The sequence below is a fragment of the Verticillium nonalfalfae genome, assembly GCF_003724135.2.
Source record: "Verticillium nonalfalfae strain VnAa140/NRRL 66861 chromosome Unknown scaffold_21, whole genome shotgun sequence".
Classification (NCBI taxonomy): domain Eukaryota; kingdom Fungi; phylum Ascomycota; class Sordariomycetes; order Glomerellales; family Plectosphaerellaceae; genus Verticillium; species Verticillium nonalfalfae.
The window spans coordinates 1-268,328 of NW_021167246.1; the positions used below are offsets into that span (position 1 = coordinate 1).

General features: G+C 55.9%; 78 protein-coding genes and 1 non-coding gene across 79 annotated transcripts in view; 35 read left to right on the top strand and 44 right to left on the bottom strand.

The window, feature by feature from the left end:
* Positions 1-855: 855 nt before the first annotated feature.
* D7B24_003750 (uncharacterized protein) lies at positions 856-1,869 on the bottom strand (the record flags this gene model as incomplete). The annotated part of the gene is made up of 2 exons (XM_028637937.1): positions 856-1,272; positions 1,345-1,869. The coding sequence occupies 2 exons, from the start codon at positions 1,867-1,869 to the stop codon at positions 856-858; spliced, it is 942 nt and encodes a 313-aa protein (XP_028497088.1).
* Positions 1,870-6,579: 4,710 nt separating this feature from the next.
* Positions 6,580-8,853, bottom strand: D7B24_003751 (uncharacterized protein; the record flags this gene model as incomplete). Its single annotated transcript, XM_028637938.1, has 2 exons — positions 6,580-7,304; positions 7,551-8,853. 2 exons carry the CDS (start codon positions 8,851-8,853, stop codon positions 6,580-6,582), a joined length of 2,028 nt encoding a protein of 675 aa, XP_028497089.1.
* A 722-nt stretch (positions 8,854-9,575) lies between these two features.
* Positions 9,576-11,321, top strand: D7B24_003752 (uncharacterized protein; the record flags this gene model as incomplete). Its single annotated transcript, XM_028637939.1, has 3 exons — positions 9,576-9,600; positions 9,672-10,528; positions 10,623-11,321. The coding sequence occupies 3 exons, from the start codon at positions 9,576-9,578 to the stop codon at positions 11,319-11,321; spliced, it is 1,581 nt and encodes a 526-aa protein (XP_028497090.1).
* A 1,967-nt stretch (positions 11,322-13,288) lies between these two features.
* On the top strand, positions 13,289-14,763 carry D7B24_003753 (uncharacterized protein; the record flags this gene model as incomplete). Its single annotated transcript, XM_028637940.1, has 4 exons — positions 13,289-13,369; positions 13,437-13,575; positions 13,630-13,847; positions 13,909-14,763. The coding sequence occupies 4 exons, from the start codon at positions 13,289-13,291 to the stop codon at positions 14,761-14,763; spliced, it is 1,293 nt and encodes a 430-aa protein (XP_028497091.1).
* A 2,203-nt stretch (positions 14,764-16,966) lies between these two features.
* Positions 16,967-23,314, bottom strand: D7B24_003754 (uncharacterized protein; the record flags this gene model as incomplete). The annotated part of the gene is made up of 2 exons (XM_028637941.1): positions 16,967-17,479; positions 17,591-23,314. 2 exons carry the CDS (start codon positions 23,312-23,314, stop codon positions 16,967-16,969), a joined length of 6,237 nt encoding a protein of 2,078 aa, XP_028497092.1.
* Positions 23,315-23,680: 366 nt separating this feature from the next.
* On the top strand, positions 23,681-24,647 carry D7B24_003755 (uncharacterized protein; the record flags this gene model as incomplete). The annotated part of the gene is made up of 2 exons (XM_028637942.1): positions 23,681-23,900; positions 23,959-24,647. The coding sequence occupies 2 exons, from the start codon at positions 23,681-23,683 to the stop codon at positions 24,645-24,647; spliced, it is 909 nt and encodes a 302-aa protein (XP_028497093.1).
* A 284-nt stretch (positions 24,648-24,931) lies between these two features.
* D7B24_003756 (uncharacterized protein) lies at positions 24,932-25,257 on the bottom strand (the record flags this gene model as incomplete). The annotated part of the gene is made up of 2 exons (XM_028637943.1): positions 24,932-25,174; positions 25,228-25,257. 2 exons carry the CDS (start codon positions 25,255-25,257, stop codon positions 24,932-24,934), a joined length of 273 nt encoding a protein of 90 aa, XP_028497094.1.
* A 2,157-nt stretch (positions 25,258-27,414) lies between these two features.
* On the bottom strand, positions 27,415-28,306 carry D7B24_003757 (uncharacterized protein; the record flags this gene model as incomplete). Its single annotated transcript, XM_028637944.1, has 2 exons — positions 27,415-27,421; positions 27,471-28,306. The coding sequence occupies 2 exons, from the start codon at positions 28,304-28,306 to the stop codon at positions 27,415-27,417; spliced, it is 843 nt and encodes a 280-aa protein (XP_028497095.1).
* A 3-nt stretch (positions 28,307-28,309) lies between these two features.
* On the bottom strand, positions 28,310-28,929 carry D7B24_003758 (uncharacterized protein; the record flags this gene model as incomplete). The annotated part of the gene is made up of 3 exons (XM_028637945.1): positions 28,310-28,326; positions 28,389-28,398; positions 28,723-28,929. 3 exons carry the CDS (start codon positions 28,927-28,929, stop codon positions 28,310-28,312), a joined length of 234 nt encoding a protein of 77 aa, XP_028497096.1.
* A 588-nt stretch (positions 28,930-29,517) lies between these two features.
* On the bottom strand, positions 29,518-31,467 carry D7B24_003759 (uncharacterized protein; the record flags this gene model as incomplete). The annotated part of the gene is made up of 1 exon (XM_028637946.1): positions 29,518-31,467. The coding sequence occupies one exon, from the start codon at positions 31,465-31,467 to the stop codon at positions 29,518-29,520; it is 1,950 nt and encodes a 649-aa protein (XP_028497097.1).
* Positions 31,468-40,317: 8,850 nt separating this feature from the next.
* D7B24_003760 (uncharacterized protein) lies at positions 40,318-41,206 on the top strand (the record flags this gene model as incomplete). The annotated part of the gene is made up of 2 exons (XM_028637947.1): positions 40,318-40,855; positions 40,938-41,206. 2 exons carry the CDS (start codon positions 40,318-40,320, stop codon positions 41,204-41,206), a joined length of 807 nt encoding a protein of 268 aa, XP_028497098.1.
* A 229-nt stretch (positions 41,207-41,435) lies between these two features.
* Positions 41,436-42,177, bottom strand: D7B24_003761 (uncharacterized protein; the record flags this gene model as incomplete). The annotated part of the gene is made up of 3 exons (XM_028637948.1): positions 41,436-41,531; positions 41,585-41,647; positions 41,701-42,177. The coding sequence occupies 3 exons, from the start codon at positions 42,175-42,177 to the stop codon at positions 41,436-41,438; spliced, it is 636 nt and encodes a 211-aa protein (XP_028497099.1).
* A 687-nt stretch (positions 42,178-42,864) lies between these two features.
* Positions 42,865-43,507, bottom strand: D7B24_003762 (uncharacterized protein; the record flags this gene model as incomplete). The annotated part of the gene is made up of 3 exons (XM_028637949.1): positions 42,865-42,927; positions 43,003-43,170; positions 43,232-43,507. The coding sequence occupies 3 exons, from the start codon at positions 43,505-43,507 to the stop codon at positions 42,865-42,867; spliced, it is 507 nt and encodes a 168-aa protein (XP_028497100.1).
* A 466-nt stretch (positions 43,508-43,973) lies between these two features.
* D7B24_003763 (uncharacterized protein) lies at positions 43,974-44,925 on the top strand (the record flags this gene model as incomplete). The annotated part of the gene is made up of 2 exons (XM_028637950.1): positions 43,974-44,435; positions 44,521-44,925. The coding sequence occupies 2 exons, from the start codon at positions 43,974-43,976 to the stop codon at positions 44,923-44,925; spliced, it is 867 nt and encodes a 288-aa protein (XP_028497101.1).
* A 6,707-nt stretch (positions 44,926-51,632) lies between these two features.
* Positions 51,633-62,147, top strand: UBP12 (CSN-associated deubiquitinating enzyme Ubp12; the record flags this gene model as incomplete). The annotated part of the gene is made up of 10 exons (XM_028637951.1): positions 51,633-51,863; positions 51,971-52,825; positions 52,883-54,518; positions 54,579-55,068; positions 55,729-55,929; positions 56,847-57,688; positions 57,747-59,821; positions 59,871-60,479; positions 60,583-61,327; positions 61,381-62,147. 10 exons carry the CDS (start codon positions 51,633-51,635, stop codon positions 62,145-62,147), a joined length of 8,451 nt encoding a protein of 2,816 aa, XP_028497102.1.
* A 6,668-nt stretch (positions 62,148-68,815) lies between these two features.
* PDE2 (3',5'-cyclic-nucleotide phosphodiesterase) lies at positions 68,816-71,617 on the top strand (the record flags this gene model as incomplete). The annotated part of the gene is made up of 4 exons (XM_028637952.1): positions 68,816-68,990; positions 69,046-69,867; positions 69,928-70,517; positions 70,580-71,617. 4 exons carry the CDS (start codon positions 68,816-68,818, stop codon positions 71,615-71,617), a joined length of 2,625 nt encoding a protein of 874 aa, XP_028497103.1.
* A 1,187-nt stretch (positions 71,618-72,804) lies between these two features.
* On the top strand, positions 72,805-74,517 carry D7B24_003766 (uncharacterized protein; the record flags this gene model as incomplete). Its single annotated transcript, XM_028637953.1, has 2 exons — positions 72,805-73,285; positions 73,352-74,517. 2 exons carry the CDS (start codon positions 72,805-72,807, stop codon positions 74,515-74,517), a joined length of 1,647 nt encoding a protein of 548 aa, XP_028497104.1.
* A 2,158-nt stretch (positions 74,518-76,675) lies between these two features.
* D7B24_003767 (uncharacterized protein) lies at positions 76,676-77,626 on the top strand (the record flags this gene model as incomplete). The annotated part of the gene is made up of 1 exon (XM_028637954.1): positions 76,676-77,626. The coding sequence occupies one exon, from the start codon at positions 76,676-76,678 to the stop codon at positions 77,624-77,626; it is 951 nt and encodes a 316-aa protein (XP_028497105.1).
* A 597-nt stretch (positions 77,627-78,223) lies between these two features.
* Positions 78,224-79,526, bottom strand: RPS18 (ribosomal 40S subunit protein S18B; the record flags this gene model as incomplete). Its single annotated transcript, XM_028637955.1, has 7 exons — positions 78,224-78,540; positions 78,626-78,724; positions 78,808-78,837; positions 78,896-78,968; positions 79,032-79,087; positions 79,137-79,208; positions 79,487-79,526. 7 exons carry the CDS (start codon positions 79,524-79,526, stop codon positions 78,224-78,226), a joined length of 687 nt encoding a protein of 228 aa, XP_028497106.1.
* A 645-nt stretch (positions 79,527-80,171) lies between these two features.
* D7B24_003769 (uncharacterized protein) lies at positions 80,172-81,401 on the top strand (the record flags this gene model as incomplete). The annotated part of the gene is made up of 1 exon (XM_028637956.1): positions 80,172-81,401. One exon carries the CDS (start codon positions 80,172-80,174, stop codon positions 81,399-81,401), a length of 1,230 nt encoding a protein of 409 aa, XP_028497107.1.
* Positions 81,402-82,878: 1,477 nt separating this feature from the next.
* On the top strand, positions 82,879-88,260 carry SERAC1_1 (Serine active site containing protein 1; the record flags this gene model as incomplete). The annotated part of the gene is made up of 8 exons (XM_028637957.1): positions 82,879-83,307; positions 83,364-83,630; positions 83,691-84,806; positions 84,863-84,953; positions 85,417-85,451; positions 85,985-87,488; positions 87,870-88,203; positions 88,254-88,260. The coding sequence occupies 8 exons, from the start codon at positions 82,879-82,881 to the stop codon at positions 88,258-88,260; spliced, it is 3,783 nt and encodes a 1,260-aa protein (XP_028497108.1).
* Positions 88,261-89,047: 787 nt separating this feature from the next.
* Positions 89,048-89,627, top strand: SERAC1_2 (Serine active site containing protein 1; the record flags this gene model as incomplete). Its single annotated transcript, XM_028637958.1, has 2 exons — positions 89,048-89,529; positions 89,612-89,627. 2 exons carry the CDS (start codon positions 89,048-89,050, stop codon positions 89,625-89,627), a joined length of 498 nt encoding a protein of 165 aa, XP_028497109.1.
* A 1,004-nt stretch (positions 89,628-90,631) lies between these two features.
* Positions 90,632-92,417, bottom strand: D7B24_003772 (uncharacterized protein; the record flags this gene model as incomplete). The annotated part of the gene is made up of 4 exons (XM_028637959.1): positions 90,632-90,828; positions 90,880-90,937; positions 90,986-92,071; positions 92,136-92,417. 4 exons carry the CDS (start codon positions 92,415-92,417, stop codon positions 90,632-90,634), a joined length of 1,623 nt encoding a protein of 540 aa, XP_028497110.1.
* A 1,280-nt stretch (positions 92,418-93,697) lies between these two features.
* Positions 93,698-95,118, top strand: D7B24_003773 (uncharacterized protein; the record flags this gene model as incomplete). Its single annotated transcript, XM_028637960.1, has 3 exons — positions 93,698-93,820; positions 93,881-94,093; positions 94,144-95,118. The coding sequence occupies 3 exons, from the start codon at positions 93,698-93,700 to the stop codon at positions 95,116-95,118; spliced, it is 1,311 nt and encodes a 436-aa protein (XP_028497111.1).
* A 225-nt stretch (positions 95,119-95,343) lies between these two features.
* CEG1 (Dcp1p-Dcp2p decapping enzyme complex alpha subunit) lies at positions 95,344-96,609 on the top strand (the record flags this gene model as incomplete). The annotated part of the gene is made up of 2 exons (XM_028637961.1): positions 95,344-95,552; positions 95,625-96,609. The coding sequence occupies 2 exons, from the start codon at positions 95,344-95,346 to the stop codon at positions 96,607-96,609; spliced, it is 1,194 nt and encodes a 397-aa protein (XP_028497112.1).
* A 1,836-nt stretch (positions 96,610-98,445) lies between these two features.
* D7B24_003775 (uncharacterized protein) lies at positions 98,446-99,344 on the top strand (the record flags this gene model as incomplete). The annotated part of the gene is made up of 4 exons (XM_028637962.1): positions 98,446-98,533; positions 98,590-98,638; positions 98,688-99,263; positions 99,338-99,344. 4 exons carry the CDS (start codon positions 98,446-98,448, stop codon positions 99,342-99,344), a joined length of 720 nt encoding a protein of 239 aa, XP_028497113.1.
* Positions 99,345-100,724: 1,380 nt separating this feature from the next.
* D7B24_003776 (uncharacterized protein) lies at positions 100,725-101,705 on the bottom strand (the record flags this gene model as incomplete). Its single annotated transcript, XM_028637963.1, has 1 exon — positions 100,725-101,705. One exon carries the CDS (start codon positions 101,703-101,705, stop codon positions 100,725-100,727), a length of 981 nt encoding a protein of 326 aa, XP_028497114.1.
* Positions 101,706-102,357: 652 nt separating this feature from the next.
* On the bottom strand, positions 102,358-104,288 carry D7B24_003777 (uncharacterized protein; the record flags this gene model as incomplete). Its single annotated transcript, XM_028637964.1, has 2 exons — positions 102,358-104,008; positions 104,281-104,288. 2 exons carry the CDS (start codon positions 104,286-104,288, stop codon positions 102,358-102,360), a joined length of 1,659 nt encoding a protein of 552 aa, XP_028497115.1.
* A 727-nt stretch (positions 104,289-105,015) lies between these two features.
* On the bottom strand, positions 105,016-107,984 carry ULK2 (Serine/threonine-protein kinase ulk2; the record flags this gene model as incomplete). Its single annotated transcript, XM_028637965.1, has 3 exons — positions 105,016-105,170; positions 105,224-107,795; positions 107,853-107,984. 3 exons carry the CDS (start codon positions 107,982-107,984, stop codon positions 105,016-105,018), a joined length of 2,859 nt encoding a protein of 952 aa, XP_028497116.1.
* A 4,611-nt stretch (positions 107,985-112,595) lies between these two features.
* On the bottom strand, positions 112,596-113,990 carry CAR2 (ornithine aminotransferase; the record flags this gene model as incomplete). Its single annotated transcript, XM_028637966.1, has 2 exons — positions 112,596-112,733; positions 112,794-113,990. The coding sequence occupies 2 exons, from the start codon at positions 113,988-113,990 to the stop codon at positions 112,596-112,598; spliced, it is 1,335 nt and encodes a 444-aa protein (XP_028497117.1).
* A 1,029-nt stretch (positions 113,991-115,019) lies between these two features.
* GPI10 (glycosylphosphatidylinositol anchor biosynthesis) lies at positions 115,020-117,051 on the top strand (the record flags this gene model as incomplete). The annotated part of the gene is made up of 2 exons (XM_028637967.1): positions 115,020-115,574; positions 115,645-117,051. 2 exons carry the CDS (start codon positions 115,020-115,022, stop codon positions 117,049-117,051), a joined length of 1,962 nt encoding a protein of 653 aa, XP_028497118.1.
* A 913-nt stretch (positions 117,052-117,964) lies between these two features.
* Positions 117,965-121,019, bottom strand: D7B24_003781 (uncharacterized protein; the record flags this gene model as incomplete). Its single annotated transcript, XM_028637968.1, has 2 exons — positions 117,965-120,372; positions 120,431-121,019. 2 exons carry the CDS (start codon positions 121,017-121,019, stop codon positions 117,965-117,967), a joined length of 2,997 nt encoding a protein of 998 aa, XP_028497119.1.
* Positions 121,020-125,148: 4,129 nt separating this feature from the next.
* D7B24_003782 (uncharacterized protein) lies at positions 125,149-126,327 on the top strand (the record flags this gene model as incomplete). The annotated part of the gene is made up of 3 exons (XM_028637969.1): positions 125,149-125,319; positions 125,384-125,536; positions 125,590-126,327. The coding sequence occupies 3 exons, from the start codon at positions 125,149-125,151 to the stop codon at positions 126,325-126,327; spliced, it is 1,062 nt and encodes a 353-aa protein (XP_028497120.1).
* Positions 126,328-126,748: 421 nt separating this feature from the next.
* D7B24_003783 (uncharacterized protein) lies at positions 126,749-129,671 on the bottom strand (the record flags this gene model as incomplete). Its single annotated transcript, XM_028637970.1, has 5 exons — positions 126,749-128,569; positions 128,639-128,878; positions 129,000-129,106; positions 129,176-129,382; positions 129,482-129,671. The coding sequence occupies 5 exons, from the start codon at positions 129,669-129,671 to the stop codon at positions 126,749-126,751; spliced, it is 2,565 nt and encodes an 854-aa protein (XP_028497121.1).
* A 652-nt stretch (positions 129,672-130,323) lies between these two features.
* On the bottom strand, positions 130,324-132,645 carry TRP1 (bifunctional tryptophan synthase trp1; the record flags this gene model as incomplete). The annotated part of the gene is made up of 1 exon (XM_028637971.1): positions 130,324-132,645. The coding sequence occupies one exon, from the start codon at positions 132,643-132,645 to the stop codon at positions 130,324-130,326; it is 2,322 nt and encodes a 773-aa protein (XP_028497122.1).
* A 576-nt stretch (positions 132,646-133,221) lies between these two features.
* Positions 133,222-138,889, top strand: D7B24_003785 (uncharacterized protein; the record flags this gene model as incomplete). Its single annotated transcript, XM_028637972.1, has 4 exons — positions 133,222-133,292; positions 133,371-134,286; positions 134,343-137,483; positions 137,537-138,889. 4 exons carry the CDS (start codon positions 133,222-133,224, stop codon positions 138,887-138,889), a joined length of 5,481 nt encoding a protein of 1,826 aa, XP_028497123.1.
* Positions 138,890-139,482: 593 nt separating this feature from the next.
* Positions 139,483-139,999, bottom strand: D7B24_003786 (uncharacterized protein; the record flags this gene model as incomplete). The annotated part of the gene is made up of 3 exons (XM_028637973.1): positions 139,483-139,671; positions 139,839-139,908; positions 139,992-139,999. The coding sequence occupies 3 exons, from the start codon at positions 139,997-139,999 to the stop codon at positions 139,483-139,485; spliced, it is 267 nt and encodes an 88-aa protein (XP_028497124.1).
* A 615-nt stretch (positions 140,000-140,614) lies between these two features.
* D7B24_003787 (uncharacterized protein) lies at positions 140,615-141,532 on the bottom strand (the record flags this gene model as incomplete). Its single annotated transcript, XM_028637974.1, has 2 exons — positions 140,615-141,384; positions 141,499-141,532. 2 exons carry the CDS (start codon positions 141,530-141,532, stop codon positions 140,615-140,617), a joined length of 804 nt encoding a protein of 267 aa, XP_028497125.1.
* A 5,117-nt stretch (positions 141,533-146,649) lies between these two features.
* GPA1 (guanine nucleotide-binding protein subunit alpha) lies at positions 146,650-147,881 on the top strand (the record flags this gene model as incomplete). Its single annotated transcript, XM_028637975.1, has 4 exons — positions 146,650-146,767; positions 146,826-147,168; positions 147,221-147,777; positions 147,838-147,881. The coding sequence occupies 4 exons, from the start codon at positions 146,650-146,652 to the stop codon at positions 147,879-147,881; spliced, it is 1,062 nt and encodes a 353-aa protein (XP_028497126.1).
* Positions 147,882-148,973: 1,092 nt separating this feature from the next.
* Positions 148,974-150,417, bottom strand: D7B24_003789 (uncharacterized protein; the record flags this gene model as incomplete). Its single annotated transcript, XM_028637976.1, has 2 exons — positions 148,974-149,410; positions 149,538-150,417. The coding sequence occupies 2 exons, from the start codon at positions 150,415-150,417 to the stop codon at positions 148,974-148,976; spliced, it is 1,317 nt and encodes a 438-aa protein (XP_028497127.1).
* A 1,166-nt stretch (positions 150,418-151,583) lies between these two features.
* Positions 151,584-152,876, bottom strand: D7B24_003790 (uncharacterized protein; the record flags this gene model as incomplete). The annotated part of the gene is made up of 1 exon (XM_028637977.1): positions 151,584-152,876. One exon carries the CDS (start codon positions 152,874-152,876, stop codon positions 151,584-151,586), a length of 1,293 nt encoding a protein of 430 aa, XP_028497128.1.
* Positions 152,877-153,266: 390 nt separating this feature from the next.
* Positions 153,267-153,864, top strand: CWC21 (RNA-splicing factor; the record flags this gene model as incomplete). The annotated part of the gene is made up of 2 exons (XM_028637978.1): positions 153,267-153,496; positions 153,564-153,864. 2 exons carry the CDS (start codon positions 153,267-153,269, stop codon positions 153,862-153,864), a joined length of 531 nt encoding a protein of 176 aa, XP_028497129.1.
* A 246-nt stretch (positions 153,865-154,110) lies between these two features.
* On the bottom strand, positions 154,111-154,794 carry D7B24_003792 (uncharacterized protein; the record flags this gene model as incomplete). Its single annotated transcript, XM_028637979.1, has 2 exons — positions 154,111-154,634; positions 154,722-154,794. The coding sequence occupies 2 exons, from the start codon at positions 154,792-154,794 to the stop codon at positions 154,111-154,113; spliced, it is 597 nt and encodes a 198-aa protein (XP_028497130.1).
* A 710-nt stretch (positions 154,795-155,504) lies between these two features.
* On the top strand, positions 155,505-157,757 carry D7B24_003793 (uncharacterized protein; the record flags this gene model as incomplete). The annotated part of the gene is made up of 2 exons (XM_028637980.1): positions 155,505-155,671; positions 155,747-157,757. 2 exons carry the CDS (start codon positions 155,505-155,507, stop codon positions 157,755-157,757), a joined length of 2,178 nt encoding a protein of 725 aa, XP_028497131.1.
* Positions 157,758-158,675: 918 nt separating this feature from the next.
* D7B24_003794 (uncharacterized protein) lies at positions 158,676-159,104 on the top strand (the record flags this gene model as incomplete). The annotated part of the gene is made up of 1 exon (XM_028637981.1): positions 158,676-159,104. One exon carries the CDS (start codon positions 158,676-158,678, stop codon positions 159,102-159,104), a length of 429 nt encoding a protein of 142 aa, XP_028497132.1.
* A 2,762-nt stretch (positions 159,105-161,866) lies between these two features.
* D7B24_003795 (uncharacterized protein) lies at positions 161,867-162,517 on the top strand (the record flags this gene model as incomplete). Its single annotated transcript, XM_028637982.1, has 1 exon — positions 161,867-162,517. The coding sequence occupies one exon, from the start codon at positions 161,867-161,869 to the stop codon at positions 162,515-162,517; it is 651 nt and encodes a 216-aa protein (XP_028497133.1).
* A 272-nt stretch (positions 162,518-162,789) lies between these two features.
* On the bottom strand, positions 162,790-165,653 carry D7B24_003796 (uncharacterized protein; the record flags this gene model as incomplete). The annotated part of the gene is made up of 2 exons (XM_028637983.1): positions 162,790-165,471; positions 165,540-165,653. The coding sequence occupies 2 exons, from the start codon at positions 165,651-165,653 to the stop codon at positions 162,790-162,792; spliced, it is 2,796 nt and encodes a 931-aa protein (XP_028497134.1).
* Positions 165,654-169,092: 3,439 nt separating this feature from the next.
* On the bottom strand, positions 169,093-170,628 carry D7B24_003797 (uncharacterized protein; the record flags this gene model as incomplete). Its single annotated transcript, XM_028637984.1, has 1 exon — positions 169,093-170,628. One exon carries the CDS (start codon positions 170,626-170,628, stop codon positions 169,093-169,095), a length of 1,536 nt encoding a protein of 511 aa, XP_028497135.1.
* A 3,975-nt stretch (positions 170,629-174,603) lies between these two features.
* D7B24_003798 (uncharacterized protein) lies at positions 174,604-175,455 on the bottom strand (the record flags this gene model as incomplete). Its single annotated transcript, XM_028637985.1, has 3 exons — positions 174,604-174,702; positions 174,760-175,232; positions 175,293-175,455. The coding sequence occupies 3 exons, from the start codon at positions 175,453-175,455 to the stop codon at positions 174,604-174,606; spliced, it is 735 nt and encodes a 244-aa protein (XP_028497136.1).
* A 2,013-nt stretch (positions 175,456-177,468) lies between these two features.
* D7B24_003799 (uncharacterized protein) lies at positions 177,469-178,474 on the top strand (the record flags this gene model as incomplete). The annotated part of the gene is made up of 3 exons (XM_028637986.1): positions 177,469-177,661; positions 177,766-177,837; positions 177,921-178,474. The coding sequence occupies 3 exons, from the start codon at positions 177,469-177,471 to the stop codon at positions 178,472-178,474; spliced, it is 819 nt and encodes a 272-aa protein (XP_028497137.1).
* A 322-nt stretch (positions 178,475-178,796) lies between these two features.
* On the top strand, positions 178,797-182,307 carry LIG4 (DNA ligase (ATP); the record flags this gene model as incomplete). Its single annotated transcript, XM_028637987.1, has 3 exons — positions 178,797-178,833; positions 179,263-179,386; positions 179,442-182,307. 3 exons carry the CDS (start codon positions 178,797-178,799, stop codon positions 182,305-182,307), a joined length of 3,027 nt encoding a protein of 1,008 aa, XP_028497138.1.
* A 271-nt stretch (positions 182,308-182,578) lies between these two features.
* On the bottom strand, positions 182,579-183,424 carry D7B24_003801 (uncharacterized protein; the record flags this gene model as incomplete). Its single annotated transcript, XM_028637988.1, has 2 exons — positions 182,579-183,166; positions 183,236-183,424. The coding sequence occupies 2 exons, from the start codon at positions 183,422-183,424 to the stop codon at positions 182,579-182,581; spliced, it is 777 nt and encodes a 258-aa protein (XP_028497139.1).
* A 507-nt stretch (positions 183,425-183,931) lies between these two features.
* D7B24_003802 (uncharacterized protein) lies at positions 183,932-185,074 on the top strand (the record flags this gene model as incomplete). The annotated part of the gene is made up of 1 exon (XM_028637989.1): positions 183,932-185,074. One exon carries the CDS (start codon positions 183,932-183,934, stop codon positions 185,072-185,074), a length of 1,143 nt encoding a protein of 380 aa, XP_028497140.1.
* Positions 185,075-185,518: 444 nt separating this feature from the next.
* Positions 185,519-186,028, bottom strand: D7B24_003803 (uncharacterized protein; the record flags this gene model as incomplete). The annotated part of the gene is made up of 1 exon (XM_028637990.1): positions 185,519-186,028. The coding sequence occupies one exon, from the start codon at positions 186,026-186,028 to the stop codon at positions 185,519-185,521; it is 510 nt and encodes a 169-aa protein (XP_028497141.1).
* Positions 186,029-187,163: 1,135 nt separating this feature from the next.
* Positions 187,164-187,835, bottom strand: D7B24_003804 (uncharacterized protein; the record flags this gene model as incomplete). Its single annotated transcript, XM_028637991.1, has 1 exon — positions 187,164-187,835. One exon carries the CDS (start codon positions 187,833-187,835, stop codon positions 187,164-187,166), a length of 672 nt encoding a protein of 223 aa, XP_028497142.1.
* A 5,292-nt stretch (positions 187,836-193,127) lies between these two features.
* On the top strand, positions 193,128-193,224 carry D7B24_003805. Its single transcript has one exon. It is a non-coding gene; the product is annotated as a tRNA-Leu (tRNA).
* Positions 193,225-193,587: 363 nt separating this feature from the next.
* D7B24_003806 (uncharacterized protein) lies at positions 193,588-195,711 on the bottom strand (the record flags this gene model as incomplete). The annotated part of the gene is made up of 6 exons (XM_028637992.1): positions 193,588-194,214; positions 194,273-194,652; positions 194,765-195,017; positions 195,073-195,235; positions 195,327-195,348; positions 195,693-195,711. The coding sequence occupies 6 exons, from the start codon at positions 195,709-195,711 to the stop codon at positions 193,588-193,590; spliced, it is 1,464 nt and encodes a 487-aa protein (XP_028497143.1).
* Positions 195,712-196,168: 457 nt separating this feature from the next.
* Positions 196,169-197,523, top strand: D7B24_003807 (uncharacterized protein; the record flags this gene model as incomplete). Its single annotated transcript, XM_028637993.1, has 5 exons — positions 196,169-196,318; positions 196,384-196,753; positions 196,804-196,921; positions 196,982-197,046; positions 197,096-197,523. The coding sequence occupies 5 exons, from the start codon at positions 196,169-196,171 to the stop codon at positions 197,521-197,523; spliced, it is 1,131 nt and encodes a 376-aa protein (XP_028497144.1).
* A 1,251-nt stretch (positions 197,524-198,774) lies between these two features.
* D7B24_003808 (uncharacterized protein) lies at positions 198,775-200,562 on the bottom strand (the record flags this gene model as incomplete). The annotated part of the gene is made up of 3 exons (XM_028637994.1): positions 198,775-199,219; positions 199,275-200,379; positions 200,451-200,562. 3 exons carry the CDS (start codon positions 200,560-200,562, stop codon positions 198,775-198,777), a joined length of 1,662 nt encoding a protein of 553 aa, XP_028497145.1.
* Positions 200,563-204,438: 3,876 nt separating this feature from the next.
* On the bottom strand, positions 204,439-205,935 carry D7B24_003809 (uncharacterized protein; the record flags this gene model as incomplete). Its single annotated transcript, XM_028637995.1, has 6 exons — positions 204,439-204,808; positions 204,879-205,351; positions 205,421-205,494; positions 205,562-205,595; positions 205,652-205,671; positions 205,731-205,935. 6 exons carry the CDS (start codon positions 205,933-205,935, stop codon positions 204,439-204,441), a joined length of 1,176 nt encoding a protein of 391 aa, XP_028497146.1.
* A 2,768-nt stretch (positions 205,936-208,703) lies between these two features.
* Positions 208,704-210,337, top strand: D7B24_003810 (uncharacterized protein; the record flags this gene model as incomplete). The annotated part of the gene is made up of 3 exons (XM_028637996.1): positions 208,704-208,790; positions 208,866-209,130; positions 209,193-210,337. The coding sequence occupies 3 exons, from the start codon at positions 208,704-208,706 to the stop codon at positions 210,335-210,337; spliced, it is 1,497 nt and encodes a 498-aa protein (XP_028497147.1).
* A 332-nt stretch (positions 210,338-210,669) lies between these two features.
* On the bottom strand, positions 210,670-212,515 carry D7B24_003811 (uncharacterized protein; the record flags this gene model as incomplete). Its single annotated transcript, XM_028637997.1, has 8 exons — positions 210,670-210,977; positions 211,122-211,152; positions 211,205-211,292; positions 211,453-211,618; positions 211,681-211,847; positions 211,917-212,032; positions 212,100-212,182; positions 212,254-212,515. The coding sequence occupies 8 exons, from the start codon at positions 212,513-212,515 to the stop codon at positions 210,670-210,672; spliced, it is 1,221 nt and encodes a 406-aa protein (XP_028497148.1).
* A 978-nt stretch (positions 212,516-213,493) lies between these two features.
* D7B24_003812 (uncharacterized protein) lies at positions 213,494-215,053 on the top strand (the record flags this gene model as incomplete). The annotated part of the gene is made up of 7 exons (XM_028637998.1): positions 213,494-213,605; positions 213,669-213,714; positions 213,778-213,802; positions 213,861-214,074; positions 214,150-214,225; positions 214,278-214,672; positions 214,728-215,053. 7 exons carry the CDS (start codon positions 213,494-213,496, stop codon positions 215,051-215,053), a joined length of 1,194 nt encoding a protein of 397 aa, XP_028497149.1.
* Positions 215,054-215,344: 291 nt separating this feature from the next.
* On the bottom strand, positions 215,345-216,647 carry D7B24_003813 (uncharacterized protein; the record flags this gene model as incomplete). Its single annotated transcript, XM_028637999.1, has 2 exons — positions 215,345-216,253; positions 216,339-216,647. The coding sequence occupies 2 exons, from the start codon at positions 216,645-216,647 to the stop codon at positions 215,345-215,347; spliced, it is 1,218 nt and encodes a 405-aa protein (XP_028497150.1).
* A 1,945-nt stretch (positions 216,648-218,592) lies between these two features.
* D7B24_003814 (uncharacterized protein) lies at positions 218,593-219,733 on the bottom strand (the record flags this gene model as incomplete). The annotated part of the gene is made up of 3 exons (XM_028638000.1): positions 218,593-218,824; positions 218,917-219,095; positions 219,188-219,733. The coding sequence occupies 3 exons, from the start codon at positions 219,731-219,733 to the stop codon at positions 218,593-218,595; spliced, it is 957 nt and encodes a 318-aa protein (XP_028497151.1).
* A 2,223-nt stretch (positions 219,734-221,956) lies between these two features.
* Positions 221,957-223,363, bottom strand: D7B24_003815 (uncharacterized protein; the record flags this gene model as incomplete). Its single annotated transcript, XM_028638001.1, has 1 exon — positions 221,957-223,363. The coding sequence occupies one exon, from the start codon at positions 223,361-223,363 to the stop codon at positions 221,957-221,959; it is 1,407 nt and encodes a 468-aa protein (XP_028497152.1).
* A 2,759-nt stretch (positions 223,364-226,122) lies between these two features.
* Positions 226,123-226,884, bottom strand: D7B24_003816 (uncharacterized protein; the record flags this gene model as incomplete). The annotated part of the gene is made up of 1 exon (XM_028638002.1): positions 226,123-226,884. The coding sequence occupies one exon, from the start codon at positions 226,882-226,884 to the stop codon at positions 226,123-226,125; it is 762 nt and encodes a 253-aa protein (XP_028497153.1).
* A 6,715-nt stretch (positions 226,885-233,599) lies between these two features.
* Positions 233,600-236,902, top strand: GDH2 (NAD-dependent glutamate dehydrogenase; the record flags this gene model as incomplete). Its single annotated transcript, XM_028638003.1, has 2 exons — positions 233,600-236,817; positions 236,872-236,902. 2 exons carry the CDS (start codon positions 233,600-233,602, stop codon positions 236,900-236,902), a joined length of 3,249 nt encoding a protein of 1,082 aa, XP_028497154.1.
* A 760-nt stretch (positions 236,903-237,662) lies between these two features.
* Positions 237,663-238,961, bottom strand: D7B24_003818 (uncharacterized protein; the record flags this gene model as incomplete). Its single annotated transcript, XM_028638004.1, has 2 exons — positions 237,663-238,330; positions 238,436-238,961. The coding sequence occupies 2 exons, from the start codon at positions 238,959-238,961 to the stop codon at positions 237,663-237,665; spliced, it is 1,194 nt and encodes a 397-aa protein (XP_028497155.1).
* A 2,568-nt stretch (positions 238,962-241,529) lies between these two features.
* D7B24_003819 (uncharacterized protein) lies at positions 241,530-243,925 on the top strand (the record flags this gene model as incomplete). The annotated part of the gene is made up of 3 exons (XM_028638005.1): positions 241,530-241,692; positions 241,753-242,148; positions 242,205-243,925. The coding sequence occupies 3 exons, from the start codon at positions 241,530-241,532 to the stop codon at positions 243,923-243,925; spliced, it is 2,280 nt and encodes a 759-aa protein (XP_028497156.1).
* A 1,767-nt stretch (positions 243,926-245,692) lies between these two features.
* Positions 245,693-246,232, bottom strand: D7B24_003820 (uncharacterized protein; the record flags this gene model as incomplete). Its single annotated transcript, XM_028638006.1, has 1 exon — positions 245,693-246,232. One exon carries the CDS (start codon positions 246,230-246,232, stop codon positions 245,693-245,695), a length of 540 nt encoding a protein of 179 aa, XP_028497157.1.
* A 2,867-nt stretch (positions 246,233-249,099) lies between these two features.
* Positions 249,100-249,823, bottom strand: RPL32 (60S ribosomal protein L32; the record flags this gene model as incomplete). The annotated part of the gene is made up of 4 exons (XM_028638007.1): positions 249,100-249,208; positions 249,305-249,426; positions 249,528-249,652; positions 249,784-249,823. The coding sequence occupies 4 exons, from the start codon at positions 249,821-249,823 to the stop codon at positions 249,100-249,102; spliced, it is 396 nt and encodes a 131-aa protein (XP_028497158.1).
* Positions 249,824-250,501: 678 nt separating this feature from the next.
* D7B24_003822 (uncharacterized protein) lies at positions 250,502-251,932 on the bottom strand (the record flags this gene model as incomplete). The annotated part of the gene is made up of 4 exons (XM_028638008.1): positions 250,502-250,588; positions 250,641-251,726; positions 251,786-251,844; positions 251,899-251,932. 4 exons carry the CDS (start codon positions 251,930-251,932, stop codon positions 250,502-250,504), a joined length of 1,266 nt encoding a protein of 421 aa, XP_028497159.1.
* Positions 251,933-252,361: 429 nt separating this feature from the next.
* MSE1 (Glutamate--tRNA ligase mitochondrial) lies at positions 252,362-254,337 on the top strand (the record flags this gene model as incomplete). Its single annotated transcript, XM_028638009.1, has 6 exons — positions 252,362-252,389; positions 252,478-252,692; positions 252,746-252,856; positions 252,907-253,290; positions 253,341-253,616; positions 253,696-254,337. 6 exons carry the CDS (start codon positions 252,362-252,364, stop codon positions 254,335-254,337), a joined length of 1,656 nt encoding a protein of 551 aa, XP_028497160.1.
* A 700-nt stretch (positions 254,338-255,037) lies between these two features.
* Positions 255,038-256,997, bottom strand: NCF2 (Neutrophil cytosol factor 2; the record flags this gene model as incomplete). The annotated part of the gene is made up of 6 exons (XM_028638010.1): positions 255,038-255,058; positions 255,115-256,032; positions 256,090-256,251; positions 256,302-256,637; positions 256,698-256,847; positions 256,983-256,997. 6 exons carry the CDS (start codon positions 256,995-256,997, stop codon positions 255,038-255,040), a joined length of 1,602 nt encoding a protein of 533 aa, XP_028497161.1.
* A 4,768-nt stretch (positions 256,998-261,765) lies between these two features.
* CCS1 (copper chaperone) lies at positions 261,766-262,962 on the bottom strand (the record flags this gene model as incomplete). The annotated part of the gene is made up of 4 exons (XM_028638011.1): positions 261,766-262,301; positions 262,505-262,582; positions 262,668-262,797; positions 262,939-262,962. The coding sequence occupies 4 exons, from the start codon at positions 262,960-262,962 to the stop codon at positions 261,766-261,768; spliced, it is 768 nt and encodes a 255-aa protein (XP_028497162.1).
* Positions 262,963-263,415: 453 nt separating this feature from the next.
* MRPL23 (54S ribosomal protein L23, mitochondrial) lies at positions 263,416-264,044 on the top strand (the record flags this gene model as incomplete). Its single annotated transcript, XM_028638012.1, has 2 exons — positions 263,416-263,436; positions 263,526-264,044. 2 exons carry the CDS (start codon positions 263,416-263,418, stop codon positions 264,042-264,044), a joined length of 540 nt encoding a protein of 179 aa, XP_028497163.1.
* A 536-nt stretch (positions 264,045-264,580) lies between these two features.
* Positions 264,581-265,462, bottom strand: D7B24_003827 (uncharacterized protein; the record flags this gene model as incomplete). Its single annotated transcript, XM_028638013.1, has 1 exon — positions 264,581-265,462. The coding sequence occupies one exon, from the start codon at positions 265,460-265,462 to the stop codon at positions 264,581-264,583; it is 882 nt and encodes a 293-aa protein (XP_028497164.1).
* Positions 265,463-267,654: 2,192 nt separating this feature from the next.
* Positions 267,655-268,328, top strand: part of D7B24_003828 (uncharacterized protein) — a gene marked incomplete at both ends in the record, with an annotated part of 4,454 nt that continues 3,780 nt past the window's right edge. The window contains one exon of the mRNA XM_028638014.1: positions 267,655-268,328. This exon is cut by the window's right edge and continues 273 nt beyond it. Coding sequence (XP_028497165.1) covers positions 267,655-268,328 — 674 coding nt within the window.

Below are 268,328 nucleotides of genomic sequence, written 5' to 3' on the forward strand. Positions count from 1 at the left end.
ACAGGTGAGGGGTCGTGAAGCCTCTGGTTCTGTTCTTCTTGCAGTATGCAAAACACCCCGCCTCTCCCTTGCCCCCCTTCCCAGCGCCTAGCTTCACGCGATCAGCAAGTCAAGAAGGGGCTTTCGCGGCTCTTCAAATAGCTGCGAATCTATTTCAAGATGGTCTTATCAGCGAACTGCTATTTGTCGTACATATTTGGCAGAAGAAGATCTTTGTTCGGGAACGGCAAGGGTGCCGCAAACGGGAGACGGCCCACTGGTAGGAAGGTGATGGAGGAATGTTGTAAACCATGTTTGGTGGAGCTCCCTATATCCCGAGCCTACTACCACACAAAGGCCTCTGAAGTCATACCAGGACGTCATGTCACTTCACTGCATATTACAAGTCAATGAGGATATAAGTTGCGAACCTGATGCTTGATTGGCGGGAGTTATTCCGTCCTCAAAATATATGGGACTGCTGGAAGAACTGAAGACAGGCTCGCGACCCCGTCTGCAAGAAGCACAGAGGCGTCCTAGGCCAGTGTATCTTCCTCCATGTTCCTGTGTGATTTCTTAACATTCGCCGTAGCGAGGTATGACGTCTTCTCGATCTGTCGAGTGCGTCTCAAAAAAGCAAAGCTAACCTCCAAACGCCGCGCTCAAAAATGAAAAGAGCATATCCCAAAACAGGATGCTCACAAACCCCGCTGTCTATGTTGCTCTTGTCGTGTTGTAGTGATGGGTGGAGGTGGGGGAGGGGCGCGATTAACGTTGAGGGTGTGTCGACGGCGGGTATTGGAGTATGTCTATGTCTATGTTGTGTAATTGGTCGTCGCTTCGAAATAGCGCCGACAACGTATATGGCGAAGAAACCTAGAAGGTGCTCCAGTTCCAATCTCTAGGCACACTGGCGGCAACCTCCGGGCCTCTGGCATAACCCATAGTGACGCTACCACTGGGGCTGCTGGTGGGAACAGGGCTCGCGCTTCCCGTAGGGATGGCGGCACCAGGCATGGGGCCGGCGGCAGTGTCGACTGAAGAGCCCTGATCGCTGCTGGCCTGGCTGTTGTTTCGGCTCTTCCACGCGATGAACTGGGTGAAACAGTGCCCGCAGGAGCGCGAGGGGGAACCCCGAGGGTTGTAGTTGAGGTCCTGGTCGAGAGGGATTGTCTGCGCAGAATGGCTGTCACAGAAGATGTTGCCACACTTGCGGCAGTGATGGCGGCGGTTGAAGTAGTTGAATGTACGCTGGCAAGTAGGGTCATCGCACATTGAGGCGTGAGGATCGGGCTGCACTCATGGTGTTAGTAAACTGGCTTGTGCAGAAAACCCAAATCGGCAAAAAGATGGGCTGTTGCTAACCTTCCAGTGCTTGCGCGTAGGTTCGCCGCTGACCTCGGGGAACAGCTCCGGATCCAAATCGCAGTCCATCGCCTTTCCGCTGTCCCCCGTGGAGCGCCGGCTCAGTCGCGAACCGATCATGCTCAGGCCCGGAAGACTGATGAAGCTGCTGTTGACGCGCTGCAGATTCAGGTCGGCGGGACTCTCAGGTCCGTCTTCGTTCTTGGGAGAGCGAGGCAACTTTGAGGAGAACTCAGTGGGGCGCAGGACGGCAGGCATGAAGAGTGGTCGCGCCTGGCGGGCAGCAGCAAGAGACCGAGTGCCGGGTGACGTTGGCGAGGTTGCGCCTGGGGTGTGTAATGGGGATGTGTGGTGAGAAGTGGTGGTGATGGGTGTGCTGTTGGCATTGCTGTTGTTGGGCAGCTGATAGGATTGCGAGCGCGTGTGGGAGAAGTGCGGGCGCTGAGGGAGAGCGTAGTGCTCCCAGTGACCACCGTGAGGGTGGGTCAGATCGCGGACGGACGGCATGATGAGTTCAGCCGTCATCTTTGTGGTGGTGAGAGAACAAGATGAGACTGCTGTCTCGGAGAATTATCTGGGGTGGAATGTACTGATCGAGGTCTCAACAAAGCGTCGAAGCAGGTCGTATGACTGTTCGATGTACACTCAAACCTAGAAAAGGTAAGAGAGTCGTTGAGGTGCCGAAGGTGTGACAGTCGGGTTGGTGTTCTCGGCACGGGTGCTGTTACGCGAGGCGTTCTGCAAACGCCAGTGACACAATGGTCAGGTTCTAAGCGGAAGACATGGAGATGTGCTGGACGGGGTGGCGTGAGAAGTGGTAAGTGTTGTAAGGCTCGTGGGTTGCGAGGGGTGTTGAGGAAGGTGAAGCGATCGTGACGAGAACGAGGTGGGATGTGATAGGTAGTAGTAGTCGCTGATAAGGCACTGCAGGTAATGGTCGGGAGGCAAGTGAACACGAGCACGGGGGGGCAGGAGGCACCGATACGGCCGGAGGAGGCAAGAGGGGGCTTTCCATTGGTTTTAAAAGTGCGGCAATTGGCGGAAACCGCCTCCCAGGATCTCAGGCAAGCCAGGCGCACCCCTGTCGCCCACCGCCCCTCCCCAGCACGGCCCTAGTCCCCTAGAGGTACAGGGCCTCCACCGTAAGGCCTTGCTCTGGGCTTGGGGCTTGGGGACGGGGTGGAGCGGTGGCCTCGCATCTCCTCCATGTCCTCCCACATCCCTCAGTCTTCCCGCTAACGCTACCGCTACCGCTGCCGCTGCTACCACCACTACTACCATCCACCTGTATCTCTCTATCTCCTAGACCGACCCAGCAGGCTTTCGCCGGCGCCGTCAACCGCGGCGCCCGCGCCTCTGTCTTTCGGATGCCATCCTCCAGCGGGACGGCCAAGGCCATGACTAGCATTCCTGCAGCCACATGTCGAGATGGAGGGTAGCTGGTACCTCTCGTTCAAACGTCACCGCCAGTCCGCACTTCTTTCCGAACCCGGATTGGACAATGACGATCACGAGCGATAAGCAAAAAGCAATCAAGGAGCAGTCATCGATGAAAGCATTCCCGTGGCATCTCAGACGCAGATAGAGTCTCAACCAGGCCAAGGCGGATAAAGGTCCCCTGAAGTTGGGCGGTCGGGGAACCCTTGACGGGCGCCTCATCTTCCTAGACAGAGGCTGGGGTTCCCTCACGAGGGTAGATGTGCCTCATTGCCACCAATTTTTTTGGTCGCTTACGAGCCTCTTCGTGCCGCTAGGAGGGTGCTGTTGATGCTGCCCCTCGACTGACAACGCAACAGGAATCATCCCGTTGCCCAACCCGCCTGTCGCTTCGGTCAGTCGCACCAAGGTGCTGGCGCGCTTGGGCGACGTCGGGGTGCCTTTCCGACTCGAGGTGCACGAGTTCCGTACCCCAATCCGGCCCCGCCCTTGTCGGGCTTTGCTTCTCCTTCGTCTCAGCATCACTCTGCCACGCCACGAGGCCGGGCGGAAATGGCTTGCCTTCTCTCGATCGCGCATCCCAAGGGTCCCAGGTCCCAGCCTCTCGCGTGTGCCATTACTCGACTGCTGGATTAGGATACCGGTCCGGGATCTTCAGGGTGATGGAACAACAAGGATCCCATCCCTCCAGTGTGGGAACCCGGCTCGTGCGCTCTTGGCCCGACCGTGGTAGGCAAGCAGGCAGACCAGACGAACGGCGCCAATTTCCAAGCATCGCCCTCAATCCAGCCTCGACTGTTCTTACCATCCCTCGGCACAGCCTCTGGCAACCAGGAGATGATAAGTTGAGACACAGCAGGCGACAAGCGCACTTGTAACGGCGGGCGAGCCGACAGGTAAGCCTGGCAGCTGGTTGTCGCGTGACGCATTTGGGCTGCTCCTCGAGACCAACGAGCGGTCAAGCGGTGACCGAACAACCCCTGTCCTAGTCCACGCAGCGTGTAGGATTGATGTTGTTTGAACGCCTACCTTGACTCGCCCACGCCTTGGATTCAGGGTCTTCTGGTCCGAAAAAAGCGATCAACAGTCTATCATTCCAGCACCGAACTCCAGTCTACTTTCGGCTTCCCAGAACTATCCCACACGTACAGGTCTCTTGGCTCAATGTCTTTCTTGTTTTGCAACCTTATCAGGCGATCATTTAGCCCATGCTGAGGGACTTGAGTCGGCACTTTGGTACAGCAGTACTTTCTTTCGGGTGATGGGTCTCGTGACCCCGAGTTCCGCTTCACTGCCAGTCACCGACCCAGGATTTGTTCACTTCCTTCCTTCCTTCATGTTTTCCTTCCTATCTCTACCTAGCACAACTAGATCCGGTGCCCCTGACTGACTGAGCTTAATGCCGACCTCGACCTTCCTCGAAGAGTAGAATGGCCCGCCGGCGACAAAGGGATTCGGGAACCAAAGGAACAATCTCGGCTTCTAGAAGGTCTCGGCTCCAGAATTTTTACTAATGGCGCTGACGGCGGCTCTACGTTCACGCCAGAAACGGAAGCCAGCCGTCGCCGGGGGATCCACCTGATGGATACGACCGCCGGCCAGGTGTGGAGCATCTAGAGTTGAAGCGCACTTGTTTCGGAGAAGAAGGATGGTGTTGCCACAACCAGGCCTCCAAGAGCCGGCGAAGCCACCGCAGCCTGTCAACACCCGTTGCCGTCCAAAGTCCCAGGCACGGCCAGCAGTTGCAACAGTCCAGCCTCGTTCACATACTGACTCAGTGACGTCTTCCGTGGTGCCGAACAGAAACTTCACATCTCATTCCCTCTGGCACAGCAACGGATTCCCTCAAACCAGCCTGGGCGTTTCAGTGCAACTGTACCATGTGCTATCGGCGGCTCTTTCGCGGCGTGTTGGCGGCATTGGCGGCGGCAAAACATTTAGGACGAGAGCCTTCAAACTTCGCCCCCCATCGTCAAGTGGATTCGCCGGTGGGAGCCGCAGCGAGCTCTTACGCAACAGAATTCAATAGACCCCATTGCGAAGAGTCCCGACCAGCCCAGTCGAAATGCAAGACATCAACACCATGAGCAGAAGTACGACATGCACAGTAGATACCGTTCAGTCCCGCGATAAACACTCCGCAGCCTCCCATCTACCTCCATCATCATCTCCTATGCCTCGGTCCCAATGGTGCAAACTCTCAGATCTGGCGATCCGACAATAATAATGCGGTATGCTATGAAGTGCTACCCCGGCTCCGCACTGCTTCCCCATTCGCAGGGAGCCGGAAGGAAATAGGCGTGAAAGGCCGCCCGCGAGGGGGGAACAGGCCACCCCTAGATCTTGCACGTCGCAAATCGAGCTGGGAAATTCTCTTGGTACTCTTCGCAGTTGACCTGTCAGATTGGCTTAGCCGCATATGGAATGAATTTCGACCCAGCTGCAACGCTATCCCTGCAGCTCATTTACGTGCAGGGTCTTAGTGGCTCAATGAAGTTGGCGTTATCGGCGAACAGCGATTGGTTCAAGGACTTATGCATTATTGCCTGAGGCACAACATTATATGTCCGTTGGTCGAGGTCTTAAGTGTGAGAGGTCAAGCCACGTGGATCTCCGATGCCGGGTTGGTTTCGACACAAACAAAAGCTGCCGTGAAGTGACGTCGCAACACTTCAGCTCGGCCGCTGGCCATCCATCATTAGCTCTATCGCGTGAGGAAGTAGTACTGATAGGATTAGGTGAACGAAGCGAGTTCCACATGCATCGACAGATATTACTATCGTTGCTTTCCACATTGATTGATTCATAAGGTTGATGATGACTTCCAAGACAGAAGACATTGATTGCCGTGAAGAGCTCAGGCCTTCTGTCAAGGCGATCGCCAGGTGCTGTTGGCGCCCAAATCGCGGTCTAAGGAACGCTATGAAGTCACATTTGGCGATCATACTTCAGGGATGGGGTATGGCTCATCCATGCTAGCAGCAACAACTTCAGACGGAATTCATACCCTCTCTGTGACGTCAAACGCGAGGTTTTCGCAGTCACCAAGAAGCGATCGATTGCAATCGAGATGTGTGTTTCGCGCCTGGAGCTGATCAATTGACAGCACATCAGCGATGTCGGCTAGTGATCTTCGCGTCTTGCCGTTTGTTCCATGTATGCTAAGCCTGGCCTGCATCGAGGGAACGCTGGCGTTGTCAGACAGTCGCATTGTCCATAGCACGCTTGCTGGGCCTTTGAGCACTATGATGAAGTTTATGGGGGCCCAACTGCCATGCCCGAGAGTCAGTCGCACTGGCAAGGGGGGGGATGGTACCAGTGCTCAGGGGTTGACAGGATACCGGGTCCATAAGTTGAGCACCATCAACGTCGTATGGCGAGTCAGGCGTTCGCAGCACCTTGGCCACAAGTCCCAGTCGCGAGGCGACGTTGCTGATGAATGTGGGCTCGCTCATTGGCAAGACATGTAATGCGCCTGGGGCTACTGACGCATGCGGGGTGTAAGATATCTGCCATTGCAGAGGCTGAAAGATTTCAAGACGATAGTACAATGACTCGACTGTAACGCGGAGCGTGAGCAAGGAATTGGGATGGTGGAGGGGTTCGAGTCGGGCAACGATGCTTGCCATGTCTTGAATTTCATTGCCTGGACGATCTTGAATAAGGCCCACGACACCCATGATTATATCGAATTATAAGACGTACGTCGACGACAATGTAACCAGCAACTGAGGCCGTGACTCGCGAAAGTAGGAGTCAGTTCGAACGCTTACCGTTTTGTTGGTTGCGCAGGGCTGTCTACGGCATCTCCCAGCGCCCACTCTTTCCTCCGTCCTTCAGCACGACCCTCAGGTCAGAAATGACCATACCCTTGTCGACTGCCTTGCACATGTCGTACACCGTCAGGGCCGCCGTGCTCGCCGCCGTCAGGGCCTCCATCTCCACCCCCGTCTTCCCATCACACGTGACGATCGCCTCGACGTCGATGGCGACGCAGCCATCGCGGCTCCCCCCCTCCGCCGCGCGCGGGCGCAGCTCGACGCTGACGTGGGAGATGGGGATGGGGTGGCACAGGGGGATGAGGTCGGAGGTGCGCTTGGCGGCCATGATGCCGGCGACGCGCGCGACGCCGAGGACGTCCCCCTTCTTCATCTGGTTCTCGGCGATGAGACGCAGGGGCTCGGGCGTCGTAAAGGTTACCGTGCAGGCGGCCTTTGCGACGCGCGAGGTTGGCGTTTTGGAGGAGATGGAGACCATGTGCGCGGTCCCCGAGGCGGAGACGTGCGTGAGCTTCTTGGCGGGGCTGCCATCCTGCTCTCGGCGAGGGTGGGTTGTTGAGAATAGCCGGCCGCGGTGGGAGAGCTGAGCGGGCGATGGTGCGGCGGCGAGGAGGTGGCGAGGGAGAGGTCGCGACGCCTGGCGGAGGAAGGATGACACGGGACTTGGCGGTGGGAGCACTGCGTTGAACGACAAGTTGGGGCCGCCGGAAGAAGAGATGGGAGAGCGACCAGTTGAATTGGAATCTACAACCAGCTATTTAGCTCCCTTCCTATCAGAGGAAAACAAAGAGAAATCATTCATTTGTTCATCAGATTGAGCCCCTGAGCTGTGCCTCTGCCCGTGCCAGTGCCGCGTCTACACGGTATCGTCCCCGGCCCCCCTGGAATTCTAGCACACCCCAACGCCAATTCATGCAGTGACCATCCGAACATGTGAAGAGAGAAATAGAGAGAGAGAAGGGGGGAGAAAAAGTATGAACCATTACCCACCTATCAAGATCATGGGCCGGTTCTTCATGTGCTGCAGATTCTCCATGCCCGCGTGCTTCTCCTTCTTCCGCTTGACGGCCATACCAATAATGTCAAGCAGCTCGGCCTCGTTGAGGGCGGTGCCCAGCGGCTGATCCGACGTGGCGAGGCCCTGGCGCCTGTCCATCTCAATCTGCTTCATGGCCTCGTAGGCCTGCTCGTCAATGGGCTCGCCGCCATTGGACTTGCGCAGGATGTCGCGCAGCGAGACCTCGGCGTTGCCAAAGAGGCACACCTTGAGGTTGCCGTCGCTCGTGACGCGCAGGCGGTTGCAGGAGCCGCAAAAGTTGTGCGTCATGCTCGTGATGAAGCCGATGCGGCCGGCAAAGCCGGGGACGCGCCACGTCTTGGCCGTGTCGTTGCGGTGGTCGCGGACCTTTTCGACGGTGGGGTGGGCGGCGCGGATGACGTCGAGCATCTCGGCGTAGCCGAGCATCTTGCCCTCGTTCCAGCGGTTGCCGTCAAAGGGCATGTACTCGATGAAGCGGACCTCGACGTCGCGGTCGCGCGTCATGTCGACAAAGGGGACAATCTCGGCGTCGTTGCGGCCGCGCATGACGACGCAGTTGATCTTGAACTTGAGGCCGGCGCCGGCGCGGTTGAGCTCGAAGACGCGGTCGATCGTCTTGCGCACGGCGGAGAAGCCGTTGCGGCGCGTCATGATCTGGAACTGCCAGGGGTCGAGCGTGTCGAGGCTCAGGTTGATGCCCGTGAGGCCGGCCTCGACCATGGCGTCGAGCTTGCGGTGCAGCGACAGGCCGTTTGTCGTGAGGCAGAGCTCTTGGAGGCCGTGGGGCCGCAGGGCGCCGAGCTGGCGCATCAGGGGCACAATGTCGCGGCGGACGGTGGGCTCGCCGCCGGTGAGGCGGATCTTGGTGACGCCCTGGTTGACAAAGACGGAGGAGAGCATGACAATCTCGGGCGTCGTCAGAATGTCGCGGCTCGGGGAGAGTGGCACGCCCTCCTCGGGCATGCAGTAGACGCAGCGGAGGTTGCAGCGTTCTGTGACAGAAATTCGCAGATAGTCGTGCTGACGACGAAAGTTGTCCGTGAGAAAGTCGGAAAAGGGTTTGGCATCGCGAAGGGCGTCACGTCGATTTGATGTGGAACTCGCGGGAAGGGCTGGATGAGGTGCAGGATCGGGTGTCACTGACGGCGTGGCGGCGGCCGTGGTAAGACACCTTGGCGTCGGCTGCCGTCTCGAGGCTCTGCAGCCTGCGAATGAGGCCCGTCTCCAAAGGGCATGCCTCATGATGGTCGTCATTCGGAGGAAGAGGATGAGGAGAGTCAGACGAGTTGCCGTGGAGCAAGGGATAGCCTTCCGAGCTCAAGTCATCCATGCAACGGGGCGCCCGGATGATCAGGCGGCCGCGTCGCTGGTCGATGGGTTTATGGAAAAGCACAACACACACACAGAAAAGAGAGGAAGCCAAACAATAGATGGGATGTGGAAAAGATGCAATTCTCGCACTCATATCATCATGTCGTGTCGTTGAATTGAGTCAGAAATGGCTGTGGCGATAACGTCTCCGCGCTGCAGGGCGCAGGGTCCACTGATCTGACAGCCTTGGAGGGGTTTGCTGAATAATCGGGCCCCTGTGACACGCCTAGCGGAGAAGGAACGGAGAAGGCCGCTTTCCGGAGGGGCTTGGTGCGTCTTTGGCGGGGGGTTCGGTGAGTCGGTGAGGTACAATGTACCTGTAGGTACAAGGTCGATGAGGGGCAAGCTACCCCGCGCTAAGCTCAAACCGGCAATCGGTCAATATTTGGTTTCTGTCTCTCGACAAGCAGTGAGCATTCGGGTGTCTCTTTCTCTACCAAATCAATGTTGAACCATATCCGTGCCTCAGCCAGCCGGCATCAGAGACCGTACATCTCTTCCAAATAGTCTTTATCGACAATCTCGTCCTTTCCATCCGGATCATCGCTCTGTGTATCTCCTATTCGTATCTCGCTCTCGTGTTGGCGCCTGAGTACCACGTCGCAATGCATTTCACACGCGCCTTCAAATGTAGGTCCAACATGCAGCAGCAGCTACCAGGCTCGCAAACATGACACGCACGGCACTAAACGACTTCATAGCATCCCCGCATTGTATCGCGAGTCCCGACGGGACGCTTATCGCGACGCTGCTCTCTTCCAAAATCAATGTCCGGTCGGTCCAGAGCCTCGAGACGATCAACACCATCACCCTTCCGTCCGACATCGCAGGGCCCGTCGTTGCCTTCCAGTGGTCACCGTCATCCACCAAGCTTCTGGTGGCTCTGGCTGAGCAGATCCATGTCTTCTCTGCCGTCCGGGAAGGGTTCCATGCCACCCTGCGCGTCCCCGCGTCGGCCACATCACGACCAACACTGATTCAGTTTGGCGCCACTGACTCTGAGGTCTGCGTGTCCACCCAGTTTGGTCTCAAATTCACCATCTTCGATCTGGCCGCTTCCAGATCCATCGAGATCAACAACCCCAAGTTCCACCACGCCTCATCCGCCCCACGAGGCTTCTCCTTCCATCCCGTGACTTCGCATTTTGCCTTGCTGACCAGGGTCGCCGGCAAGGATGTCATCAGCATCCACAACCCCGTCTCCCGACAAGTTGAGCGATCATGGAGCCCCGAAACCGTCGATGCACAGAGCCTGCAGTGGTCGCCTGATGGTCGGTGGCTTGTGCTCTGGGAGTCGCCCTCCCAACAGCACAAAGTCCTGTTCTACACGCCCGATGGTCATCTCTTCAAGGAATGGTCTGGACCCTCGGGTTTCACCAGCGACGTCAAGGATCACGAGCTTGGTGCAGGTGTCAAACTTTGCCACCTCAGCTCCGACGCCAGTCGGGCTGCCATCTGCGACTATACGCGCAACGTCTACATCCTCGACCTCGCAGCCGTGACGGACGCCCTGAGACTTCAACACCCAACCCTCATCGTGCCCAAGGATACTGTACAGGTCAGTCAGTGGCCCAACGCCCCCGTCTGGTGTGCTGCGTTGTCGGCCGGCGAAGGGGGGCGGATCATGTGCATCTCACTGACAGGTACACCAGATATGGCAGGAACAAATCACCTTTAGCGAGATGGGTCTTCCCGCCCACTCCTTCGTCAGAGCCACGCAAACCGTAACCGCCCCCACTCGCGCAGTCAACAGCACCAGCGGCAGCAGCCAAGAGGCCAAGACTGGCTGTGCAGCCGTCTCTTTCGATTCGTCCGCGGTTCTTGCTGCCACCAAGATGGAAGACTCTCCCAGCACTCTCTGGATCTGGGATCTATCCTCGTCAGAGCTGCGAGCCGTTCTCCTCTTCCACGGAGACGTGTCGACCTTTTCCTGGCATCCCAGCATCCGCGAGCTCCTCGTTGTGAGTTGCGAGGGGGAAGGCTATGGTGGCTTACTCTTCACCTGGGATCCGTTATCGGATGGTCCCCGGGCCGTGGACTTTGCATCTCGACTTCCCTCCACCTCGAAGTCCGTTGGCAAGCCCCGGGTAGCATGGGTCGCTTGGCCGGGCGAACCGCCAGTCGTACTCTGCAGCGACTCTACGCACACCGTGCTGGCCAGTCTTGGGGACTCGGATCAGCACCCAGCCCCGTGGCTAGACGCCCACGTCGGCGACGTGACGCTCGACTCGAGCAGGGTTGACACACCGTCAGGTTTCGCACATATTCGAGGCCTGGAAGTGACCTCGTCCGTTGTGACAAATGAAGACCTGTCAGCCATGGACGATACCTTCTCCTTCAGAAAAGTCTAGAGACCAGACAGGACACCGCCACCCTGTCGAAATGAGATGCTAGGCATGTAGCCGCAGTGCAAACTCTGGCTCTCTGCATAGAAATAACCCAGTTCCACGGTTTGACATCCACGTCGGAGCTGTTTGACTGTCGCGGAAAACCAACTTGCAGCCGCGATACTTGGTTGCGATTTGCATCCGAAGGCGCCTCATAACGTACCATTCACCAGGATTGGGCGCTGCTCGAACTCAACGCTGGGGGGAGGTGCAGCGCATGCGCGGTACTGCATTAGGCAAGTGGGTAAAGGAGTGAATCTCACCCGCCGGGCGGGAGAGGCTGCATTGCGAAGTCCTGAGTGGGCACGACATCATTGAGCAGGGCATCGAGGCCACGGCGAGATGCGGGCCAGCCGCGGATTGATTTAACACTCCTCATTGCTGCACTCTGCCTGCGGAGCCGTCGCCGGTTCCAATGAAAACCCCAGCATTTCCTCTGTCAGATACGACAGAGAACTAGTGTGTGTCGTCCCGCAGCCGCTGGCTGGCTAGTTGATGTGACTTGGCAGAAGAAACCATGGGCAGCCATTCTGGCGAGTGCGACAAATTCGAATAGGCCGCATTAGCGGATGCAAGTCTATGGAAAGATGATGGGCAGCCATTGTGATTGCCAGCACGGCAACATAACTCGGAGAACACACCGCAGACGGAGAACCCGTCTTTTACTGAGCCATCCCACCTTGTGAAGCGATTTGTCGTGGGTGTCTGAAGCGCCGGGACAGGCACCTGACTGTTGGCTTCACTGCAGGACGTGTCCCGGATCTATCAACCAACCGAAGAGAGCCAGGCCAACGTCAGATTGAGCCTCCCCCAAGTCATGTTCTTGGCAGCTTTAGCTTTCGACGCGGACGTGGTGGGACAGCTCCCCGGCGTTGGCATCCCCTGTTCGCACGACCACCAAGTGTTACCACACCTCGATCCCTCGGCTGTCGACATTCGCTTGGCCAACACTGGCTACCATCGGAAGGCTCGTATGGGCACAAAAGGGGGGTCCATGAGCCCGGTCCACGGATTCCAGATTGGGCCAGAATTTCGGCTGAGCAGACAGCCGACTGCGGTCATGACGCACCTGCGTTGCATGCTGCGTTGCAGGGCAGTCAATATAACGTTGCGTAGCTGGCTAACCATCCAGACCTAGTTATGCAACGCCCTTCGGCGGTAACAATCAGGAGTCGTGGTTGGGGGACTCGGATGGCGCCTCTCTGCATTCTCTATGGGGCTGTGATCGTCTGCAGTACAAGCAAGGTCCACTGCATCCAGGACAAGGTCAGTACGTGTACTATAGCACGCGACGCCCCTCCACCCTGTGCATGGTGCGCCTGCCGATGTGTATGCCGATGGCGGCTGGCAAGAGGTAAGCGTGTGGACGGGGCTCTTGCAATCATCTCTAAAATATATCACTGCCTTTACCTAATGGAGACAACAGGATCTTCAGTCCCCCGGGAACAAGGCTGCTCTCCCGACAGTTTGAACCTGCGCGATGCATGGCTTCCCGGCGTTGGCTCCATGCCGTCGAAGCAGTCTAGCCAGAGCAAGAAGGAGTTGTCACTCTATTGGATCCCAAAGGCAATCAAGATTTCTCACAAACCCTGCTAGGTCATCTTGCTGATGTGTTAATCTGGGGCTGGGTCAATGGTCTTATAAAGGATGTGGGCTGGGATCATCCGCCTTCGCGATGCCATCTTCGTCCCTCTCCGTCTGGTCTTTTGCCTTTCTCTGCGTTGTTTGCTATTCCCTGTCCAAGAGAGCAAACGGTCCGCCTGGCACCGATCGCGTCACAAATTCATCGCTGCTGTGCTACTGATCACACTGCCTCGAGGGCCCTTGTCGTTCTTCTCGGAGTCGTACGAATACGAACACGCGAATTTCCCAGTCTCAGCGTTTGTCTCGCGTGTTTGGTCACTGTTCGGCCTCCCACCCAAGCCGTAGCCATGACGGGTGCGGCCAACAGCGTTCAGCGAGACGTAGAACCCGGTTGCAAGACGGGCCTCTACTACATAACCATTGCCAATGTCCGTGGGCCCCCTGGAGGAGACATGGCCCGGCAATCTCATCAAACTGACACTGACGACAACCCAGTTGCCCTTTGGCACATCATGGCACGAGCTGAAGGACTGGCTTCGGTATACCTGCATCGTCGAGCATGTTGAGATCTTCAACAGTAGTACGTCCGGCTGGGTCCGTGTCAAAGGAGAGGACAACTTTCGTCGAGCATTAGGTGAGCCACGTGGCGAGCGCACACTGCCTTGCTTTTCTGACACGATCTTCGTAGGACGTCTCAATCAGTGCGAGTTTGGGGGCCGATGCATCATTGCAGACGGGCGCAATGCCACGGAGCGCATCAAGATCAAGGAGCTCATTGGTGACCCGTCGTCGTCAGCACCGTCGATCGCCTCACCACACGTACGCGGCGTGTCGGTCATGACCTCGCCATCTTACGGAGTAGCTGTAAAGCCATCAGCGACTGCGAGCCCTGGTCATCATGGGAAGGTAAGCATGCTGAGCATTGCACAGCGTGTGTAGTATTTTGACATTTTTTCCCTTTCTACAGTGGTCTGCTCAAACACCATCCACTGGTGTTCCATATTCGCCCTACTCGCCCGTTGAATTGCCAGCTCCGTATCACGCCGAGACCCCTAGGACACCGTATTATTCCTCGTCCAACAGCACCACCGGCTACACCGATGCTGGAGGTGGTTATCCGTACGAGATGGAGCCGGCGCTCGGCGGTCGAGTTCGGCAGCCCTCCTACGACTACCGAGCCCAACAGTACGCAATGTACGACGGGCCAGGCTACGGTGACGAAGGGTCGTCGGCGGCGACTGGCGAGCACTACAGCTCCTCCGCATCCTCGGCAGGCCTATTAGTCACGGAACAGCGCAAAATCATCGTCAAACATCTCAGCTCGAGCTCGTCTGAGGACCAGCTGAGGAAGCTCATCAAAGCATCCCTGAAGGTAGTCACGGCGGACAAGCACCAACTCCAACACATTGAGTTTCCACGCGACAACGACGGACGTTTGAGGGGTCACATCTTTGCGACGTTCAAAACGCCCGAGGTGGCCTGCGGCATCGTTGAAGAACTGAATGGCCAGCTCTTTCAAAGAAAGATCCTTGAAGTGCGGCTGACAAACGAGGGAGTGATCCGGGGGCTTGACCACCAGCAGCAGCAACAACAGCAGCAGCAGCACCATCACGAAGACTGGGAAAGCAACGGCAGCAGACACAAGGACAAGTCGAAAAAGGACAAGAAGGACGCGGACGGCAAAAGCAAGAGCAGCAAGACGTCAAAAGGACGCGGACACGGTGACCGATACGGTGACCGAGCCCAGGGCCCGCCCATCATCGCGAACGGGTCGAGTCGGGCGTCCAGATCGCCTGAACGGGCGAGGCGAAGGGCCGTGTGAGCGGGCGCGGCCCCTTCACGAGTGAAACGAAGGATTCACAATGATCACGAAACGGGCTTCTATTCTGGGAAGGCGCGGGGATTTAGGTTCATGGTTTGCGAACTCAACAACTCGTTTTTCTTTTTCCTTCGGGGCTGATTAACTTCTGCTAGTTTCACCCGACTAATCAATTAAAGCAAATCTTCAAGGTTGGCAAAATGTCTGAGAGTGGGCTGACGAACAAAGAAGAGCATGCAGGCTATGTGATGTTGAACATGCTGTGCAACACGCCGCTCAGCCAGAACGCCCCTTGTATTGCCGCGTCGCCAGGCTGAGCAGTTCGCCCATGCAGAAAGGCCTCGCCAGTTTCCATTGGATGTGTCAAGTCCTGAGTGTCCGGGGGCATGCATGCATGCATGCATTAATTGTGATTATGTGGTAGTATGTGTCTGTGTGTGTCTGTGTGTGACGGCGCTGGGGAGCCGGAACGGCGCCGCGGTGGTGGATGTTCCCCGGAATGCAGGTTGAAGAAGGTGGGTGAGGCAAACAACAGGGCCATTCTCCACACCCTCGGCTCTCATCTGCCATGTCTTGGCTCTTCCGGCCTGAAGGATGTAGGGCGTGTGATGAGATGCCTGGCCCTGCCGCATAGGGGCTGGTGATGTGATCGGGAGGAGACGTTAGGGGGTGCGGGGATTTGACAGCTGGGCATGCAGCCTGTTGTGTTCCCGAGTGACGTAGACGAGTCCAGGCTGACAGGGGTTTTGGGGGGGGGGGGGGGGGAGGAGGTTCGCCTACGCTTGGCTTGACTGAGTGATGTGCGTTTGCGGGTTTGTTTGTGTTGTTGTGCATGCCCTCTGTGTAACCGACCCCCTTTCTTCTTCTCTCGACATTTTTAGGTTTACGTAGGCACGAGTATCACTTTGTGACAGACAGGCTGCAGTCTATGTTGCGTATGTGAAAGACAATGGGATGTACATGTGATGACAACTCTAGATCTTTGAATCATGTCACATCAAAGGCAGCATATTGATGTTCAGACCGGCCGGACACTCTTCCCAACTGTGCAATATCATCCGAGAAATACAAGGCTGAGCACCGACCGCCCCCTATGAGGGTTCGTTCCTACGAAGATCTTCGTCAAGCAGACGTGACCAGAGGCGCCTTCATCTGCAGCTACATGGCGGCACTGCGAGACGGGACTCGTCCGCGTCTGCAACCCAGGCTTGACTGCCTTCACATGCCATTATCTATGAGGCTAAAGACGAGGAGCAAGGCCGGTGTGGGCACCTCTCAGGGGGAATTGCCAATGGAGGAACCTCACCGCACGGCAGACCATCCACATGGCCAAAGCAAACATGCAACGAGCTGCGCGAACCCGATCTTCGAAACCGAGTCCAGCAAGCCGCATCAACCGGCCGGACCAACCTCGAACTTCGCGCGGATCGAAATCGGAGCAGCCAGCCAGCCTCCTCCTACCTCTTGGCCCTCCCCATCCGCTGCCGCAACGACCCGCTGCCGGAACGAACCCTCCCCCCTCCCCTCCCCTCCTCCATCATCCGTCAGTCAACGCAACGCTATCCGGGACCCCGAAATCATTGAGCTTGGCCCCCCCTGCCATATCTCGCGTGACACGAGCCGCTCAGCAGGCCCAAGTCCGCCGAGCAGCTCATGGTCCGGTATGCATCGCGGGTAGCCGCGTGACAGCCGCCCCCAGGCCAACAAACCCCGGACTTGTCCTGGGTCCTCGAGGACACCTCCCCTCGCGGAGGATTCTTTGTCTTCAGCAGGGCCGGGCCGCCCCCCCTTTTTGACACGCCCTCTTTCTTTTCTCCTTTTCCCTCCTTCCCTGGTCCCCTGGCCCCCAATTGTTTTCCCTCGGGTAGTTCCGGCCATGGGTGGCTGACACGGAGAGAGGGAGAGCGGGAGGGAGAGAGAAAACGACAACGGTTGGCCTCCTTTTCTCCCCGTCATCCGTTCGCCACTTTTGTTACTTCATTCCGAAATGGTGGTGGTGTCCTGCGCTGGCTCCCGATTTGGCCCTTTACGGAACTGGCTGCACGAAATCTCGGACGTATATTTTCATCGGACTGCTGGGCTCTAACCCTGTTCCTATCAATGGGTCACATCTTGCTGGTCGAGGGAGAACGTCACTCGTTTCCTCCATCACAACGTGCTAATATCAAACCGCCCACCGCCCCCACCTCGTTTCAAAGCCATAGCATCAGCCCCCAAAGTTCATCTTCAGCGCGATGGTAGGCTGGCCCCCGCTGCTGTCGCCGCCCGCGCCACCACTGCCCGCAGCGCCTCTGGCCTCGTTCGACGCGCGGCCGCCCGCCCGGATGACCTCCTCGAGAAACGCCCGCTGGGCCTCGCTCATGCCGCCCACGATAGCCCTGAACGTCGTCTGATCGGCGTGCGCCAGCTCCAGCAGCCGCGCGCCCGTGTCCTGGTACGCATCGTCACCCTCAGCCGAGGCCCGTGCCAGCAATGTCGGCAGCACGAGCGCCATCGCTGCCGTTGTGCGCTCGCGTTTGCCGACGGCGGCGATCGACGCGACGTACTGCGTCAGGGTTTGCGCCACGAGGGCGCGCGCCCGTTCTGGGTCTTCCGGGTCCGTGTTTGTCACAAAGGCAACCAGACGAGGCAGCAGGTATCGCGCAAGGCTTTGGTCAGCGGGCGTGGGGTTCGGCTGAAGGAACAGGGAGCGGATGCAGTTTGCAGCGATCTTTGCAGTCTATGAGAGTGGCGTGTTAGCGTGGCCCCAGTCTAGAGCTTCTACTTGGAGGGGTATCGTGCCACTTGGGCAGGGAAGAGGCAGAAAAGGGGTGCATAACACAAGACTTACCATGCGATCCGTTAGGCAGTCAACCAGCTCATCAAGATACCGAGCCACGAGCGGCTCGTTCGCCCCAAGGTGATTCGTCCCACCTGTAAAGAGGATTGTGATGGCAAGCAAGCAATTCTTCACGCAGGCGAGCGATGTCGACGCCTCACGTTTCTGTGCGTTGAGGTAGATTGATAGGAACCGACGCAGACACCCTTGGAGCTGCACATCCGTTGCGGACGCCTCGCCTTCGTTGACCGGCCTCCGCGAGCCGGACACGCTAGTGATGAAGCGCTTGAGTGTGGGTAGCGACTGTGCGACGATGACCTCTTGGCAGGATGGTGCTGCGAGAGTCGTGGCGAATATGTGGATGATACAGGCGTGGAGGTCCGTCTTGATGATGGAGGGGAACACTTCTGCAGCATCGACAAGCGCGTTGAGAGCCGACCTGATGAGCAGGATCGCCTCTTCCGTCATCTGGTGACGAATCGGCTGGTTCTCTCCGGTGAGATTTGGCAGCAGACCGGAGAGTACAAGCACAATGATGCGTGTCAGCTCAAACAGCTGCTCGATGTCGTCGGACAGGTTACCATCGTCGGCAGCATTCTTCTTGCGCGCAGAGGGGTGGGAAACGCAAAGTGCCCGGGCAATCTCTACGATGACGCCCTGCACGTCGAGACCCTCTGTCAGAACGAGACGATCCAGCAAGTCCATCGTCTCGGAAAAGATGGCGTCGCGGTAGATCGCATGTCCAGAGACGCTTGGATGCAGAATCTTCTTCAGAGCCCGGAGGATGGCCAAGTTTTGCTCTTGTGTCGCCAGCGAGTCAGTCTGTCCTGGGCGAGTAGCTAGAGCCTCAAACGCGATGCCAAAGAGAACGAAGAAGAAGGCGACGGGCTCATCGCGATAGTTAATGTCGGGTCCCTTGCCGCTGCCGTTGGTAGCAAGTCCGTCGACCTCCTTGCCATCTAGAGCATCGAACACGAATTCGCTATCTTGCTCGATGAGGCTCGCAATGGCATCCACGAGCTTGAGCCACGACTCCTGGTAGAACTTGAGAAGCGTCTCCCGGTTAAGGGCAGCATAGATGGTGTCAAGACTGCCAGAAAGTGAGGGGGGCCCAAGAGTCATGGAGATGTCGGGCTCGAATCGCAGCCTGGCGAATTCGCGAAGTGACTCGAGCCAAAGCGGAGTCAAGGTACCAATATGAGGCTTCAGGACCTCCAGAAGGTATTTCTGTTCCGAGCTGGCTACCTGGAGCTCTGCCCACGCTGAGAAGACGGACATTTTAACCATGACCTGAGCGTTAGAGCTGAGACCCTTAAGCTCGCCAATGCCAGCATTTTCGTTCTCCTTGGAGAAGTTCTCTAGCCCGGTCACCAGCGTCTTCAGGATTCGGCCCATGCGGTCGACATCAGTGACGATGCCAGTCGAGATAAAGCCGGCGCAGACATTGACAGCCTCGGCCGCCAGTTCAGGCGACGAGTCAACGGCAAATGCTGGTGTAAGTGCAGAGCTGATTTGAGCCTGGTACTGTTCGAGCAGCATAGCCTCCTCGAAATCCGGATCAGGCGATCGACCGAACATCTTAAGAACATCACCGATGATCTTGAGACCCCAAATGCGCAGCTCCACTACACTAGATGTCGAAGCAGAGAAAGCCATCTTGACAACATCAGCGATCCTGCCCTGAAGGGCGACCTGGGCGGCAGACTCTCCGTTCGTCGCGACATCCTTATTGATCAAGACGAACATATCGCCAATACAGCTGATGGCGAAAGTCGTTACTTGCCAACGGAGCGGTTCGACCTCTGATGCTGCCTTGGTGTCAGGATCATCCTTGGCCGCTCCGAGGGCAGCTGCGAAGCCAGCCACTTCTTCGTCCCTGAGGTCAGGCAGTCCGCCTGATTTTGCCTTGCTTGCGTCAGGGTCGGTCTTGGGCTTCGCCCGCGTCATCTTGAGAACGCCCTGAACGCGTTGCAGCCACGCCTCTGTCTTGGTCAAAGAGGTCTGTCGAAGCCAGTTGCGGAGAATGTTGCGGATGCCATCGTGTGTTGGGATTGTGTCAAGGACCAGCCATAGTTCATCCTCGAAACCCTTATCCGCTGCCTTGATCACGTCTTCTGGATCCCTCTTCATCATACTGTACAGTCCATCGACAGCAACGTCCCGCAGCGTGGCGAATTCAGAATTTAAATAGTGCTGAAGAAGCTTGACGTACTTTTCGAATTCCATGTAGCCAGGGGCGTAAAGGGACAAGTGTTCCAAGCAGCTAAGGCTCGCTCTCTGCACCTCGAGATCATCCTCGTTTTGGAACTGTCCCACCAAATCCAGGATGAGCCCTCTTGACTTGGTAGAGTCTTGCAGGTCCGGTCCCAGGACATTGATCAACGAGTCGACGCATCGTGCAAGTGCAGCAGTGGTCGACGTTTCCATCTCGAGATTCATGGTTACGGCTGATGAAGTTTCCGCATTGTGAGTGTCCGAGACGTACAGCTGCACAAGCATACCCAGCGTGCCCGGGACATAGGTGGAGAAGCTGAGACCGGCCGCATCTGCTGTCAACGCCAAAGCCTCCAGAGCCCAGAAGTGGACTATCGGGTGAGGGTCGCTGCAGAGCGACATGAGGACGCCGAGAACAGTCTTCAAGTGGTAGCCAGCCGCCATACCGCCGACCTGCTTCTGGATCGAACCCATAGCCATAGCACATCCTGCTCGGGCGCTGGGTTCTCGGTTCGCCACAATCGTGTCAACAAGATACTTGATCTCATGATTGGTAAAGGCATTACCGCAGGCATTGCAAAGCCTGGCAACAGCGGCGTAGCCGATACTTCGTACATACTGATCCCCATCTATGATGAAGTCGCGCAGCATCTCCTGGAGCAGCTTCTCCACAGCCAAGGTCGTGACATCACCAGAAGGTGCCTGTGTTTCCTTGGCGGCAACGCGGAGGGTTGAATGGATGGCAAGACACACATTAACATTGATGGCTGCCTTCCGACCGGGATCTCTCTGCAATGATCCAGCCGACATGAACGTCTTGATTTGCTCGAGAATGCTTTCTTGCACCTTAGCAGGAGTCAGGGGGAAAACGAAAGCAAACAGCTGGATGGCCATGTTGATAACTTCCGTCGCTGGTGGATCGGGGGCGCTGGAATCTGTGGTATTGTTTCCGATGTATAGAAGCGAGGCATCATGCTCAAGACTGCCACATATGGGAGATAGGAGAAGTCGGTCAATGGCCTCGTCTGGGGTGTTATCCTGATGAGCATAGCCTTCCTCGAGCGAGGACTCGTGTTGACCCGGCAGACGTCGAATGTTGAAGCCCGAGATCAAGCCTGTGAGGCCGAACCCAGAGTTGTCGCCGGCGTCCCAGACAGTCTCGAAATTTGCGGCTGCACTGGCGATAGAAGCGCTGATGGAGGAACTAGGCGCATAATTCTCGGGATCGGCAAACAGTGAGATAGCAAGAGTGAGGAGGTTCGACTGAATCAGAGCCTCGCTGCCCCCGGCTGGGCTGAGGTTCACCAGCTTAGCATAACACTGCAGAACGCGGCGCTGTACCATCATGTCCAAGTCTTGCAGCTGAAGAGCCGGCGTCAGCCTCTGAGCAACATCATCCGTCAGCTTCTTTGCTGGCAGAGATCGCAAGAATGCCGATGTGTTCTGAAGCATTGTCGCGATGCGTTTCGATACATCAACTGTGAGGAGGCGGCTGTTGAACTGCAAAAAGGCCAGAATGGAGCCGAGAGCGCACTCGCGAACATGAGTGAGGAAGGAGGCTTCCAGGAAGCTACGATGGGAGGTGTTGTCCTTAGACAGGGGCTTCGGCAGTGCATTCTTCCAGAGAAGAAGTAGTTGCGAGAGATGGATTTTGACAAAGTTGGGTCCCAGCGACATAAGACCGCCGATCATGATCCACGCCACTTGGATTTGCGTGCTAGAAACCCGAAGCTCTGACTGTCCACTGGACTTCAGTAGATTGGTCGCCATGGTAAGGACTCGACTGTTTATATCAACAGACCCGTACAACGGCCGCGAAGGGCTTGCGCTGAGCGTCGCAGCCAAGCCGTGTGCGTATCCTATACATCGACGAGGGGAGTTGCGCCCCGTTGTCAAAAGGGACAATTCGCGATTGATGCTGTTCATGCACACGGACAAACATGGCAGCAACTGTTGAGGGCAAGCAAGCACAAGCTCCTTCATGCATGCCGAGGCATGGACCTGGACTGAATAGCTGGGGTGTTGCAGGACGCCCAGGAGGCCGTCCCTGCAGGCTTCGGCGAAGCCGTTCGCTGCTGACCCGAGGCTCTTCACTAGCGACGCCACCACGCCCAGCGCAGTGATCAATGTGTGCTTTGAAGGTTCGGGCCGTTCGGGGAGCGCTTGAGGATAGTTCTTGATGATGTCGTTGGTGATGGCCTTGGCTGCAGCCATCTGACCTGACTCGCCGAGTATCTTTTTGCCAATGATGTCTTGCAGAATCGTGTTTGTGATGCGCCGCGAGACCAGGAGGCGGTACCTGTTGTTCGTGATGCTGGGGTGGCCAAGAATATCAACAGACAGGCTGTCGACAATCTTGAGGAAGTTTGTCTCGACCGTCTTCTCGCCTAGCTTCCTGAATAATTTGCCGAAGCATACTCCAATGGCAGCCCGCGCCCTGTTCGTTGTAGAGATTTTGGTGTAGTGTCCGGTCAGAATTTTCAGAATGTCCGCCAGCGACAGCGCCAAGGTCTGTCCTTTCCTTCCACCAGGCGCGGGGCTCTCCGATCGAGACGGAGGAAGATCGTCTTCGTCTTGCAGGTTGCTTGGGATGGTACTCTGGCGCTTGAGAGCCTTGGACTTGGGCTTCTTCTTGGCCACAGCCTCTGCGGCCCCTGTCTCGTTGTATGCGCGCAGCATGGCTTCGGCGAGGGTATCGGCGGCCGCATGCCGGACCTGCGTCGAAGGCGAGTCGATGACCTTGAAGATGACGGTCTGCAGCTTGTCAAAGTCGGTTGAGACCTCAAAGTATGGCGTGTACCGCACGAGCGCCCGGAGGCAGCGGCATGCTGACACGATGGCCAAGGCGCCCTTGTCGCTGGTCGCAAAGCTCCTAGCCTGTTTCCAGATGTCCCTGGCAATGCTTTCGTCCATACTGCCCTCGACCATCTTGACCACCTTCGCCAGAGATGCGAAGACGGCTGCCCTCAACCCAGCGTGGTTTGAGGAAAGCTTGAGGAGCTTCAGCATGGCGCTGCAGGCAATGGGGTGCAGGCCGATCGCACTGTCTCCTGCAGACGCGAAAACATCGCCGAGGCACACGACAGCCGCATGTTTGGCGCGCTGCGAGGATTCGGCCTTGCCCTTGCCTCCTTGTGTGATGCTGACGAGGTCGTTGATCGTCTCGAACAGCAGTTTGCGGTCTCCGTGGCCGAATATATGCGCAAGACACTTTCCGAGATTGTTCCTCACAACGCGGGTCGGCTGAGGGGTGGTCAAGTTGATGATCTGGAAGACTTCTTTCTTGAGGTAGAACTGCTGGGCGGTACAGTCATCGTTGGAGAGCGCGAGAACATGTTTGGTCAGGGCGGCGACCGAAGTCAGCAGGAATAGCTGTTGCTGGTCGGCGGGAAGAGATTGGAGTTTGGGGAGGTCGAGCTCTGGGTTGGCAGACACGGCAGCGGGAGCTACCGCGGGCGGTACTGGCGCCGCGGGGTCGCCATTGGATCCGCCATGAGGCCCCGAGGGCTCTGTTGACGACATGGGTAGAGCACAGAAGATGGTGTCGTCGTGATCTTGTTGGCCTAGGAAGATGGGCGTATATGACCCTGGAGGGTTGGTTGGGTGAGGTGTAGGTTAGGCTCCCGTCAACTCGAAGCTTGGAGTGCAGGTCCAGGCTAGGAGGTGTGGAGGGATGGAAATAGTGCAGTTAAAGGGGTTGTACAGCATGTCATCACCCTTGAACTGGACCTGCCAATCACCACTCACAGCCAGTCTTCAACATGTCCCACCCGCCATGTTCCACTTTATTTTCTGGCCAGACCCTCGACTCTAACCTTGGACTCGACTTCTAGCTCTTGAGCTTGTTGATCGTGACGAGGTTGATCTCTGGTCGACCATGTGTGCACGATGCGTCCGTTCTCCTCCTCCTCCTTGACCCGAAAACACTTAGGGTTCCTACCGAGCCCACCTCTCTGTCGCCAATGCCTCCGACAGTTTTCCACCACCCCGCCCCTAGCTTCAGGTCACAACAAATGGTCCAAGATCAAGCATCGCAAGGGTGCCGCTGATGTTCAAAAGACTGGCCTCCGCGCCGAATCGTCGCGCATGATTGCGCTACTCTCACGATGTCCGTCGTCCTCCCACTTTTCGCCAGCTTGTGCAGTTGCTTACAGGCACCATCATAGTGCACGGCGAAACCAGCCCTCAGGTCGGCGCCGCCCTCGCGACTGCCAAGAAGGCCGGTGTTCCGAAGCACATCCTCGAGGGCGCCGTGGCGCGAGGCCAGGGTCGCTCTGCCTCCGGAGCCAGCCTCGAGCCCCTGACCATCGAAATCATCATGTCCCCGGGCGTAGCATTGATCGTGGACTGCGAGACCGATAGCAAGGGCAGGAGTCTGCAGGATCTTATGTTGATTGCCAAGCGGCACAAGGGCCGCACAGGCTCGTCTGCGACGTTCCTGTTCACAAGGTTGGGGCGCGTAGTCTTTGAACCTAGAGACCCAGCAGCGCCGGCTGAGACGCCGGCGGTGACCGTCGACGATATCTTGGATGAAGCTATCGAAGCGGGCGCCGAGGATATTGAGACCGATGATGATGGAAACATCGTCATTTGGACGCAGCCGAACATGACCACGGCTGTGACGCAAGCACTGGGGCCCAGCTTCGGAGACCGCATTCTCAGTTCGGAGATCATCTGGGCAGCGAATGAAGATACCAAGGTGAAGGTCGACACAGAGCTCGACGCACAAGGCCTTGCCGACCTGCTGGCTGCCCTACAGGAGCAACCAGAGGTACAGGGCATCTACGCCAATGTTGCCCGGGGTTCCATCTCGGACGAAGATTGGCAGCGCATCGAGGATAACCTGGATATGTGACATGGCAAACTCCTAGTCGTACACTTGTATTCGTACATGTATACCCAGTCTTGTACAATATGTAGAACAATAGCCACTAAGGGCTCATGAGGAGCGACACCTGGCGGCCCAGTCTTGCCAGACAAAAGCCCCCGTCCTTTCCGAACGCCAGAATCAATACACACATGTCCCACCACGGATTGCTTCGAGCCCAATGGCCCATGCCATTCCCATCACGGCCATAGCGGAGTATTCCACCCTTCTCTGTGTTCCAGCTCGAGATGATCGAGTAGGCCTAGCGTGGTCTACGAGTCGTCCTGCTGTTGCTGCGACACACTCTCGCGCTCCTCCCTCTTCCGTCGCAGGTCCTCGAGGTACCGCTGTCGTTGCATCAAGCGCTTGTATTCTTCCTTGATCTCATCGCGCTCAAAGGGGATCTTATGTGAGTTCTCGGCCTTCGGCCAGTAGCCGGCCACGGCGAAGCGTTCGTCGAGGTTGGTGCCGAAGTAGTACATGATGCCAATAGGGAACATCAGGTACATGCCGAACTGATGTCGTCAGCCTGGGGGCCCATCAATATCAGAGCGATTAATCAAGTCACCTTAAAAACTTCAAGGTTGAGACCGCCCATTGTGATGAGGTTGACTGGTCGTGGCTGCGATGCTAGGTATGGTTGTCGAAGGTGGGATGACGGCTGGCCGGAGCGTGTGGGAAGAATTGCATGATGCTGGTTATTGGAATCTCAAGCCAATCATATTCTATGGAATGCGGCCCTTCAGTTCAGCCAATGGTCGGCCTCGAACTTCATCTTGGCTCCACTTTCAAGCTCAGTGCAAGCACTTCTCAGAATCACCAGCAACTCAACTCAGATCCTTTTCTCTGGAACGTCCGCAGCACAACGCCATTCTCCCGCAAGTCAGGTTGAGCTCCTTCAAAGTCTTCCCAGGCCATTTTGAAGGACTGGGTGTGTGATAAGCTCTTCTTGACTCACCATTCGCTTCTTTCACTTGATGAAGAAACAAGCCGGTCACTGTGATCTTGCACCAGGCACATTCGTCGACTCTCATGCCGGTGAGGCTAGATGCCAAGATAGACAACACCATCATGGCGCTTGAATCATATCAGCTCATTGCGCACGAGAATCCATTTTGAATAGCTTCGTAATCTTTCGTAACCTTCAATCACAACGGATACGCATTAAAACCCAACACCAATCAAATTTGGACTTTCCGTCATGTGTTCGGGACTTATATAAAATGTGCGACCCTGTGAAAGAAGTCCCAATACTTGTACACCGCCCGAGCTTTGTCATCAGGGCTGGGCGCCGGCGGTATCATAGCCGACGCTGCCGCTAGATGACATGGAAGGCATTCACCGTGCCTCACGAAGAATTCCCTCCCACGACCCGGCGCCTCATCACACGACGCGAGTGCAACCAACAGCTTGAGGTCCTTCAAACCCAGATTTGACCAAGTAATACAACGCAGTCTGGGCGATGAGTTCTGGTCGTTGTATGTGATCGGTCCTATGTCGACGCGCCAACCTTGCTGAACAGTGAACAGTTCCAAGGCTTCAGAGTTCATTGAAGAGCACTGATGTTGGTCACACCAGACACGTCTTGATCCTCTCAGCAAGTCGCAAGTGACTTGCCCAGGGCGCAGTATAATATAACCTCCGTCGGTGTCACAAGCTCGATAGAATAGGGACAGCATGCCTGGCCCCGCCAACTCGACAACTTCTTGCGTCACCGAGAACGTAGCTGCACACTCCTTGGGCCGTGACCGGTCAAGATTCTCAAGTCGCCCCCGCGATGCAGCGTTACTTGGCACCTTCCCGCTGGATCCGGATGAACTCAGTTCTGGATGACACGCTAGTGTGTGCACATCTGGACCCCGGAGCAGTTTGACAGTCTTTAGCGTCGAGGTAGTCCGTGTCAGATCGAGAATCATATCGTGGATTTTGGCGCATGCCCGTGGGTTGTTTCCAATCCTGTTGATGTGGTCAGGAATCACATGGATCTGTCGTGCTTTATCGGCGTGAGAAGCCAAGTCCACAGCCATCTCAGCAAACACACAAATTCCCTCGTGATGAATGGCTAGAATTGCTGGATCCTCTTCGAGTTTGAGAGAAAGAGATACTTGCGAACCGGTGAAGAGTTCCAGAACTTCAATTAGCCCCCCGTTCCAGTCGTAAAAGTATCCAGGGCCCGATACGGACGAGTGACTAAATCCTGAAAAGTGAATTTTGGACCGAAAACCATTTGAGCTGGCGTTCCGGTATATGTTCTGAAGTCCCTCTGAAGTCGGATTTAAGGGCGGCTCGGTATGAATTCTCAGCGAAGACATCGTGGACACCGTCATGACTATTGTGACCGCCAAGCGCGCTGAACAACGTTCGGATGATGTTGTGCTGGAAAGACCTCTGCATTCGCGGCACTTGCAATGGTATCGCAACATATCAAGATCTGTGTGTACCTGGCCGTAGGCAACCTTGAAAGTCGTAGCCGCAGCACCTTCCATGTGTTGACGGAGCTCTGGGCTGGAAAGCTCAGGGAAGGTTTGACTAACGGAATTGATGAACCCGCGCCCGTAACTGGCCTCATTGAAGTCAACATAATCCCCACGATCACAGTCGCCGACATCACGCTCACCCACCGCTAGAGCCAGTCTAACCCGCGCAATACTTCCAAGAAGAGAGCCGAGTAATTTGGAAGCTTTCATGAGTTTAAGGAAGATGTCCCCGAAGTTTAGGCTTAGCGCCAAGTCCCAGGGAACGCGGCTGCGTAGTTTCAAAGACTTCTGGTCGTCCAGAGCGATGATGTCTCTGATGTTCCCGATCACATACGATGTGCTTGATATGTCGATCATCGCAGTAGTTGTTTCGCTGCCATACTGGACGTGGACCTTTGCCGTAATAGGATCGATCGGACATTTCCCAATCGACGGAGCGAACAGAACCTTGCCATTTTCGTCCTCGACGTACGTGGTCAGGTCGAAAAGCCAGTGTGAGATGGCAGCGATGAAAGCACAGCTGGAACCCCCAACAACAGTGATACGGTTGTGTTTCTCAGTGGTGATGTCGAAGACACCACGAAGAGCTTTTGCAACGTCGGCAGGCTCAGAGCATCTTTGCACATTTGCTCCTGGTCTAGTAATGGGGAGGTAGAGATCCATCATGCGACGGTAAACTTCGGGGAACGGCGAGGCTGACAACACCCCACTGCACACCTTGACGAGGCTCCTGAATTGTTCAAGCGATGGCTTGTATTCTTCTGAAAACTCATACACATCCCACAGGGCAGAAAGAATCATCGCTGGCATGCCCCCTCGATGTACTTCGGCCAAACAAGCGCACAATGCGATGAGCTTGATGCCTGAAAGAGTCTCGGTCATGATGCGAAAGAGACTCCGATGGCCGAATCCAAAGTAGAGGAGGTTCGATGCAATACTTTGATACTTGAGCCTCTTAATGGCATCATCAAGTCTCTGAAGTCCACGTTCGGGTATCTCAAAGCGTGTGACAAGTTGCAACCCGGCCGCGTAAGTGAAGGGCTGGACTCCAGCTCCTTGGATCCGTGCCAGGATGTCGATGGTGAATTTTGGAACCGTGGTGCCAAAGGCGACCCAGTCGACAGAGCCTTGCTGGGCGAAGCCAACCTCTTGAGAGGGACCGGAGGCCATGATTCAATTGCGGTTGAAGTCTTTGATAGGCCGTCAGTGAGTGTTCCCTTGATGGTGACCATGACCAAGATCCTCGACATACTTGTTATGCACTTGAAAAAAAGAGGATTTGGCTTTGGCTATTCCGAGCAGTGATAAGAGGGGAGATGCTGAAGATGCGGAAAGCAGACGGTGGACGAGACCTGATGGAGGTGACGAAGGACGGGACCTCCTGTCAGATTATAAGAGCACCATGCTGAACCCTTCGGCCAGCGCCATGAAGTGCTGGTCTCCTCCTACTCGTCCGGAGCTCACGACTTCCTCACAACCACATAACAGAAGGAGGAGGGGCGAACTGCTTTCTCACAGGCGACAGCTCGCAGCCTGCTTCATGCATGGCCTTGGCCCAACCACCCAGTCCAATAGTTGATAGCCACATGCCGAGCTGTATGCAGTTCTTCGCCCGGGCTGTCTACGGGGTTCATCGTAGCCTGAATCACGGCCGGGGTGGCGGTTGTGTAACACTCCTTGATGGTGGTCGTAGATAAGAAGACACGAATGACGAAGATGGGCGCCTCGGACGTCGGTTGCCACTTTTGGGAGGCGGACTCTTGGTCAGCGGGCTGGAATGAGGTTCTCGGCATTGTAGAAATTTCGGGCGAACGAACCTATTATAAGGCAACCACGTTGGCCTACCTGTCCTTGTATCAGCAACCCTTGTCAAGAGCTGAGACGGCAGTATCTTAGCCAACAGGCTACAGTGCCGAAAAGAACGACAAATATCTGTAAAGCTCGTGAATCAATCCATAGTCAGACGACGCGCCCAGCTCCCTACAACAAATACGTTGAGGCAGTCACAAGATCCGAATGGGGGGCGGACCTGGAAGAAAATCAACTGCCGCAGTAGCAGCCGGTTGTGTCCAGAGATTACCTAGAAGAAATAGCTTTTCCTCCGCAACGCCTTGCTCCCTTTCCAGCTTTTGGAACAAGAAAAGCCTTAACAGCATGTGCACCTCGCCCAGCTACAACACCAGGTGATACCCCCCGGCCCTTGAGCCATGAAAAACCAAGACCACAAAGCGCCCAAGCCATGAACCGTCCCCGTTTTCCCGCCTCTAGGTAAAGATAAGGATGTTCCCGGACCTTTTAATCTTTTTACAGGCCGTCTTTTAATGGCAACCTCCCGTGGCCCAGGTAGTTGTACACATTATAAACACTCATAGGTGTTCGCATTATGGCTGTCGTTGTGCCGCCCGGCGCGCCGCCTGGGCGTCCTCCATCATCATTCGCTCCGTCAAACTCCGTGGCGTGCCTGAAAAAAGTGCCTGGCCGACGCTCGCCCGGTAGCTCGCCAGGTCACCTTCGTCTGTGCCGGTATCACCGTCAAGTCCGCCAATGAAGCTGTTGACGTCTCGAAGAGAGGCAGCTTGAGCATAGACCTGAGGATCCTTGACGACCGGCATCGAGACCGGCCGACCCCGGTAGGATCCTACTGAGCCTGACAATAGGTGCGCCGGCACTTGCGGCTCCGCTCGCTCCGCTCTTGGTGGGGGGATTCTGACCGCAGGTGATGTTGAGTAAATGACCGCAGGCCGATTTTTCGGAGTTCCACTTCCTTCATCCTCCTCTTCGACCTCCTCCGCTTCCTCTTCGTCTTCTGGTGGCGATGCCGGCCTGACTGACGCCTTAGAGGACGAGAGTCCCTCGAAATCAAAAATGCCTTCCTCCTCATTCTCCACCTGCGGATTGAGTGGCTTTTCCTGCCGTCGAGAAACTGTGGCATTCAGCGTTGATGTTACCGGCTGTGGCTTGGGAGAGATGGGCGGCGATGTCGTGGTACGGGTCGGAGACCTGGACGGTGGTGAGCGAATCGCCTTCTTATTGGCGAAAGATTTGGGTTTCGCCATGGCAAGGAAATCATCGTCCGATGAGTCGGAGTCGTCGCTGGCTCTCTCTTCCCTTTCTGGCGGCGGAGACTTGAGGAATTTCTTCGTACGCGGAACAGTGAGCTCGGCAGTATCCTTTGAGGAGTCCGGTATGCTTGCTTTTCTTGACGGCGAGTTGGCAAGCGAACTGCGGCTGGATGAAGGCGAGACCAAGTTGCGGGGTGAGCTCTTTTCAGAAGATGGTTCTGGCGAGTCAGCGTTAATGACTGTCCAGATTGTGTTGGCGTCCAGAGGAGTTCGGGACAGCGCACGCAATGCCTGTGACGATGAGACTTTTTTCGGGGGCGGTTCGTTATCTTCGTCGGGGCCCAGTATGGCTTCGGCACTCATTGAGTCATCCTCCGGAGACGATTCAGGCTCAGGTGGGGGCACGTTGGAGGAGTGCAGCGAATGCGACAGAACCAGAGATACTTCGGATGTGCGGGGTGAAGATGTCGGCAAGACCTCGCCTCCCTCAAACTCAAAGCGCACTCTTCGAGGACTCGGAGGAGGTTTGGAACCGCCGGTCGAAGATCGTCTCAGTGCGCTGCGGCGCACCTTGTGCTCGCCAGACTCGGACGCGCCCGAAGACGTGGTGTCATTCGTTCCTTTCCGTTCATGGTGAGGTCGAGTTGGCATCAACGAAGTTTGCGAATCGAGCGGTCGTTGTGTCTCGAGCTTGCTATCCTTCCTACTCGTAGGCCCCATGGTCGCGGCTTCGTCGGAAGTGGCTGAGGCTGTCGTGAGAGGTGTGGACGGCATCGATGGCTTGGGGGACGCCTCCGTGCTTTTGCTGAGCAGGGGGAGGAAGTTCGGTGTGAAGACACCCTGGAGGTGGACGTCGCGCTCGTCAGACGGGCTCGCCAAGAGGTGATTTGGTGAGGCAGGCTTATTCCCGATCGTGCTATCGTCCTCTGTATGATCGGGTAGTGGAGGTGAAAGCTCTGTCGTTTGGGCAGCTATGTTGGATTTTGCGTCTAGGTCGGCAGTGGTGGCGTCGGCGGCAATAGGACCGACGGAAGGCAACGAAACGAGATCGGCAAGTTCCAGCTCGGAACCCAAGGCGGGATACTGCGACAATGAAGCAGCGAGACCGTGGCGGACTTGGGTGGAGAGTTCTTCAGGAATGTTTTCTAGCAGGTCGCGCGAGTACCTCGTGAATTCGGCAGCCATGTCTAGGCGATAGGCGGCGACTTTGTGATCGAGCTGGGCAAGCTTCTGCTGCAGGTCCCCGATGAGCGTCGTCGCATCGTCCATGTTGCCAAAAGGGTGAAAGAAAGTAGGAACTCGAGAGACGCAGAGGGCGAGGGCGTGGACGTAGACTGGCACGGCAGAGCTAGGAGGCGGTGGGAGGGGGGGTTGCCAATGAGCCTAGCGTGCTCATGACGCAACGGCGGGATCGGTCGCTGGTCGCGATGCAGGATGTTTGCGTGGGACGTGGGATAGGTGTGGCAGTGGGTGTGGCAGTCACAATCGTGGGTGCAGTCCAGATGCCCTGCAAGGTGATCCACGGGTCAGATCAGCAGGTGACAGGCCGAGGGTTGTGGTGCCGTGCTGCGCTGCGCTGGGTATGGGGGGCAATTGGATTCGAGCGTTTGCTTGGGTGGTAGCTTGAATGGGGGTCTTCTTTTGCTCGGTGTTTCGGTTGGTGGCTCGATCAGGTCGGAGCGAGGTGCATTGGATGGACGGGACGGGGACGTCAGGGTGTAAGTGGGTGTGTTCGGAAGAGCGTCGTGTGGGTGCAGTGACTGTAGTGAATTTGTGGGCGTGTGTGACGGTTGCGGCAAAGATGGCGTTGATCGATCCGGATGATTGTGTTGGTGGTGGATGGAGGTGCCGATGCAAAACCTGAAGCGGGCAAGTTGAGACAGGTGAGCAAATGCAGATGGAAGAAAATTGAATGCTCTGCTGGGTTTTGCCCTGCCTGTCGGCGCCTGCCTTCCTCCCTGGGTAACTAGTGAGTTTTGGTACCGACCTACCTACCTGGTGAGGTAGGTAGGTGCCTAACAGAGGAGTGAGTACAAGGGCCTTTGGGCAGGCACGAACAAACTCAGCACATCCCCCTGGGCGGCTCGCTCCCTTCTACGCAAGTTGGGCCCGGTTTGAGGGAATGGGCGACGGCCGACCAGGGCGAGGCGGGGACCGCGAGCGGTGGAGCCCCTACAGCGGTCTTCCAGGGCCTAGAACAGCAGTTGCCCCTCTATAACCCACCCCTGTGCAGCCCTCCATGCCCCGTCACTGGCACCTCCGGTACCCACAGCCTGGGACTGCACCTGGCAGGCAGCCCGGCCATGCCTTGTCTGGCCCAGGGCCTGCATCCACCACCACAGTGCCAAGGCGATACCTACGGCCGATCACTTTCCAGTGTATCTCTGCCCTTGTTCCTGCCAGGCAGCGAGGGAGCCAGGGAGCCAGGGAGCCGGAGAGGGCTGGGTTCTCGGCTGAGCCACGGACCACAACTGGTGCCATGCCCTAAATCGAGCTAGCGTGCTCGTCGCTCTTGCGCCAGCTCGGCCCAGTCAAAGCTCAGCCACAGCAACGTTTAGTGCAATATACCTTACATATGCACAACAGATTGTTGGAAAACGGTATGTACTGATGTCAATTCCCGTTTTGAGGTGCATGCCAACCCGGCCGCGTGGTACGTGCAGGGACTACTTCGTAACCATCACAGTGAAATGAATCGTCTTTCCGGGTTCGGATTTTGGCTATCTTTTCTGGTAGTTTGCCTCTATCTAACTTGTTTGTGATGATGTCTACCGGATAAACACACAAGTAACCTCCAGGGCTGCCTCCTACAGAGGTCGAGACATCAGTGAGGGTAAGCATTCTGGCCATGTATGCTGTCTGCCTCATCGCTCCTTTCCCAGCACATGATCTGGTAATAGCGATGCTCTACTGTAGTTCCCCAGGTGCTGCCCGATATTGTCTTTTGACGACACGAATTCGAGCCATCATGCTGCGTCGCCGTCACAACACCAGCCTGGGAGCCCGCAAAACGGGTATTTGCGTTCCAGATATTGGCCTGGCAGGGTGAATCTTCTAAAGATATCTGCCGGACTCGCATGGTTTTCAAGCAGGGTAGCATAATGCCGAACCGCACGGAACAAACTGTTTTACTCAGGTTCTACGTCTCGGTGAGATCGCCGGGCGCAAGAGGCGTCTGGTCAAGTTAGCCGGCTCGTCCAGGTGCACCATTTTCAGGCAAGGTAGCTACATCATCGAAGACTCTCGTTCTCGAAATTTTGATGCGCTCGCTGTAATTTTCTCAGATCTACTACTTCCTTGACAAGCTTCTTTTTAGGCGAGTAAGCACTTCTTCCAAAGCACCCAGATTGCCCGCTGGCAGAGCTATTTGATCAAGGAACCATTGGTGCGGGAGCAAGGAAATACTGACAGTGGGCAGTTGTCTCTAGGATCGTCTTGGCAACACGCAATTGCGGTGTTGAGCCCCGACATCGCGTCAAGATGCGATCCTTTCGTCGGGGTGCCAGGGGAGTGCCGCCGAAGCGGTTCACCCTAGCACTCCAGGGCTCGGGCCGTGGAGACGCCCGAATGCTGCGGGCGACATGCGTTGTCTGCATCTTCAGTCGAGCTCCTAAGAGCCTTCTGGGATTTCCTGACTCTCTGCTCGGTTACCTGCCATACCTTGAGCGTTGTGTCGAGAGATCAAGGCCTCAAAGTCGAATACGCCAATCCGTCCGAGGATTCGGTGCTGATGCAACGAGGCTTCCGCCGATGGCCTCGATGCCTCTCGGACGTCTGTCAGCAGCACTTCAACCCTCAACAAAGTTTCTTTGGTTTCCCGCAGAGTAGATTGGGAGCGTTGAACGGCCTCGAGAATTTTGGCTTGAGTATTCTTCTCGGGCGGCGAAGACGGAGGGTTGGGGGACGGTTTCGAGGTTTTGTCTCTGAGAGACATGAGCAACTGGTATATGGTTCTAAGCCCATGACATATTACCAGGACAATGATGCAGCCGGCAGCGACCGCGTGAATATCGACGTTGGGCGTCATCTCGGGATGTGCAACAAAGTACGTCTGGGGCTTGAAGAAACAAACAGAAGACAGAACAAAGTTGACACAAGAAGACGGATATGATGCTGCTCTGGACGCTGCAATAGCGGCAGCTGCGTCGGCGACGCTGCTTCCTCCTCTCCTTGAGAGGCTAACGGAGAAGTTGCCATGGATGGCAGAAGTCCAGTACAGTCAGTCTCGACTCGGAGATACTCCCAACAGCGGAAACGGGCTGTACTATCCCTTTGTATCAGCAAGAAACAGAATCATGGCGTACACAGCTTGCCAGGAAAGAGCAAATGGGTAGCCGGTGCTAGCCAACTCCTTGAACGATGCAGGATCAACCCATGTGAAGACAAGTCTGTCTCGCGCTTGCTCATTTTACATCTGAGCAGGTGCTTGGGACCTGTGCAACCGCTTCTTGCCACATGTCTCTGATTGTCCCTTGCCTGTACTTTCGCCAGATGGCGTCTGCCTGGTCCCGAGGCACTTGCGAGTCGCGATCTACAAGAAGAAGCCACGCGGGGTCGAGATGACTCGAGATATCACCCAGAAGATGATATGTCTGGACAGTGACTGTGACTCGTTTGATGCCGTAGACCTTGTATTCGATGTTCCAATCCGTCAAACACACTTTGCAGCCTTTCGTTGTCCGAATTGCTGCTGTTCCAGACGGAGAGTGGAGAGGACCTGGGAAGGTAATTGCCACTTCCTTCTTATACCACCGTCTCGGTGGACATCGTTCGAAAACGAAAACATGTTCACACAATTGGTGGCGTGCCTCATCCAGATCGTTTCGCACCAAATCATTCCAATCTTTCCCCTGAATCTGGTGGGTAGCCTGGAGGAGGAGCTGGTTGTTGATGAACCTGGCTTCTAACGTGACGCGCCATCTCGGAGGCGAGAGGCTGAGGGATGTGCTGGATTTGGACGGATATCCATCCTTCCAACAGAGTTCTCTCGGAGCGATACCGATTGGCGATCCAAGTCGATGATTATTCGCGAGGAGGCGGGCAATCTGATAACTAAGAGCTCGATGATCCCGGGTCCAAGAGTATAGAGGTAAGAACCTTCCTGTGTAGCATTCAGCCCGAGGGGTGTCTTGGTTGATGTGCGCTCCGAAGGCTGTGGTGAACTTATGGAGTATGGTGCAGTGAGAACAGAAGCTGTACTTCTGGCCTACATCGCGTTCGATGCGTTCGAGCAGGTCTTGCTTCTGCTGCCTGCAGAGTGTCTGTGGGAGAGGAAAGATGTTGAGAAGCGTTTTGCAGCAAAGAGAGAATGCTAGGACATCCTCTGGTGCAAGCATGCTACCCACGATGAGCACTAATTCAACTGGGAGTCCGATGGAGGTTGACACTGGGCGGCCAATCTCCTTTTGGAGGTCGTTCTTGTTACGTGCGCCTGCTCGTCGGCGGAACTTGTCGCGAATGAAGCGAAATATGGTTGCCATCCTATGGATGTCTGCAAAGAAATCGGATGGTCTCAATTTCGATAGCAGAAGGGGGTCACCAACCAAACTTAAGAATGGCGATGCCTGTGGCTTGAGGTGTATGCGAATGTCTGGTACGGGAGTTAAGATCCAACAGAAGTGACTGGGCTTCTTCTTCGTATAGAGTTTGCCAGAGGCTCTCAGGATCGATTCCAACCCTAGCATGACAGCACGGCCAACTTCTTATATATCAGTGCAGGCTATCGGAGACAGATCCTTTGCTTGACTACCCTGATGGGTGCCGCCACCGACGGAAGGGTTGGCGTCTAGGTGATGACTCCTAGGACCTTCAACGATTCAGGAGGATTCCTACGGTTGCGACCAGGAAAATATGGATCCGTCAAATCATCCAAGGTCGACCCTGAGTACCGGAACAGAGTTTACACTTAGAGTACAAAATCACGATGGCACAGGGAGGGTACCGAAATGGCTCAGAGAGGTTGTCTTCATCGCGGTAATCATCCCTGCGGTTTGGGTTCAAAGGAGGTTTGGTCCAGGGTCATCGATGGGCTAAGAGGAAGCAGAGTCGCCCGCGAAACACGAATCTGTGAGAGCATCGAGTTGCAAGAAATACGCTATCTGTCGCCGGGCGGGGGAGTTTCGCTCGCCCGAGATTTGAGCTCCTTCTGGGGATGAGCTGAATTGAGTGAAGCAATGTCACTCACATCAGAAATTGGATGCCGCAAGGGCCAAACAATCTGGGTATGCTTGACAACCAACCTCGTGCGAATCTCAAGGTGACTAGAGTGGTCAACAGGGGACAGTTATCAAACCCACCGCTAAAAGAACACGGCTGCAATGCATGCTGGCTTGACGGTGATGTTTGTGCGTGGCGGCATGGTTGGGGATGCTCAGCCACAAGCCTTATTAGGTGAGCTTATGTTCAAAGTGTTGGGGGTCAAGGGTCTGAGAAAGGTGTAGTTTTTTTAGGAAGCTATTCTGCAGGCAGGAGGGTGCCTGGAACTAAGCTATGGGAGCTGCCAAGGCACAGGCCACCTGGCAACAGGTGAATGGCACTGAGTGAATGCCCTGGAAGCCCCAGGTGAATACCGCCAACACAAAGCAGCGAGGCTTTGGTAACCAGGCAATCCAGATGGGGCCTAGTGCAACCTGACTCGGCGGTTTTAGGAGTGCCATCCTTCCATCCAGCGTTCCGTCGCCCTTCGAAAGTAGGGCCAAATCATCCCACCCAACCCATCACAGTGGCTACCTTGTTGCCTTTTTGAACATGGTCCTTTTGCTTCAATCACATGTGGCGGCCGTTTCCGACATCCACATTTGACAATTCCTCGTAACTAGCGTCTATTGAAAGCTGTCCTCAAACCTTGCGCAACCTTGTGCGTCCCAGTACAAAACGCCTCGACGGTGTCCCCGGCCGACACACAGTCCATCAATTTTCTGGCTCTGGCGCCTACGTCGTCCCTCCCCACATCGCGACAAGATACGAGGCCGGCTGCTCGAACATCCAGCTACTGGGCCTATAGAGAGTCAGATAGCTGGGACTCTCCTGCTGATCAGCTCGCCACTGCCACGATATCACCTTGTTGTGAAGATCATGAATTCTTGGGCATCCACAGATTGCCGTGGCACGCCCGGGGGTTGAATTCAAATTACCGCAGCGAGAGCCGTGCTCCCATGGGACGAACAGCCTTGGTCCTGATGCGCCAATACTGACCGAGGATATGCAACGCGCACCGCCACCCTTTGCAACCCACGGCCATCACAGGCGATGTCCGAAGGAGGGGCCGCATCAACCGGGTTCGGTGGCTAGGTGGGGGTACGACCGGTAGTCGTTGTCTCCACCCGGAAGGGTCGATGGATCCCACCTCGGAGCTGCAGCGTGGGGGTTGAGCTTAACGCTGGACAACTTGGCTCGGCCGAATCGCGACCTGCCCGGGTATCAAGCGATTTTTGTTGTGTCGATGTAGCAGTATGGTTACACCTCCTAAATATGCTACTAAATGCACTGAATGAGAATATGAATTCCTCATCTGATGGAGTCTTGCAAATATTGTGCCAAGAAATATGCCAATCTGCGTCTGGAACAAACACTCCTAGTGATCACCAACGTCGCAACGAGGCAACGCATATCACCCGGGGGGCGTAGGAGGGAACTTTGACATTATAAGCAAACCGCTGCGTGTTGCCCTATCAAACGATGAACAATTTGCTGACTGTTCAGCTGATTCCTGTCGCGCCGCTCACCCGGTTGAACAAGACGTTTTTGTCCACAAGTGTCAGGACCCCTGCGGAGCCACCAAGGGCCTGCCAAGCTAGGGGAGCTGGCCAGGGGCTAAGGGTCACGAGAGAACGTATATATAGGCTGCAGAGGGCCCCCCAAGCTGCGGAGGGCCAGTATTTAGATGTATTCCTATCCCATACCCATATTCTAACTACCTGCGGACCCTGTGGAGGACCCCTTCACTCTGCTCTAAATAACGCTCTGACAACAAGTCACGTCCAAAACATAGATCTTGCGGCGCTCTCTCCGCAGGCTTGTCGAAGAATATCCATGGTTGCTGTATTGAAGCAGCCCATGACGGCAACTTGAAGACTGTTGTTGATCAATCAGCTGAGGGTATCCTACGAACCACTGGGCCCTTGCCGGCGCCATTCATACCACAATTCACGACCTCTGCATCCATCGCAGAAATTGAGTATCCCAACGGTGACTGGACAGCATGGTCACAGGTCATTGCAGACCATCTGATCAAGTAAGTCTGCATCACTGAAATAACACGTATAATATGCGAGTCGTCAGCCAAACGAAGGAGTCCGGACCCAATCGTTGCACCTTGCAGGGATCTAGTCCTTCTACCCGGCATCCTTTTTCTTCTTCTACCAATGTCATGTATAAACCTTACTACATTGGCTTAGTTCTCTGGCTGGGGGGTATAGCGCGACCTATGGGGTCTTCCAACTATGCTACACCTGCCCAAAGCTCAGTCCTCATAGGTTAGCTCGCTGCAAGTCTCCCTCTGCTTCGCTTTGTGCACCATCTCTGAGCGTCTATCTGATGCCGAGTATGACCGTCACACCCTCTTCGTTGGATCACTGCTTGCCGTTCTCGGCAGCTTCATGACGAGCCTCGCAGAGCCTGTGCGCCGGCTTAGGTCTCGGCTTGATGTTCACGCCATTGGTGGCTATCATAAGCTCCTACTTCAGAAGAAAGAGGTCGTGGCCCTGGGCAATAAATTAACGGCTCTGCACGAATCGCCATCGGCTTCGACCCCATCACATACATCAATCTTCTACTAATACAAACGCTACAGGGAGGCCCGTGCGCCCACTTGTTGGATGGCTAGCGGACACGCGGATCCGGCCGCTCAACATGTTTGTCGTCGGCCAGGTCTGCGTCGGCGGTATGCTTTATGCCTGAATAAGCGTCCACGACCGAGCCGGCATGTACGCCTTCTCCGTTGTATACAGCCTCATTATTGGCGCTTCGCAGGGCGTTTTCGACGGATCACTGGCGATCCCGACGAAAGATCCAAGTAAGATGGGGACCCGATTCGGCATGGTGTGCACGTTGTTGGGCTTTGCACCTTTAGCAGGGCCGCCTACCGCTGGTGCGATCATTGATCACTTCTGGAGAGAGTATCTGTTGGCTCAGATCTGGGGTGGGACAGACATATTTCTAGCTACAATCATAGTCATAACGGCCAGGTGGTGGGTGACTGGGTGCAAACTGATCGTCAAAGCTTGGTGTTGCCTTCGTCGTACGTCGAGGGCATAGGGCCAGACAATGCATGGAAGCGTACTCTGCAGAATTCGCTCTGTGATCAAATAAATAAAGTCATTTTTGTTTCTTTTCAACTTTGAAACACAACTAGCGGGTTTCGATAGTGGTGGTAACAGTGGGGGACTGGGTGGCATCGTGATTTGATCTAGCCCCCGCCATGGCGGTTCGTCATGAACACTGCTGTGAGGGGGAGAAAACAAGAAGACAGTGCCAAACAAAAAGATATTGAAACCGAATGCTATGTGATATGTTCACGACAGGATCCTCGCCGCATAAAAGGTTGCGAAGTCGTGGTTTTATCCCAGGCAGCATCATGATCGTTTCGTTCCTGGTGATCAGGGGCTTGAGCAGGTATTGTACAGCATGATATTTGTCATGAGATAAGTACGCTGTCGACTTCCTAGAAAGTAATCAAAGGGTTGGTGGGCTCTCTATAGGCATGGATATTCCTGAAGGTGATATAAGGCGAAGATGGAGTGATTGGCATGGCAGGTCTCCCAAGGCAAGGAGCCTGACTTGTGAGAGGGGTGCAGAAGGTGAGGTCTCATGTTACCTTAGTAAGCGTGGACCTACCCCTGTTCATGCGCCAAACGTCCCGACGCTTGGCGCTAGGTACCTGAGTATGGCGGGTGGGCAGCCTCCACGATCGGTCGAGGTTGTTCAACGAGCCGAAACTGGAGCTTCGATCTGAAATTCCCTTCCCTTCAGTCTACCAACCTTGGCATTTCCGTATTCCCGCCTTGTCAATACAGTCAGCTCTCAACGCCACAGCTAGCGATCGTATAGACAACACCCTGAACACGACACGAGACCAAAGTGGACAGCAGAAGCCTACGAACCACCCCCAAAGCCACCATCATGTCAACAATAACCCCCGAAGCACTGGAATCGGGCCAGTCGCCCGTCATTCCCCTCTCCTTCAATGCGAATCAACCAAGTACGATTCGACTCTACCCACTCAGCAACTACACCTTTGGCGTCAAGGAGACGCAGCCAGAGGAGGACCCGTCGGTCCTCGCCCGCCTCAAGCGCCTCGAGGAGCATTACACCCAATATGGCATGCGCCGCACCTGCGAGGGCATCCTCGTTTGCCACGAACACAACCACCCCCACATTCTCATGTTGCAGATTGCGAACGCCTTCTTCAAGCTCCCCGGCGACTATCTGCGCCCCGAAGACGACGAGAGCGAAGGCTTCAAAGCGCGCCTGGACGAGCGCCTCGCCCCTGTCGGCCGCATCGGCGAAGGCGAGGAAAAGGGCGACTGGCAGCTCGGCGACTGTCTCGCACAGTGGTGGCGACCAAACTTCGAGACGTTCATGTACCCCTTCATCCCGGCACACGTCACGAGGCCGAAAGAGTGCAAGAAGCTGTACTTTATCCAGCTACCCAAGAGCAGTATGTGCCCTCTCCCGTGTGACCCTTGAGTTCGACACCATGCATCGAGTTCGGTTCGCTGACTGTTTCTCTCCCTTTGTAGAAGTCCTCAGCGTTCCCAAGAATATGAAGCTTCTTGCCGTTCCTCTCTTCGAGCTCTACGATAATACGGCACGCTACGGCCCGCAGCTGTCCGCGATCCCCCATCTCCTCAGCAGATACAACTTTGAGTTCGTCGACGAAGACGGAAAGGTCGTTGCCATGACTCCCGGCACCGGTCCCCCGGATGGCTATGTCCCGACAACCAAGGTGCTGGCGGGCGACGACACAGAGATGGCAGAAGAGGTGAAGGAGGAGAACGGCACAAGCTAGAAGAACAGTTTCAATAGGCAGAACGGCAACGGTTGAGGCGACTGGAATCAGGCGTTTGGCGTGGAATATATCTGAGTGCACAAAAGCATAGCAGGACGTGCAATACCCCTGGGCTACCTGGGGAATACAAATTTTCATCCCCGCTTCATGGCGCCCTTCGCTACGGTGAAAGATCCAGACCGGTTTGGACTTCTTTCACACTACTCGCCACCTTACAACACCCATTGCTTTACGCCTTCTGGCCCTGGATTGTCGCCATGAGCCTCCGCTGGTGCTTCGAGGCGCGGAACTCGAGATACCAGATGCCCTGCCATGTGCCGGTTGCCTACGATAAGCGTCAGTCTACAAGTAGTCGAATTTTCCGTGCACGTCACTCACAAGCTTGCCGTCCTTGATGGGGATGGTCACGCTCGCACCGATCAGCGCACTCTTGATGTGGGCCTGCGACAAGTCAGCAAAGTCCTTCAAAAAGATCTCCCAGACCAGAGACTCACCGGCATGTCGTCCGGGCCCTCGTCGTCGTGGCGATACAGCGCCTCGCCCTTGGGCCCCGCCTCGGGCGCGATGCGGTCCAGCGCATCGCTCATGTCGGCCCGGACGTCGCTGTCCCAGTTCTCATTAAGGCTGAGGGCGCAGCTTGTGTGTTGCACGAACAGGTGCAGGATGCCGACCTTGAAGTCTTTGATCTCGGGCACCGCCTTGAGGACGTCGTCCGTGATGAGATAGGACCCGCGCGACTTGGCGGGGAGGGAGAACTGCTTCTGCGCCCAAGCGGTGGCCATGGTGGGCGTGGATGGCGGGGTATGACGTGCTGCGCTGGGAATACGCGAGTCTGGCGACAGGATGCCGAGGAACGTGAACGGGAAAGTCCAGAGGTAGTGAAACCAGCCAGGGACAAGACAGACAAGGAACAGCACGAAGAGAAGAAATGTTGTTTTCGAGATCTGGTGGTTGTCGATTGAGGAGCGCATATTTGGTGTTGAGCTAGAATGATGTAAGAATTGAAAGGTGGGGCATCTTGAATATCAGAACAACGTCCCATGCATTGCGTTGCACAGTCATCGGAGTTCGACGGGCCAGATAACTCAAGGAATTCAAGGGTAGTCCACTTTCATAAGATGGAAAAAACAGGTTCGTCATGCAAGCTATCATGCTCTGGCGCACAGGTGGAATGCTTGTACCATCGCACATAACCTAATCACACGACCGTCTTCAACGTCACTGATCCGGCAGCTTCAGACACTGTGACGCATCTTGGTCGACCGGGGTTCTCAGAGCACCTGTAAACTTGCCCATCATGCTTCGACAGACGTTCAGATCAGCTGTAGACGTCCCCTCCATATGCTACAAGCTTGGTGCGAAAGCTTCACCGGGGTCTACTCGGTTCAAGCTTTCCATATTCCCGAGCGTCCAGCTAATCTGTGTTGAGAGAGGATTGCTTGAACAGATGGAAGTTCCGACATTCATCTACATCGTAGCAGACTGACCAAGTCGTAACCACTGGCTGGTTCGGACTTGACAACGTAGGGGTTGGCAGTGGACGATTGAAACCATAACTTTGATTTATGTACACAATTGCAACACGATTCTATCGCAACCACTCCTCTGACCAACCAAATCTCTAATTGGACTCCAGTCCCACGTGCCGCACGCTTCTTTCATGCGAGGGGGTAGGCGGTTTCGGGAAGAGACTCGAGGTGCTTGCGGTTGTGCTCATTGGCCTAGGCATATCGTCAGCAATCAGAATCACAGTAGGCCACCGGGCTACGTCGCGGCAGGGAAATGGAAAGGCTCACATATGGCAAGCCGCAGTAGGTGCACGAGGCAATCTCAGGCTTGTCGGTGTTGATGAACACCCGCGGGTGGCCAGCGGGGCCGCCGCCACCATCGCACGCGACAATGCGGCTGTGCGTCCACCTCACGGGCTCCTCGTGAATAAAGGACATGGCGGACTCGGGTTGAGGCTGGTGCACAACGTCAGTACGTCGTGTATGTGACAATGGATCGTGTCGAGCCGTGTTTTACCTGGAGGTCAAAGTTGGACTGTTCGAACCTTGGGCCGGTCATGGCCTCGGCCCTGGGCTTCTGGCTGCGGGACCAGATACCAACACGGTTGGGCGCCTGCTGGACGTCCCTGGGGACAGCATTGTCGGCTGTCTGAGGGGTGCTGGCCTCGTTCTTCTCGGTGACAGAGACGGTCTCGGTTGTTCGGGCCGTAGCGGAAACGGAGAAGGGGCGGTATAGGGTGCGCAGCTGGCGCGAGAGCTGGGTGGTCGCCCGCCTGGAAGCCGGGAGGAGCATTGCGTCAATTGAATGTGTGGTCGACCTGGGAGTAGAAAGATGTCGTCGTCACCCTCGCGGCGGTTGCGGTCGCTCGAGTTCGTGATCTTGGAGCTTGGAAGGTCTTCGATCAATTGGAATGGCTGCACTGTCATTGGTTCGGAATAACTGCGGCCAGGCCTGTTCACATTGGCTCGTGCGTCAGGGCGGTCTGGTCGCATGCACTTGGATCTTGCGGCAGAATTATTTTGTCGGCCCAAGGTCCCGCTCTAGTAGTTGCAGGTTATTGTTTATCACAACCAAGCAATTCTGTCTCTCGAAGAGGAGAAGCCAAAGGCGCCCACTACGGAACATCTAAGGCGACAAAGAACTCCCACGACCCATTCCCAGAGGTACCCTGCAAAGGGACGGATCCTGACACACCTGTGAGCCTTCACGACTGCACACCACGAGGGCATCCCCGACATCAAACATCCTCCATCCCGCCATGGCGCCCAGGGATGTGGCGCCCGAGACGCCCCCCAGCCGGGGCATCTCTTCTCGTTTGCTCACGATGAAGTTTATGCAGCGTGCTGCCGCCACATCAGAAACGCCCACCACACCCGACGAACCCTCCGCGAAATCCGGAACCACATCCTCCTCCAAGCGCCGCCGCTTCGAGAACTCACCACTTACTGGCGACTACCATTCCTTTGACGAGGCCGCGATACAAGCTGCCCTCAAAGAGCAAGAGGCCACACGACAGGCTGCACTGAAGCTTCACAAGACGGAGCTGGCCGACACGAATTGGGTGCTCGACGGCTTCGGGAGCACCACGACCGCCGCGGCCCCCAGGGTTGTCGAGTACGTCGGCTTCTCAGAGATTGACGCCGGCGAAGAAGACGACACGCCAAACCGCGCACAGGCTGGAAGGAAGAGGATCGGCAACTACAAGACGCGTGAAGAGAAGGTTTGTCTCACGATTCGCTAGCAGCCTCCGGGACCGCCTCGCCTGCTTCCGCGGACGATGCATATGTGCTAACTCACCCTCGCAGCAGACGAAAGAAGACGCCTCATCGGATGAGGACAGTGACTCGAGTGACGAATTCTCAGACGACGGCCGCGACAGGCGGGCCTCTAAGACCTCGACACCACACAGGGACGGCCCCCGGAGGCAGAGCAGCGTTCACCGCAGGGAGTCTGCTGGCGCAGCCAAGGCCAAGGAGCTCAGGGACAAGCGCAAGAATCAAAAGGTCAACCTCAACAACATCAGCTCAGTTTCGGGCAACGCAAGGTCGGGCCCCATCACGTCCATCTCAGGGGGCGGCGGCGGCGGCGCGGGGAGCAGGTCCGGTCAATTTAGCTGCCACTCATGCGGCAAGACGGGGCACAAGGCCGTTGACTGTCCCAGCAGACGCAACGGTGGCGATAAGCGTCGATCCTATGGACGAGGGTCCTGATGCTGGGGTACCCCTTTCGTGCAGCGCCGTGTCGGCATCAATAGATGGGCTCTAGAACCATGTGAGTAAACAATGGTGAATAGGCGGCCAACCCGTCCACATCCGCGTTTTGGATCAGGAAGGTCCATCAGCCCGGCGTGGGTCGATTTCATAAATATATTGGTGTCCTGCGAGTCATCGCGGCTAATGAAGTAGCCTCGCCACATGTCGATGCTACAGTTTTCGAGTCAGGCCTCATGCACGTAACATACTCGCAGCTCCTGACAGCCCCAGAAGTACAGACACTTCGGTAGACAAATAAAGATACCCCTTGTAACCACAAGAATACTCGTGCTGTTTTCTGATGTGACGCCGGGATCCTTCCAGACATGACTCCCAAACGGGAACGCAATTAATATGAAGACGCCATTTTGAGCATCAACACCTTGTCAATATGTTACAGAAACAAAATGGAAGGTCCGAGAGAAACTTGCATAATGCTAAGAATACTCACATGGCGGGCGCAGTACTTCTACAACTGCGCGCCAGCACGCTGTTGCTTGGCTGGCACAGTCTCTATCTACATCAAACTGTCTTGCCCCAAACATGATTCGACCACGCCGGACGACGGTTCATTCCAGAGAACCATGACCTTGCAACTGCAGTACTTTAGAAAGAAAAAGAAAAACTCTCCGGAATGTCTCGACACATGTATGCAGACAGACAGAGGCTTGTCCAAGGCGGGGGGTGGAAACGGGCTATTTGAGTTCTGTCAGTCCATTGGGTGAGGGTGCTGCCATGTCGAGCAGCAAGACACGAGCTTTGCCACTTTACCTCAAGGTACCTCCTTGTGCCTTGATATCCGAAACCCCAGATCACAAGCGGTCGATCAAAGACGGGACGGCCCAGTGGCCAACACCCCCAACGCAGGTAACCCTGCCAAGAAACGGCCGGGTGTGCCGGGCCAACTGGCATGAATGACGAACGACTTGTGGTGTTGCGCAGCACACACAACTCGGGGCGCGCCAACGTCGCAACAGCGTCGCAACAGCGTCAGGTCTGTTGCCTGTCGAAGGACCTGTCAAAAAGGAGCATTATCCAGGATCATCCCGAGTACCAGGGATGATTTCGCCTGTGGAAGCGAACCTTGACCATGGAAAGCCCCAGCGTCGATTGACGCGACTCATGCTCGCCGCGCTCCTCGGGCAGAGGAGAGAAGACTGTTGAACCCATGCAGCCAACCACTCTCGTTACTCCTGCTGCTGTGGCACTAGGGAGTCATACCTGTGGCAATTACAGAACTCATCGTCGTGTGACTGCCTCGGTCTCCCGAGGTACGCAGCTGTACACGCGCTGTGGTAGGCAGGTCACTTACATCAATGGATAATACTTCGGAGCCGAAAAAATGGTCGGTTCGATAGAATTTGAGATTCACAGTGGACTCGGAAAAGGGAAGGGGGAGGGGGTGCTCAACTTGCTCCGTGGTCCGGCGATGATCTAAAGCCGCTGGCTTCGGGGCTGGAACTCTCTTCGGCATGAAGAGACGATGCGACAGTATGGAGTGGCTTGGGGCTTGGGAGCAGCTAGTACGACCACCTTGACGCACGGGTCGCAGGGCCGTGGCATCATGTGCGCGTCCTCTGCCATGCCGTGCATGTTGCATCGCACGTCACTCCGATGTACCGAGGACAAGGTGAATTGGGCCGCCGGCAGATGAGGTGCGCCGGCACAGTCTCCCGGCCCGGCAAGCGGGAGGGGGTGAGAACGAAGGTGCAGCGTCGATCCAGTCGCTTGGCTTATTATAAGCACCGGGTGGTCCTACATGAGTTACCCAGTGAGGATGTACAGCACGTGTTCCACACTCCTTGTAGCGACAACATGTGTCTGTGTGCAAGTGGCGGAGCGGAAGGATGCATAGGAAGAGGTTACCGATACCTACCTCATCGAGCCTTCATGTCGAACCGCCCTGCGTGGCTGACGAGTGGCGAGCGAAGCAGGGCGAACCGCGGTCAGGGCACGGTAAAGGCATGGCAGCCAACCAAAACTTCCCACGGCATACGTATATTTTGGTAACCTCTGAGCCGCATATCACCAGCAGCCCACCTGCCGTCATGCAACAGGCTAGACTGCGCTATATAGAAGGCTCTACATGTAGGTAGAACAAGCAATAAAGAATGCCGGGGGTACGACTCGGGAACGTCGGCCGCGATTGAGCTGAACATGTTACGGTGACATCATGCCAGACTGTCATTTGAGATTGCCAAGGATTGAGTGAAGACCGGGCTTCGACTATTGTTCCGGACTCCGTTTGGCCTTTGCTCCAAGGCCTCCAATCGATTCCTATCAGGTTCGGTGCCGTCCTAGGGCCGGCAACTGTCCGCAGAAAAGGATGTCCCTAGCGGCTGGGGGCGGGCTAAGATTACGTGCGGACGTGGTGCAACATCATCATCTCCTCGACCGGCCATACAAAGACCACAGGGAGGTACTTTGGGTACCTTTCTTTCTCCCCATCATGATACGAGCCGGGGAGACCTGGTCCCATTGCCCCAGACAAAGCTCCAAGCGAGCCGAGATGTGCGTTTTGAAGCTGGGCGATCACGGCAAGCGGATTGGATCAGTCGAAGCGGAAAATGTACCGAGCTTCTAGAAGATGACTCGAGTAAGCAGCATGGCCCACCGCAGGCGAAGAAGCCCGAACATAGGCGGAAAGTTGCCTCTTTTGCGGAGAGAAAGTGACCTGGAGCAAGACCGGGTCCTCATGTTTCCACGCCTCCGCCTTCCTACTTTGTGATATTGCCCCGAGCCGGCTTGCTTGGTGTCCTGATCGTCGAGTGATTGCCTTCGGCTCCGATTGCCGGGAGCGCACCCAGTGAAAAGCGGACAATCTGGCTCATGACCTCTATCTTCCGTTCCAGAAATCCCAGAACGTGGCAAAGGGGAGGGGAGGCGTTCTTCGGGGCCCGCTAAAGCATGACGACGATTGCTAGCAGGCATGCGTACCCGAGGGAGCCTGGGCTAGTTGGTAGCGTCTGCACCAACACGGTCAAAGGTCATCTGCATCGCTTGCGCCTGTATCGACAAGGGGACATGCGGCATTCAAGACCGGTTCCTGGAGTATCAAGACGTGACGATGGCGGCATGCGACGCAAGAGCACCCCATGCTCCGACGCCGGTTTGCGCTGATACGCTTGCGAAATGACCACATCTCGGTCTGGGAAATGCCCAGCTATCTCACATGACTGCCGAGGGATGGTCAAGGATAGGTTTTGGGCTTCTTTTGGGTTGGGAGACCGACTTGGCTCAACAGCCTGGCTTCTTGGTCGGTGGTCAAGGCTTCCATAGGGCTTGCTCATTGGTGGCTTCGGGCTTGCCTCAGCCTCGGGGCCCTCAAGCCGAATCAGACATTGCCAAGATGTTTCCTCCAATTTGTTTCATGCAGTCGCCTTGCATGGGTCATGACGGCAGCCTCCATAGTGACAGGGTTGCGAAACATTGCGAGATGTATGGCAGATGAATCTGATGCGGACGAGAGGATGCGCCTGCTGGGGCTCTTAGACTTATGTGGTTGGGGAACTGCAACAGTAGTTCCGACCGTGGCGGCCCATGGAGTAGAAGCAGAATCCAAGGAAGGCAGAATGCTCTCGGGTCGAATGAATTGACACCTTGAATGCAGCTGACCCCCAAGATGGCCACCAAGGGTCTGAATGATCTTAGGTGCTACCAGATATGAATCTGTCTGGCCTGGATACGGTGAGTGGATTCGTATAGTACCATGCCTTCGGGACAGGACGATGCACGTTGGTGCCAATTTTGTCGTTGTTGGTAACCCAACCAGAGGAGTTGGACGGCGGACGCTATGTTCATAATGCATCGGCAGACTCATGTGCCCTGTACGTGATGCTATGACTCTTTGGTCGAATCGGACCCCATCTCGAGCTGCAATAGATCCATTGAGAAACCATGCCGTTGGTAGGGTCAGCGGGACTGAAGATATTGTTTATGAGTGGACAGCGTGGTCGGCCAACCCAGAAAGGTGATGAAAGCTCGTTCGATTTGGCTATGGTAGCCCCGCTGGGATACGCCTCTCCCCTCTTTGGCCTACCAACCAGTCGCCTGCTTGGCCAGTGCTGTCTGGAATTGAGTCAAGCCAGACAGTCACGTTGCTGGCCACGAAAGCTTTCTCTCACCTGGCCATACCGCCGTCTTGGCGCGTGAATGGGGCCAGAGGGGGACAACAACAAAACTCGATGGCGGTGGTCAAGGCGTGTGACAGTCGGATGGCCTATCCATGCTTGCGTAGGCCCGGTCGTACCGCAAGTGGCCTTCAAGGTGGCGGGTAAGTCACCTCCGCAATCCGGGCCGTCGATATATCCTTGATCCCTCCCTCTTCCTACCTTGCTGCTTGCCTCTGGTTTTGTGCGCTCAACTGCGGCCTGCAACAGCAGGGACCCGGCTGACGAAAGAGGACCTTGAAATCTCCCCTGACCAATGAGTTTCAGATCAACTTACCTGTCCTAGGAGGATATCCACCACTCGCCAAGAGAGCAAGATTGTTAAATCGAGGCTGACGGTGATTGATGGGCACTTTCTGTCTGATGCTACGCCAGAATGCCTGTCTGGCAATGTGTAACACGATGCTGCGGGTCTTCCCGCAAAGGCCTGTGTGCCGTGCCCTCCCTTACCGTTTCGAGTGGGTAATTTCTTTTGCTTCGCGAACAAAGACTGTTTTCTGCGCTTTCATGTGGGCATTTGGATTGTCGAGCACCAATGTGGCTGCATCCGAGAGAGCACACCATCCAAGCATCTCTTGTGTCAAGCATCTCTTGTGTGAAGGGACGAAGTTATCACGTATAATCGCTGAGTGCATCAGGGGCCGGAAATTCAATCATGGACAGGCGAACTAGCCATTGAGAGTTGCGATTCGAAGCTTTTGTGACGAAGGAAGGTGGTAGGAGGCACAAACGGTCGAACAAGGCCACAACAACTCCCTGGAACAGAGAAGAAGAGCCAAGAAGCTACTTCCTTCCTCATGAAAAGTTAACCATGAATGGTCATCCTCACTGGATGTACCAAGGTACCTACTTCAACAAGCCGACATCGCGTTTGCTCCGTCGTCGGACAAGGTAGATGGCGTATTGTCCTGCTCAGCGTTCCTCCCCATCCAGACGCACACCGCGGTCAGGTACCTATCTGGGCAGGTAAAGTACGAATGTGGTAGGTATATGACCACCCACATCTTGCTCTGAATCATTCGCATCGCGTCGACACATGCCAGCGTGTTTTGCCCCTCGCCGTCTCTTTCACTTCGTCAGAGTTGGGCATATGAAGTATTCTTATCTGCCTTGACTCAATCGCGTTCCCCCCCTCCCCTATCAGTCCTGAGTCGCGTCGGTGGCCCGCCTCGGCTCTTCCACCCACCAAGCTCGCCGCACCAAGCCCGGCATCCGAGTCACGCGTGTACCGCCAGCCAGACCGAAAGCGGTTTTTGCAATGCCCCAGCCTGACCTGCACACTGGGTCTACCACGCTTTGCCATCCGGCCGGTGTAGACAGGGACGCAGACCTCGTCAAAGTTGTTGAGAGAGACAAGGGCGCTGGCCAAAAGCCATCGCAGCGCACACCGCTTCCTCAGACGATCGTTGCTGAGTACATATACCTACTTACCTGTGTCGCACCTACCAAACAGCCGCTGTTCGACCCTGCAGCATATGCTCCGGCACCCTGCCTTGCTTCCCCGGTGCACACCAAGTGACCCAGTATCCAATCCGTCAAGTCGTCGCCGAAGGCGCAGGGACTATTGGGAAGAAGAGAAGGAACTAGAGGGAAGAGACCCTCCGCCCAGTCGACCACCGAAGAGCGACCCTGATCTGTTGGCCACGCTTCAACACAGAGAGTCTCCGTTTTTGGATCCCAACCCGTCGTTGATCTGAGTAGTACGGCGCCGGTGATACGGCGTCCCCACATGCTGCTAACCCACGCCTGCAACCCAGTCTATGTGGCACAAGCGTCAGCACCCGCATCTTGCCAGCGCGCGCGACCCCCTCCCCCCCTTCCACTCCCCAGGCCCCCAAGGTCCCCCAGCTCGTCGATGCTAAGGCAGCGAAAGGGTCCCAGGTCACCAATGCAGGTAGCCCAGGCCTCCACCAGACAGGGGCAGATCGGGTACATCCTTTACTCATTACCAGGACCGCCTGCTGTTGTCGTTCGGCTGGGCACGTTCCCTACGGTAGTGGAGCAAGCCCAGGGTGTCCAGGGAAGGGAAGACACGCAAAGGTACTCCAAGGTACCGCAACCACCTTACGTTCAAGGTTGGTACGGTCAGGACATAGGTTCCCCTACTCTTTCAAAAGTGGCGGCTCCCCCACCACCGAAAACCCACAGCAGCGATTGCCTTCCCCTCCAAGCTCGCCTACATACCTCTCCATACCTACCTACCTACCTAGGTCTTGCTCCTCCTGCTCTTACACCTCGATCTGCCTCCACCCCCCTCACTTTCCGTCCCCTCCACAGCCAGTCCTTTTCCCCTTCTCTTGCTCCAATCCGCTCAACCACGGCCGGGCATTGACCATTGGCCAGACCTGTATCCTGCTCCAGTACCGAGAGACCGGTTCGGCTGCAGCGTCTCGCTGACCATCGGACTTTTGGCACCTCACACCCTGCGCTAAAGGGAAACACGAGGAAACAGGTCACTGGCCAGATTGTCCGTGCCGCGCCCCCTCGACAAATACGATGACTTCGCGGGAGAGTAATACGGCGGTGCCTGTCCGTCGTGTGACAGACCAGCTCGAAACGCCTTCACTCGACGATCGGGACTATCGCGTCATCCGGCTGCCCAACGAGCTTGAGGCTTTGCTGGTCCATGACCCTGATACGGACAAGGCCAGCGCTGCGCTCGACTGCAATGTGGGCAACTTCAGCGACGAAACGGATATGCCTGGCATGGCGCATGCCGTGGAGCATGTAAGTGCATCGTACCTTGCGAGCAGTCTCCTCTGAGGTTACTGGGCTCTCATGCGAGTCGGACCCCCTGCCTTCTGATCATGTGCTAATGAGCCACGCCCTGCCAGCTTCTGTTCATGGGGACCAAGAAGTACCCCGTCGAGAACGAATACAGTCAATACCTCGCCAACAACTCTGGCAGCTCAAACGCATACACTGGGCCGACTTCGACCAACTACTTTTTCGAGATCTCGGCAAGGCCTGCAAACGACCTAGAACCCACAGATCAGAACCCGTCAGCGCTGAAAGGGGCACTGGATCGCTTCGCCCAATTCTTCATCGAGCCTCTCTTCCTCGAATCTACCCTGGACCGAGAGTTGCGAGCTGTTGACTCGGAGAACAAGAAGAACCTCCAGAGCGATCAATGGCGTCTGCATCAGTTAGAGAAGTCGACTTCAAACCCAAACCACCCTTATTGCCACTTTTCCACAGGAAACCTGGACGTCCTGAAGATTCAACCCGAAGCAAAAGGCATCAACGTGCGCGAGAAGTTTATGGAGTTCCACGACAAGCATTATTCGGCCAACCGCATGAAGTTGGTTGTTTTAGGCAGGGAATCTCTCGATGTTCTGGAAGGCTGGGTGTCGGAGTTCTTTGCCGGCGTGTCGAACAAGAATCTCCCCCAGAACCGCTGGGAGAGCGAGGCGCCCTTCAGGAAGAGCGAGCTTGGCATCCAGATCTTCGCCAAGCCTGTCATGGATTCGAGAGAGCTCAATCTCTATTTCCCCTTTATGGACGAGGAACGCATGTACGAATCGCAGCCCAGCAGATACCTCAGTCACTTGATTGGCCACGAGGGTCCTGGCAGCATCATGGCTTACGTCAAGTCAAAGGGTTGGGCGAACGGTTTGAGCGCCGGGACCTATCCCGTATGTCCCGGAACTGGTGGCATCTTTGACTGCCAGATTCGGCTGACCGAAGAGGTGGGTGCAGTAAGAAACCTTGCCCTTCACATTCCTGGCTAACTGTATCGTTCCCAGGGCCTCAAGAACTACCAGGAGATCACGAAAATCTTCTTCCAGTACGTCTCGCTGCTGCAGGAGACCTCGCCTCAGGAGTGGATCTTTGATGAGCAGAAAGGCTTGGCCGATGTCGACTTCAAGTTCAAGCAGAAAACGCCCGCCAGCAGATTTACGAGCAAAATCAGTTCGGTCATGCAAAAGCCTCTTCCACGCGAGTGGCTGCTGAGTGGGCACAGCAAGCTGAGGAAATTCGACCCCGAATTGATTCGAGAGGGACTGGCATGTCTGAGGCCCGACAACCTTCGTTTGACGATTGTGTCACGCAACTTTCCCGGTAACTGGGACCGCAAGGAGAAGTGGTACGGCACAGAGTACCGCTACGAGGACATTCCCGCCGACTTCCTTGCGGAAATAGAGAAGGCGGCGGCATCAGGCGCTAAGGACAGGTTGCCAGAGCTACACCTCCCGCACAAGAACAACTTCATCCCCACGAATCTCGAAGTCGAAAAGAAGGAAGTCAAGGAGCCAGCCCTTGCTCCCCGCATTGTTCGCAACGACCTTTTGGCACGGACCTGGTTCAAGAAGGATGACACCTTCTGGGTTCCCAAGGCCAACCTGGTCATCAGTTGCAGGAACCCCAACATCTATTCATCAGCCGAGAATGCCGTCAAGGCCAAGCTGTTCACTGACTTGGTCCGTGACGCCCTCGAGGAATACTCCTACGACGCCGAGCTCGCCGGCCTACAGTACAGTGTTGCACTTGATGGGCGCGGCATGTTTCTTGACCTTAGCGGTTACAATGATAAGCTGGCAGTGTTGCTGAAACAGGTTCTCGTCACCATCCGAGATGTCGAGATCAAGGATGCCCGGTTCGACATCATCAAGGAGCGTCTTCACCGGGGATACAACAACTGGGAGCTTCAGCAGCCGTTCAGCCAAGTGTCCGACTACACAACGTGGCTGAACTCAGAACGCGATTATGTCGTTGAGGAATATCTCGCCGAGCTCCCCAATATCAGCGCCGAGGACATTCGGCAGTTCAAGAAGCAGATGCTCGCGCAGATGCGCATCGAGGCCTACGTACACGGCAACATCTACAAGGAGGACGCCCTGAAGCTGACGGATATGGTCGAAACGATACTCAAGCCCCGCATCCTGCCGCAGACTCAGTGGCCAGTCACCCGCTCCTTAATCCTCCCTCCCGGATCCAACTTTGTGTACAAGAAGACGTTGAAGGACCCTGCCAACGTCAACCATTGTCTTGAGACTGTATTCTACGTTGGCGACAAGAGTGACTGGAATGTGCGGGCTAGAACACTTCTGCTCGACCAGATAGCCCACGAGCCTGCCTTCGACCAACTGCGTACGAAGGAGCAACTAGGCTACGTTGTTTTCAGCGGTGTTCGTAGCTTTTCAACCACATACGGATTCCGCTTTATCATCCAGAGCGAGCGTCCCTGCGACTACCTTGAATCAAGGATTGAGGCTTTCCTAAACCATCTGTCTACGATCATCGACGCTATGACCGATACGGAGTTTGAGGGTCACAAGCGGAGTCTCATCGTCAAGAGGCTTGAGAAAGTCAAGAACCTCGACCAAGAGAGCAGCCGGCACTGGACTCAGATTGCCAGCGAGTACTACACATTTGAACTCGGTATGAGATACAAGTTTTCCTCCCGATATGAGATTCATTACTAACGCGCGTACCCATTAGCTCAGCAAGATGCCGAACACATTAAGAAACTGACCAAGGCCGACATGGTCGAGTTCTATCGCACATTTGTCAAACCTGGCTCGGCAACCCGAGCCAAGGTCTCGGTGCATCTGGTTGCGCAGTCCTCAGCCGAATCCGATGAGAAGATGACGGAGTTGCTCCAAAAGCTCAGCCTTGACAAGACGGCCGAGACCAAGGTCAAGGCAGCACTGCTACGTCCCGAGATGAGGAACGACACAGAGAACCTGAAGTTGTATCTCCAGAGCGAGCTGCAATTGCCTGAGGAGAAGGTTTCCACCGTCATTGCTGCCGCGCACGACCCGAAGACAGGTCCGAAGGTGAATGGTGTCAAGGAAGAAGACAAGGCTTCGGTCGACACGAAGCCCCAGATCATCACGGACGTTCGTGCCCACAGGGCCAGGCTTCAGGCCACATCGGGAGCCCAGGCTGGTAAAGATCTCAGCGAGTACCTGGATTTGGACGCCAAACTGTGAGCTCAGCCTTCGGGCTCTGACACGACGGAAAATGTGTCTGGGACACGGGCGACGGTGGCAGCCCAGGATGCCACGAACACTTTTCAATAACATCTGGTTCATGCTACAAGGCATGACATAGCGTAGCGGTGGACTATCTTGAGTATTACCCATGACTTGGTGGTGCCCGGAGTCGCGGGCACCAGCAAATTGATCAGAACGGAAAGGAGAAGAGTGAGAAGGAGCAACAGCAGCTCGATTAGCTGATGCACCTGGGCAGGATCCGGATTTGTTGCGGGTATCTAGATTCTTGATTCCAGAAGGAGCTTTGATCCAGGCGTGAGGAGCTTTCGGCGGCGAAAGAGGTATTCGGGCTGGAATCAACTAGACGGCACTTAGACTTGGCACCCTCGAGCATTGTCATTCGCGAATAGAGTGCAAATTTCTCTGTGCAGCGGCAAAGTACGTAATGGCTGGGGATTTCTCTAACCCAAGTACGTCTACTAAACAGGAGCGACCTTCCCAGCCAGACAGGTGTTGCCAGACAGGTGGTATGGCAGGGCCAAGGGAGAATAGGTTGGCTTAGTTATTTGCTTCATTTTTACGACATGTGAGACAGACGGAAGGGTGCAAGTACTTCCGGATTGTCACAATAGTACAACAATCAATCAATGTAGCGTTCTGGATGAAGCTCATGACATGACCAAATCGTCTTGCGAGAAATCTGTTGAAGGTTACATAGTGAACCGGCCGGTCCTAGGGTTGCCTGGTGCATTTGATGGAGTGCTGGCCGCATACGTCTTGTACCTGAGTGACGTGCAGGACGAGGCTCTCCCTGATCAGGACGTGGGTCTTTTTTCAACGCTAAGATACCGAAGGTATTGTACAAAGCTCCATTCACACACACACCAAAAAAAAAATCTCGGCACCAGTGGGTTTTTGTGGTCAAGTCGAGATGCCGCAAGTGTGTCAAAAACACCACGCAGAGATGGGCCTAGGGAGTAGCTACCCAGTGGTCAACGAGGATGTTTCGCGCAGTGACAGATCTCAATCGCATGCTTCAGGAGCTCCAAGTGACTTGCTTCAGGAGCTCAAGTGACTTGCTCCAGACAGGCACAGCAGGCAACTGTCAGTCGTAGGCCTCCAGGTCAGGTCGGCCACGACTCAGACCGCTGCCGATGGAGCTCGTTCTGTGTCGCCCTTAAGTACCTATTCTCCTGCCTGGATGAGGCAACTGATGTACCCAGCTACAGGAGGGGCTACCCGCTGGCAGGTGGCACTGGCACCGACCATGAGTCGTCCAGCTGGTTCCTCCCGCAGCGCCCCTCAAGCCTGGCCACTCCTGCTACTGCAAACCCCTCCACTGCACCTCCAAAAAATACATTCTCGCAAAACCTCTTACAGGCGCAACATTTCAGCTTTTGCTTCATCCGCACCCATCGAGTCTCTCTTATTTTTGCGGGCTTTTACGTCTCCTCTGAACTGGTCGAGAAGCATTGTCAGTCGACCAGTGGACCTTCTTGCGTCGAGACGAGCGGCGCCCAAATCTACGGTTGCCACGGCCTCTCCCTCCCCTCCACTGACGTACTTTCTTCACCGTCCACCGGAGGCTAAGTAGGTAGGTACCTTTTCTTGGTTGTCTCTGCCCACCACCACCCGCCCTTCTTCTGCCTCAAGGCCTGCCCCCCAGCGTCGTTCGCCGTCCTCCATAGCCTTGTCGCACAGCACACGCAAACCTCTTCCAAGGTCACCTCTTTTTTTTGCTGCTGATCTCTCGCCTCACCTGCTGATCAAGGCAGCACTGCCTCACCGACCGCGCGAAGCGAAGTGAAGCGACACTAACCAAGGTAGCCAGCTCCTCCATCGTCCTCCGGACTGTCTCCCCCGCGACTGCCTTTCCCAGGCTTGCACTCTTCGAGCTGCACAGGCAGCTCGCCATCACAACGTCTTCCTCAAAGAAGCGGAAGATTGCGCCGCGACACATAGATAACGACCAACTGCAACCTCACACCCCCTATCCCGACATAGTTTTGCCCTCCTGCGAACCCGACGACGACCCCGCCCTCTCTTTCACCTCCACCGCCTTCAGCGACAACCGCCACGGCTCGCCCGAGGTAGAGGTCGAAGCTCCCCCCGTGGCCGCTCCCTGGTGGCAATCCGCCGAAAGCAATCCCGCCTCTAGTCTGCCTGCCAGACTCCAGACTCGCCAGGTCTCTCTGACGTCGACCGAGTACCCCGATAGTGCTGCGTCTTCTCCCTCGGGCGTGGGCGACCTCTCCCTCGACAGTGACCGCGGCGGCTATACCTCTGGCACCGAGACCGGGCCTCTGCAGCCGCGTGACACGGCCCGAAGCCAGTCACCCTTCAACGTCTCCCGCCGGGCTATCATGGGAGGAGATGGGGACGCCCCTCAACGGTCTTCTTCACCCTTGAAACGACGCGCTTCCAGCATGGAACCACAGCAAGACACGGAGATGCGAGGGGCCCAGGAGGTGGATTCGGTCGAGTCCGCTCAGAGCACAGCACAGCACGGGTCAACGACTACTCGAGCCCAACTGCCGAGGGCCATGAGCATCGATTTGCCGGATGACCAGCCCGCTTCAGGCGTGCAGGTTGGGCAGATAGATAGAGTGATAGGTAACCACGGAAGACAGCTATTTGCGGCTAAGAGTGTATAGCTGACCACAGCGTGCAGAGCCACCACCTCTCGAAGAGCAGATTAAAACGATTCAGACACTGGTGCTCGGATTTGAGGAAACCGTCCCGAAGGTGGGCGATACCGCATACGTGGTGTCCACGTCATGGGTGCGTAAAGCCCAAGCCTTTGGTGACCCCAAGAACACAAAAGACGGTCCGTCAGATGAACGTCTTGGCCCTGTGGACAATTCAGACATCATCGACAGTATTTTAGCCACAGACGAGGGCCCCTTTGTGCGCCTGAGAGATGGAGTGAGCTTAGATGGCGACGTCTCGCTCTTCCCTGACGATGCTTGGACCCTAGTATCGGAGTGGTACGGCCTCTCCGACGGGCAGATCCCCATCATCCGCAAGGCTATCAACACCGCACAAGATTCGGCTCCTTCGGCGAATATCATTTTTGAGATCAACCCTCCCGTCTTCACCATTCATCGACTGTGGTCCAGTGGGAGTGAAATCCCCATTGAGACCAAGCTGAAGGACGCTGCACCAATCGTCGTGGTCAAAAGCACCTCTGCATCTTACAATGAGTTCTTCAAAGAGCTCAAGACGAAGACGGGCATTCCATTGGACCGCAAAATACGTGTATGGTCGATAGCACCCCAACCCGAGCCTTCTCAGATGGATGTTGAGCCTCACTCCGCGTTGACGCCGCCTGATTCGCCGGAACGCGAGCCTGCATCTCCCCCGGAATCGTGGAAGAAGATGCTGATAGACGTGCCGACGTACTTGGCCGTGGATTCGCTGCGGCGGAGTAGGGTCGATGCTATCGACAACACAGTCAATGCCAACTACAATGGGAAAAGCTCATTGTCTATGAAGGCTCTTGGGCAAAGCCAGATTCTGGTCCTTGACGAGGAAGTCGAGAGGGGGGAATTTGTGTCAACATACTTCAAGAGAAAGGGTAACGCCAAGAGCATCGCCTCTCGAGGAGTGGGAAATGGCAAGACGACTCAGTCCAGTGGCAACAACAGCGGTCGGAACAGCCCCGCACCATCAGCTCGCTCTGGTCCTATAACTCGCGGCAGGACGCAGCAGAAAAGGTCGGGCCGCAGCGTCGGAGCTGTCGGTCTGCAGAACCTGGGAAACACGTGCTACATGAACTCGGCACTTCAGTGTGTCCGGAGTGTCGAGGAGTTGACGAAGTATTTCCTCACAAGCGAGTATGAGAAGGAGTTGAACCGCGACAATCCTCTTGGCTACGATGGCCAAGTAGCCATCACGTATGGGCAGCTCTTGAAGGAGATCTACCGCGACTCAAGAGGGGCCGTCAGCCCTCGTGAGTTCAAGGTGACAATCGGTCGTTGTCGCAGCGCCTTTTCTGGATGGGGTCAGCAGGATACGCAGGAATTTCTCGGCTTTCTTCTGGATGGTCTGCAGGAAGATCTGAGTCGTATCAAGAAGAAGCCGTACATCGAAAAGCCCGATTCGACTGATGAGATGATCGGCAACGAGGAGGCCATTCGCAAAATGGCAGAGGAAGTCTGGGATATCACCCGAAAGCGAGACGACTCTGTCATCGCTGATCTGTTTACCGGCATGTACAAGTCTACACTTAAATGCCCCGTTTGCGACAAAGTCAGCATCACGTTTGACCCTTTCAACAACTTGACCCTTCCTCTGCCAATTGAAGATCTTTGGAGCGCCTCAGTTAAATTCTTCCCCCTCAACGATCGTCCTGTACTTGTCGAGGTCGAACTGCCAAAACACAGCGCTGTTGAACTGCTCAAGAAGGCCATCTCTGACCGGACTGGTGTTCCCGTCAACCGTTTGATTGGCGCAGAAGAGTTCAAAGGAAAGTTTTTCAAGATTTACTCCGACAACGAAGACGCTTCGGAAGCCATTACCGGCAGCGATGTCGCCACCTTCCACGAGCTGGAGTCGTCGCCTACCAACTGGATCAAGTCTAGTGGCCACCGCTCCATGCTAGACATTGACGAGGAGCCTTACGTCGACCCACGCACCGAACACCTTGTCGTCTCTGTCCTGCATCGGAAGCAGGCTGCTGGTAACCGATATAGCCGGGATGACAGCGCTTCGCCTCCTCACTTCATCGTTCTGACGAGAGAAGAGGTAAGAGGCACCGACGGGTCTGGCAATCGTTCCTGCTAACATTGAACAGGCCAACAATGAGGATGTTATCCGGCGCAAGATTCTTGAGAAGATCGCCACATTCACTACCGCTGCCGGTTTCGCCGATTCCGACGATGGGCTTGATCCTGAGACGGTTGTCACGACACAGTCCGATACCGAGATGGGTGATTCTAAAGTCGTTGCTCAATCAGTCGAGGGCGAGGACGACATCGTCGAAGTGTCGATGAAGGACAATGGCGAGCCAACTGCTGCTACGACCGCCGCTGGTAACGACCGCTTGCTGAAGCGGTTTGAGTCGCGTCGACCCAAGTGGGCGACGGACTCACAGTCTTATCTGCCACCCCAGCTCCAGAACCTTTTTGAACTGTTTTACTTCGGCGGTGAGAGCAGCGACATTGTGCCTTCTGGCTGGAACAGCCTTGACCGATCTCTACACAAACTATCATCCAGAGCGCCGCCACCTGAGTCATCAAGCGACCAAGATGAGTCGAACAGCCCGGGCACCTGGACGAACGGCGGTGATGGCGACAGCGACAACGACAGCACTAGCGACCTGCAATCCTCTGCCTCAACTCCGGCACAGACTCGCATGAATGAAGAGTCGAGCGAGGAAGAGGCAGTCGTTAAGCCCCCCAAGGTGAGCAGCTCAAAGAACCCCCACATGCACTGTACTCGCGAAACTTTTGGGGTCTACAGCTACGACACTGTTCACGGGATGTTGATGATTGACACCTATGTAGGCTAGTGTTCGAGCATCCCAGCGACCTAATGGTCAGAAGCCTGGCGCTAGCAAGAAAAAGATGAAGCCTCACAAGACTTACGGCAAAAAGGGCAACAAGCGCCGTCACAGGGAGATGAAGTCGCGCGAAGTGCGCATGCCCGATGTTGCGCCGCAACCCTCACCCACGGATGATGTGCCCGGCCCCCTGGTTCGCTTCGGAGAGGGTATCGTTGTCGAATGGGACAGCAATGCCTGGGACGGTATCTTCGGCGATACAGATCACGGTAACGACGATCTGCGTGGAAGTCCCACGTTCAACGACCTCGAGCGCCTTCGCGATCCAAACATGGAGCTGAAGCGGAAAAAGCGCCAAGCTCGCCGTTCCAAGGGCATCACGCTGGAGGAGTGTCTGGACGAGTTCGAGAAGGCCGAAATTCTATCCGAGCAGGATACATGGTATTGCCCGCGCTGCAAGGAACATCGGCGTGCAAGCAAGAAGTTCGACCTGTGGAAGACGCCTGACATTCTCGTTGTGCATCTCAAACGATTCAGCTCTTCCGGCTACCGGCGAGACAAGCTGGATGTGCTAGTTGACTTCCCCGTTGAGGGCCTCGATTTGCGGACACGCGTCTTGCATCAGGAAGATGGCAAGGAGGAGGTGTATGACTTGTGCGCCGTCGACGAGCACTTTGGTGGCCTCGGCGGTGGTCATTATACGGCGTGGGCCAAGAACTTCGTCGACAATCAGTGGTATCACTTCAATGGTCAGTTGCAACACCGGAACGCATGACTGAGCAGTTTCACTGACCAAATGCAGACACGAGCGTCTCGGCTGGCAAAGCAGAGAGCTCCGTCACTAAGGCTGCGTACCTCTTATTTTACCGCCGGCGTTCCGCTGTGCCCCTGGGTGGGCCCCGCTTCCGCGAAATCTGCGAGAAATTTGACAGCGGTTCGGAAGAGGAGGAAGATGAACAAGACGCGGCAGATTCGGGGGAAGGCCGGCGTCTCGGCGAGGGCTCCTCCCCAACTGGATCGTCGAGACTTGGGACCGGAGCCGGAGCAATTCGCCTGCCAGCAGGTCGTGGTTTGGCTCATAACACCATGTCGACGCGCAGCGACGACGGTCTGCCCGACTACAACAGCAGCGAACGGGTCCACAACAGCATCGAGGACGATGCTATCGGCATGGCGGGCGCTCCCGCGAGCCGGCTGTCTCAGACGTTCACCGGCAAGCAGACGTGGTCATTCAGCGGCATCGGCGAGGATGGTGACACCACGGATACGCTCCAGCTCGGAGGCTACGCCAGTGACGAAGCACAGGCCGACTCGGACGTGCCGGACCTGACTGGCCGTGGCAGCGAGTCCCCCTTGGTCGATGACCTGCTTCCCCAAGAAAGCGACGACGTGTTCGGGCCTCAGGAGCAGGGGCCCCTGCCCGGCAGCGCCGAGACCTGGAGTCTCAAACTTGATAATGGGGTGAATGCTGTGCCGCCGAGGGATGACGATGATGACGCTGCGTCGTCGGAGGCCGCTGAGATTCACATTTCCGACGACAGCCAGGGTCAGTCTGATGTTAAGTCCTAGATACTCTCCGCACGCCAGGGGAAATGGGAATGGGAGTAGGACAGCGTCGTCGGTTGCATAGGTGGGAGTAAAAAGAATTATGCCTGATGTACTTAGCAAACCATGACAACGGTGGGGCAGCTCGGTTGGCAATGAGAAACGGACAATGGTGGTGTGGTACGAGACCAAAGACAGCAACGTACCGGAGCTGGGAGATGAATCCGGTGTTGTTTAGGTATGGGAGCGGTAACCACGGGCATGGCAGCATCAAGGTGCGGTAGGGCATGGTACATACACCCATTGGCAAGCTGGGTGTCGATAGAGCTTAGAGGACACTCGTGGCCTTGGCTGAACGGAGTAGGGCGGGCGGGAGAGGAGGGGTCCATGGGATCGGGTGACTGGGGGCGGTCTGATAGGAGTTTGTCTTTTTATCTCTCTCTCTCTCTTCATAACCAGACCTCTCGTTACTACAATCCTCGTTTATCGAGTATTCTGTCTACGCCTTGTCGCTTGGCTCCAGATCTCCCATTGGATGTTTCTGCAAGCAAGAATGCGCCACGACAAATACTGTCCCTTCCACCACATGGCGGGCACAGTCCGATAATTAGGCTGACATCGTGTCTTGATACACGCCATGGCCTTCTCAGCCACGGCACATCTTCCACGGGATCATCCACGATACTTGCGCCCTGGTAGATGGGATGATCGGGAGAGGTAAGCGGCGCACAGCCACTGGATAAAAGCAAGAAAGGCATCACGAGAGTGGAGCTGTCTTCCAGAAAACCATTCGGAAGGGTGTCCGCCTCCCTGCCTCTGTCATATTTCTCCCCGTCAATGTATCGACGTGACTTCAAGCTCTCAAACTGAAGAATGCAAAGTCCCAAGCCCGCTCTCAAGACTTACGTAATCCAGGCTTCCAGAAGGCGAGACTTGTGAAGCGTTGGTGACACGCAGAGGTGCGTGTGCGGCACACGCACACAGACATACTAGTACATGGTACACGAAGCGCCCAACAGACGAACACAGATATGGACGGGGTAGGGAGAACGGAGGGGTGAAAGACAGGGGAGGAGGACAGAGGCTCCATAGCCATGGCGGCGCCGAATCAAGAGGCGTGCTACCGACGTGCATTCAGATCGAGCCAGTCAGAGGGTTTCTTCTGGAAGCTCAAGTAGTGTACCGCGTTGTCGTCGAGGCCTGGTTCGATCCAGATGGTCATATATTTGACTCTCGGCAAAGCGTTCGCCGTACATGGGATGAGCTGGCGTTCGCTCTCGAGGGGGAGGCGCGCGCGCCTGTTGGAGATCGACGGGGGGCGTGGCTTCGAGGCTGAGACGCGAGGACAGGGCAACAAGCTTCGACTGTGCGGCCGCCGCAGCCCGAGGGTGCCGATCAAGGTTGCGGGGGACACAAAGAGACGAGATGGAAGTTGGACTGGTCTATCTGATTGAGATCTGTGATGCGCGTTGGATGGAAGTTTCCGGCCAGCAGGGCGAATCGCCTGGCTAGCACGTTTTTAAAGTATCATCGTCATGGTCGCTCATTCTTTTGGGACGCCATTCCCAGTTCCGGGCAACTCGGGCCTCAACCGCACCTCAGCGGCCATGGCCATAATCTACCTATGTAGATGGAATGCCGATAGGGGTCCAAGCGAGTTGGGCGGTTCAGGGGGCCCGATGCAACCATCAGGCGGGCCTCGACCAAGCAATGGCCCCCTTTGCGCATTCTGCGTCGGAAAGGGCGTTCGAAGAAGCAATGGCAAAATCTCGAGAGAAAAGCAAAGCGAGGTCGATGGTAAGGTTTCCTTAGCGTAGCTGAAGTATGGATCAAGGCGCACATGTCACGACCTCCTCGTCGGTGTCGGTGCCGGTGCCGCGGAAAGGCGGAATTGGGGAAATCAGCAGCGAGGCCAGAGCGAAACAGTCCCGGGGGTCGTGGCAAGGCACGAGATTCAGAACCCGAACCAGAACAGACCCAGACCCAGACCCAGACCCAGAAGCAAAAACACCAGAACTTGGAGCATGGATGGGCAACGCGATGAATGCTATCTGGAGACATGCAGCACGTGCGTCTCAGATAAATTTGCGTCATTCCACCCCCGTCTGCTCGCGAGAGGGGCCAAACCTCGATCACACGACAAATTTGTCCGAGATGGCCAGCAAGGTGAGTCGCCATTTTGTAAGGGGGAATGCCGGATCACGAAATGCTGCTGTCAGCAGAGACGACTTAGGAGGGTCAGGCTGGCTGCGGGCGTTTTCAAGGGCGAATGCACAGGGAAGATGTCACCATCCCGAAGAAGGGCCCAGGGTGCATCCGAGGGTGGGGGGTTCAGGAGGAGGTTCAACCAAAATACATGTGGGCTACTCGCGTGCGAGCCTGCTCAACTCGCCGACAAGGGCCTCCGATATCGCGGGAACGGCGTCGAAGGAACGTGGCATCTTGAAAGGTGTCAGCCTCGGCCGGCGAACGAGGGAGCAAGCGCTACTGGCCATGATGTGGACGCACAGCGGGACATGTTGTCGGTTCGAGAAGGTCGACCGGTGGTGCCTGAGGGGGGTTGCGCGCGCGGGCGGGATGTGCGGGGAGGTTTGTGGTTCCTGTTATCCTTTTCCAGGGACAAGCTCAGGAGGAAGGCCTGAATGTGGAAGGTGGACAGCGGGGGGCATCGGGCTACGACTGGTTCGCGATACAGAACAACCCGCCTACCGACGCCGATAGGCGTGCTTGTGCTGCAGACTGGAGGGCTTGGGGCGGCTGGCCCTGGGGGCTGGTAATCTGGAGAGCGACGATCTGATGTGCTGCAGCTCGGCTTGCGCAGCTAGTGCAAGTGACGCGACGAGGATAAGGCCTATCATTGGGCTAGTCGGCGGCCTTTCTCTTGTGGGAGAAGCTGCGTGATGTGATGCCATGCAAGATGCCATGCTGCCAGGCTTGCCAGGCTAGGTGAATGGAAGGAGAGATGGACGAGTTGCCGGATGAACAAGAGATAGACGTATGTCCGTTGCCACGATGTGACGAATGTAACACGGGGAGGCTGGCCCGGCCTATCTGGTCTTCGGAAGGAGGGGATGGCGAACGTCAACTGCCGATGGATGGTACGGTACCATTTCTTTTCGCTGTGGATGCGTGATGCACTGCATTGCTTGCTTCCTGCCTCCGCGCCATCACATCTCCGCAGTTGCCACAGGCGGCGGCGACGACAACAGCGTCGACGAGCAGGGTATAGGTGGGTGGTTCCTTGTGGCGCCGGCCACAAATGAAGAAGAGACGGTGCGATGCCTGTACTCTTCTTGTCTGGGCGAGTGGAGTGTCCGAGGGGGTGTCGAACAAGTCAAGTATGATTGGTCTTTGTGGACAGAGCCTCCTTCGAGTCACGGTGGTCGAGTCGGGGGTGTTCAGTGCAGTGCGGCACCTGCGGTACCTGGAGAGCTGAGGTTTTGGTGTTGAGCGAGCTCTCGCAAGACTGGCGACCCGACTGTCAGAGCAATTATCAATGCCGAAATGATAGTGCAGCCGGGATGTCGGGTTGACTTGGGTACGTCGGTTGAGCGTTTATCGGTGGCCAACTTGGTAGGTTTGCTTCTTGATTAGACTGACACTGGCGCCGGGCTTGCGGTTCTTCGAGGGGGTACCCCTGGTCCACTCCACGACGGCAAGCAGACTCTGGATTCGGAAGAATCGTCGTGTGTTCGGTGATCAACCAAGCCCTAGTGAGTGGGAGGGTTCGAGTTTGTTTGTTGGAGTTGATGGGTAGAATGGTTTAATGGATCGGTTCTGTAGGTACTGTAGGTAGCGAGTTGGTCTTTGAAAATGTGACAGATGCCGGGAAGCAGGGCGCTGGCCGTCCATCCACGGAGGAACGAGCGAGCGTGGTGTGTGATGTTCTCCAGCTTGTCAGCTGGAAGACCCCCCCCCCGGCCCTAGCAGTCCACCAGCGGCGTACTATGTACAATAGTCCGAAAGATGCACCCCCTCTGTAGGTAGGTACAAAGGTACATGTTGTACAGCTCCATCGTCAGTAAGGTTAGAGGATGGGGGTTTCTCCCACTTCTGGTCTCGCGACCGGATCCAAGCACCCAGCCAGCATTCATCCCATATTCTTCTCTGCCTACTTTACCTATTAGGGAGCATTTGACATCAGCGGGTCGTGCTGAATTGACAAACTACGTCCTGTCGCTCATCGCACCCGTTTCCGGCACGCGTGGCGAACGCGGCTGTCCAATTCGCTGGCAGTGAATCAGGATCTACACACCCTGGACTGTTCTTTTTCGGGGATTCCAGGGAGGGGGCGAAGAAAAAAAAAAAGAGGGCCATCAGAGACACTGCAAAAGACGTCAGCTGCGACAGGCCACATTGGACTCCTCGTTGCGCCTCATCGAGTCGCAGGTCGCAGGGTCACAGCTGTGATAGGCAAGGCATCTGTAGGACAGACCACGCGCAGCACACGAGACCTACCTTGCCTACCCGGCTCATCCTGGGACTATCGTTGCGATATTCCCAAACAGGACACGAGCATGCCGACCAGTGACGACGCACGCCTGACGAAGCAGTCCAGCACCTAGCATCCCAGCACATCACATCAGGCCCAGACGAGCCCTGCAACGTCAAAAAGCAAAGACGACCGAATGCTGACGATGGGCCTGCTTACCACTGGGCCGAAAACCCACACCTCTTTGTTGACCGACTCCATAAGCTTGGTCTCCAATTTTCCTTGATCGCCAAATTGTTCCTTGCGGCTTCGAGAAGGAAAATTTGACGGGGGCCCCGATTGCAGACATTGCTTAGGGGGGTTTTGGACACACCAGAAGAGCTGGAAGGGGGTTCAAAGCGGAGGAACGCCCGTTCGTGACCTGGATTGGTTTCTTCGCGGGGCGCGCTGCCGACGATATGAGATGAAGAGCAAGGAAGCTGACCCCCCTTCTTGCACAGGGCAACCACTACATGTAGCCTTCGATGGTCCTGCATTCCCGCCATTGTCAACCTACCGGCCAGCCCACCCAGTGCGCCACAGCCACAGAGATCTCTGGGCTGCGCCTTTCAGCATGCGCCCTCTGCAGCTGATACGCGTGGAGCCCGAGTGCATGCTGTTCTTTCTGACCTGTCGGGAGGAAGGATCAGTGACGGAACGTCGGAAGCCTTCGATTCACATTCGAGAAGGCAATTGGAAGGTCGTGAAATTCCCCTTGTGGCTAAAGCCCCAGATTGTCTATTTGGCCGAAGTATGATCTTTGACTACGCTCCATCGTCCATCGCAGATCCCAAAACCATCGCATCGGGAATTGCTCTAAAGTCAAACATGTCCCTAGGTCAGGAATTTGCGATCAGGGCCGGGACTGTGTCGTCGACACGACGGTTCAGTGGTCATTGGGAGGTGTCAGCGACTGCAGCGCATGGAACGTACCTACCCCCTAAGGTTAGGCACAGCAGTACCCTACCTGAACCACCCCACCCCTGAGCTTCAGTTTGCAGGCGCACCTTGGACCCCCTCCGTCAGAAGTCGACAGGGCGCCATGTCGAATTTGGAACCCTTCTCCCAGCCCACTAGTCCCCACCCTTGCCCTTCCACAGTGCTTCCCCCCTGCTCCTCACCCTCGCCTATCAGGTACCTGACTGTGAAGGCGAGGCATGGGCCGACGAGTGGCAGGCGTCCCTTTCACCCCCCCTTCCGCCTGCCCCCCCCCCCCCGGAACCCCCAACCCCTTGCTTCACAATTTGTCCTCGACCCGACCATTGTTCTCTCGATCTCTCTCCCCCCTCCCTCTCTCCTCTGGACTCCACCAGCCTGTACAGGTCAGGTAATCCATACGGCGTACCACCCCATCACTGTGGACTCACGCTTGGCCTTTTCTTTCCCGTCTTCTCTGCCCTGCCAATTCACCCTCACTGCCTGGCGCATCGCAAGCACCGTGTCTCCCGTCCTTACCAACCTTCCAACATTGTCGTCACTTGCCCTTCTGTCCTCCCAATTCCGTTGTACTAGATCCACGAACCAAAGGACGCACCAAGACACGTTCCTCGCTCCTCGGACATTCCGCGTCTCCAACTTGCACGACAACGAGAGACCACCCTCCTCCATCTACCTGCCATACTCGCCCTCTCTCTCTGTCTCTCCGTCTCTTTCCTCTTCCACGACCCCATTTGACGATTGAGCCACCTACGCCTTCCACACGACGACCACCACGACACAAGACGCTATCCTCGCGTCACGATATCAACCAAATCTTCATCTCGAACGCCGACAGATCTTGAACTCTCACTTTTTGGCTTTCCATCGCCAATCCCCGCTCCACTTTCCGAAGAAACGAAGAGTCAGGCATTCCATGTCACCCAAGTTCTCCATCGCCCTTGTCCTTCCTCGCATCGACAGCCTGTAAACACCTGGGCGCAGCTTTCCAGAGCGATATTGCGCTCCATTGCCACTGCGTTAGGCCTCCCGCCTCCTCTCGCGACAGGGAAAGAAAGAGCTGGGGATCGAAACGCGCACTCGACGAGAGAGACGCCTTGGGCACCGCCCTCGCCTTAGCTCGCTACCTTGCCGTTGCGATCAGCACGGCTGTGCCGATTCTTCGAGGAACCGTCATATCAGTGCTTTAGCTGCGCAGTTTGCTTAGTCTCGAATTCTGCTCTTCCGGTTCCGAGGCTGCTCCGGTCGCGAGGCCGGTTGCACCCCCCTCTATTCGCGAAACGCGATGGATCATTCTAAGCTCCACGTTGTCTATGTAAACCGCCGCTTTGGCGCGGACAGACGAGTTGCCGCCCCTTCGAAGGAGGCACAGGATGCCAACCATATCTCGTCCGAGCTACAATGGGAATCGGAAGACTTGCGACAGGATGTCGAGGTCCTGCTCGAGTCGTTTAGCGAAGGTGCGTCGCGGGTTACTGAGCGCAGGCAAGTGAAGTACTGATCTTGATGTTATAGTTCATCTTTGCTCCACCGGCAGCGCATGTCTGGCTTCCTTGTACGACATCCAAGAAGGCTCCATCGTGGATTTGAGGCCTACTTTGGTTCTTATTGATACTCCAGACGACGAACACATCCCCGAGGAGCCTCAGCCGAGGTCCAGATCGCCGTCACCCATGTCACGCCCTGAATCCCGAGAAGTAGAGATTCACACTCCGGATGAGGAGGTGTACGGGCTCAGGCTGTTGCAAAGAATCATGACTGAGGCTCATCTCCGCAGCCTCTCAAAGCTGGTCGTGCCAATATTGCTCATCGGACAGGCGATCGTGAACAGGGGTTCTTCCCCGCAGGACGCCGGAAGTTATTTGGCCGGAGTTCGGCCTGTCGACCGTCGGCTCGTCATGCGGTGCCTTGACCTCGGTGCTGCCGATGTCATCTTGAGGCCCATGCACGCAAAGTGCGTCATGAGTCTTGAGATTCACGCCCACCGAGTACGAAAGGATGCTGCGAAGGAACAACGAGCCATTCTGGAGGTTCGTCGTGGGAGGAAACGGTCGTGGGTGGGTGTGAACGAAGAGAGACCGTTTGCGTACCTTCGGGAGGCCATGGTGTCCAGCCTTATGAAGGGGATATGCCGGCTTCCAACTGACGATGACGACAAGATTGCCAACGTCAGCATAGCTGTCTCTACGGAACGACAGGCCGCCATTGCTACGGCCATCGGGAGCTGGCATTTTTGCGCTCATGATTTTTCCGACGATGAGCTGCTGGTGGCGGCCATGGTCATGTTCAAGCACGCCCTCTCCATGCCGCAGCTTGAGCGTTGGCGGATACCCGCAGGTGAGTAGACCCGATGCATCCAAGCCTTCTGCTTGTGCCCGTCCGCTGACACAACGCCAGACCAACTCATCAACTTTTTGGTCGCATGCCGGGCAGCTTACAACAGCTTCGTGCCTTATCACAACTTCCGTCATGTCGTGGATGTCCTCCAGGCTACCTTCAATTTCCTCGTTCACATTGGCATCATCTCACCCTACCCCTTGGACCTTCACTCCCAAGCACCAGCCACCTCACCTGTCGCGGATCTATTGAGCCCCGTTGACGGCCTGACCCTGCTCATCACTGCGATCGGTCACGATGTTGGTCACCCCGGTGTCAACAACGGCTTCCTCGTCACACTCAATGCCCCCCTGGCGCAGCTGTACAACGACCGCTCTGTGTTGGAGTCTTTCCACTGCGCTGCCTACTCGCAGATTCTGCGGAGGTACTGGCCTGCCGTCTTCGAGGACTCCAAGATGCGGAATTTGATGATCAGTTCTATTCTTGCAACCGATATGGGGCTGCACTTTGACTACATGAAGAAGCTGGGTGATCTTCAGGCAAAGCTCGAGGTCAACAGCACCACTGATGGCTGGAATGGGCGCATGGTGGAGGAGCAAAAGGCATTGGCTTGCTCACTGCTCATCAAGTGCGCGGACATCAGCAACGTGGTACGTACATTTTCTTTCCGCAAACTGCGAACGAGTGCCCACCCAGGCTAACTTGAATCCAGGCCAGGAAATATGAAGCTGCTCTTCAGTGGATGTTCATCCTTTCCGACGAATTCTCACGACAGTCTTCCATGGAGAATGAGCTCGAGATTCAGTCGTCGCTCCTGGCAACTCCCAAGAAAGACCTCGTCTCACTTGCCAAGGCTCAGCTCGGTTTCATGAACATGTTTGCCATTCCTCTCTTCCAGGGTGTTGCTGACATCATGCCCACGATGCAATATACTGTGGACGAGCTCGAACGGAACAAGGTTCTTTTTGAGGGGCGGGTGCATGAAGAGCAGGCCAAGGAAGATCCTGTTCGCAAGAGGCTCCTGAAGGAGGGAACTTTTTCACCGCGTACTATGAGCTTCGTGGTTGAATCAGACACGCAAACACCACCTACTGCCCAGGCAGGCTCACCATTGGCCGATATTCCTACGCCCTCGACACTCACTGACGGGAAGAAGACGGACGAAAAAGAACTCTCACCGCCGCCCTCGAATCCGACGAGCAAGCCAGCACACATTCCTAACACGACAGAGGAGTACAAGGAAGTCAACGGCGGCTTTGTGTCGGACTTTGAGTCTGTTACTGACTTTGCTGCGAGCGATCCGTTCCACAGTCGCGAGCAGCTGAGCAGCATGCCGGACCACCCCACGCAGCAAAACAGCAAGCAACGATGTAGCGAGACAACCGACGGCAGCGCGGCCGGCCATGTTTCGGGTGACTGGGCCTCGCAAGCGACGAGCGCGACAACTGGCAAGATGCCACTCTCGCCGAGCACCCAGGGTACAAGCATTGTCAGCAGAGAATCAGCAGAACGGCGAATGAGCATCCCCGTCATCGCCGAGCCGAAGGACCCATATGGCTCGAAGGCGGAGTCGCTCCTGCACACCCAGGAATCGAATGGATCCAACGGCAGCATTGGCAAAGCCGAAGGGGCCAAGGTACTCAGGAAGAAAACCAGCCGGTTCAGGATGAACAACTTTCCCTTTTTTAGGCGCAACAGGGGCGCAAGCCCTTCACTCTCGGCGAGCGACACAACCGGCGGGAGTCAGTAGTTTCTTCCGTCGGTGACGAAGGAGATACGAAACGATAGCACGACAGGGGATTTTTTTTTCGTCTTCTTTTTTTGCGCCGCGGAATGTATTATACCACACTAGTGACGCGCAGCCGGCCGGTACCGAGAACAGGTAGACATGCGGTGCTGTGTTGCCTCTGGTGCCGAGACGAGCGAGGCTGGCGAGCGCTCGCCGTCGACGACTTTCAGAGCGTCACGGCAGGTGACTATCCGCTCACCACGGTGCGTCGACTGTCTCTCACCGGCGGGTTCGATATACGGGATGACTGGGATAGAAGAGGCGTTGCAATGGTTTTCGGCGCTGGGTATGGCGATAGCTTGACCTGACAGGCATGGTATTTGCTTCAGTCACAGCAAGGGCAAGGCGGAAGGCGGCAGGCATTATATGAGTTCAGCGAGTATGACTGACTGAATGAGCGAGGCTTTTGAGCCACGTCCCAGAAGGGCACTTTTTCTTGGGGAGGGTAGCAGAAGACTAGGCATCTACGCGGCCGACTGGAAAGTAGGCGGCGCATCGGTCAGGGCCAGGCTCCTCGACTCTGCTCAATCCATGAACCAACCCCCAGTACCTCTCACACCATGCACTTGCATCCTCGCTCGAGTACAGGTGAGGACTGTAAACTCACCTAGGTACCAACTTTGTAGGTCGGCACTTAGTCATCATCGGCCGAGCCCAGTCAGGTCACCTAAGGTAGGTACCTTAAGGTAGGCAGGAGGCCGCGCACAGGCCAGCCGACAGCTGGCCGTCCCCCATGGTAAGGTACGTCGCTCAGCCAGGTATCCAGGCGCCACTGCGGCAACCGGGGAAGATGGCGCCAAACCCGAAACGGCTATCTGTACCCACTTGTTTCGTCATGTGCCTGGCATGCGGCGACTTTGTTGCACCTTTCTGGGCAGCTTGCGGGTGGTTTGCGTGGTTCTTGCTGTCGGAGCTGCAGCCTGCGCTTGCTGCTCGTTCCCCCCAGCACCTTGGCGGGTCCCAAACGCCCGCACTGCTCGTCGTCACAACAGAGCTCCCCCTCCCTCCTCATCCACCCTGCCGTGCCCCATCATCCACGCCTCCGTCCTTCCCTCTTCCTCTTCCTCCCTTCCCCTCGCAACACTCTAACCATCATCTCCATCTCCCACATCTTGTACACACACAGGAGGTAGAAACGCATCTTCACAATGAGACTGTCTACCTCTGCCCTTGCCTTGGGCGCAGCTACCGCCGTTGCTGGCCTGGACCAGCAGCACGTCCTCGGTGGCGACAGCTACGAGTCCATCAAGGTCGCCGGCGAGTCCTGGATGAATGTCTTCGAGGAGAAGTTCCACGACATCACCTCCGAGGCCAAGGCCGTTTGGGACGAGATCACTCTTCTCGCCCCCGAGGCCGTCGAGGCCTTCAAGAAGACGGCCAAACTGTCCCAGCCCAAGCCCCATGTCCGCAAGCCTGATTCGGCCTGGGACCATGTTGTCAAGGGCGCCGAAATCCACGACCTATGGGTCGAGAAGGAGGCCGGCGAGAAGCACCGCCAGTACAGCGGCCACCTCGAGAACTACAGCCTCCGCGCCAAGAAGGTCGACCCTTCCAAGCTCGGTATCGACAAGGTCAAGCAATATAGCGGCTACCTCGATGACGAAGAGAATGACAAGCACCTGTTCTACTGTAAGTTCCGCATCCACTCCGACTGGTGACGACATGGACAGACGAGACTGACCCCTCCGCCTCCAGGGTTCTTCGAGTCCCGCAATGACCCCAAGAACGACCCCGTCGTTCTCTGGCTCAACGGTGGCCCTGGCTGCTCTTCCCTGACCGGCCTCTTCATGGAGCTCGGCCCCGCCAGCATCAACAAGAAGCTCGAGATTGTCAACAACGAGTGGTCTTGGAACAATAACGCTTCGGTCATCTTCCTTGACCAACCTGTGAACGTTGGCTACTCGTACTCCGGATCTGCCGTCTCCAACACGGTTGCCGCCGGAAAGGATGTTTACGCTCTCCTGACTCTCTTCTTCCACCAGTTCCCCGAGTACGCCAAGCAGGACTTCCACATCGCCGGCGAGTCGTACGCTGGCCACTACATCCCCGTGTTCGCCTCCGAGATTCTGTCTCACGAGAACCGCAACGTCAACCTCAAGAGCGTTCTCATCGGCAACGGTCTGACCGATGGCTGGACGCAGTATGCCCAGTACCGCCCCATGGCTTGCGGCGACGGCGGTTACCCCTCTGTCGTTAGCGAGAGTGAGTGCCAGGCCATGGACAACGCCCTTCCCCGCTGCCAGCAACTCATCAACAACTGCTACGAGTCCGGCAGTGTTTGGTCGTGCGTGCCTGCCAGCATCTACTGCAACAACGCCCTGATTGGCCCCTACCAGCGCACCGGCCAGAACGTCTATGACGTCCGCAGCAAGTGCGAGGACAGCAGCAACCTCTGCTACTCCGCCCTCGGCTGGATCAGCGAGTACCTCAACCAGGACAATGTTATTGAGGCTTTGGGTGCCGAGGTCTCCAACTACGAGAGCTGCAACTTTGACATCAACCGCAACTTCCTCTTCGCCGGTGACTGGTTCCAGCCCTTCCACCGCCTGGTTCCTGGTCTGCTCGAGAAGATCCCCGTGCTCATCTACGCCGGTGATGCTGACTACATCTGCAACTGGCTCGGCAACCGTGCCTGGACTGAGGCTCTCGAGTGGCCTGGCCAGAAGGGCTTCAACAAGGCTGATATCAAGAGCCTGACGGTCGCGGACGACAAGAAGGGCAAGGAGTACGGCAAGGTCAAGTCCAGCGGCAACTTCACCTTTATGCAGATCTACGGCGCTGGCCACATGGTTCCCATGGACCAGCCCGAGTCTTCGTCGGACTTTTTCAACCGCTGGTTGAGCGGTGAGTGGAACGCCTAAAGAAGGTCTTCCGAGAGGTTGACCGTCGTGGCGGTTCGGTAATGGATCGACGGCTAGGTGTATGAGTAGACGCAGTTTGTTGGCCCGAATAGTATGGACATATATGGGGAACGCACTGTCTGTTTGATGGAGAGTTCGATGGTCGCATAGCATGATGTTCCGTCTACAATCAATCAATATGAATTGCCCGAATCCCGTTGTCACCTCACACGATGTGCACTAACAGTCTACACCTGATTCTGCTGTGCTAGGAAGCTGCAGCCCGCTTTCGTCTGCCATTTCGTCTCTAGGAGCGTAGGGGTCGAAAGAGCAGTTGGCGAGGACATCCAAAAGAAGTTCTCCTGAGGCGACTGTGGTGGCTTGATATGGTAGGACTAGTTTGCCCCCTATCATGCATTCTAGAGGCAGAGTGTGTAGGGGTCAATGGAGGAAAGAGTCTGAAGCTTGGCATGGACGTCGAGGCCATCTTCTTATATGTAGCCAGTGCTACTGCTGGAGGAGAGGAAAATGTTTGATTACCCTGCCGCGTATCAGAACTGACGCGAGGGCTGGCGGTCTGAAGACGAGTTGTGACTATTCGAATGGAAAATCATTATTCCAAACAAGCACACGTTAAATACGCGTTGTGCGGATTTTGAGTGGCAGAGAGTTGGAAATCTAGCTACCATGAGAGAGACAGAAGGAGCGTGAAATTCAATGCAGGTTCGAGTCCCCACGTGCGCGTGAGAGATGTTTCGTCTACCTTTGGTTTGCATGGTAGATGCTACAGCAATATCAAGAAGAGGTGTATTCGAGGCCCACTTGCTAGTACGTAAATAGGGAAGCAAAGCGCATCTGGAGAGGCAAACTTGGGCTGAATTCGATGACGACTTGACCTGTGAGGCTCGGGGTCTTGAGAATCAGTCGAAGACCCTGAGAAGTACTATGACCATGATTGGGTAGACGATGCAACCAGCTTCACTAGCCTTGGGAGTTGTATGCTGAAGCTTTTTCATCATCCTGACGATGGAGCACCTGACTTATTCTACTCGTACTCTCAAGTCCTTCTTCTTGCAACGTTCTGAAGTTATATGCCTGGCCGTGCGGTGTAGTGGCCGGCTACATCCTGGGTTGGGTTGCTACCTCACTTCTCAGGAACTCAACAGAACTATCAAGGCCGAGTTTTGACTAAGCAGTCGAGACTCTCCTAATCAGTAAAACAATTTACAAGATGAGTTTCGACTTGGCTACTTAGTGGCGAGTTTCAGACTGAATACATATCTAAGGTGAATGGTCGCAAAATGACGTGAAGTATACCACTTTGATCCCGATTCTCACACCGGACGTCTACCTTTCGGCTGTATGCAAAAGACTCAGAGCGTTTATTTGACTGGTATGCAATGCCAAACACAGAGAGCCCGTGCTTTCCTAAAGGACGATTTATGGCTTCGTTGCTCTGGTTTATCAAACGATTCAGCCTAAGCGTGGCGCGATGAGCCTTTGGTTCATGATTCCCGTATCCTCGAGACGTCATGACATACTGGACCGGCGGCGTTCTCAGCTTGCTTATCGCGGCGCACGCTGATACAAGACATCGATCTGCTGGCAGCTATAGAACTTCCAGAAAACGAATAATACTAAAAAGTTACTCATACTGGTCACCTATTACCTGTGGTTTCAGATGACATCGATTTGCGCTAGTTGGACGAATAGCATTCGTTGCTTTGTATCTACGCAGCGTAATGTTTGCAAACGCAGGCGGCTTTGCGCTTCGTTGCCAGCTTCAGTAGTTTCAATCAAATCCACAAAGCAAAATCTTACTGAATTTGTTTACTCAAGAGAAATTCTCAATGTCTGCAAATGACTTGTTGGCGGGCATAGCATCACGTGCATCGAGTGCGAGTTTACACCCCTTGCTCCTCCGCCTTAGTCACCGCCACTTGCCGACGTCAGACCAGGAAAGGTACGACTGCCCCTCCCCCGCCAACGCCCAAGAAAAGATCGCAACGCTTTGCTTGCTTCCCACGCACCACCGGCTTCTTAGGATTTCTTCACAGCCACCCCCTCACACTCCGATTCCGATTTTGTATACCCAAACCCCCTGAGCGGAACTTCACGAGAAAAAGAAACTACCCCAATACCGAGCCCCTGCGCAGAACCAACCCTACCTTCGCCCATCATGTCTGGCCGCATGATACAACAGCCCTCCAACCAGATCAAGCTCACAAATGTCTCCCTTGTGCGCTTGAAGAAGGGCAAGAAGCGATTCGAGATTGCGTGCTACAAGAACAAGGTCCTCGAATACCGCTCCGGCATCGAGACGGACCTCGACAACGTCCTGCAGATCCCCTCCGTTTTCCTCAACGTGTCCAAGGGCCAGACGGCGCCCAAGGAGGACCTGGAGAAGGCGTTTGGCAAGGGAAAAAGCACGGATGACGTGGTGCTGGAGATTCTGAAGAAGGGCGAGCTGCAGGTCGGCGAGAAGGAGCGGGCGGCCCAGCTCGAGCGGGTGCAGAACGAGGTGCTGGGCATCGTGTGCAGCCGGCTCGTGGACCCGAGGACGAAGCGGGTCTACACGAGGGGCATGATCGAGAAGGCCCTCGATATGCTGAGCTCGGCTGCGCACGAGGGCCAGCAGCAGCAGCAGCAGACCGGCAGCAAGACGGCGAGCGGGACGGGGACGCCGAGCGGCAACGGAGGGGAGGAGGAGGGGGGCGCCAAGCCACGGGCGCAGCACGTGTGGACGGGTGTGACGACGACCAAGTCGGCGAAGAGCCAGGCGCTCGAGGCCATGAAGGCGCTGATCGCGGCGCAACCGATCCCCGTGCAAAGGGCGCGCATGAGGCTGCGCGTGACTTGCGCGACGAGCGTGCTCAAGCAGGGTGTCAAGGCTGCCAAGGAAGAGGGCGCTGGGGAGGATGGAGCCAAGGGAGCGCCGGGCACGGTCAAGGATAGGATTCTAGGGTACTTTGAGCAGGTGGAGAGCCAGGACGTCGTCGGTTCCGAGTGGGAGGTTTCTGGGTTCGTTGAGCCCGGTGCGTTCAAGGGGCTGGGCGACTTCATCGGCAACGAGACGAGAGGTCAGGGTCGTGTTGAGGTGCTCGATATGGCCATCACACACGAGGATTAGACGAGACACGGGACTCTTGATACCTGTTTTGCAGACATATCTTTCTACCATGATCATAGCCTTACGAGCGACTAGCGATCGTGGCATTTAGGCGGGCGAAAAGCATTACTCAATTTTGAAGATTTGTTGCGCAGCTGTAGTGTAGTGGCACGTGGTGGTCATGCTCACCCTCTCCGACGGGTCATCTTTAGCGTCGATCGCTTGTTCCTTACACGATGTGCTGTGCCGAGGCTTCAAGTCACACCTGTTGGTAGTCGGGGTGCTTCTCACAGGAATCATACATGATCGGGTTGAAGAGGTCTACCACAGGTTTGAGCCGCCAGTATTCTCTTCTTTCGGACGGCGTCATCAATCAAGTCATCATTCAAGGTCACGTAAGACAGGAAGACGCAGTTTTGATTCTTTTGTTTTGGTCTGGCGAACTCATTTTCGAGAACCACCATCCGGATGTCATCGCATGGCCCAAATAGCAATCCCCCAATGGATGTGATGATGTAACGCAAGGAATCAAGGTGGGAAGAAAACCAAGCCGTGTCACGCCTTTTGCCCTCCGGACCGAATCCTCCCTGCCGTCTCCCTTCAACAACAGCGATACGCTTAACCACCCTTCTTCTTGGACACACCGACGGTACGGCCACGGCGACCAGTGGTCTTGGTGTGCTGACCGCGGACACGGAGGCCCCAGTAGTGACGGAGACCACGGTGGGCGCGGATCTTCTTGAGGCGCTCAAGATCGTCACGGAGCTTGGAGTGGACACCGTTGGCGAGGATCTGGGAGTCCTTGCCGTCGACAATGTCGCGCTGCCTGTTGAGGAACCAGCCGGGAATCTTGTACTGGGTGGGGTTCTGGATGATGGTGACGATACGCTCAAGCTCCTCAGAGGTGAGCTCACCGGCGCGCTTGTTCAGGTCGACTGCAAGTCCTCGTTAGTACTCGTCGCTGTGTTCGAAGACCCCATCTGCCTTTGCGGTGGCGAATGGACGAGAGAAGCTACGCACCATCGGCCTTCTTGCACACAATGTTGGAGTAACGACGGCCAACACCAGAAATCTTGGTGAGCGCGTACATGACCTTCTCCTGACCGCGAACGTTGGTGTCTGCACATGTTGTTAGAATCGATGGCATCGGGGTGGTGGTCGGTCGAGGGGTTTCGCGATCGCGCGATCGAGAGTAGACGTACTCAAAAGTCGGAGAATGAACTGGAAGTTCGCTGCGAGGTATCCGTTAGCAGATGATTCATGGCAGCCGGCTGAGAGCAATAGACATACTCTTCTCCCCTGAGACGAGCGACATGTTGGGCAACTTGTCGAGGTGGTTGCCTTGATGTCGATGGTTGATGGTCTGTCTTCGTAAGAGAAGATCCAAGTCGAAATTTGTTGGCGAATTGTGGGATGCACAACTAACCCCGTTGCCCTTGCACGTGACTTGAGAAAACCTCCACTGCAGGGCGACGTGGTGGGCTGAGTGGGGAGGTCTAAGCGCGTAATTTTTCGCTTACCTAAAACGCACATCGGCCGCCTTCCATTTCCAGTGGTCTCGACTCGGGGAGCAATGTGGTAGTGGCGGGGCCTCCGTAGCCACCTAAACCCACACCATTAGCACACCGTCCATCCATCCGCTTTTCTCGGTGAGGCAACGACATGCGTACCGCCGCCTGCTGAGAGCTGGAGGCATGAAGCGCTCTGTATGCATGATGCTTGGAAATGAAGTGCTTCCCCAAGCGGATGGTATGGAACCTCCATGGTCTTGTTTGGTTTAAAATCAAGATTGCCGAGAATCAGCTTGTGCTGCTGCTACTGTTGTGTACCCCTTTCGGTGGAGATGGAATGAGACGGTCTATTCGGCATTTGCGCACGTACCGTGGACGCTGAAGAAACTGGACATCCGTATAACCTGCATTTTGCGCTTGTTCAGACGCAGGCCCCGATGGGTCATTCGCTCCAAGCGCCACTAGAGTTGATAGCTTCAGGGAAGATGTAGCAAGCATACGCTCTACTGCACACGAAGTCGATCTTGAGGACTCGTACAGGATGTGGAGTGAATCGAGTGGTGCCAACATCTCATAGCCATAGCTATCAGTTTGAATCACTGTCTTCAGGATAGAGTACGAGTTCCAGACTCTATATTTATAACACTCTTGTGTCACACTCTTTTTGTTCTTTGCCTCGATATCCCATCATTCGTGGTTGAGAAGAGCATCAATGAGAAGCGTTTGCAAAAGACCAGTATGTCTTCCTCTCCAAGAGCCTTCGAAACTGCAATACTTCACTCCAGTGATTTTCCAGCTCTGGGTAGCGCATGTGATTCAATGGGCAGCGAAGTCTAGTCTTTCCCCATCTGTCCTTCGTAGGCAACCACGAGAGACCAAGCCCACCAACTGCGTTAGCTGCTCGTCAGATCGTGAATAATATCCAAAAGACACTTGCGGCTCCTCCCACTGTTCAAAAGTCGGCTACCATTCTGGCATTGTTACGCTACTCTATTCACCCTTCTTTGAATAATCACCACTACTCGATCACGTACTCCCGGCACACAGAGCTCACTATGCCAGTGATTACCCACACCGATCAGATCTCTGGCGTCGGCTTCACAGGTAGTAATGTCTGGAACGGTTCGGCAGAAGAGATTGCCGACCACGTCAGATTTGTCTATCCCCGGGTCGCCATCGAGGTCTCCAGCCCCACCGTGCCTGCCTCGGAGAACAAGCGAGCGTCTTGCTCGGGTTGGAACTGTCTGAACGGTGCCCAGCAGCTTGGCATTGTCATCAGCTGCATCGTCATTGGACTCACCCTGCTTCTTGCTGTCACCTACTACAAAGCTAGCCGCAGAGAGGCCGGATGGGCCCGTAACGGTGACAATATCGCCATGCGTCGTACCCGATGCCGCCAGCAGCCGTCGCCCGAGGATGGCCGCCGCGCTTCCATCGTCTCTCGCTACACCGATAACGCGCTACCAACACTCCCCGGTGTCAGACCTCCGACCGCCGAGCCGCCTGTCTTTTTCCCGCTGATCATGTCGTATCCCACCCCGACTGGCCCGATTTACCAGAACCCCCCTCTGCTATTTCACCCACACAAAGAGGGGATCTCTCGTCCTCCCACGATCTACCAGCCTAATATCCAACCGGTGCTCGTACCTGGTACCGAGCAACAGTCTCAGGACCGAGCAGGCCTGGAGAAGAACAAGGAACACACTACCAAGAAGAAGAAGCGCCAGAGCTACCAGTATCGTCAGACCAATGGTCAGCAATATCCTGGCGGCCTCTACCCGCGTGCTCCTACCATCGGCCAGAAGTTCATGAGACTCTTCGGAATGCAGACTGGGCGCGCAGAAACCATTGCAAGCTCGCGCCAAGAGTCTCAGGAGCGCGTCAACCCGGCTCAGGTCCGTCAATCCAATCACAATGTCCAGCCCTCCGCGATGCATGCCGAGGAGCATGGTCACGAAACACCCTATCCAGTCCGAGTTCCCGTCGAACCCCTTTCTCCCGAGTCGAATGCTGCCACTGTGTACAGCGACGACTATGTCTTGCCTACCCCGCATAGACCAACTCGTGCTGGCTCTGGTACTGCCTCTATTCTCTCGCCTGGTCACCGTCGCCATTCAAGCCGCCGCAGCGTCAGTCGTGACTCCGGACATGGTGAAAAGCCGAGCACCCAGGTCTCCATCTCTCGGGATAGTCGTGATGGCGATGGTGCAGAACTCACCGATGGAGGTGCTCACACCCACAGGCGGTTCGTCATCCCTACTGCTGAGATTCTCAGCAGCCATTGATTTGTGGCCAGCGCTTGTTCACAACCTGAACGCACAAAGACAAATCGGTCACACGACCACCGCCTGGGAAGGCAGGCCGATGACCGAGCTGGCACGGTCATGTCTTTGATACTGGGGGCTGTTGGCATTCGTTTACCGACAGACAGGCGTTCGGGTGAGTGGAAGACGCAGGTGAAAGAACGAAAGTCGCAGGTTCTTCCCGATGAGTTGCGGAGAGACAAGAGGCGAGACCGAGAGAAGTCCAGGAGGACACATGAAAGAAGGTGGGTGCCCTTGACAATCCCAATTCAAGTTTCAGGAAGGAAATGCTGATGAGAGGTTTTCCAAGGTCTTTCACGGCAAAGGAAGCCCGGATGCAGTCTTGCACGGCCACTGATGTGGCACTTGACCCTGTTGCTCCTGTGCCTGTCCATCAAGGGGGTGGTCGTTATGAGGAGGGACGGGTTGGTCAGCAAGTTTCATCGCAAGTCGGAGCGCATCCAGTCGTAAATGCTAGACACACCGGGAAGAAAAGGGCGACTGGCGACTTTTGGGCTGCATGATCGGTACAATGGAGGGGCATGGAGCTGGAGGATTGAGTCTCATGGCATGTTGAAGGTATTCAAACGTTGATTCTGGCAAGGCGGCATGACATGGCTTCAAGAGCTTGGTGGAGGCAATATGAGGGCATTGAATGACGGAGCTGCCAACAAAAAAAAAAAAAAAAAAACTCCTATTCAAAGAAACCGCACAACACTGTGTCTGAAGGATGCTGAAGGTCGTGACCTGATGCCATGGCCATGATGGTGTGCTGCTGTGAACAGTTGGACCCTGCCTGAGCTGAGCTCTTATCGGATGTGATAGACGCACGGACCATAACCAGGCTCTGTGGCCCGTGCCTGCATCTGCGTCGTCATTGGCACTTGGACAACCCAACCCCAGCACCTGCACCCAGCACCGTCCAGGCCAGGCACTCACTTTCGGGAGCGACATCATTCTTGGAGCTTGACCAGGTCCGTCCGTTCTTACCGGTCACCTTGAACCAACATCTCCGACCGCGGCCACGTTTCCCCGTCTACAGGCATTTGACGACCGCCCTTCTTCTCAGTGAAGACCGTTCATCGGTATTCCCAGAGCTCTACCCTACCTGCCACGATTGCATCCGTGCATGCCGGCGAACTCGCAGCTCACCCCTCCCCCGCCGCCCCCATTCGTCCTCCGCCCGCACATCGCGATACCTCACTGCGCACCGCCTTGTTGTCGCGACGAGCCTCCCGTCCGCACGCCCGCCAAAGCCTTCATCCCAGATCCGCATATTGCGCCTTCCTTGTTCGACCCTCCATCATGTGGAACGACGAAGACAACAATCCCTATGGCACAAGCTTTGACCGCCGGGACAGCTTGACCTCCTCCTCCGCGAACCCTGCCTCTCCGACTTCCCGTAAGTTCTACCCCAGTACCATACCCTCTTTCACAGCTTGGAAGACGACAGCCCATCATGGATCAATCCGTGTACTGGGATGCTCCCGAGTATCAACCTCTGCAGGGCGACGCACGTGAGGAGGAGCTTCCCTTCGTGGACGTTCCCTTGCACGACAACCCGCCTCCTGCCTCCACCTCTCCCTCTCCTGTCCACGATGCTGATGACGAATGGGACTTTCTAGACCAGCAGCGGTTTGACGCTCCGAACACCCCTTCGTCCACGAGCGAGGATGCGCCTCAACAACCCGCCTTCGACCGCAACGTTGGCAGTGACGACGAGGTCGAAGCCCCAGAGCAGGCTGCTCCTCGGCGCAAACCTGGCGGCTACGAGAGTCGAATCGAACAGATCTTGTACGAGAACCCGAGCCTGCCTATCCTGATTACAGATGCGGGCAAGAGCGCAGAGAGTGGTGGGAAGTACATCGTCTACACCATCCGCACAGGTGTACGTCTCGTTCCTTCCCGAAACGACGCCCCCGGCAGGCTACTGACATGCCCTAGAACCTCGAGGTCCGCCGCCGATACTCCGAGTTCGCGACCCTTCGCGACGCGCTCACTAGGCTTCATCCCACCCTCATCATCCCCCCCATCCCTGAGAAGCACACCATGGCCGACTATGCGGCCAACCCCACCAACGCGAAGCAGGATCAGCAGATCATCGACCTGCGAAAGCGCATGCTAGCCGTGTTCCTAAACCGCTGCCGCGTGATGAACGAAGTCAGAGAAGACGGTGTCTGGTGGCGGTTCCTTGACCCTAACGCTAGCTGGGTATATTTCTGCTCCGTGCATAGACGGGTCGCTTGAATCTTGAAGCTAACATCCAGACAGAGCGAGGTCCTCAACTCACATCCCATCTCGTCCATCCCGAAGTCGGTCCTGAGGGCCCCGCCCCTGGATCCCGCCAACGCTTCTGCCGCCCACAGCTATCTCCCTGTGCCCTCGAGCTCAGCCAAACTCAAGGCTGGCGGAGGTCACGCCGACCCCTCATCGTCTTATGGACAGGGAACTCCCCATGGCCGTTTCCCGCCCGACAACAGCAACCTCACCGAGGAGCAGCTTGATCCTTACTTTAATGCATTTGAAGCTTCCAGCAAGGACCTCGAGTCACTCCTCACAGGTCCGATGGAAAAGGTCAACCGCCGAACCGTCAGCCATCTGCAGTCTCTGGCTGCCGACCTGTGCGATCTCGGCTCCCGCTTCAACGGTTTTGCCCTGTCAGAGCCGTCAGCCACGCTCGGTCCAGCCATCGAGAGGGTCGGCCAGGCCGCTGACTCTTCCTACATTGCGACAGAGGAGCTGGCGGGCTCCCTAGGAGCTAGCTTTGCAGAGCCGATGCGCGAGAGTGCGCAATTCGCCGGAGTTGTCCGGAATGTACTCAAGTACCGCCAGTTGAAGCGTATTCAGCAGGAGCAGACGAATGATGAGCTGAACAGAAAGAAGGCGCAGCTGGAGGAGCTTGAGCGGAGCGAAGCTGAGTCGAGGCGCATCGAGCAATACCTTAACAGCAGTCAGGTGCACACGCCTCCGCCCAAGCGATCGACCAGTCTTAGAGAGACGGGCACCTCGCCACAGTACTCAAGGGAGACTGAGGACACAGCCTCGATTGATTCCGACTTCCCTCCGACACACGGCGAACCAGCTCCTTCGGCAAGTCAAGGCATCCCGCAGAGAAGCAACTCAAGCCCTGGCCATAGAAAGGTACAGAGCAACAACTCGATCACCAACAAGATCTTTGGTCCCATCCGCCACGCCATCCAGGGTGTCGCGGACGTCGATCCCGAGAGAACCCGTCGCGACCTTATCGGTAAGACACGGGAGAGCATTGAGCAGCTGCAGCAGGCACAGGTTGCGTCCGAGCACGACGTGCAGGATGCCAGTCTCAGCATCCTGACGGACCTCAAGAGGTTCCAGGCGGACAAGGAAGAAGATCTTCGCCGCTACATGGTAAGTTCCTGGGCTCACGCGTATTGTCTATCCTATATACTGACGAGTTTTCCCAGTTGGCGTACGCGAAGAGTCAGATTGAATGGGCGAAGAAGAACCAGGAGACCTGGAAGGAGGCCAAGGCCGAGATCGACAAGATCGACGAAAGTTGAGCGTTTTCATGAGCAACTGTACATGCGCGTTTTTGATTTTGAGGATGGGAAAAAAGCCCAGAGGCCCGTTGCGTTGCTACACTCAACATCAGGGGGTTGAAGACCTTGTTTCTTGCCCGTTTGGCTTCTGATTCTCCACCCATTGCATCGAGAGGGTCTGCGGAATTGCGGCGTATGAATGATGCGGTCGTGATCGAGGCAGCGGCGACTGCGAGCGATCTGACCTAGACGAAGCCATTAACACTGAATAAAAGCCATTTGAGGCGTCAAACTCGGTAGAGCACGACGCGCAAAACTCGAGCGGAGGCCATCAGGAGCCGGCCCTCCCGGCTAACACCAATCTTCGCCATTAAACTATTTTTGACTCTTGTACAATGGCGGTTGGGACTCATGCATGCAGGGTTGCAGGTTGACGCACAAGGTCGCTTGCTGTTCCATCTTGATTGGCTCTACTGCAGATAATGTGACACGAAGCGCTGCTGAACATAGAACGGTAGGTAGAGAGGCGCCGGGATGCAAGTGGGGTGATCCCTACCTCAGTCACCGACCAGCATCACCAACACTACCTTCGTTCCCCTCATCTCTCTTAAAATATTGACTTCGTCGATAGAACTGAGAACAACATGTAGTAATAACACATAGCGGATTCATGCCAGCCAACGTTCGACTTGTCCTCATCCTCGTGAAGGCTGAAAATCATGGTCCAGGTACCCAGTCGCTCCACCCTCCCTATCTAGGTACCTACGTAGTGCTGAGATGGTGTGCCTACGAGTCAACACACCAAGCTTGCTTTCCCGATCCAGACAAATCTTATGCTGATCACGTTCGCCGCCACAGATTTTTCGACGACAGCGTCATACAGACACCGATGCACCTATCTCGGTCTCTTCGGGTCACCGTAGCTTGATTGCAAGCTCGACAAGGGATTTCTTCTTCTCCAGAGCCTCTTCTCAAGCATCAGTTGACTCATCGCATATTCGCGCGAATGCCACAAAGGGACCACTAGGCTTGAATGTCCTTCATGAGCCCTCGGCACCCAAAGTTGACTTCATCTTTGTCCACGGCCTCGGAGGAGGTTCGAGAAAAACCTGGAGCAAGTCAGGCCTCCAATCTCATTACTGGCCCCAGGAGTGGCTGTCCAAGGATGCCGCCTTTAAGCATGTTCGCGTTCATAGTTATGGATATGATTCGGACTATCTCAAAGGCAAAGAAGATTGCCTGAACGTTCACCACATTGGCAAATCGCTGCTTGCCGCCATCAGTACATCGCCATTTCTGGCCAATTCCGACACACGCATTGTCGCCATCGGTCATAGTATGGGAGGCCTGGTAATCAAGAAAGCATATCTTTTGGCCAAGCAAGACATAACGCAGCAATCACTAGCCAGTCGCTTTAGCACTATTTACTTTCTCGCGACGCCGCATCGCGGCGCCGACTCAGCGACGACACTGAGGAGTATCCTCAAGGTTGCTTACGACCGAGCCTATGTCGGAGACTTGGAGCGAAACTCGTCCGCTATCCAGATCATCAATGACGAGTTTCGACACTACTCGTCTGGCCTCGAGCTCTGGTCATTCTATGAAACCCAGAACATGAGGCTTTTCAACAGTTTGATCGTCGATCCGGAATCGGCAGTTCTGGGGTATAGCGGGGAGCATCAAGTGCCCATGAACGCTGATCATCGATCAATTTGCAAGTTCGACTCGTCAATCGACGTCACCTACACTACCCTGCGAAATGCGCTTGCCATGACTGTAGATCGACTAGCCACTGTTGTTCCTGAGCAGAAGAAACAAGAGATGCGCAACAGAATCCGCGACCTCAAGACATATCTGGACATTTCCGATATTATCGACGACGACTTCCTTAGTGTCTGCGAGTCTCGCTTGAAAAACACCTGTCAATGGATCTCGACCAAACCCAAGTATGTGGTATGGCAAGACGGAGACTCGGGGGCTGAGAGGACTCTGTGGGTCAAAGGCAGCCCGGGCGCTGGCAAGTCCATCCTTGCTGGCTATGTGATCGAAAGTCTGAAAGAGTCTGGCCGTCACTGCAGCTACTTCTTCTTCAAGCAGGGCGATGCTTCAAAAGCCAGCTTGAACCGATGTCTCCGTACGCTGGCTTTCCAGATGGCTTGCTGTGACGACACCGTCGCCAACGCTATTTTGGAGATGCAGGCTGACGGTGTTCGATTGGATTATGCAGACGAGGGTCATCTTTGGAGGATTCTCTTCTCGCCTGGCGTACTCAATGATAAAATGGCTAGGCATCACTGGGTCATCGATGCGGCTGATGAATGCTCAAGCGACCCAACGGTTTTCAAGGGTCTGTTCTCAAAGATTGAGAGTACCGTCCCCTTGAGAATCCTTATTACAAGCCGAGACACTGCCGACGTGGACCAGCGTTTGTCCTCACTTGAATTTCAGCCACTGCCATCACTGGCAGTCACAATATCAGAGACGCGCGAAGATTTCATACTTCTTATTGAGCGCAGCACTCAGGCCTTGAGGGTTGTGAAGCCGGAAGATCGTACGGCTTTGGCAGAGAGCATACTTGACAAGTCACGAGGGTCGTTTCTGTGGACGATTTTGGTGCTCAAGGAATTGCTACATTGCCACAGCACGCAAGAAGTCAACCAAGTACTTGAAGACACACCGAGAGGAATGGAGTCAGTGTATAAGCGAACATTGGCCTCCATGTCACAGCTCACGAGAGGAAGGGCACTGGCGAAAGCCGTACTCATGTGGGTCACCTGTGCAGTTCGACCCCTCTCAGTTGGCGAACTCAACGACGCACTTGCTTTGGATCTCAATGACTCTTTTCCACGACTGGAAGAGAGCATCACCGCATTATGCGGGCAACTTGTGGTCGTCGATATGTTTCAGAGGGTGCAAATGGTACACGAGACAGCACGCGAGTTCCTTCTGAGCGACGGTCTGGATTCCGAATTTGCCATCGACAAGACCAAGGCTCATACCCGTATGGCCCAAATGTGCCTGAAATACCTCGCCGGAGATGAAATGAAGCCCCCCCGGACCAACCGGCGACGTACATTTGCGCAGGTTCAGAGGTCGCGACAGGAGTTCTCCCTCTACGCATGCGCCGCGTACTCGCACCACCTCTCCGGAGCAGACGCCCTGGCCCCCGAGCCATTGCATCTAGCATCCACGTTCTTCGAGTCTAATGTTCTAAGCTGGATAGAGGCTGTTGCCGAGGCTAAGAATCTCACCCAACTTACCCAAACGTCCGGACACCTCGCAACCTACATCAGAGCTGGCAAAGCTGAAACGACAGGCGATAACACTCATTTACGCGTCCTTCAGCAATGGGTCATAGATCTGAATAGACTTCTCGCTCTGTTCGCCAATGCTCTAGCAATTGCCCCATCAGCGGTGTATTCGTTGATACCCCCGTTCTGCCCGACCAGTTCTAGAGTCTTTCGGACCAGCGGGCAGACTCGGAGGGTCTCCGTTCTTGGAGCTGCTGATGAACATTGGGATGATAAGATTCTAGGCCTTGACTTCAGTCAAGGCCATCCGAGCGCTTTGTATCATGGGGATGAGTACATGGCAGTCGGTCTTGACTCGGGACACGTCATGATGTACCATGCCACTTCTTTCCAGGAATACAAGACGATAGACCATGGAGAGTCACTCAAATCCATTGGATTCATGGCAAAACTCAATTTTCTGATAACCTTAAGCATGAGAATGCTCAAGGTCTGGGATATCAGAAGCGGCAACCTAGTGAAGAGTCTCAAATGCCCTCCCCGACCAGTCGAGATGACCTGGGATGAAGGGACGCTCTACGTCGCCAGCGAGAGAAACTACGTGGCATCTTGGGATTTGGGCCACAATGACATACAAGAAGAGCCGACTCAGAGTCCATGGAGCAATACCCCAGGGTTGCACCGCGCACCACCCCGCCAGGTTCCACGTGCACTCGCATTATCGGTCAATCATCAGATGATTGCTGCCTCCTACATTAATCATCCCATCACTTTGTGGGATATGAACGAGGATGCATATGCTGGCAGCTGTGGAAAGTCGAATGGGATTGGAGAGACAAGTACTTGCCCCGTCGATGCCATGATCTTCAACCCAGATCCCGATATTTTACTGCTTGCCGTCTCTTATTTTGATGGCGAACTTGCCATTATTGACCCATTTGCAAAGCAACAGCTGGGATGCATTCGTAAGCATTGCCAGTCTCTCGCCGCGAGCCCTGATGGACGCCTCCTGGCAGCCGGTGACACGCAGGGCATTATCGACCTGTTTGAATTCAAGACACTCAAATTACTGTATCGACTAAAGGGCTACAACTCGTACATAAAGCAACTCAGTTTTGCCAGGGATGGTCTGCTTTTATCCGACATCAGAAGCTCGCAGTGCACGATCTGGGAGCCGGCGACCGTGCTGCAAGACTTTTCAAAGAACGACAGTGCCCTCGGCACGACGTTGTCATCTGTTGAGCGTCCTGATTCGGCAATAGAAGGTCGAATCACATCCTTAGTCCCCCACCCCTCGGGTGAGATCATCTTCGCAGGCAAGAACAATGGCGAAGTCATGGTGTATGACCGGACGAAAGCAGAGCCTTTGTGTATGCTTTGTGATCACCAGGCGTCCATTCGTCTAATAGCATGGTGCAATCAGTTGGAGGCTCTCCTAAGCGTTGATGTTGCCAACTGTATCTTGTTACACAGGTTCACAAAAGCCACTGGTGATACCTGGACAGGCCCAGCCACGCCTATTCTTGAGTTTCGCGTGCAGAGTGGTGGCTGGGCTATCGTCGATGTCCTGATCGGAGAGACAGCGAACAAGCTTCTAGTATTGACACGCGAGGCCAGCCATTTGATCTCTCTGGATGGGGGAAAGCAAGAAAGCGTGCGGCCTCATCAGATGATCTCAGGCGCCCGCAAATGGCTGCCCCACCCGCAATCTCAACAACACTTGATCTGTATCGAGGCTACCGAGCTAGGCATCTACAGATGGGCAGACCTATCGCTGGTCAATTCCCTTCCGTTACAGCTGGGCGAAAGTACATCAGAGCTCCGCAATGGCATGACTTGCGGACTTGATAGGAGTTCGTTGGTCTTACTAGAGCTCGCACATGAGGACAATAGGTACAGAACCCAGGATGTCGTGGCCATTGTTTCAAAAAGCCTCAGCATTGAAGCTTTTGGACAGTCAGACCCCCCTCTCAGGCCTAAAATTCTGAGTCCAGCGTTCAACATCGCCCACATCATCGGGTTTGATAGGCGTGGCAACCTAATTTATCTTGATCACGCTTCTTGGGTCTGCTCCACGATCATCGATGGGTCACTACTGCCAGATACATACGACCAGGAGCTTCCGCCGCCCGATGTTACCCGCCATTTCTTTGTTCCCTACGATTGGTTTTCTGGGGACACAGTTCCCATTTCTGCGATGGTACAAGGCGACGTTCTCTTAACGCGTGGTGGCAAGCTAGCAATCGTCAGGGGAGGATTTGAACACTCAGTATGAATCGTTATGTGCGGAAACGATAGCTTTCGGCCTATGCTCACCCATGATCAGGACTGATTTTGATGTTGAGTGAGCTCTACATATTGCTTCTAGGGCCGTATCTCGATTCTGCGAGCGGCTCGCCCGGATGCCAGCAAGCATTGGGCCCTAAGTATGCAATAACCTTTTTCAAACTGGTATCCGTCTTGAAGTTTTTCGCCAGAAGGCACAGCGGCTTGCCAGACGCTTCGAGTCGGCTGTCCCAAAGCCGTTTTGAGTAATGACCCATTCGCGACCATCTTGAATGATCGGCACGCCGGCTACGTCGTCCGGAGTGAGCTTCAGAGCATTTGGGTCCCCTTTCATCAGGAAGGACGCGATGGCGCCTGTATCATGGTCAGCATTGCGCTCCGTAGCCTAAACTTTGCTTGACTGACCGGCATAGCCTCGATAATAAGAGGGCTTCTGGAGTTGCGTGGCATTAATTCGATTCCACTATTTCGTGTCAGTATGGTCCTTAATTGGAGCTCATAGATGGCGCACCCAGAAGGTGTCACTTGCGTGAAGCGAGGGTGTTAGCGAATACTCGCCCAGGTAGCCCCGTGCAGCCGCGTTTGTGAACCAGAAGGCGGGACATGACAACACATTATCTCTGTATACTAGTCCCGCACGCACCCAGGTGCTGTCGTAGTTAATGGCCTCTGCAGTTCCTTCAGCTGGGTAATGCCTCTTCACGGCGGCGATCTCGCAGTCGCTGAAGTGAGGCAGAAATCCGCGAAGCCACTGATCAAAGGCCGTCTCATTCGCCGCACCCTGGAGGCTCGGAGGGATGAAGCTTTCGCCTTCGTGTGTATTGTGCATCGCAAAGGCTCTCTCAACGGTAGTCGAAGACGTGGCTTCCGACAATGACTCTGTTAGAAACTCGTCGTCAATGACTGGGGCCCAATTGAATGCAGACGTTGTGTATTTGAGCAGGCCCGAAATCTTCAGGCTCGCATCACGGATCGTCTGCACATCCACTCGCTTCAGACAGGCTAGGCTGTCTACTCCCGCACAGCCTGTGCGGTTCGCGAGCTCCTCATAGAGCGTCTCGGCCTCGGGACTGTCGTACTGGTAGACTTTTGGCCAGAACGGGCTATTGGCCATGGCCCGGTGGAACAGTTTCTGCTTGCCGCTGCGCCCGATTGTCTGCGCGAGCACACTGCCGCCACCAGCTGACTGACCCCATATGGTGATATCATCAGGGTTACCACCGAACTTGGCAATATTCGCCTTGGTCCACTTGAGGGCCGCCTCCTGGTCCAGGAGTCCAGGGTTCAGATCAGAGAGAGGGTCGTCGGCTATCCGTTTTCCGGGTAGGAAACCAAAAGCGTTGGTGCGATAATTCGGGTAGACAATGATCATGTCCGAGGCGGAAGAGACATTCAAAGTGGGATAAGCAAAGATCATGTCTGACGGCGGAGGCGCATTGGTCTTGTAAGGGAACCCCGGAGGTGGCAGCCTGAAAAACGCAGAACCCTGAGCAAATCCACCGCCATAGAAGGTGACGATCACTGGCTTAAGTGGTTGGTCCTTCGTCCAGGGGCGCGAGTAAAGACCTAGATATAGACAGTCTTCTGAGCCGTTGACCTGTTCGCAAGAGTCAGCCTTGACTGTTTGGAGAAGACATCCCCGGCACGCTGACAAGTCATACTGTTCTCTGAGGGCACATCTCGAAGAATTGGCTTGAGTTGTACGGCTTCTCTGTCACAGGAGCCGGAGGTTGAGGTCCTCGGAAGCGATTTACGCCAGTAGGTGGCGCGGCGAATGGAATCTTTTGCCAGTAAGAGATATTGAACTCCTCCGAGTACGCGCCTTGAAACGAGCCATAGTCAAGCTCAGCTAGCAGATGCGGCGATGCTGGGACCGTTTGACCCAGGACCCCGTGCTGCGTTGCTAGCAAAATGCTCAAAATACAAGCAAGGACTGAAGGCATCTCAAACTACCGAGTCGTACTAAGGTCGGAGAGGCACAGAAAGTCGACGAGACGGGTGGCCCCTTGACCGTATGCTCATTACAATCATCTGAAAATCGCTATAATTTCCCGTGGAAACGGAAAGACCCTTTCGTCCGGAATTCAGCTCTGGATCGTGGTCCTTCGATACGGCCCTTTCTGGTTATGGCATTGCGGGGGAAACCCGTTGATCGCCAAGCCGGAGCCCGATATGCGGGGTATGGGGAACGGAGCTTGTTGCTCGGCCATTTTTCTCCCGAGCATAATTGCAGTATTTTTCCGTCCGACGGAATCCAGCAGTTCCTGAAAGTGGCCTATCTTGGTAGGGTTGATTGGCCAACATCAAGCATGTTGCGCAAGCAGTAGACGCTCGAGTTCTTTGACATCTTGTTGGTCTTGGTGTACGCGATCGCGTTTTCTAACTCGCGGAACAAATGCAGGAGCCGAGCGCAGGACCCTTATTCCTGAACCTTCTCTAGGATATGCTGCCAGTCAAATTGGATGGACCAAACCCAGGGCTCGACAAATTTCGGCGACTTCCAGCATGAGAGCGCTGACGAGCCATCGACCATTTTCTACCTAAGCAAGCGACCATACGCGCGCCGATGCGTCCCCCACGCAGATGATCGGTATCAAGCTTACGCCAGGGAAATGACCTCCTACTACACCTAGACTTTGCAAGACCTTACACGTTGCAATCGCGGTTCCTTGACTTTCTGACATCACGTCTCTGGTCTCAGGATGACAACACCGGCTTGTCCAACAAGTGCTTTGTGTTTTGATCTAGACTGTGAAACAAGTCGACACCAAAGCAGGATGAAACCAGAAAAGGGGACACCGAATGCAGTCCTTGATGAGTAAAACGAGCACTGTCAGTGACAATGGTTAAACAAAGACTTTATGAACAGGGACGAACGCGGACGAGGTTTGATTGTGCTTGTTGGTAAACCTAAGGCGTAGGCGTGTGGTTCAATCCTGCCAACAGGCAGCTTGACGCTTCATCAGTGTGAAAGGAATCACAACATGTAAGCACCTTGGTTATAACAGAGGCCTTGCCCCATTGCGACGAATATTGTGGACCTGAAATCTGCGAGTATAAAAGGATAGTAGATTAGGCAAAGTAAGGCGTCCTCATCCTTTCATTGACACATTCAGGCTTGACAGAAGTTCATCATAGGAAACACATCCTTACAAGCGTAATTCTCTTTCATGATCAGTCTGATAAGTCATCAGGCACATCTACTCCAAGGTTAAGAGTCAAAATGAGAGTTTGCACATCTTTTTACGAAGCTGCCAAATTCCTGCAGAGGAGAGGTCATCGCTGTCGCTATGATTCTGAGCATGACCCGTCATTCACACTACGGCTCAACTTGCTGTTCTCTTCAGTAGGTTCCACTAAGACAACTCGTTAAGGCGATCTGGAACTGTGACTGATGAATCCATAGACTGCCTTGTTCACCGTGGCCAACTTGTACTACAACCAGCCTGTTTTGGACAAGATTGCAGGAGACTTCAATGTCGACTTCGAAACGGCATCAACCGTGGCGACGCTGATGCAGTCTGGCTACGCTGTCGGTCTGTTCTTCATCTGTCCCATCGGTGACTGGCTTCGGCCTCGCCCACTGATACTGGTCATGGTGGGTGTCACCGCTACCGTGGTAAGGTTAACCGCCAAAGCTTCTCCGGCGTGAGGCTGATCGTTGCTCAGTGGATTGGCCTCTGCGTGACCTCTTCGTTTCCAATCTTTCAGGCGCTCAGCATGATCTGTGGTATGACTACAATTACCCCGCAGCTTGTCATACCCATCATCGGCGGCCAAGTCCCGCCCAACCGACGTGCAAGTGCAGTACAAATCGGCGCCTCTGGGATCCTTCTCGGGTCCCTACTGGGTAGGTTGCTCTCCGGAATCTCGGCCAACTACGGCCACTGGAGAACCATATACTGGGTCGCGCTCGGCGTCCAATATCTCCTCCTTGTCTTCTTGTACTTCTTCATGCCAGACTACCCATCAAGGGCTCCTGAGGGCGAAACTTATTTCCACATGCTCTACAGCACGGTCTACATGACATTCACGGAACCATTGCTGCTCCAAGTTTGTATCCAATCGTACTGCGCCAGTGCCGTCTTTTCTGGTTTTTGGGCGACTTTAACCTTCCACCTGGCTTCTCCGCCTTATGAGTACCAATCTCTTCAAATCGGACTATTCGGGCTCATCGGCATTGTTGCGATAGTTCTTGGGCCATTCTACGGCAGAATCTGCATGGACAGGTTTATGCCCTGGTTCTCTGCCTTAGTAGGTGAGACGTTTGCATTAGTGGGTGTCATCATCAGCACCTTCGCTGGAAATCTAACAATCGCGGGTCCCATCATTGAAGCGATCGCTATCGATATGGGAACGCAGACGTCTCAGACGGCCAACAGGGTTGCCGCCTTTGGCATTGACTCTACAGCGATGAACCGCGTCAATTCTGCTTTCGTAGTCTGTGGATTTCTCGGGCAAATGTCAGGAGCAGCTATAGGAAACAGGCTCTATGCTGAAGGTGGGTGGACACGGGCTGGAGGTGCGAAAATCGGCTTCATGGGACTGGCGATCGTCGTTCTGTTGCTGCGAGGGCCTTTGGAAAGGGGCTGGATCGGATGGCACGGCGGATGGGCCATTCGTGCTAGAGAGGGCGAACCATGAACTCAAAGGGTACCTTGCGATCACTGAACTTTGCACAGGACAAATGACTAAATGATGATTTTACAGGTACCTTACCTACCTAACTTCAAGGGCCGCATCTCTCCCCACTTTGCCTTACTCAACCTTGTCTTATCGATAAGACAGACGCGCATCTGTCTTCGTCCCTCGTCGCGACAGCAGCTACTTTTCCCTCCTTTGTGTCACATAGGTGTCGCACTGAACAACATGGACGGCCCTGCGCCGAACGAACACACGCCGCCGGTCGATGGGCCCATAAAGGCCATCGCGGAGCCCGGCATCAAAGCACCGCGCGATTTTGCCTTGCAGCTTCGAAGAGACGTCGCAGAGTTGTTGCAGCGAAATCAGATTGGCTTCCCTGGCGCACAACCTGTCAGCTTTGCCCGCAAGCACCTCGCTGAGCTCCGCAGACAAGAGTAAGCTTCATTTCTCGTCCCTAGAGTACATTCCCTCGGAGAAGACTAAGCTAACATCCACCTTCCACTCAGTTACTTTGTCTGCGAAAAGTCCGATGGCATTCGATACCTCCTCTATCTGACCGAAGAGGCCGGCGCCGAGACGGTGTACCTTATCGACCGCAAGAATGATTACTGGCGCGTCGAAAACCACAACCTTCACTTCCCAATGAAGGACGATGTGCAAGGATGGCACACGCGCACAATCATCGATGGCGAGCTGGTCCTCGATTTTGAGGACGGCAAGCAGGTTCCTCGCTTCCTCATATTCGACTGCCTCGTGCTAGACGGCCAGAACCTGATGCAGCGCAGCTACGACAAGCGCATTGCCTACGTCAAGGACGGCATCATCCGCCCCTACACGAAGCTGTTCGACAACTATCCCCAAGAACGCGCCTTCCAGCCCTTCGATGTCGTCATGAAGCAGATGGAGTTCAGCTATGGCATCCCCAAGATCTTTAACGTCGTCCTGCCGACCCTGAAGCACGGCAACGACGGCCTCATCTTCACCTGCGTCCACACAAAGTACCAGCACGGCACCGACAACCACATTCTCAAGTGGAAGCCGCCCGAGGAGAACACGGTCGACTGCCGGCTGCGCCTGCACTTCCCCACCGTGCAGCCAGAAGATGTCGACATGTTTGAGGGCGGCAGCGACGAGCCCTTCGTCGACTACGACAGCGTGCCCAAGGCGGAGCTGTGGAGCTTCCTCGGCAGCGGACGCGACGGCGGCAACTACGAGTACTTTGCCGACGTGCACATTCGCGAGGACGAGTGGGAGACGCTCAAGGGGCTCGGCGACCCGCTCGTCGACCGCATTGTCGAGTGCCACAAGGACGAAGAGGGCCGCTGGCGCATCCTGCGGTTCCGCGACGACAAGTCCGAGGCTAACCACATCTCGACCATCACGAGCGTCATGGAGAGCATCGAGGACCGCGTCACGCAGCAGGACTTGGAGGCACAGGCGGGAGCGTTCAAGGAGAACTGGAAGCTGAGGGCCGCCAAGCCGAAGGCTTGAGGCACTGCAGGTAAGCTCGCGATTTGGGAAGAGGGCCGAGCATGAGCTGGTGTGGGCGCGGGGTCTGGGTCACTGGCGCGATTGTATTGCATATGGCTTTGGGGACGGGGCTGGGTTGGATCAGGCGTTTTAGTCTAGCTGTGGGCACAAGCTGCCTCGAATCGACATCATTTTTCGTATCGAACGCTGTGTGGCCACTGCGGTGTGCTGTGAAGATTTCACCTGCCAAAGCTAGGTTCGAGAGGCACGTGCGGCAGCCGGAAGAGGGACACAAGGTTCGTTCGATGCACGCGATCGAGCCAGCCCAAATCCAAATCAACGTTCGAGTGGACAACTTGCAGCTTGGCAAAGGCAGCTGCCGGGCATTCATCTCCCCATCTGTTGACGTCGTTATGACGCTCGCAGCTATCAAGGCATGACTCGTCTCAAACAGATGACCTCGGTGGAACGCGGGGTACGTGGGAGCTTGATGAGGTCGCTCCGTGCTGCGACAAAGGGTAGGGCGGGGTTTCCTCACAAAACTCCCCAGATTGGAACCCAAGATACGCCAACGCCATACATGTCGCGGTCACACGATTGTCATGATGAGCAGGATTGATTTGAAGCAAACTGCTTTTTTCATTGTCATTGCCGTTCTGGTCCAAGATCCCTCTTAAGGGTCGTCCAGCAGCATGCTTCATGACCCATAAACACTTCGTTTCGTCGTTGTCGACTTATTCGTTTACCTCACTCGACCTTCCAATATTGTCGTAGTCTCCGCTCCGTGTCTGATAACCCGTCCCAACCAACTAGAGTCCTGCAGGCCACCCTTGCCTATGCCTGGCCGTCGGCCCATCGTCCGAATCCTGGATGAAGAGAATGCGAATGAATTGCCATCCCGTAAAGGCGGCAGACCGGGGTCGTGGTAGAGGTTTGGTGTAATGTGGCGCACACAGCTCCAAGCGCTGATCATGACGTTTTTGTGGTCATCTCGAAGGAGGGGTCATGGTCGAGGTGATGTGCGAGGTGTTTATTTGCTGACGACAAGTTAGTGACTGAACATTTGTCGAGGCAGCGACAATGTCGCTACGAGTGTTGACTTACGATCGGGCTCGCATCTTTCTTCTCTTGCGCTTGAGGCGACGAACTCGCTTCTTTCTCCACTTGGCTCTCATCTTGGACTGAGGAGGGGCATGTTAGCCGACTTGTCACGGGTGATGTAATTGATGCGCCGGTGAGCACAAGCGCGCGCATCGCAGCAACAGAGACGTCGTCGGGGACATTGGCGCGGTGGCGAAGACCCAATTACCCCGACAAAGTACAAGCTGTTGCCGGTGCAGCGCGGAGCTAAACGGGTGGCGGGATTTGGCACTTACATGTTGACCGAGGCGAGAGTTGTTGGTGAGGAATCAGGAATATCTGAAGCTCGTAACTTCTGCGGGAGCTTAAGATGCCATTGGGAGAAGGGCAGGTGCCCTGTAGCGTCACGTGTGCGTCTGAACGTCCACCACGACCCCGCAGTGACGCTCTACAGTGTGGCACTGTGCGACAACCCGCACCTGCCTTTGAAACTCCATAGATCAGTACTCAGGGGGGTCACGATGTATGGCGCCTGCCCCAGAGAGCAACGGTGCTGCTGTGTTGCCTCGGATAGGTAGGAAGGTTCTTGCACTTATTGCGATTGCGAGAAGTGAGACCCATGTGTATCTCTGCAGGTGCAAAGAGCCCGACTGCCATGTCCATCACCTAAGTGTGCAGTGATTCTTGTCGAACTCGGAATGCTAGAGTTCCCCGAAGAACTCGTCTGCAATCTTGTTTTCTCTCGCAAGGCCTTGTTTCCTATCAAAACTTCGCATCATGGCCCAAGACACCGAGTCAATGTCATGTGAACGCGATGGCCGAATTGCAGAGCTGGAGCTTGGCCGCCGTTGCCAGGATGACACGGGTAAGCATGGCTAGAGCTGGCGTCACGCGCTGGGAGCCAACTCATATGACACTCAGAAACCGTACCCATATATCCCGAATCACTTCTGAAGTATGGACGCGGCGAGTAGGTATTGTCGCGCCGTCGAAATAGACTTTGTTTCTGACCCTGACAGTCGCATCCGTCAGCAGCATGATCAGGGCTACTCTCGAGATCATTTCGAGTTTTACGTCATCACATTCGATGAGTACCATCCGTCGCTATGCTACGTGCGCGATCGCAGGTCTCGAAACGGAATACGCGTCAACGGACAGCATGTCGGTGACCCCAAGAGGATCACACCGGGCCACTGCCTGCTCGATGGCGATGTCATTACTGTTCCTGGTCAGCCATCTCGTGACGCCAATGTTTCCGAGTTTATTCCTTGTATGACATTCCACTTCAAGCAGGATTATGTTCCGCTTTATGTCCCAAGCCCTATTCAACAACGGGAGATGGACTTCTTCGCTGCCCGATTTAACGTCACAGATCGTGCTCTCGGCAATGGCGCCCATGCGCGGGTTCTCTTAGCCATTGAGGTGGCCACCAAAAGGCAAATGGTTTGCAAGATCATGAATGTTGACCGACTTCGCATGCGCGTCGACGGTGCCACGACCTTGCGTCGGTGGAAGCAAGAAATTGACATAGTCAAGCAACTACACCATCCAAACGTTATCTCTTACGTCCATGCCATATACTCGCCTCATACACTGTCAGTCGAGATTCCTTCGATAGAATTACGAAGATTGACAGAGTTCAGGTATTTCTTCACTGAACTGGCCACAGGTGGTGATCTATTCTCCCTTGTACAGCGGCGAGAGCTGCATGGGCCACCATTTCGGGAGGGGGATGTCAAATTGATCATGAAGCAAATCGTGGATGGCGTGCATTGCCTACACAAAGCCGGGATCGTTCATCGGGACCTGAAACCAGAAAATATTCTTCTCATGACTCGCCCGAGCCCGGACTACCGCATTGCGCTCAGCGACCTTGGCAACTCTGCTTTCGAAGGGCCGACTAGGTTGATGTCGCGAGTCGGCACCGAGCGATACATAGCCCCAGAGGTAATTAATCAAGTCACTAGCCATGCTTGTCCGGTAGATATATGGGCTATGGGTGTCATCATGCTATTTGTCTTGAGCAGTCAAGCGACAGAAGACATTGGAGGCCTTTACCGATATAGTCAGGACCAGGTCATCAATTGCATCAAATGCATTGTTGATGACAGGCAGACAACTTTGAGCACAATCGGCGTCAGGTTTCTCCAACGATGCCTGGTGGTTGACCCCTCGGAGAGAATGACTTCGGCGCAGGCTCTCCAGCACCCTTGGTTCACGATGGAGCAACACGAGAAACGACTCGACGACCTGAAGCTCTGCGTCGAGCAATCTTGGAACGGGGATAAGAAGGTCTTTCCATGTCCCGAGGAGATTCCCGATCTTGGCCCCAAAGTATTGGTAGAATCGGATTCCAAGAGGAATACGAATCTCCACGAAGGAGCACAAGCTGAGGCAATTGACTCTATATTACCGAGCAGTCAACAGCCAACGCCAGCCAATTCTAGCTCGCGACTTCAAGGCCCCAGAATCGTGCGAGACGTTTCTAGACCTTTGAAGACTGTCTCACAGTTTTTCGCTAGGCCTTTGAAGTTACATGCTGAGACTGGGTTTCCTCGCCAGAAGAACGACGAAGCTGTGCCGCGCCGTGAGAAGCCGACTCAACTGAAACCAAGTATCATCATTACTGATAGTCAAGGCAAAGCTGATGAGGCGGGGTACCAGAAGTCCAATATTATGGGCCATAACCAGCATTCAGCAGTGGACAGACGTCATTTGGCGGTCGTCCCGCTTGCGAGGAAACTGGGACGGCAGCAGTCCTCATCGGCCAATGCTGTCCAGCGACAGTCCAAATTGCAAAAACGGTCAAGATGAGTACAAAAGACGAAGCAATGAGAGAACTGGCGCAACGTATCATGTAAGCGGGGACAATTTGTACGCAAACCTGCCTGTGGCATACTACTGCAACCTGAATCTTAGCGATGCCCAGATACTTGGCGAGGTTATGATGCGGTACGGGTGCGAGGTGGTTCTCACTGTCGACGAGGACGTCAATTGTATCTTAAACATGATGAAGACATCTCCGAAGCTCACGCTTGCCAGTTATCAGTTCGACATCAACTATTGCCCAGCCAAAGGGTGGCATCCCGCCTACATCTCTCGGTGGGAAACTCCAGGGGCAGTAGTTGCTGTAGGCTTGACGGATCGATTTCGGCCAGGAGGGGTGCAAGCATGCTCCTCAGCTCCTGAGCCAGTGCCGTGTCCCTCTTTTCCAGCTTGGCGAGATCCTCTGCGGCAGTGTTCTTCTCCACGTCTGTCAAGGGTCGCTCCCTTTCCCTGACGATCGCCGCCGCCGCCTGGCCCTTCAACTTCCCGTCAGGACGCTCCTTGGCATCGGAGAAGGCGACGAGGTTGCCCCTCCTCACGACAAGAACCTGATCCACCGTCTCGGGATGTGCATCGATCCACTGCGCAGCGTTCAAAAGTCCGCTGTACGAGTCGTCGTGGACCTTGATGGGTGTCAGGCGAACCGGCAGCCCGCGGCTCCCCGCCTCGGGCAGCTTCTCGTGGAAGCGCGTTAGGATCCCCAGCCTGCTGAGCGGCCTCGGCACAGCCAACACGACGACCTCGACGCGGTAGCCTGCGTCATGGAGCGCGGCAGCGAGCGCTGTGAAGTCATCCGGGTGGCGGCACGCCGACTCGATGAGGAGGTCGAGGCGTTGGTCGGCAGCGTGGGCCGCGGCCAGGCGCAGCCAGCGGCGGGCGTCAGGACCTGTGGCCGGCGAGGCGAGAGGTGCAGTCGCTGGCGAGGCGGTCAGGGTCGCGTACGAGGGATGGTACGTTTTGTAGGTGTCTGCGATGATGTGGGCGGGGCTGCCGCGGAGGGCGGTCTGGGCTTTGAGAACGGCGGGGGCAAGGCGGGTTTTGCCGGCGCCGGTTTGGCCTACTATCAGTACTGCGAGGGGTCGTTGTCCGGCCTGCGTTTGTGGTGCTGGTACCAACGAGGGGAACTCGGCTGGAAGGATCTGGGACTTGAAGATGTCGTCCGAGGTCTGGGTTGACAGGATGTACGACGTGAGATCTGGCGGGGGAGGCATGGTGCTGTCGTTGCAGAAGATTCAAATGATGCCGTTTGATGTCGAGTTTGAAATGTCAGTCCTTCAGAGCGGAAAGTGTTTCTTCCGGGATGTCTTAGTGCGCCTTTCCTCTACCTGTCTCGCAATGAGGGGATCGCGGGATATCTAGCTCGGCGCGAGCTTGATAATAGTGCTTTATCGCAGCTGTTAGTCTCAGAACGTTGCGAAAGTCGTATTGATAGCCAGAAATGCACCCAAATGACTCCAGACAATATTGTACCATAAAGCCTACCTCTGAATTGCGACGTTCATGTGCGAGGGAGGTTGATATTGGACATGAAGTCATTCCAGAGTTTGATTAGCTAAGCTGATCGAACCAATGGTCCCTCGCCGAGATGCGACATCATGCTTCATCAAGTCTGCTTCCTCGTGAGGTCTCATCCGGACCAATCCTTTCAACGATAACCGCTTGACGCTCTGGGCCAGGTTTTGCATTAGTCTCGGACAGCAACCCAACTCTCCCACTCGTGAGACGAACCGGTCCTCGTCATCTTGCTCCCCGCGTCCCGCCACCCCAGTCTGCTACGCCCGCTCCCGCAGCCTCTGCCTTCTCAGCCCAATATTCATCTTAACGGATCTTGGCCATTCTGGCACGAAATCCCTCGGCTTTCGATTATTCGCTTGGTGACAGTGGCCTGGGCGAGTCGAGCCTCGAGGTTCCAGCCATGGAGTGATTGCGCCTGGCCTTGAGGCTCTCAACCTGCAAAGTTGATACCATGGCTGGAGCGAAATTCTTGACATCGACCGCATCAACCATGAGACCACAAACATTGACGAAAACCCTACCCCGAGGCTCAAGCAGCTCTTCGGCTTTCGCCTGGGCTTCTTTTTTGCTAATGCCGTGGCCAGATGCCACGTATTTGGTCCACCTAGGCAAACCCTCGCGATCAGCGTCCCGCAAACCAGGGTCTATTTGGATGCATATTTCGCCCATCCGTTGACAACGCAAGCAGGGTTCCAGCTTGGAACTGCCGGGGAGGAAACGATCTTGGCTGCATTCCGTCATTTTCGCAGCCTCGCACTGGGCGCAAGGTACGCCTTTCTGCGTCAAGCTCCGTCTGCCTTTCCGTGAAGTCGGCATGACCATCCACCTGGTCGGTTCTAGGTCCACAGGAAGTCCGTCAACGTACTGCACGCGCCCAGTCTCTTGCATCCTCTTTGTTGCTGCATCCCAGAGACCCTCTGCCAGCGGTTGAGCCAGCGCGTCGAGCGCCTGGAGCTTCCAATGCGCCTCGTCAGCAGCCTGCCTCCCCTCGCCGACCGTCTCACAGACCTGGGCCCCCTTTTCCTGCAATGCCGTCAGCTTCAGTCTGTTGCGCCGCACCGTCTCCTCCTTCAGCCAGTCCGGTCTGTCGACCCGCCTCACCACGTCCACCAGCCTGACTCCATAGTCGCCCATGGACTCAATTGTCGCCCTGTCCATGTCCATCGCACACCGCGCCCAGTACAGGTCCTCAGGAGGCGGCTTCTCCCGCAACCTTTGGCCCGGCCCTCTCGACGTGCCAACCCACGCCCTGCTTGTCCTCAGTACGATCGCCCAGTCGATGTCCTCCAGCAGAGCTCCCATCTCCGCGAACATGGCGCCGTACCACACCCGGCCCCGCGCCTCGCGCGCCTCGCGCTCCCTCCTCCGACGCGCGCGCTCCTTCTTCTCCTCGGCCTGCCTCTTCTTCTCCTCTGCCCGTCGCCGCCTCTCCTCCCGCAAATGGGCCTCCTCGGCTATCTTTTGCCGTGCCTTCTCCTGCGCTGCCTTGGTTGCTCGCTGCTGCAGGATGCGCTCGACCATGCTCATGCCCGTCCTGTTCCGGCTGCAGCCGAACCCCGGGATCCGTGGCGTCGTGATCATGTTGCCCGTGCTTGTCATGATCGTCATGGTTCCATAGGCGGGAACTCTCAAGACCGGATCTTCCACAAGATTGGCCGACGACGCATCCTGGATCGAGCTTGCTGGTTTGCGGGGTTGACGTGTTTCGCCCGTCCAGCGGGCAGTCGAACGAGCCAGGTCATCGCCAGGACGGCGCCCCAAAGCCGCGAGGGGGCGTGTCCCCTTTTCGGTCGTCGGGGTTGCCTCTGTACTCGTGCGTCTCACGACACGCCTGCCATCTGTGCCATTCTCGCCCGCAGGTACGCGATGCATGAGACCCGGTGTGCCAGAGCCCCTGTGCACTGGCTCGTGGCTCGGAACGGGCTCCTCAGCCTGCGATGACATGATGAAGTATGGCTCTGCCCCACGTCTCGTCGCTGCGTACGCAATGGGGTCTTTTCTGCGTTGGTTAGTCGTGAACACGGAATATGCCAGTGTATTTTGCTTCAACCTGTAGCTGTGGTGGGGATTCTACCGCAAAAGAACTTGGTTCAACGAGTTATATAGACTTGAACCTTGGACGATGACAAGCAGGAGTGATTGTCGTAATCATGCCTGTCCCCTCAATCAACGTCTGCCATGATCCATCCGGACGATTCCCGAAGAAACGTGCTGTGACCTGCAGAGATGCTTTGTTCTTCTTGTATCAGGTAGGTACGTGTAAGTACTCACAGAGGCATAGGTGTCGTGTGCTGTATCAGCCCGGTTCGTTCGTTGTCTGCGAACAAAGACCTGCCACAGGCAGCCCCGGGTCACGCGAAGCAAATGTCCCAGAGACAAAGTTCTCATTGGCAATCTACGTCGGAGACCCCTTCTTCTCTACGACACCGTCACGAAGGACCATACCACGAACCCCTTCCAGATTGTCCTCCGTAAACCAAACATATATCCATCATTGACCTCTCCTCAGTCTGCGACCCATGAATGCCGAGCTCATGACAGCGCTGCTCAGACGCAACAAAGTCGCGAGGCCATCCATCGCAGAGCCAAGCCTACCGTCCAACCACGGGTGCTGTGTACCCTAGTTTCAAGAATGCAAGTACGTCAACGTACGCTAATACCTCGCTACGTGGGCAGCTATGAACCCTGAGCTGAAGCATCTTACGTACTCAGCGACGCAACAAATATGCAGTTCAACGCCAGCCCAATCTCTGGCAATACCCAAATATAAAAACACAAGAATGCAAGAAAAGAGATCCGGGGCGATGCTTTCTTGCCCAAAACGCCGGTGAAAATGACCTGTTACCCTGAGCAAACCTCGCTTGCTGAAGAGGCCTCCACTGAGCCCATGCTAGGAATCATCCAGGGATGGAAGAAATGGATATGAAAGTCGTTCGTAGGCTTTTCGATTTGTTCGTCGTCACATCATCTTGAGAAAAAATAACAGAAAACGCCAACCTCCGTCGCTTAGGAGGCATGTGTTGGAACACTTCGCGGGGTGACATCGCCACTTCGCTTGCGTCCTGAAGCCTGCTGCTGGCTCTGCTCAGACCTCGAGGCCTCAGCGATAGCCGCCATCTTCTTCCTGACCATGGCCAAGCGGGAAGATATCATGTGAATCACTGCAAACAGGGTCAGTACAAATACGAGCCCAGCCTGCTATGGGTTGGCTTACTCTTCTTGACCACTTGCTGGTCGTCGCTATCCAGATCGCTGGTGACGTCGTCCTGGGACACAGTGTTCTTACTGGTGCTGGGAGACCGTCCCTTATTCGTCTCACCGTCGTTGTCCAGCACAGCCTCAAGCATGTAAATAGCCGTAACGTAAGAGATTACGCAACCCTCGAGATCAACGTTTGCAATTTCGTCAATGGCAGCACGCTTACTCATCTCCAGAGCGCGATCGTACATGAGCTTCTCAGCACTAATACCAGGCGTCAAGTAGACTTGCTCGGTACCCGCCGAAGTAGACAAAGAGCAACTCTCGCCCTGGTTCCTAGGATGGCTGGGGTGGTCCTCGGGCAGCTGCTTCTGGGCCTCGATGAGCTTCAGACGAACAATTTCGGTCTTTTCGAGAACCTCATTGAACCGCCCGCGAACCCATTGAACTGTCGAGTTCATTCGCAGAATAAGATTCTCCTTCGCAGGATCCAGAGCAACGGTCGACTCCGAACGCGTTTTCTGTACCCACCATGCGTTTGCCACATCCATAGCCTTGGCCAAAAGCGTCAAAGCCTTGACGTAGAGCACCAAGGCCTCCTCGGAGAGCACGACGACAGCCTCCAGCGTCAGACCGTTGTCCTCGGAAGCCTCATCAGCAGAGAGGCCACCTAGCCCAGTGTCCGTCGACGGAGCGATAGGGAGGAGTTGTTTGTATTTGACTTCGCCAAAACCAAAGACGCAATCGCTGCGGTGAGCCAAGTCTTGGATGTACTTAACGGCTCGGGCGTCCTCATCTGTAGGCAATCTCTGCTTTCCATCCTCGAGAAGGCCAGCGGGACCGTGAGTGGTAGGGTAGGCAGGAAATGCGCTGTAGATTTGTGGTGGCGACTGCCCCTTGCCCAGAACGTGATGTGGCACTTTGAAACCAAATAGGCGCACACTGGCATCCTGGATGGCCTTCGTGATAAAGCTTGGCGTAGCAGACCCGGGGCTACCAGAAAAACTCTTTTCGTAGGAGCCACGGCGTTCATGAGTGGGAAACTCCCGGCCCTGCGCGATCTGGACCGCTTGCGATGTCTGCGCCCGAACGGCGCCCGTCGTTGATGTGGGTGCGCCCTGCTGGGTAGCGCGGCGGACCATCTGCTGGCCAGATTTTGGCGAGAAGTTGAGTCGAGGGTTGGCTGCCATTTCGTCTGCGAAAGCATTCACCTCAACATGTTTCTTTTCCACCAAGACATAGTCACGCTCAAAGGCGACATCCTGCGCCGCTCTGTCCGATTCCGTCATGCTGCGCTCAGTCACAGGTCGAAGTTTGCCTCGATGAGCGTTGTCGAAGGATGACGATGTGGGCGACGGGGTGCCGCGAGCTGATGGGCGGGTGTAAGATGCATTTGATGGCCTGTGAGGCCTGGCCGGTGCGGAGGTTGATGGCTGCGGTGGAGGTGGCCGGCGGATACCGAGACCTTGACCACTGTCTTGGCCGGGCGAGCTGCTGAGGCGCTCGCCGGACGGGCGGGATCCCCGTGGCAACCCCGAGCCCTCGGTTTGCGGAGACCCTGAGAGACCTGCACGGGGTGAGCGGGACAGACCAGTCTCCTCAGCATGGCGCCTTAGGGATGCTTGTCGTGACAGGGGCATGCTCTCAGGCTTGGTGCTCGCACGGGCTTCGATAGAATTCCTTTGCTCCTGAGGCGGTTTCGGAATATCATCTTCAACAACGCCGGGAATGGCACCGGCCACGATAGGGTCGGCGAAGAAATCTTCGAACCTGATTCGCTCGACGGGGTTACGAGTGAGCAGCTTACTGATGAGCTTCACAAGATCTCTGCTCACGTTGGCATCCTTCGGGTATTTGATCTTGTCTTCAGCGGCCTCGATCTTCCTCAGTAGTTCGACGTGATTCCTGGCGCGGAACGGGGGCCGGCCAGTGATCATCTCGTAGAGCACCGTTCCGACCGACCAGAGATCGGCCTTGGCATCGTAGCGCTCATAGCGGAGAATTTCAGGCGCCATATACAACGGTGAGCCGCAGAGGGTGTCAGCGAGGGATGTCGACGGGAGGACACGGGCGAAACCGAAGTCTGCGAGTTTCAGCATCGGCAGCGATGCCAGCCCTGCGTTAGGAATCATGGAATCTCGGCTCGCGGATAAAATGTGCTTTGGAACCGTGTCCCGGTACTGTGGTGATGGGAGAAGAAGCAGGTTCTGGGGCTTCACGTCCCGATGAACATAGTTCTTCTCTCGCAAGAATTTGAGGGCACTGCCCAGCTGCTGAAGAAAATGTCGAGTCACGACTTCGTGAAGACCCGAGTTCGGCGTGGAAGGGTACTTCCGTGCCATGTCGTGGGTCGCAGGATTTGTGCCCAGCTTATCGCGTTTTTTTATGAATATTGATAGGTCGCCAAGCTCGCAGTACTCCATGGCGAGGTTGATGTGTGTCGACGACTCGATGCAGTCGTGGAGGGCAACAATGTGAGGGTGCCTCAGTGTTTTGAGGATTTGAATCTCGCCATATAAGTTCTCCCTGAGCTTGGCGTTCAAGCGGCTGAGCTCGACGGACTTAATGGCAACCAATGCTTTCGAGGTCTACAAGTCGAGGGGTCAGAACATGGCAACTTGTAGCAGGTTTCCCGGATGTCAAACCTTGTGGTAGCCTCTATACACAGTAGCAAAGCTACCCTTGCCGATCTCGGCATCGATCCAGAAGTCCCCCACCGAATCGCCTTCGCCGCGGCGCTTCCGCCCTGACGACGACGTGGGGAGACGGTCTGCCATGTCGGCTGCAGTGAGTGGCTTGCTTGCTTCTTGGTGGCAGATTGGATGGCGTGCAAAAGGTGACGAAGGAGCCCAGAGGGCTTATATAGTCCGGTGGCGATGGGCGGTTGAATATGTCGTCATGTACATGGGTTGTCTTGGAAGGATTCAGCGGCGGGTGTGGAGAGGTTTAAAGCAAAAGGAGAACGGCAGCTGTGGCACAAGATCGTGGTGTCAACGATGACTGTTGACGAATCGTGTCGGTGAACCGAGCTGGTGGACGCGTGAAGGTGTACAAGACGGTGGGTAACCGTCGAGTCGAATCAAGGAGGGTCGCTGCAGGTGAGATGTCGACGGTGGTGCTGTTGGCGATGTCGATGTAAGACAGAAGTGGTTCGGATGTGGATCGGAACAGAATAGTTGTCGGCGGCCAAATGTAGGCGTGTTGGAAGAGAACGGCAGAGTCGAGGTAGTGAACGTTGGGTGTAGTGACTAATGCTATGGAAGATAGAAGGTTAGCTTGGAGGCCAAACGGGATCGAATCGCGTGGGAGGCGAGAGTGGTGTAAGCGCATGCCTCAACGGTCTGACGGGGTCTACCGAGGGTCGGCATAAGGCAGTGGGATGTGGGAGACGAGGAGAGGTTGTGATAGACTGGCTACCTTGAGGGACAAAGTGCAAAGTGCAACAGGCGAGAAAGAGATCCGAGGCCAACCTAATGACTCGGAACTTCGAAGGCCAGAAGCGTTGTTGAACCTTGATGGACGGAACGTGCAGTGAAGAGGTGTATTGGGGAAAGGTACGTTATCGTAGATACGAGGTCCAAGACGCAGAGGTGCAACAGGACGTAGGGCGGGAGGTGAAAGGAGAGAAAAGAGGGCGAGAGGAGGGTCGGAGGACGAGAGGCCAGGACCGAGGAGCGTTGGATGATAGGAGGGCGACCAAGACGAGCGATGACAGACGAGAGGCAAGAGACGCGCAGGTGGAGGTGGCAGCAGGGGGGCATGAACGTGTATGTGGACAAATGCGCAGGCATGGGCGCAAACGCAAGTGGAGGTTGGTAGGAAGAGGGTGGAGAGGATGGTACCTGGTGGGAAGATGCCGTGTTGCACGATGCCTGACGTTGGGGAAGGGGGACAGCCCGTGGGGGGGGAAGGGCGGCGTCGTCGTAGTGGTGGTGACTCGATGTGTGATGTGGTGTCACGGTGACGGATGACTGGCGTTGAGGCTTGTCTCTGGTGGTTCGGTTCAGCGCAGGCGTCCAGGGTCGGTCGAGATGGCTGGACGGGACTGTTTTTGATCTGAATATGGAGCACAACCAAACAGTCCGCTGGTGACTCTTCCCTGAAAGAAGGGGAAGGGGGGAACTGATGATGGTCGTGACCTAGAGGTCTAGGTAGGACATTGGGGCCCTTGGGACCTGGGGGTGGGCTCGTGATGCGGTGACAGGCCTTGGAGCCCCATGCTATCGGCGGCATGCAATGTGCACCTGCGCAGCTGGTGGCTCCTGCTACTGTTGCTGCTTGCTGCCAGCACTTCCGGGCGACCAATGCAGGTGCATCGACTTCGCCCCGCACGTACCTTCCAGGTCTCTGCCAGGGTCCAAGAGGCGTCTGGAAGCAGCTGGGTCACCTCGAACAGGCGCCTAGATCGGGCTGTGGGGAGACTTGTCTGGTACAAGCGGGGAACCAGGCAGTCACGCTCCAAGACACCGGACACCCCTCTTCGGGTTGGCGTTATCGGGTGGTGCGCGCGCTCTCCTGGACGTTATCATTGCGCGATAAGCTGAACTGGATGCGTGCGATAGCAAGACGAGTCACTCTGCCGCTGTGTAGGAGGTACCCACCCCTTCCAACACCACGGCCCAACATGCTCCATCCATCCATCACTTTATGTCGGTACCATCCATTTCCAGGCCATGGCAGGGCAGGTTGGGCTGGGCGTGGACCCTTTGTGTTCCATCACTGTGTTCCTTATTTAGGTTTACATAGACGGATCACGGCTTTGCTTCCCTCCAACGTAGCTTACTTTTTTCACCGAAACACCCTGGTGAAGCGTCATGGGAGGAGGGTTCGTCGTCCTGGGAGACCAAAACCTTAAGCAGTCTGAACGCGCTGTACCGCTGTCGCCAACAACTCGACAGCCGGCAGTATCAGTGGCCTGTCCTGGTGACGCATGACGTCTCCCTGACACCCCGACCGCCTACCACACGAGAGCACATAAGCGAGCTACGCGACCGATGGCGCCAGATGGCGAGTGCCGTATTAGGTGCTCGGAAGGCACCCAGTGATGCACTACTCATCCTTCTAGATTACGCCAGAACATCTGATAAATCGCTTTTGGCCTCTCTCGCCTCTCGTGCGCCACTTCGGTGCGCCAGCCGTATTTCCTCTTTGCCATTTATGGCAGGCACCTGAATCAATGAATCCCCATGAGCTGATATTGCGAGACATGGCGCAATCACTCGGTACGGTTTGGCCAACACTTTGTGCCGCTGAGTCGAATTGCTCGTCAGAGCCTTTTTTTTTTGTCTCCAGTCCCCCGAAGAGGTCGAGTCAAGTCGACGATCTCGGGGCATTCGAACTTTGATCACTTTCTGCAACGCGTTCAGGCAACAAGGGCGCCCTGCAGCGACGCGCCTTGAATGGAACATCAGTGCCGAGAATGCCCACAGCTGTTGCCTTGTCTGCCTGCCCGAAACATGAGTCTCCAGCGCTGATCGGCTTGCCGTCGTTCCCCTGTTTCTATTTATCCTTGTCTGCATCGAGCCTTGTACGGCAGCCGGCTGTCTGCCTCGATAGCTTTCGCGCTTCACCGCTGGTATTGGGAGTCCTTTTCCTTTCTGGGGGAGACGACTTACCATCGCGAAAGCTCCTCTGTTCATTTGGCTTCCGCATCAATGCGGTCAACTCTCAAGGACTTTTTACGCAATGCGTGGGACATGGACATCCGTACAGCCCACGAAGCGCTGCCATGTAACAAACCAGAAAGTCCTTGACGCAACCTGGTTCCTGGACGTCCTTGACATCACCATGCAAGCCTCATGCACCATCTCCCCGGGGCCCCTCATCGTCACCAGTCGTCACCCGTCCAAACAACACATGTCTCAACCGCGGCGACCGGATGAGGCCAAATGATCCAAGCTTCGTCTGCCTCCCTGCTTGTCTTACCTCACCTCTCGGAATCCCAGCCACCCCCAGAGCTGTCACTCCAGGTCGTCAAGACTGGCTAACTGGCTGGCTGCCTAGGCCCTTCGCCATTCACAGGTGCCCATGCCAAACCGCATCCCAGAAGAGTGACCGAGCCGCTCACCAGCTGGTTGCTGCCTCTGAGGCTTCAACCACACACCAACCAACACCCACGACAACGAAACAATCTCCCCAAGCCGAGCCAACTGCACTCACTCACACACATGCATACATGTACACACGACACACCACCACACACACACACACACCTGCCTCGCAAGCGCGATCAGTCAACCCATCTGTCCCACGCTACCACTGCCTTGTCAGATCTCCACCCCGAGGCCCCAGGGGAGGAGGGGGGTGGGGAGGCAGAAGGGTGGCAAGCAGAGGAGAGCGCGCGCATCTGCCGTGCGACCCTCCCTTGAGGCACACCCGGCCGTCCCGCCCACCACCAACAGCGGCCACGCCCCCGCAGCCCTCTTCCCCCTTGGACCAGGTAGGCCGGCGAGCGAACTGCTGCCGCTGCTACTACATGTAGGTCGGATGCGACCGTCCTTCCTCCTCGCCCCCCTTGCGCGTTAAGGTTGCCGTCTCGACGCGCGCCACGAATTTTGTGATCAAAATAAATGCGTGTGACAGGCGAGCAGAACCCCTTCTCCAGCAGGCTGTACGGTACAGTCGGTAGGTGCATATGCAAGCCCTCTCGAATGCCCGCGGCTGTTTTTGTGATGACCGAGTCGCCCTGCTTGGCCTGGTCGGCGTCCTCTCCAACGTAGACAGCGTGGCGCGCGAGACATGATCATTGGTTCTGTGACCGTGGGGTATGCATACATATGCTCTTTCTGTGGTCGATCGCTGGTGGGTGGTACTCAATCCGACGTGCATTCAAATAAGGAGGTGTCTGACCTCTTTCATAACGTTCATCTATCGTGTTATCTCGCTGTTCGCTATACAACACGGGGTTGCGCAGCCAGATAGGAGGGGGAGGCTGCCCAATTTCCGTCTTTGACGGAGGAGGATGATATCTTGCCCCTCCCTCCTACCCCGCGAACCACCAGCCTACACCAGAGGCGATAGGACCAATCTTTCTCTCTTTCCTCCTCTTTATTGCTGCCCCCAAAGGAGGGGAGGCCTCATCAGGTTCCCGGAAGTCGCCTCAGATCCGGCCGACAGCAAGCAAAGCCGGCGTTGGCTGATCAGGAAAACCAGCTACCCGAACACCCCCATTTTCCCATTCCTTTCCCGCCTCTTTTCCCACCCTGTCACACCCTCCGAGTGGCTCGTCTCAAAGGCTCCGGGGCCGGCCACACAGAGGTGCAGCCCCGACACCCCTTCTGGCGCTCGCTTGTCGTCGGGAGACGATGCGCGGATGTCAAGGCACCCGACCGGGACGACCCCCGACATGCGACTGGCTACATAGGCCGTAGCATGTGCGTGCTTCACTTTTAATGGCCGGCGGCCTTCTTGACGTTTGGCAGCTCCTTGAGTGCCTCGCCGATGGTGTCGATGGCCTTGCGCAGGTCAGTCTCGGAGATGACGAGGGGAGGCGCAAAACGGATGATGTTGCCGTGCGTGGGCTTGGCCTGGACTCGTGTGTTAGTGTGCATTCAGCAAAAATAGCTTCCCTCATCAGGACAACTTACAAGCAGGCCCTTCTCCTTGAGTAGGATGCACAGGTCCCACGCCGTGCGGCCGTTGGCGGCCGACTCGTCAATGACGACAGCGTTCAGCAGACCCTTGCCGCGGACGATCTTGATGATGGGCGAACCGAAGGCGGTGATGCCATCGCGGAAGATGTGGCCCAGCTTCTCGGCCTTGGCCGTGAGGTCCTCCTCCTCCATGATCTCAAGGGCGCGCATGGAGACGGCGCAGCCGAGGGGGTTGCCGCCGTAGGTGGAGCCGTGGGTGCCAGGCTCGACAACGAGCATGACCTCGCGGCTGGACAGGACGGCCGACACGGGATACATGCCGCCGGAGATGGCCTTGCCGAGGGTGACCATGTCGGGCTTGATCTCGGCCCACTGCGAGCAGAGCATGCGGCCGGTGCGGCCGATACCGGTCTGGATCTCGTCGCAAATGAAGAGGACATTGTGCTTCTTGCAGAGCGCGGACACGGCGGCGAGGTAACCCTCATCGGGAACGACGACACCGGCCTCGCCCTGGATGGGCTCAACGATGAAGGCGGCCGTCTCCTTGCCGTGGGCCTCGAGAACCTCCTCCAGGTCGGCAATGTTGTTGTAGCGGATGGGCTTGCCGGTGGAGGGGCTGAAGGCTCCGATGCCGGGGACGTAGGGGCCGTAGTTGTCGCGGGACTCGGGGTCGGTGGACAGGGAGATGGCAGTCATGGTGCGGCCGTGGAAGTTGTCCTCGACGGAGAAGACGAGCGCCTTGTCCTTCTCGACGCCCTTGACCTTGTAGGCCCACTTGCGGGCAATCTTGATGGCCGTCTCGACGGCCTCGGCGCCCGTGTTCATGGGCAGGACCATGTCGTAGCCGAAGACGTCACGGACCTTCTCAGCCCAGCGGGGGAAGACATCGTTGTAGAAGGCACGCGACGAGAGGGTCAGGCGGCCGGCCTGGTCAGCAAGGGCCTTGACGAGCTCGGGGTGGCAGTGGCCCTGGTTGACGGCGGAGTAGGCAGAGAGGAAGTCGAGGTACTGGCGGCCCTCGGGGTCCCAGACGTGCACGCCGCTACCACGCGCAAAGACGACAGGCAGAGGGTGATAGTTGTGCGCGGCGTACTCCTCCTCCGTCTTGATGGCGCCGTCGGTAGAGGCAGCGTGGTACTTGGAGGGGGTGGCGGCAGAGGTGCCGGAAGGGCTGTCGGCGTGGGGGGCCATTGTGTGAGAGGGAGAAGATGTAGATGGGAATGCAAAAATTGTGGGAGGTGTGATGTCAATCAGACAAATGCAGTGATGATCGTCAGGGTCGCAGGCTTGTTTGTTGCTCGTTAGAGCAAGGTATCATGTGAGGTTGAGGAACGCAAATGCACAGGGATATCCAAAGCAAGAGAGAGAGAGGTGTTGAGAGTAGAGGACAAGAAAGGAGGGGCCAAATCGCGGGGTGGTCCTTCTAGAAGGGAGGGGTGGCCTAGATATACCCTCTTTTTCTCGAGAAGCAATGAGCCACGGGTCTACGGGGCCGGCACTATGAATGAAAACAGACTGGAACCTCTTGGAACGTTTTCTAAGGCGCGCAAGAGGGCAAGAAAAAAACCCAAACATGACCAGATCATTGTTGCGCCTTGGAACGGACGATTTGGCAGGACGCTCCACCGTGATACCCCTATGCGCAGGTTTACGCGGAGGAGCGGGCGGGCATGACACAGAGGTACCGGCGGGCTGGTCACATGGGCGGTGGGCATTGGCGGACGTGTTGGAGGGGGCATGGGGCGGGGCGGCCGAGGGAAAGCGGGAGACGGTCGCAGCTGATAGTTCCAACGACGACGATAGGGTGAAGATGCTAGCAGGAGGTACGAGAAGGGCTCTTGGCTCCATTGTCGGCCAGATCGTCCGGATTGGGGAGGAGCGATGGAGGGCCGGCGAGAGCCAATGGGAGGCCAGTTGATTGTGTCTTAAGCCGACTGGGTGGTCCAATGGCGGAAGGTGGAGCAGGGCCCCCCCTTGAGACTCAGCGGCTACAAGCGCTACACCGAGAGCCCTGAGCCCCCTTCGACGGCCTGTGGCGAGGACAGTTTTAGCAGGCGAGGCCGCCGTCGCTCAGGGGGCAGATCTGGGGGCTCCAGGGGGAAAGGAGCTCCTTCCTCTCAATTCCATTCTGACCGATGGTCAAGACACATTTCAGAAATCACAACACCACAGGCCAAGCATCACAGTCTCGCCCATTCTGACGAGACGCGCAGGTCGGCCATGGCTTCCGTCAGCTCCCGGCGCACGCCCTCGCACAAGGAGAGGCAGACGCAGAGGAGACAGGAAAAGCAGGAAAAACAGAAACAGGAACAGGCCCAGGCCGGCCACGCCGCGTCCGATCCCGACTCCGATTCCGACCCCCAACTCCTAATGGAAGCTCGAAACGAGCAGAACAGGACCGCCGTTCTTCTCCGCCTCCTCGTCATCCGCGCCTTCAACGCTTACTGGGTCACCACCTTCTTTCAGCCTGATGAGTACTTCCAGGCCCTCGAGCCTGCCTGGCAGATGGCCTTCGGCCCAGGCGCCGGCGCCTGGCTGACCTGGGAGTGGCAGCACCAGCTTCGCTCCTCGCTGCATCCCGCCCTCTTCGCCGCCGTCTACTGGCTGGCCGATCAAGGCGCCCGTCTTCTGCCCGTCTGGCTCGACGCCCGCCCCATTCTTCTGGCCGCCGCTCCGAAGGCTGCCCAGGCTGCCTTTGCCGCCGCCGGCGACTGGTGCACATGGCAGCTGGCCGTCCGTTTGTTCGGACCCGACACGAGTGCCTCCTGGTTTGCCGTAGGTTCTTGTCTCTCATACAATGAGGTGTCTCATGGAATTTTGAGATGGACCAAGCTGACAGATGTAGCTATTCATGAGCATGTGCAACCCCTTCCATTGGTACTGCTCGACACGCACCTTTTCCAACTCTCTTGAGACAACGCTCACCGTTGCGGCCCTCAACTACTGGCCCTGGGAATTGTTTGCTGAGCATGAGTCGGTCAAAGAGAACCCCAAGGGTCCTTCGACCATCCTCAAGAGTGTCAATGGTCTCCGCCTCTCGCTCGTTCTCGCCGCCATCGCCGTGACGCTGCGTCCCACCAATATCATCATCTGGCTCACCGTCATTATCACCACATTCGCTACAACTCTGTTTAACCCCAAATCCGTCGTCACGTCGAGCATTTATGCTGTCCTTATTCGCGAAATTATTCTTTGCGGTGCGCTTGTTCTTGGCTTGTCTCTCGTCTCGGATCGCCTCTGGTTTGGCGAGTGGACACTGCCTGCCTACAAGTGGCTTTATTTCAACATCTCACAGTCCCTTGCCGTCTTCTATGGCCGCAACGACTGGCATTACTACCTGTCTCAGGGCATCCCTCTCCTAACGACAACCTTCCTCCCCTTCGCCCTTGTCGCCCTCTACAAGACCCCCTCTACAGGCATCCGTGTCACAGATCTCACTCTCCGCACGCTTGCCGCCTCTGTCTATGCCATGATCGCCACCCTCTCCCTCATCTCCCACAAGGAGGTCCGCTTCATCTATCCTTTACTACCAATGTTGCACGTCCTTGCCGCGCCTCTCGTATCCTCCTTCTTCACGAACCCCGCCCCCGCCCCGACAAGGGAAAAACCGCTTCCTCGCCCGACTCTCGCCCGCAGGCCCCTCGTGTACATAGCCCTCCTGCTCAACGCCACACTCGCAGGCTACCTTTCCATCTTTCACCAGCCCGCTCCGCTGCAGGTCCTCGATCTGTTGCGTGCCGATTTCGAGCGCGTCCACCCCGGTCCAGCCTCCCTCCTGCCACCTTTCCCAGAAGTCCTTCCTGTCGAGGCAGAGGCAGACCCGCTGTACGCGCTCTTCCTCACGCCGTGCCATTCGACCCCGTGGCGCGTCCATCTCGTCCACCCCGCCCTTCGCGCCCGCGCCTTGACGTGCGAGCCGCCTCTGCATACGGCGCCCGACTCCCCCGAGCGCCTGTCCTACCGCGACGAGGCTGATCGCTTCTACGACGATCCCATCGGCTTCCTCGGCCGCGAGCTATGGCCCACAGAGGGCGAGGCATCACCCGTCCCGCGCTACATCATCGGCTTCGAGGGCATAGAACCTTGGATCACTGAGTTCTTCGCCGCCAACCAGCACCTCGACGTCCACCCGCGTCGCGTCTGGTCGGCCTGGAACGGTCTCTTCAGCGAGGACTGGCGGCGTGCTGGGCGTCTGGTGGTCTGGCAGACGAGGCCCGTGAAGAGGGCCCCTCCGCCCGTCAAGGAGACGTGATAGGATGAGTGGGATGTATACATAGCTACTTGTCTGTGTGATACTTCACACGCCATTTATACCATGTACGATATTGCAGCGAAATTTAACCACGAAGACTGCGTTCAGCATTCAATCATCAGTTCAAATGCATGCACTCCCATGTTACGAGACGAACCATCACACACAAGGCAGGAGACAGGCAAAGACATCGTATCATCCCCGCTATATTCAGATAGAGATGTTCTCCATATCACATCATCTTCGCCCTGCCGACGGCGCATCCTACCTCCAATCCACGACGGGGGCAGACAGACAGGGAGGAGAACAGGCCAGACTCAACCCCCGCCCCACCCCCCACTCCCCCAAAAAAGTACATACATGGTATCAAAGGAAGGCAAATAGGGTTCATCAGCCTCCAAAGGAGAACGACAGCAGTCCCAGAGCAGAAACCCGACGTCCGAGAGCACGCAAGGGGCAAGAGCAACTCCGGTCCACGTCAAGAGCGGAAATCATTTGAACGGCAAAGAATAACGAAGAGACAACTCCGCACATTATAAGTAGTCCGTTTCCCTTATCCCCCTTTCCCCTCCACCGTCGCTACGTAAGGAGGAAAACGGAAGGGGAGTGACAAAAAAACACACAAGAAGCCTACATCAAGTCCCGTGGTTTTCATGAAATCAGCTTCGAGATCTGCCTCGACCCGGCTGGATGAGGTCAAGAAGGAGCAGAGGAAAAGGGAAGGAGTAGAACAAGAAGAACAAAATCGTATTAAAGGGTGGGAAGGGGGAGGGGGAAAAGGTGGGTAGTGTATTCTCCTTGGCTGTCATGGTGCAGATCTCCCGCGCCCGGCAGCGCTGATCACCTGCAACTGGTGGGCGCCTTTCAGGCAAAGAACGATCAATGCCATGATATCCCATAACAGTATACCACTCTACTTGGTGCCCTCCTCAGGCTCTTCGACCGTTGTTGGCAAAGTCACAGGGAACGGAGTTGTGGAAATTGACGGCTGTTGCTGGACCGGGGGCTGCGGCTGTGCTTGCGGCTGGGCCGGCTCTGTTGGCTGTTCCGCGGGTGGTTGCACTGGTTGTTGCACTGGTTGTTGGGCCGGCTGTTGGGCCGGCTGTTGGACTGGCATCGGTTGCTGCTGGTCGACCGGCGGCTGCGACGGAGCTGACGCTGGCTGCTGAGTGACAGGCGGCTGAGGAGCCGGGTGCTGGGACATCGACTGTGGAAGAGTCGCTTGTTGAGCTACCGGGTGCTGGGACATTGACTGTGGAAAAGTCGCTTGTTGAGTTACCGGCTGCGGCTGAGACTGGGTCGTCGATTGTGGTGTCGTTGCGGGCTGCAGAGGAGCTTGTGGAACCGACTGGCTTGGTGTAGATCGCGGCTCTTCTCTTCGGATATCCAGACTCTTCCCTCGACTCGGTAGTATGGCGGCACTCAGTCCACCGGGTTGCCGCGTATCCGCGGGAGGGGACTTATTCCTCCTTTGTTCAGCGTTCTCCTTGGCCTCCCGATACTTGTTTCGAATCCAGCCAATCGGCCCCTTGGGCTCGTCTCGCCCACTGTCTTGCGCGTCCCTCTCCTGGTTGAGTGAATCCAGGCTGAAGACTTCTGGACCAGACGAGACGTCGGTGCCCTCTGCCGTGAAGCTCTTTCGTGGTCTGTTGCTGGAGCTGCCGATGGACGTCGCGCTCCTCTCGGCACGGTCATTAGAGCCCAAGCCTAGCCGCGGCGAGGTCACTCCTGGAGGCGAAGGTCCGGAATCATCTTTCCTGCTCCGGGACAGCCTCCATCGCCGTTTCTTCTCCTTGATGCTATCGGCTGCCTCTGCCGTTGAAATGCTCGCAGGTTCATCCAGTTGATCCATGTCCGAGCCTTCGTTGAAGGAGGAGTGAAGAGAGGCTGGCGGCGATTTGCTTGCTTTGAGATTAGTTTCGGGGTAATGCGAAGTGTGGTGCGGGGCGTGGGAACCACGAGCTGTCAATTCCGATGCTTGGGCTTCAGCGGCCACCGGCGCCGGGGCAGGTGGTGGGCTATTCTCGGGGATGGTGAATGGAGCATTGTCCATGGGATTGCTGGCCTCGACGCTCGGTGACGGGGCCGCCGAGTGCGCTCCCTGGAGAGAGGTGGTAGAGCTTGCCGCACTAGGGTTCACACTGCCTGGTATCCTCTTCTTCTTCAGCTTGTTCGGTTGCCTGCGCTCGGTCTCGCCCGAGGGCGACCTTTGGAAGATGCTCTGCAAGTTTCTTTCCCTAGTGGGAGTTCCTTCTTGAGGCAGTTCGAGGAGCCTTTCTTGACTTCTGCCTGCGCCGCTCACAGACCCAGGTGCGAGGGTGGCCGCACCCATTGGTGGTGCAAGACTGGATGGGGCAGTCGACCTGGACGGGCTTGGCTGCTCATTTGGCGTTGCTGGCGTTATGTGTTCTGTCAAGGCTGGGCCTGTGGGTGATGTGAGGGGCGAAATGTTGTCTTTGCGGAATCTGCCAGCGGGCAGGTGCGGTGACTTTTTCGATGGCACGGTGTTGCTTCTACCAAGACCGCTCGAAGGAGTAGCAACCAAGCCAGGACTGTTAGGCGTGACGGCTCCATCGTGCCGTGAATGGCGCGAGGATGTAGACTGATGACGCCGGAGCTTTCCGTCTCTTCGAACGCTATCGGCGCCAGCGCTTGCGTTCGACGCAGAACGGCCGAGGGTCGATCGTCTGTTGGGCGTAGGCGTCGTCGGGCCACTAATCGGCGGTGTGCCTTTTTCAATCTCCTGCTTCGTCTTCTCATCCGTCGCGGTTCCTTGCATGCCGATCAAGAAATGATCCTGGTTCTCAATCAGGAAGATAATGACACATTGATTAAGTCGGTATTCCTCAGGGGCCATAGCGTGGTCAGGATGAGACAGCATGCCAGGTTGGAAAATGGCGGCGAGATTCTGGGAGTTCATCCTATTCTCGTCTGACTTGGCAGCAAAGACGGCGAGCAAATCTAGAATGTACAGCAGTAGCTGACGATTCAACGGAGGTAGCTCGGTGATGAGTTGCTGGTATTTAATGATGGCACCTTGCTCGTCGAAATTATCGATGAGCTGTGGTCCCTCTGCGTCGCCGACAGCTTGTTTCGTAGCGCCTTTCAAGGGTTCCCGGAACTTTTCGTAGAGATCTAGAGGCACAACAGGCTCGGGCAGGTCGTTGAGGTATCGCCGCAGGACGTTTGCAGCATCGTGCACGGTGTAGCCGTCCCAGTCCAAGCCCTTGCCGTATCGATCTGGTGAGTCGAATATGGTCTTCAGCTCCTTGATGCGCTTCTCCGAGCCGCTGAGACGAAAGATGCCCTCGATGCCGGTTGCTGGAGGCCAGAGTCAGCACCAAGACGAACGGTGAACAGCTTCTAGAGCCCAACTCACCCTTTTCCTTCAGGTATACACCACACTTGGCTACTACAATGGGAACATAGCCGTAAATGTAGCTTTGTCCATTCTCGTCGATCAGGGAAATGGCGACATTTGCGTAGGTGATACTCTGTCGGAGGGGCACGCCAAAGATGCCGGGGGATCGGGTATCTGCAGAAGCTTCTTTAGTCTTGGTCTTGGCTGTTGGAATTGCGTGGGCTGGGGGTGCAGCGTGTAGACGACGGTGAAAGAAGAACGGGGAGGGGTCGGAGACTTTGTCGGCAGGTGCAGGATCCATATGGCCAACAGCTGTCGTTTCACTAGAAACAACAGAGGCTTTCGCCGTGCCATGGGCATCCTGCATCTGCAAAACATGAGCTAGCGGGTGCAGGGCGGTGTCGACTCGGCCTTGGACGTCTTCACTGAAGACTGGCTGCTGTGTTCTGTGTGGAACTTGGGATGCGCGACTGGAGTGAATCGTACCCTGAGATTCCTGGTGCTTCGACGGCAGCTTGAAGCCTTTCCACCAAGATCGCAGATCTCGTTTGCTCGGGGGCGAGGTCGCATTCGCGGCCCCAGGGTGGGAGCCAGACGCGGCTGACATGGCAGCGACGGCGCGAGGGGCGTCGAAGCTCAATTCGCGAGTCGCGCCAGAGTCGGTCGTTCGAGTCGCGGCGCGATAGAGGTGCGAAAAGGTGAGCAACGGAGGTTGCTGGATAAGTCGAGCCGGCCGATGTTATTGTCGGGGGGTGGTGAGGATGTAGTGGGATCGTGAGATTAGGGCCCGTCGCATGTGTCGAAAGGGGGGGCAAGGCAGGAGGAGGAGGAGGATATGCAGTGTCGGGTGCCAATGCGCAAAGGTGCGACACGGCCAGGGTTTGGTCGCGAGGCTTGCTGCAGTGGCGCGGTTGGCTTCCTCTGTCGAGCAAATGGATGGCTTATCAGGGAGAAGCAGGACAGTTGGTCTGCGTATCTGCGTGTGTGTCTCTGACGGCGTTGTGTCGAGCTGGGTGGTTCAGGTTGTCGGCGAAACAATGATGGAAAGGGTGAAGGGATTGTTGCCAGGTCCGGAGGCGGCCAGCGGGCCAGAAGGTGAGCGAGTGGGTGATGCAGTCAGTCAGGCCTGTCTCGTCAGGTCGAATTCGGAGGAGCTGTGGGATGGGATGGGAACCAAGTGGGAACGAGCCACGAGCCGGCGCTAGGTAGGCAGGGGTGGATGCGGAGGAGAGTGAACAGCGAGAGAGGGAGAGCGAGAGAGGGGCAGCACAGCGCACAGCGCGATCAGCGGCTCTGTGAGTTGGGAGGTAAGGCAGGCCGTGGCTGGGCTTTGACTGGGCTGACAGGGCGGCTCTTGGAACGAATACCCAATGCAGGATCGCGCCGTATCGTTTCGTTTCGCTCGTGGTCACGCCTTGGATCGGTTAGACCAAAATGGGAACGAGGAAATCAGACCCAACATGGGATGGGGAAGGAGGGGGGGAAAGATAATTCTTGGTGGATGACAAGCGACACACAGGCGGCAGGTGTGCTGTGCAGCCACCTGTGCTGTTCGCTTGGTATTGACGGACGGCCTGCCTGCTGCCTGCCTGCTGGTTTGCTGGCTTTGTTGTTGATATTGGCGGCGCAGGGTGCAATTTCGATTACTCCATCCTTCGCGGGGAGCCCTGGATCGAGAAACCAGTTGTGGTGGATGGGGGTGATGTTCCAGGCCTCTGTGTCCAAGCACCCGCGCTCAGCGTCCAACGTCCAAGAACCAGGGGGGGGGCTCCGCAGTGCCGCCTCAGGACAGCAACCCAAGTCGTCCGTCGAGTCAAGCTAGCCGTCGTCAGCGGTGCGATGCAGCGACGTAGCTGGGGTCAGGCCTGTCGCTGGTGGATATGACGAAACTGAGAGATGCTGCTCGCAGGGGGGGATTGAAGGGAGGGGGGCACCATCAACAATGACGGACACCAGATGATACTTTGAGGAGACACCTGAACGGACCCGAGATTCCTCTATTGGGCAGTGGCAAAGACTCATGGAACGAAACTGGGAAGGAATCCACAGTCGCAATGGAGATGGAGATGGCCGTGTTGCAAAAGGAACATGCACAACAAAGGTGGGTGCAGAAGAGGGAATCCATCCATATCAGACATGGCGGTTTTGCCAGGCCCGAAGCATTGGAGTGCCTGCTTAGTGCCCTCCAGCACACCAGTGCCTGATCTGAGGTACCAATCTATGTGGAAACCCCCAGCGCGCGCAGTGCCGCCGTCAGCAAGCAGTACTTTGGGTGCTTGCGGTGTGCGTGTGGTACCGACGTGGGTGTGGCTAATGCAGTGGGGGCTGAAATGCCTCCAGCACAACTCGTAGCAGGCACACCGAAATAAAGAGCCAAGGTGCAGCCACTCCCACCTTTCTTTGGACTTTTGGTCTCTCACTGGTGATGAGTTGAGACGAGATGAGATGAGCCTGAATTCCTGGTCGGAGCCGAGGTCCTCCACATCCATGGCACTGGCAATGGCCACCGTCAAACTCGTATCATCACCAAGTTCTGGCCGCCTGGCTGCCTGGCTGCCAACCGGCCGGCCTCTCCCAGAGTCGAATAACAAGCTCGGCTGACGAGCTCGGCCTGCTTTGATGTTGGTTTGTGTGGTAACACGAGACGCACGCCTGGCCCGGGACTTTTCATTTCCTGCCATTTTTCCGACTGCCTGCATCTGCATCAGTACGACTCGGTCCATCCTCGAACGAGGAGCGTCAGCCGAAAATCCTTGGTCCCATTCGACTCGCGACAGTGGTATATAGCGCAAGCGACGAACGAGCTGGACGTGATCTGGTGTGCTAAATATAAGCTTCCCGCCGTGCCGCTGCATCGCACCTCGTTGTGCATGCACCGAGCGCCAGAACCTGCACTATTGACCTGGTGCCACAGAGCCATACCGTGCTACCACGTCGCCTCGAAGGGCGTGTCTGCTGCTCGTCGTATAGCTCTCGCCGCCTCTGCCCTGTCAAGCTCGGCCCATCACGAGTTGGGCGTGTTGGCCCTTATCTGCCTGCATTCGGTACCAGCTGAAGGCAGCGCGCCCACCTCACGGTCTGTCTATCTCTCTGTCGGGCTGCAACCGGGAGAGACAACAACAAGAAAAAATAAACTCTTGGCTGGAGGAGGACCCGCCCGGACCAGTATCTGCTGGGAGCGGGCTGCTACCTCCTACGACCTGCTCGCCAGGGATATATTCGCTCAGGCATCAGATCTTGCGGGCATGATCTGTCGTCACAAGCGCTTCGGATGCGAGTGGAGCGATGTGACAGATCTTGTCGGCCCTGGAACCCCAGCCTTTCCAAACACGATGACGTCGTCACGGCTTTCGCGCGCATGTAACCCTCATTTCCATGCGGTCGGCGGGGGATTCGCGGTCCAGGTCGTTCTTCCACGCTCGGCTCGTCATTTCAGGTGATGAAGACCGAGACCCAACGTAGAGCGCAGTCTTCTGCATGGAGGGGGCCGCGCCCCATCTGCGGACCTGAAGCTAGACGTGATCTACACTCTGCGGAAAGGAGAGAGCCTCAAAATATGCCGCCTTACCCATTGGAGCTGGTCCTATTGACATCACTGACTCCGCATTGGAGCCGGCAGCATTCCGACAGAGCTCTGTTTTTTTTCGACCTGCAAGGATGTGGAAGATGTCGCCCTCGGGCTAGAGACGACGAGCTAGCCTTCAAGACAGCATCACAGCACACAATCCTCGGTGGCCAGTCATGCTTAGGGTCACTCTGCTTGTGTACGGTTGATTGGTCTGATGTCAAGCCCATTCACTGTGGCGCCCCTCCTTGGTGACTTTGCATCCCCAAAAAAAGCATTCGGGGGGTGAGCTTCAAACAGGAGTGCCTACCAATGAGCCGAAACTGTGTACGTATACGGCATCTCGTCGTGGATGTCCGGATGCCATCTCATTGGAAGCAGTCGCCTGTTCAACTCTGAAAGCTCCATGAAAAGCTCGATCACGAGTTGCTTCTTATCGAATCAAGGCGGACAAAGTGCATGCTCTGGCTTCTGTCGCGCGGGTTCGGGCCAATTTCCGGACTGACGAGAGACTCAACATGGCAACTACCGCACGCACATTCATTGAAATGCAGGGCCTTTTCGCGTGGCACTGCTTTCGTCTGTTTTACTCGCTTAGGTCGTGACCAACTTCTCTAGCGATCTCACGCGCGCCGCCTATGCTACAGTAACCATTGGTGCTGGTCGCTGCTCCATTTGGTGGTGTGCATGTTTCGGTATCGGCATCGAATGGCTGGAAGGTGTCATGATGAGATTCGCTCCCTACTTTAGGTACTGTAAGCACTTCCAAGTGGCTTGTTTGTGGAAAACGCGTCGAACCAAGCCCCATGCAACGTGGCAACCATAGGATGTGTCATAAATCATCAGAAGAAGCACCTACCTTGAGCTGTGATACATGACAGAGAGCCATGTTCGATAAGCAACACTGGGTTGGCCATGGGCACATGGGCCAGAGTTTGGCGGAGAGCGGGGCTTCGACCCAAAAGCCCAGTCAAGTGCCACCTGGCTTGTGCTCTAGTATGTCTCGCAGGGGTAGCTTCAGCCACGGTGGCTCGAGCGACGACATCATCCTGACCAAGTGCCGTATGAAGCCCACGACACCCCTCCTCGCGACCACGACAACCCTACCAGATCGACGACGAGACTGCACATATTTGTACATACTTCTGAGGTGCTTCCAGGTGCTTCCAGAATGGCTCGACTCTCCCACGCACTGGGCGTCACGCCAGCGGCAACGCCCGAACGAGGCACTGCCGAACTAGCCCAGCTCCTCTCCCGACTCGAACACACGATCCTCCGCGCAGACCAAGCGCGCGAGCGAAGACTGCGGTCGAGCGAGTTTGAGAGAGCGCGCATCAACTCGGTGAGAAGTCTACACTTCGCAGCCATGCGTCGATCTGACAAGTCGTCTAACCTGGTCATCGTAGAACCTGGACTACGCGAGGAGTCTCCTCACGAGACTGGAGCAGGAAACGATGGGACTGAAGTTTCAGGCACGGAAAGCGGAGCTACAGACCGACCTGAACGTCAAGCGGGAGCTTTTGGAGAAGCTTGTGGATCGTATGCACGATCTGGGACAGGTGCGCCCGCAGTCTGAACCCGCGATCAAGGCCCCGGCTGATGCTTTCGACAGTTACATGACGACGATGGCGACAGTTCTGAAGGAGAAGACTACCTCAGCGAAATAATACCCACACCAAGCGAGAGCATGGACTCGCAGTCGACAGACATACCGACCGAGGGGACAGAGGATGCCGAGGCATCAGATCCAGAACCCGAGATACCAGATCTGCCCCCTTCAGTTGCTTCACAGACGATCCATCCACCAGGCAGCGCAGAACAGTCCACAGGCACGACGCGAGATCCGGATCATGTGTCTCCAGAAACCCTGTCGGCACCCGCAACAACGACAACCCAGACGCTCCGTGCGAGGGGGCCCCAGTCGTCGTCAGCACAAGATACTGCAGCCACGACGGCGCGCGCAGCCCTCTTTGCCAACCGGCGCACCACTACCGGCCTGTCTGCGAAGACGGGCTCCTCGACAGCCACCGCCGAAGCCATCCTCGACCACCAGCGTGCCGAGCAAGACGCTCTGTCCGGCTCCATTTTGAAGATGGCCAGTGCGCTCAAGGCGTCATCACAACGGTTCTCTACGACGCTCGAAGAGGACAAGGCCTTGCTGAGCCGCGCAGGAGAGGGCATGGACCGGACGGAAAAGGGCATGGATGCCGCGAGCCGACGCATGGGCGCACTGAAGCGCATGACGGAGGGAAAGGGGTGGTACGGCAGAATGATTCTCTATGCCTGGGTGTATGGGCTCATGGTTGCGTTGGTGCTACTGGTGTTCGTTATGCCGAAGCTGCGCTTCTGATTAATGAGTTAGTAAACATGGGATGGTAACGAGTAAGGCGCAATCTGGGAAACACCTCAAATGGTGGAAGAATTCATGTCCTAAGGTATTCACGATCCTATCAGCGAGAAACGCTCGCCAAGCTATTAAACTTAGCCAACCCAGAAGCAAGAGAAACATTTGTTTCTGGGTATCTTTTTTACGAACGCCTTGAATCGTCATCCTGATTACCCTTGCAAACCCGGATGCCATGCCTTGCTATCCATAAGAGCAACCATTCCCCCCCTGGTTATCTCGTGACCCATCGGTAGCGTTGCTAGACGCACTCATGCGAAGCAACCTGAATTATATGCAACGGCTACCGAGCGAAACATGCAAATCGTGGCAGCGCTTGCCTCGATATTTGCAGGCGAAGTCAAATCGTACCTCTCGTAGCACAAATTCAGTTCGTCTTCGGCTTGAAGTGTGCCGAGACGTCGGGGTGCAGATCTGATGATTGAAACATCAACTCCTCTTCAGCGAATGGTGCAAAGCACGCTTCAGTCCGGGGCGCGCTCTGTCGATACTGAATCAAGTTGCTGGCTTCGTCGGCAGGAGATATGTCTGTCTGCATGGCAGTGTTCAGTCCTTGGGAGAGCACGTAGTCGTCATCTGCCGAAGACTCATTGTTCGAAAGAGCCATGCTGGTACCACTGCGGTGTTCGCCGGTCTCTTGGTCCATGAAGCAGTGCACTTCGATACCGCTGCTGCCACGAGCCGCAGTTTTGGCGGACATATCCTTGAAGCTCGGGGCTCGAGTGTCGAAGTCCTCGACGGGTTCGTTCGTGTGGGCAGGGTCATCCTCGGGGCTGGCAGGGTTATGGCCAGCAGGCCAAGGGCGCTCGCCGTGCATTTCAGTCATGAGGTCGCTACCGTCGTCGAACTTGCTGACGCCAAACATCTCATCAACCATACCTGACACGTCATCCAGGCTCAATTCCATGCTGATAGTCCTGCTGCTGGGGATTTTGCCTCCAGGCTGTGGGATGGGCTGGCTGAAGATATGGGCGACTTGTTCTTCACTCAGAGGCCGTAAGGTGCCCTCCTGCATAATCTCAGCACCTGCGGTTTCTCGCATCGCCTTCGTGATATGGCGAGCCTCAGACTTGTGTTTCGCGGCCTTCTTGACCCGCTTGGTGACCACCCTGACCTCGCTTGCGCCCATGAAGGTGCCAGCACTCTCAGGAGTGCGAAAGGCAGCCATGTCCTTGCCGGTGTCTCTCTTGCGCTTCTGCGACCAGGTCATGTGCTCGAAAGCTTCTCTGATTCTGGCTCTGTCGCAGGGCTGCAACTTCACTCGGCTCAGAGGGTTCTCCTCAACGTCATCGCTAGGAATCTCGAGATAGTCTGGCTCAACGATCGTGTGGCTTTTCACCGGCTCCCGGTCCTGAGAGAAGTCACGAGCCTTGACCTGTTCGATGGGCAAGTCATCAAGTTCGCCCATGACACGAGCAAACTCGGTCTTGCTCAAGATATCCCGAACCGCTTGGCTAGCATTGGCAGCCTTGAGCAGCACATCAATTGATTTGCTCTTGTCAGAGGCAGCCTGTTGTCTGCCAGAGGGATAATCGTCAAGGTCGACTCCGCCATCTTTTTGACTTCTTTCAGAAACTGACTGGCCTTCTTCACCGTTGGCATCTTTGGCGGCCTGGTCGATAGACTCTTGGATCAATTGTGCCTGGGCAGCGTCCGTCCCGATAACAGCCTCGTCGAAAGTGGGCACACTGGGGCTCCTGAAACTCTCAACCGTACTGAAGGAGCTATGAGTGGCTGAGTTTTTGTCAGACAAGAGTTGATCGGGCTTGAATAGAGGAGCATCTCTGGGTTGAGGTATCTCAAGCTTCGTCTTGTCTGGCGAACGGGCTTCATTATGGTAACCGCTGTATGTGCTCTGATGGTGTTGAGCCACAGAATAAAGAGTTCGGTCCAGGGCGTCTTCGATGCCTTTGTCTTTGAGCAGCTCAAGCAACTCTTGTTCGGCCGTGTCTTGATTCATGGTTCCCACATCCGTTGCGTCGCTGGCGCTTTGGTGGCTATTCTGGTCACACTCTTGAGCAGGATCTTGAGTCTTTGGGCCCTCAATCATTGACGGGTTCTTCTCGCTGTTTGTCTGCGTGTCACCAAATAAATCGTTGTGCATTCGTCGTAGTTGACGATTCAACTCAAGGCAATCTTCATGTGTTCTTCCTCTGGTCAATCCTTTGCCAACGGGCTTGCCTCCCGTCTATCACTGCTATTAGCCACTGATAAAATGTGATGAATGTCGGTGAAGAATCGATATGTCATGACTTACGGGTGGTGTGTACTGGAAAAAGGTACTTTCGGTCGTGCCTGCCTTGGTGATACGCTCGTGCCAGGCAATACCGGTCTTGAGCCTGAAGAAGTCTTTGAACTTGTCGAATTCAGTGTGAAAGGGGCGGGAACAGGGCGACGGTCGGTTGATGGCCTTCAACATCCACCTCTTTCCGTCGTCCTTCTTGTAGTACTTGACACCAAACCAGTATAGAGTGGGTTTGGCAAAAGATTGGAAGAGCTAGTGGTATTGTCAGTCGAAAATCTCCCGCGTTTTCGTCGCGACTATTGTGAGATCGAAGGAAACACCGTCCGTCGAAGACGCGTCGCGTTGCTCAGTTAGGCAGTGAATTGGGACTTACATAGAGAACGTATTTCTCCTCGCACGTGCCAAAATTGTCTGTGAAGATGCGGAAGAGCTCAACCTGATACTCAAAGGGACAAACATCCGCAAAGACTCGATATAAATCTGATGCATCTGTCAACCTGGCGCTCGCCGCCGTGCCTTCGTTGCTCAACCCCTCTGTGAATAACTTACCTGGATTGATCCAGTGCTCACCGATCGCCAGGTTTCGCTGAGACTTGGCTTTGGCGAGTTGCTTTCTGCGCTTAGCTCTCTCCTCTGCAAGTAGGTTGTCAAAGTAGTACTCCTTCTCCGGAAGCTTCTTGTTACGGTTGCACGAGAATTCGAACCAGTCGTAATGCACGACGCGGATACGACTGCCTTTTTGCTGGGCCTCTTTAACTATTGTGACAGAAGTCAGCATCAAAGTCTGCCTTGAAATTGGCCTCGAGACGGCATAGTTTGAGAGGAAATATCTGGCTGAGGCCGAGTTAAACACACTTCTCTTGATCTTCTTTCGTGCCTTGTATTGCTCATCTGTGCAAAGTAGATGAGTGATAGATTGATCCATGTCCTTTACGAACTGACCCTTGCGTTGCTTGATCCACGTAGCTAGATTCTCCTCTGTGAATTGGCCGGGTAGGGGCCCTGCTGTTGCCAGCACCATGTTCTTGAAGATCGCAGGCGCCATGGCTGCTAATGGTAAGAAAGGTCCTCAACAGGCAGGTATTGCAGTGCCTGATGCTCGCATTAGATAGCTTAGTAAATCTTAAGGAAACGACGCAATTAGAAAGACCAACTGTATGAAACAATTCCAGCATAAGGAACTGCTGGGAGAATATCTGTTCACCTTGTCCGTATTTAGATGAATGCTAGATATATTGTATGAAATGTGAGTTTGCGCGCAAGTGGATGGCTTCTCCCGAGGTTTGAGCTAGCTGTAGGTGAAGAACCTTTGCTGAAACTTATATCTCCAAGAAGAAATTCTGATCCATCCCTGCGATTGAACTTCCTAGTCCTTCACGGAAGAGGTTGTGAGAGCCAGGGTTCAAGACCTGCTCCTGCTTTCAGTAAAATGTCCGAAACGAAACAGAACCATGGCTCCTGACCGAAGTAACAAGGTGCTAATAGGCTCTGTTCAAAGTTCGTATTGACTAATCCTGAAGGAACGACAGCAGAAGAGCGTACGCTTGCTTGGCAGCACTTCCCAGCAGACAATGATGCAAAGGCCTCCAGAGGACCACATCTAGGTAATCCGTGAAATTCTAGTCACATGCGTTGACCGCCACTAATTCGACAGGCTCTTGTTTTCCTAGACATGGGTTGGGTGCAATCTATCATATCTACGCAACTACATGACAACTTTTGGCAGCCTTGATGAACGCTCTGATTTTTTCCAAGCTCTGCTTGCCATCCTGTTCGACGCCACTGCTCACATCAACGCCAATGACCTGGCTGGCATACTTTCCCAGGGCCCGTACAGCGTCAACCACATTGTCAGGGTTGAGGCCGCCAGCCAACATGATCCGCAGCTCAGGGTCCTGAGCTAGCGTGGCAGTCACACTCGAAAAGTCAAGGAGCTTGCCAGAGCCGGCGCCTGAGTCGAGAAGAGGAACTGTGTGATAGCCACGGCGGCCGATTCCGACCTGGCCAGGCTTGAAGGCGCGGATGACAGGCACTGGAATGAGGCTCGCCCACTCGATAGGCTCATCGCCGTGAAGCTGCACGATGTCGAGGTTGAAGAGCTTTTGCTTGTGGAGCACCTCATCAAGGGGCTGATTCTGAAAGATACCGGCCAGGAGTGTTCTTGAACCAGACAACCGCGTCTTTGCCGAGCTGAAAAAGTCTGTCGCGGCCTTGCCTGCTGCCGATGATCCCATAGGTGGCAGGAAACGGGCCGCCGAAGAGGAATGAACGACTTGCGAGATGGCTAGGGCAGTGTCATCAGAAATGCAACGCTTAGCCCCAGTCACTAAACAGATGCCGATGAAATCTGCACCTGACCTAACAGCCTCCTCCGCTGCCTCAGGGGTCCGTGTGCCGCAAATCTTTGCGAAGAGCGGCTCTGGCGCGGGCTTCTCCGGCTCAGCGTCAGAGCCCGAACACAATTGTTTGATGAACTTGCTCGTATCTGAAGCCCTCATGATAGCCTCACCAACCAGAACGGCATTCACGCCATCCTTCTTGCACAACAGGACATCATCATATGTGTTGATGCCACTCAGCGCGCAGATGATGGTGTTCTCAGGCACCATGCTCCTCAGTCGGCTCGTCGTGCCCATGTCAACCTCGAAGCTTTCAAGATTCCTGTTGTTGACACCGATGGCCTTGGCCCCGAGGTTCAACGCGATTGTCATCTCCTCCGTGTTCTGTACCTCTACTAGGGGCTCCATCCCTAGCGAGACGGAATACTTGTAGAGCCTTTCCAGCTCCTCGACTGTCAGCATCTTGACAATGAGCAAGACGGTATCAGCACCAGCGAGCCTGGCCTCCAAGATTTGGTAGTCTTCAAAGATGAATTCTTTCCGAAGAATCGCAGGTCGGTTGGGCATGCCATCCAGAACTTGCCTCACCGCTCGCAGATCTTCGATGCTGCCCCTGAACCAATCGGGCTCTGTGAGAACAGAGATGACGCTGGCACCCGCGAGAGCATACTTCCGGGCTTGGGTTGGGGCGCTGATGCTCAGGTCGAAGATTCCCTTCGAGGGTGAGGCTCGCTTGATTTCCGCCATGAGAGCCACATCGAATGGCGTCTGACGAAGTCGAGCAACAAATGGAATTTGCGGCGGCGCTCCGTTTAGGTCATACGTCGCTTGCAGATCCGCAGGTCTCTGCGAAGGGATCTCTTTCTGAGCGGCGACTGACTTCCTCCGGCGGTCGTAGATTTGCTGCAGGATATTGTTCTTCTTACCGGCAGCGGGCGGCGCGGGCTGTGCCGGAGTGTCAGTGCTGGCGGCACCATTGCTGGCAGAAGCCTTTTGCAGACGAGAGTTCTCTGCCCAAGTGCCTCCTTGAAGCAGAAGGAAGTTCTTCAGCATGGTACGACCTTCAGCCGTCAGGATGCTCTCTGGGTGGAACTGGACACCCTCGATGGTGTACTCTCGGTGACGGACACCCTGAATGACACCGGGCGAACCGTCACTTTTTGCTACCCACGAGGTCACCTCGAGGCAGCTAGGAAGAGTGACCTGCGTGCCGGCCAAAGAATGATAACGGGTGACGGGGAGCTCTTGGGGTAATCCAGCATACACACCCTTGCCATCGTGGGTCAGAGGCGAGGTCTTGCCATGTAACCATTCTCCAGCCGAGCTGACCTCGCCACCATAGACGTCAAATATGCATTGCTGACCCATGCAGACGCCAAAAATGGGGATTTTCCCGGCGAAATGTCGAATGGCATCGCGACTGACACCAGAGTCGGTCGAGGGATGGCCGGGACCGGGACTAATGATCAGTTGCGTAGGATTCTTGCTGGCCAGCTCCTCCAGAGTAATCTTGTCATTCCGGTAGACCGTGACATTGGCGCCCTCGAGAATCAGGTACTGGTAAACGTTCCAGGTGAAAGAATCATAATTGTCGATGAGGATGAGGTTTGACGCCGTGGGAATTGGTGGCGAGGGGTCCGGATGGTGGGGAGAGTGATCGATGATGTCGAGCGACGGCATCTTGTCAGACAGCCACTTTTGCAAAGCGATATAATTCAATCGAAACCTCCTGGCGCGGCCCTTGGGGATTCTGTTGTTGAGAGTTGACGTGGCCTCGGTGAGTCAACTCAAACCAGCCTTTTGAGTTGCGGGCGAAATACGTGTGATGGAACCCTCAATACTGTGTTTTGTCCGTTTGGCACGGTGGTCCATGGCTCTCCCAAGGCGAGGACCACAGTGCGATTACATTCATTGGACCCTGAGTTTATCTCTCGGAAGATGCCTTCCTAGAGCTCCGCATTCGGGCAGGCCAGTCGAATGAGCCGCCGAGCCACAATTCTTGGTAATCCGGAAAAGCCCCGGCTTCTCGACTGTGGCTGACAAGCTTGCAGGCGCGCAACGTCCGAGCTTCTACAAAAAAACGACAGGGCAGGAAGTAGGTAGGTAAGGCAGGTACCAAAGTACCGCCAAAGCTCAACACCACTGCTCCAAAGGTGCATCGCGACGGACCGCGTTCGTCTGCCTTGATTCGCAACTTTCGCCAGCAGTGGTGTCTCATGTAGCCTTGGTTGCATCACACACTCGAGCACTGCGGCAATGGCGCCACTGACAGATCAGATCTATTTTCCTCCGCTGGAGGACTGCCTCAAGGGCGAGACCAGCGTTCTGTATGTGCCTCCCACGCAGCTCCCTGCTGTTGTTTGCGCTGCCTTGTTGATTGCCATTGCTCACATCTGTGCCACCAGCTCCTGGAGGCTCGTCGCCAAAGCTTTAGCTGAGCCCACCGGCGAACGTCGAAGCACAGAAACCCTGTCCAAATTTCTAAAAGACGAACATGTTCGATCACTCCTTCGAGACCCAGCAACTGCATTCAGCCCATCCAACGATGCGACGAAGAAGCAGTTCGAGACAACGACGACTGCCATCAACGTGACCCCGACACCGAACGGCAAATATGACATTGGCACCATAAAGGGGGATGCTACATGGCTAAGCAAAGCTGGCAATGTCAACCTCATTGCAGCGCTTCGAATCGTCGTTCTCGAATTTCAGGCTCGACCTGCCGCTCATCTCGCAGGGCCACTATCAACACAAGATGCCGTCAACCTTCAAGAAGCTGCTGGCGTCAGCAACTCTCAGTCATCGAGCCTCGTCCCCATATCTGGCGCGACGATGGATGCCGACGCCATATGGGCCGCGTTTGACAAGGAGGAAGCAAAGCGCCTACGCATTTTCCAGACCTACCTCTCAGAGCGTCGTTTTCTGGCCATGGCTGCGGACTTGACGCATGGTGAGACTTTGCGCCATCAGCCCAAAGCTACCACAGGCACTGAAGAGGCTATCGAAGCGACTTACCCTGTCCTACCCGCCGAGGATCTGACCAAGCTGGCGGAGAATCTTATTTCAACCAACCTCAAGTGGATAGCTCGGACAGTCGAGAGCCTTGGCAACGGCTTTGAACGAGAGACTGACAATAAGAGCATCTTGATCGACGAGATCGAGGTTGAATGGCAACGAACCTTGCTGACCGAAATTGCACACGCCTTGGCCACTGTTTTTCAGGCCCTGGACAGCCATGGTGACCTTTTTGCGGCCCCCTCGTTTGTCCTTGAATGGTTCACACTAATGGAGTCTTGCGTCTTCTTCGAAGGCCTGTCTGCGGTATGCCTTCCTTGAATTGGGCGATGGAGAGATTGTCCCACTAACGAGAAAAATAGGTTCATGAGAGCATCGCCTCCGTTGTGCTCCCCATTCACACATTAGTCTGCGTGATCTCATTGAAGCTTTTGAATCCCACAAGGGCAATGGCTTTCCTGTCACAAGACATTGACCTCCACCCCGATGAGAACAACCCTTATCTTGCCTCATCAGACGTCTTGTCAAAGATCCACGATGCCATCCTCACAGCTGCTGATGCCGGCTGCGAAAGCCAGAGTCCTGTCATGTTTGTTTGGACCGTCATCACCCACCGCATGACCATCTCGCACACCGAGCGCTCGGAGAAAAGAGACACGATCCAGAACCAGAGGTCGCAAGACGTCTTCGAATCTAACGATTCGAATGAACCCCAGGCCTTGATTCGACCCAGCACCGGACGCCGACTGTCCGCGGGCAGCATCGTCTCTCTCGATGGCTTGCCGTTCGACGGATTCCTTGCTGTTTCTGGTCTCAAGGATGACACGCAAGCAATCGAACAGCTGGCCATCGCTGTCACTTCCCAGGGCAGGGTTTATGATATTGTGACACAGATGGTTTTTGCTGCCTCTGCATCAAACGAAGGAAGCTTTGCCCCTGCGTTGGGCACCCGCATTCGAACTACATTCATCGACTTTTTGAAAGCCACTTACCCTCTGGTTGGCTACCAGTCAGATCCCGTCACAGCCTTGCTCTCGGTCCTTTCCGCCGGAAAGAGCTACTGGGATTTATCTCATGATTTGGATCCAGCGCAAGACATCGCCGCTCAAACGCTGCAGGACCCTCGAGCCCTGGAATTCTACTTCGACCAAGCATTCAGCCGCTATCCTTACGAGTTCTTGCCATTCCTAAACCTCTGCCGTTCTCTCACCAGTGCATCTGCCACGGACGAAAGCGCAGATGCGATTATCAACCTGCTTCGCAAGACTCCTTCCCTCACCTTTTCTTTACCCGATAACTTCCAGGAGTACGAGTTGGCGCAGGAAGAGGAGAACACGAACACATTCCGCCTATTGGCCGATATCTCCCTATTCAACACATCGTCTTCCTGGAGCAGAAGATCCCGCGAGGATGATGCGCTTATAATACCCGCTGGCACCTACGGACGTTTCATCACCGATACTGGCCGTGTTGTACTAATGGAGTATCAACATTCAGCACTCGCTCTTCTAGGCAAACAACTAGAAGTGCATCTTGCATCAGAAACCTTCAACAGTGAGCTGGAGGGTTTGCGAACGGAGGACGTTGCAGAAGTTGTTGCACTGCTCTCAACGCTTCTTCAATCTGAATCAATCAAGAGCAAGAAAAAAGGACTTAAAGGCGAGCTTGTGCTCAAGGCTGGTCTTGAAATCTTGGAAGAGACAAGCAAGCATCTTTCGGGCAACAAGGATATCATCTCCATCGTTTGCAGCCTGCTCGACGTCTATACACAAGACGACCAAGCGACTGCCGATGGCCCTGGTATCCTTGTCTTGACCTCGTGTGTCCAATTCCTCCACGCAACCTTGCCACTTTGCCCAACCCGCGTCTGGTCCTACATGGCCCGATGCGATCTTCTCAACTCGGACTCACGTGCCGGAAAGTTGACTAGATTGGTCGGCCAACTTGACCTATCACCCGATCGCTTTGATTTCCTGCTTTCCGTTATCAGGTTGTTCTCAAGCCTTGTCGACAGCGTAATGCATAGCGCTATCCAGCGGAAGTCTGGTAACAAGATTGTCGGCCGCCAGAAAGTCTCAAACAATGTCTGGCTCGGAGTTGCGGACAAGGTGCTTGCAAGAGTCAGCCTTGCTATTGCCCAAAGTGCCGTTGATGTCTTCGAGAGCTCCTCTACCTGGCGGTTCCCATCGGAAATCCATCAGACAATACTGATTCAAGATCTGATCCCCATCATGGAGAGGCTTGTGACTGACACATATTCCATCGGCGACCCCAGAAGCCCCGAATCACTGTCCATCTGCTTGCAGCCAGCATCTGACTACATCATTGAGTCTTTCCTCTCTGGCTCCAATGGCTCGTTGAGGTTTCAGGCTCTTCTTGGGACTTGGATCACTGCATTGCGCATCCCGGATTCCACTCTATACCTCGGCAAGCTGTCTGCCATCAGGAGGCAGGTAGTCTCGACGATCGGGTTCGCAACCTCATTGCTGCGTGTGGCATCTCTCCTGGAGCGGCCTTCTACCGCGTTTGAAGAGTATCTCTTCAAAGCAACCTCTGTTTTTGCTCGACTGAGCGCTGTTGATGAAGAATTCAAGCAACCCGTGATGGCGCTCCTTGGGGCACTGGTTGTCAATGCTTCTAAAGCTCACGACGACCCCCCATCTCTGCTTGGATATCTCGGTCCGCTCCTGTCCAGATCGTTCCTACAACTACTGTCAGGCCTCGGAAAGCCATTCCTTCAATCTTCTGAAGTTTGTGCCACATGGCACTTCTTTTCTATCATAGTACAGAACCGACAGCAGTGGATGTCAAACTGCCTGCTCACAGGCAGAACACCTCGCGACGCGCTGAGCAGGGGTGACGATAAAACCACTGAATCAGCGACCACCTCTGTTCTAAGCACTGCATTCGCTAAGCTGAAGGCCATCAACGACCTGGAGAGGGAGGAGGCGCTGAAGGTTCTCGACTTTGTTGCTTCAGCGCAGAATCACTGGCCGTGGACAATCTTCACAATGCAGAGGGATTCATCCTACTTCGAGTCCCTTCGCCGTTTCGTGCGAGAGCTACAGACCTCAAGCACGACCGCGAGGACAGATGCCACGAAGGCAGCGGTCGAGGCTAAGATGGCGGCCTACATCGCTGAGATCTTTGCTATGCAGCTGTACCATCAGCGACAGATGGGCGGTGCTGAGGAGCTGGCGAAAAGCCTTGTGGCGGATCTCGACTATTTTCTCCGTGATGGTGTCGAGGTGGCAAGCTACAACAACTCACTGCACAACAACTTTACGAAGAATTTTGCGTCCAAATACCCTGGAGTGTCCCTGGACAGCCTCAAGCGAACGGCGTTGGAGCCTCGCGAGCTTGGAAAGTGGTACTACTACGCCCTGGATCGTGCAAACACGATGCTGGACTTCGATCCCGGCTGGCACGGTCGACGAGATGATGGATTCAGGAATGAGATGGGCATCGCGAACGCCAACTTGTCTCTGGTCGATGCCCAAATTGTAAGTCTGGCCTGTCCAGAGCGAAGTCTGGCCAATTGCTAATAATCTCCCAGTCTCTGTTCCACGCGTGGGAGTTCTTGCTCCTTGAATTGAGCAGTTCATTGCCAGAGAACCCTAATGTCCAGAAGCAAATGCTACAAGTAGCTCAGCAGTGTCTCAACGCCAACCAGTCAACTCAAGGTCCCGAGAATATCTTCGTGCGCATCGTCGAGGATCGAGCCAACTTGGCCTTGATGTTGCTTCGTCGGCTCGTCGGTACATCTCCTACATCTCAAGACATCAAGCAGATCTTGGGCAGCCTGTTCAGTGTGATCAACGCCGTCCAAGACCCATTCGGACCCGAGTCCATCGAATACCACCGGACCATTCTGAAGACAGTCTATGTCACACTACGTCTTTACGGCTCCGCGGACAAGGAAAGCCTCAAAGCTTCAACATCTGGTCCCAAAGGCTCGTCAACAACCTTGACACAGACTTTTCTCAACCTCCTTGATACCGTTGTGGCCAAGGGCTTCAGATCACTGATTAGTCTTGTGCACGACTCGAATGCGGCGGTCGCGCCGGAAGATTTTGCCCTCCTAACCGCGATTCTTCAGGCTTGTCTGAGTATGCCTGCGATGGACCAGTGCCAGACTCAAATCCTTAACATCATGGCGTCATACGACGCCATGCACGCAGCGACATCTCTGTTTTCTTGGTCAGACAAACTCTCGACCAACAGCGACCCGATTTACGGAGAGCTGAGTCTGCTCTTCCTTTTGGAGCTTTCTACACTGCCCACTCTCGCGGAACAGATGGCGGCCGATGGCTTGCTGAGCCACCTCACTTCGGCTAACATTACAAATTACATGCGTAAAGGCATTATCTCGCCATTTTCCGACGTTGTCGGCGCTCAGAGGTGTTACAGCATTTGGGCGAAGGGTGTCCTACCTCTCCTCCTCAACCTCCTCACTGCTCTCGGCGGGACAGTGGCGCCCGAGGTCGCCTATGTTCTGAACCAGTTCCCCCACCTTCTCAAATCCAGCGTGGAGAGGTTTGAAGCGCCTGGCGCTAGTCGTACGGCCTCGCGCGATGCACCGCACTACGTCACGCTCCTTGCTGTTTCCGAGGTTCACTCGCTAGCTCTATTGACCAAGGTCATCGGCGCTCTCCGCGTGAACAACAACCGCGACATTCCTGCAGTTGATTGGGACGCAGCATCACTTCTAGAAAACATCGACTTCTGGCTCTCAACACGCAAACTTCTTAAGGAGCGGCTGCTGCCCCTGGGTCAGCGCGAGGTCGAATGGAGAGGCGCAGCTATCGACGCTGCCGGGGATGAGAGGAAACCGGACAATGTGCTCGAGGCCAAGGTCGTCGCGCAGATGGAGGCCGTTCGAGACGTGCTCATGGAGGATTTGGAGTAGTTATGTCTATGGCAACTTTTGATATCAGGCCGCCACTCTCTCAGGATGGAAGGAAGCATCTTGGGGAGACGAAAATGGGGTTATGGGCGTTGGATGTATGTACTCTTTGCGGAGGGGACTGGCAGTCGCGAGACAAAACGTCGTTGCGGGCCATGTGACATTAGATAGTACGAAATTTTAGTACGGTAGCCATGATACCTCAGATTGGCCTTTCAACATCGATGACCCTAATGAAGTGAGCCAGAGTCAGTGTGCACTGTCAAAAAAGGTAGAATGATGGAGTGAGATTTTGATATGTTATTTCGAAAGCAACCGCGGCAATGGGGGTTTCATTATCCACCGCCTGCTGTCTATGCCCGCGCCGCCCCTTTCCCACCCTCTTTGTGATGTACACGTTCGAGTGAACCCGCTTTCCCTTCTTCGACCGGCCCGATCCAAGCAGGGGCTCCCCATACCCATCCCACGAACGGGGGCATACAATAATGGTTGTTATACAGGTGTGTGTGATTGTTTTGCTCTGAGACCATGCGTGTCCCTCTCTCCCTCCCTCTCTGAGTGAGGCCTCACGCGGTGCAAGCATGCGTGCAGGGAGTCTATTGCTGCTGCATCTTGGCCGTCATCTCGGCGTTGTGCTCCTGGAAGCGCTCGCTGAGACGCTGCTGAGAGAACATCTGCTTCTGGACGCAGCGGGTGATGCAGCCGTTCTCGCGCGACGAAAGCGTCTTGGACGTGAAGTCGTCGATGCAGGCGTTGAAGCAGTGGTCAACGACGTTGCCGAAGATCTGTGACGTTTCGCTCGCGGTCAGCTTTTCCTTTCCTTCGATTTCGTTTTTCCCCCCAAAGGGGCCGCGGCGGCGGATCGGGAGAATCGGCCGAGGTTTCGTGAAGTTGGCATACGGCGTCTATGTCTCCTCCTCATGCAGTGTGGGTTGCTGGCGGGGTTGCTTACGTTCATGAACTCCTTGACCTGGCGCTTCTGGAGACGCTGCTGGAGCATGGCCTCCTCGGTCCTTGTCAAGCTATGGGAAGGAGGTTCGTTAGCGATTCGGTAGTCCGACAGGGGCGCTGGGAGGCGGGTAGTGCGGCGGAGGCTGAGGCGTACCCTTCCATTGTGATGTGTGTGTGTGTGGTTGGGGGACTTTCGGGTGGGTGATTGGAGTTTCGTGATGGTCGTGGTAGGGAAGATGGATTGTCGCGATGATGAAATTTCTTTGGGATGTAAAGCTGTCTGGCTGCGAGGTTGCTATCGCGGCTTGTCAGGAGGGTCCTTGGAGGTTGGAATGGCCAATTGGAGCGCACTTAGCTCATTCGGGAAAAGTAGCGATAAGGATAAGATTGGGCGATAAGCCACCAGGTGACTGGGGAACAACCTCATGACTGGTTGGCCCAAGGCATCGCCTTTTCAGAACGTCTCGTCCGAGATGGATTCCGCTGAGGACACGCTATCATGTAGAGGCGCATGCTGGTTATAAAAAGTCTGGCGCGTGGTTTGAGATGCGGCCACTACTAGAGGTAGCTTCCAGAGAGCCCTGGCCGGCACAAGCTTAACCAAATTTGCAACATGCCTCTCATGATTAACTCGCAACTCAAACCGTATCTCCAGAATCAATTCAGTCCTCCTCCCCAATGGTATCAAGCCCTACTGGAATAGGGTCACACGTCTCCCAACCAAACGTTCCATCCAAAAAGCCAGTCTTACTACCCAGCGCTCAAGTCCGCCCATATTTACATAATCATACAGCAGTGCTTCTCCATCTTGCGCATAAGCTTGACAAGAAGATCCGCACCCTCGTCCTGCTGCTGCTGGGCCTGCTGCTGGCCCTGGTGCTGCTGCTGTCCTTGGTTGTAACCTTGCTGGTGGTGCTGCTGCTGCTGCTGTCCTCCGTGCTGCTGCTGGCCGTGGCCCGAGTAGCCACCATGCTGCTGCTGCTGCTGGTGATGACCTTGCTGCTGCTGGCCATGGTGCTTGCCACCTTGCGGCGGGAGGACCGCCTCGCCGCCCTGGAGGTTGATCAGGATACGACCCGTGTTATGCTCATCCGTCGCATAGTTGAGCCCCATCTCGCGACAGAGCTTCTCGACAGCGGGCTTGAGCTTCTGGATGCCGCGCTCGCTGTGGTGACCCTTGCCGACAATGGCATAAACGTGCGACTGGCCACGGTCGCGGTCGGCGCGCATGCGCATCTCGAGGATACGCTCGGCCTCCTCGACGAACTGGCCGTGAAGGTCAATCTCGTCCTCGTCGATGCGACCAGGGGCATTGTTGGCGCGGAAGATAAAGTCGGACGCCTGCTGGTTGTAAGCGTCTACCTGGGCGTCGTGGTGCTTGCCCTGGTTGGAGAGCTCCTTGGCGGCGGCGCCGTCGCCGTTGCGGTAGGCCTCCTTGGAGCGATCGAAGCAAGACCCCCGCTTCTCGGCCTCGGCCCGGGCCAGATCGCGGAGGCGGTCGTACTCGCGCTCCGTCTCGTCATCGTCGTTGTCCGTGTGGGCGAAGGCTAGAAGAGGAAGCGTGGTCGAGTTAGCGTCGCGTTCGTTGGTATTGAGAAATGGTATGTTGTGATGGTGACATCATCTTGCCAAGCAGAAGGGTGTTGGGCTTTGACGCGTACCGCGGCCGCCGAGACGGTTCATGGGGATAGACATGTTGGCTGGAGCAAGTAGACCGAATGCTTCAATCGGATGTTGCCAATTGAGGGGTCTCAATGGTCGACGCCGAAGGTTCCTGCTGCCAGACAGCGATTTGAATCTACCTAGGTAATCTGAGAGTCGTCGCAAGCTCGTAAAGCTGTGGCTGAACGCGGCCTTCCAAGGCACAGTACCTCTACCAAAAGTGGTTAATGACTTTCGGCAGTGCCCCTGATCACCGGCCGGTAGGTCGACCAGCCAATGGTCATCTCACTGAAGACCTCGCCCACCGCCTTTTCGACTTGGTTCCCATTGCTATTCGGCTGAGCAGGTGATGATTCTTCGTGGTCTCAATGCTGGTCGAGCTGAACAAACTGTTGTAAGACTCGCCCAAACCGACTCATGAACAGCCCCGCCAATGCCTCTTGTCGCTGGCTTAATGTCACCCCATGCCCCAAAACGGCCCTCGGCTGATGAAGTGAAGGCCAGCAACCCTGGGTCAGCCCAGCGACGCCGATTCGCCTGCGTTCATCCACCAGCGAGACAGACAATACGGGGGCTGACAGTACCATTGAATCGACCACGCTGATCATGGGACGGTCAGGGGCTGTGTGTGCGACTGGGTGTGTGCCTACTGCAGAAAAGGATCTGCAACGGCTTTCTTGACTCAATAGACGAATCGCCCGCGTTGGAGCAAACATGAAACTCAGGTGGCCAAGCACGCTGTCGCTCTCCATTGCTTCTAGAACCCCCGGAAATCCTTCGGAACAGGAGCGACGGGGAAGACCGATGCAACCAATACCGTGCGCGAGCCAACTGACTGCTGGCAAATGAAACGCTTGTCCACCCGTCCTTGGTCTTTTTCTGGCTCTCGTCCCAAGAACACATCAGATGTGACGTTTCGGGCGGCGGGCGGCGAAGAATACTAGTCATGATATAGATGTAAGGATGCAATGCAGGGTGGCCATGGCAGAGGCAATCCGCCCATTTCCGTTTCGAATGAAGGCTTTATCACAACCCCGCCGGAAGGTGCTGACGACACTCGACGGACGGGAATCAATAATTAAAGAGACGAACCGCCAGCCCGCGGTAGGACGCCTCTCATGCCCTCAAAGCAGGCAATCATCGTTCGATGGACTAGGAATAGAGGCTTGCTCGTAATGCGGGCGCGGAACGATCTTGTACTCCACACATGCTCTCCCCTTGCGGTAACAAGCACACCAGAATCCAGGGGCAGCTCATCTCGCCGTGGATCGTGAAGGGGCGAAATGTGGGAATGGCCATGTGGCTCCCCTGGCCTCGGAATTGCCTCCTGCGCGAAGTACTGTGACTGCAGCCAGCACTGCGCCAGGGGGGGGAGCCTGCTAGTTCCTTGGTTTTCTGGCAATAGTCTCCGGCCCAAGCCCGGCAGAGGGCAGAGATGCGAGCGAAATTGCCCTTATTTCCAAGACGAAATTTGGCTTCAGAGGGTACACCTGACTCGCTGCTTCTGGAATGTGAGGACGTGCGCTGGATCGCTTTGTAGACCAAACCGTTGCCCTCTGTTAGCTGCATTACATGAACTGCTTGCCCAGCAGAGATGATGCCAAACGATTGAGGGTGAAGAGATTTGTGCCGTTCCGGGATGCCTAGGTTGTTGCATGTCTCTGACAATGGACGTTGTAACGACAGGGGCGTCTTTTGGAGATCTGGGGGAGCATGCGCCCGCCATGGCCGCCAAGCCGCTCACAAACTCGCTCGACGGGCTCTAAGTGTATCATAGGGCACTGACAATGCCCATCAATTCTGCCCTCGCTCTCAGGAGCAACCATGACACTTCTTTCACGAAGTGTTCGGTGTCGGCAGAACGCAGTTTTTCCCACCCCGGGATAAGAGGTGAGCCAAAGTGTGAATTCAACTGTTCATTCTGAAACGCCAGGCCAGGTCGTCACACAGAACCCGTAAGGTATCCAAACCACGCAAGCATGAGGCATTGTTGGTAGTCGTTTCAACGTAGGGGCGGCTGGTGGCTGTTCTTGTTCTTGTTCTTGAAAGCCATCAGTGGAAACGACGGGATGATCAGTCCTAGTGCTGCTTGCTGTTGAGCGGCGACAGAAGCTCGGGTTCCCGGCCACACGATCGCCAGCACGCTTATTCAGTTGCTGCTGTAGAGTAGAAACCCCAGACACAAGCGACGCAGCACTGCTTCGATCATTCGATTGACGGGCAACCAGAGGTTGGCCACCCTCAGACAGTCAAAACTGTACAAGTGTGGCGCCGCCGGCCCGGCGCCATGATCACAAGGCTTGAGACCTGGAGAAACCTCTTCATAGCTCCCGTTACTCAACGCCGGCTTCTGTAACCGACTTGCTTGTCGCCTTTGATGCCAAATGTTTGACCAAGTTGATGTCGGTGCATCGTGGGTCTTGGCAGGCCTTAGGCCCCCTTTTGACACCATACAGCATCCAGCAGGCTCCGAATGCAGGGAGAGAGGCTCCGTGGCGCCCAATCATCTCGCGGACAGCAAGACAGACATTGAAGGCTGTCTCTCATGTTTGGTCTGGCCCTGGTTCCTACAGACGAAAAGCCCAGCTTATGCGCCCTTGGTAAGCCGTGCGGACTCGGTCATATATCGATTCCCAGAAAAGCAAGTTCTGGCAGTTGAAGGTGCAGAAGCGTCTTTCCAGACTGTCGGTTGATGCTTTTCCAGAAGAACGATTCTTTGTCGTTCCATGGGCACGCCCTTGTTTTGTCGGCACGCTGTCCGTCTATTCCAAATGGCCCGGCACCTTCGAGCCGCTGAGAGACATCGCCCTACATATTGATGCTTTTCAACGAGAGCTGATGCAGACTGGCAACATTATAGTCCAGTCCAGCGGCATACTGCAGCTGCACAGTGACCAGACAAAGAAAAGTGACAAGGGCAAACGGAACCGGTTATCGAGGCGACGAGTCAAGCAAGCAACCGCATGTCAACAGCATGCAACCAGTGGAAGAAAGGGATTGTGATGCCCAACGGGCATCCGCAGCATACCCAGGTATTCAGAACCAGGCCAGGTCCTCAATGCCTTCTTTGGCGGATACACCGCAGCGTGGCTATAAAGCTGGCTGTCCGTCATCAGCGATCAGCCCCCCTTACAGATTAAATGAGAGGCCGCTGATCCGCAGGAGATGTGTTGCCTGGATGGTTGCGCGAGCGGACGAGGTTATTAACGGGACACGCCCCCAGCTCACCCGCGCGTTGATCCAGTATTTTTGTCAATCACGGCCGTGCAGGCTTCAGCTCCAGCGGGTGGCAAGCTGCAAGCTGCGCAAGAGGGGTTGGAAGATGGCGCCGGCGAAGCCGCGCTCGGTAGCGCATGTGAGTGCCTGGATTGACTGGCGTGCTCTAAAAGCAAGCTCGACAAGGTACCGGACGGCGCCCGTCCACTGGGGCGATGGTTCTGCTTCTGCTACTACGCTGTTGCTGGCGGTTGCCGAGGCCCCCCACGACACCACCAGAAGCCGCCGACGCGCACCGTAGATTAATACGTCGCCTGGCGCCAGGCCTTACACAGAGCTACTCGTCAAATGGGCACCTGACGAGCCCGTACACTTGTTCCCAAGATGGCTGACGTCCGTCACTGGTGTCGGCGATGGCTGGAAGAGGTACTTCTGCAGGTCATTGCAGGGGATACCCGCTGGGTGCCTTGGTGCATCCCCTTGCAGGACCTGGGACTTTGTCCTGTACATATGCCGGCAGGTATCTGTCCGCACACTGCACCCAGAGATTCAGTCAGCGTCAGCGAAGAGGTGATTGCCGTTCCGAGGTCGCGGGTTCTCACCTGGAGCATTTTTGGGCGAAGATCCATCAGGAGTGTACATGGTAAGGTACTCAGGACTCCATCACAAAACCACCACCCACAGACCACGGACGACGATGGCTGGGGTCCGTGATCTGGATGGCGCGAGGAAATTTTACATTAGTCAGGGCGGCGGGCAGGGACGACCGGGGCGGCGAGGCGAGGCGAGGCAAGCAAGAGGTAGCTTGGGTAGTTCCTTCCTCACTTCAAAGACATCGTCGACCTAGCCCGTCTGCGCCCTGTGACTGGACGGCGCAGTGTCCCCACCTGCGACACCAGTGCATTCGGGGTGGGCGCCCCGCCGGGGGAGCGACAGGTCCAGTGTCACTTGTTTAGCATCTTCGCACTGTTACTCCCAGCAACCACTGGGTGCTCTGTGGGCCACCCACACCTGATGCCTTGCTGATGCCTTCCAGCATGTAGTGGAGTGGTCGGGGCGCCCTTGTCGCTGATGGTCCCTTGAGTCTGTCCCCTACTCTGGCATTCGAACGATGCCCACAGATCCGCTCCCATACTGTGTACCTGCAGCCCCGTACCACCCGAAACCGCACTGGCGTCTGGCTTATTGTCACCCACACACCCCCGGCCACGGCCTTCTCTCGTCTCCCAGGCCCATCCCATCTCATCCCATCCCCGTCCATGTCCCTCCCCCCCCCCCCTGGCCGCCAGACCTTGTCCCTCTCCACCCGCATTAAACGCACCTCCCGAGCCAAACCAAACCAAAGCCCCTTCCTCTTTTCCCCCTTCTCCCCCAATCTCGAAGACCCGTCGCAACCATCCATCTCTCACCACGCCGACGATCGGTTTTGTTGCCGTCTCTCGTTCCTTTTTTGCTTCACTCCCATTGCCATCGTCAACTGACTGGTGCACAACGACTGTAGGATTGGTGAGTTCTGCCCTGTGCCGCGCTGTTCCCGTGCAATTCTTGTCGTGATCCATTTCCCGGCGGCTGTCTCCTTGGCCGTCTCCTCGTCTGGCCTCCCGAGCCACCAACCTCGAACTCGACACGACCCTCGACACCCGCCTACCCTCATGATCTACCGAACTCGTCACGACTCTCGGGCCAACACGCCACGTCGGATGGGAAGTCATACACTGGTCGATGAACAACACGGGCCGAAGGTGCACGACACATCACGAGGCGCGCCTTGGCATAGCAATCTATTTTGCTCGCGAAGAAGCGTGGGCTAATCAAACATTCTTCATCAGCAGGTCAACATTTGTACCCAAGTCTCGCCAATCAGCAGTCACACCAACCTTCGAACTGTCCCATTATAATACACCACATAGTCAGCACCAGGAAACTCCGGCACCATGGGTTGTGGAATGAGTACGGAGGAGAAGGAGGGCAAGGCCCGGAACGAGGAGATTGAGAACCAACTCAAGAGGGATAAGATGATGCAGCGCAACGAGATCAAGATGCTTCTTCTAGGTATGTTCAGCAACGCGATGGCTGTCATCTCTCGGCATTCAAACTAACGCGTCTACAGGTGCTGGTGAATCTGGAAAGTCCACGATCCTCAAGCAGATGAAGCTCATCCATGAGGGAGGCTACTCGCGCGACGAGCGCGAGTCGTTCAAGGAAATCATCTTCAGCAACACGGTCCAGTCGATGCGTGTCATCCTCGAGGCCATGGAGTCGCTCGAGCTTCCGCTTGAGGACCAGCGCATGGAGTACCACGTCCAGACCATCTTCATGCAGCCGGCTCAGATTGAGGGCGATGTCCTGCCCCCCGAGGTCGGCAGCGCCATCGAGGCGCTGTGGAAGGACCGCGGTGTCCAGGAGTGCTTCAAGCGCTCCAGGGAGTACCAGCTCAACGATTCGGCGAGATAGTGAGTTATCTGCGCACGGCTCGAAAGTGCATCCGTTGCTAACAGACGCCAGCTACTTCGATAACATTGCCCGGATCGCCGCCCCTGATTACATGCCCAACGACCAAGATGTCCTGCGATCGCGTGTCAAGACGACTGGTATTACGGAGACCACGTTCATCATTGGCGATCTGACCTACAGGATGTTCGATGTCGGTGGCCAGCGATCAGAGCGAAAGAAGTGGATTCACTGCTTCGAGAACGTCACCACAATCCTCTTCCTCGTCGCCATTTCCGAATACGACCAGCTGCTTTTCGAAGATGAGACGGTCAACCGTATGCAAGAGGCGTTGACGCTGTTTGACTCGATTTGCAACTCAAGGTGGTTCATCAAGACGTCTATCATCCTCTTCCTGAACAAGATCGATCGTTTCAAGGAGAAGTTGCCCGTCAGCCCCATGAAGAACTATTTCCCCGACTACGAGGGTGGCGACGACTACGCCGCGGCGTGCGACTACATTCTCAACCGTTTCGTCAGCCTGAACCAGCATGAGACCAAGCAGATCTACACGCACTTCACCTGCGCGACGGACACGACGCAAATCCGCTTCGTCATGGCGGCCGTCAATGGTGAGTCCCAGCCAGCTTGGGCTTGATGCAACACTACAGAAGCTAACTCTATCCGCGCAGATATCATCATCCAGGAGAACCTCCGTCTTTGCGGCCTGATTTGAGTGCAATGTTTTTTTTTACTTCTCAGCAAATACCCTTTACTTCGTAATGGCATGGCTCCGGCTAGACATTGTCGCGGGAGTTGGCTCATGAATTCAACCCGCTCCCGACGACGCACACGGCAACCCGACGGTTTTCTAGGATTCCCTTTTTATTTTTTCACGTACGCCATGTCGCGTTTTTCCTGTCGCCCACACCAGCCTCCTCAGACGCCCACAGCCTTCGCCGTCACGCCCCCAACCCATTACCTCCACTGCATTGCTTTGGCGTGGGCAGTATGTCAGGCTTCGGGGTGTCTTGCATCGAATATCTTGACAGAAGATTTCGAAGGCGGTATTCGTGTGGTGGTCTGTATCAAAAAGAACAAGGGGCAACGACCCCAACGAGCGACAAGGCGAGAGGAAGGGGAGGAACAGGGTGGAGAAAGCAGGCTGGAATTCTAAGCGATTGATGGATGGATAGCAGATGGTGAACTAGGGAGCGGAGGAATCGATGACCCTGAACGCATGTCCGAGAGGAGTGACGCGGTGGGACGGAGGGTGGTTCAATATTTCTGTTTAATTATGAAAGTCCAATTTCCTAACATCCACGCCGCGCTCGTGTGACTTGCCATCTACACCCAAGAAGACCGGTCCGATCGGGCGGACATATGCTCGCCACATGCCCGGCTGACTTGATGTCACCCGAGTCGCGTTGTTAGCGACGTCGGGAACATGCTCGATAAGAGTTGGACGCGTGCCTCGTAAAATGGTCGCCAGTTCTGGATGTAAATAGCCTGGGAGGCGCAACGGAACACTAGTAGAGCAACGACGTGTAGGATGTACGACTTGAAGGTTCACTGATACATAAACACTTTTCGCTCCTCGTTCGTGCTGGTCCCACGGCCGCTGGTGGACTGACACGCAGAAAATCACGGCGAGATGCATGAACCGCTCGAGTCGACATCCGGCAGAACACCAGCCCTGGCTGTGGGGGCATGCATTGAACAATTTTCCAGGTGAAACAAAAACTACCACAGACGCAACGTCTACCGTCCCCCTCTTCCCCGGCCCGTTCTTCCCTTTTTTTCGTGTCTGCGAGGAGACGCGAGAAGCTTACTCCCCCTCCTCCACCTCCCGCATGCCCTGCCCGTGGTCGCCCTCGGGACCCTGCTCATGCTGCTGTTGCTGCTGCTGCTGCTCGTGGGCCTGCTGCGCCTGCAGGAAGTCGCTGTACTCGGCCGTCGCGAGCGCGAGCTGCCGCGCCGCGGCGTCGATGCGGAACTGGTAGCGCACGTGGGGGTCGTCGGCGCGGGCCTCGAGGACGTGCCGGTCGAGGATGCTGCGGACGTACTGGTCCAGGCCGCCGGGAGCAAAGTTGGGGCCGAGCTGCTGCTGTTGTTGTTGCTGCTGCTGCTGGAGGTGCTGGGGCGGCGGCGGCGGCGGCGCGGGCAGGCCTGGAGGCACAGGGCCGGCGAGGCCTGTGAAGACGGGGACGGAGTGCTGGAGCTGGATGGCGGGAATGTGCTGGTGCTGTTGGGGGAGGTTTGTTTCTGTGCCGCGTGCCCGGTCAGCAACGAAGAAGGTTTGGGGGGCGGGAGCATGGAAGACTTGTGGTCTCTGGAAAAGTGAAGCATCATGTGAAAACGTGCAACAAGAAGAACAGGAGGAGCAACGTACCGTGGAAGGAACAACGCGAGCCGCTGGCGTTGAACCAGCAGTTGGCGCAGCTGCCGCACATCTGGCCGCTGACGACGATGCAGCCGTTCCAGGGGCCGTAGCCCTTGTGGCAGCTCTTGCACTGGCTGTGCGCCTCCTGGCCCGAGACGTGGGCGAGCAGGGCCTCGACGTTGCTGCGGCGCTTGAGGTTGAGGCCCTGGTCCTGGCGGCGCTGGACGGCGAGGCGAACGCCCGTGTTGTCGGCGAGACGCTTGGCCAGGGCGCTGTCTATGAGGAGGGCCGGATAGCCGCTCTCCTTGGAGAGGTCGATGGCGGTCCGTGGTGGGCCGGCGTCCATGGGGGCTTCCATGGCGAAATTTTGCGGAGGCGGCGGCGGGGCCTGGTGGTGTTGTTGTTGCTGATGCTGGGAGTGCGGCGGCTGCTGTTGCTGCTGCTGCTGCTGATGGGCTCCGGGCCCGGGAACGAGGCCTTGGAGGGCGGAGTGTATGGCTTCTGCTTGTTGTTGGGCGGCTTGGCTTGGGCCGTTGGGGAGAAGGCCGTGGGCGGCGGAGGAGAGGTCAAAGTGTGGTTGGTGTTCGTGTTGGTGTTGCTGCTGCTGCTGGGAAGGAGCGCCTGGGTGGTGGTGGTTCGGATGACCGTGGTGATCCTCGTCTACGACGTCGTCGTGCTCGCCGTCTTCGTCTTGGTCTGGGAGGTGTTCAGTTTTGGCAATGACGGAGTGACGGTCTTCCTCATCATCGTCACGAAGCTGGGCGTCTATGTGGTCGGCCGTGACGGAGGACTGGCGATGGCCTCGTCCGCGACCGCCGGCAATGGGAGGCTTGGTGACCTTGTTCGGGCGACCGCGCGGTCGTCCGATGGCACCGCCTCTACCGGACATGGAAGGGTTCTCTAGGTCGGGCGGGATGCTTTCGCGACGACACGGATGAGACGTGATGTTTGGCGATGCTGAGCAGCTGATAACAGCTGGTGGGTGAACAGGCTTGAATTGAGGGAGAGGAGCGCCAGTGTGTGCGAAGGCGTCGGGGATTTCCCACCACCCACGACTGGTGGCCAAATGCGGTTAGCGTCGTTGGCAGTGCCGCTTCGTCTGAGGGCATGTACAAGTTGGCCACCTCCTCTCCTCTGTCTCCGTTCCTTATCTTCAAATTCATCTGAACAAAATGGTGAGGAAACGTGTGATCATTTCGAAAATTGACAGGCAAGCTCTGTCATGAGCCAGCCGGGTGTACGCGCGGAAGTCTCAGAGCTGATCGAATATAGCAGCAGACCTCGACACTTGTGTGAAGCCATGGTCATGACAGTTGTACACGGCATCAGTGACAGGCCAACAACAAGCTTGTCATTGGCGCGGTGCACGCCAGACTCGACCCGAAGAATGAACGTGCACTGATGGTGCTGTTATCATCCCAGTATTTGTGCCAAATCTTTGACTGATTTGGCTGCTCTCCAGTCGGCATCGGGATGATCATTTGCCTTGACAAACACCCATTTATGCAGTCATTGTACCAAAGACGACTGTAACCTTGCTGTCTAGAGTCTCGAGAGAATACTGCACGCTTTTCTCTGCATTTGGAAGCAGCATAGTTCCGTTTCAGATCACGGGAGCCGACAAGGAAAATATGGCTTCAGGAGGCATCATTGGGTATGAACACCATGAACACATTCAAAAGGAGACTCACCAAATATCAGTCAGCTAGAAAGGTAATCCTGGCCCTGATAAATTGTTTCAGAGCAACGCTTCAGCCTGAGGAACCCTTCCCATCCGTCTGGTCTATAGTCCCGCCGGTTGCCCAGCGCCGCGCGATACTGGATGTCACTATCACTAGGCCAGACGGAGTCGTGGGCGTGAACAACGTTCTTCCCTGTGTACTATGATAAGACAAATGCGTTTGCCGATTTCGGGTCCGAGGCTAGTGAGGTTCCTTACATAGCATTAGTGATCTCTTCATTGTACGGATCGTGCACCTCGCGTCTACTCATGCAGAACCTATCCCGTGCTTGAGCCTCTCTTTTCGATCATGTGCGTCATTGAACCTGCAGGCTCTACTGCTGCGGAGACTCCCACACGTCGCCCCCTCCTTCCGACGCCGTCATGTCCCTCCACCGCTGCATAAACTCCCGCAGGCCCCCCTCGCCGGCCGTGCTCGCGTCGACAACCTCCTTCGGCAGCTTGTGCGCCGAGTACTGCGCCGAGCTAAAGTTGGCCGACGATGGGTTATCCCGCTCCATGAGCCGCAGCTCCGGCACGAGCTCGTCGGCCTCGTCCTCGTCCTCTGTCGTGGCGTCCTCGTCGTCGGCGCCGGCGCCCACGTCCTCGCGAAACTCGTGCGGGCTGACGACGGAGCCGAGAATGGGCCGCGGCACGTCAAACGTCAGCAGCTCGCCCCAGTCGAACAGCAGGCTGTCGGTGCGGGCGGCCCAGGGGTTGACGTCGATGAGGCGCACGCGGCCGAGGCCGTCGCGCGCGTCGCTGTCCTCGGGCACGTAGACGTCAAAGACGAAGCAGCCGTCGGGGAAGGTGAGCTGGAGCTTGTCGTCGAAGAAGCTGCGCACCTTGCTGACGAGGGCGGGCCGCAGCGCCTCGAGAAAGGGGTAGTGGTTCTGGTCGCGCGAGCAGAGGCCGATGAGGATGCGGTGCTTGACGAAGCAGCGGAACTCGAGGGCCGGGTGCGGGCTGAAGAAGGGGCGCAGGACGAGGACGGGCTGGAAGGGACGCGACTGGGACGAGGTCGAGGGGGATGTGTCGACCGTGTCGTCAAAGGCGTGCTCGAGGTCGTGGCTGACGAAGCTCGAGCTCTTGAGGAGGAGGTAAATGTCGTTGGGTGACGTCGACTTGAGGGTGTTTTGGTGTGGTGAGATCCAGGCGGCGTCTTTGGGGGATGACCAGTTCAGCTTGGGCACGACGGCGCCGCCGAGTTCGCGGATCTTGTCCTTGATCTCTTGGTGGATCTCGGGGAAGCGTTCGTTTGGTGGGCGCGTGTCGGCCTCTGGCTCATCGTCGTCGGAGTCGGAGTCGGAGTCTGGTGCTTGGCGGGTGGAAGCACCGCTCGAAGCCCATTCTTCTTCGTCTGGCCTGTCGTCTTGCTGCGTCTCATCGTCGTCGGCGAGGATAATGCCGTCTTCGCCAATGTACTTGACAAAGTCGGGGGTGAGCTTGATGATCCGTGACTTGAGAGCAGATGTCCGGTATCTGGGGAACCAGCTATCATAAGAGCAGTTCAGGATGTGATCCCTCGTCAGGGGCGGAAAGGCGATTTCTGGGACATCGGATGCTGTCGCATTGGGGTTTGCATGCGACTCCGAGAGCCCCGCGGCGACTGCTTCGAGAGACGGCATGGTAGGGGTATCTCAAGAAGTCAAAAAGCAAAAATAGAATAAAAAAAATTCAGATAGGAGACTAAAATGCTCTGGACCCTCAATTCTCTCTCCGGAGAACCTCGACTTTTAATCAGGGCAAGTCGTCAGCAATTGATCCTTCACTGACTCACAAGAAAGATGTCGAGGAATCTCAGAGTCACTGGTGCATCTGCAGATGCCCCGCCACCCGTCACTTTTCTGCCGCGGCCGCCCACGTTCGCCCCCCTGGCAAACACGCTGACCGCCTACCGTACGCATCCGTTATCTTATCGGTCTGCATTGTCGGTCCTCAACCACCCATGACGGCCAACGTCGCCGTTTCTCCATTCTACGGACCACGACCGCTCAAAGCACAGCCCATCACGCATCATGTCCGACAACGTGGGCCTCTCGACGCCCCGAGGCAGCGGCACCTCCGGCTACGTCCAGCGCAACCTCGCGCACGTGCGCCCGCGCGACAACGCGGCGCCCTACCCCAAGGACCTCGACTCGCTCCGCCACCGGCAGCGCCAGCCCGACAAGGAGATTCTCGAGCACGACCGCAAGCGCGAGGTCGAGGTCAAAGTGTTCGACCTGCGCGATCAGCTCGAGGAAGAAGAGTAGGCCCCCAAATGGCCTCACGGCGACTTGTTGTTGAGATGGGCCCGCTGACAGCAGAGACAACAGGGTCGACGAAGAAGAGATTGACAAGCGATGCGACGCGCTGAGGCAGAAACTGCTCGCCGAGATGGAGAGCAAGAAGAATGGCCGCGGCGGTGGCGGCGGCGGGCCGATCCGCAAGGGGTTCAAGAGCCACCAGGTGCACGAGATGGCGGATGCCAAGATCAAGGAGAGCGAGAGGCTGCGCAACGCGCTCAAGATCAGCAAGGACTACGAGGAAGGGAGCCACTGGAGGCGGCAGGAGGACAGGCTGCGCACTGCGCTGGACGATGACGTCAAGAGGGAGCCCGAGGCCAAGAGGGATTGAGAGCCAAGGTGAAAAGAAGCTGGCGGAAGGGAGGATTGCATGGCGGGGGCGTTCTGGGCGTTCAAGTCCCCATGTTCATTATGTTTACGCTCAAAGGGCCTTTCTGGACAAAAAGGCGGGTATGAAGAGCGGGATATGCTTCTCTAAGATGTTGTACATGTTGTACGTGTTGTACATGTTATACACTTGTGCGGTTTGTACACATGTGTTGTGGTACAATCGTGTTGATGATGATGTCGGCAGAATTCACCTCTTCCGCGTAGACCCTGGCGTCCACGCCTCTGGCTGCCACCCTTCTCCGGCTCCTCTCGCCTTCTTCCAAGGGTCCTGCTCGGGCTTCTTCTCCTCCGGTGCCGCCGCCGCAGCAGCCTGCGTTGTTCCCGTCGGCGCCCTCGCGGCATCCTCCCTCGCGTCATTGACCGCGACGCGCTCGGGCGCAATCGGCTGCGTCTTGGCCGTGTCGAGCGCCGGCACGGGCTGGCCCATGTCGCGGCCGGGAGCGTCCATGACCCTGGGCTTCGCCTCCCAGCGCGCGTCGGCCTGGGCGGCGAGCGTCTTCATCCTCTCCTGGCGGAACTCGTCGTTGGACTGCTCCTCGATGGACGGCGGGTGCTCGCGGGTGTAGCGCAGCCACTGGTGCCAGAGGGGCGAGACGTTGACTTCGGAGTAGTGGGTCGAGCGCGGGGGCTTGACGATGCGGCGGAAGCGGCCGGGGCCGTCGCCGCGTTGTTCGCGAAACTCCCAAAAGGTGTTGCCCTTGAGGTCGCGGCCTGGACGGGGTCAGGAGACAAACTTTGGTTGGGGGCGTTGGCAGGTGGGTGTGGGACGCAGCATGTGGACGGAGCATGGAAACGTACCGATGAGGAATTGCTTGCGCCACGGGAGACGCAGCATCTTCCACCTGTACCATGTCTGGACTAATGAAGACATGACGGACCTAATTTTTTTTTTCTGGTCAAGGGAATTGTCGAGCTGAGTCGAGGTTGCGGCAGAGAGGATGGCTTGACAAGTGATGAGGTCAAGCTCGCGGCAGAGCGAATCGCACCGCCACCAGCCTTGCGACACCAGCCACTAGCCACCAGCCAGCCGCCGCCACCCCGCACACGTCACTGCCCACCACTCGAGGTACCTTGTTCAGGTACCTGCCTTGTTAGTACAGACCTCACAGGAAACGCGGCCCAGCCGGCTGTCCTCTCGTCATGGTCCAGGTTTCTTCGCTGCGGCCTCATCACTCACCTTCCAGAAACCCTGGGCATAAACATCAAATCTCCCACCCACAACCCCATCCTACGAGGTCCGTTGATCTCGCCAAGGCTTGCCACGACGCCGGCAGTCTCATCGCGCCACACATTCATCACTGGCATCATTCGCCCTATCGACACTATTGATACCCAACAAGCCGTCAGCCTGTCGCATCATCAGTGACGGCAATTGCTCTCCCTCACATTCCGATCCTCCCTGAGGCCCCCGCCTTCGACGTCCAACATTGTCCTTTTTTTTTTTTTTGCCTGTCGAAACCCGACGAATCTTCTGCGAGACGCGCCATCTATCGATCAATTCTACGACCACACACTTTCAACGACACTTCCAACGCAAGCCCAGACAAGAAGCGAAAAAAGGGAATCAGTGCAGCCCACGAAATGGCATCTGTATCGTCGTTGGACAAGGACCTGCGCAAATTGCGCCTCGACAGATACACACCAGCTGCCGCCAATGAAGTCAAGTCATGGATTGAATCTACGCTCGGCGAGAGGCTCGCACCCGGGGACCTCCTCGAGAGCCTCAAGGATGGTGTGGCTCTCTGCAAGTACGAATGCCCCTCCATGTTACTCTGCATCGAGAGCTAAACCCTCATACTAATCAAAACTTCCTCCCAAAATAGGCTCGTCAATCTCGCATTGCCCCCGCCAGGCATCAAGTTCAAGCAGTCCGCCATGCCGTTCGTCCAAATGGAGAACATCTCCCACTTTCTGCGCGCCTGCAAGTCTCCGCCACTCAACCTTCAGGAACACGACGTCTTCCTGACCGTCGACCTCTACGAACAAAAGGACCCCGCCCAGGTCCTGCAGTGCATCAGCGCCTTCAGCCGTGCCGCCCACGGCGCCAACCCCGCCAGGTTCCCCTCGGCCGTCGGTGGCCCCAAGCGCAGTAGCGTTCTGAGCCCCCAGAGCACAGGTCCGAACTCGCCAGCGCTGCCGGCCCGCAACAGAGGCCTCTCGACGGCGAGCAATGGCTCGTCCGCCTTTGGCGCCGGCCAGCAGCAGCGGCCCGCCCTGTCGTCGCACAAGACGGGTGATTCGGGCTCTGGCCGCTGGAGCCCCACCAAGAGCAGCCCCACGAAGCCCACATCTCCCGTTAGCAGCTGGAGCCGCAAGGAGCACGAGGGTGCGACCTCGCCGGCATGGAACATTGCGCAGTACGGCTATCTCGGCGGCGCCAGCCAGGGCAACCTCGGCATCTCGTTCGGTGGACGCAGACAGATCACGACCGCCGGCCCCTCCGTGCCCAGCTTTGCCGAGAAGCAGCGTCTGCGACGGGAGCGCGAGGCTGAGGAGGAGCAGCAGCGGCTGCAGGCCGAGGAGGAGCACAGGCGGCGCCAGGCCGAGCGCGAGGCTGAGGAGGAGCAAGCGCGCCTCGACGAGGAGCGCAGGTGGGAGGAGCAGACGCAGCTGCAGCGGGAGGTGTCGCGGCGCAAGGCCGAGGAAGAGAAGCGCAAGTGGGAGGAGGAGGAGCGGCAGTGGAAGATGACCGAGGAGAAGCGCCGCAGGGAGGAGGAGGAGGCCGAGGCGCGACTGGCGACGGAGAAGAACACCTCGCGGAGCAACAGCGACGCGCGGCTGCGCGGCCAGTTCCTCAGCCAATACAACGAGGAGCAGGCGCTCAAGCCGCAGAAGACAGGCAACGAGCGCATTGCCGAGCTCGAGCGTGAGCTTGAAAAGGCCCGCGAGCGCGAGAGGCAGTATGAGCAGGAGCGGCAGGGCCGCACTGGGCAGCAGCCGCGCGTCGTCGAGGATCCCAAGTCAAGGGCCCGGTCGAGGAGTCGGCCTGCAGAGGGGAGCCCGCCCATGCGCCAGGACTCGTGGTCTCGCGGCGAGCGCGAGGTCCTAAGGACGGCGTGGAACCAGTCGCAAGAACCGGGGCCCAGGCCGGTACCGGCGGCGCGGCCCATGGCAGCCTCGCCTACGCCCTTGGCCAAGTCGCCTCGCCCGCTGCCTGATATTGGCTCAGCCATGAACAACCAGCGAGGCGCCGTCTCGCCCCCGCCACCTACGCTCTCACCCCGTCCCCTGCCCGATCCCGCGGCATTCGCAGCACCCGCCAAGGCTAAGAGTCCGAAGCAGGAACACGCAGCCATTGCGCCGCCCCTGGTTGTCAAGAAAAACCATACGGGCAGCTCACGGCCGCTTCCCGACCCCGCGGCATACACTTCACCTTCCTCCTCATCCCAACCTCCGCCGCCACAGCAAAATCGCACGGATAAGTTCCTCGGCAGTAACCCAGCCCCGGAGCAGGCGGCCCCGATACAGACATACTCGCGCGAGCTCGGCGCCACGGCCGAGCAGGACGGCGAGGACCGACGGCGTGCGCAGAGCCAGGCCAAGACCAAGGCTGGCGGCTGGGCGTCCAAGTCACTCCTCGAGCGCGAGATGGAGATGGAGAGGCAGCGGCAGCGCGAGTGGGAGGAGGCGCAGGAGGAGACGGCCAAGGCCGTGCGGTCCGGCGACGGCGTTGACGGTATCGGAGGCGGTGTCGGCGGCCGCTGGGACGTCGGCCAGTGGTCCGGCTTCACGGGCGGCGACAGCCAGAACAAGGGCGGTCAGGGCATCGGCGCCGGCCGGCGGCAGATCGTGGGGCCCAGACCGCTGCCGGGGGGGAGCAGACGAGGGACCTAAGGGTGTGGGGATGCTTCGTCTTTTTACTCTCGGGGGTTTTCTGTAGATATGAATAATATTCACAAGTCAGTTTACGCATGCTTGGGTACGGCGAAGAAGGTTGATGATGATTATAGTTTACGCTGCGGGACCTATCTATCTAGGAAGCGAATGTCCTGGCTTCCCTAGCTTCTACTTCCAGAATATATACTGTAGACCTGCTCCATAGCCGACTTTACGGGAGACCATCTCTGCATTTGGGGATGTGCAAGAAGGGTCTTCAGGAGAAGGCTGTGGAGCTACGGGCGTAGTCGCCTTGAGGGCTGGAAGCATGTGAATCAAATGCCGTTGCTGGCTACTTACGTACCTCAGCCAGAATACAACCCTGTCAGTGAATGGGTCGTGCCAAGCTTAGGTCCGACGGCGCTCTGGATGATTCCCCGTGGACTTGTTGTCGACCTGGTACCGAGGCATCCCTTCTCGTGGGGAGCATCTGTGAAGCCGAAACAGTGGCGAGGGAGGGAGCAATCCCTCCAGCACCATGACTGCCAGCAACATTATGGCCTCGTCGTTCATGTTTGAGGCCCCGTTGCTGTTCTCGCGAATACGCTTGGTTTCTTGCAATGGTCATCAGGCTGGCGAATCATCCGTGACCACGGGGCATGCACATCATGGCTGCGAACCGTTTGCCTTGTCTGAAGTCAGCAGGTGCAATGCGGCGCCCTCGGCCCTTCGAAAATGATGAGGCAGACTGCCAGGCACCTCGCCGTTTCTCTCTCTTCATCCATCTCGCCCCCGCTATCCTTGGCGTATCGGCGAAGCTCGCGGCGTCTCTCGCTCTTCTTCAATCTGCTTTCACTCATCGGTTTCGCCAAGTTGACGTCTCGTCTGCATTGCAGCTCTGTTCTTGTACTCTGTATTTACCAGGAGGCCCCCACAATGCCCGTGGAACTCGTCATCGGTGTCGTCGGGCTCGCCATCCAGGCCATCGACACGTCGCAGAGAGTCAAGTCTGTGATCAAAGACTACCACTCCGCACCACGAGAAATCCAGCGACTCGAAACGAAGCTCGAGTTTGTCGAAGGCCAATGCGCTCGCATCAAAGACATCTTCCGGAATGAGAACGTCGACCAATGTCAACGTCTCATCAGCGAGGCCATGAGCGAGAAGCTACTGCGCGACATTGATGGTACCATCAAAAAGCTCGAACAAATTCTCACTGAATTGCAGAAGAGGGCTCCAAAGAAGGGACTGATCGGCGGGCCAGGAACGCTTTTCGTCAAGCAGAAGGATTCCATTCAGAAGCTGGTCGCCGAGCTGGATAGTGACCTCGCCATGCTTGACCGAGCACTGACGCCTGATATTTAGTGTGTTGCATTAGGAACCCATGCCTCCAATTTGTGAGCTTTTATTTTAACAGTATTTGCAGCTCGAAAGTTGAGGTTCTACACCGAACTCTTGTCATATCGCCACAGCCTCAGAAGACGGTCGACATGCTCAACATCTGTGCGCCAGCAGTGACACCAGCAATGACGCCAACTTCCAGGAAGCTCCTGCCGTCCACAGGGGTCGAAACTAGCAAGTCTGTCATCATTTGGGAGAAGACGGAAGCGCCAATTGCAGTTTCACGCTGGCTCTTCTCACTCAGGGTCGATCATCAACAGATGAAGAGAACCACTAAAGTTCGCGACAAGGACGAGTGCCAGCCCGACCGTGTGGATTATGAAAATAGTCTGATCTTCTCCCATTACATCTCATCATACCGGTTTCAGTTTACCTGGCGACCAGGGTTTATCGCCGCGCCATCTTTTGCGCTGAGCATGCCTTATGTTGTCAAGCTTGGGAGACTTGGGCAGAGATCTGATGTGATTGCAGAAAAGATTAAGTCAGCACTTCATAACGATGACGTAGGGGCCCTGCAAGAGCTTTTAAGAAAACGCAGTCTTTCGTTGAATGCCCAAGTCGTTGGACATGATCTTTTTAGTGCAAGACCTTGTACGCTTTTCGAAGTAGGTTCCACGCGTATCTTTCGGGATTTGTCTTTGCAAACATACAGGTGCTTGGTTCGCTTCATGAAGGTTAACATGCAAATAGGCTGCAGCCTATACTGGCGGCACACGTCTTGTCCGATTTCTTGGGCACCAAAACCCTCTAGAGCTGCGAGACAAAGCATACAATATGTGAGCACTAGTACATGCTACCTGCTCATCCAACTTCTGACACTGACAACGCACCAAAGCCTCGGAAATGACTTTCTATATAATACTAGCTTGGTTGGAAAAGATGGGTGCAAATTGATGTGCAGACATCACGCTGCCGAAATCTTGGACATGGTACTTCCGTATTGGAAGCAAAAGTCCATCGAGCCACTTTTCCGGTCTGTTATTGTGCGCTGTCCGAGTCCATCTTATCTTCAGTATTGCTTTGAAAGATGCCAATGCTACATGTTCGATGAGTACCAACATCTTCGCCGCCTCAGCTGGTTTTGGGCGTTCAAATGCACAATGAATGTCGACGCTCCGAAGGGCAGTCCAAACTTCCAAGCGCTACAATCACTTCTGAAGATGTTAGCAGAAGATGCGACTGGCACACAAAAGCCAATGTGCTTAGTTCCATTCATTCATACCGTTCGTATTGCCTGTGGATGGGCAAAATACTCTTCAGACATCGAGACAGTACTCGGCAGATGGCTGCACTTGCTTCAAATGGCCGGCGTTAATGTCCATGAATACTTGCGAGGCGAGTCAACAGAAGTCGAAAGCCATCAGGAAGCAACATACAGCATTGTACACTCAGGGTCATGGCACTCGTGGAGTTATCATATAACGATCACACTGGGAGCCGGATCTTGGGTGCCAACTTGTTCTCGTTTGATGGAGGTCGAAGACAAGCAAACAGCTTTCGAGCTACGACAAATGTTCAAAGAGCTTGGCTGTTTCACTCGCTATCCACAAAAGATTCCCGAAAGGGCCTTGGCCTTACTAAGAGAAAATTTGAACGGGGCTCAGGATTCTCACAGCCGAATCAAAGAAGTGTATGAGTTGATGGCTCGCCAGCATTGGCCTCTTGTTGGCGAGTATCATGAATTATTGCGATATCTAAGACTCCATGGATATGTTACCCCAGTGGACGATTGGTCGAATGTCGTCGTTGCTTGGCATCATCTTTTCCAGCTAAGGAAGGAGCGATTTGAACGGCGTCGACGGAAGAAATTGGCTAAGAAAAGGGCGAGCCCAAGGTCAAAGAGAAGTGAAGGCACGCAAACGATGCCAGGAGCCTGGGTCGAGGGATGACGGGTTTCATGGGCATGCTCAGAAGATTGAGCCCAGGATGGAATGAAGAAAGCCTCTGATTTAGTCCTTCGCATTCAATATTGAAGACTCGTGCTCTCATCTGATCAGGCTGGCTTCAAAAACACCACTGTTTCTGCCACAAGGAGCAGATATGGGTCCTTCGAGCAGAGATCAGCGGCGGCCATGGGACGGCAGACAGACTACTAAAGTGTGAGCTAGACCTTATCGTTCAAGCTCTTCGACCATATGCAAACATCACGAAGACGAGCCAACAGCCTGGATAGGTACTTACTCAGGCACCTTGGGTAGGTACTCCATCAGACCAACCAGAGCCGCAATTCACTTGAACTGGTGGCATGGCTCACCACCGACCAAAGACATACGGTGCGACCGCAACAAGATGATGCCTTGCGCAATGGCATGCGCGAGATCCCCGAACAGAGGAGGATCGTCGCGCATGAAAGACATTAATCAACGTGACACAGGGGTCTCGGACCACCCACGAGCCTCGAGAGATGAACCTCACGTCACCTCTGCCCCACATTGGACGACGTCTGTTTGGAGACAAAACACCACGGCTCCCGCGGGGGGAGTGTGAGCACTGGGCCATACATCACCGACGACCGAATGCCTCCTCATCGGTCCCGCAGTCTTCGATGGGCTGATTGTTGCCTGGACTCACTGGCCTTTGTGGCATTCACTACATGAGGCTGACAGCCCGCTACTGCGGAACCTCCAACTACACCTTCCATCGCCTCACTGGGCAAACCACCCATCTCTATCTTACAGACCTGTCGAGCTACCACCCGCATACCCGAAGCCAAAGAGAACCCGAAAATGGCCCGCCGCACCGTCGACGTCCTCGCGCTCATCGCCCTCCTCCTTCTCACGGCGTGCAGCCCCGTCCTCTCAGCCGCCCTCCCAGCCTGCAAACCCCCCTTCCCAAACACAACCTGCGAAGCCCTGGAAACGTCCTCCGGCGACCCAAAAGCCCTCTACCTCTCCACACTCTTTGAGAAGACCGTCAACACCGGCCCCGCAGGCCAACACGCACGGAATAGCACCATGGCAACCCCATGCCCCACCCTCCTCTGCGACGCCGACTCGGCAATCTTCTCGGGCAAGTCGACGGACCCCTCGGCCCCGGAAACAGCAGACTGCGCCCTCCTCGAGACGTGGGCGGCCGAGTCGAGCGGCCACTGGCTGCTCTCCGCGGCAGGGGCGGGCGTGGGCTGGACGCCGCTCGTCGCGACGGGGACGTGTGCCGTCGTCGCGCGCGCCGAGGCCGCTTTCGCCATCGGCACGGAGGACATCGCGGACTTGCTCGGGACGAGTATTCGGGACTACGGCATGGGGGATCGGGTCGAGGTGCTGGGAGTTATGCCCTGTGCTGCAGCTCGCGGGTTTGCTGCTAGCAGGGGAGAAAAGGGACGCAATATTAAGATGGAGTGGTGGATCGTGCGGCCTGACATGGTGGAAAGCCTCTAGAGAAGAGAATTTCGATAAAAGTAAGTTTGAGAAACAGTCCCTAGCAAGATACAATTTATCTTAAATCGTGGCTATTTGTGGCTTGCTTCGGAATGGGAAAAACGTGCAAATGTTGTACGAGTCACATCACAACCACCAGCGAACAAGGTTTATATCGAACTCATGTAATTATATTATCTGCGGCTGCTTATTACCAAAGCCCTTCTTCATCCGGGTATAGCGTAGGATCTGAAAACTTCATGACAAAAGACAAAGGGAATTATTTTCATTTCTTAGCGGGTGAACAAAGGAGATTCCTGGCCGGCATGGCCAAGAGGAACAGTCTGAGAGTTGGGGTTCTGGCTGGTCAGGCCATCGCCGGTGAGGCTCTGGCCGCCGATGATGCCCTGGCCAGTGAGGCCCTGTCCGCCGAGTGCCTGGGCAGAGATGCCCTGGCCGGCAAGGGCAGAGCCGCTGAGGCCTTGACCTCCGTAGCCCTGGCCGTCAAGACCCTGGCCTTGTGTGCCATAGGTCTGACCGCCGAGACCCTGACCCGTGGCGTAAGTCTGGTTGTTGGCGTAACCCTGGCTGCCGTGGGCCTGTCCGTTGGAGTATCCCTGACCCGAAGTAGGCTGGGCGGTCGTCTTGGGAGAACTCATGGGGCCATGGGACTTGCGCTGAATCTTAGGAGCGACGGGGATGTCGTTCGACTTGCTGGCCTTGCCAATGGAGAACACAGGGCTCTCCCAGCGGTCTCCCTTGCGAGCGAGCTCCTTGTATTCGGTGGCCTTGGTGCTGATGCCTCCAGGAAGGTTGATGTTGGGGAAGATGCTGTCCTCCTTGGTCATGGCGACGTTGACCTTCTTGTCCTGAACAATGTCCTTTGCCTTCTGCTTCTGCTGCAGGGCGCGCTTCTGGGCGGCCGTGTAGTAGCGGTTGTAGATGTTGGGTGTACGCTCGGGATCGGAGCGAGCCTCGTCAAGAGCACGGTCAGCCTCCTGCTTGATCTGGTAGAGCAGCTGGTCGAGCTGGTTGGCCTGATCCTTGAGGCTCTTCTCAACAGCCTTCTGCAGGGCGGGCTTGATGACCTTCATCATGATGGGTTTGAAGAGGTTGAACAGAAGCTTGTGGTTGGACTGCTTCAGCTTGATGCTCATGTTCTTGATGTCGACATCGACCTTCTCGATCTTGAAGAAGTTTTGGCGATCAGACTTGTCGGCCGTGGCGCATTTGGCCTTGAAGGAGAAACCGTCGCCAGCAAGAATGAAGTCGGCAACGCCAGTGTCGGTGATCGAAGGGAATCCCTGCTTGCGAGCAATGTGGTAGCTCACATCACGGAGATCCATCTGAATACCGGAAACCTTGATGTCGAACACTTGCTTGTTCTTGTTGGCAATCTTCTTGCGGCCCCAGCGGAAGTGGTGCTCGGTGTTGATCTCCATGACATTGGGCATGAAGTTGTCCGACTCGAGAACCAGGTTCTCGATGACGGCATCGAACTGGGGGTCGGAGTACTCGATGCGTGGGACGGGGATGTAGGCCGCGTTCTCAAAGATAGCGGGAACGATGACCTCTGTAAGGTCCTTGATGAGGTGGGGCTTGAAGGTGGGCTTGCCGTTCTCATCGTTGCCAAGGTCCTGGAACAATTTCTGAATGGACTGACCGAAGGCCTTGTTCTGAGGGTCATTGTCAAACTCGTTGATGATGAAGCGCATCTCGTCGACGACGCGGTCAGTGTGCGAGCGATACTTCTCGCGCAGGAGGTAGCGACCCTGGTCATACAGGCGGCGCCACTCCTCGTTGGAAGCGTCTTCGAGGATGTAACCCTGCTTCAGCAGGCAGCGGCGGATGTACTGGTTCATAGACTTGAACCAGCCCTTGAGCTCAGGGTCGCGGTCAGCGTCCTGGTAGATCTGGCCAATGGAGTTCCAAAGATCTTCGGTCGAAGTGCTGTTGGCGAAGCGCTCAATCAGAGTCCTGAGGTCGGACTCGGCCTGGGCCAGACCACCGCGGGCCTCCCTGACAGTACCAGAGCCGCCCTGGGCCATGGCCCTGGAGTGGCTACCATACTCCTCAGCGAGATCGAGAAGAGTCTCGATGGCCTGAGAGTAATCCGGGTGCTGCTGGCACTCAAGAACCATCTTCTTGAGGCGCCAGATGGTCTGATCACGGCGGTTCTCAGGCACCTTCTTGCTGAGGTAATCACGAGCCTTGCGGCGGTACTCCTCCTTGGACTTCTTGATCTGCTCCTGGGTCTCCGGGTTGACGTTCTTATCAACCTTCTCCTGGAGGGTCTGCTTCGCATTGGACACGCCAGCCTGCGCGTTCACACCAGAGTTGGTGCCCTGCTGTTGGTCGCGAGCAGCGGCCTGGGCGAGGTCGTTAGGGTCGCTCGATCCAGTGGGGTGAGCGGCCTGGGTGCCGGCAGTGGTAACATCCTGCAGGTCCTTCTTGGCATCACCCTTGTACAGGCCCTGGGCTTGTTTGCGCATGTTGTCCTTGGAAAAGTCGGGCGCGTCGTGCCACGTGTTGTCCTCGGCGGGGCGGTCAATGTCATTGAGCTGCTCCTCCGAGGGCCGAACATGAGAGGCGGCATTGGTGGCTGCGTCTCCCGCAATGTCACGCAGCAGAACGGAAGCATCCTTGAGGAGCTTGCGGAACTGGCCGTTGGTGATGAGAAGAGTGCCGAGGGTTCTCAGACCCTGCAGGGCCTGGTCGCCATGCTGCTGGGCGGTCTCCTTGTTAACGGGGGCGCCAGGAACATTGACGGACTTGGCGTCCCACTGTTCCGTCTGCCAAATGAAGTCCTGGAGAAGGTTTCCTTGGTTCTTTGACAGAAGCAGGTGCTGGGCATTCTTGACCACGTTGCGCGCGTCGGCTACCAGCGCACGACCCTCGGGAGAGAGCTTCTCAGGCGGGTTCGCGATTCCCTTGGAGTTGAGGAAGCTGTTCAGCGCGACATCAATTTGATCGTTCTGGTTACCCACGTTAGCTGGAGGGTCGCAGATGCAGGAAAAGGTCGCTGCGTGGAGGACCGGCTTACGGAAGGAACTTTGCCGGACTGGAATGCGGAGATGATTCCGTAGAGCTGGAGCTTGCGGTTGACATCGGCCTCCTTCTTCTTGATGTCGGTAGGCTTGTTGACGTTGACAGACATGATGGGCGACGTGATGTGTTCGCTGAGACTGTTGAGAAGGAATGGGTTGAACTTTTGTACTGCGGCGTCCCGAATTGAGCTTGGTAGTCGCTCAAGGGGGTGGTGCTGTCGTAGGAGGAGGATTGGGGCAATAAGATGGTGTTCTTCGCTTGAGGTGGAGTTGGTATCAGGCCAACAATGGAGGTTGCTTCGTTATTAAGTGCGGGTTGGGTTGGGTATCACTGAGGAAAGGGGTATAATGGGAGTGGGAAATCCAAGGCCTGATTATTGTTGATTGGGTATGAGAGGAAAGCAGAAGGAGGAGGCAGCAGACACGCCGCGAGGGGGGGCAGCTACGACGAGTTTATACCTGGCGAGATCTGGGAGGGACCCAAGGAAGGAAGGGGGGGGGGGTGCAGAGAGGGCACCGACTGACGGCCCCAGCTCGGGCACTTCAGGTGAGACGGCACCAGAGGAAAAGCTTGCCCTGGACCTTGGCTGAATCTGGGCTTCCAAGAAGGATGATGACGGGCGGATGCACTCAGCGAGACCTCACTGGGGAATGGCCGACACGTTAGCTCGCACTGCACCATTGATTGACAGGGTGCCCAAGGTACCTACCGTGGAAAGGGTAGGCAGGACGGCACGCTGGGGAGACGGAGACGGAGACGGGCACGAGCACTACAGAAGCAGTGACGTTACTGTGAAGCTTGGAAGGAGCTTCGTGTGAAGGACGTCATCGTTTGCGGTAGCTCCTGTGGAGCCTCTGATCCGGGACTGAAGCACCAGGTCGGACCCTCATTGGCTTGAGGGTTTCTGCTTGCCAGCTGGTGCGACCCCCTGCGATCCCTGCAACCCCTGGCCAGCCATGCGCACGACGGCACACTCTCGCCCCTGCCATGGAAATGGGAGGTTCGCTGTCCATCTTTGTCTGACACTGGTTCTGAATTCAAAGGCTCTTCATTCCATCGGCGAAGGGGGTCTCAGTTGGATCACTGCTTTTCACCCCAGCTCATGTCTGGACCCCCCTCCATCGTTGCTGACCCGGCGGCGAAGGCATCAGGGTTGGGGGGGGGAGGAGCGGTGGGGGGAAAGCGGTTGACAGGGAGGCGGTTGCAGTCCGATTCCCCATGTGCTTGCCCACCTCCGAATGAGATCTCCCAATGCCCCTTCCCGAAACGGACAGTCTCCCCCAGGTGCAGGGAGAGAGAGAGAGCCTCCTGCGGCTTCGAACTGGCGCTCGTTCGGCATCACCTGTTCTTGTCCTTGGGAGAGGCGATACTTCACACTCGCATGCCTTCCTGGGAGCAACAGCCAGTCAAGTCCCCGCCGCTGGAGTTGACTGGTTTCTCATGAGACGGAACAACCCCACTGGATCATGTCTGTGCCATTCTGGTGCGTCTTCACATGGGTAGGTGGTCAACGGCCAACAGTGGATCGCGATGACGAGGGCCCAGCTGCCACTCAGCCGCTGCCGGTACTTGGTTGCCCGGGTGCACTCCAGACAGGCTCTGGCCACAACCCATCGACTCTGGCCCAGGTGCTCAGCCGTCTGTCCCATGCGCTGCCCATTCTTCGAGAGCGCAGCCAGATGTCAGGCCTAGACTCTGCCTGCTCCCTGCTGCCAAGTCTTTGGCGATTCTCATCCATAGCGGCTGGCCACGCCCACACCGTCTGGTCCACCGATCCTTGATGAGTCGACGAGAACATGCATGTGTCACGACACGGGGGTTCACGAGCCTGACAGACTCCCCCCCAGCCTCTCTTTGGGAAGCGAGCAACCCAATTGACGAAGAACTGGGACAGAAACCACGATGCTGGCTCAGCTTGTGGCCAATCTCCCGTGAACGCCCCCCGATGACCCCAGCGCCGATCGATGAGGCGGGTTTGAACCTGTCCTCGGCCCGCCCGGAGATTCTCACGACGCGCCCCCGTTTCGTAGCCTCAACAGCGTCATACCCCACGATGGACCGCGCGCTAGCTACCCCCCAGCAACGCCTTGCCCTACAGCCGGCTGGCTACCCAGTCGGTGCCCACATCCCGGCGCATGCCCGGATGGTATCCACACGAAGCTGGAGGGAGGAGTGCGACGAACTATCAATTGAGCACGTCGCGGGCCTGGGCTGGAACGCAGACCTCTGTTTGCGATGCACCCTGGCCACCTAAAGCGCTTCGGTCAGGCGCCCCGTCCCTGCATGTCTCGATTGCCATCACATTAGCTGGATACATTCCAATGTGCACCCATTCACGTTTCCTTTCGATACAGCCAATGCTACATTGGTTGCAATCGAAAACGGCGCGATGGAAGGGCGCATCGATTCCCCATGACAACGACATTGCATCGCAGAAAACGGCTGCTCTTCTGTGTGCTTCTGACGAGCCCCCCCGGATATCCTGCCAAGCGACACCAGCGACTCCATCTGAACCAGGCCGTGCTCTTCCCCCCCCGTCTGTCTCTGCATCTCGCGATGCAACGGCGGGCACAAGACATGACGAGCCGGACCAGGCGCCTCAATGCTTGCTGCAGCGAGCAAGGGGACATGATTCGTTTTGCACATCGTCATAATCGCTACTCGACGCGTAACGCTTGACCCCATAGCCCTGCACCCCCCAAGTCTTCCGCAGGTGTGGAAACCTGTCCACCCCGTCGAGCCTGTTAAGGCCAGCAAACTCGATCCAGATCGCCAAATCGTCTGACCGCGTTGTCAAGCATGCCGCTCGCCTGTGGGCTTTGCAGAGTCCGCAAGCAGATGGTCTTGGAAAACTACTACTACTACTACTACTGCGGCTCGTCGAGGCAGCAAAGAATGGGTTCACTGGGTGAACCCCCTAATGGCTGTCCATGACGTCAGCCGATAGTTCACTCCCTCGCGACCCAGCGATACCAGTGACGCCATCCGCTGTTAGTGCGACTTGCACCACCAGACGGGCTGTTCGAGTCAAAGCCACAGCATCACCAGCGGGAAAGCTACTCCTGGGGGAGATTGGCATGGCGCACAAAACACGTTTCGGTGCTTGCCGGCCCTGACTGTGTCAAGGACGAGGCGCACGTAGGATGGACGTGTTCCTGATCGCGATCTGAACCCCTCCCTTCCCCCTTCTCTCTCGGACCTTTTGGTCCAACTTGTGGACGAGCTGCCGATCGACATGTCACCTTGCCTGTGATCTACGCTGGGGTTGTGCTCCTCCAACCACGAGCAAAATTTACTGCCAAGACAGATGCTGGGCAAGCGGCCATCAACTTCAGCTGACTTCACTTCACGTGGCTCGCATAATCAAAATCTCTCGTGTCTCTCAGGCTCATTTCTAATCTATGGCCTACAGATTTCCTTTTACTCAGAGACCCAACCATTCTCATGAACGCCAGCTCTCGCGTCAGTCAACCGATGTCTACACGTGCTTTCTACAGCGTCGTTACTGAATACTCACTCGACGAGGCCCTCAAAGCACACCGGTCAATCTATCGATCCCCACCCTGCTGCTGCTGATTCAGAAATTCGATAGCGCTGGTGACCCATTCCATGTCGCGAGAATCCCAGGCTGCTATTCTCCGCACCACGTGGTGCACCGCTCGCAGCGCCAGGGCGCGCTTGACGATGTATTTCTTCGCTGGCCTGAAGATCGCGGATGCAATGTTGTTGACGGGATAGCCCTGCAGCGTCGGTAGAATATCCTTCTCCAGATCGCCAGGAGCGAGGATATGACGCATTTCCAACAATTGCGCGTTTGGGTACCTGACGCTCCCAGCCAGCCTATCCTGGAATTCCAACTCGAGTGGCGGCATGAACGCTGACAGCGAGGGTGGCATCAAACACGTCCAATCCCAATCGATGATGGCCGCGATCTTGGGTATCCCGTTCGCCGAACGGGAAACGAGCACGTTGTTGCTGTGCAAGTCGGGATGCATCAGTTCGGTGTGCCATCCGTCGACGGGCCCAGCCTCGTTGTTCACGCCCCCGGCAAATGTTGGTAGGTTCCTGACGTGCGCTAGTAGGCGTGGCATCAGCTCGGTGTTGATCTGGTTGGCGCGACTCTGTAGGCCCTGGACGCTCGGTGGCTTTGTAAACCCAGGATCGTCCTCGCCAACATCGTCCCAGCACGCAGCACCGGTCAGTGCCAGGACCTGTTTCCGATCAGCTTCCTGCATGTGGCGGGCTTCGAGAATCGTGAGATCCGTCAGGGACTTGAAATATTCGGAAATATTGCTAAATGGTCCCCGCTGCAAACCTTCGTACTGGAGACGGTCACCATGGAAGTAGTCAAGGTGAACCATCGGGCCGACGTAGAACTCACCTGTTCCCCAGTTGCAGTACAGGCTGCCCATCTTGTCGAACTGGCGTGCGCGCAGGCTCAACAGGTAACTATTGGCTTGATAGCCAACGAGGCTCATCTGATCATCTGTCAACGTCAGCTGGTCCATTCCATCTTCGTCGGCCCAGTCGTCGATCCAGTTGGCAAACGTGTATCCCTCGATCAGTTCCATAATCACCCATTCCAACCCGAGGTCGTTGTTCGCCGACGAATCGAAGAAATACACCCGCGGGACCGGCACAAAGGTCTTGGCCGCCAGCCATGCCATGGTCGCCACCTCCGACTCTGTCTTCCAGTACGGATCCAGGGGCGCTGCGAAACGGAGCAGTACTGTGCTCTTCATGCCGTCAGGCATCTCGGTGCCCTCGGGAAACTCGAGCTTGAAGACGCGACTGCACATGCCGTTGGCAAACTCAGTCACGTGAAAGGCGAGCGGCAAAGGAAGAGCGCCGCGCACAATAAGGCCACTGATCAGCTCGCGGATGCTCGGGAGCGAGGGGATGGTGTCGCCAGCTTTCTCAGGCATGTTGGGCCAGATGATTTGCGCCCATCCTAGGCCTCCATTGCGGCTGTGCTTGCGCTCCCAGCGGAGGTAGCGATACTGCTCTTTGCGCAAGGTCTCGCCTTTGCGCGGCTTCGAGTCCTGTATGCGGGCCGGGAGCTTGGTCACTGCCTTGTCGGCCATGGTTTTTGCTGCGAGTCTGCGGAATTAGACGCTCAACCGGAGTGTGTTCGGGTATATCTAGCTGCGCTGTCAGTTACTGTCGATGGTATGATGGTCTGGGGCTGAGATATTCTGCTTGTCAAGGAGCTGCGATGAGTTTATACCCAGTCTCGGGGCTATTCGCAATCGTCATGATCAGATCAGTAAGGTTTGCGAGGGACATTTCCTGAACATGGCATGTCAACAGGAAAAGTGGTCGAGAAACTATGTCCATCAGTCTTTGTCAGTCACGCTTGGGATTCGAGTTGTGCCGCATGGCCTTGTGGCCAAGGTGGACAAAGAATATGGAAGCTCCCAGTCAAAACAGTTGCTACTCTGATCTCCGGATCAGCAATTGTACTCTCTGACCGCGCGTTTCGTCGGATCAACGCAACGATGTTGGCCTGATCGTGAAAACATGAACCGGAACAGGATACTTGTGAGTCTTGACCCGTCTATCGGGCTCATCTCACAATTCGTAGCCTTGTCTTGAGAATTGGAGACCTCAAGTGTAAGTTATCCTTTCTATTACGGAGGAGAAAGTGAAAATTGCAACTCGCACACGGGGGAAACCTTTAGAAGTCATACGCCCATGAGCCGACGCCGTTGCCAAAGATCGATTAGTACACATGCATTATCTACCTGCCATGTCGGAAATGGGTCTAGAGGATCTGAACTTCCCAGCGAAGATCAACCCTTCCACGAACAGCAACACACCACTGGTACGGCCCAGGCTCGCAGGCAAAGTCACAACGCCCACGCCAGAACCGGCGCGGCATCCCCTCTCTCACGTGAGAACCGTCCACAGGCTGCCCCTCGCACCACCCTACAACAAGACTAAGCTTGGCGAGAGCGTGTCGCATGTGGCCGTCAAGCTGACAGCGTCTGCAGAACGGAACGTTGTCTTGGCGGCTATTCTGACGAGATGTACGTTTTCCAGTCCACCTACGCTCTCTAGAACCACCACCCTCCGAACTCGCAGTCGAGCGATGTCTCATTGGACAAACTCGAAAGCGAAGTCGCTACAATGACCTTTGCGCGACGGGAAGCTGATGTTCTAGACCGCAGGTCTTTTTCTTCTTCGACTCGTCCGCCAGTGATGCCTACGGTCTAGAATGGATGATCACAGAGTTGCTGGTCAAACGAAGACATCACGTCTGACGCCGGCACCACGAGCGGGGTGAGGTGTGCGTTCAGTGAGCGAACAAATTGAGCAACTCGCCGTGACTTATGACAAAGGATAACTCGCAGCTGCAGCGTGTCGCTTTGTTCCACGGCGTGGGGGCGCTGTCATGCAATTGGGATGCAAGCAGGACTTCGTCGACCCCCCCTGAAGAGTTCAACAGGTGCGCGAGGCCGCAGTAGCAAGATGTCCGGCGGTGTCCGTCTCACGACATACACGCGGATTACAAAGCCGGGCTCGGCCATTATGGAAGCGAGGGGTTGCAAAGTCCGCAACCACGCGTTTTGCGTCTCTCTCTGTCTGCGCTGGACGTTGCGCTTGCGGACAAGGACGTTGCTGATCGGCGTAGAAACCTCGTGGAACTTGGCATGCTGGCCAAGGAAGAGCTACTCCCGCATCTGCTGGCGCAGTCTCACGTGCTTGGTGGCTAGAGAGGGGGTGAACGAGGTCGAGGGTGGACTGGTGACTGCAATACAGCATCCCAGCGGCTCTGAACGCCTCGGACTTGAGTCACGTAACGTTACTGCCACGATTGGCTGGAGGAAGACGGTTTGTGTGCCAAGAGTGATGCTGCCGCTGCTGCCGGCGCGTTCGGGCTTCTCACTGGATGAGAGGGCGCAGGTTGGTGCCAGGGAGGAATGCTTGCGGGCTGTTCCGTGGCCAGAGTGCTGGCGGGGAAGTCGGGTTCAAGTCTGGAAGATACTGAGATTCGAAGCCCAATCAGTATGGAGGATATCCGCGGTGTTGTCCTGATAACACTGAACCTCGTGCTCGATGAGATCAGGTCTATGAGGAGAGAGCATGTTGCTTGGCTGATCGATGGCATCGAGACTTTGAAGAGCGAACTAGATCAAATTGCAGTAGAAGAGCCAGGATATGGACGCTGTCGGGCAACTATCCTGCGAACTACGGAGCATTGGGATTGGGCCTTGTCCAATGCGACGAACGAGACGAGGAGAAAGAAACAGGGCTCTCGGGCTATTGAGCGAGAACGAAGGAAGAGAGGTGGCTGGGGCGGGTACGTTCAATCATGGGTTTTCTGGATCCAGTTCCGTACATGATTTCACGCAGGAAGTACTAGACAGGCATATTGATTTGCTGGCCTACCAGTTTGATAATGTCAAGATCCCACGCCGATCACCTGCACCACCCCTTGTGGACGAGTGGGATCCACCATGGCCACGCTCTGGCCGTCCGGTAGGAGCCTACCGTTATCAGATCAAGCCAAGAACGCAGGATGCCAGGATTCTTGGCCCGCGGTATGGGTCATGGTTTGTGAACAGGGGGTGTCATGTACACCTAGTCATGTGGCTCTACAGTATAGTTCAATATTCAGCCACGTTCTTTGTAGCGAGCTGTTGAAGATTCAGCCGCCCGAGACCAAGATCAGGACACATTCTCAGGGTTGTTGTCAGGACACAATGTGTCAGTAACGTGTGAACTTATCTTGAACAATGGTCAGACCAGCATGAGAGTTCACACAATAGCATGATGTTGGCCTGTGCTGGCACGACACGCTGGTGATTTCATCATACAGTGGAGTCTGTGTCACTCGCCGCTTTCCCCCATGTACTTTTGTTGGCGGTCTCGGAGACCGGCGGACTAATTGCGGACGCACGTCGCGTAGAGTTGCACTCCTGGGCTGCCGGTAGCAGCCCGGGGCTGGCCAAGAGGCGCAAGGGTTGCCACCCTAGCCCACCGACAGCGTGAGAGTACAGAGACTGAACGGCGGAGTGGCTGAGAGGCAGTGCCTGACCACATGGACGGTTCTGGTAGCATCGTTCCAAGTTCAAGCAGACGGCTGCCAGCGATCTCGATCTCAGGCATCACGTTGGACCAACAGGCATGTCTGGAAGAACAATCAACACGAACAACATGCCTGGACTCATTGGTCAGCACACAAGCGCCCCAATGCAGCGAGGCTGCGGGATGCTGGAAAGGGCTCGGCCGGCCTTTCGGGCGGTTGGCTCGGAGATACTTGTCTGGTAGGAGACCAGGTTCGAGCCAGGCCTGAAGCAGTGCCCGTCTTGGACGACGTTCGGGCCATCCGTGGAAAGCTGCCCGATACCGCAACACGGGATTGTGAATGTGGCTTGGTTCTCCGAGTCGGCTTTTGAAGTAACTCGGGTACCTGAAAATGATTTTCGTGGGGCGAATGGGATGTGTGTCGCTGTTAGCACTTTCTCTATTAACAGTCTGCCGACGACGTCTATGCGGTGGCTGGTACTGCTATGCGTTGTGCTGGCTCTTGCTTCCATTCATGCGAGGCTTTCGAGACGTGCAGACGCGGCCGGGCATGCAAGCACTCAAGGCTTTCTGGAAATCTCATCTTACCATGTCCAGGAGGAGACACAAAAACGTCAGCCGGAACAGTTTGAATAGGAACATGAGAATAAGTGTGAGAATGTGCTGCGAAGTCCATGAGAAATCTAATTTTGAGCAAAGAATTCAATCAGTTCATTTTGCGAAACCTATCCCAACGGGCCCATAGATCTAAGTAGGAAGTCGTAGTTAAATCTAGCAGACCTTGAATCGGTCCGTCCAGTAACTACAACGAAGGAACTGAGTAGATCATACATCACGACAATGCAGAACAAATCATCGTATCCCATATTTCATCTTATTAATAGGGTCATTACCAATGACTCATAATCGTATCTCTCCTCAGGGGTGTTATGTACAGAACAGCAAGCTATTACAACAAGGCCATTCCATTATGGCCAAACGGTTTTCAAACGCCTCAGTTTCAGTTGCTTAAAAACCAAACAAGTCGCTTAGAGGGCAATGGCAGCGAGGCCGAGCATGGCGGCAACACCCATGAAGCCGAGGGAGGCGGCGCCGTCAACCTCGACGGTGGTGGGCTCGGGAATGGTCTGGATATGGCTGGTCAATGAAACATTCGCAGATGAAGGGCTGTACAGAAAACTTACGTTGTTGCCAGAGGGAGTGGCGACGGCGGAGGGAACAACAGAGGCGACAGCGGACTCGGAAACCACTGGGGCGGCCTCGGAGACGGTGGGGACGGGGTACTGAGACTCGGGGGTAGTCTCGCCCTCGGAGGCGGGAGATGAGGGCTCAGGAGCGGGGACGGCGGCGGTGGTCTCGGCGGCGGCGGCAGTGGTCTCCTCCTCAGCGGCGGCGGTGGTGGGCGCGGCAGCAGCGGTGGTGGTGACGGGAGCAGCAGTGGGCTCAGCGGCAGGGGTGGTCTCGGTCTCGCCGCCGGAGGAGGGGGAGCCAGGCTCGGCGGTGAGGCCGCAGGCGGTGGCGCCGGCCTGGACACCCTCGCTGTAGAACTGCCAGATGGGGAAGTCCTGGACGCAGTCCAAGCACTCGTCGAGGCGGGTACGCCAAGCGGTGGAAGAGCAGTGCGCCGTGCCGCTCTCGGACTCGATGATGGTGTTGCCTGGATCATGTCAGTTTCCGGAATGACCAGTGCCTGTGAGAGGTTCAGGCGTAGACATACCGCAGGCGGAGTGGCAGGCAAACTGCTCGCTGGAGACCTGGCGCTTCTGGAAGGGAGTGAACTCGCTGATCTCGAAGCTGCGGCGAGCGAGGGTGGGCGAGGCAGTGGCAGGCAGAGCCAGGGCCAGAGCGGCACCGACGGAGAAGATACGGGTGGCAACCATGTTGATAGATCCGGGGGTGTGTTGGAAAGTCTGACGTGGGGGTTGGACTGCGGCTTGAGAAGCTTGTAGTAACCAAGAGTGGAACGAGTGACCTATGAGCAAGAGACGAACGACGAGGAGACTTGCGAAGATGGCTGGATAAGATTGGCTGGAGGAAGGGAAGAGAGAGTCGGGTGATGGAGGGACGAAGGCGAGAAGGTTCAGCGTCTTATACCTTAGCTTCTCTTGTACCCAGCAATGTTTACGTTGCATCCGTCAGGGCCAGGAGACGATGAGCTGCAAGGTTCCTGGCTACGCATCGTCCTAATCTCCCTTCCGGCGCGCCAAGTAAGGCCAGGCGAGAAGACTGGATTCTTGGTGGCTGAGTCGGGCGATTCGGACCAGCAGGCCATAGTCTAGCAGCGATGGCTCGCGTGGCGACAAAATGGGGCAAATGGACGGACACATGGTCCTTGCAGAGCGGCAAGCGGGGCAGAGAACTAGAATAAAGAGAGTCAGAAAGCGTGCCAGAACATGATCAACTCGCTCGCGCGCGAACACATGCCGTCGCACAATTTCCGACCTCGCATGGTGCTCCGCCCAGTCGGATACCGGTGGTAACTGGCAAGACGTGGCGGGCGCGCTTAGGCCGATATCGCCGATCCGGCACACGATGGACGAACCCGAGAGACAGGGAGTGCAGTGGAGTGTGGGACGACGAGGATAAGCTGTGACTCAAATCCTTTCCCCATGACGAGAGAGAAAGAGAGAGAGAGAGAGAACGTGTGTGAGAGATTCGGAGTAAAAGCTGGGCTGGCCGATGATGGAAGAACCCTGATCCTGACAGGGACAGCCGCTGTCGTGAAAGGAAGGGAAAAAAATGGCAAGTCGACACGCGCCTAGTGCAACCCAAAACCGGGCATGAGAACTATCGAAGAAACTGCGCGCCGCAGCCGGATACGACGAGAAGAGGGGATGACAGCTGAAATGGGCAGTCAAGTGCGATGTGTGGGAAGGGCAGACAGAAGCAGACGAGGAGCTAGGGAGGACCGAGGAGCACCAGGTGGATGAGTCGGACAGCATTTTCGACGAGTTATCTGTGCAGCCAAGACGAGCTAGAGCCGTGGCTGATCGCATTGTCCAATCAGACACAAAGAGATCATCTAATCAGATGATCTGATATGGCGCCATTGGAATTATGGTGGATATGCCTCGATGGCTTCATTGGCCAGTGTCACCATCTGATAACTTTTCTCAGAGGGGCCAGTGGAGCCCAAGGATCCGGTGGAGACGTGTGGGACTAACGGGGGTATTCTGCCCATGGGGGCCACCGTCCAGACGAGGGCCAAGAGACGAGGACGGGGCCGGGAAACGGACGGGGGCCTGGACATGGACGTGGGCCTGGACAAGGACGAGTTGGTATGGCCTGAGCGAATAACAGCTCGTTGCGGTGGCGAAATAGGGTGTGTGCCAGGCCGCTGGTCAGTCTTGGCTGTAAGAGTCTGCTCGTCGGCTGCTCGCGACATGCTAGGCCGTGGCCTGGGCACCCTGCCTTCTGCCGGTAGCAGCACGGTTGGATCGGTGGTTTGTCGGCAACTGAGAGGCGAGGGGGGCGGGGTTTGAGCATGTGTATGGTAGGTGAGGGTACCTTGGCTTACCTGGGTAGGTAATAGCTAAAGGCTAGATAGTGCGAGCGAACGGGGCGTAGGAGCCAGTGGGCGAGCAGCAAAAACGATCCGAGGCAGGACGCAGGAAAGTAAGAGAGAGAGAGAGACGGGGACTGGCGGGAGACGCACTCACCTGCTGCGGACCTCGACCACTTGGCGACGAGACGCAGAGAAACCATATATGGCTGTGGTCGACGGCCCAACATGCCGTGATCCTCCTTCTCGTTTTCTCTCCTCACGGCTCTCTTGACCTCCTTTGCCCCAGCTTCAAGCCCCCAACCCAAGCCCAGTGTCTTCTCTCTGACAAGCATAAGCCTCAACACCCATCCCTTTTCTTGAGCTTACACACTCTGGTCCCTTGCCCAAAATGGTCTCTTCCAAGGTTGTCGCCCTCGTCGGCGCTTTCTTCGCCTCGTCCACCGTCGCTCAGGCCACCACCAGCAACGAGATGGGCGCCGCCGCCTTCCTCTGGCCCGCCGACAGGAAGTGGGTGGATGCCACCGACGAGACGGCCCCCTGCGGCGGTGCCCAGCTCGGCGAGCGCACTGCCTTCCCTCTCAGTGAGTAATTCTTCTTGTCTCCGTCAAACCGTTTCTCCATCGACCGACTCGACGATGTCATCCTGTACCCTCTTGCACAACACACGCTGACAGTGACCACGTAGCCAACGGCAGGCTCGCCCTCGTCACCCAGGACAACACTCGTGCTGTCCACGTTGGTGTCTCGTACAGCAACAGTAAGTCCAGCCCTACGGCCCCGCTCGTGGATGCGAGCCATGCCGATGGGAAAAACAACATGACTGACGCAAGCTGGCGATAGACCCCACGTCGGCGTCCGACTTTGAGACGTTCTACGGCCCCGACCAGGTCGGCGCCCTGGACCTCGGCCACACGTGCATCACGGTGCCGGACCACCCCGCCAGCGTCACGGCCGGCAGCAACGCCACGTACCGCATCCTCTACGTCGCCAACTTTGAGGAGAACGAGGCCGCCCGCACGACGCACTACGCCTGCGCCGACGTCGAGTTTGTCGAGTTTGCCGCCTTTGACGAGGAGATCCCCTGCTTCAACTCGACCATCTCCGACCCCGAGGTCAAGGAGGACGGCTCGGTCAGCGTCACGACGACCGACGAGAACGGCAAGACACCCCACACCGTCGAGGACTTCACCGCCTCCGAGGACAAGGGCTCGTCCGGCCTCGCCGGCGGTGAGATTGCCGGCGTCGTCGTCGGCGTCGTCGCCGGTCTCGGTCTGCTCGCCGCCCTTGCCTTCTTCCTCGTCCGCCGCAAGAACCAGAAGAAGCAGGTCACCGAGCCCATGCGCGAGGTCGACGTCGAGAAGGTCCACTCTGACACTCTCTCTACCCGCTCTTAAGCGTGTGATGCCCCTGCCCTGCCTTGCCTGTGAGGTTCTTCGCTCGCACCACTGACGAGTCCGGGAGGGTCATCTTCGGAAGACGTTCTTGGCGAGGAAAAGAGGCTAGGAGGGTCGACCGTGGAAGCTATCCTGGCGAGGCGGTGAGACAACATGGTGGCGGACTGAGTGTATGGTACACTTGAAACGGGAGGAATTCCATGAACGGCAGCGATGTTTGCATGATTTTACCCTTGAGGCATGATGGATGAGATACGGTCAACGAGTAGGTAGTGAGAAGCCGTCCCAATTGAAATGCGACGCGGCCCTGGGTCGCCGTCGTATGGCCCTTTATACCCGTGCGAGAAAGAGCGAGATGAGTGAAGAACGAGATGAAGTTGATACAAGGTTGTTATGCTGTGATGGCTCGGATGGAATGACGCGTCGGTTGGGATGCCGCTATCCGGACAGATGGCCTTGTGGGGGGCGATGCGTCTGGGGATTTGTATGTACGCGGCTACTGGTGGACAGAGGCGATCATGGTTGTCCCGCTTTTCCAAGGCTGCAGCAGCTCCAGGCACCGACCACCTGTGAGTGCCTGCCCCAGATGCGTCCGCCTTCCAAAGACCAACATTAAAGCAACAGAGCCTGGGTCTTGGTCTCTGCATCACTTTCCACAATGCACCTACATGAAAAGGCATGAAGAAAGCTTGTGACGATCCTGTTGCTGTCCTCCCGAATTCCGATACGTACGTCAGCTTCGTCCTCTCAGCAACCTCGCGCGCTGAGACACTGCCCGTAGCATTCAGCCACGGCCTCGCCTGCCGCGATGAGCCACCGAGAAGGACAACCGTCGCCGAGCGCGGCCGCCATCGAAGAAGATGAGCGCCAGTACGCGGTCGGTGGTATGACCTCGCAAGAGGTCAACGAGAAGTGCGAGCCTCGCCTCTGCGACTTGTCTTGCGGCAATCACTGACCAAGCCCGCAGCTACCCTGGTCGCCCGAGGAATCACTCCGAGACATTCCTCTTCTCGGAGCTCTTCAAGAGCCTCTTCAACCCCCTGATGGAGAACAAGAAGCAGCCTCCAGGCTCGGGCCCGCCCCGCGCCAAACTCGGGCCCCATGGCCCTTCCAAGCCGTCGCCGAGCGAGCAGCGCCGCCACATCATCGACCGGTTCATCTCGCGATGGCGAAAGAATGTCGGCCACGATTTTTACCCGGCCATGCGATTGATCCTGCCCGACAAGGACCGCGACAGGGGCGTCTATGGCCTCAAGGAGAACGCCATTGGCAAGCTCCTCGTCAAGCTCATGAAGATTGACAAGAACTCCGAGGACGGCTACAACCTCCTGCACTGGAAGCTGCCCGGCCAAACCACGGCGTCGCGAATGGCCGGCGACTTTGCGGGTCGAGCCTTTGAGGTCTTGTCGAAGCGTCCCATGCGCATCGAAGTGGGTGACATGACGATTGCCGACGTCAATGAGCTGCTCGACAAGCTGGCCGGGTCCTCGGGAGAGCTGGAGAACCTCGAAGTGTTTGAGACGTTCTACGAGCGCATGAACGCCGAAGAGCTCATGTGGCTGATCCGCATCATCCTGAAGCAGATGAAGGTTGGCGCCACGGAAAAGACGTTGCTTCATCTCTGGCACCCCGACGCCGAGACTTTGTTCAACGTGTCGTCCAGCCTGCGGCGCGTGTGCTGGGAACTGTTCGACCCACAGGTCCGGCTGGAGCAGGAGAACACGGGCGTCACCCTCATGCAATGCTTCCAGCCACAATTGGCGCAGTTTCAGATGCCGGCATCGTTCCAGAAGATGGTCGACTACCTGCGGCCCACCGAGGAGGATCCCGAGTACTGGATCGAGGAGAAGCTCGACGGCGAACGGATGCAGATGCACATGATGGAGGACGCCTCAATATCCGGCGGCAAGCGCTTCTGCTTCTGGTCGCGCAAGGCGAAAGACTATACTTACCTCTACGGCGAGGGCCTCAAGGACGATCGCGGCGCGCTGACGCGACACCTCGGCAAGGCCTTTGCCGCTGGCGTGCGAAACATCATCCTGGACGGCGAGATGATCACCTGGGACCCGGAAACCGACAAGATCATGCAGTTTGGCACCTTGAAGACGGCAGCGCTGGCCGAGCAGAAGAACCCCTACAACAACACTGGCCCCCGCCCGCTCTTCCGCGTCTTTGACATCTTGTACCTAAATGACCAGCCGTTGACGCGATACACCCTCCGCGATCGCTACAATGCGCTGAGGAAAGCTGTCATTGGTGTACACAGAAGGATAGAGGTACACGAGCACGAGGCCGCGACATCGGCAGACGCCATCGAGCCGCTCCTTCGCAAAGTCGTCGCCGAGGCCTCGGAAGGCTTGGTCCTCAAGAACCCGCGCTCCATGTACCGCCTCAACAGCCGGAACGACGATTGGCTCAAAGTGAAGCCCGAGTACATGACGGAGTTTGGCGAATCGCTCGATTGTGTCGTGATTGGCGGCTACTACGGCTCGGGGAAGCGAGGCGGCATTCTCTCCACGTACTTGTGCGGCCTGCGCGTCAGCGAGAACCACATCAAAGCGGGAGCCAACCCCGAGAAGTGCTTCAGTCTTTTCAAGGTTGGCGGCGGCTTCAGCGTGGAGGACTATGCCGAGATTCGTCATCACACCGACGGCAAGTGGAAGGACTGGGATCCCAAGAAGCCGCCGAACGAGTACATTGAATTAGCACACGGCTTTGCCGAGAAACCAGATGTCTGGATCAGGCCAAAGGACTCATTTGTCCTCGAAGCAAAGGCCTCCAGCGTCGGCCCATCCGATCAATTTGCCCTGGGCTTCACGCTGCGATTTCCCAGGTTTCGCAAGCTCCGAAAAGACAAGAGCTGGGATCAGGGCCTCAGCGTGCAGGAATTCCAGGACCTGCGTCGCCGTGTCGAAGAGGAGGCTCAGGAGAAGACAATGAGCGTGGAGAACACGAAGCGCAGAGCTGTCAAGCGCGTCAAGAAGGAACTTGTCATTGCCGGCACCGACAGCACACCTGTTCAGTTTGAGGGCGAGAAGTCAAAGGTCTTCGAGGGGCTGGAATTTTGCGTCCTGTCCGAATCCCTCAAGCCATTCAAGAAGACCAAGACACAGCTGGAGACCATGATCAAAGCAAACGGCGGTCGCATCACGCAGCGACACGCCGCGCGGTCAGACCTGATCCTGATCGCGGACAAGCGGGTCGTCAGCGTCGCCAGTCTCATCAAGAAGGGCGACGTAGACATCATCCGGCCCAATTGGGTTCAAGATTGTCTCGCACAAGAAACCGACGACGGTCTTCTGCCCTACGAAGAACGCCATTTGTTCCACGCAACAGAGGGCCTGCGAGAGATTGCTAGGCAGAACACAGACGAGTTTGGTGACAGCTACTTCCGGATTGTAGACGTGGAGGAGCTGCGGCAGGTTCTGGTTGACATGTCCCCGCACGAGAAGAGTGAAGAGCGCGACGAGGACGCGGCCGAGTTTGCACGCCAGCTCAAGGAGAGGGGGAACGACTTGGGCGAACGGGATAGTGCCGTCTTTGGTCGTTGTGTTGTTCACCTTCATGTTCTACCCGGCGGGGAGCTGGACGCGTTTCGCTTGCGGAACTACATTGCCTTCGGCGGCGGGGAGGTTACCGATGGCTTGCCCGTTGATTCATCCACGCACATTGTGCTCGTCGGAGGGCGAGATGCAGAGAAACAGGATGCGGCCGTTTCGGTGCGCAAGGACATCGGCAACCGGCAGAAGATACCCCGCGTTGTTGCTTCACAATGGGTAGAGGACTCGTGGAAGGAGAGGACGATGCTCGACGAGGAGCGATACAGGGTATAATGTTCACAGCCATGATTCAGACCCTTTACCCGGTAGCCCGGCTTTTCTGCACATCACGACGGCCAGTTTTCTACTTGTATTGAGACACAAGTCTGGGCATGTGAGCGGTAGTTTTATGTCCCGATATGTGTTTTTTTGTTACCCATGATACGATGATGCAGCAAAATCCCCGTGTATGGCGCCGCCAAAAGCATACCCCCGCATCACACCCAAGAACCGTCCGCCGAGCGAAGCACGTGGAAAAAGAAGACTGATACTAACTATCAAGCGCTTATTTTCCAATGGTCAAGAAAAGCCTGTCGCCCACGTCACCCAGACCAGGCTTCAACATGCCCTCGGCCGTAATCTCGGCATCGACGCCCGCGACCCAAATGTCCGTGGCCTCGGGCCACTCGCTCGCGGCGCGCCGCACGCCCTCGGCAGCGCCAATGACGGACAGGACGATGATGCGGCGCGCGCCCCAGTCGCGCAGCGTGTTGATGGCGGCGGCGCAGGTGCCGCCGGTGGCGATGACGGGGTCGAGGATGATGGCGAGGCTCGAGGCGTTGGCGGCGCCGCCGCTGGCCTCGGCTTCGAGGGTGGAGGCGGCGGTGGAGACGGACGCAAAGGCGGCGGCCGAGGTGGAGGCGGCGGTGAGGGTCGGGTCGGGGATGTGGTGGGGCAGGTTGTTGTAGTACTCCACGGGCTCGAGGGTGGAGGGCTCGCGGTAGAGGCCGAGGTGGTGAACGGGCACCGGGTCGGGGAGGATGGTCTGGAGAGCGTCGACCATGGCGAGGCCTGAGCGGAGGATGGGCACAAGGCAGATGGTGCGGGGGTTGAGGACTGTTGTGGTGTATGTGAAACCAAGGGGGGTTTGGTCCTGGAGACGGAGGTTAGTGGGACACTCGGTGGGACACGGACGCCATGGGATCGATGGCGCTCTACTCACCTCTGGGCCTTTGGCTGGTGATGTTGAGGCTGCGAGGGCTTCGCAGCCGAGGATCAGGGCAATGTCATTGACGATGGTCTTGACATCCTTGGCTGGTGTTGACTTGGATCGTAGTTGCGAGAGCTTCACCTGAAGGCAGGGGTGAGAGGAGACGTGAACGTTGGGTGGAAGCTCAGATGAGGACGCCATATTGAATTGTCGCTGTTGGAACAATGAAGGTACGAGGAGTGAAGAAGAAGCAGAAGAAGAAGAAGAGAGGAGAGTAAATCGACAGAAACGTGTCGTGTTCCCCAGCGTGATGCCTAAAGGGAAGGTAAGGCGGTCCAGGTACCTGACGAGGTCATCGGTCAGGTCCCTTATCCATCGGGCCCCTCCCCGGGACTGCGGGGCAGGAGATAAAGCGGTCAGATAAGGGAGCTTGGGCCCTGCGGAGGTGGCCGATGCTCCACTGATAAGTCGGTCAGCTGCCAGCGTGTGGGGTGCAGGGGTGGTGCTCGGCAGTTTCCCCTACACCGATGACTTTCGGTAGGCATCGGTCAAGCGGAACGCGCTTGCCGTGGTACGCGTAGCTCAAAAGTGACTTCTCCCTCGATCAGTTGGCACAGAGGCTTTTTCAATCTCTGCTGCCATCGTACAACAATGTGAATGCATGCGCAATGATCATACCACTGTACGCTTTTTCCTTGGTTCACGATCATGAGCACGTCCGCCAATGTCGCGCCAAGCCAACCACGTCGATACGATGACCGCCAGGAACGCGTTTCTCGCTGGGCAACACAGCTCGACACGCACTCGTATCTTGTCTTTTTTGCGATATGGGGTACGCTCTCTAGACTTGGCTTACAGGCCTTGACCCATTACCCTGGAGCTCCCGTCTCGTTTGGTGTACTGTGGGCCAACATTGGTGGCAGCTTCATCTTCGGCTTCCTGGCTGAGGACACGAAGTTGTTCTACTCGCCTGTGGATGATCCGGTTGACGAGCAGGAGATGCCCTCACGCGAAACATACGCAGCTCCCAAGCCCGAGCTCGCATCAATGTCTGCTTCTGCAAGAAAGACGCACATGGCGAGGAAGAAGGCCATTCCGCTCTACGTCGGCCTTACCACCGGCTTCTGCGGTTCTTTCACCTCCTTCTCATCCTTCATTCGCGATATGTTCCTAGCTACCTCGAACGACCTCCCGTCTCCAGATCTGTCTACACCCCTGTCAAGGCATGGTGGCTACTCGTTCATGGCGCTTCTCGCGGTCCTCATCACCACACTAGGCCTCTCGCTGTCTGCTCTCATCGTAGGGAACCATGCAGCCAACGCCCTTCATCCCTGTACGCCGTCGCCTCCTCCAGGATTCACACGAAGATATTTAAACCCGCTCAGCATTCTTCTAGGCTGGGGCTCGTGGCTCGGTGCCATTCTGCTGGCTGTCTTCCCTCCATACAAGCACTGGCGCGGCCAAGCTCTCTTCGCCGTCGTTTTTGCGCCTCTCGGATGCATTGTGCGCTATCATCTCTCCCTTCTCCTCAACCCTCGCAATCCAGCCTTCCCCATCGGCACATTCTCAGCCAACATTTTGGGCACGGTGATCCTGGGCATGGGTTGGGATTTATTGCATGTGCCCCTGGGGGGCCTCGTCGGATGCCAGGTTCTTCTTGGCATCGATGATGGATTCTGCGGATGCTTGACGACAGTGTCGACGTGGGTGGCCGAGTTGGCTTCCCTGAGGAGGAGGCACGCCTACATCTACGGGTCGGTGAGCGTCGTGTCAGCCTTTGCGCTGATGGTGGCCATCATGGGTGGGATGCGGTGGAGTATTGGGTTCCAACCTCCGATGTGCAAGAACTGAGGTAGATATGGGTGGAGACTCGGGCATTCATCAAGAATTTTGACGACGAAAATCATTATGGACTGGCTATGCAGAACATTGCCTCCATCATCACGTTTCGACTCGTTACAGGCGGGTGAGCTCCTGACAGTGGATTTGCCGCCATTGGAAGAGATCCCGTATCGACAGGCAGCCTGGGAGAATCACAGGAGGCCAAGCAGTCCAGCCGCAACAGCCCGACCACGAGCGCCCAGGAGGCATTGGCACAAGTTGTCCAATATGCGTACACATTAGATTTGAGCAAAGGATCTCGACACAGGCGGCATCTCGGTGTACATTTCGAATCGATCCGTATCAGCAAAACGACGCATCGGACTTGATTAACTATACCGCTCAGAAAGAGAGTGAAGGCCGACAACAGTCTCAGGGCTCCTGCAAGGCCGCATAGAACCAGAAAACGTGCACCTAGCACTTGTACCATTCAATATGCACCTGCTGCTGCAGCGACACGGTCGCGTCGTCGTTTGTAATCATGCCAAACGCTTCGGGCTTCTCACTGTTGAGCGCGATGCGGTTGATGATATTGAGCGTGGCCTGCGACCCCCCGCACGGGGACCGCACGACGTCGCCGGCGGGCACAATATCCTGCTTGGTGTAGACCTGGCCGGCGGCCCAGGGCCCGCCGCCGCGGATGCTCGTCTGCGTTGTCGATGTTTTGGCGGCGTCGGCGCTGAAGTAGTAGGTCGAGAAGAAGTTGCCCGTGACGCCCGGGTCGAGCAGGGCGAAGCCGTGGTAAACGCTGTCCACGACGGCGAAGCTAAAGCCGGCGGGGTACTGCAAGTTGAGGTGGAGCTGGCAGTTCTTGGAGCGCTCGGTGTAGGAGGTGCCGGGCCCTATGTAGGTCTGGAACTGATCGAACCCAAAGGTGATGACCTGGGCCACGTGAGTAGGTGTTTCATGGTGGGGAGTTGACATAGCGGGGACTTGCGGTCTTGTCGCCCGACACTACGGACGTCACTGTTCCTTGCGGGCAGCCATTGCCAGAATGAGATGCCTTGCTGATGGCGATCTTGGCCTTGTCCAGGGCCTCAGTGGCGAGGACCAAGGTGGGGATGTAGAAGAGAATAGAGATGCGCATGGCGAAGGTGTAATCAGGGGTATCAAGAGAGGCGCTTTCGGTTAGATTTGAGAATATGATGAAGGGGGCCGTCCTTCTTTACGAATGTGGAGAGCGATCGACATGACCAGGGATTTTATACTCGGGAGACCCTTACTATCGGGAGAAGCATGCGTATACGACGTCCCGGAAAGGCAGGTTCATGGTGTGATAAAGCGCAATACAGATTGGGACGGGCCTTTTGAGCTGGGAATCGCGTCAGGCAGGCATCGAAAAGCGGGCGCCAAAGAATGGATGTTGAAGGTATCACTGGCAAAAACAATCGTCCATTGATACGGCGGATGTAGTGCTAGCCAAGACGTGCAAAGTGCCAGCTGGAAGAAGTCTCAGTATGTATTCATCCAAATGAGCCGCGATACAACGCTGGTGTGCCACTCGCCTAGATGGAACCATTCGCAGTGCCAGAACCAGCGGTTGGCGACGGGCAAATAGGCAAAACCCCAGCTGGAGAGGAATTTTCAAATGAGGGGGCATATGAGAATGGTCGGTGGGCTTGCATTTGACCCAAGAAACACAGTCAAAATTCGAATCAATCATGCCGAAATGGGCTCGTGCGGGAGCACTGGGGATGCTGTGCTGAATGCTACATTGAAGTTGCGCTGGTGTCACATGCTCTAGGTTTATCAGACGTGGTACAAGTAGCCGGGATGCAGGGTCTGAACGGGACCCTGCTGATCCAGAAGGGAACGGCAGCGGAATCTTTTGTTCCCAAAGTCGCGAGGCTCAGAGTAATCGAGGAGGAGTAAAAGACCAATGGTAGACACGACCCAAGTCGCAAACAGGAAGCCGGGGAGTTGTCCCCAACAATGCCAGTACAGTCGCATGGGCAATCGGTACCTTTGAGAACCAAATGAAGTAAAGAAGAAGACCTGTCTCCCAATTTCCTACTCTACATGATAGTCGTTGGCGAAACACTCAAAAGAAGAATGTGCTTCATAAAAGCTTGTGATCAGCCAGCAGCGTGACGTATTCGTCAATTTTACGCCGTCTCGTCTCTGGCCTCCTCGTAGTTTCGATGCGCCAGAGAAATTGATACCGCTGCGTTTTGTTCAGTGCCTCAAAGAACGATTTCGCTGAACTGTTCTTGAGCAGCGCCGCTTGGAAGTCCGCTGGCACCTGCATGCTGCTCGGCCCGGCGTAGGCGCGCTCCCACCGCCCATCTGCTTTTGCGGCGTCTATCTCAGCCTGCCCCGGCGCCCGCATTCGGCCCTCCTGGATGAGGACGGCCACCTTATCGACGTTGCGCTTGGACCACATGCTGTTCTTTCGACGCGGGGTGAAGCGCTGGAGGAAGTGCTCAGCGTCGTGGGTCTTGCGCTGGCCATCGATCCAGCCGTAACACAAGGCGGTGTCGAGAGCCTGATCATACGTGACGGTCGGCTTGGAGGCCGCCTTCTTGGCAATCTGCAGCCAGACGCCAGTGAGGTCCTGCGGGTTCGCGGCGAGCCATGTTTCCCACGCGACGGCGGTGTCGAAGAGGCGGATCGGTGGAGACTGAGGCGCTGCGGCGATCTTAGCCGCGCGTGAGCCCAGGGTGGCCTTCTTCGTGGCGGGCTCCGTCAGCTTAGACAGGGTGGCAGTTGTGGATCGCGTTCGTCGAGACATTGGGCATCATCAGCTCCTTCACACGGGAATTCGTATGAAGCCAAGTCTGGCGCGCCGTCGGAAAAGAGATGGTTGGTGGGTAGCTGACAGCTTCCCCCAACCACAAACGAGCTCTCATGTGACCGTATTCAGATAAGATAAGCCAACCTTGGACGACTGAGATGACTGGGTACGCGCGGACTCAGGCGAAGTACTAAGTCGCTAATCAGGTGCACACGAAGCATTCGAATCAGTAATCTCGGATTTCGCAAGTTACAGTCTGTCCGAAGATGGGTCCCACATGCTTTCTGCAATTGGGGCGCTTTAAAGCTACTGACTGACGACGTTACTCAGGTGTTTTACGTCTTTCGGACTGATCCCCGAGACAAGGCACTCTAGGATGCGACATGACAAGAGCCAATGCTGAGAATGTCGAAGACATGCTCATTAGTGTCAATAGACTGCATCCTCTGACTCGATTAGGCAAGCCAGTCGGCGATGTTGTAGTGTCATTCTAAATAAACGTGACTATGCCATTTTCGATGTTTCAGAGAAGGCGGAGAGCCCAGGATCAAAGCGAAAGCGAACGTCGGAGCCCGGAGTGGGAGCCGTTGACAAGGGTTCTTTTCGCCGTCTTCATGAACATTCTTCGTTGATTCAACCAGGGGGTTGGCAACGCCGAGAAGTCACTTGTCATTATCCTCTGTGATTCTCTTGACTATTCGACGAGTGCTGAACACCGGCTCACAATGTGAGATAGAAACATCATCTTCGAGAGGCATCGTGGGCTCGGTGCACGCTGAAAATACCCATGAAACTTTGCGCTGATGGTTGAGATCGACGGATGTAGATTGAACACTGTCGTATAAAAATCTGGCGGCTCCATTCAGTGAGAGAATGTCAGATCCAATAGCATTCCTTTGATTTGAAACATGGGCAAAACAATCGCCAGGTATGGATGCTAACCCTACTGAGGGATGCTGCGTAATCTCTTGCTCGGCCCCATCTCGTGCGGAAACGCCCATCCAGGTTCTAACTTGAACGAGCCTTAACAATAGAGAAACCAATAGGCTCAAGCTCTTGATGCCGCACACCACACCCTTGCGGCAAAGTTAAACCTTGAAGCCGCTGCCGCCGAACCACTTGAGCATTAATCTAGAACAGTTGGCCCGAGGCTTTGTTATGCATGCAAGACTCGGTGTCCGTTATGGGTGGTCAAGTAGCCCCTGCAGCTGATCGTGAGAGAACCGCCTGCCGGCCCAGTTGCTTGCCTTTGATACCAATGAATTGGCCACGAGATCCGGCGCTGATGACGAAGCTGCTTCCTTGACCTCCTTATTACGAAATGTTTGGTTGACAGAAGACGATAAAGGTCTGACATCATGTAGTGCTCCATGGGTATCCCAAGATCGATGCATGACCGGCTTGGATACACCCTTCAAGGGCACAGACAGGGGATACCGGCATTTCTGTGTTAAACCAAATGGGGTTTGGGGATGAGGCCCATTCGTCAACCACATAGTCAAGTAAAATGAATGGCGTTCAAGAGTGCTGATTCGTGTCCACTTCGGCATGTCAGCAACTTACCGCCGACCTAACCGGTGTGTCGTCGCCGACGTGGGAAACCCCCATGCGAAATGATCACCAACTTGTTCCCGAGGCACCAATCGACATTGTAATGATATCACCTAAGTCTGGTCCGGGACAACAACAAAGCCCGGCCGTAAATCTCAGCCCTTCAGCATGCGGAGAAGTTCACATCAATTTCCAATCCGCCAAAACGGCACCAAAGGTGGGGTCATTGTCTGCGGCTGTCGGTATCCGGATAGGACGGCGACGACCTGGAGTAGTGAAGATGCCTTTTTCTTACTTTGAGGTATCGAGTTGCCAGCTTCCTTCACAAGCTGGCTGTTACAGCGTAACATCTTTCTCAGAGGTACAAAGTCAATTTTTTGGATGTACCTCAACAACGACACTATAGACGTTTTGTGCCCTTCGGCACTTGCCGACCAGTGCAGGACGACGAAGCGCAAGCTTCCCATTGCTTCCTCCGAGAGATGGGCTTAGATTGTCTTGGACTGGAGCGAGACCCGAGTCAAGTTCCTCCTCGCTAGTCGCTTGTTCCGTATCTCACCCGTATCGAGTTGCATCTGATGAATGATGACCGTTTTGGGGATAAAAAGACTATCGAGTTTAGGCCGTTGTGTTAGAACATCATGAAGGCCCATCTGCGCACCAGCATGGTTATCTAGCCGTGACAGAACTGCTGTGCTAAAGAGGTTTCTTATACAGGTATAATGACTCGGCCGGCGTAAGCTCTCAAACCTGTACAGGAGCATTGTTGATCTACATTGATCCGAAGAGGACTGGCTGGCGCGATCTAGCATTTTTACCAATCGCCCCTGTATGAATCACCTGTTTGAGCCGTGCGAGCTTTTGATAACTCATTCTTCGAATAATGTCCCAAAAGTAACATCGTCCTTGGGAGCCCAGCTCTTTCCAGCTTGCTGCAGGTCAGGTCGGAGTTTTCCGAGAGGAAGATCAAGGATCTCTGTGGTAGGGGTGCTACCGTACTGCAGCTCGGCCTGAAGTAGCCCGAAAAGGAATTATGTGTGCCTTACTCGCTGATGGGAAGTTGAGATATCATAGCAAGAGCGGCAAGATCTAGTAAAGCATCGTCAAACAACAAGATCGATGTACATGTGAGCTGATATGGTGCTCACGTCACGTCGTTTACATTATTTTCAGAGTCAGTGCACTGAACCGTTTATCCTGTTCAGAAAGGTTAACGATAGTAGCAGGCCTAGTTGAAATACGAAGAGAAAACAATGACCGAGGGAACCTGGGTGAAGATCCATCTCGTTAACCCCCACGACGACAACTGAGAACTCAATGTAACTGTCACTCACGCAGCCTCCGTTGGGGTTTAGACTGCCACCCAGCTTGAATGTAGCTTTTCGTGTTTGACAGAGAAAGGAAAGGGGGAAAGGCATGATTCGCCAGCGGCACGTCTTTGCGAGCGCACGAAATCGAATGTACGATCATAGGATGCCTGATTCGCGCCGTGCTTCCGGCACGTTCAGACGGCATGTATTAGGTTCTCTGTAGGCGACCTACGACAGGGGGCAGGACTCGTGTTGCTGCAAGGAATCGCAGTCTTTCGACAAAGTGCCGTCTCAAGACGTCTACCGAAGGCCACTGACTGGTCTATAAAAGGCGACGCAACCAACGTGCTGTTCTGGGTCACGCTGTAACCATCATCATTCTCCTCTCTCAATAGATCTTCATCATCAACCACTTCCTCAACCAAGAGACGTAAGTTCAAACACCGGTCATTAAGCCGTTGCAAAATTGACCGTTACGACAGATCATGAAGCTCATCACGGCGGCACTTGCGTTAGCTGTACTGGCTCCGTCTATTGATGCTGCTAAAATCCATGTTTCCACCAGCGATCGCTTGATCGAAGTCGGCAACCTTGACCTTTTCGCCACAACCTGGAAGGCAATTTATGAGGATCCCACCAATTTGCACCAAGTCTCAATCAGGGATGAAGAATTTTCAACTCAGAGCAAGCGTTGCCACTTTGACGATGACCCGGATCACAAAGTCACCGTATCAATTATCGGCAAGTGGAACGATGTCGACGGCAAGCACCTTCAAGTCCGAGATGCCATGGTCGAAGCTGCTTGGGAAACGGTCAAGAGAATCGCCGAAAAACACCAATATGAAGTTTACGTGGAATGCTGCGCCGACACTATTGCCGTGAACTGCAACAAATTTGGCGCGGCATGCGCGGATCGTGTTTGCAAATGTCCTGGAGAGGGAAGGTCCGCTAAATGCAACAAACTCCGACACGGACACCAAGTACCTGCGCTTATCTACGTCACTGCCGACACTGACGGATCGAACACTCAAAACAACGAAATCTTGATTGAGTTCTCATCCGAGGCCGTGGAGAGTAAAGGAGGTTGCGGTGCTCTTGACGACATTATTCAAGTTTTCAAGGGCTGGATTTTCCCTCCCGTGATTGCAGATGTTGTTGGAATGGGTATTGACCTTGGTTGTGGCAAATAAGTTTCTCGTCAGGCTTGGCAGAGAATAAATGACCCGTCCAGCGGGTAAAGCAGATCTCCTACGGTTGCTATACATGTGTCCATCAGAAAGGAATGATGCGACCACGCCGCCCACAATTCTCAGGACGTCCAGCGCTGCTAGCCTTTGAGGCAGCTTTCTTTTCTCCGAAGCAATCTAAGTATTGCTCTGCTTCTTACTTTCTTACTTAGGTACCTTAGCTTACGAGTCCCTTCCTTAGAGTCAGGGCATGACCAGATTGGCACGAGGCTCGATAGGTTGATAGACATCTGACGAAGTTTAAGGTTCTTTTTCCACCTTGATGTATAATCTTGGTTAACATTCATATGTTTGTCAAGCATCTCAGGTTGTAATTCAAGCCTAGGTCTTATGTCCGTTGAATTTACAGCAATTCGTGCCTTGTTATAGGCAATGAACGTGAGAAGGCCTCGCTCGTTCACATGTATTATTGTTTCGGAAATTGACGTCCGGCCATCTGCTTTTTTCTATTACCTTACTATGTAAGCTATGATCTCCTTTTCTCGTGCCTCTTCGGACATTACCCACGACCTTGGCCTCCCAGAGAGACTTAACCTCCCGCTATACAATGACTAAAGTACCTGTTCCTAGCCTTTGAGAGGGCGAAAATGATGGGCGTCGCTGCCTGTAGCATCCTTTATCAAGGTCGCCGGCCGATGTGTGTCAACGCTTGCCAGCATCGTAACCTCAGATTACCGTCATATGATATACAACGTCTTGTCGCTACAGTTCATCCTAGCTGTGCAGAGATGCGAACATATGGATTAGGTCTCTGACCTTCGTGCTAGAGCTTCCTCTAACCTACTGCCATAAGTATAGTGTGGGATAATGTTCATGCTTGGCCAGGTCGCATCGACTCTGTAGATTTAATGTACCCATCAATGGAATGAGCGTGCCATCTCCAAGCTACGACAATTACGTTTACCGCTCATTATGTAATGTGGTTCACGCTTATCACAAGGTTGGATCTGCCGACCCTCTGAAAGAAGTGAGCGCGTCCAGACGTGCACAGCTCTAACACAAGAGAACTTCGCCGGCATTCATTGGCACATCGGCCAAGGCCAGCGCTCTACAATAGCCTTCCATGGGACAGCTCATGGAGCCATTGCCGCATCCTACAAGGTGAAACGAGGTGAAGCTCTCATCGCGCCCCGCAACCTACTCCATGAACCCACCTGTCAGCGCCGCTTTCATCAATCCCCGGTGAGGTGGCCGAGTTGGTTATGGCGCCAGGTTAAGGTCTCCTTAACAGATTTCCTGGTGGGGCAACCCGCGCGAGTTCGAGTCTCGTCCTCATCATATGCCTTTTTGCCGTTCGGTGTCTTGATCCGTTTCTTTCGAATGTCGTTGGGAAAAGGTATTTTATTGGACTGAAAAAAAAACTTCAGGGCGGGATGTTGAGTTACGCACGATTAGGTAAGTCGACGACTGTCATCCATGTTGCCAGTGTGAGTACCTACATGGCAAATCTTTCCCTCTTACTGGCAAAGACAAGATGCTTGATCGTCTATTGAACTAATCTGGGGACTGAATACTAGGCAGACTGCACACTGTATGTTTCATGGGAAAGTAGGCTGATCTCTGGTATTCGTCGTGTTTCGTTTTCTGCTCCTCGTCTTCTGCGTTCCCTGACTTCGATTGAGCTTGGAATGCACGCTGCCTTCATGATGCTGACAACGGCCTTCGCCTCATCCTGACCCGCAAGCCTTCTTGTCGTGGGAACCAACTGCAAATAACCTTCCAGTCTGCCTTTTCCGACAACTCTATGTCGTACAGCGTAATGAGCGTAGTCAGAACCTTGTAGGACTGGAACAACCCCAGGTTCTTGCCGATGCAGCTTCTGCTTCCGCCCCCAAAGGACAAGTCCGCCTTGTTCATCAGGATCAGGCGTGACTGGAAGGAGTCTTCCGTTTCGCCTCCAGCCTCGTCCCTCAACCAGCGCTCTGGCCGGAACGCGTCGGCATTAGCGCCAAAGACCGATTGGTTCCGATTCGTGATATAAGGGCTCATCCCGATGATAGTTCCCCCAGGCAGATAGTCGCCGTTCGGTAGCGTGAACCCGCCAGCCGGGACGTAGCGTTCCATAGACATAGAGACGCCTGGCAAAATGCGGAGCGCTTCGCGCACGACAGCATCGACGTAAGGAATGGCGCGGACTTCTTTGTATGCCGGTGGAACCATTCCGCGCTCTTGGAAACGCTTCGCACGAATTTCGCCGTTGAGCCGAGACCAGACTTTGGGATCGCTGAGGGAGAAGTATAGAGCGCTTCGGATGGTGATCGCTGTAGTCTGGAAGAGCAAGTAAGACATTATTAGGAAGATCAACAGTAGCAAATAATCGACTTACATCGCTTCCTGCGATCATATTGACCATGAGCCAGGAAATGATCTGAGGGTCACTGACGTTTTCAGGCTCGTCATTCTTGGCGGCAATGAAGTGATCGAGAAAGTCGGGAATGTCCGGGTTGTGGTATTCCTTGTCTGCACCAGTGTAGCGGTCTTGCAAGCGTTGGATCGAGATGCCAGTGGAAGTATTGAATCCGGGTGGCCCGACACGGTAAACGGGATTCTTATCGAAAACTCGGTCGAGGAACGGCATGGCTCCGACGACGACAAAATAGTCCTGTGCTTTGTCGGCAGCATGGAGAACGCCGTCGAAATCGAAGCCTTTATCCAAATAACCGAATGGCTTGGAGAACGTCACAGCACCAGTCACATCCCAGGTATCTGCGTTTGATCAGTACGCGAGGTAAATACAACGCTTCATTCAATTTATTCCCGAAGGGAGGGGGGGGGGGGGGAGACCTCGCTCGTAGAATATATGGCGGGGCTTTCTTACAGAATAGAATCCACTGGCCAAGGTCGAACTCCCGCTTGTCGTCTGGAACATTGATGAACCGTCTCTCCAGGTCTTGGCAGAACTTCTCCATGACTGAGTCAATATGAGGCTCGAGCGCGGCAGTGGCAGACGGGGAGTAGAATTTGGCAATTGGCTTTCTCTCCTTTGCGTGCTGTTTTGAATCGGTCTGGCTGAACAGGTTGAGGACGATCTGATTATTGACAAGCGCGCTACTTCCATGGTACCAGGGAGTCTACGTCGACAATGGGTTAGCATCGCGTTGGCGAAATTTCTCCCCGGTGACTGACCTTATGCCAATTCCCCTTCGTGCTGAAAACCGTCTGGATAATCTCTGGTATGTCAACATCAATGATGTATGGTGTGATACGGACAATGGGGCCGTGTTTCTTGTGCAATCTTTCTAGCTGTAGCTGAGAGTTGCCTGTCCAATTCCAGTACATGTACCAGAGCCTGGTCCATCCTGGAGTCCGACCAGGACGTTAGAATTAATTCTTATGGACTTCTGCCCTCATCGATGTTTGATTGGAGGCGCGTGACTCACGTGCGAGAAATGGTCCTGGGTACTTTTTAAGAGGCGAATAAAGCTCCTCATATAAACACCACAATAGAAAGGTGGTAGCTGGTATCAAGAAGAGTATCGTGAATGATGACTTCTCTGCTACTACCCCTGTTAGTGGAGGAGCGCTTTCGAGGATAACACCACTGGAGTTGTCCGTCATCTTCACGCAGCCTGACCAAACAGGCGGTGGACCGGTCAGTAGCAAATGTCGAGGGACAAGTAGTGCGACAGCGGTTTCAGTGAGAAAGAGAGATCCCCGCAGTATAAGAACTGGGTGGCACCAAAGATCCAGAAAGGTGGATAACCGGAACGTTGGTCTAGGAAGGCCGTCGCGGGGGATAGACGCACACGACAGGGTTCGGAACATGGGGCGATGCGGCCCGGCCTTGGGATTTTCTGTCACGGCCAACGTGATGCACATCGATCAGGGGTATATCGACCAACACTGCACAACGAAAGCTCGGCATCCCACTTTTCTCGACCACTCGCATCTTCCGACAGAGGTCCATTGTGAATCATCAGGCCACTCTTGATTTTCGCGTCAGCCGGGGAACCAGAGTAGGAAGGAAGCTAGGCCCGGGCCCTTCCCAGGATCCTGGACGCACAGCCTGGAGTATTTCGGTGTAGATGATGGCCAGGCAATGAAGAGAGTTCTGGAGAGGGGGTTTGTAGACTCATCTTTTGTCATAGGAAAGATTTAAACCAGATGCTTGATATTGAGGGTGTTCATTCTGCCCGACGCATATCCCAAGCGACTTTTTCACCGTACGTTTGCCTTTTAGAAGACAAATCGCCATTGGAATACACAGGAGACTTTCACAACCATGACGGGTAGTGAGAAAGGACAGGCGGCCTTGGCCGTCATGTGGACCCTGACAGCCATTACACTTGTCTTCTTGTGTCTCCGTCTCGTGACGAGATACTTCATCATTGATCAGCTCGGCTTCGACGATTACACTTACGTTGTAGCGGCGGTGAGCTAGGCTCTGGAGACCCACGACGCTCGTAGCTGCTGCTGACTTTTGAATCTGTTTCTTAGATCTTATTGGTTCTGTACACAACCTTTACGCACGTGGCAGAAGGATACGGATTTGGTCGTTCGATTTACGGCCTCGAAATCAAAGATGCGACAGCTGCGATCAAGTGGGAAATGGTCGGGCAGTCATTTTCGATCATTGGCATGGCCGTGTCCAAGATATCCCTCGGATTATTCCTCCTTCGACTGACAGTGGTTCACTGGCACCGAGTGGCGATTTGGACCGTAATGGGTGTTCTTCTCGCCGACTCAATCGCAACAGTCATCTCGTTTTGGTTTCAGTGCAATCCACCGAGGGCAATATTCGACCTGGAGTTACGTCCAACGGCCAAATGCGACTGGGACATCACTCCCGTGGCCGTCACTCTGGGTGGTAAGTTATCCGATCTCGGTGACAGCGAGTCGCAAGTCTAACGCTGCTAGTCTGTTGCGTCATCTCCGACTTCTTCTTTGCTGCTTTCCCAACGTTGATCGTATGGGACTTGAAGATGAAAAGAAAAGAGAAGATATTCATCGCGGTCAGTATGGGTTTGGGTGTTATGTAAGGCCTCCCACTAGAACAATTGTTGTTGGCCAGCCTCGCTAACTGATGCCCACTCAGTGCTGCTGCTGCAGGTATCGTCAGAACATACGAGGTAGCGACTGGGTTTACGGAAAACTACACCGGTAAGAACGTACTCTTCGCGATTTGGGAATCATACTGATGACGCAACAGAGGACACAGTCCCCCTCATCGTATGGTCGTGCGCCGAGCAATCCGTCACCATGATATGTATCGGCATTCCGCTCCTGCGACCCCTTTACCGACACGTGTTGAAGCGCGACAATCTATCTACGTCGTCAAAAGCACAATATCACAAGTACAGCGAGGGAACGGATAAGGAGAGCTACAAGATGCGTGGGATCTCGAAGAAAGAAAGAGCAGAGGGCAGCACGGGCGGCAAAGAGGCAAGCAATGCCAGCTTGGGTCTTGACAGCCAGACTGTGACGGACATTGGGGCTTTGAACAACAATAGCAGCAACGAACACATACTCGGCATTGACACCATACGAAATTCGAGCGACGCTGGTTCGTCGGGCAATCGCCTCAACCGGGGGATACGGGTCAAAGAGGATGTCCAGGTCGAGTGGAGCAATCGGTGACGGAGATGTGACGAAGAGGGCATGATTTGCATCCGGCCGCTGATGGGGAGCGGATGATTGTTTGGTACAGCATGGGTGCTGCAATATCGATGACATGGATGTTACGCAACTGCGTAGTTCATTAGAAGAGCATCCAAGACAATCTCACCCGAAGGTCATGTTTTCCAAGCCGTCATGTCGTAACACCTTCTGATTCTTCATAGAACAAGGACCGCAGAGAGGGAAGAGACTTGAAAACCCAAAGAGAAAACAACAGAGGGCCCAGTCGCGGAGGAAGCTGTGCCGCATTCAGGCAGATTGCCAGCACCTATGCAAGCCAAGCGCCCCTTGCGCTTAATGTTTCGTACCCTTGGAGATATGCCACTTGTTGTGTACGTAGGAATGAATAGGCATCCTTCGAGCACTGTTCTCACACTAATACTTTTGCGACCCAGAGACAGATCTTCCGGCTGGTTAGCACCGCGTTTTCACAGCTCCTGTTGTGGCGCACAACCCATGTTGTCGACGACAGGCCCCAATCACGGATAGAGCGGGTGGCGTGACCAGGGATCGCGGAAGCATGCCGGCAACCGTTCGACGACACATCAGCCGCAAGATCCTTATTTAGGCCCCGCTCCACGATGGTGCGTCCCGACCCCTGTCCTGTGACTCGACTGCATCTCGAGCCTTGCCAATGTGTGGCGGGTTGGGCCTTGGGTTTGTTTTCTCCTTCCACTGCGCTCTTTACTCCGCAGGCCAGTCTGTCAAAAGCTTCTCGACAATTACTGACTTGGCGATTGGGATCATTTCAAAGGAGATGGGTGCCAAGGGATCGTCCGGCCGACAGTGGAAAGCGCATACAAGTGCGTTCCGATACGAAGACGCCGTGCTTGCTCATCCGACCACCAAGTGCTGGTTGAGCATCTGGTACTCACCTCCCGAGTTTATGCATCAGACAGCCACCATTCAGGCCACCATGTTCACGCGGTACAGCTTTCGGAAGGCATCAAGCCATTTGACTATTACATCCACAGCACGGGAGACAAGAGACTGGTCATACCCCAAACGGTATCATGTCTATTGGGTTGTTGAAACTCCCCCAGTAGGGGGACATTAAGTCTAGTCGCTGGCATGGTCTAGCAAAAATAGCTGGACCGGTGGAGAGCGTATGTAATGTGGTATCCAAGGCGATGCATGCCTGGCACGCCGCGAACGAGGCGTGCCCAAATCTCTCGATCCTCGACTCAAAATGCAAATGTAAAAATCAATCTCCTAAAAGGCCCTGTTGTGGGCGGCGCCAGACTGAGCAGCCTCCTGCTCGAGCGCGGCGGTGGTGCCGATGGGGCGCTTGAAGAAGACGTTGCGCTCCCAACCATCGATATCATCGATGACGGTCTCACGAACAAGCTCGTACTTGCCGATGCGGGGCAGGATCTTGGCCCAAACGGCCCAGTAGATGCCACCAGCGAAGAGGACGGCGAAGCCGGTCACGCAGTGGATCCAGTAGGGGAGGTTCTCGTACTGGTTCTGCTCGGGCGTAGGGGGAGGAACGAAGGGAGCAACGACGAGGTAGATGTTGCTGAGCAGGAAGAAGATGACGACGGGGAGCGAAGCGCTGAAGGGAGGGTTCCAGTTCCACGCGGAGCGGTTGAGGTAAAGGTGAACGAGACCACCGGCGACGAAGACGTTGATGATGGCAAGAGGGTACGAAATGAGGCTATTTGTGGTTAGCGAGCGATCAGACATAGGTTAATTGACCAGTCGTGACATACTTGAGGAGGAAGTTGTAGGCATCGCCAGGAGGGGGCGCCAGCATGACGATGATGCAGATGAGCCAGTGCTCGAACAGGCCAGCGAGAGGTGCGTTGAAGGGCTTGTTGCTGGCCCAGAAGCGAGAGAAGGGCAGGATACCCTCGCGGCCGAGCTCCTGGACAAGACGACCCTGGGAGAAAATGACGGAGAGAACGTTTCCAAAGGCGGAAAGGGCAACGAAGACGGAGAGGGCGCGCTCGGCGGTGCCACCAAAAACGTTACGGAACAGCGAAGCGGCGACGAGACGGCCAGAGGTCAGGATCTCCTCCTTGGGAACGGCAGCGAAGTAGGCAATGTTGATGAACATGTAAAGGACCGAGATGGCACCGATGGCGATGGGAGCAGCAAACTTCAGGGTGCGGACCGGGTTCTTCGTCTCGCTGAGGGCGTAATTGGCGTTGCTATAACCAACGTAGGACCAGATAACGTTGTAGATGGAGGTGACGACACCGTAGGCGCTGCCGGTGGTGCCCTCGAAGGCATTGTCGAAGTTGTTGAAGTCGTTGTCGATCTTGAGGTGACCGCCGAGGGCAATGAAGCCAGCAATGATCATGAGGAAGACAATGGTGAGCTTGATCCAACCGAGGAGGTTCTGCAGGCGCAGACCCCACTTGAGGGCGGTACCGTGGATGATGAAGGCCGTGGTGATGCAAGCGAGACCGACACCACGCTGGTTGAAGCGAGTGATCTCAACGTTGGCGGCGTGAAGGATGTATTCGCCGAAGACAACCGAGTTACCGGCAGCCCAACCGAGGAGGACGACGTAGCCGGCGTACAGACCGGTGGTCAGGAACTTGGGCTTGCGGTAGACGTACTCGAGGTAGTTCTTCTCACCACCGTTCTTAGGGATGGCGGTGCCGAACTCCATGTAGACGGCGGTACCAGCAAAGGCAATGATCATACCGGCGACCCACATGAAGAGGGCCAGACCGACGGAACCAGAGGAGCGCAGAATGCTGGAAGGCGTGGCGAAGATACCAGTACCAACGATGCGGTTGAAGATGAGGAAACTGGCGCTGATGATGCCAATCTGGCGCTTAGCCTCGCGCTTCTGCTCAATGCGGCCTACACAGTTGTCTTGTCAGCACGGAGGGCACAAGCAATCCAAGCTCGCGGGCGGCGCGGCGTATACGTACCGACTTCGCTGTCATTGTCAGAGGCGGCCGGCAGGAAGCCGTCCTTATGGTCGGTGCCAGAGGCGGCGGCAGGGGCGTCGCCGAAGACGCGGGGCGCAAAGTTGTCAGCCATGGCGTATGGGTGTTGATGATCGTAGCCGGCCTTTGGGTGTCTATGACCAAGATCCAATCGGTGATCGGCGAAACTCGAGGGCTGCGGGAGGCTCCAGGAACATGCAGGTCAAGCGAGCTAGAAAGAAAGGAAGGGTTCGAGAAGGGGTTTTATAAAGTCAGTCGCTCCCATGGGGCAGCACCCACGCGAAAGTCTGGGCCCCAGAAACGGTAGCATTGTACTACATGGGATGGCCCCATGGTTCGGACCGCCGTACGGCGCCAAGTGGACCGACCATCATGGACCGCGATGACGCCTTCGGCCTCGGAGGTTCACGACAGGCTGGGCTCACGTTGATGACATGACGCGACGCGAGAAATAGGCAACTGGATTGCTGTTGGCGCAGTTGCGTGATCGTGAGGCCGACGGTATGCGTCTCGATGCGGGCGCCCCTTGCCCGCAGGATGGTGGTGTCGCTGTCCAGCAGACCCAGCAGCTTCCCGTCTTGCAGGCACGGCGACATCCACCAGGATGGCCGTTCACTCGGGACAGACCAGGTCTCAGCTGTCTGGGTAGGATGCGTGCTGGTGCACCCGCACATGGTTTGAGTGGCAAGGGGGTGTGGAGGTGGTCGAGGTTTGTTGGTGAAGACGTTGGATTTGAGGTGGGTTTGGCAGGTGCCGTTGCGAGGCTCTGGTTGGTGATGCCGCCGTCCTGACCGGTACGTACCGAGTGACTAAGCCAGGTGTGTGTCAGGATTTCCACTTCGGTGAGCTTAGACCCGATGACGCGATCTGCCGTGATCGCATCGCCAAGTATGCAGCCAATGAAAAGTGCCGGTCATGCAAAATTCGTCTTCTCTGCTTCTTAACCACATTCCTTTCCTGGGAGCCCCGAGATTCCGTCAGTCTTGGTGAGGATGCAAACATTGCCCAAGCTCGCCAACAGGATGCCTGCTCTTGTACGCGAGCTTGGCAAAAATTGTTTCTCTGGCTGCTTCGTAGCCCACAACGCCCGCTACACCCTGAAGCTGATCAGGAGGCCGCCTCGATAGTCTGACCCACCTGCTTCCCGTCCTACCTCTTCGAGCCTCAAATGAGCCTTATTCAGGCCACCTGGGCCTCAGCCGGTCTATTGTGTCATGGACGAGAAGGGTCCAGGGCCACAATAGGCATCCAACGCGGCCTGTCAGTCGTCGAAGTATCTGATGGTACCCTGAGGCGCTCGCTACCATCCACCCCAGGTCGGTAGGATGCATCCGACCGCCAGTGTTCCATATACGACCTGTGGATATGTCATCCTCTGGCAACGCCACCAATATCGGTTTAGATGTGACTGCTGCTGTGTTCTGCTTCGGCAGGTACACATCTTGTCGGTCGAAAGCCAAACGCAACCGCTACAGACGCCGCATCCCTCACAGGAGCATCCTCCAGAACAGCGTGAGATAAATTATGCTACCGTGCCGTGCTAGCTGCAGGCCACGGTTGCAACGTCCTCGGCAAGCAGCGCTGATCCAGCTCAGCGATTTCTTTTCACCCTGACCCGTCACTCTTCAGGCCGCAAACAGCGGCACATGCAACTTGAAAGCTCCATGTGACCAGTGATGCTATCCAAGGCATGGGCCAAGAAGGATGTCACGCAATTTCAACCTGCTACTGGGCTGTTGTTTACCGGCCGACAGACTTTGGCAAACACACATACTGCTTCGCGCCACTTGACATGTGGTTCCGCGTTGAGCCCCTTTTTTGACTCAGTCGCTGTCGCCCACCCCTAGGTTTAGCTTTCGCTGCGCACGTCTTTGCCGATGTTCCGTGGGCTCAGACCACCTAGCAGCGGGAGTCGGTAGACTTGGTGTCATTCAGAACAGCGTTTCGTGACAGCCTGTATCGACCAAATACGTTTAGGACTGCGTGTCAATATCGAACATCGCAAGGTGTATCATGTTGCCGTGGTCTCTCCTCAAGCCGGTTGTTTGCAATAGTTTTCCGACCATTCATCGCACAGCAATAGCACTGGCTGTCTTGCCATGTGTCCTCGTCGACTTTGGACCCCCACCTACTTCGACATCTTCGAGTCTGTCGGACGAGCATAGATTAACAACAGACGGTCAACAGTCAACGAGTGTCGGTTTCTCAAAAGTTCAAACTTGTTTAAAGCAAGCTGGGCACCAAAAAGATTCATTCGTATTTACAAGCTACGCCATTGATCTAACATGGTCTCAAGGCAACGAGGCTGTGTTGCCAGAGTGGATAAAGAAGGGCACCACCGAGTTCTGATGCCTTGAAGCGTCTATGGCTCCAACCCCCCCCCCCCCCCCCCCACCCCTTCCTAGTGCATAGCTTCCTCCTATTAAATATCTAAAAGTATAGCAGCAACATTTCCCACTCGACCAGCCATATCACAGGCCTGCGCTTTACAAGCGTCGTCGTAAAGCTTGCCAACAGCTTTTGACATAGCTCCGTGGCTGAAGGTCTTCCCGACGCTTTAGCATCGCATTTCGATTCCATTTCTCCATCTTTCGATCTTCCCGTTGATTCAACGTGAAACTAGTCTTTTCCAAACTGTCGAACTGTTTAACGTCTAGGAAGCCCTCTACGAAGAAGACCAGAAGCACACGATTGACAGTGGGCAGAACATGTGCCGACCTTGACTCTCGACCCTATGACCACCCGAACTTTCCAACCCATACGATATTAACCTCGAGCTTACAATGAAGATCAAGAGAAGCCTTCGACTGTTTAAACAGGCCACGAAAACACTTCCTGACTCTAGCCAAGTCTTCCCACCGACCGCCTTGGTGAAACAGGGGTAGCAGAACCATCGTCGAAACCTTACAACCCACAGGTCTCTGGCCTTCTCAACTGTTCCCAAGGCTCGTTTCAACATCATAGCCGGAACTTTCGTGAAGTTGTATGCTGAAGTCCTTTCAGTTCCCCAGCTTGGCATATCAGCTGTGCGAGTATATCACCCTCCAACTTTGGTCATACCTGAGTGCTGGCATCAGGCTTGTGCAACATATTTCATGCTTGCAGGTCATTCTGACTCTAGCCTCGAACCTACACGCATGTCACTATCTCGAATGGACAGTCTTTGAAAGGTCTTCGGACATGAGCCGCAGTCGACCCTTTCTGAGCTTGACTAATCACGAGTAGATGTGAATCTTATACTACCACAAGGCCGGTCCCTATCACATACGACCATACCTACTGGAGAATTCGGGATCCCGTCCGCTCTCCCATAGACAAGCCAGTAAGGGTCGGACTAGTAGTTGGGTGGGTGACCACCAGCGAATCCCTGATGTTGTATGTTTTTGACATTTTGCTTGCCTTTGTCGTATATAGCAATGTTGGGGTGCAACGGAATTCGACAACGAGTCGTTTGACCATGCAAAAAGTGCAGATCATTGCTGTGCCACTAGGTGCTAAGTGTTATCACACATCTTCGACATAGTAGCGTAAACTAACCCCAAAGTTGGTTGTCGTCACGCAATTCCGGAATCATTTGCCTAAAAGACATTTGCGAATAAGGTTCCTGGAGCTCTGCTAGATTCCCGTATACCCGTGTGCCTTTGATCTGGTCGTGCCCCCACCCAATTCGTGCAATCTCTTCTATCTGGGCCGTGGAGGGCAACGAAACAAGTTTGAGGTGATTTTTCCACCGACAGCATCATCAAGAAACGAGCTAGAACTTCCATGGGAAATGCTCCAATACACATTGCATTCACCGACGGAAGATTGTGGGTTGGCATGTTGTGATGGGAGGACCTCCGCGCTCTAAGCTCGACCTAAGCACGTGGCAGCGGGGAAAGCTCGTTCTGACACGGGCTTGGACGTGAACAACAATGAGATCGTATGAAACGAAGCAATCGTCTGGCCTCATCTGATTTGCTATCTACCACTAATCATACCGGACCGTAAACGTCTTGGTCTGCAAAATAGCCTTCTCGCTATTGTTGTCTGGTTGTACGTCGCCGCCACCATCGACACTGATCTGATGCACATTGTTGGGGCTTTTGTTGTCTTCGTCCCTGTCCATTGACCTGAACACTTGCATCTCGTTATCTTCGTACCGGTCATATTGGCTGCGCACCTTGCGCGAGAACGCATTGGGTGCAGAGTTCATTTCCTTGTTCGCATATCCCGAAGCATAATTCGGTCCAGACATGTTGGTCGAGGAGGCTCCCATAAGCTTGGGGGCGAAGTGCTTGAAGAACTTGCGGAGGGTCGGCATCGATCCGCAGATGATGAAGAGGTTGGCTTCGATGAGACTTTTGCCGCACGTGTCAGTAAGAATGGTCCACCGCGATTGTGCGCAAGCAGTCCAGGGGTATGACTTACGACCAGATGTTAGCACGAGCAGCGTCCCAGGTAAGGTCCTGGGTGGCCAGAACGTCCAGAAGGAAAACTAGTCGGACGATTGATGTTCCCACCGTCATGGAGCCAATGGCGAAAATGACAATGGCGCCGATCTTGGGGAAGATTCCCATGCGGAGGCGGACGACCATCGGAATGGGCAACACGAAGAGAAGTATGTCGGTGACGATGTTGGAAACGGCCGTAGCAATGTAGAGAATGCCGACATTGATGCAGCTTCCCCCTACCATCAAGACATCATAGGCTTTAGACACTGGCGTACAGTGGACAAACAACATGACAGTAATGATAAGTGTGTACAGTGCCACAACGACGATGCTGGTCCAGACGGCAATGCGCCACCATCTTTGAGGCGAAAGGTGGAGATAGAAAGTCAGAAGCGATAACTTCGTGAATCCGTTACAGAGCATAAAGACGCCAGCGGTCACGTATGTGATCTGTTACGCAGAAAAGTTAGCTGTCTGTTGCTGCGAGACATTGATGTGCTGTGGATGGCCAGCACTTACCAGCGTCGAAGTCTTGTATGTTTCCAGAGGAACCTCCCACATGTGACACCCGAGAGCTTTCATCGCTACGGTATCTATTGAGGCCCGTCAATTTGACTGTGCTTGCGGACTGGTAAAACGTCATGTTTTGCTTGTACTTACGGACCATGCCGGCCTGTGTTGCCACTGACGATACCTGATGGATTGGTCAACCTTCAGTACTCATTCTGATCAGAAAGGATGGCAACCGACCCATGCAAGGAACATGAATGCTGATTGAAAAAACGAGTCAGCAAACCAAACGTTGCAACAGGAGAATCATTGGATTTACCATCGTCAATTTGGAGGCCCTTTGCTAGGAAGATCTTCGTATAGAACCTCTGCATCAGGGCAATGAAGGCCAGTGGCCCCATTATGCCGAAGATCAAGTAGTGCTCCATCACATACTGCCGCTGCGGGTTATCAAAGTCCACCACGTACCCCGGCGGTGCGGGAACTAGGACCTCGACGCCGTTGACTACCGGAATTCCGGACATGTTGATGGTCGATTTGAAGTTTGAACGAGTCAAGCAAGCCGTCGATCAGCAGCAGGACTGGAAAACGGAACCACAACCAGATCACTTGCAGAGGGGTGATGGTTCAAAGCTGGTCTACTTACATACTCTCCTTTGCATCAAAGTGCACATGACGGCAAGGGATCTCGTCACCGGAAAGTACCCATCTGCTTAGCGGCAGACAGGGACCAAGGTTGTGGGTGCCGGCCTTTTGGCTCAAAGTCCCGCACTCCGGGGCGTTGAGATGGAACAGAGCCTAGTGACAGGTGATTGCCACCAGATACCAGAGCCAATCGGTGAATGACTAGACGGTGGAGGCATCACATGAATCTAAAAGGCTCTAGCCTTCAGGTGGGGGGCTGTATCGGATCATCAGATGGACATCGACAGGGGGAATCGTGGACAAAGCCCAATGGTTTTGCCATGATGCTGCCTACACGACATGGTACAGCATCCCAGAATCGGCACCAGACTTCCCTGAAGCTGCTGGGTCAGACGGAGCTCTCGAAGAAGTTTGGAAGGATGCATCAGTCCCTGCAAGCTTGATCCGCATCTGCTGCAGGCTGAAAGGGGGCCAAATGGTTAGTAAAATGTACCTTGCTCCTCTGTAACAGGGCCAGAAGGCCAAGTGAATCCTTCGCTCGGAATGGAGTACCCCGTGGAGTCCGAACTATCTATCCCTGGTAATCCCTGTGAAGCTCATTGTCAACGCCGGGCTTTCATGAGCGAGTGGCTAAGCGGCAGTTAGGATTGACTTGGCATATCCGCGCCAACCGCTCAACACGAGACGAAATTTGGGCCGTGTCCGATGTCGAGCTAGAGAATCATGTCTCGGGGTACAATGTTAGTTCCCTCTGCTCAACTGAGCTAGACCTTTTAGGTGGATGAACAAGATATCCTCAGACAACCATAGTCCTCTCTGACGGAACTTCTTTACGAGTCCGACAAGCTTCCCATATGCATCCTTATCGTGCGCTCAAGCACAAATCAGAAACCCAGGGATCTTGAAAAGGCACTCGAACGAGAGTCGGTGATGAGACTGTTAAGGCGTTGCAGGGACTTGCTGGGGACAACCCGGTTGAAAGACGCATGGTGTGTGAAGGGCGACTTGGCACTCCCAAAGCGGGGAATCTGATGGGGGAGGTCGGTGGTAAGTTGGCCCGAGGTTGGCAGATGAAAGGGGATTTGATGCGCTGACTGCAGATATCCTGCGTACTTGGTAGATGTGTTGACAGGGGCGGCAGACAGGTTGCATTTCCAATCGGTCGGGAGCCCGGTAATCTGGTCGTCGGGGCACCAACTTCATGCAAGCAAGTCTTATGGTGTCAGCCGTTGTGTCGGTCGTTAAGTTTTCTTGTTCCGGCGCGAGTCAATTCATCGCACGGATCTCGGGTGCCAGGATATGTGAGCAGAGCGAACTGCTCCGCTCTCCGTGATTATGGCTGTGCGTCAAACTACCGATCACGATTAATCCGCTCAGGTCAGTGCCCTAGTTTCCCGGGGGACGAATCCGACCCCTGAGCACTGGAGACCTTCGAAGCCACTGGCATTCCCGTCCTGCGGCCCGCGACGGTGGCCGCTTCTAGTAATAATCAGGCTTATCACTAGTGGCGGGACTACTCTAGTTGCTGCCCTTGAGGTTACGTTACCCCGACTGGAATAGCGACAAGAGAACCATCACTCTCCTGGCGGCATAGTCTGCATAAATTTCGTCTGCTCTTCAATCTTTACCTGCACCAACAACAGTCACTGTTGATTGAGCCCGAAGCTTAATCGAAAAGCTAGGACTGCTCGTCGTTCTTGGTTTAAGCCGCGAATGAGAAAAAGATTGACCCCTAGTCGGGGATGACTGAGGGACCCAAAACAAACCGGTTATCTTTCCTCTTCTTGGTAAGCCTAAGGACAGGGTAGGCCACTGCTCGCGACGATCTTGTGATCCTTCGGCGCGGTGCTCTGCCACATAATCCGCGTTGAGCGGCAGCATTTACCCCCCCTCCGCCCGTCAGTGTAGTGTACATGTGTACTCTGATTGAGCATGACTATTCGACTGATTTAGTTCCTCGAGTCGTGTTCAGAGACTCGGAATTAGATTAATGCTGCTCGACGTATGCTTATGTTCAAGCTTCGCTCTAGCCTGTGGTAAGGTGGTAAATGATGCAAAACTCGATCCGTGGCATCCCAGGAGATAGCGGAGCCCCAAGGATGCTGATCCCGGTTGCACGGCAAAAGTCACAAGGCCGACAATAACCCAAGTCCAACACTTTGCCAGATCCCGTCTCAGTGCCCCGTGCCTCGGCCGGACTTCCTGACTCGCGAGTCCGAAGACCCCTGTCGAGGGGCTTCGTTGTCCAGAAAGGGATTTTAGCGCGTCAAATTGTCGATACTTTCTGCTCACGTCTCATACCAAGGCCAGGCTATCAAGGAGATGTCCGGAGAAAACTCCGGAACACGACTTCATGCAGGTCCGGATCAACTAGAGCCCATCAGAGGGAGATTAGTGGATGCTCTACCGAACGCGTAATTACAGCTGCAAAAGATATAACGTCCTAGCCATGCATGTCATGTTGCTCGTAATTAATTTTTAAAAGTCTTGCCCATCTCCAAGACCGCTTTGTCTCACCATACCCTGTTTTCCACGTGACGATTGTCTGCGTTCAAAGGTGGAAGGATTGCCTTTGCCAGCTTCTCAACCCAGCCGCCACGCGACAATACGGAGTATTTCCACCTGGCCGACCACAGAGTAGTCCACCATGAAGATCTCTGCCGCGGCCATCATCTCGGCGCTGGCTCTCGAGGGAGCTTCAGCCGCTTCTGTCAACGGCCCCCGATGCCACTGCGTATGACGGATCCACGTCCGGCTGGTCCACACCAGCAGAACTTTGTTCGCATCATTTTGCTGACTCTAGTACCAGTGCACTGCTCTCTCCAAGACAGAAGGGCTTGAGGGTAAGGTATGGTCACCAGATGAGCAGCGCTACGATGAGCGCCTGACTCAATACTACTCTGCGAACGCCGCCCAAGCTCCCTGGTGCATGGTCTTTCCGGAGTCTGCCGAGGATGTGTCCAAGATCGTCAAGGTTTTCAACCAGCATCAATGCCCATTCGGCATGCGTTCCGGTGCCCACTCGGCATTCAAGGGTGCCAATGGCATCAAGGATGGTGTCACTGTTGATTTTGGTATGTCTTCCTTCTGTTGAGACTTGGTCCTGGCCACCCTTCTGATCTCAGTTCTTGTGTAGGTAACCTGAGCTCTACCACATACGATAAAGCCACCGAGATCGCCTCAGTGGGGCCTGGATCAGACTGGGGCAAAGTGTACAAGACCCTGGCAACAGAGAATGTTGTCGGCGTAGGCGGTCGCGCTGATGTCGTCGGTGTTGGCGGCTTTACCACTGGTGGCGGCTACTCCTTCCACACTGGTGTTCGAGGCTTCGCCTGTGACAACGTGGAGAACTTTGAGGTCGTCGTCGGCGATGGCTCAATCGTCAATGCCAATGCCAAGGAGAACACCGATCTGTGGAAGGCTCTCAAAGGTGGCTCTGGAAACTTCGGCTTCGTCACGAGGCTGGATATCAAGGTCTGGCCCTCGGCCCAGATCTACGCCAGCCTCAACGGCTACGCCCAAGAGCACCGATTCGAGGCTATGAAGGCGTATTACAACTTTGTTCTTGTACAGGACTTGGAGCCCGAGAGCCAGGTGATCTACGCTCAGACGTACGACAAGACTGGCTACGGTGTCGGTGGCATTCTCAGCAACATCAACGCCAATATCTCTTCGGCCTTTGATGAGTTCCTCGCCATTGAAGCTCTCTACACCATCCCTGTCACTGGCCCCGCCCATGAGGTTGTGCCTGTCTTCACTGGCCCCACGCCTCTGGGTCTTTTCGCCAACTGGCAGACCGGCATGGTCGCTCACGACGAAAACATGATGAAGACCATGGACGAGATCTTCCACGCTCACATCGACAAGATGAAGGCTGCAGCCCCTGATGCTGACTTTGAGATGATCTTCCAGTGGCAGCCTGTCACTCAGGGTATTGTCAACGTCATGGAGAAGCGCGGCGGTAACTCCCTCGGTCTCGAGCACGTTGTCAAGGACGGTCCTGTCATCATGTACAACATTGTGTTCACTGTCGACACTGCTGCCAACCAGGAGATCGTTCTTCCCATCGCCCTCGAGATGAACAAGGCTATTCAGTCTGCTGCTGACGGTCTCGGCCTCAACAAGCACTGGCAATTCCTCAACTACGCCCACTCCAGCCAGGACCCCATCTCTCACTACGGCGCCGAGAACATTGCTCACATGAAGGCGGTGTCCTCCAAGTACGACCCCAATCAAGTGTTTCAGAAGCTGCGCCAGACTGGCTTCCACCTCCCTGCATAGGCGAGTTTGAGGAGCGGTGGCCCTGCTTAAAAGAGTGTGTACATGACCATATTTTTCATGTTGTAATTGAATTGGCGGGCATAACAACGCATTGCGACAAATAGACGCGACTTCCGGTGGCTAAATTCCCGAATGTAATAAAGCACCCAATGTCCAAATACTAAACAAAATTTCGAGAAGATCAGGTTGGAAGCAATAGGTTCAGCATGCCTTGCTTCTGATGAACATTGGAAACGCTCCTTCCAGCATCTTGCCACAGAGACTTTGAAGAACAATGATGCTACCGATGCGCATGTCCCCAAATGATATCAATTGCCGTTCACAGACACCGCTTAAAACCACGCTCGCTTCCTGTTCTTGGGCTCGGGAGGGTACACCACAATTCTGTCGAGATCGGCGCCCTTGTAGTCGAACCCATTGTATAAGCCTCCGATGGTGATCTTGTTACGGCCCTTCTTTAGAGGCAGCTGTAGGGGTGTCGAAAGAATGATTCCTTTATGAGTGTCCTTCTGGTACAGAGTGTGGACGTGGTCGGTATCATCGTTGAGAACAACACTGCTGATGCGGCGCAGTTGCCACGTGCCATTAATGCGATCGGGCTGTCCGTAAGGTTGGTCACCGAAGCCCATGTCATCGGTATCTGTAGACAGAGAATGTTATCAGCAGTGGGAACTTGTGGTTGGGGTATTGAGCGACTACAGACTTTGATGGTAGAAAGAGACCCACCGGTCTTGGCCTTGACCGTCAACCTCGAATGTTATCATGCTGTCATTGCCATAAATACCAGTAGCGATCACATTATGGCTTCCAAATGACTGAAGAAGTCCCATTAGCGAACGACTTAATTGCCGGGAGGGGTTGACTTACGGCCTCCTGTAGGAACGCGTCTCCAGCAAGCTTTGCACGCTTGGAGGTGTAGGTCTTGCCCTTGATGGGATACCACTCGCCAGTTTGCCTGTGAAACAGTCAGAGACATCGTTTCTTTCTGAAGTTGTCACACTAGGTACTAGGACTTACACATCTAGATCATAGATGTCATGTCAGATAACACGGCGACTTCCGTCACGTCGTTTATTTCAATTGGGAGCCAGACATTCCGGCTCTCCCAGAGATACAGCATGTCCCACTGGTCAGCCATGTAGAGGTATGTAGTCTTCTTTGAGCCCTTGATCCTCCAAGAGAAGCCGGACTGGGTCCTGAAGGTACGAGTGTAGGCTGGAGATACGATAAACGGCTGCGACCAAGGACCCTCAAGTTTGTCGGCGCGCATCCCGACAACATCTAAGCGAATGTAAGTCAGGTGTCTGAGCAGGGACATGAGTATTGAAGGTGGGGTTTCTCACTGTTAGGGCGGTAGCCTGTCTTGTGGCTCATCAAGGCGAAGTAGCTCTTTTCTGTCTGCAGAATCGTCGGGGCCTCAAAGTCGTATTTGTTGAAGCGGAAAGTTACCTCCTCGACATCAGTCAGGTTGCTGTTGAACTTGCTGACATAGACATCGCGGCCCTCGACCCTGTCTCCGTTTGAGTACAACTATGATTCCCCCGATTTTTAATCCGTGAAGGCACCAAAATCTTGAGACCAGTTGCCGAGAGGTGCGATGGCATCTTGGAAAATGTATGGGCCAGCAATGCTATCAGCTGTGGCTAGGCCCTGGAGCAGCATGCTATATTTGGAGTCGACGACGTGCCACCACATCTAGAAACCCCTGATCAGTATGATTCGTCTTCAGGGTCCGTTTGAACTTTCTGAATGTTCATCTTACATGGTACTTGCCCGTCTCCTTGCTGTAAATAACCTTGGGACGCTGGATGCGGTTGTGCGAGGAGACATACTCGTGGCCTTCTACTGGTTCCGTATCCACAAATAATCAGTCAGTCATGCCAACGACTCGAGATAATAGAGTTGAATCAAAGTACCGAGTGCGAGGCCGTGTGACTCCCATGTCGCAAGATCATCGGAGCTGTAGACAGAAATGCCACCACCTTCGACTTGGCCCTGAATCTTGTACTCCCCGAACCAGCAGAATCTGCCTGTCTTTTCGTCCACGCAAAGACCTCCAGCGTGAGCGTTGAAAATGTTGCCATCTGTGTCAAGCCAGCGGGCGCCCGGCACAATCCATTTGGCTGAGGCAACGCTCGCAGTTCCGAGCAGCAGTGCAAAGGTTTGGGAAAGAAGCATTGTTAGTCAAGATGCTGAGCCGACTGCAACGAGACCGAATTGAAGAGTACGATAAGCGATTTGAATAAAGATTAATTTCGAGATTAGTGCCTGATCGCGGGGCCTTTTTGGATGTTTTTCTTTGGCGCAAAAGCATTGGTAGGCTCTGTGATCACCAGCGGTGATCTCCTGTGCCATCATCGGGATTGTATTGAATCTCAGAACCACGTCGGAACATCGAAAAGCGAGGGCCTGACAGTGTGCCAGTATAATGTTTAGGATAATCGTACTGCGCAATATCTAAACCCGAAGCTGGACCGCTCAGACTACGTCATCAGTATCGCCCTCGTTGCAGCATGGGCACGAATTGCCGTCGACTTTATAATTTAATCCACCAATTGTCCTTGCACAGTGCTCGATCAGTCAAAAGATGCTTCTCCGTAAAGCAAGTGTCTACATTTGCGCAAACTCGATATACCTTTGAACCCCGCACGACGTTGACTGTGGTCGCCGTCGAACCATAGCTATGCCACACAGGTCGTGTCTTCCACAACATCCCCGCAAAACGTGAGATTATACTTTCGGGGAAGTAGTGGCCGATGTAGGCGGCTAGGGGGCCATATTCAATATCGCCCGATTTGGAACATGGGTCCGGCAGGCAAATGGCTCGGACTAAGGAAGCCTATTCGTTTTCCGTTTGCCCTTTCGCCCGAGCGCTGTCGATCTTTTGATAGAAGGTCGACGCTGATGGTTGGTTTTCGCTGAATATCGATCATGCTTTTCGGCATTTTTCGGCTACAGATCACGAACATCATCAGTGCTGTCCTTGTTCTGCACACTTGATATTTTCCGTCCACAGAAGAATAATGTTGTGGCAGGATTGACATGCTGAGGGGCGCATATGTACGACGCGATGATATCTTCATGTTAAGAAGGGTGGTTTTGAAATGCTCTCAAAGAGACTAGATTTTATACTGCATAGGCAAACTCTCTTTCACAATGAGAATCAGCCTAGTTCGCGTTAGCATCATCGTGATGCACGCCTTGAGCGTTGCGGCGGACTGGACAGACTTCGGCGCCCACGAGAAGCCGGTTTCTTGTCCCCGCCGAGGTACGAAATGCAAGCATCGATGCGTCATTGCTGCAAACAACAATGGAACCGACGATTCTCCAGCCATCATTCAGGGCTTTGAGAAGTGTCGCGAAAACTCTGTAATTGTGTTTCAAAACACAACTTAAAACATTGAAAAAGCAATGTCGTTCAAGCACCTTGACAACGTCAGGATCGAGATAAAGGGTACTCTTCTCGTAAGTCTCAACTATGTCGTGACATCAAGGGGTTTCTGACCGAACGATGCGTCTATAGTGGAGCAAGGATATCCAGTACTGGCTCAAGAACTCACTGCCAATCGGTCCCGGTGTTGACCAGGAATCCTATCCACCAGCCGCCTACCAGAACCAGACCACTGCCATGATTCTTGGTGGCAAGAGGCTTCATGTCGAGGGCTATGGCCATGGCACCTTTGACGGTAACGGTCAGACCTGGTATGATTTCGTGCGCGGAGAGTCAAACTACCCTAGTAAGTAAAACTCTCAAACGCTCAAGCCAAACTTCTCCTCACGACATTTGCGTCCTCACGACATTTGCGTTCCAGACCGACCGCACGCCCTTGTCGTCACTGCTGAAGACTCGTACTTTCACGGCCTTCGTTTCGTGCAGCCTCAAATGTGGTATGCAACGAGCTATTCTCCCTGGCGAACAAATGATTTGCTAATCTTGCAGGACTGTCACCGTCGTTGGCTCCAAGAGAGTATTACTGGAAGACATCTACGTCAATGCAACTAGCAGTAACAGAAATCCTGCAAGGAACACCGACGGTGCCAACACAATGTTCTCAGACCGTATCACGTTCCGACGCTGGACCATTCAGAACGGTAATGATTGCATTGCGGCCAAAGCCAATTCAACCAACATCATCATTGAAGATTCGACATTTCACGACGGCCAAGGCGTTGCTATCGGCAGCATTGGGCAGTACTATGGCCGCTTTGAGACCGTCGAGAACGCGACGGCTCGCAATATTGTGGCATACGGGTCACGCTATCTGGGTCGGATCAAGACCTGGACTGGTGAACAGAACGATTGGCCGCCGAACGGCGGCGGCGGTGGTATTGGCTGTGAGTCTTCTTCCCTTGACTGATGAATCTTAGTCACGACTCAATCTGGATGTAGACGTGAAGAACATCAACTGGGACAACGTGACGATCCACGACGGCTCGCGGGCGCCATTCGTCATTAACCAGTGCTACACGAATGTCGATCAAGCCAACTGCAGCACATCCACCTTTGACATCTCCGACATTTCCTACAAGAACGTACAGGGCTCAATTCGATCTGCGCACGTTGCCGAATTTCAATGCAGCAGATCCCACGGTGGTTGCGACCGGATTGTTTTCGAGAATGTCCAGTTGGAAAACATTGCCGTGGACCCTCCCGTAGCCGCCAGTCAATACAAGTGCAGCAACGTGAATGAGCCTGACGGGTTCAAGTGTGGCTGAAGTGCGTCGGAGCACAGGTCTTCATCACTTGCAGGCTAGAAATTTTGGCTTGCACGCCTGGTCCCGCAGGCGGCTAGAACTCTTCGGTGAGGGGGATGACAACGGGAGAAAGTCCTCTTTTCTACATACCATTCTGATTACCTATCTGGAATACAGCAGGTTAATGTCTGCTGGATTCACTCAGCTTGTTCAAGCAAGACCATCTACTATATAAAGCCTTGTTCTTCAGAACTATCATGTTGTAGCAGTCCAAGCTGTAGATATAGCTTTTTTCACGACAGGACGGGCTCTTCAAGCTCCGCTGCCATTGTAGAGAAGGAAATTGGGAACTCCTCGCGGGTCACTGATCAGATCCTTTGTAGCCAGCTCAAGAAGCCTGGTCTTGATCTGCGCTGGCGTTCGAGGACCCTCCAAAGCCAGCAAGTAGGCAATGACACCAGCAACATATGGTGCGGCCTCAGAGGTTCCCGAATGGCGGATTGTAGATGTAGGGGATTTGACATCCGCAGTCAAGATATCCTCACCAGGCGCGAAGATGTCAGCCGTTGGGCCCCAGTTCGACGCAGCCCAACGGCGGTAATTGATGTTGCTAGCGGCGACGGTGATGGCGTCTGGCAGGTTGGCCGGAGACCAGTCCGCCGAATCAGAATTGGAGTTCCCCGCTGAGACGGCAACTGGAATGCCAGCGTCAATCGCAGCTTGCACAGCACTATTGACTGCGGGGGAGTTGGTCGAAAGCATCGAGATGTTGATGACCGACTTTCCAACCCGCCCCTTCGATACAATGTCATTGGCGGTCCAGGCAACGCCATCGATAAGCCAACTAAGCGACCCTCCATTCGTGCCCGACGCCTTGACTCCGATGAGGGAGGTCCGTTTGGCGACACCATGTACCTTGCCGCCGATGACGGCGGCAATAGCAGTACCATGAGCGTCGTCAGTTACAGCGTTCTCCGCGCCAGCAGCAACATAACCGAGACTAGCACGGCCTTCAAAGTCGACGTGATCGGTGTAGATGCCACTGTCAAGGAAATACGAGAATGTTCCTTGGCCGGCACTCCGGTGGAAGATGTAGCTTGAGTTGGACGAGGGTGGGTTGGCGCGAGAGATAGCTGACAGACCCCAAGGCGGGTTCTCCTGCTCCTCAAGCGGCGTTGAAGAGGTCAAGGCAAAGAAGCTGTCGGGCTCAACGGATGAAACCTGTTTTATGTTAGATGCAACTCGTCGTAAGTTCCTCTTGCATCTCGACCATGTGGAAGGCTTGGCTACGGAGTTTTGTCCTTACGTTGACATTGGCCCTGATGGCTTCGAGGGTGTCATCATCAAAGGATCCTGCATATCCTGCAAAGTCGTTGAAGCTAAAAGTAGAGCTCAAGCCTGAGGTTATATCTCCGCGGCGCCGCAGGTTTCGGGCATGGATGTCAGCTACCCATCGAGCATGAAGGTCGAGATCGACGGCTGCATGAGGTTTGAGGGTGACAACATATCGGCCAGCAGCTGCAACGGCATCCGTATCGAGGGGCGCACTTAAGACGCCTAACGATGCTGAGGCAAGCAGGGTTAGAAGGAATTGGTGTGAAGTAAGCATTTTCATTGATTATGGAGCATAATGAAATGAAAAGTGCGTGGTTGTCTCTCCACCTGATCAGGAGGCTTCTTATATTTCTCGTCGGGTCAGGACGACTTTCCCCGTCTGACAATGCTGAACCCGGGGCGGGGTTGTAAACTGATGCTACTGAACCAACGGATAAGACGTGCTACAAAATTTCCATTTCAGGAAGCTCACAAGCAACCTTCCAAGGGTGATTTCCACGATGGGAAAGTCTTGGCCGTTGGCACGTCGCGGCAGAGTCGTTTTTGAGTGCCGGCCGACAGGGATCGGCGTTTTGGGTGGGCCTCCCGACTCGGCAGATCGATGGCCATGGAGCATTGAAAGCGAAAGCGACGCAGGTTAGCCAGCGAGAATGCAGTCTGATTTTTTCTTTGTTTACCGAATGAAAGGTAGTCGTCCTGGGCGGTTGGAAATATTGCCAAGATTTGCGAAATAGCAAAGAGGCAGTTCGCGGGCGGTGGCCTTCATGATCAGGTAGTTGCAGATCAACCGCGGCGATACTACCTTACCCCCTGAAGTGCCTTGACCAGCAGCTTAACTGACTCAGGACTTGCGTATACGACCCATCCAGACTTCCGCGCGTGGGGTATCTGAGGCCCCTAGCCCCCTACTAGCACAGCTCGTCACACCTGTCTTTCTGACGTATCGACAAGGCGAGCCTGATAACGCGACCCAATATTGGAAGGGATATGTTTCGTATATCATGCGTGCTTGTGTGATGTACTACTGCGAAGCGCCAAGACATTTTCACTTGGCACTGAAGTTGGCCGACTTTGAACTTTCGGCTGGAATGCTCTGAGGACGGTGCACTCACTACTTTAGGAAATCCATCTCCAGGAGGGGTTCGACCGATGGGTTATTCAGGTGGCGGTGCAACCTCAAGATTCGGCGCATGGCGAAGCTCTATACCGAGCGATTCGTGTCTCCCGAAGCATTCGCCTAGATCAATACGGCCATGCATTCAAACAGACTTGAAGGAATGAGCAATCCAATAACATGACTGGACAAGCAGGGGTATCAATTTGGTCTCAATTCAGCCCCTGATGGGGAAGTATCAAAGACACACCAAAGGCAGCATCGAGATGATGGAGAACTCATTGATAGCCATTAATTTGTGTTGCTTCTGCATGCTTGACTTGTGCATCACTAGTTATAGTGAACGTCTTCGTCATAGGTCCCCTGCGCGGGCCCTAATAAGGTTTTCGTGCTTCATCTCAGTACAGGGATTTACATGCGCCTTCAAACTTGAGATCGGATCTCTTGCGATATGACTTGCTACGGCTGCCCCACAGTGCAAGAAGAGCAACCATTGGCGCCCTGGGTATCTGTCAGAACCCTTGACCGGCCATGGGACGGCTGTGGGACACCAGCTGTCTGTCAAAGGGTCATGGAGCAGAAGGGAGGGGACCGAGGGTCGTGAAGAACTACCTTATATATATAAAGAACCAGCATTCCATACTGAGAGGAGGAGGGCTTCGATTATCCCACTTGGTTAGAGACCCCCAAGAGACCAACAGTCGCCGTTCTTCACTCGTTGCAAGAACTCCTTGACGGTATCACCACTTCTGCAGATCTCGCAGTCATGTCACATCCAAGCCAGAACAAGCCACAAGCGCGCCAGGAAAACACGCATCAACAGGAGATTCATTCCTGTCAAGACATCCGAATCATGAGCTTCTTATTGTTGGCTATGATACCGAGAAATGTCGACGAGAAGGCGAGAGCCGCGCACTCCGCAACAGCCCTCACCCCCGCTGTTTCGTGCAGGATGGGTGGGCAGAAACACACCGCTTATCCCACAATGCTAGGAATGCCAGGTTCTCTCCGGCCCAAAGGTGATGTTATCCTTCTTCTCCGCAAAAAGTGAAAATGCCGCCCCCTCACTTCCTCTCTATGACAGACTTCTTCTTCTCCAGCTGAAGCTTGTCTAGTAGCACTGGGAGTAGTACTGGTTGACGACGTTGCACTTGTAGGGGGCGACGCAGGTGGTGGGGCCGGTGTGGCCGGCGCCGCCGCACTGCGCCCACTGGGCGGCGCCGCCGGTGCGGGGGGCGCGGCGGTGGTGGCGGGAGGGGGAACGGCAGTCGTGGCGGGAGGAGGCTGGGTGGGGGGAGCGGCGGTGGTGGCAGGGGGAGGTGTGGTGGGAGGAGGGCTGGAGCCTGTGGGAGATGGCAAAGATCAGCGTCTTGTTCTTTTGGTTCTGGTCGTTTGTCCAGGGAGAGGTGTTCTCGGGCTTGTAAAAAAATGTGACTTACCGCCGCCGGAGCAGGTGAAGGGACGGGGACCGGGGATGATGTAGTTGGTCACGGGGGGGTAGTAGATGCTCAGCTGGACTCCGGGGTCGGTGCCCTTGTAGGCGCCGGGGAAGCTGACAGTGGCCGGGTTGGCCGTGCCGGTGCCGCCAACAACGTTGATCTGAGCGCACTCCATCTGCGAGAGAGAGAAAAGAAAAGTCAGCAAAAGTTCGCTCACACACACACTCCGGCGTGCCCGAAGAGCTTGGGGGGGGGGGGTTCACTTACGTAGAACTGAGCACCGGGGTAGCTGCCGGCGCCGTGCAGGGCGATCATCTCGGCGCGGAGGAGATACTGGCCGGGAGCGATGCACTCGGGGATGCGGATGGTGTGCTTGCCCTGGCCGTTGATGACCTTCTCGGTACCCCAGACGCCATTGGTGAAGCCGTCCTCCTGGATCTTGAACCAGCCGTCACCGATGCCGCTGTCGGAGGTGGCGCTGGACACCTTCTTCAGGTAGGCCAGCGTTGGGCCCTTGTGGGTGCTGTCCATAATGTCGGCGGGTCCGGTGCCGGTGGTGCTGAGCATGTAGCGCCACAGGGCGGTGACGTCCTGGCCGGCCTGGACGGTGTGGATGACGCTGGTGGGAGAGGTAGGGTTAGGGGCGCCGTTGCAGGCCATCGAGTTGGAGGTGACGTCCTCGATGGGGCCGTTGTACGACGGGATGCGGACGCCGACGCCCTGGCCGTGGACCGTGGAGCCAACCTGGAGGTTGGTGAAGATGGTGTGGGCGCTGGCAACGCCGGCCATCATCAGAGGCTGGAGGACCTTCATGGTGGTGACGGAAAGGGGGATGAGACGAGAGTCAGTGTGTGGCCTTGTATTGTCTGACAACCTAGGACGATCGGCGAGAAGGATGAGGTGCTCAGGCTTAATCTGAGATCAACATTTGTGGCCGTGGCCGATCGTCTTTATAGCATGAATGTCTTCGATCGTGTCTCCTGTGCAACACGAACGCATCGGCGTTCGTTCCGAGGCCGTTCGCCCAGACTAAAGTCACACTATCCGCACAGCAACTGCGTTGAAGCCGAATGAAGTCGCGGACAACTGGCACCGCGCCCTGGAAGCGGCGCTTGTCGTTGTTTCAAACTCCACATGACTTGCCACCATGTTGATTTGATTAAGCTCCGAAGGGGGTTCGAGGATCCGGGCTGTTCCATGGGGGGCGCGGGGGATGTGCCTCCGGGACGGGTGGTAATATCTGGGGATGCGTTTATTTGCCGGGGGGGCTCGCTGACCGGCGGTTCGGTAATCCACTCTCAGGCTGGATTCCTGGGCACTTTAATTGGACCACACAACGGAAATACGTCTCGTGGGGTGGTGATGCTGGGAATGTACGTTGGTGCCGACAAACGGGGGGGTAAGCCAGGAGAGTCTAGTTTAGTCGTTGAGAGTTGGTTGAACCAGAGACCGGATAAATTACACGCAGAGGTAGCGTCGCAATCTTCGCGGTCGAGCCGTAGAACGCGATGCACGCTTTGACTCGGTTCCCTGAAGGACACTCGCCGGCGACACGCTCGTCGAGTGTCGTGTCGTGCAATGAGCTTGTAGCCCGCCGGCGACTCCTCTTGCCAAGACTCACAGACAGCATGGAAAATCCTGTTTCGCCCCTGAGAGAGCCTTGGGTTCTTCTGGCACCGGGCCGCACCCCATATGGCTATGCGGACTTGTTTAATTCGTGTGCCCTATCGGGAAGCTGGACTCGCGGTCAGATGACTGAGATAAAGTGGCCAGAGTCGATGACTCTGGCGATTCCGATGGGCGTCAAAGTCGCGCCAATACATGCAGGTGGAATCTATCACTGCAAGCCTCGTGGATGACAGCACATATCCAATGCATTTGATTCGATTGTCACTATATTGATGCCTGTCTGTCGTTCGGCAAAAGGGTGGCACTGGGGACATCCGACGAGCTTCCCCATGGGGAGGTCATTTGACTCAGCCTACCGAGTAATCAATCCTTCATGTCAACTACTGAAGCCTCCTGACGTCGGTACCACTCTTTGGAAGGCTCTCCGGACAAGATCGAGCGTCGTACTCCTCGGCTGCGCCGCGTGCACGAGCTCTGCTTCAAGGTCGACCACGGTTTCCATGGGGAGGACGAGGTTCCATCGCACACGGAAGCCGAGCCGAGACGCGGCGCTGGGAACGAGATCCGACCCTCTCCAGATCAATCTTGAGCTTTTCATCCAATCCGGAAGCCCTTGAAACTCTTCTTGGCAGGATGGGTTGCTGTCACAAGGTGTACACGCAGGAACTGTCATACCCTAGCCCGGTTTCTTCACCATGCCATGACCGTCTCATCGATCTAGTTCCTTGCCTCCCTTCCCCTAGCGACCAATAGTGGCATTCGGCACAAGCATCTGGCAATACTCATGGCCCTGCGTATCGGATAGGCCTCCCGAAAGAGATGCCACATAGCCCCCGCACGGCAATATGGCAAGGTCCCGTTATCAGACCATAGAGGTAAGACCTCCTCAGCTGCGGTGGCGAGCTGCGCGCAGCACGACTCGAGGGCAGCAAGCATGGTTAACAAGATAGTCTGCCCGGGTATCCCAGCAGGATTTTGAAAGACTTGCATCATCCCTGGACTCAATTCTGGTAGCTTTAGAAGATAAGTGCCGTTGCAGGAGCCGAGTGAATGGTAACCGAGATGAAGATGGGGGTTCGAGATGTTGATCCGGCCATGACACGGCCGAAGACCTGGTTGAACCCCCCTGAGCCTTAGGGAGTCAAATGTGGATGCCCTTTTAGCTGCGAAAATCAACCTACCGCAGCTTCTGAGTGATCAGTGGGAAGGGGGGGGGGCTTGATATTAGATCTAACCGAAAACGAATGTTATGCGTCGCTTGAGATGATTCTGGGTTGCACTTTTCTCAGATTAAAAAGGCGAAGAGTTTCTGCTTCCTCAGATGGAACTTGTCAAAAAGCTTCCTGGAATCTTGCTGAATTTCATTCATTATAGTTATCATTAAGAAAGAGGATCGCTATTCGAATCCTACGCTGAAGGAAGGGACGTTTCACTATTGACCACACTAGGGCGCCTCTCCTGCTCATCCAGGACTTCCAGATTCTCATACTCAACAGGAGCGTCCTTGGGATATGAGGGCGGGCTTGGCGGCACATCGTCGTAGACGGGCGGCAGCTCCGCATCCCAAGCCACACCGAGACCAGGTGCCTCGGTGAGGATCACGGCGTGCCGCATCCTGAGGACCCGAGCGTCGCTCGTCGCTAATACGAGGTTGGGAATATCCGAAGACGCAAGCTCCTTTGATAACAACATCTCGATAGAGAGCGAGTGCGAGATTTCGGTGCCAGTGCCATTGGCAGTCGCTCGGACATCACAAGCGTACATTGCATCTCCTTTGCGGGTGTGTCTCGTTGTAAGCCCATACTCAAACTCGAACTCGACGCGAGCATCGCTGGTGTTGTAATCGCTCTTCCAACCCCCGTGCATTTCCTTCTCGCCCAAGATCCGTGCCTCGTTTCGTCTGACGGTCAACTGGTCCGTACTAGCACCTTCCGCGGCGTGACTAGGACAGGCCGGAGCGGCAGTGCAGACCGTCTCTTCAAGCTTCCACGCAAGTCTTTTGAGCTTCCAGATCTCCAAGCTTTTGCCCTCAAGGCTAGTGATACCGTCGAGGCGCAGTTGCACTTTATGGGTGCCACTTGGGTGAATGACGCGGTTCAGGAACACAGTAGCCTTCACATTTGTTGGCGGAAACACGCGCATGGACTGGTGCAGTGGATCTGAGCCGAGGAGGGATCGCTTGACTGGGATGTCCCTCTCAAAGCTTAGGGGGTGGAAGCCGGCGCAGTGGATCTGAGCCTTGAACTCGTATGATATAGAAACGACTGGCGTGTCGATGCTTTCAGGGTTGTGGCCCCGTAAATGGATGGAAAATGGGTACGCGTGTCGGCCGGGGGTCAGCATTACAGCTTTAGGAAGAAAATCCCAGTGCTTCAGTTCCGTGTACTGATCAGAGCACTCGGTGCAATGCTTTGCAAAGGGCCTCTTCTGGTGAACATGCAGTTGCAGCGACGCCTGGAAGCTGTCAACCTGGACGGTTTCCTCGACATTCAAGTGCATCATGCCCGTGAAGAGAGCGCCGGCGGAGCGAGAGGCATCATCGTGAAACATGACTGGCGGTGTCTCAACGAGCCAGTCCAAGGACACTTTGGGTTGGTCATCATCCTTCTTGTGCAAGAGTCCAAAGGGGGAGAATGTGCGGTGGTGCTTGCGGGTTTTCTTCTTCCTGTTTTGGCGATTGTCTCCCTCGCTATCGGATGCACTTGGCGAAGCGGCTGGCGAGAAGTGACGGATGATGGGAATGAGATCACTCAAATGTAGTGATGGTGAGGTCGGCGTTGTGGTGGGTGAGTTGTGGCCTGAAGGGTGTGCCATTTTGATTTTCTAAGGCGTGTGTGTGGGATTGATAGCTAGGGGGCGTTTCTTGGCTGCCGATCTGTTTCTTTGGTTCATGAGAGTACCTGCGTTCTCTTGCAAGGAGGATTGTGCCAAGAAAAGCAGTCCTGAGGTTGATATCGATGGGTGAGAATCCTGGCGACGACACAAGATGAGGGCTCTGGCTTGCTGCTGCCTAGTATGTCGTCGCAGGCGACAGGGGGGGCTGTTGCCGAATCTCCGGGTCGCTCACGGCTGCGACTCGAGAATAAGGATGCCTAGATGTTCTCCCTCGAAGATCACTGGTGGAGCGCGGTTGTCGCAATGATTGACGCTGTTGACTGACGACTTTTCGTGCTTGCTGATGTCTCTGGGGGACGATGTCCGCGTTGGTGTTTGTTGGCGTCTTGTTCGCTATTGGGGCCGATCATGAGCGGAGCACGATTTGACCTCTTTCTTGCATGTATGCGGCAATGTCGGCGACGCTGCTCGATATTTGTTTGAGGGCCTTGATCTTATGAGGCCTCGTAGCAGCGTAGCAAGCAAAAATGGTTTGATGCATGTGTCATACACATGTGAGCGACGCCCTGGATCCGAATCCGGAATAGGACAGTTCCCCACCTGGCATCGCCGGCCGGTCTTTTGGGGCCTCAAGTTGGCGACGTGACATGGTCTGAGGGTACTGCCAAGGCAAAGTGGTGGGTGGTCGAATTGGGTTCTCCGCCACTGGCACGCTTCGCATCAGGTTTTCTGCCCTGGTTGCTAAGCGTCGGGCGGTCTGACGACGGCGCGGCCAAGCGACGAAAGCATAAGGTCGCGGTCAATTGGATCGGCACCATGGTCATGGAAGCAAAGCCCTGGAGTCAAAACGGCGCTCGGTCGGGAGTCATCGGCGAAAAAGACGCAATATGGAACCGACGGGGGTGGCTTAGTATTCCGGAGACGATGCCGGGGTGGGCAGGAGCCCGACTCTCGGAGCTACGGGCGTCGATGGAAACAGGCTTCGGTCTCGGCGGCCGAAATGGAAGGCGGAATCTCGAGTTGAAGGAGTCACAGGCGGCCGGCAGTTCAGGAGGTTCCATCGGCAAGATGCTGCTGAAGCCGAAAAGCGCAGGCCTGGGGCGGTCTGGACGCCGGGCCTTGGTGGGAGTCATTGAAGCCTGGGTAGTCATTTGGGTGTTCATCTGCGTCATGTCGGAGACGAGGCTGACCAACGAGCAGAAAATGCAGTGGAACGGGTTGGGGGGAGGGGGTTCGATGTCTTCTCTCTTGTGTCCCTGGAGATGTTGCATCCGAGGTTGTGGTCAGCACTCTTTTGCTGCTGTGCCCGACCTCGTCCTGTCTGGTCCGACTCGATGTTGCTTGCCCTGTTTCTCACTGCTTCTACCAACCTCAGTCGGTGGTGCTTGCCAGCTAGTGCTGCTACCTGCCCGCCCGCACCTGCCAGTGACTGGCCCAGAATCCACTGCAGCTCGAAATTGGCAGGCACCACGCAGGGCGCCCCGAGGCAGCGGCGCCCGTGTTGTGCCTCAGCCCGGCGGGGCGCACGGCGGGGATCTGCCAAGGGGCTGATCCAGTTAAGGTGCAGTGTAGCACCCCTGCAATCTGCCAAACCGCTGATCATTGCCAGGGCGGCCCATCGACTTCCTGGAGCCCGGCGCAGGCCTTGCCCTCCAGCGGCCAAGAAAAAGACTCGTCACACGACATTCCGATTCCCATGAGGATGCAGCATGCGCGAATTGAATGATTTGGTCTTGCAGACACACAGTAGCTACCTAGCCATCAATCTCTTCTTGCCACGTCTCTCATATGCAACGGACAAACCGGCCACACGTTGCTCCCGCCCCTCCACAATGATAGCCCTGAGCCATTAGGCCCGAATAATGATACGTAGCGGGAACCGCAGAAAATGCGAAATTCCTTCTATTTCCTCTTCCGTCGTTTGGATATTCGCGTTTATCACTGGACGCTGAAAGATTGAGCTCGTCGGGAGCCAGCCGATCGTTGGTGCTGGCGTGGGGAAGCCTCTGCCCTAAACGGGGGTCAGACTTCAAATAGTTCGCTGCGATACGAGGTCAGCTCGTTCATGATTCACGGAGCCTGCACTTGCGCCGTGGTTGGCGTGAGAACCTACAGGATACGGGGCCCGCATCTCCGCTCAGCACGCCTTGGAAAGCCAAGGTCTCTAGGCTTTTCTTGCCGTTCTTTCCTGCGTGCGTTGGCAAGGCAGTGCCTCCGAAGTCGAGCGCCGTGGTGTTGCAATCCATCGAAGCGTCTGCGAGGGACATGCTCGGCATCGAAGCCAGCAGCTGCACTCATATCGCGGTTCGCCTCTCTACTAAATCACTTGGCATTATAATCCCCGTGTCGATCTATTGCGTCGGCGCTACCGCCGAAGGCCTAGCTGCCGGGGGTTGCCCGGGTTGATCTGCTCAGGTTGAGGTTGTCGTATCGTTGGTAGCTTGTCAGCTCGTCGGAGGCAGTTGAAGTCGCGGCTTGCTTGCCATCGGGATAATAGATTTGGGCAGTTCCTGAGTCGAAGTAACGCGGCGCCGAAGGACCTTTGGAGCGTTGCAGATGGGCAGCCAAGATGAGCCATTGCCAGATTTGCGTCAAAGAGCACCTCCACAGCTGGGAGGAACGATGCGGAGAGATCGAGATTCCGAGTTCGTGACGTGACAAGCTTCCGTTCTCGCCGTCCCAGATTTCGTTACAGTCAATCGTTTGTCGTTGTCCACACCACGGCCTCTCCTGTTCCATCACACACTTCGTACATCTAATGACTGACTGATGAAAGCCACGGCATCGTCGATGCCCTTTGGAGAATTGAACCAGTGGCCGCCGTCTGGGTACTCCTTCCACGTCACCTGGGCGCCGAACTTGACGAGCTGGTCTCTCAGCTGCCGGCCCCAATCCACCAGCACAAGAGGGTCGTCCACGCAATGCTCCAGAAGCACAGGCGTCTTCCTCAGAACGCCATTGCCCGTAGGCACACCCTCGAGGGCCAGGACGTTCCTCGTCTCCGACAGCGACCGCTCGGGGAACGGCAGGCGAGACGAGAAGCCGAGGAAGGCGCCGAGGCGCGTCTCGCCGTCGGTGGCGAGGTTGAGCAGCGTGTGTGCGCCGACAGCGCCGCCCTGGCTGATGCCGGCGAGGACGACCTTGCCCCATTGTCCGCTGAGCGTCTCGGCTTCGCTGCGCAGGATCTTGCGCAGGGCGGCGACGCTCTCGCGCAGGCCCGGCTGCTGGACCTCTTCGTGGTCCTTGAAGTTGCTGGCGTCCCAGATGTCGAACCACTGGCTGCGGCGGTCGCCGGGCATGCACGCGACGTCCAAGATGCCGGCGGACGGGAAGACCCAGCGGAAGGACGGGAAGGCCTCGGGAAGGGTGAAGCCGCGGGAGGTGGTGGAGTAGTGGATCGAGGAGGCGAAGTCCTTGGCATTGTCGCCGCGGCCGTGGAGGAAGACCACGGTGTGCGTGTGGTCGGTGAGAGGGGGAATGGTGACGATGGCGAGGTCCATTGCTGGCGAGGGGGGGGGGGTTCCGTTCTCGGACACTGAGGGAGTAGCGGTGGTGATATGTCGCTCGCTCAGCAGGGCACTGTCGTGTGTGTGAGAAGCTCGATTTCTTGGTTCGTCGCTGGTCGGCAGGCGCAGGCAAGATGAGGCTCGGCTCGTCGCGATGATGGCTCGTCAGCAGCAGCAAGTGAGGTTACAGAGTGGTGGAGTGAGAAGAAGTTCAGACGAGCAGCCGCACGCCCGAGCCGTTCAGACTTTCTTTCTCGTCTCCGGCTCTTAGGAGGGGGGACGTGGGGGTTCGGTCGGGTCGTGCCTCCTCTCCGAAATCTTAGGCAGGGCCTAAAGGTTAGGCAGTGATCCGACCTGGGATCAAGGGCGGAGGACAGAAGGGTCTAGACCGTCTGGGCCTTTCGTGTTCCTGGGAGCGTACCGGGACCAGCCAGGTCTGTCGGGCTTGTCAGGTGTCGCCAGGCACAAGTTGGTGGGTGAGCGCTTTCGCTGCCCGGCCTAATAATAGGTCCGCCCCCCCCCCCCCCAGCCCCAGCTCGACGTCGGCACATCCCCGATGACAGACATGGCTGTTTCGCCTACCGTAGTACCTAGTGTACTGGGATATTGTATGGTGGGGGGATAAGGTATTCCAACAGAAGCCGACTGCTCAGCCTTCAAAAGAAGCCGACTGATCAGCCTTCTAGAAGAAGCGTCAAATGAGAAGCATGCAAATCAGTCCCGGCAGCCGGCGCAAGCTCTTCTTTCGCACATCATGCAAACATACGAAGCCCCATGTCGGTTAGCCTGGCGCGATCGGCGGACGACCTGGTGCAGTGGTGCCGCCCTGTGGCAGGTGCGGCGAGACATATCTGCTCTCTGGCGGCCCATTTCAGCGCGTCGGCGATGCACCTAGTCCCAAGCTCGCACTCCTGGCACATCGAATCACCTGAATACACACTGGTTCCGTCGAAGCGAGGTTACTAATCACCACAAGATAGCTCGCTGATAAAATGAGCGACCGAAACACTACAGGGTGGTGCTCTGTGCCACGTCCCGAGCCGCAGAGCTCGTGCCAGCGACTGTTCTCGAAGACGACAGTGTGGCTCAATAGGAGGCACATGTCGCTGGTCTGGGGCATGAGCACTTTTCCGCTGGCGGGCTTCACGAAGCTCTTTTCTTTCCTCTTCAGACAGACTTTCTACCCTCTCTAGACAGATGCTGATTATCCAGTCTATCGCTGGCTTGACTCTTAGGCATACATGCATGTATAGCTGCATGATTGCCATGCCGAGAATCTGCTACCTCAAGAAAGTGTCTGTCTTGGAAAGTCCAGACGGCGTCAGTAATTTATACGCCGTTCTCGGATTCAGCATTTTTCCATGTTATTCAGGCATCTTCTTGGTGTATAGGGTCAACACTCATCTAGCTAGCGTCCAAGCGTGGTAAGAATAACACTGAGCTGATGGACAAGGACCACCACCAGCGCATCGCGCCCGCAAGCTCGTTGTGATTATGTTTATCAAAGTCATGGCTCGCTGAAGATCTGAGCTGTCATGTCGGACAGACCAAGAATTCTAGTGCAATGTTGGTTCGCGCGGGGACGGAGGTGCGAAGAAATTGGGGTAGTGGGACCAGCGCTGATGCGGGCAGTTGTTCAATGACGGGGCGACGTCCCTGGCGCCCAGGCTTTGGTCGAAAACTCTGCACTGACGACAGTTGGGTTTTGCGAGCCACCCACTCAGCAGTGGACATCCATGTCTGTTTTACTAGCGGATGCGCGTCGCGGGCTGCACTTGGCGGCAGCAAACAACCGGACGGCAATGATGGAGGTACTTAGAATAGGCAGGTTGGGATGAAGGTATTTCTGGGTGGGCCTCAGAGGACAACGGCCGAGGATCCGTCCCTCCATGCCTGAGAGGCGTCATGCAGGCGCGAAGATGGAGGGCGAATGTCATCAAGCCAACTTCCGATTCGCAGCCCCCACATCGGGCACGCCCTCCGATATCTTCCTCGTTTCGGCGCCGTTCGACGTGGAGGACTCGGCGCCGCAGCTTCGGCAGTTGAGCGATGGACTGGTAGACTGACAACCGATGCTGCTTGGAAGGAATTTGGCTTGACGAGACGTCTGGGACCATGGCACTCACCTGAAGAACAGATGTGGGCGAGCAGGATGGCCTGACACTCCCAAGAAACAGGGTTAAATGTGACGTTCGAGTTAGTCAAACTCTCAACCAGTGAGCGACGTGTCTCACCCACCAGTTTGTCGGCCATGCACTTCCGGGCGATTCATCCCTTCAACAAATTTCACGATGCTTCAACTCATGTGTTCGGTGCCAATCAATGTGGACACGATGACTCCTCCGTACTGCCCATCACTAATTCTGAATGACAGAAATTGCCCCTTCCTTCCTGCTGACACCTCACGAGACTGGCCAAGCACGTGGACGTGCACGGCACCAGCGGTGGCCGAAGCTGGCTCCAGCCAGTGTCCAGCTGATCATCTGGCGCCCCTATCCCAGAGATTCCCCCCAGGGAACCAGCGGCGCCACGGGGGGCGGTGAGTGCCGCGGTGAGCCGCGGCCCCTTCGAGGACTTCCGGCCGGTGCAGCTAAAAGTGATACCATCGTGAACTCGTAATTCCAGGGGTGGTTGGGCGCGAGGAGTCACCGCGGGAGGAGCAGAAGCAACCCAAGTGCCGGGACATGCTGGGAGATTGTGCTTCAGGCCCTCGTGACCTTGCTCGCACCCCCAGACAACGAACGCACTTGGTGCACCGAGTTTTCCGTGGCTGTGCATCCAGCTGTTCCACCGCTCGACAACTAGCAGAAGAACGAACGGAACAAGGGGCCCAGAATTGGAGTAAAATTGGGACTTCGAGTTCTAGACTTGTCCCAGTAAACGGAAACAGGGGTGGAACTGAACAGGTCGCTTCAGCGTCAGTCAGGTCCTCAACCCCTCTAGGCACGTATCAAGCGCTACGTGTGCGAGCCGGTAGCTGTCCACACAGGCGGCGCCGGACCGGGTTCAAGGCTACGAACGAAGTCGTCTGAAGCGGTGATGGTGCAGTTAACGTTACGGGCGACCGCGCCCAGGATAAAAACGGAAATGTTAATTTGGCTCGTTGATAGCGGCAGGCAGCGAAAAATCTGTCGATCAGACGGATCCATCGAGCTCGAAGCGACGCGACCCGCCACATATCCCGGCCCGGGGTGTGGAGGGCCATGTTCAAAAATGGCACCAGCGACAGCGAAGTTGACGATGTGAGGGACAGCCTGTCTTGTTGCAGGACTGCAGCAGGCTGCTTCAGTTTCGTTGGATGCTCGCGACGGAATTGGGTCTGACGAGGGGCAGTCGATGGGGTAATGAGACCACCAACAGATCGGGGGCTCTGGGTTGGACAGATTTTGCATTGGCCGTGACGACTCAGGATGGAGCCCGCCTGCCAGTCAATTGATCCTGTGTCTTGCAAGGTTTTTCAGAAGGGACATGGTGCATCAGAGTATTTCCCCAGGCGGCCCCCAGTCCTTCCAATTGAGCCAAGTCGGTCTGTCCCGTGGGCAAAGGCGTGCTTTTGCGATGCTGCACCATCAAGTAATCTGGGGGTAATGGAAACGCAGCCCCGTCTAGGAGAGGAAAACCTGGGGGTAATGGGGGGGTAATGGAAACGCTGGCAGAGCCTCTAGAGGCTCCAATCCAGCCACTCTGGCCACCGTCTTGTTGATGTGTGTGACCCTACCGTTTCTCTCCCTGGTTCTGGGTTTTGGTCCTTGCCTCCAGGTGGCCCCTCCATGGGAGACGGCGTCTTGGGCGCGCCTAGACGCGGGGCAAGCGGGCTTCGTGAGTGGGCCCTGAGGAGGAGACGCCGGGCCATTCGGAGGGGCGAGTTCGCATTGCTTTCGTCACGAGGGGCCACGAGAGGCCAAGTATTGTGTTACTTTGTTGGGGATCGATCGGAGTATTGATCCAGGATTGGAGATGGATGGGGATGGAATGTAATAACGATGCGAGGCAGGTGGATTGTAACTTGGAACGGCGCGTGCGACTCATTACCCCGGCCGTGGCAGGGGCAGTCAGCGTGTGCGCCTGACTTGGAGCTCTAGGATGGATTGCTGTTGCTCTATCCTTCCGTTTGCGTTGGTGCTCGGATCAGCAGGCATTGATCATTGAAACGAGATTTGGGACCCGGTGACCGCAGCCAGTTTGACAGGCCGGGTCGGACGGGGTCAGTGTTGGGTTTCGGTTGCCCTGGTGTTGCTAAAAACTGCGATGAGATGATACTGCACAGGTATTGCCCATTGTGGAGTGATTGGAGTAAATGGAGGCATGGCGCAAAAGGCAGGTAGACGTAGGCACCTGGCCCTCACCGAACTCACCGTAGGCAACCCCTCTTGCGCTTTGCGTACGGTACATGTAGGTGTGTGGGTTGTGGGTGTGGAACAGGAAACGGATGGAGTAGCGGGGCGCGGTTGCGCCAAACGGGCGTCTTCTCATCACAGCTGGCGTTTTGCACGTCTTTGCCACGGCCACCTATAGGTACACAGACTCTTTTTAGTTTACGCCCGGATGCTTTTTGTCCCTTTCTACCTCTCTACGTCTCTCGCTTTCTCTCTTTCTGATCCAAGTTTTCTGTATGTGTGAGTGTGTGTGTGTGTTGTCATCTGCATCTTCGAACATCATCAAGGTACTCAGCCCCTGTACAATGGACAGCAGATGGCGGGGTCCAGCGCTTGCTCCAGGCGTGTAGTCATTAGCGCCAAGTGGCATGCAACGATGCTTAGAGTCTGGGGGTTTTGAAGGGGTAATGGCAATCATGGGAACCTCGAGACGATGGCACAGGCTGGTGAGAAAAATCTCCAGAAAAACTCCATTGAAAAACTTGCCTTGGATAGCCGTCCCAAGCTAGATAGGTGCCTGTCAGGTCCCGGCGAGGTAGAGTCGTCGGCCGGCATGCGGGGTGGAAACAGGGCGAGATACCTTCTAGAAACCCGTAGGGGACCGCTGCCGCAGGTCCAGCTGACGTTCCAGGTGGTCGCCGCCGCCGCCCCCGCCTCCTGCGGCCCTGTGGGCTGGGCTCCCCAGTGGAGCGTCTGGTCCTGCGAGACCCCTGGCACGAGCGACAGGTACGAATGCCTCTGTCCAATGGAGGCGCCTCCCTGCTGGCTGGTGCTGCCCAAAGAGGCTTAAGCGGTTGCTATTTGGTAATAAGTCGCCCAGCGTGATGCAGGCGAAGACATCATCGTGATCAGGCTGGTTTTTTCGAGCTTCCTTTGACTCTCGCTCCTGCCTTTCTCACACGGTCCAAGCCCGGGCCCGCGCCCATGCCAACGTCAGGCCGCCCCTTGGAAGCACCGTTTCCCCGGTCCAAGAGTTAGCCCAAGCTCCACGATCAAACTGGCGGGCTCCGTTTCGAGCAAAGGTTGCGCAATGCCCACGACGACGCACGAGAAGAACCATGGGCGTCGTCGAGGGGCAAGTATATAAGGGGTGTGCATGTTCCCGCCTGTCACTGGTCTCAAGCTCTCGGTGATCGTCAGACTCTTCCTTGCCTTAGCATCGTCCTCCCTAGATCAACCTCGATTGATCATTCCTCCTCTTCCTCCACTTCCCCTACTCCCTCGTTGTCGTCATCTTGTTGCTGCATTGCACCGGCGACCTCGTGTCCTCTCCTGTCTTCCTACCTGCCTGCCTGCTACTACCTACCTATTTTCGGCACAAGCCCAGATAAGAACCCGAGACCACGAGCCTTGCTTCTTATCAATAACAAGCCTGCTCTGCTCGTTTCCGGAACCGGCAACGAGACAACGTCGCACCAGACAAGAAACGCTCCGTCTTCCGAGCTACCCAGCTCTGGCCGGATGGCTGTGCTCAAAGGCCTCCCAACTACCCCCCTACAGCTCTAGGCCTTCGTCAGCCGAACATCCCTGCAACCCGCCTCACACGGCTCTCCAAAGCAACGAGGGGCATTCCGGACTACCCAACAACGCGCGCCAGCACCAGCAGCTCCAGATCCAGCTCTGCTTCTTCGCGCTCAGCCTTTGCTACATAAGCTCGCGACCGTCTGCTCAACTTGTTTCACAGTCGGCCGACATTCTTTGTTGACCGCCCCAACGCGTCAATCCCACTTGCTTGTTCTCCCTCTTATCAGCGCCCGCCTCTTATCTGCCCCGCCACGGTAGATCGGATCTGATCGTCTCAAATCCTCCGCCTGCCGTCCCTCGACGACGTCAGAATACGCACACAATTCAAGCAGCCAGCCGAACTCGAGTTTCAGCTGCTGCTCTATCTCTTCAATCCCCCCCTGATCTCGTGTACAGCCTACAGATCAGGCCTCTAGGTACGTGCATCCACCGCCCACAACTGCCTGGACCTCTTCGTGCCTGGCTGGCGGTTCTGGACCCTGCATCTCCCTTATCAACGCCCCGTACATGGCTGCTGAAGCGGTGAACCTTTGCGTCGTATCCGCGCCGCCTCGTCTCTGGTGCCTCGCATTTCTATCCTGGCTTTGTTATCTCGGCCCAGAGCACGTTCATTGCTGTCTGGGCGCTATCAATTCACCGCGCCCGTCATCATGTTAGCCACCGTTCTGTCTACTCTATATAGGGCCTCGCCAGCCTGTCTCTTGTGATTGCCTTGTCAGACTTGACACCCAACTTGTTTTCGCTTGTCTCTTCAGAATCATCTCTCATTCCACGAGGCGCAGTTCTGGCTTCTTCCAGAACCGCCCATCATGTTGGCCCTCAAGATCCAAACTGACGTTTCTCATTTCGACAGATTTCCGGAATACACCGATCCGTTCGAGATCCCAACAGAAATCATGGCGACAGCCGTTCCTCCCCGCAACAAGGCCCTCGGCACCGTCCTGACCGAGTCCCAAGAGCCTAGCCGACACCCATCTCCTCAGCCCACACATTTCAGCGTTCCTCATCTCTCCCAAACCAACGGCAATGGCCACCGCGTCCTGCGTTCGGCCACTGTTGGCTATGTCGCTCCCGAATTCGTCGGCAAGGACGAACAGATGAAGCAGGTCAAGGACCTTGTTTCCTCCCAGGGCTGGATCCCCCCTACCGTCGTTGACGACCAGGTTACTTGGTTTTACGAGTCGCTCGGTATCGACGATGTGTACTTCAAGATCGAGACGCCTCAGGTCATCGCCAGCCAGGTGACGTCTCTCTACGCTGCCAAAGTCGCTGCGTATGCGCGCGAGGACAAGCGCGAGGAGATCAGGCTAGATATGGAGGCTGAGGATCACGCCATCTACATCGACACCAGTGAGGCTGGTCGTACCATCACAAATGGCCCTCGTTACGAGAGCAGGCTCGAGGCCAAGTACCTGGATCACACAGGCCGCTCCAAGTACCGCGTTGAGACCTTCCGCTCCCCTGGCGTCCTCGGTGCCTCGCCCAGCTCCAAGGCTACCCTGCGCTGCTACTTCGTCTACCAGTGCATCTTCAAGCAGCCCCCAGAGCAGACTGATCCCAACGAGACCCGCATCGAGGTCATCGCCGATCAAGGTTTCCTGCAGAAGGCCACGGCCAACACCAAGCAGATTTATCAGGAGATTATCGAGCTGGCCGTCAACAGGACGGGCCCCGTCATTGAGGTCTTTGATATCGAGGGCATGGCCGAGAAGCGCCTCGTCGTTGCTTTCCGCTCCAGGACAGCGCGTGGCCTGTTCTCCGCACTTTCTGATCTCTACCACTACTATGGCGTCACCTCCTCAAGGAAGTACGTCGAGCAGTTCTCCAACGGCATCACCGTCATGTCTATCTACCTTCGCCCCGCCATGACCCTCGAGGGCGAGTACCCTCCCCTCGAGCAGTCCATCCACCAGATCACCAAGGAAATCTCCCTCCTGTACTGCCTTCCCCACAACAAGCTTCACGATCTCTTCACCAGCGGTGAATTGAGTCTTCAGGAGACCGTCTACGGCCACTGCGCTTGGGTCTTCATCCAGCACTTCCTGAACCGCCTTGGATCCGAGTATGTCTCGCTGACCGACATTCTCGATCCCAAGAGCAACGTTCATACTGCTCTGCTGTCCAAGCTCAAGCGTCGTCTGAGGACGGAGACGTTCACTCCCGACTACATTCTGGAGATTATTCAGTCATACCCCGGTCTGGTGCGCGCTCTGTACGCATCTTTCGCCAGCGTTCATCTCGCTGTCGGTGCCGACTTTGAGCGTCACTTCATCGCGCCCACCCCCGCTTTGGAGGTTATGTCCGATGCTAAGCTCAAGGAGAAGATCACCCGTGAAGTCTCCAACGAGCACGAGGAGATGGTCATGACTGCGTTCCGCGTCTTCAACAACGCCATTCTTAAGACCAATTATTTCACCCCTACCAAGGTCGCCTTGAGCTTCCGCTTGGACCCGGCCTTCCTGCCTGAGATTGAGTACCCCCGCAGACTGTATGGCATGTTCCTCGTCATCGGTGCTGAGTTCCGTGGTTTCCACCTCCGCTTTAAGGACGTCGCACGCGGCGGCATCCGTATCGTCAAGTCTCGCAGCAAGGAGGCGTACGGCATCAACGCCCGGAACCTCTTCGACGAAAACTATGGCCTTTCTAGCACTCAACAGCGCAAGAACAAAGATATTCCCGAGGGCGGCTCCAAGGGCGTCATTCTTCTTGATGCCAAGATGCAGGACCACTCCGAAGAGGCCTTCGAGAAGTACATTGACAGTATCATTGACTTGCTCTTGCCTGGTGTGACACCTGGTATCAAGAACCCCATTGTCGACCTTTACGGCAAGCAGGAGATTCTCTTCATGGGCCCCGACGAGAACACTGCTGATCTTGTCGACTGGGCAACGGAGCACGCCCGCAAGCGTGGCGCCCCCTGGTGGAAGTCCTTCTTCACCGGCAAGTCTCCTAAGCTTGGTGGTATTCCCCACGACGAATACGGCATGACTACTCTCTCTGTCCGCGAGTATGTCAAGGGAATTTACCGCAAGACCGGCCTCGACCCCTCGACCGTCAGGAAGATGCAGACTGGCGGCCCTGACGGCGATCTGGGCAGCAATGAGATTCTTCTCAGCAACGAGAAGTACACCTCGATCGTCGATGGCTCTGGTGTCATTGTGGACCCCAATGGTCTCGACAGGGAGGAGCTTCTCCGCCTGGCCAAGAGCCGTTCCATGATTGTCAACTTTGACATCTCCAAGCTGTCGAAGGATGGCTACCGAGTCCTCTGCGAGGACACCAACATGACTCTGCCCACGGGCGAGGTCGTTGGCAACGGAACCACCTTCCGCAACACCTACCACCTCCGTGATACGGGCATGACCGACATCTTCGTGCCTTGCGGTGGTCGCCCTGAGTCTATCGACCTCATCACCGTCAACAAGCTCATCAAGGATGGCAAGTCTACGATTCCCTACATTGTCGAGGGCGCCAACTTGTTCATCACCCAGGACGCCAAGCTGCGCCTTGAGGCGGCCGGTTGCATCATCTACAAGGATGCCAGTGCCAACAAGGGTGGTGTTACCTCATCCTCGCTCGAGGTCCTCGCATCTCTGTCCTTTGACGATGAGAGCTTCGTGCAGCACATGTGCCACGATGCCAAGGGCGTGGCGCCCCAGTTCTACAAGGACTATGTCAAGCAGGTGCAGGCCAAGATTTGCGAGAACGCCCAGCTCGAGTTCGAGGCCATCTGGCGCGAGCACGAGAAGTCTGGTGTCGAGCGCAGCATTCTCTCGGACAGGCTGTCGGTCGCTATCACCGACCTCGACGAGGAGCTCCAGCACTCCGACATGTGGAAGGACGAGCGCACGCGCCGCTCCGTCCTGGCTGACGCTCTGCCTAACCTTCTCCTTGACAAGATTGGCCTCGACACCATCATCTCCCGTGTGCCTGACGCCTACCTACGCGCCATCTTCGGCAGCTACCTCGCTTCGAGGTTTGTGTACGAATTCGGCATCAGCCCCGGCCAATTTGCTTTCTATGATTTGTGAGTTCTTCCCACGCTCTTGGCTATTTGATCCTTGCTAATATTGTCTCCCAGCATGTCCAAACGTATGGCGAAGATTCAGTAGTTTCGTTTTCAGATTCACTGCAGGCGTTGTTGTCATGGCTTCCTCCGCTTGGAGGAGTGCCCAGTGTGTATGGGCGAGGGCTACGAACGGAAGTATGCATATCACTGGTGTTATCTGCGCAGGCGAGTAATCAATGGGTTATACAGAAGAGAAAAGAATCAAAGGGTGCGCGTGACGCATCGGAAAGACAAAAGTATGATGAGGCTTATTGGCCCCCGGGATTCATGATCGAGATGGTAGAATGAGCGGTCGAGAACAAGCTGGTTGTGCCGGCTAGTATATCGGTTTCTTTGGTCAACATGAGAAAGTCTATTGTTCTTCGTTTCAACGTGCAGAGTGTTCATGCCCGCGACGTGATGATGGGATGGGGTCAAAAGGGCAACGAAGGTCCCAGAACTCCATGGGTATACATTCTTCTCGAGGAGACAGGTGCCAGACTGCAGGAGCCTCATCCATGGCTTTGGGGGTGGCATGATGGCTTGTGCGGTGTTGATGCCGGGTTTCGGTCCTGCCTTGTAATCGAATTTGATCTCGAACTATGGCCCGCCATACCATGTAGAGCATGCCGTGTCCATGCTCCCAAGAAGTTGGATAGATTCGAGATAAACTCAATTGAAGCGCATCGTTCCGACGTAATTCGAGTGAACTCTAACCGTGAACCCAACGCCTTACATCTGGATCAGGGAGATGGACACACGGAATGCTCCACCGCAGGCAGCCCACCACAAGCCCGTCACAGCCTCATCGAATCAGATCCGCGCTAAAACCCCGAGTACGTCTCGCCCCAACTGTGAAGGAACCCATCCGTCCACCCAATGATCGACCCTCTGACGCCAGCCGAGATGAGCGTCCCCCGACAGACGCTCGCCGTGTTGACGCTCCGCTCGTACTTGAATACCCACACGGTTCGGTCGACGTAGCGCGGCAGGTCGGAGCTGCTGATGATGCCGGCGATGAGGATGCTGATGAGGACGCCGTTGCCCAGGACCATGGTGCACCAAGGCCTCTTCATGCGGGCGCGCCACCACCGCGCATTGTTGCCGACGAGAACGAGAACGGCGGCGTCGACGACCTGTGCGACGAGGCTCGCGGAGAGCACGGCGACGGTGGCGGTCAGCCAGCGGCGCTGGTCGTCGGCCGGCAGGCGCACGCAGCCGATGCCCTGGCTCGCGGAGCGGTCGACGGGGAGCGGGGTGCTCTGGCACCGCGCGGGCGTGGCGAGGACGGCCTCGCCGGACTGGAACATGGGGGAACACCAGACGGCGGCAAGGTCGTCGGTCTTGCGACCGCGTGCGGCGTTGGCGAGCCCCACGAGCTGGAGGATGACGAGCGTGACGAGGAGCAAGAGGGCGAGGAGTGTGACGAGGGCTTTCGGAGCGAGGTCGCGGTCTTGCGGGACGGGCTCTGGTTCAAGAACGTGGACTGCGACTAAGTGGGAGGCGGCAGGGTTAGTGTGCGGTCCTCGACTTCATGACGGGAGTAGGAGTGGGAGGCGGGACAATGGCTGCAGGTCCCGGAGGAGGAACTGACTACCTTTTGCATTATTACCGTTGTTGTTCTCGCCGCGCGCGTCTTGGCGGATGAGCTCGATGGACGGCCTCCGCTGCGTCCGGAAAGGTCTCATGAGGAGCTGCTTAAAAGCAGCCCATAACAGCACAACGCCGTTTTCCTGAATGACGAGGAAGACGAGCTGCATCATGGCGCCGACATCGAGCACGATGGCAAGGGGCATCCATACCATGACCTGGTCGGGCGTCAGGTGGGTCGTGTAAGCCTGGGCTGTGAAGTAGACGCTGAAGAAGGCCAGGAGGATGGACAGTGTCTGGACCTTCTCCCACCGATTCACGCGCAGGACCGTCACGGGCAGGTGAACGAGGATCCATGCGAGCGTGTAGGGCCAGGGCAAAAGACAGCCGCCTGGGTCCGGCCTCAGATACGTAGGGGCGCCGCAGGGCGCGATGTTGGCGAGGGAGACGGCAAAGTCGGAGAAGACGAGGGTGGAGTTGTCGGTGCTGTTGGTGCCGATGACGGTATCAGGATCGAGGGCGCATTGATCCATGGTGTTGAGCTACGGCTGACGCTTGCTTTAGAGTAATTCAGCCGTATGGCTCCTTGTGTGTTCAGAAACAAGAATAAATACAAACTGCAGAAATGTTTGATCAATGCAGTGGAATTAGACGGCACTCGTCAGCTTTTGAGCTCTGGGCTGGTTGTTATTCCGGGCTGGGCCGCCGCAGCCCTCGCACACTGGCGCTGTCAAGCTCTCGAACCGGCCAGACTGAACAGTTCAAGCGCCTGGCGTTCATGGGCCGCCACGAACGCCATAGGTCAGAACAGAGTCGGAGGGATAGAATGCCTTGACGGCATATGGCCATGCAAGCCATTTCGATAGATGAAGGGCACTGCCAGTGCTAGAAGCCGTCGTGGCGGTAGCTACAGGACGGCACTGGCTTCGTGGGTGTGCCGTATGCAAGCCACAGCGCAGCAGCTCTATGACTTGGTTGTGCTTTTTGCTCTTTCGGTGGTCGCAGGAGTGGCTAGACCAGTCAGTATTGGACTGATGTGGGCTGAACGGTATTGACGGCTCGCGACGGGCGTGCCGGTCAGGGCTGAGGTTCGAGGGGATGGACCCTGAGGTTGACGTACTCCCCCCCACGAGCAAATCATTTCGTGGGGAATGCATAGACACAGGTTGGCTTGTAGATTGGCATACTACAGCATCGGACACATAGATCAGGGGTAATGATTGGTACAGCATCGCATCCCTCATCCTGATGCCAGTGTTAGCGAATCGATTGCCAGTGTCGGGCCTTGGAGACTTTGCGCGATCGAGTTGTACCTCAAAAGAGCACTTGTCGACACAGCTTCAGACTTTTCAAGATAGCCACCTGGATTCACTGAATGTAGCGGATTGTCTGAAGCTAAGCTCCATGGCCGTGTTGATGGGCACGGGATAGGATGGATGGAGGAGGGGTGGCGGGATGGAGAGAGTCTGCCTGGGGTAGGCGTTCTCGGTGTCCCGAACTGGATGTCCAAGGTACGTACCGAGACATCATGGCCACAAATGGTCTAGGGGACTTTATGCGCTGTGTACCATGGACAAGTGGCATGAACAAGGGCACCAAAGGTACCTAAGGGGTAGGTAGGTAGGTAGGCGAGGCATCCATGAACTGTGGATAGGAAGGTCTTGTACAATGTCTCCCATTGGCTGGCTCTATCCTCTCGTCTAGTTTCGTCCCTGCCAACCCAAATCCAACGGCGGCCCTGCTCCTGCCACTGCTCCTGCTCTTTTCCCCCATCAGCCCAAGTCCCACGGCCACTACCTGCGCCGTACCCCTGATCGTCCATCAGGATGTTCATGCCCGTCAGAGTCACATTATCGCCAGGGCGGCCATCCTTCCTCGAGGCCATGCCGCCGCATCACCTCGCGTCTCAAGATGCTGCCATCTCCCTGCTTGGCATCAATCACAGATAACTGGTACTTTATTCATTTGCCACGGCAGCCAAGACTTGAGCGTACGTATACCACAAAGGACCAAGCTCCAATCGTCACAACCAGCATGACATCCTTCTGATCAGATGACAAGGCTCCATCGGGCTGATTGACCTTAACCCCGTCCATGGCAGCCTACTCAACCAACCCTACGGGCCCGCCGTTTGCCACGAGTTTTCCCATCCGCCGCTAGTCTCACTGCACTGCCCGAGACAACCGAAGGATGCCAAGCTTGCACGACAATAAGCCTGCTCTTTGCTGCCGGAAGGGGAGCGAACGTTCTGATTCTGGGAGGACTGGTTGGTGCATGGCATCTCGGCCTGTACAATCTGCCCGATGATGACTCCAAGAAGAACTCCGTCTGAAGGACACTGTACCCCTGGCAGGCTGTGCCGTAAGCGGTGCGACCCCAGCCAGCGATAGCCGACTGGTGACCCTCTTGTCAGCACGCCAGGCCGCCAGCCCTGCGCCAAGGGCCGCCAACGCCTGCAGCAGCTGAGGCCGTCTTCTTTCGCCAGTGGATCGTGGGCCATGCGCTTCTCCATCGGGGTGTACTGTGACGACCTGGTCGTCGTCACCTGCATCCTCCATCTCGATCTCGACAGCCACCAGGCGCCCCCGGTGCTCAGCAAAGAAAAGAAAAAAAAAAAGTGGCAGCATCTTCCTCTGACGCGTCGAACATTGAGTGGAAGAACATCATTTCAATTGAAGCATTCGACGTCTGAGCTTGTTACTCATAGTCACGAATGCAGTGCTGATTGATCTACTTAGCCGCTCAAGCTGCAACCCTAGCGAGTCAACAGGCAAAAGGAGACCCAGCCGCTAGACCAGGGTACACCTGGGTCTGAGCCACCCTCGTGAAGCACCACGCCCAGCTTCCGTCCATAAGCTGTGCCGCGCCGGACCAAACGGCGATGCGCAGGACAAGCCAGCCCATCTCGCCAACGCGAACCGGGAACCGGGGGCCGCAGGGCCTGGAGATCCAAAAATGGCCGAGAATAAAGGATGACCATATCCCCCACGCTGGGCCTCGAACATGGCTCCCCCTTCTCTGAGGTCCTTCCCCGGATATTCCACATTCTTCGTGGACCCCCTTCGCCTCTCTCGCTCTCGATCAAAACGTGCGTCGCCGCCATGGTGAGACCCGCGACCATCGCCTCGGGCGCTATTCCCTTCTTCGAGCTGGCTGCGCGAGGTCCGCACATTGCGAAGCGCCAGACCTCGCAAAACGCATGCGCCCAACTCTCAGAAGCCTACAGCGGCGGAAGTGGCGCTTTCAATGGAACGTTCGGTAGCAGTACGCACCTTCTGTCACCCACCACTCTGTCTCGCGTCTCCTGTTAACCCCTCTCTCCAGGCAGCCCCGCCCTCGTGAGGCCCTCCATCGCCTACGAGTGTTTGCGCTCGATTGCTGTCGACACCGAGCGCGACATCGCCCTCCTCGAGTACCTTGAGCCATGGCTTGAGTTTCAGAGCACTGTCGGCATCCTTGCCGATCCTCCCGAGGGCTACATGTACCCTGGTGTCGACATTTTGGGTGGTTTCTCGAACATGACAAACATGCTGCGGAACGGCGACTACGACAACCAATACGACTTTATCGTTGACTTGTTCCGCCTCATTAACGTTAAGCCGCGTGAGGGCCATTTGTCTTATACCCCAGCTCTGATTAGCGCTGTTCAATTCGCCACGCCGGCCGTCTTTATTTCCATTTCGGAAGACGGCACCAGCCTACCAAGCATTTACCTATACGGTACGCCGATTAGACAATTCCATGACCGCCTGTCCATGACTGACATGCCGGATCAGATGACTACCTTCAGAGCCAAAGCCAGGGCTACGACGCCGCCGAAGTCGTATCCTTCGACGGCACCCCCATCTTCGATTGGCTTCAGCAGCGAGGTGTCGACAATGACCGAAACCAGGATCCTGATGCTTCATGGAACTCCCAGTTGTACAGCGCGGCTCTCGACAACATTGGTGTTTCTGCTGCTTCCACAATCTTCGCTCACGGCAATCTGACTGATCAGAGTACCATCGTATTTGGCAACAATACCGAGGTCTCCTTCAACAACGTCGCTGTGCTTGTCGGCGACTTCTCTAACATTTCGTCTGGCGAAGATGTTCACAATAGATTTGAAGTCCCCGACAGGTTTGGAAACGCAGAGTCGAGCCCCTTCACAAAGTTGGCGAAGCGCCAGTCCGACGGCTTCGACAATGTGGGCTATCCGGACCCTTTCGTCATTCACGAGGATGGCTACATCAGCGGTTACCACTTCCGTCGTGGCAAGCTGGACGATACGGCTGTACTCGCCGTCAAGAGTTTCTTGACCTCCGACCTGGAGTCGCAACCCGAGGCTGACTTGGAGGAGTTCGTGCGAGTCGTATCGACCTTTGTCACGGACTCGGCCGATGATGGGAAGGACCGCCTCATCATCGATTTCCAAGGAAACGGTGGTGGTTCTCTAGCCAATCTCATCGCGCTGTACCTGTTCCTGTTCCCCCAGGCCGAGACCTTCCTCCCGCTGCGAGCCCGCGCCAACCCGCTCCTCAACTGGATGGGCGAGACTGCCGTCGAGTTCCGAGCGCCTATGCTGCCTGTGTACGACCTCCGGACCGCCGTCGACGAGGACATGAACACCTTCAGCAGCTGGTCCGACTTTTACGATCTCGAAACAATCCTCGGCGACGACTTTACCCAGATTTATCACCCCTTGGATATGAGTCTCTTCCGCCAGTTCAGTAGCCTCCCCGAGCACTTCACTGCCAACAACACTGTAATTTTGACAGACGGTTTCTGTGCTTCAGCGTGCGCGCTCGCTGTAGGTCTCATGTCGCGCCTCCTCGGCATCCACGTCGTCACCCTCGGTGGCCGACCCAACGAGCGTCCTATGCAGGCGGTCGGCGGCACCAAAGGTGGGCCCATCCTGACTCTTGACTGGGGCAAGGCCATCTTCCCGGATATCGCTTCCGAAGAGCGACCCCCATCAGACCTGAGGACAGCGCCCTTCTCGGAGGTTGGTCCGCCGCTGGCAGGTCCTCCGCCTGAGATGATCGTCGTCAACTCCGCCAACGTTCACCTCCACGACGACGACGATGCGGCGCCGCTGCAGTTTGTCTACGAGGCCGCCAACTGTCGTCTCTTCTACACGTGGGAGACTCTGACCAATCTTACCAACCTCTGGGAGGCCGTTTCGGATGTCAAGTGGGACGGCGCCTCCTGCGTGTCAGGGTCGACGACCAACAGCGACAACACAATCGGTGACTCGGCCCCGGCGTTCTCGCAAGACTACGTCTCTAAGTTCACATGGACCCCCGGCCCCGGTGATATCTCGGACAGTCCTCCTACGGGTCCCGGCGGCGGCGGTAACGGAAGGAGCAATGGTGGCGGCGGCAACGGCAACGGCAACGGTAACGGCAACGGCGGCTCCTCGAACGGTGATGATTCAGACAATGCCGCCGGCCGGGTCACCGGCGCGAGCTTCACCGTTCTGGTCGCCCTGGCGGCGGCTGTGATTGCGTTTGCTTGATTTTTGAGCATTTGAACCAATGTTCGACGTGGCGGATGGTTTGCATAGTGGAGGTACTGCATGTGTGTGCGGCATAAAATATTGCATGTTAGATTGTTTGAAAGCATAGATACCAATGTAGAATGCACTTTGTTCTACTTGTACTCTTGTACAGCATGGAACTCTCTTCGTGCTGGCAGGCCGCGGTCCCGGTCGTCGTTCAGGTCCCTCCACCTCACTAGATTGGCTGGCTGCTGAAGGATAAGTCTGTGCCAGCAAGTCAGCCGTTAGGTGATGGTCGAATGTCATCAGGCGCAGCGGTGCGCAAACCTCCAGCTAGGAGTTGACAGACCCCATGGAAGTGTTCACAAACACAAGTAGCCATCCGTTGCATTTCATGTAGACTAGATCGGAGGAAGGTTCAACCTTTAGGAGGGCTGTCGACTTCATCTGCTCGCGTCTTCGGATGCACCTTTTTGAGCCGGGCACTTCGGCAATCACTGTCACGGACAAATATAACGGACGTCGGGCGTAACTCTTGATCGCATCTTCTCGCCTGAACAGAGCTATGCTGTGGCTATCCTCTCTCAGTCAGGAAGTACGCAGCCAGCGTGTTGTGAGGCATCGAGTGTATGTTTCTCTCCGCTAAGAAACATGATGACGAGAAGGGGGGGTGCTGAGATCTGGAGGATCAATCCCGGCATCGTGGAAAGTCGCTTCACGGCTACATATCTACAGTGTCAGACTTTGTCGCAGCCAACGGCTAGACGGCATCTTCAGGGTCCGTCTCACGTCCGGCTGCCTCGATGGCAACGAAATGCCCCGATTATGTCATGATGTTCCACCCCCGGAGCTGGTGAGCATGAGGAAGCAGACAATGGAACTTTCCGCGTGCTCGCGGAGCAGGCTCTCTCCTATCTGGATGCTCATTATCAGATTCATTGGCGGCCGCGGGTCAAAGTTGGCACGCCCAATGCGGTGAGCTCGGACGCAGAGTACGGCGAGCCCGAGAGGAGGACGTCAACGGACGACAGCTTGCTGCTGGATATCTGCGGCCAATTGGTTTATCTTCGACATGAAGCCGATTAATTGCTAATTTGCGTACTTGATGTGTGATGTGCATATCAGTGGGCTGAGAGGTTTACCGAATTTGAGGCATGATGTCGAGGCATGGCAGTTCGTTCAAACGTGGGCAGACTCCCACGCAGTAAGTATCGCCTTGCATGACTGAATCAGTGACTTTTCCAGGTGTTTGTTACTTTTTTGGATTAACAAGAAGTGGCCGTTGCAGCTTTTGTGAATATGGATTCACAATGCGTGTGAGACAATTTTCTGGGTTTGGCGAAAAATTGTACGAGCCTGGTGATGCATATGCCGTTGTGGAATTACTTTCACCTGTATGACAACGGGCAGGTCTAGGGAGTACGGTATTTCGGTCATGTACGAATCAATGGTCAAAAGATGGTACTGGTGTTAGTCGAATCTCATTATCGAACGCAATGGAGTAACACGTCTCAAAGTGAGTCACTTCTTCGAGACATGCACGCAGGCCAAGATAGTCGGCCACATATCTCGGGCAGTTCAACTGGCGAGGAACAAACATGGCAATATGCTGGAACGGCATCATGGCTCTCATGCAGCAGTGGACAAACCGCTCATGACGGCCATCAAACATGACGCCAAAGCAAAAATGTCAATTAAAAATACCATAAACCGCACACGTTGCAATGATCCGCAGTCCGCCCCCCAAAACGCCTTGTAAACATGTATCTCTCTGCCCTCTCTCCCTCAGTACATCGGCCTCGCCCCCCTCGAAGTCATCGGCCTCCTGAAGCTGAAGGCGGGCCCCATCTTCCTGGCGGCGGGCGTCTCCGGCCTCCTTTCACGCAGCCAGCTCGCCGTCTCCATCTCCTTGATGTGGCTAAAATCGAGCTCGAGGACGTACTTGCCCGGCGGAGCCCGGACGCTACCCTGGGCCTCGCGCTGCTGCGGGACGTCGGGCGCTTCGACGGACGCGGCGTCCTTGAACTCTTCGTCAATCTCCTCCTCGACGCCGCCGTGGTCCTGCAGGAGACGCTGCTCGCGGCGGTCGGCGCGGCGGTCTCGGAAGGTGCCCCATCTGCGGCGCAGCGAGACAAAGGGACGGGCGAGGGCGCAGCGGAGGCGGGAGGTTGGTTTGCGGGTTGCCGTTTTGGAGAGGACAAGCTCTTCCTGGTCGTTGGTGACTGTGATTGTCGGGGTGGTTGGTTTTGAGCGGCGGGCCATGAAGAGGCCGATGCAGGGGATGGCTCGCTTGGCGACGCGGGGTTTCTGCTGAGTAGGATTCATTGTGAGATCTGGTGATTTGCCTTGTTGAAGGATGCTGCCGTCTTATAATAGTATCGAATAACAAGAAACAATAGATATGCCTGCGTTGTCTTTTGTTCTGATGACTCCGGACAAGGAACGGCGCGACACTGCTACTTGTAGGTGTAGATTAAGACTCGGTCCATCCCAGCAAGAGATCCATACTTGACTTATAAGTCGAAAAGAAAAGTGCGACAGCATAAGGTGAGGCATCAATCAGGTCATCTGGCAACCGGGGAGACGGCATTCGCATTCCATCACTCCCTTGGGTGGAGGGTTTGGCGGGGTAACCTCCCAGACGTCCGATATGGAATGCGGCAAGACAGCCGTGGTGGATCATGAAAACGATATCGCCAGTTTGCTCGGGATGGCACCTCGAGGCTCACGGCGCTGGCCTGGTTGCATACTGCGAAAAGCAAAACAAACCCTACCAAGATTCATGCATGGGCTGGCACACCAGGTCACATCGCAAGAGTCATTCTGCACGACAGATGGCGGTGTCGTCTGAAGATGCAGATGCTCACGAGGGTTGCTGAACAGGCTCAACCAAAACTATGAGACAATGGACCAAGATCGCCGAATTTCGGCTCGCGGATAGGTCACCGTTCCAACGACCGTCCCTTCGAACCGTCTGCCTCACTGGAGATGAGCAGCGACCAGGCAGATACCCGAATCCGCCCGCAGCATTGCAAGACAGTGATGCAGCACATTTTCGGTGCTTTCTCGCTGCTGGCACGAACACGCATTGATCGACGGTCTGTTGTCGATCTCCGCAGAAAAGCTCCTGGGGGCTAATGTACTGGGCCGTCACCAAAGAGGAACCCTTGTCGGCTCGAAGGGCCAAGAAAAAAGCAGGATTCGGGTTGGGGGGCGTTTTGGATTGGATTGAAGCTTCCTGTCCTGCCTATCTGACCCCAAGTGCAGGCGATTGGGTGACCCCCCACCCGACTTGCTCTACCAGGAAGGCCACTTGTTCTCGCTGTCGGCGGTGAATGATCAAATAGCGATACTCTCTGGGTAGGGCGGTCTTTGTCGATGATTCGGCGAGCCTGCTTGTTAGCGTCCAGCTGGAGAGAGGGAGGGGTTCCTGATCGGGCGATCGAGACCAGATCAAATTGGTGATCGTGGTAGCCATCGCCACAAAGGCCTCCCGCTAAGATCGCTTGCACAACAAGCATAAACATTAGCTCAAGAATAACCCGAACGAAATGGTAGAGCTGGTGGTGTCGAGTGGCTGGCGTCTTCGTCACCGTCGGGCCACAACGTGGTTGAGATGCTCCCATTGACCGAGAGCCAATTTACACAGCCGCACAGCCCCGGCCACGCCACAGTAGATCTACGTCATCGCGCACCTTCCCAACCTGCTGTGCACGATCCTTGGCAGCGGTTACAGAGTGGAGGGAAGGATGGACGTCAGAACGTTAAGCATGATTGACATGGTGTGACGCGACTGCTTTTGGGTGGATGGGAGATTTCTTTAAAAAGGCAACGAACCTACGACCACGTTTGTTAATGCCCCCATTCAAGCCAAGTCCTTTACAAAGCTTAGCTGTACCTTTGATCTAAACACATCAAGTACGCAACCGTCGCGAAATCTACTTGCCCCAAGTAGCACACTAACCTTGCTACAGAAACCTACCTACCCATCCTCAACATGCCCTTCTTCTACAACAAGTCCGTCGGCGGCCGCCGCTTCGGTACCAGCATCCAGGCCGACCGTCACGGTGTGCGTCGCGGCCCCTGGCGCTTCCGCATCGGTCGTTTCAACTGCTTCAAATAGAGACCGTTGCGCAGGAGTCACGGCGTCAGCGTCTCCTTGAGGTTGACCTATCGCCAGGTCCCTCGCACCCTTCGAAGCACCAAGCAACCTAACTACTTTTACGACACGAAAATCCTCACATCCAAGGATTATGATATTGGCAGTGGGGAAATGATACCCACGATACTATGGTCTGAGCACGGAGTTTGGCATTGCGGAGGCAGTCTGTGTTCCTGGCCTCTGTTATGGTTATCACTGGCGTTTCGGAAAGATGCCGACTCGTCACAAATAGCTTAATACAATTTCTTAACAATGCACGACTCGTTTCTTGGTGACACAACATGAACTGGAAAGACGCAAGAAATAGCCAAGTCGTGTCAAAACACAGCCAAGCTGAGCGAGGAGGTAAACGTTAGAAGGAATGGAGTCCATTTCGGTGAAGAGCAAACTAGCGATTACAGCTATAGTAATACGATTCAGAGTTGTAGACAACGATATACGGACCTCGATCTCCACAGGGTAAAAGGAGTCGCGGTGAGTGATGCGCCTTGCCGAAGCATCTATCTTCCTTGAGACAAAAATTGGGTTGTACCACGGGAGAGCAGGTACATCTCAGAGTGTAGTCAAGGGTGGGAAGGGGGAATGTGGGAAAGAAGGCCATGGCTTGCGATCAACAGAGCTGGGACACGTCGTCAGTAGGGGGCGGCACATGGATTTGACTGAATTTGTTAGCCAACGCAGAAAGCGGTGCGATGGTGGAAGAGTTGACCGTGGCAGTGGGGAGCGCAGCAGCGAGTAGCCGCCAGTGTCGGCGAAAGGGAGAGCTTCCCACTGCTGGCCGACTCATGGAACACACCAAGTCTGGAGATCCCTCTAAAAGTGCACAGATACACATCCGTCATGCCAGTCGCGGTGGAGGGACAGAGAGAGCCGAAGACTCGCGAAAAAGGGAATTCCGTTTGTTCCGATGCATGCCCAGTTCCAGGATATGAGAGAGAACAGAGCCATCCGCAATCGACCAAAATCACTCCTGTCCCAAGTGTCATCATGCCAGCCCCTTCCATCATTCGTCGTCCTTTTGTCGCTGCATTTACACCTCGGTCGTGACCTTGGCCTTGGGGTTGGTGACCTTGACGCCGAGTTGCTTGGCGCGGGAGATGATGTCGATGCGCTTCCTGGAGGAGACGCCGTGCGCGATCCTGCGGGGTTTTTGTTAGTACGTCTGGGTCGACCTTGGGAGGTGGGGAAGAATCCGAATTTTCGTCGTCGGAAATTGGAGTCCGGTGTGGACGTACTCAGCGGCGAAGGTGCGGTTGTGCATGAGGAGGAGCTCAACGTCGGAAACGTTGTTGACGAGGAATGCCTTGTGGCCGGAGGGCATCATGTACTTGGTCTTCTTGTTGGAGCCATAGCCGATCTGTCGTTCAAACTCTGCGTCAGTGGGCTTTCCTCTCGCAAGACCTCCCAGACAGAGCCTTTCTCGTCTCTTTCCGGGCCGTCGTCGTGATGGAAACGTACCGAGGGCATGGGCGCGGTACCACGGAACCGACGGCGAACGCGGTTGTCGATACCCTTGGGCTTGCGCCAAGAGGGGTCGACACGCATGAAGCGGTCGCTCTGGTGGCGCTCGAAGCGCTTGGTGCCTGTTCCAACAATCCGTCAACAAGAGTCCTTCAACAGAGTCGTCCTCCATCGTCGACATTATCCGTTTGTGGCGGTCGTTTCGTCTCGGTCGGGGTGGGGGTTCAAGGCCGGTCGGCAAGGAGGAACCTACGCTTCTTCACGATGGGAACATGCTTCTTAGCGGCGACCATCTTGTTGAGAATGTCAGTACGATCGTCGAGTGTGAGATTGTTGTTGTCGTGGGTGTCGTATCGTACCTTGACGGCAGTTTTCCCTGGGAGTTAGTTGACGTCGGAGTTCGTGGAGGCTGCAAGTGGGATTCAATGTCAAAAAGTTTTCCTCGTTCGCCTGGGTAATGTGTGTGGGCCGGGGTCCAATGGTTTGAGCCTGCCCTAGAGATGGTGCACGTGATGAGCTGGAGACCCGACCTTGACCCATGACAATGAGTCAGCAGCAGAAGCAGAATTGTGTGCTCTGTGATGTGGGCATCGATTTCCGAGATCCACATTCCTATAGCGGGTCCTTGGACCTTGATGGGTGTTAGTCGTGCGGATTGATCGAATAAGTCCCGGATACAAGACAACCACGCTCCCTGTCAACTGGTGATATTTGCGATGAAGCTATTATGTCGATTGGCAACGCATGCCATCTACTTCGGAGGCTTCCGACAGTCAACACAAAGGCGACAATGACACAAAGCACGCTCAATATCAACAAGGCTTGCTTGCCATCCATATCTCATGATGTATCTATCCACGCCAAATATCCCTTCGTAATCATCATCAAGCTCCGAAGGCCCTACCTTCTAGCTCTCCCCTTTTCTATGGCTATACTTCTATCCCCCATGAATTCTCAGCTTCCTCCATCATTTACTGCTGCTGGCACTGCGGTTGGCCTTCGTCTTCGTCAACATCCTCCCACTGTCCGCCGCCGCCGCCACCGTGACGAGCGCCCATCTAGTTGATCTTGATCAGTAGTGTTCCAACGTCACAAAAGGGTTCAGCTTACCTCTGCCAAGTCCGCGTCAGACTCATAGTCAACATCGTCAACCTCCTCGGCCTTGATGAGCTCGGGAGCAGGAGGCAACAGTTTTGCCAGAGCCTCGTGCTCCTTGTCGTCCTTCAGCCAGTCGTTCTCAGGGAACTCAACGTTAGCAATCAGGTAGAGATCACCCTTCAGCTCGCCCTTCTTCATCGGCATGCCCTCGCCGGGCACCTTCAGCACGTCGCCAGGGCGGATGATTTTGCCGCGAGGCCTGTCAATGTGGATGCCACGGCCGTCGAGGTGCGTCAGCACAACACGGGAGAACCCGCCAAGAGCCTCGCCCAGCGTAATGTTGAGCTCCGCAGACAAATCGTGACCCTCGCGCGTGAAGACGTCGTGGGGCTCCTCGGCCAGCTCAAAAACAATATCGCCAGGCGTCTGGTCCGGCAACTGGTCGGCCTCGCCCTCGATGACGATCCTTTCGCCGTTCATGGAGCCGCGCGGGATGTAAATCTCAAGCACCTTCTTCTCGGATGTCGTGCGCTTGCCCTTGCACTTCTTGCAGCGGTCCTTCTCCTTGATCTGGTTGCCGGAGCCCTCGCAGCGGTCGCAGACGACGGTGGCGCGGCGCACCATGCCGGGACCAATCTGCTGGAACGCCTCGGACATGCCGGCGCCCTGGCACTTTTCGCACTTTGTGGGCTTGACGCTCGGCTTGGCGCCAGAGCCCTTGCAGGTGCCGCAGACGATCTGCTTGTCGGCGGAGAACTTGACAGTCTTGCCCTTGTACAGCTCCTCCAGGGACACCCTGTATTCCTGCTCTTCATCGGGACCGCGGCGCGGCCTCTGGGGACCGCCGCCAGGGCCTCCAGGACCGCCAGGGCCGCCCATGCCGAAGCCGAACATCTGGGACAGGATGTCGTTGAGGTCGACCTCCGGGCCGCCGGGACCACCTCGTCCGTCGAAGGCGGCCATGCCGTGGGTGTCGTACATGTGGCGTTTCTCCTCATCGCGGAGGATCTCGTAGGCTTGCGTGACGGACTTGAACTTTGCTTCGGACTCTTCGCGGATGTCTTCGGAGACCTTGTCAGGGTGGTGTTGCAGAGCGGCCTGTTTGCATGTTTGTTAAATTGTCTTCTCCTTCCATGTGATGTTGTTTTGTTGCTGACCTTGCGGTACGCCTTCTTGATCTGGTCGGGTGTCGCAGTCTTATCGACACCGAGGAGACCTGGATAAGCGTCAGAGAAGATCCACCTCCATTTCCTGCCATTGTGAAACGTACCGTAGAGGTCGAGATCTTCTTCTCCAAAGTCCATGGTGAATGATCTGGCTTGTCAAAGAACTAGAAAAGACCCGTGCCACCTGTTATTTTTGGGACGAAAATACACTCCCAAAATTGCAGATCTAGCCAGGCGTTGCAAGTTCGATGGTGGAGTCGCTAGGAAAACTTTTGGAGTTGACGGTTGGCGGGACTGGCGGCGGGGTGCCTCCCGGCTACGGTCTACAGTAGGTCGATCCAGGACCTGTACGCAAACCCCACCTAGGCACCTAGCACCTCACCTCAGTCAGTGGTGGATTCGGGCTGGGGGCGGCAGCAGTTTGCGACACCGTTCTGCTGCCTCACCTTATCGGGACAAGGCTACTTCCGATAAGAGCAGCCACGTGTGGCTGGAGATGCTAAAATTCCCCATGTTCACCCTGACGCGATGCAATATGACTTGTGATGGGGACCATTTCTTCGCATCATGACCATCTGCAATGTCGTCTGCAGCAGTGGGTCCTTTTGGGAGGATGAGCTACCGCTCATCGATGTACGTTTGCAGGAGTTGCAAGACACAATGGGTCCGACAACACTCAACAGTTCCCAAGGGAGGACTGAAGACTCTCAGGAGCAAGCTTCAACCCAAAGGCAGCAACATACTGCACGAACTGCCAAAGACACCTGCAAGGACACGATTCGCCCCTTCGCCAACGGGCTATCTGCATCTCGGATCGTTGAGGACAGCTCTATACAACTGGCTGTTGGCTCGAGCAACGGGAGGGCAATTTCTCATTCGAGTTGAAGACACAGATCAGGTTGGTTCTGGGCATGTTCCGCTACGACCAGTCGTCATGCTAATCATGACTAGACAAGGCTTGTCGAAGACGCTCTCCCCCGTCTATTAAAAGATCTGAAATGGGCCGAGCTTGACTGGGATGAAGGGCCTGACATTGGTGGTCCGTTTGGCCCATACGTACAGGTACGCTCGATGATGGCCGGGGCGTATGATTGCACCCTAACACGTGGCAGTCTGAACGCCTGCATCACTACACCGAGCACGCGGAACGTCTGATCGAAACCGGACACGCATATCGGTGCTTCTGCACGGCCGAAGAACTGGAGAGGCACAAACAGCAGACCCTTGACGGCGGTAGCCTCGTCAACTATCCCGGCACGTGTCGAAGTGTCCCACCGGACCAAGCAGCTCGGCGTGCTGCCAACGGAGAGTCTCATGTCATTCGCTTCAGGAGCGAAGGGCGCCCATCGTTCACGGATGTCGTGTACGGACGATACCAGAAGAATGAAGACGAGAGCGACTTCATACTGATGAAGACTGACGGCTACCCGACGTACCACTTCGCCAACGTCGTGGACGACCATCTTATGGAGATCACTCACGTCATCCGTGGTGTTGTTAGTCTTGCCAACACTTGTTATCAAGAGCATAGTTGACAAACGTCCAGGAATGGCTCATTTCGACGCCCAAGCACATCGCCCTCTACGACGCATTCAAATGGACCCCCCCAACCTTCGCTCACGCCGGCCTCCTGTGCGGGCCCAACGGCGAGAAGCTCAGCAAGCGCAACCGCACCATCGACATCGACATTGGCGCGTATCGCGACCAGGGCATCCTCCCCTCAGCCCTGAACAACTGGCTCGCTCTCCTCGGATGGAGTCCCAGTAAGAATGCCAGCGCCAAGGGCGACGTCTTCCCGTCCATGGACGATCTCGCGAAGAAGGTAAAGTTTCGCCTACTCGCGACCCTCCCCCCCCCCTTTCATATCCCATCACCGGAACCTTACTCTGACCCCTTGTCAGTTCTCCCTCAAGTTCACAAAGGGCAACACGCAAACCAACCCCGAGAAGCTCCCCATCTTGCAGCGCGCCCACCTTACTCACCTCCTGCGCACCGCCCCGGCCTCCGACGCTCGCCTCACGACAACACTCATCGACCCTCTCCTGAAGAGCATCCAGGCGATCGAAACCCCCTCCGCCACCCTCGAGAGCCCCGTCCCGGCCCTTGCCCCCTCCGCCCCCCTCGCGTCGAAACAGGCCTATCTCCTCTCCCTGCTCAAGACCCTGGCCTCAGACCCCAAAGAGACGGCCATCGACCCGCAGTCGCTCCTCGCAAACCACCCTTCCCTCTTCTTCCGCCCGGCCGGCGCGGAAGCAGTGGATGGTACGCTCCGCGAAGCAGCAGCCTCCCTGACCACGGCCCTGGCGCCCCTGGCGACCCGAGACGGAGAGGGCCGCGACGGCTGGACCCCGGATGCGATCCAACAGGCCATCGCTGCGCTGCTCGCCAACAAGCCGGTTGAGGAGCGGACGAGGGTCTACGAGTGTCTGCGCCTGCTTCTCACGGGCGACAGGACGAGGCCGGCTAAGCCGGCCAAGCTGCAGCTTGCGGTGTTGGGGCCCGAAGAGGCCATGCTGAGGCTTCAAGGGGCCGGCGCTGCTTAGATGGACCAGCGTCCTCATTAGATGGAGCAGGCTGGCGGCTGGGTCGGTGGGCAGTGAAAGGGGGGGGGGGGGGTTCGGTCGCGTGTCTGTGGGCCTGTACCTTGTATTATAGCCTGTTCATTGTTGTAGAGTATAAGATGTCTTGACGGGAGCACTGCCGCAATCTCGCGGGTTCAACGTCATTTCGTCACAATTGATCAACGAGGTCATGATGCCTCGCTCATCCATCACAAAACACCGTGCGTTTCACATCACGGGGGAACACGTCATGGAGCACGCACCTCAAAACCGCACAATGGACAGAATCGTCTTTCACGACAACAACACGTACGAGTTATTACGGGTAGCTACATCCCTCGCACCACACACGCGCGCACGCACTCGATGATCGGGGCGAAATCCGTTCACAGTACCACACCTGCATCCGAAACACATGACACTTGGTCCAGTCCAGGAAAACACCGCTCCGCCCACCTCCCCGCCCCCCCCTCTTTTCCCAATTCTATGCAGTTGGATGCAATCCCAAGAAAAAGTCAAGAACAGTTCATTGCAGCTTTCTTGCGTATGCCATCGAGCCAGCTCTAAGGTGGCTCTTTCTCTCTCGCTCGCATGCCCTGTGGGGCTTAGTTGTTTCATTACGTCGTAAAAGATAACGGTGGTGCGACCAGCCAGCCTCGTGGCGGCGCTGGGTATCGTCCGTCTACAGCTCCTGGATCCAAATCTGTCATGTCGAGTTAGTGTCGTACTCATCATTGCTTCATGGAGATTTAAACATACCTCCATCTTGCCAATCTCTTGCCTTGTCCTCCTCGCAATAGCCTTGGAGCTCATGATGACCATCTCAAGATCATCTTGATCGCCCATAGTGATCATGTCGCCGTTCGGGCCACCGTCGTCGTCGCGGACTGTAATCTTGAATCGCCGGCGCAGTCCAAACTTATCACGAATCCTGTCAACCAGATCGGTGAACTCTATCGCCGTGCCGATCATGATGTATCGCACATCCTCAGCGTGAACCTTAACGCGGACCTTTCGGACATCGGGCCTCCGTGACGCCCCACGGCCGCCTGACGATGTTGAGTTGGTGCCCATGCGCCGAGGTGGGTTGTTGGAGACCATTTCAAAGTCACCCTCGTCGAAGGACCCGTCATCGTACTCAGACCCCTCGTCCTCTTCCTCGATATACCGCTGCTGTTGTTGCGGGCGACGAGAAGGGCCCCGGCTGCTGCGACCTCCCTGGTACATATCGTACAACTCGTCGGGATAGGCATCACCACCTTCCTCGTCGTCCCGTATGTTGCGGCGCTGCTGGTCACGCCGGGAGTAACCTCGAGCGGGTGTGGAGCTGGCGGAGCGTGTGGCGTTGGTGGGTCGGCGTTCTGGTGGGCTTGATGTCTTCTCGTATCTGTTGTTACCACCTGAGGTGTCGATGTTGAGCTTTGCGAGTTGAGGCTTCGGCCCGTTACGAACAGACTGGCCTCGAGTCATCTGGCCGCTCGCGTTGCCGTTTCCGCTGCCGCCGCTGCCGCCGCCACTACCACCGCTGGCCCTGTCATTGTCCGGTGGCGGCGTGGGTGGGAAGACATTGCGACTGTTGTCGGTTGATCGGGACTGGATGCCGGGCTTGATGAGGTTCGTAGCGGCATAGGAAATGTTGTCGGCTGGGCGATCGTCCTTGACGGCTTGTCTTTGTTGCTGCAGGCGCAAAGTCAGTACGATCAAGGACAGAATGAACTGCGGGACATAGCTTACCGTCTTCATCTCTGAGCCAGCAAAGCCAGTGAAGGCATTGGCACGATCAGAGGCGGCCACGAGGCGAGCCTTGCCAAGATAGTCTTTTGTCTTCAGGTTGCGGACCTTGGCTTCATTCGGCCTGTAGACGACGCCGACAGGAATGGAGAAAACTGTATAGCCCTGTCATAGGTTAGTTCACGACCTCACACCCAGTCCTGCTGATTGCGTACCTCTGCCTCCTCCTTGATAGCCTCGTCGATGACATTATGATCCTCAACGACCTTCTCCTTTACTGCATATGACAGGTCCTGCATGCCGGCATCCTTTTGTTGGAGATAGATGTAGCAGAGACCCCGGTTGAAGAGAACTTCGCAAGAGTAAAGCTTGAAAAGAAGACCGAGTTGCGCATAATCGATCATTGTGTTGCCTCGAAGATAAAGCAGGGTGTCGTTGAAGTTCGCCAAGGCCTCCTCGAAGTCACCGAGGAGAAAGTTGGAGACGCCTTGTTGGAAGTAGGCAACGGCGAGGTATTGGTCGAGTCGAATGGCGCGCTGGTAGCACTCAACCTAGGACCAACGTATTAGCAAGCACGGCCAAAAGGGGTGCTGTGGTGGGACGGCACGGACAGCTTTCTCGTGCTCTCCTAAAGTCGCATGGATCACGCCCATATTGAAAAGGATCTTGGATGTGTCGGCAATCTTGTCGAACTCGCCCAATGAGTCGTCGAATTCATTGTTGTCATAACGGGCCAAGGCCGTCACCCAGGTTTCGATTTCCTGTAGGACGGCATGTCAGCGAACTGGTCCTGGATTGAGGGGCATATCCTGCTCGTCCAGTGCTTGCTTCCCTGATGTCCCCCCCACCAACAACACAAGCAAGCCTTAATGACCATCGAATCCGGAGTTACGTACCTGTTTCAACGACATTGTGTTACTGGACCGTGGATAATAATCCGCGGGAAGTCTTTGATGGAAGCAGCTGTGCAGGCATACGGTCGCTTCTGCGACAAACCGACCGTGGTCGTGAGGTCGAGATGCTGGTGGTCGTGAGAGAGGCGGGAGGAAACGGGCAGGTGGACGACGGGCTGCCGTAAGGTTGGGGCGGTTAGGTTATAGAGGGGCTTTCAGGGCTTATTAGGTGGCCACTGGTCTAAGCCTCGTGCCGTTTCGCTGGCCGTGCACTAAGTGAAGGACCCGATCGGTATGGTCGATGTAGGAAATTTCCCCGCCCCTCGCTTGGGCTGACAACTGGGTAGAAATCGGCTGGGTCTCGTGGTCTGGTCTTGGCAAAAGGAATCGGGCGGCGGTAAAGGCCGTGGTGGGAAATTGCAATTGCCGCGGTGCTTGATCGAGAGTCAAGAGCGCCGAAAGAAGTGGTTGCTCGAGGGCTCAGAGGCGAAAGCCGATTGAGACAGTAGCAAATGGTGGATCCGAAGAAGTCCCAAGAACAGACAAGTGTCTCGGGTGTATGTGGTTGTGCCTCGCAAGATCACCGGATTGTCCGAAGGTGATATGAAAGGAATTATTAGTTGAGTAGAATCCGGGTCGACCGAGATAATCAGGCGCAGTCCGAAGCGAGATACCAGCACAATACTGTCGGGGCGGCCCTGTTGTCAAATCGGGTCTAATTAGATGGGCAGAGTTGCTTGGGACCAGTTGTCACGGACAGTAGCGTCTTGGGGGGGCCGGTCCTGAGCGTGCGTGGTTCGATAGTCTGTCGAGGTGGAGCGTGATGTCAAGAATCGAAATGGAGAGAAGTTGACTGTGCGGCGTGGCCAAGAAAGGTGACGAGAAGATAGCTCTTGCAGATGAGCTTGCTAAAAATGAGCGTGAATGAATGGATGTTGTGACGAGAAGCCAGCGCCTACGGAAAGGAGGGTACGAAAGTGAATGAGGAATGGAACAACGGAAGTGTTGGGCGGCTCGCGGGCCAGGGGATTGGGTGCTGGGCGTATATCATGCAAGGTCGCTCTGAGAGAGCCCACGGCGACTGATGTTCTGCCGGGCCTTCTCTACGAGAGAAACGTCGAACGCCCTGCGCTTTGGTGCTTGGCCCGGAAAGAAGTGACAGGGGCAGGGGGTCCTCGTTTCTTCTCGACTCTGGACGGAGAGGCGAGAGGGCTGCCAAGAGGGGTCCCCGTCCCGTTGAAGTCTCGCAGCTCGTCTGTGCCAGGGGCTGTCGCGTTCTCCAGCGGGAGTGATCAGTGGGGCCATCATGGGAACACAATTCACTTGTGCAATCCTTTGCGTCAAAGGGGAGGGCCTTGAGCCATATTCGAGTCTTGACAGGAGTTGATAGCGCGCTTCGATCGATATCGTCTGAAGATCTGTAGTTCTTCTAAGCTTGTGAGCCCTTGCAAGTCTCCTTTCGGCAACCATGTGGCGGAAAGAAACACGCTTTTTCTCGATATGGCTGTCAAGTTGACTGTTTCCTGGAGAAATCGAACCACTTTGCACAACTCATCGCCAGATACAGATGGAAGATGTGCTCACCATCGAATGTTGGGCAAGATGGGCGCCACTCCACCATCGCGGGATGGACAGGAGCCTGGCACGAGGGGTCAAGACGACGGGCTCGGATCGGCTCCATCTGGTCCCAGGCTGCGCGACGCAGGCAAGATCGTGGCTGGTGTCACGGACGCCCGGGGGTGCTGCACCATCAGTGACTGTAAGGGCCGTGAGAGCCCAAGGACAACCCCTGGACGAAGGCGCGGCGAGCCCTGGCCCTGTCGGTTCCCATGCAGAACGCGTTGCAGCAACCGGCCGAACCCCACCGGTTGGCCGTGCGCTGCCGGCGCCTCGGACGCCTATTGCTTCAGGGGCCAAGGGCGCGTAAAAGGAGCTAAGTGTTCGTCACGGCGCGGGCCACCACCAGGTGGGGGGGAAAAGACGTTGACAGGGCAGGCAGCCCAAGGAAGCACTATGTCCTCAAGAGACCACAGGCCCAAGCGTGCGGGTTGCTTGTTCACAGCCCAGTGATTGGCCTTCACACCAAGTAGATTCAACTGGCCAACTCGTGTCCATGCGATTGTGCTCAAGGAAAAGGAAGACTGAGTCTATCCATGCAAGCGTTGGTTCCGTCAGCTGCTTCAAGACCCGAAAGGCCGGGCCGCATGTCTGGTGTGCTGTCTGTCAATGACGATACGGCTGTAAGCGCCGAGGCGTCTGTGTGACCACGATGTTGGCCGGCATCGAGGCGGCGGTCTATCGATAGGATCGGTCACAAAGGGTCATGCATGGTGCCTCTAGCCTGCCCACTGATTCGGTAGCCGCAGACAACAATAGGATCAATATCACATCGCCTCTGTTGTTGCCAAAAACAGAACGTCACGATGCGCGCCGGCATCCCAAGCACAGGATATAGTCGCAAGCCACATGCAAGAGGACCAACGTTGGGAACAGACAGGCTGTTGGTCGACTGAAGACCCGCTTTCAATCCGCGTGGTTCCTGCATTGGGTCGCTGTTGTGCGAGCCAACTTGAACCAGACGACGGGGACTGGGGACAGGCAGATACAGTAGCGTTGCCTCTTACGGCACGCCATTGCCGCGTGTGGTTGGTTGTTGGTCGGGATGCCCGTCGCGGCATTGGGGATCACGACACCCTGGAAAGTCTGGTACGTGGTGTTTCGGAGGTGGTGAGCTGTCCTCGGACATCGTTGGGAGCCCATCGTTTCTTTTCTTCAGCCTCTCCCATGAGGAGATAGGGCTACTCCTGACATTGGACTGTGTGCTTGACACTGCACTGCAATTCTGTTGTCGTTGATGTCGAGTCGGAAGGTTGAATTGCAATCAGAGTTCGTGCTCATGGCCCATGGCCCAGAGACGCCTGCCTGCCCCGACTGACATCTCGGTCTGCGGGGCTGGCGTGTGTGGGGATCCTGCCCAATGCTGATGTAAGGACAGACCCCTGTCGACATGTGCCGTACCGAAGGTGCCATCAAGCACTTACCTGCCTAGGTACCTACCTAATCACTACAATGATCAAGACCCAAAGCATCACAGATCGGGAGAATTACCAGATCGTCTCTTCATCCCGAGTTGTCCATCCTTGTCAGCAGGACGTCACAGACATCCCGAAACTCAACCATCCTTCAGCCTGTTTTGCATTTTCTGCCCTGTCGTGTGCAGCCCCGCTCGGAGGGCGCCTCCGAAACAGGGGGTCAGTGTTCCGGCTGGAAGCCTTTCAACGCCATGTCGCGGGTGCGATTAACTATTCGAAAAAGTCCCAGAGCTGGCACTTCATGAAGCCGGTGGGCCGCGAGGAGAGAATGCCTTCCTGTTGTACAGCATGACGGGATGAAGCAGCGTTTCTTCTCGGATGTTTTCAGTACAAGTGGACAGCGGCTTTGCCGAGCGTTGTGCGCCAGGCACAGTCACTGGTGATGACATTGAGACGGCCCTGTCGCATGCATCACCACAAACAGTCTCCAGATCGCTGACGTTGCCAAGACCAATATGATCATCACACACCGCACCGTGGAGTCGGCAGTCCCTGGAGTAACGTCTCTCCCTGGCCGTTACACCAGCCTGGCACTGGTGATAACGGTCTCCAGCTTAAGGTTATCTCGTCTGTTCTCACTACCGGCTTCCGATCCGTGCACTCTCGCAGGCCCCCTTACTAGCCGGCTGTCAAACTGGCGGCGAACGCCACCTATAGCCCGTAACGAGAGCAGAACGCCGGTCCTCAAACCACCAGGCCCGCGGATTGCTGGCTGTGCGGGTGGATGACAGGTTGGCGATGACCCGGTAGTGCTCTAGGGCTGGCCCCTAGTTTGACACCCTCGTCTCACATTCCCCGTCACAATTATGGCGTTCGGGTTATAGAATCCAGCCAGTGGTGTATGGGACGAAGCATCCAGGTGGCCTTTTCGGGCACACTACCTTGGCAGGGCCAGAATAATTCCAGCTCGTGGTCTCAGTAGTGTCGAGTGAAGGAGCGCGCTCAACCTCAGACAGGTTTTCCCGCTGGAAGCCACGCTCACCGTACATAGAAAAACAAGCGGCGTCCGTCCTCCGACAGAAATTCTTCTGCCTCACCGAGCCGCTCTACGGTTTCACAGCGGGCCAGTCTCGGCAGCGTCGATCCCCTGTCTATCAGGACAGAGGAGGGGCTCTTGGCATCTCAGGAGGAAAGGCCCTGTCCAGATCCCAGGATTTCATTGCTTCAGGTGTAAGGAGGACATCGTGAGCTGGAGATGTCGATCAAGATGCACCGCGAAACAAGAACCACGGCTTACCCTATCCGTGGAGTTTCCATTGCCCTTGGGGGTGTTTTCGAAACCAATGCGAGCCACCAATGCGAGCCAATACCCTGTGAAGCAAAGCCACGAATCTTTTGGCTTCCGCTGCTCCTTGATGTTCCCGTCGATCTACAGAATCCCTTAGAACAATATCGTTAGGTGGAGGCCATTTTCAGTCCGAACATCGTAACTGAGTTGAATTGTGCTACGCGGCTGAGTTCAAGATTGTTGACGTGTGCGTAAGGCTCACTCAAGGCTTGCGCATTCACTTGTTGGCAGTCCTGGCCTAACAGAGCAGTATTCTGAAGACATATATCACCTGCCCCAAGTTACATGGGACAATTTTTGGAACATAACGGACGAACCATCACCAAGTGCCACCGCATTGATGACCAGTGTCTCCAATAACTGCGCTTAATCTTTGCGTTCTATGATGTTCACAACCGAACTAATATCAGAGCATCCCCTTCTTGACTTCATCCTGCCTCTCCTCCCACAACGTCTTGCCCGTGCACGAGCAAACCGTCTTGTCATTGTCCCACATGCCGGCGCTCCTCGCAACCACACCAACAAGCGTGTCCGCATCGTTCTTCAACGGCGCGGCAGCGTCATCCTGCTTGGAGACGACCATGGCACGACCGATAATCTCCCAAATCTGGAAAGGGTGATTCAGGAACGCGCTTGCTTTGCCGTTCTTTTCGACAGTGAAGCTGCCCAGTTCACCCTTTGGCGAGCCCCCTTTCTCGCCCTCCGTCCAGATGCCACCGGTGGAGGCGGCGCCATCGTGAAGGTCCCCGGACGAACGAATGGTCGCTTGGTACGTGCCGGGTGTGACACCGCGCACCGTCAGGTCGATCAGCGTTGTTGTGGGTGAGACCTGGACCATCCTGGCGAGGCCCCGGACCTCGCGCTTGCGACCGTCATCGGGAGTCTCTGTAGAAGAGACTTCACTCGGCTGGTAGAAAGACTCAAGGATACTGACAGCCGCACCTAACAAGAGTTGTCAGTCTGCGCGTGAACCTTCATCACAGAAGGGAATGTGCACAGGAAGGTGACACGGCATCGTGGTTGAGGGGAGGCGAGAAAACTCAAAGATCATCGAGGCAGTGAATCAACGACGTTGGCGCAAAAGGGGGCAAGCAAAATGGTTGCATCCGTCTCAGGGGGGGGTAAACAGGCGAATTTGCACTTACTGTTTGATGCGCCTGATCCTCGAAGGATGGCGTCCCTCCCTGTCGCCTGGATCGCGTCTACGATGGCCGAGGGGGCGGCTGGGCGTTTGCACATCGGCGTCAGCGACGGGAATCGTAGGCTGTGAAGCCACCGATAAGGTTCTCCTGAGGCAAGCCGACATACCTGTGCCTTCTACCGAAACGAGCTGGTCTTTTAGATTGGCGTCGACCTTGGTGATGCCTTGCAGCTGGTAGAGGGAATCTGAAACGGCCTTGACGCAGCTGTCACATGTCATGTGGACAGCGAAGAGTGTCTAGGCATCTTGCTATCAGTCATCACTCAGCCAGGCGAGTTTGCTGTCATGGGCTGCCGTGAACATTGCTCTGAATTGTCTCTGTGTTCCAAGTTTGACCATATGGCTTGTCGGACATGACCGCGATGTAATGTGGCTCACCTGAAATGGGTGGACTGCCGTCATTTTGAGATGGCCAGTCTTCGTCGTTGGGAGCAAAGATCGATAGTGGTTTAAAAAATCAGAAAGGCAATAGACCATAGTCTAGTCACGGTATGAGAAGATTCGCAGGTAGAGTAGATCTAGTGAACGCATGAGTCCTTTTCATCATGATGCCGGAGCTGCTTTGAAATCGCCTTATGTTCCACGGCTCCGGCCTTCGGTCTCCGCAGCTGTCACCGGTTGGTGTCCGAAGCCATGGTGCACACCAGCCACGTGACCAATATCTGCTGAGTCATCAGCGCAGATCTCAATCGCATGAGCTTGGCACCAAACTTTCTGTACGGCATCACGGCCATCCACGCCAACAAGCTCAACGACGACCTGCGACGGAGTCCTGCCAGCGACATTCAAGCGCACGTTTCACGCCAACTACCTACCGTGCGGTTCATGAGGGTTCGGCCCTTCAGGTAGCCCATCATGTCGCAAACTATTGGCCTCGTACGACCTGTCCCCCCCCCCCCCCCCCCCCCTTCGGACTCAACGAACCTCCCTCACGATGGCCCCTTTGCTGACCTTCTCCAACGTAGACGCGGCTCTCCTACTCCCGCGTCTGGCATCAAATCTCCGCCTCGACGCCGCACCCAACCCTCTCGACGCAGCCCTCCGTCACGCCCCCCTCCCTCGGGCGCCTCGCCTCCCGCATCGCCGTGCTCCTCATGGGCAAGAACAAGCCGACATGGGACCCCTCGACCGACTGCGGCGACTACGTCGTCGTCACCAACTGCGCGGCCCTGCACGTGACGGGCCGCAAGATGTGGCAGAAGACGTACTACCGCCACACGACGCGGCCGGGCTCGCTGCGCAGCGTCACGATGGACGTGCTCATGGCCAAGCACGGCGGCGCCGAGGTGCTGCGCAAGGCCGTCAGCGGCATGCTGCCGAAGAACAGGCTCAGGGACAAGAGGCTGGCGCGGCTCAAGGCCTTCGAGGGCGACGCGCACCCGTACAAGCAGAACGTCATTCGGTTCGGCGATGTCAAGGTTGGGGAGACGGGGTGGGAGGAGGCCGCCAAGGCGATTCGCGAGGACGGGCTGAAGAGGGTGTAGGGCTGCGTCTTGGTCTGCGGAGGGGGAACGAGGACGATTTGTCGATTGCCTTGCGATTTTTGGGGGGGGGAGGTGTTTCAAGGCATTGCCGTGTATACTCTGTATCATCATACCAAGCATGGCGAGAGGTCTATGTTATGAGCTGTATCAGCAAATATTCTGCTTTCACGAAAATTGACTTGTTGGTGTCCCGAGTTTGACCGAGCCCAGGTCAGTAGTGTTGTGGGCAGACGTTTCTGGCTGGCCCTGGCGTCGGTTCTGGTCACAATACGGGGTCTTGCGCAAGCTGTGTGCACAAGGATCGTAACATGACAGTAAAGCTCACATCGATCAGATCTCCTATCAATCACACATGATCAAGGCTATTTGTTGATTTCGATTGATTGATTTATTTCATCTACGCCGACGGCAGATCTGCCACGGCTCCATATTCCAAAAGACGCCCGGAAATGCACAGGACCCAAGGTATATCTCTCTAATCCCCCCCAAAAAAGAACAAGAAGAAGTAAACTCACACCAGGCACACGCCGTCCGCGCTACGAACGAGCGACCTCGCACTTGATGAGGCCGTTGGGGCCAGACTGCGGGGCGTAGACCTCGGCATCGGCACCCGTGTTCTTGAGGCCCTTGTGCCAGCTGAGGTCGATCTCAAAGTAGTGCTTGTTGGGCAGGGCGTAGGAGACGGTCTTGGTCTCGGGGGCGGCGTCGAGGATCTGCTCGCACATCTTGTACATGGTGTTCTGGACGCTGGCGCTCTCGTCCTCGGCAAAGGTCTTGAGGGTGATGGCGCGGGCGGCGTCCCAGGCGGCGTCGAAGCGGGCGACGTCCTTCTCGACGGCGGCGAGGCCCTCGGGGAAGGTCCAGGTCCAGGAGGCGTCGACGTCGGTGGAGAGGATGCGGTCCCAGGTCTCGGGCAGGGTGGTGTACTCGTCGCGGACGAAGCCGTGGAAGGCCGAGCCGGTCGACTTGAGGACGGTGAGCTTCTGGATGCCGCTCGTCAGGGCGACGCCGTCGCGGGTGACGCGGGCCTCGACGGTGCGCGTCTCCTCGCCGTCGCGCAGGAAGGAGTGCGGGTGCGGCTTGCCGTCGACGTCGAGGCGCGTCCAGCGGTGGACGGTGACGCGAATGTTGGCGACCGAGATGTGGGCGTACGTGTCGAGGAAGTGGGTGCCGAGGATGGAGGCGTAGAGCTCCGGCGGGTTGATGGGGTGCTCCTTGGCCTTGATGTAAATGGTGTTCTTGATCGAGTCGGTGGCCACGACGACCGAGTTGTCGGCGACGGTGTACGACGTCTCAATGGCCCCCTCGAGGAGAGCGCAGACGGTCATCTCGGTGACGGTCTGCACGGGGCCGTCCTTCTGGACCTTGAAGACGCGGACATTGTCCTTGCCGTAGCGGGCAGAAGCGAGGACAGGCATGATGGATGAGCTTGGTGGAAGTCGGGATACGAGAGATAGTTGTTGTTAGGTAGGTTCCTACGGTAGGGAGGAAAGACGGGTCGAGAGGGAGGGGCGACTGGTCCTAGTTGTAGTCGCAGAGGCACCGAGGTCTGGCAGGTGGTCGTGAGGTAGCGGCGGGGTGATAAGCAATGAGGGGCAGTCGTCGTGGGGAAAGGCCAGGGCGAGCGAGGCACACGAGTTGGAGAAGGGATTCGGAGTAAGAAGCGAGCTAGAGGCAATGCAATGCACGATGATAAGAACAGCGCGGCAAGAGGCGGCAGAGGTCAAAGATCCAGCACACCAGACGAGAAGGGGGGGAAACGCAGTGCATCTATCTTATATATCCCGCGCCATCTGGTCGCGGTCCCCCACGAAGCCATCGCTCGCGCCAGGGCTCTCTCTCTCTCTCTCTCTGTCCGAGGCCCATCATGGAGGGGTCTTGTCGGGGTGTCGGTGGTCTCACCCTAGTGTCGCGCGCCGGAGCCCGCCGATACCCTCTGGACGAAGCTCCAGGATGGAGGGGCGCCCGCAGAGCCCCGCCATTGCATCGCGCGCATCCCGACTGGGCCTCAGGGGACCCAGGGCCGTCAGCCACTGGTGAAAAGGGCTGCATCTCGTGCTGGACGACCCTGTCGCCTGCATGTGAGGGTCTTGTGGCCTCGAGGGGGGGGCCCATTGGAAATGCTTCGGCCTCTGGAGCTCTGAAAGCGAAGGCCGAAGAGGGGCACCACCATCTGACGATTTTCTGCCTGCTGCATCTCCGTCTGGCTCGACCAACATGACAAAGTTTTATGAGTATCGGGGCCGTATGGATCGGGGCCCTGGGACTCGGCGCCGCCCGAGGATGGCGGTTCCGTCTTGATGTTGTCGTCTGAGCCGAACTGGTGTCAGACTTCGCGACGTCGCCAGGATGGGGATGGGGTGAAAGGGATGCTCTCCCGAACAAAGAGAGCTGTCATGTTTCGAGAGACAAGAAGGTCGCAAAACAAGTCACCTTGTTTGATTTGACCTGGTAGAAAAGAAAGCCAAACAGAGCTGGTTCACACATGCTTCACATTCCATCCGGTCTCGACATAGCCCTCTCCGCAACCAGGCTGAACGCCATGATTGTCGCCAGGCCAGGATGCGAAGCAATCGATCATCGATCGTCAACCTGATAGCAGAGCGCGCCACACTGTCCCACGATCCCTCTCAGTCGTGATGCATGGAGGCTCAGAAGGGGGCGCCCGCCATGAGTCTTCTGACAGACGGAGCTGAGGCAGACCTGCTGGTGTTCGTTATCGCTATCGCACTGTTTTATCTCAACCTTATCTCTGCCGAGGGCTAGCGCACCTTCGGCCAGGCCAGTGCTGAGCTTCAGCGCACTTCACACACCCAAGCCAGGTGGAGGTGGTGGGGGGGAGGGAACACACTCGCTCGCTGGCCCAGACAGGAAAAGCGGCTGCCATCCTTGCCCCAACGTGGCAGGCGTTGCTCCTCCCCCAGTGCAGCCCCCAGCCCAGTTGGTCTCGCGGCCGCGGTCGCAGCAGGTGCATACTGGACAGTGAACATGGGCGCTAGGCACCTTTGCCTCCCACCTACCTCATCCAACACCACAACGCCAAAGGTACCTTACCTGCCAACTGCCTACGTTACGCAAGCGAGCGGCCGCACCAGCTACCGCCATCTCGAACCACATTCCCCTCCCCTCTTCTGCTTGTCTTGGGTGAGGTACACAATCTTTGCTCGACGGGCGCAAACTCCACACGCCGCCTCTTCGTCCAGACTGTTGACGCAGCGCTCCTTCGTTTCCCAAGTCATCTGCTCCGTCACTCGAGTATCTACCTTCGCCACCACCACTACCACCACCACCACCACCGCACTATTCGTCTGTGACCAACAAACAACGATCGAGTTCTCCACTCCATCAGCTACACCACACTCTGCACCCCTCGCCCTCTTTCTCGACGGCCGAGCCGACATCGTTTTCTGCAGAACGCAAACAGTGTATCCGGCCCACCCCGAGTCCCTACACGTGCGTGTCCGACTCCATCCCACCCATCCCGATCGACAGGACCACACGACGCCATTGTCTCCGAACCCTCGCGCCATCCCCCCGCCAGGCCAGCCCGGATGCTACGTAGCGAGGGTGCGCGCCAGAAGCTGCGGAGCCCATAGACGGTTCGATCGCCATGCTGGGCGTATCCCAGACGGCCAGGGACAAGGCGCACCCCTCCCAGCAGCAGCCTTCGGCCGTCAACACCACGCGCGCGAGCATCGACCGCGATGGCGCCTCTACCGGCAACCTCTACCCCCCGAGCGGGCCCACGAGCAGCAGCGCCAGGAGCCTCGCCGCTTCCGCCGCCAACTTTGCGCCCCGCGGCTCCTCTCTGAACCCCTCCGTCGCCCCAGGCAGCTTCAGCTCCGAACTGCGCAGCCAGATGAACTCGTCCCGGGCCGGGTCCCGTGCTGACCTGTTCAACAATGAAAAGCTGGAGGAGAACGAGGCCACCATGGCCGAGCAGAAGCTGAACGCCCTGCGGGAGCAGCTCAATCGCGAAATGAAGATCAAGGAGGGCAGCGAGAACATGCTGGATGCCCTCAACAGCAAAAAAGCCAAGCAGACCAAGGAGCAGAGGGCCCGCGTCGAGAACGAGCTCAACGCCTCCAACAACAAGATTCGAGAGCTGAGGCAGAGGATAGCGGAGGCGCAGGCCGTCAAGCTACCGCCTTCCACGCCCACGAGGTCGAGGACGGCAGAGCCCGGTGCACATCCGGCGAATGGCTTACGCTCGCCGCATAGCGTGTCACGGAGCGGCGCTGGGTCGGACTTTGACGAGCCTGTCGAACAGTCTCCGACCTTTTC